This window comes from Acinonyx jubatus, chromosome B3, assembly GCF_027475565.1.
Source record: "Acinonyx jubatus isolate Ajub_Pintada_27869175 chromosome B3, VMU_Ajub_asm_v1.0, whole genome shotgun sequence".
In the NCBI taxonomy this organism is placed as follows: Eukaryota; Metazoa; Chordata; class Mammalia; order Carnivora; family Felidae; genus Acinonyx; species Acinonyx jubatus.
Genome location: NC_069386.1, coordinates 135,437,822 through 135,722,032, shown reverse-complemented (window position 1 = coordinate 135,722,032; position 284,211 = coordinate 135,437,822). Strand labels below are relative to the sequence as shown.

General features: G+C 52.7%; 2 protein-coding genes, 2 long non-coding RNA genes and 1 other non-coding gene across 13 annotated transcripts; 3 read left to right on the top strand and 2 right to left on the bottom strand.

The window, feature by feature from the left end:
• Window positions 1-96,092: 96,092 nt before the first annotated feature.
• Window positions 96,093-106,066, bottom strand: GLRX5 (glutaredoxin 5). 4 transcript variants are annotated; one of them, XR_008299641.1, is made up of 4 exons: window positions 105,682-106,066; window positions 101,048-101,158; window positions 100,822-100,963; window positions 98,821-100,393 (listed from the first exon to the last, which is right to left on the bottom strand). XR_008299641.1 is itself a non-coding variant. In XM_053224906.1 (3 exons), the coding sequence occupies exons 1-3, from the start codon at window positions 105,974-105,976 to the stop codon at window positions 100,311-100,313; spliced, it is 489 nt and encodes a 162-aa protein (XP_053080881.1). In that variant the 5' UTR covers window positions 105,977-106,066; the 3' UTR covers window positions 98,821-100,310. The 4 variants fall into 4 exon arrangements, 2 of the variants coding, with proteins under 2 accessions (XP_026922357.1, XP_053080881.1); XR_008299640.1 differs by having other exon boundaries at window positions 100,822-101,158; XM_053224906.1 differs by lacking the exon at window positions 100,822-100,963.
• Window positions 106,067-106,260: 194 nt separating this feature from the next.
• LOC106972190 (uncharacterized) lies at window positions 106,261-109,721 on the top strand. Its single transcript, XR_001429816.3, has 5 exons — window positions 106,261-106,990; window positions 107,815-107,984; window positions 108,226-108,438; window positions 108,723-109,037; window positions 109,281-109,721. It is a non-coding gene; the product is annotated as an uncharacterized LOC106972190 (long non-coding RNA).
• Window positions 107,252-107,526, top strand: LOC113601676 (small Cajal body-specific RNA 13). Its single transcript, XR_003422962.1, has one exon. It is a non-coding gene; the product is annotated as a small Cajal body-specific RNA 13 (non-coding RNA).
• Window positions 109,722-122,183: 12,462 nt separating the features above from the next.
• On the top strand, window positions 122,184-220,769 carry SYNE3 (spectrin repeat containing nuclear envelope family member 3). 6 transcript variants are annotated; one of them, XM_027066554.2, is made up of 19 exons: window positions 123,033-123,182; window positions 156,980-157,137; window positions 164,773-164,945; window positions 166,009-166,318; window positions 173,872-174,033; window positions 175,728-176,075; window positions 179,720-179,856; window positions 181,001-181,175; window positions 188,696-188,878; window positions 189,829-189,972; window positions 190,856-190,990; window positions 194,026-194,187; window positions 194,312-194,484; window positions 195,054-195,183; window positions 196,411-196,569; window positions 199,270-199,419; window positions 200,431-200,469; window positions 210,738-210,955; window positions 220,215-220,769. In XM_027066554.2, exons 2-18 carry the CDS (start codon window positions 156,994-156,996, stop codon window positions 210,936-210,938), a joined length of 2,925 nt encoding a protein of 974 aa, XP_026922355.1. In that variant the 5' UTR covers window positions 123,033-123,182; window positions 156,980-156,993; the 3' UTR covers window positions 210,939-210,955; window positions 220,215-220,769. The 6 variants fall into 6 exon arrangements, with proteins under 6 accessions (XP_026922353.1, XP_026922355.1, XP_026922350.1 ...); XM_027066552.2 differs by lacking the exons at window positions 123,033-123,182; window positions 220,215-220,769 and adding an exon at window positions 122,184-122,325 and having other exon boundaries at window positions 210,738-211,101; XM_027066549.2 differs by lacking the exon at window positions 220,215-220,769 and having other exon boundaries at window positions 210,738-211,101.
• An 11,275-nt stretch (window positions 220,770-232,044) lies between these two features.
• Window positions 232,045-238,135, bottom strand: LOC106972187 (uncharacterized). The gene is made up of 3 exons (XR_008299638.1): window positions 237,462-238,135; window positions 235,030-235,142; window positions 232,045-232,402 (listed from the first exon to the last, which is right to left on the bottom strand). It is a non-coding gene; the product is annotated as an uncharacterized LOC106972187 (long non-coding RNA).
• Window positions 238,136-284,211: the final 46,076 nt, after the last annotated feature.

Sequence of the window (284,211 nt, the reverse complement as noted above, 5' to 3'; positions counted from 1 at the left end):
GAAATGCTTTCTCTCCATGACAGCTAACAGCACAAGGAGCCTTTACTATGTCAGTCCTCAGCTGAGATGGAAGCTAATATTTTCTATCTGTAGACTCCGGGATCATAAAAGGCAGCGCCTGGTTTAATAATGAGCTTCCAGTTTCTGGCAGGGCCCCGGAGTTCCGGAGTTCCGAGTCAGGGGGGAGGAGGGAGACAAAGAACAGTGAGAGGGTTTCCAGGAAAGTGCACCTGAGCGCTGCAGGGGAAGAGTTGTTTCAAAGTCAGGGCGAATCAGACAGGGTACTGGCCTGGTTACTGAGATGACACAAGGGCTCCGGGAAGAGGTGATGCCGCAGATGGTCCCCAGGGCAGGGGACAGGGTCCAGAATGGGGGGAGCCAGAGTCTTGGGTTCCAAGCGAGGGCCCGTTACTTCATTCATTCGTTCATTTGTTCATTCGTTCATTCGGCAAGCATTTACTGGGCATGCACAATGTGCCGGGTCCTGTGTAGAATCTGCAGGAGGCGTGGGCAGGGGTGGGTGAAGGGGGGGGCGGGAACTGACACGCAAACAGAAAAATTACAATGAAAGTGATCAAGGGCCGGGATAAAGGAAGCCCACACAGAGGTGGGTGCTGCTGGCAGGGCCCGAAGGAGATAACATCTAAGCAGAGGTTTTACGACCAGGTGGGTGAAGGTAGAGGGGCTGGAACTCCGGGCACAGGGAACAGCATAGGCAAAGGCGGATGGCGAGGTGTAGGGAGTCACTCGGAGCAGAGGGTAGCTGAAACAGGGGTTGTGAAGCGTGGTTGGCGGCTTCTAAAATGGGGGCCAACGGTCTGGGCCCCAATATTCACACCCTCGCGGAGTGTTGAACATTCACTCTATAAACCCCGCGAGGTGCCAGGATCTGGGGATGCTCAGGAGTGAAACATAAGGCTGTCACCGGCAGCCAGACCCCATAATGGGAGTGGGGAGCGGGATCCAGCTGTGTCTCTGACCGCAACCATGTGTCTGCACAGGCTCTGGGCGGGTTTTCTCCCCCGAGTCTCATTCACTTACATGTGAACAAGGCACAAGAAAGACCCATCTCCCAGGCACCTGGGAAGATGGGGCAGCAACGCGTGCAGGTGCAGAGGGCACCCCCCGTCCGCAGAAGACTCTCCATGAGGAGCGGGCACCTGCTTCCAAGAGCCAGGAATGGCACAGCATTCAGTGGATCGGGGTCCACGTCCACACCGTCCGCCTCTGGACACCCAGCAGCAGACACGTGGTGTGAAACATCCGTGTTCCCAATTCAGGCTGTCCTGGGCCATTCCCGTGGGCTGCACCCTTCTACCTTCCACGGCTTCGTTCCAATCAAAACCACAGGGAAAACCACGAGTCCCATGTTCTAGCGACGCTTTGTGAAACACACACACACACACGCATGCATATCAATTATTATAATTATCTACCCGCACGGCAGTTACAGCCCATCGGGGGAAATTTTCCACTCGGAGCAACATCACGGACACGATAGAAGCATGAGCAAGATGTAGACTGAGATCAGATACCCTTCTAATTCAACATGTGTTCCCGCGATGCTTCCTGAGCCTCAGTTACGAGCCCGGGGCCCCTCCTGTCCCAAGATCTCAATGAGAGGCTGAGTGTGACAAATAATCATACACTATACGCACGTCATTATAGATTATGTAGTCCTGTTCTGTTACGTAATGATAGAATAGCATTTCCGTTTTATCAAGTGCCTCTTATGCGCCAGGCCCGGAGCTGAATGTTCTATATTCAGTATCTCATTGTATCGTCTCCAGCCCGAGGGGAGGTAGCACCGCTCCACTCGGCCCTTGAGGAGGGGACGTCTCGGGAGGGGAGGCACCTGTCGGAGGAGATTCGGCAAAGCCGGGCCTCCCTGCCTCTCTCGACGGCTCTGTCCCCGGGGAGTTCGGGGCGAATTCTTGGGATTAGCCCTGTGTGCTGCTCCCCCTGCCCGCGGGGCCGGGCACACTGGAGTGTCTGCGGGTGGTCAGGGGTGACTGATGGAGGGGGGACAGCCCGACAGAGCATTACAGCGCGGGTCAGAAGGCCTGTCCCCTAACGCGTGGTGGGACCTGGGTGCGGGCATTAGACATGGCAGCTAACACAACCTTTGGAGAATTCTCAGAGTGCCGATCAAATACGAGGGGTCGGGATTTGGATGAGAGGCAGAATGCAGCACTAGGAGAAGGCAGGTCGGGCCCAGTCCTGCGGTTCTCGAGCTGCGTGACCTTGGGTGAGTCACTCAACCTCTCTGAGCTTCAGTCCGACTCAGCTTTCTGGTCTGCGCTATAGGGATAGGAGTAAGGCCTCCCGCTCTGGGGTTAAAGGAGACGATACCGGCAGAGTGCTGGGCCCCTGCTGGTGTCTGAAGAACTGTGCTGTGAGACAGGAGCAGGTCAGGTGTCGGCCCCATTTCCCACGCATTCTGCCAGCCCCGGGGCGTAAGAAGCGATGCCCGCTGAAGAACCTGCAGAACTGAATCAAATCCACCAACCCCAGATCAGAGCCCATGTGCCGTAGTGACACGAACCCCTTTGCACTTAGGCTCAAACCTGAAGGGAAAAGAGTGTGCTTTGCCCAGTGACAGGAAGACAGGAAGCCCCGCGATGACAGGTGTCACTTTGGGCCGAAGCGAATCTCTTTCCCTCCAGATGAGAGTCAAGCCTACATGGAGGGAGCTCCGAGCTTGGGAAGGTCGCGGACAGTCTGCAGGGGAGATGCGGGAAGGAGGACAAGGCCTGCCAGGTGTCAGAAGACCCTGGTGACCTCTGGCACCTCACCTCTCCGGGCCTCATCCTCCCCCTGCGTCCTTCGAGGACCTCTTGGCTGCAGCCCCCTCCTGCACACCACTCTGAGTCCCATCCTCTCGGTGGATTTGGAGTCAGACAGGACCTGAGTTCAAATCTTGGCTCTGCCACTTAGAAACCGCAGGAACCGGGGCCAATTCCCTGACCTCTGTGGGCCTCAGTCTCCTTCTCCATGCAATGGGCTCAGGCTTCTTCCGTGGCATCATTTTTGTGACTACTGAGGACACGGTGGCCTCTGGAGGCAAACGTGTCATGTACATCGTTCTTTCCCTTTTATACTTTTAATCTAGAACGAGGTTTAATGAGCCGCACCAGATGGGAGAGGCTCCCCCTTGTGTCCACCCTAAAGGGTGGGTTAATTAGTACAGACGGCTGAATAATGGCCCCCAAGAACCCTATTCCCCGGAACCCATGAATATGTAATTTCATGGGTTAAAAGAATTGCAGATGTAATTAAGTGAAGAATCTCGAGATGAGAGATTATTCTGGATTAGGTGGGTGGGGCCAGTGTCACCCCAAGGGTCCTTCTGGAAGGGAGGCTAGGGGGTCAGAGTCAGAGATTATGTGACGACAAACGTAAGGGTTTGGAGTGAAGTGAGGACGGAGTCACAAGCCAAGGAATGTGAGAAGGCCCTAGAATCTGGAAAAGGCAAGCTAAGGGACTCTCCCCTGAAGCCTCCAGAAGGAACCGACCCGCCGACACCTTAAGTTTAGCTCGGTAAGACTCATGTCAGACTTCTGACTTCCAGGACTGTGAGAGAATAAATTTGTCTTTTAAGCCAGTAAGCTTTCGGTAACTTGTTACAGCAGCGACCGGAAACTCATACAATTAGTTTTACTCCAGAGAGCGGGTTCCACAGAGAAGCGGCCGAGGGAGCTGCCTGGAGTCCAAGCTCAAGCTCCTCTGTTCTTGGCTCATGTTGGTGTTATATGGACCCCGGGAGCCCTAAGGATCGACTAAACAAGGACGATCAGAAATGAGGTAATGAAGTCACGAGACAGGAGCGATTCTGTTTTACAGAGGAGGAAATGAAGGGCTCTCGTGTTGAGTGGGACAGGTAGTTACAGGCAGAGATGCACCTGTAGCCAGGATTCTGGACCTGCTGGTCCGGTGACTGTCTCCACCACCCACCATCCTCCATTGACGTATCCGACACCCGAGATCTGAAGGATGGATGCGTCAGTGCTAGCCTAGAGAGAAGAGGAGAAAGGGAGGCAGACACTATAGTGTAACGACTCGTGAATGTTCCCAACCCTGTGCACAGGTGCTGTCATTGGTCCCATTTTGCAAATGAGGAAACAGAAAGAGGTTTAACAGAGAGGCTAAGTTAACCCGTCCAAAGTCACTCAGCCAATATGGTAGACTGCAGTAATGACCTCAATTAATGACTGCCCTCCATCCACCATTTTTCGCTAACTCCGTAGACCCCTTCCAACTCCATTCTGGGCTTTGGCCAAAATGGCGTGACGCGAGCAGAGGCTTGAAAGCAAGACTCCGTTGGCCCTCTTCCATGATTGGGCTTGCTCCCTCTTGGATGCCCGCCATCACCATGGAAATATGCTCCAGCTAACCCGTTGGAGGGATGCAAGAAGCATTTGGAAGGAGAACCAAATCATCCCATCCAGACCGCTCTAGACCCGCTAACCCTCAGTCAGCTGACCCTGGACACGCGAGCAAGCCCAGCCAACGTCAGCCAAGCCTGGCCCAGACTGGCGGAACCACACAAGTGACCTGAAGACTTGTAAGTAACAATAAATGGTTGTTATTTTAGGCCACTGACATTTCGGCGTGGCTTGTTACACAGCGATAGCTAACTGATACATCCAATAAGTAGCAGAGTAGTGTATTTGGGAAGCAAAGTAGCCTCGCTCGGGAGGAACTTTTAGTGCCTATCGACAAGAAGCATCAACGGGACCAACCGCTTAGGGGCAGGGTTGGCGTGGGGCCTGGTGCTGTGGGGGTCACTTTATTAGCACGAGAGAGGCCAGCCTGAGGTCACAGCAGATGCCAGGAGGAAAACAGGGTCTCCACCGATCCTCTGCTTGGAGGAAGAAGCAGAGGATCGGTGGAGACCCCATTTCCTCCCTGCCTCCCTCCTGTGCTTGCACATGGCACAGATATAGGACTTCCAGAACCGTGGCAGCCATCTTACATATCACATCTTGTGATATGTCACATGTGTCCTCTCAGTGCCCTGACTCAGCAAACCGATGCCAGAAGCTTCTATTAAGTCCTTACTCAGACACATTGGCCAGGTTTTCTGTTATCTGTGGCTGAAAGTACTCCTGCCTGATGCATGGCGGCTGTGTGGTCTCTGGAACTCTCCAAGTTCCGCAAGGCCAGGACAGACCCAAAGAGGCTCCCATCCAGTCTCCATGCCAGGGGCCTGTGCCTAGTTGGTGCGCTTTGAATTTGGTACAATGCTTATTTGGTGCTCAGCCCAGATGTGGGACAGACATCATGATTCCATTTTATTTTTTCTCAACTGATTTTTTTTAGAAAAAGTTCTTGGCCTGCTGTATCTTTTCAATTAGGCTCTGTCACCTCCCCGGAATAGCACAGCCTACTAAGCACTGGTACAGCTCCAGATTGTTCTCCACTTAAGACTCATAAAAAGTCCAAAAAGAGGGGTGCCTGGGTGGCTCAGTCGGTTAAGCATCTGACTTTGGCTCAGGTCATGATCTCACGGTTCGTGGGTTCAAGCCCCGTGTTGGGCTCTGTGCTGATGGCTTGGAGCCTGGAGCCTGCTTCGGATTCTGTGTCTCCCTCTCCCTGCCCCTCCCTTGCTCATGCTGTGTCTTTCTCTTTCTGTCAAAAATAAATAAACATTAAAAAAATCTTTTTTAAGTCCAAAAAGAATGTGGGGGAGAGATAAACCACAAGATACAAAACCTACTGCTGCTCCCCTCCTTCCTTGACTCTACATATACACTCAAAACTTCCCATTTATTAAAAAAAAATTTTTTTAAATGTTTATTTGTTTCTGAGAGAAAGTGTGACCGGGGGAGGAGCAGAGAAAGGGAGACACAGAATCTGAAGCAGGCTCCAGGCTCTGAGCTGTCAGCACCGAGCCCGACACGGGGCTGGAACTCACGAGCGGTGAGATCGTGACCTCCCAGAACTTCCCGTTGCTGATTTCAGGTGCATAGCAAGCAAACAGGCAGCATGGGGTGCAGAGAGAGTATGGAGGCGGGAGCCAGGGCAGCTCAATGCCACGTACCATGTGACCTTGGACAAGGCAACCTTCAATCTGGGCTTCCGTTTTCTCCTCTGGGAAGGGGCTTCTCACGAGCCCCTCTTCGCTGTGCTCTTCTGAGTCTAGTGAGGGTCTGTCTCAAGTTCAGCCTCCATCTGCAGCCTCAAGCATGTCAGGGGAGCGTGGTAGGGCCGGGGACATCTAGAGAGACGGGCAGACCTGAGTTTTCATTCCCACTCTGGTGCCCAAGTGGTAAGTTAATTTTGGACAAATCCTTAATCAGCCTGATCTTCAATGTGTCATTTATAAAAGGGGGATAATGAAACTACTTTAGTAATGAGAGATCATGCACAGGAGACAGACGCACCTCGCAGATGCTCCATGGATGGCGAACATTCTTCTGTATTATTAGTGTCATTGTTGTCTCTCTTTCTATGGCCACGATGGAAGTCAGATGGGCATTTGCCTGGGCGCTGGGCAGGTGGAGCCCACAAGCTCGTGAGAGTAAAGCGAATAGGACGGAAACGGGAGATTAGGTGCCCCATATGCTATAAGTCACTCTTGGCTGAAAGTTGGACAGACCTCGGTCGGAAGCATCATTAAAAACTTGGAAACCGGGACAGGAAATGACAGGCGCAGGTGTCCGGGCTGACTCCCCACGCTGGCCCTGACATCCTGTCAGACAGCAAGGAGAGCTGGAGCACCAGGGGCCTAAGATACAAATCATCCGCACTTATTCTTTGTCCTGCCATCAGAGAGTGAGTCCCCCAGACCGCTTGCGAGGAGGGGCAGGGAGCTTTCCAGTAACAGGTCTGCTGTAATAGCCCCAAGGACTATTGCCTTATAACCTGAGATCAGGGCGTTTGTTGTAGAAACTGCATTTGTTAGAAAGTTTGTGGTCAAAAACCATGTCGGTTCAGTGTCAGTGGAAAACCACTCGTCAGGGGTGGCTGATTCCCATGCAACATTCTTGGTGATAATTAACTCACCACAAGCTCTCACTTTTGGCTCTCAACATCTCAACCTGTAAAAAAAAGGGGGGGGGAGGGTGCCTACCAATACTGGTAAAAATTAGGAATATGGCTAAAGGCATTTTTCTCCATATAAGTATTTGTTTTACAAATAAAACAAAGTGGGGGCGCCTGGGTGGCTCAGTCGGTTGAGCGTCCGACTTCGGCTCAGGTCATGATCTCGCGGTCCGTGAGTTTGAGCCCCACGTCGGGCTCTGTGCTGACAGCTCAGAGCCTGGAGCCTGTTTCAGATTCTGTGTCTCCCTCTCTCTCTGCCCCTCCCTGACTCATGCTCTGTCTCTCTCAAAAATAAACATTAGAAAAATAAAAATAAAAACAGATAAAACAAAGTGACTTTAAGCAACTGTAGAATAATGATTTGCTTCAACCTCAAGAAAGCCCCGGAGAAGAAGCAAACAGATAGCTTTCAAGTTCAGGTGCTGTGGCCACTGGGACTTGTCATTTCCGAGCCCCGAAGCTGTTTCTTTCCCCAGCCTGAAACCAGGGACGTCTGACTTTGTGTGGGTTTGTGCTGTGTCCGCTTAGCCAGGCTGGAGACACATTCTCCAGTATTTCCTTTGCCCGAATAGTTGCGGGTTAGCACGGCTCTGAGAGACACGGAGCATGAGGTTTGCGAGCTGGACCGGCTGGCCTCGTTTTCCACTCGGGAGGTCGGGACGGGTTGCAGGAGCCGTGGGGGTTCTTACAAGCTGCCACTGCGCCTGGCTCCTGGCGTGGGCCTGGGGTGGCTTGTCCCGGGCGACCCTGACCTGATCCGTCCATCCTTCCTCACACAGCCCTCAGCCACTGGCTGGTGTCCAGCTGGCATTTGGACTTGAAATTCTGAAACCGTAGCCGCTGTCTTATTTATTCCCTGCATTGGTCACTCTTACCGATCATCAGTTCGCTCATTTAACAAACATCATAGGGTCTACTCACAAGGAGCAAACCCTGTTCCGGATCTGGAGGTGAAGGGGGGGACCAGGTCAGTTCCTCTGTCTTGCCTTCAAGCAGCCTGCAGTCTGGGGGGCCTGCAGCACGGGCACAGTAAGCAAACACGGGACACAGAGCGGAGAGGGGCCGAGAGCCGGCAGGGGTCACGCTCGCCAGGAGCCGGGCAGCTGAATGATGCCCCAAAGGACGCCCAGGATCTAGTCCCTCGGACCTGTGAGCCTCACCTTATATGGCCAAATGGAGGCCGCAGGTGTGATTAAGTCGGGGACGCTGCGACAGGAACACGGTTCTGGATTATTGGGGGTAGGGGGTGGGGCACACACCACACTGGTGTCCTGGAAACATGAGTCTGGAAGCAGGGAGAGACGTGAAGACCGTCTGCCGCTCATCTTGACCATGGCTGCAGCTCTAGAAGCTGGAAAAGGCAGGGACGTGGATTCTCCCCCAGAGCTGCCTTGGTTTAAATGCATTGAGACCCATTTCACACTTCTGACACGAGCCGGCAAGAAAATAAGCAAGTGTTTGCAGGCATCAGTCTGTGTGACTTGTTAGGGCCGCTGTAGGAAACTGACACCGCAGGTCGGGGTTCCAGCTCCTTCCCAGCTGGGGGGGGGTGCGTCGCGCAGGAGGATGGGCCTTCCCCCAGCTCTGGGGCCCGGGGATCACGCTGAGAAAGGCCTTCCAGTCTAGCAGAGCTGTGGCTGGGGGCCCGGAGCCGTGGAGCTGTCTCTTGGCGGTAAAATTTAGTAACATGGAAAGCTGAGAAAGAAGGAGGCTGTGAGCTTGCCCACCAGGTCCTGGGCAGCAGTAGACCTGTTCTATTTTTATCTAGAAATGCCACGTTCTATTACGCTACCCTAAAGGAGATGCTCATTTCAACATGGCGAGGAGGTCTGGGTCAGGGGCGGCTCTGAAGGAAAGGTCCAAGCTGCAGGATGCATGTGTGTGTGTGCGTGTACATGTGCACGCCGATGTCTGTGCGTATGTGTGCATGCACACGCGTGAGCACCCACAGGGGCTGTTCAGAGAAGCCAGAAAATGCTACTGCAGAGATTTCTAGCACCTGCAGCCCGGCTGGATGGGAGGCCCACCCCCACCGGTGGTTTCTCCCAGACCAGATAACCAACCCAAGTGCCACTCCCAGGCACCTGCACGTTTGCTCCAAACTCCCGAAGCACCCAGCTGGGCACCTCTCATCCCGGCCCCAGCCTTCCCCTCCTGCTCCGTGCCCGCTCATTCCTGCCCCTGCCAGGTCACGTCCTGAATGCCGGCTTCCTCCTGCTCTGCATCCAGACCGGGGCCAGGCCCTCCCGACCCAGCCCTCAGCTCCCTCTTTCCAGCCACCATCCAAGTAAATACGATCCACTCCCCTCTGCCGCCCTCTCCTTGTCTGCTCAGGCTTCCCCCGTGAAGATCCTCTCCCCTCCTCCTCTCCTGGAATTCTCTAGTCCCAGCAGCCAGCGCTGAGTTTCAGCTCCGCCCCCGATGCCCCGCAATTGGGGCAGACTCTGGCCAAACATGATGACACCCACCTGGATCCGCTCTCTGCTCCTTGAACCCCATGGAAATGACACCATGGGGGAAAGTAAAAGCTGTCGGTTCACAGGGAGCAGGAGACGGGAGCTCAGGCCGTGTCAGATGAGGTCCAAGACGTTGGGGAGCAGTCTTAGGAAAGAGGAGGGAGGTATGGGGGAAGGGGGGCGGATGGGAGGGGCGCCAAGAACAGAGATTCCCAGGGAGGGTCGGGTTTGGAAGTGCTGGGACCAAGAAGGCCTGATGCTGAAAGCACGGTGGAAGGTTACTGGTTAGACCACCCACACCCCTTCCCCCACCTGCCACATTCCTCTGCCCGCACCTCTCAGGAGACCGGGTGATGGTGTGGAGAAACCATACCTGTCCAGGTGTGAGGACACCAGGGTGCAGAGGAGGGAAGGGGCGGGCCCCCAGCTGAAAATGGGGGTGGGGCATTTAGTGAAACCTATACCCTGAACTTGGAAACCTCTGCTCCCTCCCCCCCACAGGCAGGTCCCTAAGCCCCCACCCAGGAGAGACAGGGAAAGATGTGTCTCCAGAGCACCTGACAGTGGGGGCCTGTTGACGTCCGGGGATCCCCCAGCAAGAAGTTGTACTCATCATCCAATCTCCTGCCTACGAAGCTCCCAGGTGACACCCTCACCCACATGAGGAGTGTCTGCTCCTAAAATTAACAGCCCACCCGGGAGCAGAGAGATGGAGGAAGACCACCCAGAGGACAGAGAGTGGTTAAATTAATTGAAGGAAAAGGCAGGAGAGGAGAGGAGAGGAGAGGAGGGGAGAGGAGGGGAGAGGAGGGTAGCAGAGGGGAGGAGAAGGGAGCAGAGGGGAGGGGAGGGAAGGGAATAGAAGGGAAGGGAAGGGAAGGGAAGGGAAGGGAAGGGAAGGAAAGGAAAGGAAAGGAAAGGAAAGGAAAGGAAAGGAAAGGAAAGGAAGGAGGAAGGAAGAAAAGAAAGAAAGAGAGGGAGGGAGGAACATTTGGGTGGTTCAGCTGAGCATCGGACTGTTGATTTCAGCTCAGGTCACGATCTCATGGTTTGTGGTTTCGAGCCCTGAGTCAGGCTCTGCACTGACCATGTGGAACCTGCTTGGGATTCTCTGTCTCCCTCTCTCTCTCTGCCCCTCCACCATTCACGTGTGTGTGTGTGTGTGTGTGTGTGTGTGCATGCGTTTGCTCTCTATCTCTCTCAAAATAAAGAAATAAAACACTTTTTTAAAAAGGAAGGAAGGAGGAAGGAAGGAAGGAAGGAAGGAAGGAAGGAAGGAAGGAAAGAAGGGAGGAAGGAAGGAAGGAAAGAAGGGAGGAAGGAAGGAAGGAAAGAAGGGAGGAAGGACCTGAAAAAATTAAAACAAGGAAGAAAAAACAACTTCTGAAACTCAGGGTGAATATCCCCAGAAGGACAAGAAGGGAGAGGCCCACACACACAGCAAGGACAGGAGGCTGTACACAAGGGGAAAAGGAAGAAGTCTTAGGTTAAAGGGGAAAAAAATTGGACAACCAGAAGGAAAAACTCCTCAACTGGGAGATGAGGAAAATGGAACAGAAGCCAGAAAAGCCAAAAAAGATGGAAAATCAGAGGAAAGAGGTAATTAGAGGATCAAGCCAATCTCAGCATCTGACTTGAACGTGTTCCATCCTGGGAAGAGAGGGTGGGTGCAAATGCCTGTTTAACCAGCTCTCTGGGCACCTTGTCGTTCAGGCGGACACATAAGATTAACCATCACCGGGGTTGGGAACGGAGACCAGCAGCTGCTTTTGCCCTGAAAGCTCTGCTGAACCTGAAAAGCTGAAGGTGTGGGAGCCTGGGGTGGGGGGAGGGGCGAGGAGCCCATCCAGGGGGGGATGTATGTCCCCCAGGGCAGGAGACCCTGCCCATCTCTGGTGGGGGGGGGGGATGTCTGTGGTACTCTTTTCCATTTTCTCTGCTGCTCAGCAGCACAGCCCCTCCCTGACTTTCATCTGGATTTTCTCAAGAGCTTCCAGAATCTTCTCCCTCACGTATGTCCTCTCGCTGGTCCATTTTAAACATGGCTGCCGCCCCGGCCTTTGAAAGCCTAGGACGACTCCCTTCAACTCCCTGCTCAGACCTGCATCTTGAATGACGTCCAGGTCCCTGAGCCCCTGGGGCCCCTTGCCTTTGCCCTGGTCTCTCGGGCTTTCTCCCGAGCCCCGAGGAAGCTCACCCGTATTCCCTGGGGCAAGAGGAGGTAGGAAAAATCCATTCCTAAACCATTTTTGCAGTCTGGTTGCTGCATCTGCCGTGCTCCCTAAACCACCAGGCTACAGAAACATCACAACGCAAACAACAAACCATGAGGTCACAGGAAAGCGAAGCCTAACTACTGGGACAGGATGTGTTCTTTCACTTCTGTGGACTGTGATGCTGGCAAGAGTCGGCTGGGAAAGGCCAGTGGTGAAGGTGGAGGTTTATGGGTGAGAGCAAGTGCCCTCGTCACTGCCACTCGGATTATTACACCAAATGGGAGAGATTTCCTGTCTGTCTTCCCCAATGGACTGCGAGGGTCCTAGGAACAGAGACAATGCCTTTCATTTACGCACCATCAGAAACCAGCCCCGAGCGAATACCTACCAAATGAATGAATGAAATCATGGAATGATGTCTCCAGGCTTCATCTGTGGAACACCTGCTCTGACGGTACCTGCCTAATCCTTCGGACGCCCGACCGGAATGCCTGTTGGCATCATCTCTCTCCTCTGCCTGAGCTTTCAGCCCTGGAGCCTCCCATGGGCTGATCTGCCATGACCCAGGACCTGTGGTTCAGAAGCGTTGTCCGTAGCCAGGTCCACACAGCATCGATGCCTCAGGCTGTTACTTGGTGTTTATGTAGAACTTTGTAGAACTGGGGTGGACTCCAGATTGATATTCAAGGAGGATTCTGACCTGGAGGGTGAGTAAGTTGCACAGGCCCAACTGAAATAGATTTTTCTGTTCGCTGCAGTTGAGAATTTCCTTACTGGGGCCTCTCCAAAAACGTCAAGGTGATGCTTTTCCACCAGGCTTAACTGAAGTTGACATGCTCCATGGTGGATGCTTCCCTTCTACACTTGGACTCACATATATTCTGAGCCTTAAAATGTTTATGTATTTTGATCCTGTAATTCTACTTCTGGGACTCCATCCCAGAGAAATGACCTAAGTGCAAAGATTTCTGTAAAAAGGCCTTATGGCAACATTATTTATAATAGTGAAAAATTAGAAAAAGCCTAAATCAAAAACTTTATGGGATGCTTAAGGAAATTATGGTAAAGCCACTCCGTGAGATGTTATGTGCCTTTTCCAAAAAGATCTTAGTAATATGCAAAAAGCCTGTGACACATTAGGGCTTTAAAAAAGCAGGATTTAAAGCCACGTGATCTTAATTATATATAAACGTGAATAAGAAAAACACGACGAAAGAAATACGGCCAAAAGTCAACAGCAAGTTTCACCGAGCGGTAAAACTACTAATTGTTCTTCTTTCTAATTTTTTAATCGTTTCCCATTTTTATTTACAGACACTTAATATTTAAAATTATTTTTAAAGAACCAGAATGTCCAGCTTTAAAATGCAGCTGGTTGACAGTTCTGGAGGATTCTTTCCTAATTGCCTCCTAAAGTGCCTTTAGAGGCACAGCACACATTGAAAACTCAAAATACCATCCATCCCAAACTAAAGCTGACCGAAAATCTAATGCCAGAAGCAGGGTGTCTCCAGGAATTTGGAGACTAAAGGAGCCGAGTCCGGAATGTTCTGACCAGGCTTTGCTTCGTGACCCAGGAATTGCCTGAAAAAAGAACAGGTGATTGCACCCTCCACCCCCCTCCAAAGTCCCAGGGCTCTGGGGTGGGGGGTGGAAAAGCTACCCCTAGAATATCTGCCACGGTTTCTCTCCTGCCTGGACACTGACTTTCCCAGAGATAAGGAATGCTCTCCTCTCCTCTTCCCTCCCTGACACATGCCTACGACCACTCAGACTCCAGAAAACAGCTGGGAGGAAGGGGCGGGACGTGGAGGGCACGGCAATCCACATCCTGGGTGGGTTGTCCCCAGGTAAAGTCCCAAAGGAAGTCAGAAACAAGAACGATGCCGGTGGACACATGTGGCCCATGTGTTCCGTCTGCACAGGGCATCAGAGACGCAGAGGAAAGGGAAGATGTCTCTGGTCATCCGAGTCTGGGCCAGAATCACTCAGAATCACTTCTAAAACAGGGCTGACACCCATCTGGACCATTCCAGAGGCAATCCACCAGTGGTCTGGGCAGAACGTGCTCTACCTGAGAAGGAATAAAGAAGGGTTTGTTTCCTCTTATTGTAACGGTCCTCGTGAAATCACTGATGGCAAGGTGGACGGGAGGCGTCATCCTAAAAGCTCAGAGAAGGAAGGATCTGTACGCCTTCTCTGAAGGGGCCAGCGGAGAATCTCACGAAACTGGCCTTCTCGAAAGAAACACAGGCAGAGAACGGGCGGAGATGAGAACAGGTAGAGGTGACGAGAAAAATGACAGCTTCAGAGAGACATGCGGAGAAGTTGAAGTTAAAGGAGCCGAAGGAATGTTTACGCGGAGGGCAGTAAAGATCAGAACCCACCTAGCGGAAGTAAGTATATCCTGGACAAGTCGAAGCTAGAACCTACAAGCCGTCACCGTTGTCAGAGTCACATGGGCTGAGAAGCTACCCCAGCCGACCCGGAGGGGAATCACGCCTGAGGATTCAAGAAGGTACAGCCAGATTTATGGTCTCTCCTCACTCAGCATGGACCCCAGTTGTGGAATCAGATCAGGCATTCCCAGGTGGATTATGAAGTGCAAGAGTCAAGTTTAGATTCCTTGATAAATGTCATTCATTCATTAGTTTTTTCATACACCCTGGAAACCTGTGCTTCTGTGTGTTGGATAGGCTGTCAGATGCTGGAGACACAGGGGGAGAAAACGTTCCCTTCCTTCCAAGGAGCTCGTGGCCTCGTGGAGGAGAGACCCACGGACCCTCTTTACGGAGCAGGTGGCAAATGAATCGTAGGAGCGGGGGCTGCCGAAGCACAAAGGAGAGGTACGAACCCAGTCTAGGGGTGGGGGTCACGGAAGGCTACGCAGCAGGGAGAATATTTAAGTAAAGCCTTGCGGCACAAGTGAAATTCAACGTGGCGGAGGAGGGGTGGAAAAGTGTTCAGGAAGAAGTGAATCAGGGCAGCGCTGGGGCGGTGGGAGAGGAAGGCACCGTATACAGCGGGACCATTGGTGTTCAGGTTGGGGTTGACAAGGGATGGGGCCCAGTGCAAGGATCACTCATATACTGTGTCAGGCTAGGGAATTTGCAACGTTTCCAAATAGTACTGGAGAACATTAAGTAGTTAGGAGAGTGACGTGATCACCTTTACGTTCTAGGAAGATGCCTTTGTTACTAACCATCCACTCATGCAAAAGAGGAAACTGTCTGAAGCAACTCTCCTGAGTCAATAACGCCTTTCTTATCCTTCGTGCACAGAAGAGAAACCAAAGGGGCAGGGAGGTTGAGTTAGAACCCAAAGTTTCCCCGCTTGAAGACAGTGAAGCGAAGGCCCAGCCCCAGCCCGCGTGGTTCTATCACCTTGGTTTTGCAACCGCAGACCAGCCATCTCGTCTACCCTCCTTCTCCCCGCCTGAGAATCCGCAATTCTCTCCACCGCCTCCTGGTGTCCTGCGGTTCTGCCTTTGTGCTTGCAGAAGACGTCCCAGAGATCTATTTCAGTCTTCTGGAACTCGGGCCTCGGAGTGACAGCACTAAATGCGGCTCTCCCGGGCTGGAGAGTGACGGCAGCTTCCTTGAGGCAGCCCCGTGGGAGGAATCGCCAGGGAGGGTGGCTCCTGCAGGCGGTCAGCCCTGCACCGTGTGACATCAGCCCAGGGCAGAAGAAGGGGCTGTGCTCTGCCTGTCCGGCCTCTTTCTAAATTCGTGACTCAGGCAGAGACTCCTCCCACTGGGGAAAGGGAGATGGAGAGAGGGCAGGAGGGTCCCACCGGGAGAATGAAGAGGCGTCCCCACTCACACTCGCTAGCTCTCTGTTCTCTGAACACGCTGGTCCCCTTCATAGTCCGAAGATCACTGGCGGTGTGATCGGTCCCTCAACGGTGGAAAGCAGCATTTTCTTCAAGAGGCCGCTCCCCGCAAAACTGACCATCCTCGGACCAGTTCTGCCGGTGTGGATCTTCCCCATTTTGAAATGGGTCAAAATAACACAGTATTGATATCAGCGCCAAGGCTAACATTCTGTCCCTTTTTTTTTTTTTCTTTTTTACTTTTATTCGGAGACATTTGTAGTCGTGCGTGTAGTTGAAAGAAATACTACACGCGCCCTCCACTCAGCTCCTCCCGGGTCACATCCTGCGGAGCGAAAGGGTGATGTCGCAAGCAGGAAAGGCCACCGCAGTCTACCTCACCCACCTTTCCCGAGTTTTACACGATTCATCTGTTCGTGTGTGCGCTTCATTCTGTGCAGTCTTTCACACGTGTCCGTTGGTGCGACCGCCACCGTGAAGGCGCAGAACGTTCCCCCCTGCTGAAGGATCCTTCGCGCTGCCCTTTTACAGCCAGATACACCCCCCCCCACCCCGCCTCCCTCACCGTCTCCCAATAGGCACCATTGAGTTGCTGTTTCTACAATTTTGTTATTTTAGGAAGGCTATAAAAATAGAATTGTATAGCATGTAATCTTTGGGGATTGATTTTTTTTTTCACTCAGCATAATTCCCTGGAGCTTCCCCCAATTTGTGGCGTGTATTAAAAATTCATTGCCTTCTATTGATGAATCGTATTCCATGGCACGGATTCTCTAGTTTGTTTAAGTATTCACCTGGCCAAGGAATTGCCATTGTTTCCAATTTCTGACCATTATGACTCAAGCTCTGAATGGCTGTGCACAGGCTTCGTGTGAACATGTTTTCATTTCTGGGCTGTATGGTGATGGTGTGTTTTGTTTTTTAAGAGACGGCCAAAGTGTTTTCCGTAGAGGCTGTACGGCTTTCTATTCCCACCCACAACGTCGGAGTGGTCAGTGTCTCCACATTCCCACCAGATTTGGGTGGTGTCGCTATTTTGTTTTAATCATAGCCATTCTGATGGGTGTGCAGCGATATCTCCTTGTGGGGTCTTTTTTTTAAATTTTTTTTTAATGTTTATTTCTTTTTGAGAGAGACAGAGACAGAATGTGAGTGGGTTAGGGGCAGACAGAGAGGGAGACACAGAACCAGAAGCAGGCTCCAGGCTCTGAGCTGTCATCACGGAGCCTGACGCAGGGCTCGAACTCACGAGCTGTGAGACCATGACCTGGGCCAAAGTCAGACGCTCAACCGACTGAGCCACCCAGGCGCCCCTCTCCTTGTGGATTGAATGTGCATTTCTTTCAAGGCTCGCGGTGTTGAACATCTTCTCATGTATTTATTTTCTTTCCATCCCTGTATCTCTTCGGTGAAATATCTATTTGTGTCTCTTGCCCGCTTCCTAACTGCATTGTTTAAATTTTTTTACTGCTGAGCTTTGAGCATTCTTTGTATATTCTAGATACTTGTCCTTTCTCGGGCGTGAGGCACGCAATGTCTTCTTCCTGTATTGATTCTCCTTTCCGTCCTCTTCATGGGATCTTTCACAGATAACCTTTCAGTTCCGAGGAGGTCCGACTTTCTCAACTTTTCTCCTTTAGTGATCATGCCTTTGGTGTCAAGTCTAGGAAATTTTCACCTAGCTGTAGGTTCTAAAGATTTTTTTCCTGTTTTCTCTCCTCTGTTTTCCTTATTATTCTTTTTCTCTCGGCTAATTCTCTATTTTTCTCCTACAAATTATAACCTGCTCCACGTTCAGTACAGCCCATCAGCAGTTCTGAAAAGAGATGAAAGAGATAAATTTGAGTGACCGATTGCTAAGGTAATCACTGTCCCTTACTCATTATTAAGGCGACATGAAGGGGGGATGTTTAAACTCCCAGCTTTTGTCCCAACGTCAGGGGCATTAAGAGCCTGGCTAGAATAAAGGGGCAAGCATTTGCCTCCTGCACTGAGCTGGGTTTGTCAAAACAAAGACCCACACATGTAGGCAGCACTTGAGTATTTCCATTTCTTAGGATGAAAAATCCTAGACAGTGAGGACAATATATGTGCCTCTGTAACAATTTGCTTGGTGCTGTTCTCCACAGATCTGAGTGGCTGGCCAGTGTGTGGGAGAAATACTTGGGTTCAAACTAAGCCGTGTGGCTTTGAAGACCCGACCCGGTCCTCTGAGATGGTTCCTCTCACTTGAGATGGTTCCTCCTCACCTGAAAAGAAGAGTAATCATGCCTGCCTTGACAGGAATTGGTTTTATTATTTTATGGTCTACTAGGAAATGGACAGGCCACTTTCAGGCAAAGGCACAGAGTGGTCACTCTTTTCCTAATGTGGGAGGGGGTGCTGTCCTTACCAATGAGGTAACTCTGGTTTTCACAAGCTAATCAAATCTCCAGTGAAGTCATGGGTAAACAAGAACTTAACTGGAAAAAATGAAAGATTACTACAACCCACTAACCCTTTGTCCCTGAGCAGTTCTGGTCAAACCTCACCTGAACCCTGCTGCCACAGGCTCATGAGTGTCCTAGTGATTCCACAGATGCTCACTGGCTTTTCCTGCCTGTCCCCACACTTGTGACTAATTCACAATCCATCCATCCATCTATTCCCCCACCCAAACATACACTCATCCATCCATCCATCCATCCATCCATTCACTCATCCATCCATTCACTCATCTATCCATGCACTCATCCATCCATCCATCCATCCATCCATCCATCTATGCACTCATCCATCCAACCATCCATCCATCCATCCATCCTTCCATGCACTCATCCATCCATCCATCCATCTATGCACTCATCCATCCATCCATCCATCCATTCCTCCACCCAAACATACCCTCATCCATCCATCCATCCATCCATCCATCCATCCATGCACTCATCCATCCATCCATCCATCCATCCATCCATCCATCCATTCCTCCACCCAAATATACACTCATCCATCCATCCATCTATCCATCCATCCATCCATCCATCCATCCATCCATATATCCATCCATCCATCCATGCACTCATCCATCCATCCATCCATCCATCCATCCATCCACCTATGCACTCATCCATCCATCCATCCATCCATCCATCCCTCCACCCAAACATACACTCATCCATCCATCCATCTATCCATCCATCTGTCTATGCACTCATCCATCCATCCAACCATCCATCCACCCATCCATCCAAATGTACATTTTGATGCCTAATGTGTTTCATGCACTATCGCAGGGGCTATGAACATGGTGGTGAGCAGACAGATCCGAACCCAGCTTTCTGGAGAGTTTCCTGTCATTCTAGTGGGTCTCAGACAGTGAATGAATAAACAAGAGAATGTAGGGTAGTGAAACTAATAAGAAGACTCTAGAATGGTGAGATGGAGAATGGCAGGGGTGAAGGAAGGGGCTTCTGGATGCAGGGTGGTGAGGAAACTCTCCTCTCAAGAGGGCATGGCTATAAAAGTAGAGAGAGCCAGTCTTATGAGGATCTGGGGAAGAGCATCTGTGGCAGAGGGATCAGCACCTGCAAAGTCCCTGAAGCAGAAATAAGCAAGGTGAGTCCAGAACAGGTGCAGCTGTGGATGAGGCCCAAAGGTGGTGTGTGGGGTGGTTGGTGGAGGTGGGCTGGGGTAGGCAGCTCATGGAGGGTCTTCTAAGGCATTTGGATTTTCGGGCTCTTGTAAACTGAGGGTCTCAAGGGATGTCAAGATGAGCTGCACATTTTGAACGGGTCCCTCTGTCTGCTGAGTGGAGGAGGAACTGGAGGGCCAAGAGCAGACACAGGAGGCAGGCTGGAGGCTGTGGAACTGGCTGGAACAACAATGATGGGGCTCAGGGGAGAGGACAGCAGTGCCCTGAGACCCGGGTCAGCCAGCGTGCAAAGCCCAAGCCCGCACGAAGCTCACCGAAGCCCTCCAAACTCTGCTGTGTATTTGCTGAGCTTACCACCTTTTTATTTTTTAGCGAAAATGCAATTTGCCATTTTAAAGTGTACAACTGAGTGATTTTGAGAACAGTCACAAGGCTTCGTGGCCATCACCACTATCTAGTCCCAGCACATCTCACCACGCCAAAAAGAAGCCCCATGCCCGTTAGCAGTTACCCCCCACTCCACCCTGCCCCCAGCCGCCAGCACCCGCCAACCTGTTGTGGACCTTCCTCATAGGTAAAATCACACATCACGTGGCCTTTGTGTCTGCTTGTTGCACTGACCATAACTTCGCACGGCTCATCTGTGTTGTAGCTCAGCCAATGCTCCTTTCTCTTTGTACAGCTGAAGGCTCTTCCTTTGTACACATGTACCACACTGAGCCTCTCCATTCATCAGGTGCGGTCCACGAACACCAAGGGAGCCATGTTCTTACTGAACAGTGAGCAGGAGCCGTGCCTGAGACGGACCTTCGGGGCCTCTGGAGGGACCAGGGTGGATAGAAGGGGATTCATCTTAAAATAATTCACTAAGCAGTCCTTACGTTTTATGCAATTGTCTCTAAGTTACGTTTTTACACTGACAACGCTTTTCCAGCCCCTTGGCTCATCTACTGAGCTCAGCCGTTTCCAGAAGCCGAGCGCAAGGACCGTTGAGACAGGAGCCTGGTTTTCATCCATCAGGTGCCAACAGCCTCGACGACACAGGGCAGACCCTGGCCCATCGACCGTCGGCTGGTCACCAGCCCCGATGCCATCCTCCGCTGCCTTCCTTCTTGCACAGGTATCCCTGGCAGAGGCGTCACTCCTGCCCGAGCACAGAACGATTTGGGAGCCGTGGCCCCAGGGCTCAGTTTTGCCAGCGGAGTCAGAAGTCTGGCTTGAAAGCCGCTGCCATATTTCCTCGTCCCACTGCCCTCTGGATACGTTTCAGGGCTATTAATCTTAAAAGTAAATGACAGGCCATTTCCAAATGAGGCTTAGGGCACTGGGCCACAGAAGACAGCCTTGCTGGCTAATTCAGACAGACAGACCCCCCCCCCATTCTTTAACATACCTGCACTGCAGCATATCAGCTCTACCACAGGGCCGGTGTCCCACCTGAGAGCCCCTCAACAGTGAGCGCGGGGCAATGAAAACTTTGAGCACGGACAGTGCCTCAGCAGGTGTCTGAGCTGGCTCCGGCTGCTACAAGAGAACGCTGGAGACAGGGTGGGTGGCTTCCAGACAGTAGGAATTTGTTGGTCACAGCTCTGAAGGCCAAAAGTCTGAGCTCCGAGTACCTACATGGCTGGGTGGTGGTGAGGGCCCTCTTCTGGGACGCAGATGATCGTTTTCTGGCCGTGACCTCATGTAGTAGAGAAGAGAGAGAAGGCAAGCTCTTGGGTCTTTCTATGAGGGTTCTAATCGCATCATGAGGCTGCGCCCTGGTGACCTAATCCCGTTCCCGAGCCCCCCCCCACCACCACCCAGTGTCCTAATATCATCACCCAGGGGTTTAAGATTTCAACATGTGAATTTTGGGGGGGGACACAAACACGCTTCCCCGGTACCGATCATATCCCCGCCTCTCAAATACCTCATTGTGCCTAAATCCAAACACTGCCTTAGAATACAGCCGTATCTGCCTGTTCGATGCTGTGTGCCTAGTGGCTTCCCTGAGACTAAAGGAAAGTCTGACTCCGATGGGAAAGTCTTACTGGAGAATGGAAGATCCTCAGGGGGGCGGGCCCCCCAAATGGATTTCTGCCAGGGCCAGGAGGTATCGGCCCTTTTTCTGTTTCATCAGGGCGCGCGGTCCAAGCCCAAGTTGGCCTGAACCAAGAGCCCGAGAGTGTGATGCTACAATGGCAGCTTCACTGTTAGGAATTGACCCAAGGGATCCAGGAGTGCTGATGCATAGGGCCCGTGTTCCCCAATGTTTATAGCGGCACTTTCAACAATAGCCAAATGACGGAAAGAGCCTAAGTGGCCATCAACGGACAAATGGATAAAGAAGATGTGGTTTATATACACAGCGGAATACTACTTGGCAACGAGCAAGCATGAAATCCTGCCATTTGCAGCAACGTGGATGGAACTGGAGGGTATTATGCTGAGTGAAATAAGTCAGGCGGAGAAAGACGGATACCGTCTGTTTTCACTCGTATGTGGAACCTGAGAAACTTAACAGAAGACCATGGGGGAGGGGAAGGGGGAAAAATAGTTACAAACAGAGAGGGAGGGAGGCAAACCATAAGAGGTTCTTAAGTACAGAGAACAAACTGAGGGTTGATGGGGGGACGAGGGAGAGGGGAAAATGGGGGATGGGCACTGAGGAGGGCACCTGTTGGGATGAGCACTGGGTGTTGTATGGAAACCAACTGGACAATAAATTATATTAAATAGAAAAGAAAGAAAGAAAGAAAGAAAGAAAGAAAGAAAGAAAGAAAGAAAGAAAGAAAGAAAAAGGGAGGGAGGGAAGGAAGGAAGGAAGGAAGGAAGGAAGGACGGAAAGAGGGAAGGAAGGAAGGAAGGAGAAAGAAAGCATGTCCATGTTCAAAAGAAAAAAATAAAAATAATAAAACGGCAGCTTCTCCACACTCCCAAAGCAGAAGATGAAAGGGAACGAAGCTTGAAAGGGTTGCCTGTCCCGGGGTGGGGGTGGGGGGTGCTGGGTGGGTGGGAGCCCAGGCCCAGCGAGAGGGCTCTGCCCACTGTCCTGTGCTTACAGGGTCCCTCTGCCTGCTAATTAGTACCAGAACCAAAAAGGCGTCTCTTACACCCACAGGATGATTTCGTTTTTGGCAAATAATATAATATCTCTCTTAAATCAGCATGGTGTTTCTTCTCTAAGAAGCCTCCCAACTGCACGGAGAAATTCAAGGCTTTCCAGAGAATGCGGCTTCTGAAAACACGACAAAATCCCAAGGAAGGGTTGAAGCTACAGCTGCAGAAACCGCGACCATCATTGCTGCCTGGGTGGCTTGAGGCAGGTGCTGACCCTGCCTGGGCCGTCGGATGGGGATACTGAGTCCCACCCTGCAAGGCTGCTGTCAGGGAGTCACGATAACCGCGTGGACTGCTCGGCAGCTCCTCGCCGGCCTCCGCGTTCCCAGTGAACCTCTTGCCCGTGGGAGGGGAGTCTGGCGGTGTGACCTTGGCTCAGTCATCTACCCTGTTGTGACCTTGAGTGCCATGCTGAGGTGCTGGGGCCTGGTCTGAAGGAACTAGGGAACCATGGAAAGATTTTAAGCAGGGAGGTGATATTCAGGTCTGCATCATTCCGTTTCCTCTGGGGGCGTCTTTTGTGGTGCAAAACCACATAAATGGAAAGAACTCTTGTTTTGGAGTCAGGGAGACCTTGGGCTCTCATGATGCTGTCCGCCCTCCCCCCCACCCCCTCCCCCATCCAGCTGGGTGACCTTGGGCAGGTCCTTCCAATGGTGGGGGGGATCTTAAAATGCAGCTGAGTCAGAAGGTCCGGGCAAGGCCAAAGATTTTACATTTCTCACCAATTTTCCATTTCCTCCCTGCTGGTGCTTCTACAACAAGACCCATTTCCCTGGGTGCCCGCAGGCCACGAACGAATGACGCCCACCCTTTTTCTGGGCCGCGGCCCACACTTTGAGTAGCGAGGCTTTGAGTCTCCGAGCCTCAGTTTCCCCACTTGTAAAATGGCGTTGATCAAACCCGGCTCACGGGGCGGTGAGGGGCAGGGACGAGGCCCCCGTGGCCCCCGCAGCGCGAAGTGTGCCCAGCCCTCCTCGCCCCTGCTCCCTGCCTCACGTTACCGCCCAGTCTCGGGATAATGCAGCTCTGTTCTCGCTCAGCACCCCGACCAGCTCATTTCCGCTCCCCACTCTTTTTTAATCGGTGTTGCTCTGGAAGCTTGCTTGGCACGGGGCTCACCTTTCAAATGCCCTAGAATCCTTCTTTTGGCTTCTCTGTCTCTTCTATTTAAATTCAAGCCTCACAAGGCTCGCCCCAGGCTCCTACCACCCTGGTGCCATTAGGAGATTAAAATTTTGCAGCACCTGCCTCTGCTGCTCCCAGGGTCCCACTTTTCACGTCAAGCGAAGCAGGCCACACCACCTGCCGCACACGCATTGGCCACATCCTCCTTCCAAGCGAGGGAGCCACGCGTGGGGAAGGACTCTCTCATAATAAGGCCTTATGTCTACAATGCGCCTGAGGGAGGGCAGGGGGGCTCACGGAACCCCAGCCAGGTGGGGAGATGGGGGGAGTCTCTGTGCGAGGCCCACTGGCCCGGGAGCTGGGGGCCTGGGAAGCGATTCTGGCTCTGCTCCTCCGTGATCCTGGGCACGTCGTGACCGGCTTGGGCCTCAGTTTCCCCATCTCTAAGAAAACATGGGACCAAACGTTCTCTGGGACCCCTTCCATCCCCCGTGTCTTCTGTGGTCCCTATTTATAAGCGAGGAACTCGGGGTTCCTGACCATCGGCCAGGTCCTCCGTCTGTGACACGTAAGGTCATCACATATACGTCCACGGCCCACACGTCACACACGCCTGTGATCAACCGAGTGACCCCCTCCGCCTTGAAAAACGACAAACTCAACCCAACTCTTCTCTCCAGTGGTGGCACCATTTTTTTGTCCCCTCTTATTATAGAACTTCAGCTCTCAGAGTGGTTTTTAAACGTATCTGTCGATTCTCTGAGACTCCTCCCGAAGAGAGGCAGGGTCTATGCCCCTCCCTTGACCGGGCGGGCTTCTGGGAGCACTCTGACTCCCCGCTTAGGACGAAAGTGACATACGACTCCAAGTGGAGTCATGAAAGGCCACACAGCTTCCGCCTTACCCACCGGAACATTCCTTCTTGTGCGCGGTCTGGCTGCCCCGAGGCCGCCATGCTGTGAGGAAGCCCAAATCCGTGCACACAGAGACCTCATGGAGAGGCCCCGAACCCAGGGCGAGAGACGGAGGGAGACCCCCTGGCCAGCCCGTAGCTGTCCCCGCTCCAGCCTCGGAGGGACTTTCTGCTGCGTGACAGACAGATGATGCCCGGCTGAGCCCCTGACTCTCAGGAACCCAGACAGATAATGAAATGATTGCCACACTTCCACGCCCCCGGCTCTGAGCGGGAAGGCAGCACCCAGCACCGGCCCCAGCTTTCCACGCGTGCCCTCCGGCCCCCAGCCCGCCAGGCTCTCCCCGCCACCGCCGGTGACGCGGCCCAAAGTCAAGCGCAGTTCTGACCTGCCAGCAGCATTCGACGCCCTTGGCCGCCCCGTCCTTGGATCGTTTTCAGCTCCAGGGACCCACCTGGCTGTCCTTTGACCTCTCTGGCTGCTCCTTCTTGGTTCCTGCTTCTAGATTCTTCCTCGTCTCCTGGCCACGCACATCAGGGCGAGCAGCTCAGGCTCGGGTCTTTGCTCCATCGACACTGGCTTCCTCGGTGAGCTCACCAAGCTCCGGGCTTCACGGGCCAAGGACCCCAGCCGGCACCCTCCTCCTAAGTGCAGGCGCTCCCACCCACCGCCGACCCCGCCTCTCCACCGGGACGTCCAGTGGGGGTCTCACAGCGAAGGTGTTCAGGCTGAGCTCCTGCGCGACCCTCCGGCAAACCTGCTCCCCTTAGATCCCCGCAATCCCGGTGGCTCCAGATAAAAATCCTGGAGTCCGCCTAGACTCCTCTCTTTCCACTGCACGCCCCGTCCAAATCCGTCGTCAAGTCTGCGGGCTCAGCTTCCAAACGGGCACCAGAGCCCAACCCCTTCTGCACACTTCCCTCCCTGCCAGCCCGAGTCCACACTGCCACCCTCTGCCACCTGGACTAGCTCTCTCCCCCTACCTGGCCTCCCAGCATCTGACTTTGCCCCCCCTGCCTTTGAATCTCTGCACAGAAACCAGAGTGATCCTTTCAAAACCAAAGTCATGCCCTACCATTTCTTGGATCAAAACTCCTAACGGCTTCCTCCGGGTCTCACGCGGAGTCATTACAAAGTCATTACAATGACCTACGGGGTCCTTTGTGAGCCACCCCTCCCCTCGCCCTTTCTCAGTTTCATCCCCCTACTTTTTCCCCCCTCTGCTTTATCCACGGTGGCTCCCGACAAACCCTCAAACATGGCAAGCATGTTTCTACCACAGGGCCTTTGCACTCGCTGCTCCTTTGGCCTGGACCTCTCTTCCCCAAGACGACTGCATTGTTCTTGCCCTCACCTCTTTCACTCACTCACCTCTTCTGTAAGACTTTCCCTGACTACCTGATTTAAGATAGACACAGACACACACCCTACACTTCACTGGCTGGACCCTCCCTTATCTCTGTTTATTTATTTTTCTGTTTAACACTTATTACCCTCGGGCATGCTTTACATTTATTTGTTGGCCGTCTGCCTTCCCTCACCGAATTCTAAGTCCTATGATAACAGGAATTCTAGGCTACCTTTTTCACAGCTCTTTTCCCAGCATCTAGAAGAATTCCTGGCACAAACAAGGCACTCAGTAAACATTTGAATGAATGAATGAATGAATTTCACAACAGTGCTTACAAATTGCAGCCATCAGAGTGGTATGCCAAGCACAAATCATCAGTCTTGCCTATCTACAGCCTTTCACAGCTCCCCATCGTCTTGGGGATAAAACTCAACCTCCCTCACCCTACATTTAAGGCCCTTTATGATTTGACCCCTCCCTATCTCTGCAGCCTCATTTCTCACTACTCCCTGCTTTTCATATCACACTCCAGTAACACCAGACTGCTTGAGTTTCTCTGCATGTCACCATGATGTGTCCTTGCCTTTCCTCTTACTGTCCCCTCTTGCCTGGAATGTCCCCCTTATCGTCTTTCTCCCCATCATTGCTTCTCATTGCTTAGGGTCCACCTCAGCTCTCCCTTCCCCTAAGAACCCCTCTTGCCTACCCTAGCGGGCCTGGGTTCCTCTTCAACATGTTCCCGGAGCACCCGAGGTTGACCTCCATCACAGGCCCCTACCCCAGTCATTTAATTTTCTGTTTTCTGTTTTTGTCTCCCCCACTAGACTGCGAAGTGTCTAAAATTAAAAAGGGCATGGGCGTGTTGATTTCATGAAAGACAACATCCAGGGACAACACAGGACACGATATGCGGGGGAGGGGGGTAACTTTGCATAAGATGGGGAAGAACTGTGAGTCAACTCTTCTCAGTCCCTCGTTTGGGGAAAGCTGGGAATGGACTGGATATTGGATGACACTGTGGAGTTCTTGTTCTCGTTCTTAGGTACAATCTGCAAAATCAGTGGGGGTTACGAGAGACCCTGCTCCCGGAGGTGGCTGTGGGCTTGTCATGCAGGGATTGATTACATCAGGCTGCTCTTCGAACGGTCCCTGGGACACAGCAGTGCCCAGGAAGTGATGTCAATGGTCAGGTGCGTGATGCCTATGTGAGTACACAGCAGGTGCTCCTAGAGTGTCTTTGAATTGGAAAAAGAAATGAGTGCATGCGGGTATTCGATGCAGCCCCCACCCCTGCCCCCCAGGAGCATGTCCTGATGGTGGAAGGGTGGGGGTGAGCCGAGCTGGGCTCAGCAACCTGCAGGGATGGGACTGGGCAGGCAGTGAGGTGACTGGGCCCTGTAATTACAGGATACTTCTTTCATCTATATGATAATGATGCCTCTCCCGGGGGCTGGCAGGCGTGAGCTCGGGGATCTGAGCCTTGAAAGCCGGAAAGACAGTTCTGGAAAGACCAGGGCTGGCACTGACCCCCAGAAGGAAAGGCCTGGTCCTGTCCTGCTGGGAGACAGAATCTCCAGCGACAGTGGCCGGGGAAGCCCTGCACCGGCAACGTAAGGGGACAGAAGCCCACTGAGGTGGCCCCCGGGCCGGGCAGTAAAATAAACTGCCTAATGAGAACATAACTATTTCAAGGCCCAGTGCTTTTGCTTGAACTTCGCGTTAGTTCCACAAGATAGGAATACGATCCCCATTTTGCAGATGAAGGAACTGAGGGTCAGAGTGTGGTGGGCATCCCCCAGAGCCACACGGAGTCGGGATCTAAATAACTCCAAAGCTCCTTTCCCTGCTCTGTGAATTGATAAGCTCACAAGTTTCTGAAAATAAGCACAAACAAGGAGGGAAGAGATAACACCCTCCTCCCCGCTGCCCGCCCCCCCCCCCAACCAGGAACTTGGCCTCCGACAGCGAGCAGTGTGGCTGATACCTGGAGAGAACGAGGTCCCCAAGGACGGTGAGAAGAGACATCCTTGTGCCCAGAGCGACCCTCTCCCCCGGAGGCTGGGGGCCCTTTAGACTTGGCTTGTTTCGGAACAACTTGTGTGCCCACTGGCCAGCACAGTGAAAGGAACAGGCTCTTAACGATGTCAACATCTCTCTGCCCAAATGTCAGCATTCATTCATTCAGTGACTTTTTCTTTTTCTTTTCCTTTTTCTTTTTTACTAAGCGCTTACTATGGATTAAACTCTGTTCCAGGTGCTGGAGATACGGCAGTGAACAAAACAGACAAAGCCCTGGCCCGGAGGAGCTGACGTTCCGGTAGGGTAGACAGACAAACCACCTGTACAGAGATAAAGTACCTGGTGTGTCAGGAAGTGACAGGTGCTTGGAGATGAGGGAAGGACACGAAGGCAGTGGCTGCAATTCTAGATCATTGGTCGGGGGGGCTTCACTAAGAAGGTTTTGTTAGAACAAAGACCTAACGGAGCAGAGGGAGACAGCAGGGCAGATACTGCAGCGGAAAGCATTCCAGGCAGAGAATCTCACGTGCAAAGGCCCCGAGGCAAGAGCTGCTTGAGTTGTTTGAGGAAAAGCTGGAGGACAGTATGAGCAGGTGGGAAAGTAGAAAAGGATGTGGGGTGGGGATGGCGTCAAGGCCGTGTAGGTCACAGGGCACTCTGGCTTTCTCTCTGACCTTCATACGAAGTGCCTTGGAGGCTTTAGAGCAGAACAGGGACCTGGAAAAGATTGCTGACTGCTCTGAGAACAGACGGCAAGATGGATGCAGACGATCCACTGGGGGCGCTGGCAATACTCCAGCCGAGCCATGCTGCAGCGACAGGAGGTGGGAGGGAGGACAGGGGGGACAAGGGTCAGACTCTCACACTGGTGTCTTGATAGCACACTGGTGTCTTCTCCCACAGCTCAGTGGGGGGCTGATTGGGGCCTCTGGGGCCCAGCAGGCCTGAGTTTGAGTCCCGGTCTCTCTTTCAAGCTGCCAAAGTGCCCTTGTTTCCTTACTGGAGAAACAAGGTGCTGTGAACCCCTGAGCACAGCCTCAGGCACACAGTAAGTGCTCACTAATGGCTACCCTGACGGCTGCTCCTCTTTTCTATGTTGTGCTACCGAGATGTGTGGGGTCAGAGATCACACAGACCACAGACACATCGTTTCCAGTGGGGTACCCCGAAATGCCCCCTCTCGGAGCGATGCTGTCTGCTCCAAACGAAACCCCAGCTTCTGTTTTGAAGTTCAGGACACTCTGACCCTGTCGTTTTGACCCCGTGGCCTTCCCACTGGGACCTCAGAGGCAGCACAGCTCCTGTTCACACATAAGAACTTTGAGATCAAAATTATAGAGAAAATGACTTTTGGGGTCAAGAACTATTTTGCCATGAACTCCGCGGAGCTAATTGAAGCCCTGAATCAATTTTCCACGGAGTCCGAACGGGGTCCGGTTTTTCCTATTCCCATCAGAAGTTTTCTGAAATAATTTCACGGGGCCTGTGCACAGAGCTGTTACCCGGGACAGCTGTAGGGCGCGACAAAGCTTGGATTCCTCGGTCACCTGTCCACCCCTATCGTGGCTCCTGCTGGGTGGGTTTTCTTAGGAGGTTGTTCTCTCTTTCAAACTCCATGGGGATCTTGCTTCATGGTGAGGTCAAAGCAGCAGCATCCTGGGGCGCTTGGGTGGCTCAGTCGGTTAAGCATCCGACTTCGGCTCAGGTCATGATCTCGTGGTTCGTGAGTTCGAGCCCCGTGTCGGGCTCTGTGCTGATGGCTCAGAGCCTGGAGCCTGTTTCAGATTCTGTGTCTTCCTCGCTCTCTGACCCTCCCCCGTTCATGCTCTGTCTCTCTCTGTCTCAAAAATAAATAAACGTTAAAAAAAAAAAAAAAGGCAGCAGCATCCTTAGGGTCAAAAAATGGGAGGGGTCAAAATAGCAGGGTTTTTACCCTTGACCTTGGTTCTGCTTCTTGCACCTCCAACTCCCCTGAGCTGTGTGGCTCCAATGTCTTGGGCTTTCCTGTGACCCTGGCTTCGTGGGGAACGTCTAACGCCCATCTCGGACCTCCGGCCACTTCTCCTGGTTCCCACCCCCCAGCCTGACAATCCGGGCACTGTCACCAACATGACGGTGGGCTCCTCATCACTGCCATCCGCCAAGGCTGTCAGGGAGGGTGGGGACTTGTCCCAGCAGTAGCCCAGCCCGTCCTGGCCTTCCCCTTTCTCTCTTTTCCACCACTCAAGGGGCCCCATCGAACACACACAATGTAGATATCCCAGGCCCTGACCCCCCCCTCCAACTGCGAGGGGAGCTCTGTGGACAAGTTTTGCCCAGGGGGACCCTGCCAACACCCCCCGGCTCCAGGCTGCAGCAATGAGCCAGGCACGGCAGCCCTCCACCCTCACCTAGGCCGTCCGGCAGACCCTCCCAGCTTCCCCGCCTCCCACCCCAGTCTGGGCCCCTGGAGGCTGCCAGGGAGGATCCGTGTGAACCTAAGCCCTAGTCTGCCACCTGCTGACCCCAGGGGATGAAGGCCACCCCCGTGTTCTGCATGCAAGCTCCTTCACCATCTGGTCTCCTCTGACCTTCCCAGCATCCTTGTCCACGGACGCCTGCCCCTCTGGCACACGCTCTGTTCCAGACCTTCCGGAGCCTCGACACCGTTGCTCACCTAGGAATCCCTTCTCCCCTTTGCTCCTCCAAAGCTGGCACACGGGCACCTCTGTCGTCCATGAGGTCACCCGGGGCCCTTTCCTCCCTCAGTCCCCACGGTGGGTGCTGGGGTGACCTCCCAGATCCTCCTCCGGGATGAGGCCCTCAAACTCCAGCGGCCAAGAGTGTTGGGTGCTGACGGCTCCCGGCTGAGTCGCTCCCCAGGAATAGCCCCAGGGACCTCCCTTTCACAAGGTCACGTCCTCCGCCTGACAGCAGCCTGATCACAGTCAGTGTGGGCAGCGGAACTGGGACAGAGTCAGGGAGCAGTTGCAAAGGCCCAGCCCCTTGCTTTGACTCAGGACGCCTCCGGAGAACCATCCAGAGCTCCCTCTGGTGCAGCCGGATCACAGGGCAGCCCTTCCTTCCGCCCCGCCCTGCTCCCCTCCTTCCCCCAACACACCTCCCGCGCACGACAGCCCCTTGTGAGCCTGCTTGTCGGGAACAGACCTGCAACACCCCTTCCCCAAGGCAGAGGCGAGCCGTAGGGCCACGCGTGCCTGGTACCCACCTCGGCCCGGAAGGACTCTCCGGGGAGCTGGTCTCCCCTGGCAGACCCCCATCTTCTTAGAGTATTTACTCATTGATTCCACAGTACTTATTAAGGAACCCTGATCCAGCCAGCGTCTTCCTATCTCCCTTGTCCACTCATTCATTTGTTCCACAAATCACTTTCTTTCCTTTTCTCTTTCTTTCTTTCTTTCTTTCTTTCTTTCTTTCTTAGCAAGGGGCTGGGCCTTTGCAACTGCTCCCTGACTCTGTTTCCTGCTCCACTGCCCACACTTTCTTCTTTCTCTTTCTCTTTCTTTCTTTCTTTCTTTCTTTCAATTTATTTATAAGTTTATTTATTTAATTTTAACTTTATTTATGAGTTTATTTAATTTAAAGTTTATTTATTTTTCTGTTTATTTATTTATTTTGAGAGAGAGAGAGAGAGAGCATGGGGGAGGGCAGAGAGAGAAAGACACACACACACACACACACACACACACACACACAGAATCCAAAGCAGGCTCCAGGCTCTGAGCTGTCAGCACAGAGCCCGATGTGGGGCTTGAACTCGTGACCCGCAACATCATGACTTGAGCCGAAGTCAGATGCTTAACTGACTGGGCCACCCGGCACCCCGTGGCACATTTCTTATGGCTGCTGTAACAATTACCACAAACTCAGTGGCTCTAAAGCACACAAGTCTATTATGTGACACTGCTGTAGGTTGGAAGTCAGGCACAGGTCTCTCTGGGCTAACATCAGGGTCGTGGCGTCTGTGCTCCTTCTGGAGGCCCTCAGAGGGAACCCCCTCCTTGCCCTCCCAGCTTCTGGAGGCTTCCCGCCCCTCGGCTGTGGCCCCTTTGCTGCATCTACAGAGTCTACAGATGCAGGAAGCCCTCACGCCGCACGACTCCGATGCTGCCTCCGTTCCCACGTCTCTCCCACCGAGCCTAACTCTGCCTTCCTCAAACACTTCTAAGGACCCTTTTAATTAATTACATTGGGTCACTGGATAAGCCAGGATATGTTGTTTACTTAAAGGAAAACTGATCAGCACATTTAATTCCCTTTTGCCACCAATCTAAGGTATCCACAGCCTGGGGATTAGACTGTGGGCATCTTTGGGGGCAGGGGGTGCTGACCCCACCCTCCTTCCCTGGCCTGCAGACAACCAGTGCTCTGTGAGCCCCTGCGCGAGGGTGACCGCCAAGCCCTAAGCAGTCGGTCCCAAGAACCACTGGCCTCCTCTCTCCTTGGCCTGGCTGCTTGGCACATCTCACACCTCGGCCTTTCTCATGGGTCTCCCCCTGCCCTCCTCCTCCCTCTGCCCCCCTTCTTCCTAGCAGGGAATCCTAGGGGGGCTATCTCCTCCCCTGTGATTTCCCCCCACCAGCCGCTCTTACAGCACTTGCCCCAGGGCGGGGGATCTGCCGCCCTGGATCTTTCTGGCATCTTCTCCTGAGCCCTCAGCTCTCCACTGCAAGCCCAGACCAGAGTCCCTGAGTCTGTCCGGTCATCTCGGCCCTTCCTCAAGGGCCCCCCAGGGCCCCAGTGCCTGCCTGTATGTCTTGCTACAGTTGCAGGGAGCAAGCCGCTCCGCTCAGCAGTGCCACATCTTTAAAAAGGACTTAAGATAGCCCATTTGTTTTCTCAAGGGGACAAATCCACACCCATGCCCTAGCTCCCCTTCTGTCATGGCTCTGTGAAATTTGCCATCAGTGGGAAGACTCAGGAACCACTTTTTAAAAAATTTCCATAATGACATTCGATATTCTAAACATCTTCACTCCTGGGAATGTACTGATATCATAAGTTGTTGAGCCTCCAAGGAAGACAAAAACTCATTTACTCACCTCGGGAAGCTGTGTCTGGTGTAGCGAATGCTGAGAACCCCTCAAAGTTGCAGAGCAGGTGTTTCTTCTTCACCTGTTAACATATACCCTCATCCCCCACCACACCACTGAGAATGTGACTCCCAAGTTGTGTGTGTGACACAGCTGCCTCATTGTTTAGAAGACAAATATTCTTTTTCAAGTTTGTTTGTTTTCAATGTTTTATTTATTTTGAAAGACTGAGTGCAAGTGGGGAGGGGCAGAGAGAGAGAGAGAGAGAGAGAATCTCAAGCAGGCTCCACTCTCTCAGCACAGAGCCTGATGCAGGACTCGAACTCACCAAAACATGAGATCATGACCTGAGCCAAAATCAAGAGAGGGGCACTGAACTGACTGAGCCACCCAGGCGCCCCTGAAAGCCAAATATGCTAAGGAGAGTTTATCTGTGGTTTTTCCATCTCTGTGCCCCGGGGCTCACTATGGGGGGCTGCCCTATGGAAAGGAAGAGAAAAACTAATGTTTTCTTCAATGTTAACTTCTTCAGTCCTAGCAACAGTTCCACAGGGCAGAGACCCCCCATTTTAGAAATGAGAGAGGTTGAGAAATGTTAAGTGCACTGCCTGTGGTAGCCACCTACTGCCTGACAAATTACTCCGACACCTCGTAACTTAAAACAACAGACGTGTGCCCTCTCACCATTTCTGTGCACCAGGGGTTAGGGAGAAGCTTAGCTGGATGCTTCTGGCCCAGAGTTCTCATCCGTTTGCGGTCCAGGTGTTGATGGGACCCACGGTCATCAGAAGGCTTGACCGGGGTCGGAGGATACACTTCTGAGGGAGGCAGAACAGCGGCCCCACAAAGATGTGGGGCCGAATCCCTGCAAGGTGTGAATGCGTCGGGGTACGTGGCAAAGGGTACTTAAGGTTGCCGCAAGAACTAAGGTTGCTGACCAGTTTATGGGGATTATTCTGGATTATCCACGTGGCCTAGTGTTATCACAAGAGAAAGGAGACAGGAGAGGCAAGTCAGAATAAGGGAGATGACAGCAGAAGCAGCAGCAGAAGGACGCAACGTGGCTGGTTTTGAAGACGGAGGAAAGGAGACCACAAGCTGAGGAACATGGGCTGCTCTAGAACCTGGAAGAGGCCAGGAAATTGATTCTCCCACAGGAACTCTGCATAGGAACACAGCCTTGCCCACACCTTTGCTTTTGCCCAGAAATGTAAGATAAATTTGTGATGTTGGAGGGCACCTGGGTGGCTCAGTTGGTCAGGCATCCGATTTGGTTTCGGCTCGGGTCACGATCTCGCAGTTCGTGAGTTCAAGCCCTGCATCGGGCTCTGCACTGATGGGCTTCTCTCTCTCCTTCTCTTGGTGCCCCTCCCCTGCGTGTGCTCTCTCTTTCTCTCTCTCAAAATAAATAAATAAACTTAAAAAAAAAATAAGTTTGTGGTGTTGGAAGCTGCTGGGTTTGAAGTGACTTGTTACATACAGCAGCCGCGGAAAACACGTACAGCTTCCGAGCCGGTCCTCAGTTCCTCACCCGACGCCTTCCTCTGTAGGCTGCTTGAGTGTTCTTCCGACTTGGCAACTGGCTTCCTCCAGAACAGGTGACCCAAGAAAGAGAGCAAGGAGGAGGTCACGATGCTTTCTAGGATCTAGCATCACAGGCCAAACACACCAGCGTCTCCCTCACCTCCGGTTCGATCCCTAAGTCTGGCTCACACTTAAGGGGCGGGGGATAGAGCTCCGCCTTTGGAAGGGTGACGTGTCCAGGCACTTGTGGGCTTGGCCACGCCATCCATGATCACACTCGGTTAAGCAGTAGGCTTGACATTTTAAAACACAAACATAAACAAAGCCCCACGCCCTCAGGTCTCTGACTCCACGGGGTGTGCAGGCTCTCCCTCTCACAGAACTGCAGAGATGGTTCTGAAAGGCAGACACCCTACCCTGGTCTTGCCGCATCATGGGGGCGGGGGAGGGGGGGACGGATTCTTTGTCCCCAGGTGCAGGAACGGACAGGATACTTTTCAGTATTTTTAAATGCCAAAGGGAACATTGCCCTCCCAGCCAAGATGAGGCCTCACCGGCATTAGCATGAAATGACATCAACTCAATTTGCTGATACTGTGACCGGAAGCTGGGGCTGGAAGTTATGGATGTCTTTAATAATACATGCAAAACCTAATGCTATTAAAGAAGCTGTACCTGACAGACAACATCTTTCAAAAGTGTGGCCTCTCTGGGTAGCAAACAGAGAGCATCTTGGTGGGGGAGAGCATCTTGGTGGGGTGTCAGCGTTCTGTAGCACCCTTCTCATTTTACCAATGGGGAAACTGAGGCCCAGAGAGGGGAAGGCTGCACCCAGATCACCCTGAGAGCTAAATAAAGCCGGGATTGGACCAGGGCCATCTTCATTCCCAAGTCAGTGCTCGCAGCCTCCAAAGAAAAGGTTTTCCTTAAAGAGAGAAGGACAGGCAGGGACATCACTGAAGAATTTTCTAACTATTCCCCCCGGGCAGGCTAAGGCAGTTCTTAAGGCAGAATGCTGAGGAGGAGGGGCCATGAATGCGTTTCCATGGGAACTGACCAAAGGGAGGTGATGCTTATTCCTGGAAGAGGGCTTTGGGGAGGGAAGGTGAGGTCTGCTCCCGGAAGAATCAATCGTCCAACGGGCAAGACCAGACTCCAGGGTGTGAGTTTCCTCTCTAGCCTGGCCAGTCCCTGACAGAGAGGGATTCAGATGAATGGGTGCTTTGAGCATCTAGAATAATTCCCAGGACCTGCCCCTGCACCTGCCTCCAGCCAGGCTCAGACATGCGAAGAGATCAGGGAAGAATCACATCCCTGCAAAGGATATCTGTCCCTCTCCCTGCTCAAACCTCCCCCCATTGCCTTCCCTCTTTCTCCATGTGGCCCACTGGCCACCCAGCTGCCCAAGCCCGGAGCCCGAGTATCGCCTTCAACCCTTACTTCTCTCCCAGCCCACGCAGCCAGCTGAACCCTGAGTGGCATCGCCATCAGGAAGGGCATTTTGCTGCAAGCAACGGAAACCTGATCTATCTTATTAAAAGGCATTGAGCTAAATGCAATATGGGATCTTGGAATCGATCCTAGAACACAATTAGGACCTTAGTGTATAAACCGGTGAAATCCAAGTAAAGTCTATCTACACTTTGGTTGATGGTAACACCCCCATCTGGGTTCTTAGTTCTGACAAATGTCCTGTGTTCATGTAAGATGTCAGAGCAGGGGTACCTGGGAGAGGGATGCATGGAAGGACTCTGTACTCTCTTTGCAACTTTCCTAGAAGTTAAAATTATTCCAAAATAAATAGTTTCCTTAAACATTTTAAGAATGAGGGGCACCTGGGTGGCTCAGTTGGTTAAGTATCCAACTCTCTGTTTTCGGCTCAGGTCACGATCTCGTAGTTCGTGAGTTCAAGGCCCATCCCATCTGATAAATGGACTTCGGGACTTAAAAAACACAGCCACGATGTCTGGGGAACCAGTCCCAGGGGTTTTGATCTGGGATGACGTCACCTCACTCTGCTGCCTCCAGACCACAAGGGCTCTTCCCTCAAAGCCAACAGGAGGCCAACCTGGCCAGGCCAACTTCCTGTCTGACTGAGCTCAGCCCAGCACAGCTCGGAACCAGCCTGCCGTCTACTGAGTGAGAGCTCTGCTCCACCCAGGTGGGCAGTTAGGACCCAGACCTCCATGATTCAACCACAAAAATTGCCTGGACGTCTGACCCTCACCTGCTCCCCTGTCTTCCTCAACACTCCAGCTGCCTTCTTTCTCTCCTTTCCTTCCTCTCGTCTGTCCACAGACATTTCCATGACTGCCTTCAGCCTCTCTGGCAGGAGGAAACATCAATGAATCAGTACATTTTGGTGTACCCACTCCAGCCCTTGTGCCAGCCACACAAGGGCTGTACGGAGTACGGAGTACCTCCTGCCTCCTGCCCACAAGCTCCGATGTTGGGATTCTGGTGCTTGGCTTACAGAGGAGGTGCAACCGACAGGTGCAACCATTTGTCTAACCTCACTCAAAAGTCACCTGGCCAGACTTAGAACCCGATTCCAAAGGACATCCCCTTTTCCCTGTAGCATCTGCTTCTTCTCCCCTGCCTCATCCTTCTGCAAGAGGAGGACGGCCTGATCCTTCTGATCTTGAAAGACTTTCAGCACCGCCATTGGGGGAGAGCTCCCTGTCCTCCAAGATTCAGACAAAACATGGCAGAAGCCCAGCAGAAGGGGGCATTTGCTTCCAGTTGGGACACGGGTGGACTTGTGTCTTCAAGAATAGATAGGGCTTGGGCTTCAGGGAAGAAAGTTCAAGGGTAGGACAGGCAAGAAGGATGGGGTGAGCTATGCAAACATGCTGACTCCCCAGAACTCGGTGAGGCCTGTGCGTCACTGGGAAGTGATGCCCATCCCCATAGACCCCAGAGGAAACAGAAATATCGGGCAATGATAAAAATAGCCACAGTAACAACGCTGACTTTCTTGGAACCACGTGGAAAGTGAGATATGGCTGGAACTCCACTGGTGAAGTCATTCAGATTGATCTACTCTCTTGCAGGGGAGAAGGGGGAAGGCTTCGCTTCAGATAGAGGGAGAAAAGGTCTTTAATACCAACACATTTTCTCAAGTCACGGAGCCTGGCAATGCCTAAACCTCACCTTGATATCTTTAAATAACTGGGGGCTTTGCAGCGAAGGGGGGGGTGAAAGTCCTCTGCAGTGAGAGTCATTTAAGGAAACCAATGGTCACTGTTTACCTTATAATGGCAGTTAAGAAAAGATCATTCAAACCAAGCAGGAGGGCCCTCTCTGGGAAGCCTCTGACAGATGATGAGATACAGGATGGAAAGCCCATGGCACATGAGCACAGCCCATGGTCCTGCTTCCCTGGAGCAGCTGGGCAAAGGGCTCTTGGCCCTAGAGGTTTCATTTTGCTCCTGAGTCTTTCTTGCCAGAGTTCACCCTTTGTGGAGGTTCTCAAAATAAGGGAAAAGAGAGCGAGAAACCTCGATTAACATGCTAATCACACCCTTGGTAATTAAATTTACTTCGACTCCACAGGCTTTCACTTGTCAGAAAACAGAAGTAATCTCCCCACAACGCATTTCCTTGTTGCTTTGGCTGCTAGCACTAAAAATCAAATCAGCATCTCCTCAAAGGGCATATATCTGAGGGGCCTGGGAAAAGCTACAGGGTCCTCTTCCTTTATGAAAAATGACAATAATCACACACAAAAATACTAACACTACTAAGAATTTTACTACGCATCCAGCCAACCCTGTGCCTAGCTCTTATACTCATTACCTCCTATTTCATCCTCAAACAACTCTGGGTGTAGGGACTTTTTATTATCTCTGTTTCATGGCTAAGGAAAAGAGGCACAGAGAAGTTATCCAAGGCACGCAGGCCATTGTGGCCAAGCTGGGCCTCCGAGTCAGATCCTCAGCACCCAGTTCTTAGACATCATGGCCTGTGCTTCCTGGGAAAGTCTCTGCTTTTATTCTTAAAGGTCTTCTTTTGTAGCATGTTTTAGACCAGGAATCCACGGACTACACATGGGAGCCAAAACCAGCCTACGGGAGTGTTTTGTAAATAAAGTTTTATTTAGCCACACTCATTCATTGACATATCATCTGCGGCTGCTTTCATGCTCCACAAAAGGGTTGAGTACTTGTGACCAAGACTGGATGGTTTGCAAAGCCTGAAATATTTATTATCTGGCCCTTTTTGAGAAAACCCCTGACTTAGATCATTGGTTCTCAGGCTTGACTGAGCATTGAAATCACCTGCAGGGCGGTGGGGGTAAAAAATACCGACATCTGAGCCCCATCCCCAGAGATTCTGATTGACTCTGTATGGGGTGCAGTCTAGACATCCAAATTCTAGAGAGCCCCCCAGGGCCCGAGTGATTCCAACTGCAGCTAAGTTCCAGAACCACTGCCTTGGACTGTAAGGGACTAACATCTTCAAAATAATTACAAAATTTTCGTTTGCACATAAGGAGCATTTTATGTAGCACTGAAGTATAATCCTGTCTTTCCTTGAAAACAAATAGCCTGTAGGGCACCAGGCTTGCACTGACAGCATTTACCTACACCAGGGGGCCAGGGAGGGCCAAGTCCCAATATGTATCACATGTGGATACCAGAAGGGAACCTCCTTTCTGCATGTTTCCATTTCAAAGGGCAGCAATTAGCGTAACACTCTTGGCCTCTTGCCAACCCTTCACTCACTCGTGAATTCTGATCAGAGGAAGAGGAGGTGGGCATTCCCAGCTCATTCTTCTTCCCTCCTTGTCCTCCGGGACCAAGGTTCCCACGGGAAATGTATATTTGGGGCTGCCTTTCCCGGTGTTAAGTTTACAGGAGCAGGTCCCCATGTGGGGAATGCTGCAGGGGGTCTACTGTGCCCGTGAGCAGTGGGTGAGACTTTCTGATAAAGGGTTCAATGTCTCCTTTGTTTCCAAGTGCCAAAGCCACGTCCACACATAGAGTGTATAATTTCCTTCCCGTTCTTCCCTCCTTGTCCTCAGAATGGTTCACTGTGGATGAAACTGAGGCTGACCTTGGCCATGTGATTTGCTTTGGCCAGTGGAAAGCCTGGGAAAGTGCCAGCCCTGGGCTGAGATGTTAAGAGGCATCACGTGTGACCCCCTACCCCCTCGTGCACTTCTGCTACCTGCCACGAGAAAATTATGCAACATCTCCCTCCAGTTCCAGAATCAGAGACACACAGAGCAGAGATGAGCCTTGCCTGCAGCCCAAAGCAGGGCTGCCTTGGTGGACACGGTCCCATCAGTAAGAAAACTAGGTTTTGTTTGCTTGGTTGGTTGTTTTTCTTTTTTGTCATAAGCCACTGAGACTCGGGGGTGTCTTGATATGCAGGATAAAACTAATGTTTAGAGGTGATATTTTGTTCTTCACCTGCTGAACTCAACGCTGGGAAAGAGAAGTATTATTGAATGACCTCTCAAACCAGAACAATAGGCAGCACCGTGCGGGATGATCGGTGCTTAGGAGCTACTTTGGATTTAGATCAACCCCAAGCCACTTGCACACACCTTTAGGAGACTGTAAGGTTTGTGATGAAGAGCCCATGGGATGGACAGGAACAAACTGATCGGGGAACATGAGGCTGTTCTCAAAATGGTAGTTTGGGAAGGAATTCAACCCATCTTGCTACCTTGTCGGGCCATTCGGAGTAGGGTCAGAGCCAGAACGAGTGGAGGGCGCTTTCAAAGCTTCCAGTTTTCTAAAATTTTTACCCCTCCCCTTGGAGTATCTTTCAACACTGCTCCCCGGCCTGGGCAAAGCTGTGTCTGGGGGGCCTGGGTGGCTCAGTCGGTTAAGCGGCCGACTCCGGCTCAGGTGATGATTTCACGGTTTGTGAGTTCGAGCCCTGCGTCGGGCTCTGTGCGGACAGCTGGGAGCCTGCTTTGGATTCTGTGTCTCCCTCTCTCTGCCCCTCCCCTGCTCGTGCTCTGTCTCTCTCTGTGTCAAAGCTAAATAAAACATTAAAAAAAAATTAGAAAAAAAAAGCTGTGTCACAATACTCTTTTTCTCTGTCCGTTTTCCCTTCTACGCTGGGAGCTACTTGAAGGTATGGTGCAGGCTGTGGTCTTACCCACCTTCATGTTCCCGGAACCTAGCTCAGCGCCTTGCTCTGAGTTGGATGAATGGGTGATGGGGGCGTCTCTCTGACCCTGGCAGGGCAAGCTGGGCACACATCGCTGGAATCGTAAGGGATGCTTCCTTCGGCGTTAGCTTTCCCAAACTGTCACCGTCCAACGAGAAAGCTGACAGAAGTGTGGATCCCCAGCTCCCTTCATCTGCTCAACTCTGCAGGAGGTTCCCAGCTAAATGGATGCAGTTGAGCTCCTGGGGACCATTTCTACCATTCCCTAAAAGAACGAGGCACAGCGATCTAAAATGAACTATTCTTCACGGTAGACACCCTGTCAGTAGCCACTAAAGCAGCGTTTCCAAGAATATGGCATGCGCTTTTTCGGGGAGAGGCCATCAAGGAAGTGGGCATAGACTCAGGAATTTTGCCCCTGTCCTCACTAGCCCTGTGACTTTGGGAAAGGAACTTAATCCCTTTGAGCCTCTTATAAAAACGGCCATTGTGCTGCCTGCCGCAGAGTACTTAAATCATACACCGTAGATCCGAAATGTCTTGCTTGGAGTAGGCATTCATTAGAACTGAGGGTCTTTTAAATGTTTCCCTTAATGTTTTGGCAACAGCTGGACTTTTAGCTGAATGGGCTTTTTATAACCTGTTTGGCCCATATGACTCAAAAGGTAATTCTATTTTCTTTCAGTACATCTTGGATCTGCGTCGTTTGAGGGGATGTGAAGCAGAGAAATGCTGATTTCTATTTTAAGGGCCTTGGAGAGCATGACACATCTTTCAATAGCAAATATGAAAGCCTTGCAAATTAGAAATTAAAGGAATAGCTTCAAACTTGCGTCTCAACTGGTGCCTGACCCCACTCTGCCTTTCCAACCTTCTTGACCACCACGTTCTTTCTTATGCAGTGGTTGCTGGGCTCTCCTTCCCTGAACAACCCCCTCTCCGGGCTGGCCGGTCACCCTCTTCACCATCGCAAATAACAATTCCTATACATCATCCCCACATGTCCGTACCATGTGCTGTCTTCAAGGTGGTGTGGATACCACCTCCTCCAGGAAGTCTTCCGGGAAGCCCCGGTGCATTTACTCTTTCTTCGTGGGTGCTGCAGTGCACAGAGCTTTAGAACAAGACAACCCTGGATGGCCCTCTCTCCAGCTATGTGCCCTTAAGGCAAACAGCCTAACCTGTCTAGGCAGCCGTTTCCTTGGGCAAAAATAGAACAGCCGCTTAAATTTGTAGCGTGGCTGTACAGATGAGGTGCCAAAGACCTTTTACATGAAAGTCTCAGTTAAAAAAACAAAGTCTCAGTTCATAGAGAGCACTCAGTACATATTACTTCCTTTCTTCTTCCTTACACTGGCCTGTGTCACTATCTTCTCTGTCTTAGACAGAATGCTCAGGTCTTCTACGAGTCTGTGGCTTGTCACTCACCCACTAAAAAATTACTCATTGATCATCTGCTACTTGCCAGGCAGGCACTGCCCCAGCATCTGGGTAGATGCGTGAATAAGAGATCTCTGCCATCTTGGGGCTTGACTTCTAGTCTAGGAGACAGAAAATAAACCAAAAGCGTGTAATAAATCAGTACATTATTTTGTATGTTCGAAGTTCCTAAGGTCTGAGGGGGAAAAGGCGGAGCAGGGAAAGGGGGTCACAAGTGCTGGGGGGGGGCGGGGACCAGGTTGCAGCATTGGACAGGTGGTTGGGAAAGCCTCAGGGAGAAGGTGGAGTTTGAGCACGGACTCCAAAGAAGGGAGGAGATTGTATCCATTTGTTGAGCGAGTGAATGGAACCATAAAAACCCACATTTCATTTATTTCTAAGGGAAAATGACTCATCGGCCAGAGCGCAGACTCTTAAAAGATTTCTATCAGACCCAGAGCCTATCTAATTAATAGAGGAAAGGAGAATTCTCCAAGTATTAGCCCTAAAAGGCACATGCCGCTTTACAAACAACAACATTTTGCTGGGCGCCACGGAGGGTGGGGACGGGAGGCCCTGAGTCAGCAGGGAGAGTTTTAATTGACTTCCTTTTGTAAATGATATTTACAAATTGCATCTGACAAGAGGAGTCTGTTTGTATAGCGAGTAATTCCTCCAGCTAATTCTAAAATGAGTTTGAGGCCTCTGGGCTGAGCTGCGCCAGCAGCATTCAGGAAGCTGGAGGGACAGCCGAGAACCGGCTGGAATTGTAAAGGTTCTCTTCCTTCAGCTGGTTCTGGAGGGCCGATAAAGAAGCATGTGATGGCTGCATCCCATGTGGCCTGTCCAGGAGGCATCTGCGTATCTGCAGGGCCATGGCCACTGCGGAAAGGCCTTGTAGACCCGTCTTCTTGTGGTCTTCTGGTGAGTCCAGAGGGTCGCAGCCGGGGCTCAGAGAGGGCAAGGGATTTCCCAGAGTCACACAGCCACTGCTCGCAGGTCTTCTGCTGCCCACTCCAGGGCCCTGTTGGGTCCTCTCCACCCCAAGCTCGTAGACTGTGGGACAAGGAGGGGGTGAGGTGGAAAAAGAACCCACTGGCTTCTTCTGCCTCTGCATAAGCTTATTCTGGCTTCCTCCTGAGCCGGAATGGGAGCTCACAGGCTGTCACAGAACCTTACCACCTTGCTCAGCTCTCGAGGGCTGTGTGAAGCGTGTCCACTGGGCTCCCCATGGGAACCAGTCCGTCCCGGGTGCCAAATGCCCCATACATGAGACCTTTAAGACATGGAGGGACAGGGAAGTCCTCGAGCTGTCACCCTCACTGTGTGAAATTTTCCAGCAGCAGCAGCAGGAACATTTCTTATTTGGTTCAGCTCACAAATCTGCAGGGGCCAGACACCCACGCCAATCAAATTACAGTGTCCCTTCTTCCCTAGGTCCAACCTCTCCAGGAAAATGAAGGACAGTACTAAGCAGCTGTAGACCGGAAATGATCTCACTCCTTTCTTGATGGGACTTTATGCTCATTCATTCATTCATTCATTCCAAACATTTGCTGAGTACTTGCTGCGAACCGGGACTTCCCATAGGCATTGGGGACCCCAAAATAACAAGGCCTTGGTCCTGCTCTTACCTGTGGCCATGGTTGAGGGACCAGGGGCAGAGTAAACACAGAGAACGGAGCCAGAAGATGGAGACCTAGCTGTGTCTGTAAGTGGTCATGGAAGGCTTCCTGGAGGAGACGGAGTGAGCCTAAGGATAGGAGCAGTTATCAGGGAGAAAGAGGTGGAGTGTGAGAGCATGCCATCAGAAGGTGTGAGCAGAGGCCTGAAGAAAAGCCCATGAGTGCCGGCAGCATGGGATTCGGATTATCGGAGCATGACGTGTGGGGTCATCTTGGGCTGCTGGATCCAAGCAATGAAGCCCAAGGAAGAAAGGCAGAGAGAGAAGACCTTGGGAACCAGACAGAGGAGGCTCCTCAGCCTCGAGGAGGACAGAGAGAGCGCCAATGAAGGGGGTTAAGCAGGAAGGGGCGGGGCTTGATTTGTGCGTTCAGAAGAGCAGGCTGGCGTCCACACAGAGCAGAGAGAGGAAGGCAGAGGGGAGACAAGGAGATCCAGGAAAGTTCTTTGCTCTACCAGGTCAGTCTCACACACATTCTCATGGCTTCCACCGCCCCCTCCAAATTGACGAGCCCTGGTGCGGAGTACAGAATGCATCCTTGGATTCTGGAGGGCCGCTATGGAAATCTCCAGCACCTCAGCTCTCTGCTGCCCCCAACTGTCTCTAAGAGGCAAACACACCCTCCCTTTGGACCTTACTGGGTTTCTCTTAACCCCTCACATCCTGGCACAGGAGTAGCAGACTTTTTCTGTATGGCAGAGCAAAATATTTAAGATTTGCAGAACGTATGATCTCTGTCGCAAATACTCACCTCTGCCTCAGTAGCTCGAAGGCAACTCTAGACAAAATGTAGACAAATGAGTGTAGCTGTGTTCCAATAAAACATACTTACGGACATTAACATCTGAATTGCATACAATTTTCACGAGTCATGAAACATCCTTTTGTTTTCTTTTTCTTTTTTTTATCTTAGCGAGAGATTGAGAGAGCCATGTGGGCAGGAGGAGAGGGGCAGAGGGGGAGGGAGGGAGAGAGAGAGAGAGAGAGAGAGAGAGGGAGAATCTCAAGCAGGTTCCATGTTCAGCATAGAGCTAGATATAGGGCTCGATCCCACGACCCTGGCATCATGACCTGAGCCGAAATCAAGAGTCGGAAGTTCAACTGACTCAGCCACCCAGGTGCCCCTTCTTTTGTTTCCTTTAGCCATTTAAAACTGTAAAATTCTCGAAACATAGATTAAGTAAAAATGTAAAGTTCTCAACAACAAGAACAACAACAGAGTCCAGTTTCAAAATGGGGAAAGGACTCAAGACATTCTTTTTAGAAATGAGACGCAGATGGCCAGTGCGCACATGAAAAGATGCTCGACAACTCTAACCATGAAGGAAGTGCAAATCGAAACACGATGAGATGGCAGCTCACATCCATTAGAATAGGTACCATCCAAAAAAAAACCCAAAAAAAGGCAGAAAATAACAAGTGTTGATGGGGACGTGCAGAGATTGAAATCCCCCTTCCCTGCCGGTGGGAATACACAATGGTCCAGCCACCATTTCCAAAATGGCGGAAAACAGTGTGGAGGTTCCTCAAAAGATTGGAACTGGGATTTTGATAGGGTCCAGCAATTCCGTTTCTGGGTATATACCCAAAAGATTTGCAAGCAGGGTCTCAGAGAGTTCTCTTCACACTCATACTTCAAAGCAGCACTACTCACAATAGCAAGAAGTGGGAGCAGTTCAAGGGTCACCGGTAGACGAAGAGCTAAGCAAAACGTGGTCTAGCCACACAACGGAATCGCACTTTGGCCTTAACGAGAAAGGAACTTCTGACAAACGCAACGCTATGGACTGACCTGAGGACGTTACGCTAAGTGAAATAAGCCAGTCACAAGAAGACAAACACCATATGATTCCATTTATATATAAAGCGTCTAGAGTAGTCAAACTCAGAGAAACAAAAAGTACAACTGGGGCTTCCCGAGGGTGAGGGGAGGGGAATGGGCACTTCTTTCATGGGTATAGAGTTTCAACATTGCAAGGTACGAAGGTTCTGGAGATAGGCTACCCAACAATGTGAACACGCTTAACACCAGAGAACGCTGCCCTTAAAATGGTTAAGATGATACATTTCATGCATTTTACCACAATTAAAAAAAAAACTGTATAAACCATTCTTGGCTCGAGGGCTGTATGAAAACAGGCAGCAGGCTGGACTTGGTCTTGGGGCCATCGTCTGCTGACTCCTGTTCTAACAGAATAGAATCTGCCGAATTCTCCAATGCTTCCTTAAGACCATACAGGACGCCTTCGGAAGTCCTTAGGATGAACAGCATTTCCCAGTTTCCTACAGGGCTGGCGGGGGACACCTTTCCCAGCTCTTAAGCCGATGTGGCTTGTGAACTCTACAGCAGGATCGAGTGCGCAGAAACAGGTCCGGGTCTGGCCTCAGGTGGAGTCACAGAGGCCTGAGGTGAACCCTGACGTAGTGTAGCTGAAGGGGTTACAGGCGGGACTCCACCAACACCCCCCAAGGATTAAATAAGCTGGTGCATAGAGGGCTCAGAGCGGTTCCTGGCACGCAGTTAGCACGCGGTTCACATTAGCTGCTATGATTATTATCCAGGCTTGTGGCTTTAAATCCAAAATTCCGTTGAGTCTATTGATTCTATTGATTTACTGAATCACGTGTAAGACACCCTATTATACTACGTGCCATTTAGAAAGAACACATTTGAGGTTTCTGCCAGTTAAACTACGCGGTAGTGAGTTTTTTTCTTGCATTTGGAGTTTTTATGGCTGATGCACGAGAGAGCTTTTTAGACTTATTTTGGCGTGGATATTTACCCACATCTCATTCTCATGCACACATTTCATGAGTATATAAGTCAGACTGGCTAAGATATTCCTAAAATCTTTTTGCATCCAAAGCCCAACGTTTTGGGAAAACCTTTCGGCTCAGAATAGTCTGTGTCCCCTTTGTGTGTGTAGAATCATTCTCTGGTGCTCTGGGGAGATAGAATGTGTGAAGAGTGTCCGCTGTGGTCACTGGGATTTTCTCTCTCGGCCCACACGTAGGCAAGGGCAGCTGTGTCCCAAATGCCACTTGCCTCAAAGTGATTGTGTACAGTGTGGTATTGAAATACGAAAATTGGTGCATTTTTGAGCAAGCAACGCAGGAGGCCATCGTATGCCAGATGTACGCCTCCAGCCCCAATGCCTCCACTGAGCCCCCAAAATTGCCCAACTTGGCATCTCCACCGGGTTATGCCTAACAGGGTTCTCAGGGAGCATTCAGTTCCTCGTGCCCCTCCACACACACACACACACACACACACACACACACACACACACTGCTCCTCCTCCAGGTTACTAAGTGGCATCACCAACTACCTGCTTGGGTAGGTCGAAGATTTAGGACCTGTCTTGAATTGCTTTCTTCTCTCCACTGTACCTGTAAGGTTGACTCCTTAGCAAATGCATTCCAGAACTTCCTCTTTTCCTCCATCGCCACGGCCTCTGTCCCTGCCTGAGTCATCGTGCCCAGAGCAGTCCTATTAACACATAAATCAATCCTTACCACTGTCTGTTGTTCAACTCCCTCCCATCATGCTTGAAAAGAAAGCCAAGCCCCTTACCCCACCCTGGGAGGCAATGTGATCTGATCTCACCCGTCTGACTTCATCTCCCCCAACCCACCTGTTTTCTTGTTCCCTTATCCTGTTCCAGGTGCACCAATCTTTCTGCTGCCTACAAACACCAACACTTACTTCTGCCTCAGTGCCTTTGCATGGTTTCCCTGCCCAGAATTCTCTGCCTCTTACTCTGCCCTTGACTGACTCCTTCTCTTCCTTCCACTCTTAGCTTAAATGCCATCTCCTCAGAGAGCATTTCTTGACCACTCCATCTAAGTTTGCCTTGCCACGAACACACACAGATGCACACGTGCACATGGGGCCCGACCTTACAAACCTTGAGATCATGACCTGAGCTGAAACCAAGAGTCAGACACTTAACCAACTGAGCCACCCAGGTGCCACTGGATTTCCATTCTTGATCAACTCCTTTTGAGTCCTGACATCACTACTTTTCGCTTCACAGTGTTTTGTGATATATTCTAGAACTGTCCTTCTATCAAAATCAAGCTGATTGGGTTATAATTGGAAAAACATACATTTTTCTTTTCTTTTCTGAGAAGCAGTGCCCCACCCCCCATCTTCAGAGATTCCTCTTTTGTCAAACATGTGTCAACAGAGGCAACATTATCTGCATTTTCTTCAGGTCCCAGGAGAATATTCATTCAGGACAAGAAACTCATATTCTTGAACACCTGCCACATGCTCTTTATAATCTCCATCCCCAGCTTCTTTCTAGATGATTCACAAGGTCCTTTGACAGTTCTTTTTTTTTTTAATGTTTATTTATTTTTGAGAGAGAGAGCTAGAGAGAGCACATGAGCAGGGAAGGGGCAGAGAGAAAGGGAGAGACAGAATCCGAAACAGGCTCCAGGCTCCAAGCTGGCAGCACAGAGCCCGACATGGGGCTCGAACCCACAAACTGCGAGATCATGACCTGAGCCAAAGTCTGACGCCCAACGGACTCAATCACCCACGTGCCCCAGTCCTTTGGCAGTTCTTTCTAGAATTCTACTGGTCTTGATTCAAGTTGCTTGGTGTATGATGTGGAAGAATTAGAACATGCTGGGCCTCAATCTGGGTTCCTCACTGGACCAGGTACAAATCAGTCTCCCCACCCCTCACACACACACACACACACACACACACACACACACTCACACAGGCATGTGCACGCACCTGCACACAAATGCATGCATGCACACATTCTAGGTTATTGTAAAGTCAAATGAGATAACAACGTAAAGAGCTTTATGCAAGATGGATATAAAGCAGCTACTGTAGATAAGTTATTCTTCTTCTAAGAGATTGCATTTGCTTGCATGTCATATACCTAGACTTGTCTAGGAAATCATCTATGATTAAAGCCGAGCGGTAAGAAAACTTTAAACAGAGACAGCTAGAGAGGAAGGGAGCAGAACGTGACACATCCTGAGCATCTAGTCTGTGCCCAGCATTTTACAAGCATTGCTTCACTGACTCCTAACACAAGCGGACCCCCACCACACATACGGGGAAACCGAGGCATGGGCCGCACTGCTGCTCAGAGGCAGAACCAGCGTCTGAGATCAGGTCTGCCTCCTACGCCCAGGGGCTCTTTCTTCTTTATAATGCAAACATTTGTTTCTACAGTGTGTTGAAACCTTGCCGTGTCCCTGATGTTTACGAATTTGGGCCAAGTGCGGGGTATGGTTACAGAAGCTGTGAAGTGGTGAGGACAGACACGAGGGGGAGGTGGCTGATGGTGCGCTGGCCCTGTGCCAAGGTCATGGCAACTTGGAAATTCACTTTGAAGCCCTCCCTTCCGGTCCCCCCCCCCACCCCGCCCTCTGCTGGCCTCTGCAGGAGAAGGTCTCTTGACGCAGAACAGGGGCCGGGGGCCCCACCGCTTCCCATCCTGCCCCCGGCACTTCCTAGCGTGTGACCCGACCAGTCACTGAGGGCAGGATGGCCCGTCCCATTGTGCTTTCCCGCAGATGTAATGACATTGTGCGTGGGGGGTACCTGACACAGCAGGTGCCAGAGTGGTGAGAATACAGCATCCCAGGCTCTGATCTGGGCGACAGACTGCAGGGGCACAAGTCAGTCCTCCCGCCCCAGCCCTGCATCCCCTCATACACGCACACACTCACGCACGTACACACGCATGCACACTCATACATGTATGCACAAACACACACAAGACACATGCTCACACATACACACGCTCATACATATAGACATACACGCTCGCACATGCACACTCACACATACACACACTCACACACATATGCACACACTCTCATGCCACGGCCACTAACTCCCTGTGAAACCCAGACCGGCACCTGCCAACGGACACGGAATGCAAGCCACACGCCTCACATTAGGAAAAGGAAACAGAAACAATATTTTAAAAATATTTATTTAAGATATTTACATTTTAATATATTTAAAATAGCATTCCAACAGGCCATCAATCATGTCCTCACGGCTTGCCTGGGTCCGGACTCCCCGCGTTTCCACTGCTCACCAGCCGCGTGGGCGCCTGGCCGCCCTGCAGCACACGCGTCCCGTGCCGGGGGACCCACACGGCCTCCTCCTGACCCGACCGGCCGACCCCGGGTCACGGCCACCTCACCACGCTGCCCGCTCCTGACTGATTAGCAGGGAGTCCCCGCTGTGGCCGTTGCTGGGACTTAATGAAGCAGAGCGCACCAGGCTATAAAAATGTCGTTAGGCAGCCCTCCAGCCACGGGGTTAACCGTGGAAGTATTGAAAGAGCGCATTAGGGAGATAATCCGCTCCTAATTGCCGGAGAAACGAAGGGACGGTCTTGAAAGCGGACAAAAGCACAGGGCAGTCATTCTGGGCTGCCACCGCCCGAAAGAGGAACACACGACACAGGAATTGTACCTACAAGTCCGATTTTAAAAAGCAGAAGAGGAGACAGCTCACCAATGGCCAGTAAATACCTCCCCCAAAAAGAGTCAATCTCTGGAACAGTCAAAGAAATGCAAATTGAACCCCACGCCTGCCCCTTTTCACATGTCAACTTTGCAAATGCCTTTTAGAATCATCCCCAGTGCTGGGGAAGATGGAGTGAAATGAACAGTCTCGTATATTGCCAGGGGATATATAAATGGATACGGGCTTTCTAAAAAGTGATTTGGCCGTATGTACTAAGTAACTTCAATCTCCCCAGATATCAACCATTAGGGAACGATCAGAGACTTTATCAGTTGTCTTGTGCGGTGAAATACGCCATCCCAAAACTTGGTGGCTTAAGAGTTATATGTAGCACAAGAGTCTGTGAGTTGGCCAGGCAGTTTTTCCGATTCCTGGCGGCTTAGCTGATCTTTCTCGTGTATCTACGGGCAGCTGGAGGGTCGGCTGATGATGGATGGTACAGGAGAGACACTTCGTGGATCTCCAGCTACAGGAAGCGGAACTCACCAGGAGCCCGGCAGCCGTGCCCTGAGTGCACAGTCGCACTGAGGCCACCTTGCCCGTGTGCTGCATCCTTCAACGCATCCCCGCGGCGTGGACACGAAGCCTGGCCACCATCACCGGGAACCACGGGGCTGTTCTGACATCCATGCCTGGCTTGGCACAATCTCACGATGGTCTCCGTGATTCCCAGGGCTAACACTTGCGTATTTTCCACTGTCTCATCTCCCACATCCAGAATCAGGGTGGAAGAAGCCTACTCCGGAGCATGGAGACGGGCAGGAGAATGATTGTAACACAGACAAGATGCCACAGAGGCTTTCCGAGGTGCATTTGCAAGGGCGCTCATCATGTTATTCATTTATTCATTCAACACGCATCTCCTGGATGCCCACCATAGGCCAGGCACGGTTCAAGGCACTGGGAATTCAGTCGTACACAAATTGGCAGGCTCTGTGTTTTCACGGAAACTGTATTCTGGTGCAGAGGGGCAAATAAACATATAAGCAAGCAAAAGAAAAGATCCGAGTAATAATCATCATACGGAGGACGCAGAGAATCAAAATGTGGTCATGTGATAGTGAGCCGAGGCGAAGGAGTGTGAGCATTCCAGACAAAAGGAACAGATGAGGCAGAGGCCTGGAGGCGGGAAAGAGCGCCACAGGAGAGAGGCGGAGAAAGAAAAGCAGAAAGGGGCACCTGGGTGGCTCAGTGGGTTGAGCGTCTGACTTCGGCTCAGGTCATGATCTCACGGTTCGTGAGTTCGAGCCCCGCGTCAGGCTCTGTGCTGACAACTCGGAGCCTGGAACCTGCTTCGGATTCTGTGTTTCCCTCTCTGTCTGTCCCACACTTGCACTCTGTCTCTCTCTCTCTCTCAATCTCAAAAACAAATAAACATTAAAAATTAAAAAAGAAAGAAAAGCAGAGAGCTCCAGGGAGGCGGGTGATGAGGCACGTGTGTGTGTGTGTGTGTGTGTGTGTGTGTGTGTGAGATGAGGGCACAGAGGTAAGCCAGTCTCAGACCACGAAGGAATGCGGTTGGAAATTTCCAGAATGTTTTAAATGGGGGTGGGGGAGGCGATGGCGTTGTGACGTGGTCTAGTTTACATTTCTGGGAAGTCTCTCTGGCCACTGGGTGGATGGGGTTGTACTGGGGACAAGAGTGGAAACAACGGGTCGCAGGCTGCGGTGGTAACCCAGCGAGAGCGTGCACGGGCTCGGAGTATGCACCCAGGGGAGGAAATGGAGGCAGACTGGATTTGTTAGGGATACATTTTGAAGACAGAGTCTCTAAGACTTTCTCAGCCTTGGATTTGAGGGAAAGAGAAGAGTAAAAGTAACTCCCAGTGTCGCCTTCATCCACCGGGTGGCGGATGGTGGCTGGCTTGGGAAGGACGGACGAGGAGCTGGCCTGGCAATGGGAACCCGAAGTTTTGTTTGAGGCTCGTGGCATTTGAGGTGTTGTGGGACTTCCGTGTGCAGCCGTCACGTGCACGATTGGTGGTGCAGGTATGAGGTTCGATAGCGAGGTCAAGGGCAGGAGACAGAGCTTGGAGGCTCCTGGCCTACCGGAGGGGGTGTAACACTATGGCAGTGGCTGGGCTGGCCAGGGAGAGTGCGGAAGAGAGAGCGGACTGAGGGTTGAGTCCCGGGGACCCCGCCACAGGAAGTCAGGCAGGGCAGGGGCGACCCGAGGAGCCGACAGTGAGGACAGGAGACCAGGAAAATGGGGAAGCCGAGAGAAGGGAGAAATTCAAGGAGGGAGAAGGGGCCGTTCACTGTGCCAGATGCTGCTAAGACACAGCACATCCTAAAGACAGAAATTCTTGTCGGATTTGGCACCCCAGGAGTCATCGCTGCCCTGGTCAAGAGCACATCAGGGGATGCTGGCAACTGGAGACACGTGGGCGTCCGCTGAAGGTATAGAGAAGGGCAGGTGGACACAGCAACCCCAGGCCATTCGTTCGAGAAGCCCTACGGTGAGCGGGAGCAGAGAAGGGAGAGAGTCGCTGGCGGACGACGTGTCAAAGGAGGGTTCGTTTCATTTAAATGATGTCGAGCTGGTCTCCAACCTCCAGGGATCCACCAAGTGAGAAGGCGAAGTTCAGTGTCCGGGGAGATACGGGCGCCTGTAAGAAGCAGGTCCCTGAAGAGGCCGGGGGGGCAGGATCCCCAGCAGGCGCCGAGGGTGTGGACTCTGATAGAGCGGGAAGCGCCGTCCACGGGGGTGGGGGCCACACGTGGCGGCCGCTGCTGCATGTGTCAGCACACCCGACGATTCCGTTTCATGTGGCCCTCCCGCTAGACCGTGAATGCACAGCACGGTGAGGGTGTTTCACTGCACCCCCAGAAGCTATCCCAGCGCGGGGCGCCTGTCCACAGGGTGTTTGAGGAAGGAGTGATTCTCACATCAGTCTCCAAAGTTGATGTTAAAAAGGCAGGGAAACTCTGCTGTACCTGTAAAGCCAGCAGCACTGGGTGCACAGGTGATTCTGTTTCCTCTAGGACCTTGGCCTTCTCCGCCTCCCGTCTCTGCCTTCAAAGTCCCTCCAGGCCCACGGCCAAGGCCACCCTCCTCCAGGAGGCTTTTGACTCTTCCAGCTTCAGGAGCCCGCTCCCTTCCTCCAGCCTGCGCCAGAGCGTTTCTTTGTCTCCTCTGGCAATTCTTCCGCTTGACCTGGAATTACACCCACTGTATTTTTCTCTTGACTGCGTCTCATTCACTGATGTTAGTGAATGAGTGAACGGTGGGGTCCCTGGGGGTGGGGTTGTGTCCTGGGGCTTCGTTTGCAGGCCCCAACACGTATTCACCGAATCGAGCTGGATGCCTTCGATTCAGCCCTGAGTCCTCCTTCTGCCTCCTACAGCGCTTGAAGTTTCACACTTGCTCTGCAGAAAGGGAAGGGGACTTAATGATCGGCTTTGTGCAAACGGCAAGGGGACAGCTGCTCTGTTTTCAGTGCGGCTCTAACGGGGAGGGGGGGCTAAACTGGGCCCTGCTATAAACCCGGCCAACAGAGGTAGGTGTTCTTTCTCGGCGAGCCTCGAGGTGCTTGGGGACCAGGGCCAACCCAAAAGCCTGCCGTCCTTGCATCCCTGGCACCTGGCATAGAGCCTGGCCCAGGCTGGGTCCTCCACAGATGGCCGAAGAATTGAATTTCGGAGCCTGGAGGGCCCCCTGTCTTTCCACCACTGAATTACTTAGACTTTCAGTAATTGATAAGTAGTTTCTGAAAGATATACTTTAAACGGCCATTTAGGGGCGCCTGGGTGGCTCAGTCGGTTCGGCGTCTGACTTCAGCTCAGGTCATGATCTTGCGGTTGACAAGTTCAAGCCCCACGTCCAGCTCTGTGCTGACAGCTCAGAGCCTGGAGCCTGCTTGGGATTCTGTGTCTCCCTCTCTCTCTCTCTCTCTCTCTCTCTCTCTCTCTGCCCCTCCCCTGCTCGTACTCTGTCTCTCTGTGTCTCAAAAATAAATATAAACATTAAAAAACATTTTAAGGCCATTTTAAAGGTCTGACATGAGCTCAATTCTATTCCGAATTGAACCGGCTAACGCGGCTGATTTGAGGGAGACTCATGGGGACACAGCTTGGATCTGTTCCATGTGGTTCCAGAAGGCAGAGTCGAGACCAAAGGGCAGAGAGAGAACGCACTCCAAGGCAGAGTTTGGCTCTGACCTGGGACAAAGTGTTAGGATCGACGCTGTTTGGGATGGGAGCCGACCGCCTCACCAAGTACCATCCTCCCTCCCGGCCCTCCAGCAGAGCCCGCAAAAAGTGGTTCCATGGGGGCACCTGGGTGGCTCGGTCGGTCGAGCATCTGACTTCGGCTCAGGTCACGATCTCGCGGTTCGTGAGTTCGAGCCCCACGTGGGGCTCTGTGCTGTCAGTGCGGAGCCCGCTTTGGATCCTCTGTCCTCCTCTTTCTGCCCCTCCCCCGCTTGTGCCTTCCCCCAAATAAATAAATGCATTTTTTTAAGGTGGTTCCATGAATCGTTTTGCCTTTGGTGAGGAAGAGAGGGCACCTGCAAAGTCAGCAGGTGCTCTGGGGTGGCCGGCAGGCCTCACGTTGAGGGGATCTGAGGCCTCCCCTACCCCGGGTACCCTCGTCAGCACTCTTGTACCCTGAAGGAGCTCGTACAGAATTGCTTCCCACGCTCTGTGATGTCATCGCACGTCAGGGAACCCTGACAGCCTCACCCTTGAAATGCCAGGCCACAGGTCACGACAACGGGAGAGCAGAGAAAAAGGAGCAGGGCCCCTGGCCTCTAGGGAGCTCACTGACTAGTATGGGTGAAGAGGGGGGTGGGGAAAGGGCATTTTGAAGGCCGGGGGGGGCATTAAATAAGAATGTTCTGCTTTCTCCTCTTGCCTTCAAAACCAACTGTGAAAAGGGAAACAGGAGACAGACAGAGAAGATTGAACTATCAGCTTGATTGACCCAGGTGACCTAGTGCCAGATGTAATCTGCTGTCCAGGCCCAAATGACCATCGGCTCGCCATCTGCAGGCCTCTCCTCCTCCCGAGACTCAGGGCTCCTCGTGCCCAGCACACAGCGGAGATCTGAGTGGGGTCCCTCTGCGGAGCAGCGACACTCGCTCTGTCCCTCCTCCCAGCTCACTGACCTGAGCGGCCTCCCTTCCCCTCCTGCAGGAGTGACTGAGAAGCCGGAGAGCCGGGCAGTGTCCCCATCCCCCCCCCCGCAGCTTTCTCTCCTGGGAGTGGGGTCCACGCTCGCTCCCCTCGAGGAAGCACGAGGAGGGAGGGATCAAGGCTCCTGCAACAAACACAAGCAACAAGCCAGGGCAGAGCGTGTCCTGCATGCAGATCACTTAGGGCCGCTCGGGGAGGAGGTGACCACGGGTTGTGCCCATCCAGGAGGACTGTGGGGAGGGTCGGGCAACCCGTGGGTGACCCTGGCACCTGGGCAGCTCACCGAGCAAACGTGCCGTCCCTCTGGTGCTCCCATGCGTCTCGGACTGCACCGACTCTGCTCCAGTGGGTCACTCGTCATCCCCGGTCGAGGGAGATGCCCTTTCTCATGAAGCACCTTTCAACGTGTCGCTGCAGGGCTCCCAGGGCTGGGGAGGTGAGAGCAGGGGTCGGGAGGGGCTTCTCACTGCACCTGCTAGAAGTGGCACGTGTCCCGTCAATCACAGGCCATCAGCCAGAGCCAGTCCCCGGCCCCCTGACAGTGAGCAGGCGAGAGCGAGCGTGAGCACCGGCCGGGGTCCACACAGCCAGCGCCACGGACGGCTGCGGTCACCTTGCAGAGAAAGACTGTTCTGTGGCTCTGCAGAGATCGCGAGCGCTGGCAACTGGGAGCAGGGCTCCCTGAAACAAGCCCGATTAATGCTTCTGCCTACCAGAGGGACACTGAATGAGCTTCGACGCCAAACTGCTCAGAATCCCGCCTACACTTGGGAAAACGTCTGAGGGGCTACACAGGCTCGGATGCCAGGGTTTGAACCTGGAGTCCTTAGACCCTGCATGGGTCTAAGTTTGCTTATTATCATTATTATTATATAATAATAATATTATTATTATATATTGTATTATTATTATATTATATATTATATAGTTTATGTTATATTATTATTATATTATAATATATTAATAATTATATTATTATGTTATTAATATTATATATTATATTATATTATTATAATATATAATATAATATTACATATTATATATTATATATCATATATATAACATTATATTATATTATTATATAATATTATAATATATTATTATAATATAATATTATATTATTATATAATATTATTATATTATATTATATTATTATATATTAATATTATATATATTAACTAATATATTATTATATATTAGTTTGCTTTTTAAAAGGCTGAGTGGACAGAATTCAGGGTTGCCTGTGAACTTGATGGAGAAACATTACACGTTTATTTTCTCTAATCCCTCATGGAAATTTAGCAATTTTTTTTTATTATTAATACAGGCAGCAAACTGCAACAGTATGATCAAGGACCGAATTTGTCATGAGTGGAAATCACAGATGTGTTCGTGTCGGGTTACAGTGGTTGCTGGTCTCTCTAAATATCATGCCTGCAAAGCTCGAGTTGGAAATTACAATCGTTACGAGATTCGTCGCTAGAGCTAAGAAGCACGTATTAGTGACTGTGTCACATACTTTTATACTTTGATAACTTTATCTCGGTATAATGGCTTTCTGTTAGAATTCAACGCTGTTTATATTATGCACGTAAAACTTTGATTCTGAGGAGAGGCTGAAGTTTCAGCCCTGGGGTCCACAGCATAGATCAGGCTAGAACTCCGGGTTTACTCAATCTGAGAGACACAGATAACCCAGAAAAGCTCTAAAAGATCAGTAATGTGCAAGGATGCAAAAAAGGCATTGGATGCTCCTGGGATGCTAATATTTCTTTAAATCTTTCATTGTTTTATTTGTAAGCAGCGATTAGAAGTCATCTTCTTTGATGGGGGGGGTGGGGAGGGAGGGAGTGGCATCGTAGGAGGGGCAGAGAGAGAGGGAGAGAAAGAATCTCAAGCAGGCTCCACACTCAGCCCAGAGCCTGATGTAGGGCTCGATCCCACAACCATGGGATCGTGACCCAAGCCAAAATCAAGAGTCGGATGCTTAATCGACGGAGCCACCCAGGTGCCCCTAGCAGTCATCTTAAATGTTTCCTTTCTAACATTTGAATAGAAAGCACATCAATGTCTAGGAATATATGCTACCCTCCTTCCTCTCAGCATACCTTTATAAACAGTGGTGTTGATAAATGGCGTGCGGAGGAAGAAAAAACATTGATTTCTTTGTCAATATTTGTGGGGTACACATGCCCAGCACAACCGATTTCAGGCAGGCAACGTGACATCCTGAACACTGAGTTGGGAAGAGAGACACAGGTACCCCCTCTCGTATCGTATTTCTACCATACGGATACATTCGACGTACGTCACCTCGAGAACCCAGGAAAGAGTAAAGTGAAGTGAAATGATGAGAAAAGCAATGAGTTTTGAATGTATATTAGTTTGCTTTTTAAAATAATCAATTGTGGGGACCCTGGGTGGCTCAGTCGGTTGAGCGACTGACTGCGGCTCAGGTCATGATCTCACGGTTTGTGAGTTCGAGCCCCGCGTCGGGCTGTGTGCTGACAGCTCAGAGCCTGGAGCCTGCTTCCAATTCTGTGTCTGCCTCTGTCTCTGCCCCTCCTCTACTCATGCTCTGTCTCTTTCTGTCTCAGAAATAAATAAACATTAAAAAAAATTTTTTTAAAAATCAATTGTAAGCTTATGTGATTTAATTATTTAAGAATAAAATATGGAATTCATGTTTTAACAATTCAATAATTGAGTGCACAGAAATTCAAGTAATCATTTGAACAACCGGTTTGCAAAATCCCCCCGAATCCGGCCACGAGCTCCCGTAGGTTGGTCGGGAGGGCTTAGCACACCTCTGTCTGTTCCTGAATCTTCCTTAGAGCAGTTTGGACTCGGAAGGTGGACTCAGCTGAGACAGGTCCGAGCAGACACGTGTGCTCTGCTAATCGGAGGAGAACGGAGCATAAATGATGGGCAGGGACTGGATGCCTCAGCTGTCTTCTGGGGGTCCTGTTCCTGGGATCCTTCACAGTCCCTCAAGGCCACTAGGGTCTGACTTTGCCTAAATCAAAGTCCTACTGACAGGGGTCGCCCTGGGGCTGGGTCTTCTGAACAGACAGCCCCTTGGGTGGGATGTCAAGGGAGCTCAAAGGGCTGGCCCCCTGCTCCCGTCTCCCTACTGAGTTCACCCCTCACCTGTTTACCTGGTCATTGGCCCTCGCACAGGACTTACTCCTTTTCCTGAACGCCTGGCCCTCTGTTAAACTACAGATGCCCAAGAAGGAGGGTCCACTGTATACCCTTGGTCCATGTCTTGGGATCCTTTTGGCTCTGTCCTGGGATGCTTCCCCCTTGCTTCTCATGCACTCTCCTTGGTGGCCCCATCCAGTGGCCCATTACCTACATCTCCTGGACCCCAGGAGGCCCACCTGCCTGCTGGACAGTGCCACACCTCAAACGTGTCCCAAACCAAGCTCACCGCCTTTCTCCACGTCCTCCTCCCCGCCTGTCTGCTCAGCCCCTGGAGCCCCCAACCTTAGTGAATGACAGAAGACCCACTGCCGAAACTGATCCAGAAACCCCCACTTGTCCTGCCCCTTCGTTCTGCCCCCTCCCTGCCCCCAGTGTCCTTGCCTTCCTCTCCCTGACCTTGGCTGACACTTCTCCCTCACAGACCGCTCAGATCCACCCACTGGTCCCCAGGCGCCAGCACCCCAGCTCTGGGCTGGACCCTGGGTGCCTTCCTACCTCGCCCGGCCCCCACCCTGCACCGTCTGTGCTCTTCCCTCCTTCGCTCCCCCTTCTCACGCCTCCGGCTCCGTCCCCTCCCCCTCCCTACCCTCACCCACCCGCCTCCACACACAGCATGTTTCACAGAACTAGAACAGGCAATCCTAAAACTTGTATGGCACCACAAACGGCTCCGAATCGCTAAAGCAACCTTGAAAAAGAAAAAAACAAAACCGGAGGCATCACAATTCCAGACTTCAGGTTATATTACAAAGTTGTAGTGGTCAAAACAGCATGAAACTGGAACAAAAACAGACACATAACAGATCAATAGAACGGAACAGAAAACCACAATGGTGTGATCGGCGAGTCTTCAGCAGAGGAGGAAAGAATATGCAGTGGGAAAAAGGCTCTTCAGCAAATGGTGTTGGGAAAACCGGAGAGCAGCATGCAAAGGAGTGACACTGGACCCCTTTTTTACACCAGACACAAAAATAAACTCAAAATGGGTTAAAGAGCTAAATGTGAGACCCGAAACCATAAAAATCCTAGGAGAGAGCACAGGCAGTAATTTCTCCGATGTCGGCCATAGCAACATTTTTCTAGACATGTCTCCTGAAAAAAAAAATAAAATAAAAGCAAACATAAACTATTGGGACCGCATCAAAACAAAAAGCTTCTGCACAGCGAAGGAAACAATCAGCAAAACTAAAAGGCAACCTACTTAACGGGAGAAGAGATTTGCAAGTGACATATCTGATAAAGGGTTAGTATCCAAAATACTAAAAGAACTGATACAACTCAACACCCAAAAACCAAATAATCCAGTTAACAATGGGCTGAGGTCATGAACATACATTTCTCCAAAGAAGACGTCCAGAAGGCCAACAGACACACGAAATGATGCTCAACATCACTCACCCTCAGGCAAATGCAAATAAAAACTACAATGAGATATCACCTCGCACCTGTCAGAACGGCTAAAATCAGGAACACAAGAAACAACAAATGTTGGCGAGGATGTGGAGAAAAAGGAACCCTCGTGCACTGCTGGCGGGAACGCAAACTGGTGCAGCCACTCTGGAAAACTGTACGGAGGTTCGTCAAAAAGTTAAAAATAGAACTACCCTACGACCCAGCAATTGCACTACTGGGTATTCCCCCCCCCCCCCCCGCCGCGCAAAATACAAAAACATTAATTCAAAGGCATACATGCATCTCTATGTTTATTGCAGCATTATTTATAATAGCCGAATTATGGAAGTAGCCCAAGTGTCCACGGAAAGATGAATGGATACAGAAGATGTGGTGTATATACGCGATGGAATATTACTCAGCCATGACAAAGAATGAAACCTTGCCGTTTGCAATGACATGGGTGGAGCTAGACAGTATTACGCTAAGCGAAATGAATCAGTCGGAGAAAGACAAATACCGTGTGATTTCACTCATGCGGAATTTAAGAAACAAAACAAACGAGCAAAGGAGCAAAGAGAGACACACACACACACACACCAAGAAACAGACTCTTAACTATAAAGAACAAACTGATGGTTAGAATGGAGGTGGGTGGGGGGATGGGGGACACAGGGAAGGGGATAAAGAGCTCACTTCCCACCATGATGAGCGCTGAGTCACGTACGGAATTGTTGAATCACTATATTATTGTCCACCTGAAACTAATATAACACTGTATGTGAACTATACTGGAATTAAAATATTAAACTTAGTAACAAAAAAAAGAAAAAAAAAAGAATAAAGCCTTGTTGATAGAAACTCAAGTTTTGGTAACAGTCAAAGGTAGAACTCTCGAAGTTGTGACTACGTCCTGGGTACTGCTCTAGGCACCTGTATAGAACAAGCCACTCGGCACTCACCACAGCCCGCAGGAGAGCCACTGCTCTTATCTCGCGTCACAGGAGACTGAGGCACAGAGCAGTTAAGCGACGCACCCCCGGGCTGCAAATCAAGAGGGGTTTGAGGAACAGAGAGGCTGAGTTACCTCCACAAAGTAACACAGCTGCTAAGTTCCAGGGCTGAGCTTCCAATTCCAAGGCTAGTACTCATTCCAGAGTATCAGGAAACCCCCAGATCTACCCTAAGTTTGGGGTGGGGGGCAGTTCAGGCCCAGCCCCACCCACAGCCTTCTGGGCGTAAGCAAGCAGGAAACTAGATTACGAAGATGACATTTTAAATTGGACTGAGCTGAAAAATAAAACAAAATGAAAAAATTAACTGGACCAGGCTGGGCTTAATAACAAAGTCATGGGGTTTGCTGAGAGGTCGCTGTGAGAGAGACGAGGAGATCGGAGTGAGGGTGGCTGAGGGAAGCGCTGGAGGGAAAGAAAGGCCTTGGTCCGGCTCCAAAGGGTCAGAGAGAAGTCAGCCCCCCTTGGGCTCGTTCAGCATCCCTTGGTGGCCCCCCAGACCGCACTCAGCCTCTAGGGGGCGCTCCACCCACGTTTGCTCAGGTGGTTCTGGGAACGGAGGGATCGGCTATCAAACTCCCTTAGGCTGTCTGCGGGTTTATGCGGCTTGGGGTTCCGTGTCCAGGATGCAATTACAGAACCGTAATTGGTTTCTCAGAGGCGGTTTATTCCTCTAGTTAGCAGGCTAGGGTAGTTGAGGGTTTCAACTGACCCACATTGAGATTGCCTTGGGAGACGAGCCAGCTCTTTTTTGTAGCCCCAGATTTTAAATGCCTGCGGCCGTGTGGTTCCAGGCGGAAGGCTAGCCCCACGGGCCTCCCATCCCCGACGACATTAGCCCTGGGGTGAGAGCCCCGGACTCGGCGCCCTTCCAGAGAAAGCCCGACGCCCGCTTCATTCCGAGAGGCGGATTCCATCGCTCTCAATCCGGAGCTCGTTCGCTCGACTTTTGAAACCATCATTTGGGCAAAGTGACCCTGGCCTGTGTGAGTGGCTGGACATCACCACCACCTCCTTGCTCTGGTCGGAGACGTCATTCTCGAAAGCAGGCTTCCCTCGAAAACCACACTGGTGCAGTCCCAGCCGATGACCGTCAGGTCTGAGCCAAACGCTCCTGGTCCCCTCTGCCTTTGCTTTGTGCCTTTTTTAAGGCACTGGGCCCCCGTGTCTTCTCTAAGACCTGCCAGCTCACTGCCCCTCCCTACCCCCCCACGCCACGTCAAGCCCTACTCGTTTTGTTGTCTTTCCTGCCTCACCCTCTGACTTCCCACCCTGAGCAAGGGCAGGACGTATTTCGTTTTATTTACTCTGATATTTAAAAAAATTTTTTTAACGTTTATTTATTTTTGAGACAGAGAGAGACAGAGCATGAACAGGGGAGGGTCAGAGAGAGAGACGGAGACACAGAATCTGAAACAGGCTCCAGGCTCTGAGCAGTCAGCACAGAGCCCGACGCGGGGCTCGAACCCACAGACCGCGAGATTGTGACCTGAGCCGAAGTCGGACGCTTAACCGACTGAGCCACCCAGGCGCCCCTTACTCTGATATTTTAAATGCATCGTGGAGTTTGTCACCAGGTAGGCTCTGGAGATCTGGGGGAGTGACTGTATATATCCGCACCTTAGACTTCCCCACTTTGTGGCAAGTGACAAAATGAATGGGCTGCTGTGGGCTTAAGCGAGAAAGACACTGTCATCACCACGTCACGTGCTATCCCAGGATAACCAAACCTGTCGGTAATCTCATTTCCGCATCCTTCTGCAAGTTCCAGATACATAGACACCCCCAAAATGTAATGGGGTGTCCAAAGGAAACTCTAGAAGAATTTTTACAGCAGGATATACCATCCTCCTAGAACTTGGAAACAGTGTTTGGAGTGGAGGCTGGGCCTGGGTCCTGCCTGGCTCTGGGAGGGAAACGAGGCACCGAGCCTCCTCACTTGCATCTAAGATGAGCTGGCCCCACTGGTCTAGGACGCACCTGAAGGGACAGAGCCCAGCAGCAGCTGCTTCTAACAGAGAGGACGGTTCTGGTTCGTTTCTAGCAGAAATGCTTTCCAATGTACCTGTGCGTGAACTTGGGGTTGCCGAACTACCCATATGTGAGACGTGAGAGGGCACTCCTGGGGCTATGGAGGCAGATCTCATCCTAGAGGTGGGCAGAGGACCTTCCTTGAAGGAAGCAGTATCCTCAGGGAGGGGCTGAGGGGGCTCCGGACTGGGAGGGGAGCAGCCCTAGGATGTAGGTTGGAACTGGGCTGTTAGAGATGGCAGGGGCCCGGTGTTGGGGAGAGAGGCTGACCCGGCTATGAGGAGGCATCGAGGGCCGGGATAAGGGGGTTAGCCCTTTAACAGTCTCTGAGGTCAGATCTGAGCTGTGACTTCCAGGAATAGACTCTCTGGCAGCAACTATAATACCCCGTGTTGAATCTCTGATAATTCCGCGTCTTCCCGTGGGTCCCGTTTGGATCCCTATTTAACATACAGCATAGTACGGGCTTCAGGAGAAGAACCCAGTGATTCATTGGTTACGTGTAACGCCCAGTGCTCATCCCCACAAGCGCTCTCCTTAATGCCCAGCTGTTTAAACTGGGATTTGGGGGCGCCTGGGTGGCTCAGTCGGCTGAGCGACTTCAGCTCAGATCATGATCTCTCACGGTTCTTGAGTTCGAGCCCCGCGTCGGGCTCTGTGCTGACAGCTCTGAGCCTGGAGCCTGCTTCGGATTCTGTGTCTCCCTCTCTCTCTCTGCCCCTCCCCTGCTCATTCTCTGCTTCTGTCTCTCAAAAATAAATAAATGTTTAAAAAAAAAATTTAAACTGGATTTGAACACTGGCCTCTCTGGGGCTACCCTGACTCTTCCCACCTGTCCAGAGATGCACAGAGCCCCTCCCAGGTAAGCACCCCCCACCCCAGCCCAATAAGGAAATTTGATGTCCATTCTTCCCAGGCCACCACTCTTTGCTGACTCACTTGTAATTGGACTTTTGTCTTTGTCTCTCTCAGTGGGGGACAGACAGACCCCCTACCTCCCGCAAGGGCAGAGGCTGTGTGTCTCATCTCTGCACACTCAACAGACAGGACGATTGTTGGCAACTAGGAGGTGCTCAGACACATTGGTGAAAGTTTAACAAACCCCGGCCTTCGAGATATCCATGGCAGACAGACTCACAGCACCCTCAGTGCATGGCCCGGGCTCCATTTTTACATTTTAATATCTCTGAGATCAAGATGCATCTTATAATCACTGTGGCCAGTGGCATTTGCCATCCCTGCTTGTGAAAGTCAGAGCTTGAAGAATGTGGGTGAGCTGCTCAGAAGCAAATCCCTTAGACAACAGCGAAGCCCTCTTAAGAAACTGTGACATACGGGAGGCAGAATGATGCACTCCCCCCGCAAAGATGTCCACATGTGAGTCTCTGGAACCTGAGAATATGCTACCTTCCATGGCAAAAGGCACTTTGCAGATGGGATTAAGCTGAAGATCTCAAGATGGGAAGATCGTCTGGCTTGTCGGGGCGAGCGCGACGTAATCACAAGGGTCCTTGTGAAAGGGGGGCAGGAGGGCCAGAATGAGAGAAGTAGCTGTAACCACAGAAACAGAGATCGGGGGTGATGTGGCCATGAGTCAAGGAATATGGCCAGTCTCTAGAACTGGAAAAAGCAAGGAAATAGACTCCCCCCTGGAGCTGCCAGAAGGAACCCAGCCCTGCTGACACCTTCCTGCTGGCCCAGTGAGATTGTTTTTAGACTTCTGACTTCCAGAACTGTAAGATAATACATTCATTTTGTTTGGCCACTGAGTTTGTGGTCATTTGCTATAGCATCTTAGGAAACCAATATGGCGCGTCTCCCCATTTACCATCCGTTACAGTTACGGCGGATTCAGGTAAGACTCGTCAATGAAGGATAAAACTAAGGGGCGAACATTTAATGAGAAACAGGATATTTACACAGTCTCCAAGTACCTGCCCACAAGATGTTTATTAATTACAGAGGGGGGAAAATGCCTATTTTTTAAAAGAAATATTTTATATTATATATAGCATTTTTTCCTTTTGTGGTAAAAGACTTTATTGATAAAATGGGGGCATTTGAATAAGGTCTGTAGGCTAGGTAATAGAATTGTATGCCTGGTATAGAGTATTGTATACCTGGTATTTGTTTTTGAGAGGCAGAAACAGAGAATGAGCAGGGGAGGGGCAGAGAGAGAGAGGGAGACACAGAATCCGAAGCAGGCTGCAGGTGCACGCGCACATGTACTTGAATGATAAATAGAATGTGAATAAAGTAAATAAACCTTCGGGGATCTGAGCGAAACACATAAAGGAACTCTGTATTATTCCGGCACCTTTAGAAAAGGAATAAGTTTGACATTATTCCGAAATATAAAGTTCTGTAGAAAAAGAAAATGTCCCGTCATAACACACTTTGCACAAAGGAGATCCAACACTCTGAGTTGAAAAGCGACTCAAAGAATTGGAGCCTGAGTGTGAAGACATTTCAGGAACGCCTAGCCAATTAATTTCACGTATATTTTCTTTTCTGGGTCTGCAAAACGGTAACAAATGGTCAGTCCGTGTCTAAACAAGTTTAAAAGAGTTCTTATGGTAAGTTTACCAAAAAATTCTAAAAGCTACAGGAATCCTGTGTCACAGTTCAATTGCTAGCTGTTTCTCTTTCTTAGCGGTACGTGAAATAAGGCTATGTCTTTGAATTGGAAAAAACTAAGGTAAATGAATGTTTTTAACCCAGACTGTGATTAGAACAGGTGACCTTGGGTAAAGTCACTTGGACCATATTTTCCTCCTCAATAAAACCAAGTGACAACATTTACGTGCAGAGCCGTCGGGAGGATGAAAGCATCATTATACTGATATTGATGATGTCAGTAACAGTGACATTTAAGCCAAAATGTCCACCTGCCAGTCACTACACCAACCAAGGAATACTGGTACAGAGACCGGCAAAAAACAGACGCTCAGTAAACGGTAGGGTTGGGTAGGAAAGATCATTTCCCCTCTACATTTTTAATTTCTTGGCTGAAACCTCTTGTAATAAAAAAACAAAACAAAACAAAAACCCAGATTAATGAGAGAATAAACAGAAGTTAATTAGCACGTCTACCTCGCGAATCTATGGGAGATGCCCAGGGAAACTAAGTCCCCAAGATGGCCCAAGCCGCCACCTTAAACACCATCTGCAGTTAAAGACAAAAGGTAGAGGTGAGGGGGCTGGACTGGGGTGGGGGGCAGTTGCAGGAGGTGAAAAAGCCTGGTAAACAAGGGCGAGGTTGTGGTGGCGTTCAGGTCGGTACCTTCTCCACTGGTAAGTTTCTCAGGATTTAGAGTCCTTCTCCTCTTCCTGGTGCAGCGAGGGAGACACCCTGACCGTCGGAAATGTCAGGTTTTCTTTATAGGTACAAATGCCCCTTAGAAGAGGGTAATGTCCATCTGGTTTTCAGAGCTTCTTCTAAAATAATCAAAATAAATCCGCTCAAAACTGATCAGCTCAAAAAATTCCTTACGCCAAAGAAGCATATTTGGGGGGTGGGGATCCTGCTACTGAATCAGCATTACAAATTTAACTTGTACTAAGATCAGGCTGTCTAGAAAAAAAAAAAAAAAAAAAAAAAAAAAAACAAAAAACTGCTTTTACTCACTTAATGTGGAATGAATTGAGTTTTTCTCCCGAGCTCTCCCCACACCCTGGTCAGCAGGCAACAATATTATTGGGATCTGATCTGGAGTTTTCAGAGTTCTGAGCTTGCAACTAACGTCTCAGTCTTTCCGAGATACCTGTTTTCTCAGCTGGCCTATTTCTGCCTCTGCAGTCTCCCTAAGGTGACATCTGGTGAGTGGGGGAGAGACGCGTACCATCCCTGAGGTGTTGGGGGAGCTGTAGACTGGATGCTCCCGTCCCCTCAAATTTGTATGCCGAAACGTCATCCCCAATGTGATGGGTCTGGGAGGTGGAGTCTTCGTGGGCGTGATTAGGTCATGAGAGTGGATCTCTCAAAAATGGGATCAGGGCCCTTATAAAAGGACCCCAGAGGGCGCCTGGGTGGCTCAGTTGGTTGGGCATCCGACTCGGCTCAGGTGATGATCTCGCCGTTGGCGGGTTCGAGCCCCTCGTTGAGCTCTGTGCTGACAGCTCAGAGCCTGGAACCTGCTTCAGGTTCCGTGTCTCCCTCTCTGCTCCTCCCCTGCTCACACTGTCTCTTTCTCAAAGATAAAGGAACATTAAAAAAAAATTTTTTTTTAATAAAAGGGACCCCAGAGAGATCTCTGGCCACCTCTGCCATGTGAGGACAAGGCAGGAGGACAGTAGACTATGAGCCAGGAAGTGAGCTCTCTCTGAACTCCCAATCTGCCGCCCCCTTGATCTCTGAGAAACAAAGTCTCTTGTTTAAAAGCCCCCCCAGTACTCTGAGCAGCCTGAGTGGACTGAGATGGGGGTAGAGGCCGTGACCTGTCCTGAGCCCAAGGCGTTGGTGGACCTCCTCTGAGCTCTAGCATCAAAGCTGCTGGAGGGCAGGGTTTGTTCAAGGTCCTGGGTTGCTCCGGCATCACCCGTGGCTCCCACCCTCCAGCCAGCCCACTGACTCGAGCGTCACCTCGCCCTGCCCAGGACAAGCTCTCTGGTGGTGCTAAAACTCGGGGTGCCCTTCAACGGAGCCTCTTGGCATCTTTCGGAGGGTGGGCACCAGGGGCTCAGCGGTCAGCCTCCTCTTTGCCTTTCTGACATTCTCACTGACCCAACACTTGCCAGGGTCCGCCAGCCTGGGGCCCTCCACCCACTGGCTCACACCCCCTTCCTTCTCTCCCACAGTCCTCCAGGGCCCGCTGCCTTCTTTGTCCTACTTCACCCATCCTCCAACCTGCATTCTCCATGAGGGCCTGACCCCGCCCACACAGACCGCTGGGGCCCTGGACTGTCTCCAGGCTTTGCCCTTGATATGCTAACGAGGGAGATAAAGGAATCCTAGCACATCCTCCCTCCTTGGGAGCTTTCCAAACCAGGTTGCAAAGCCTCTCCTGCCTGGGAGCAATAAACCTTCTGGCTCCCCTGGAGGAAGCAGCTACAGGGCAATTTGCCTGAAAGAGGGAAGTGAAAATGCATTGGTTTAAATTTACAAAGAGATTATCCTTGGGACACTCTTATGGTAATTATGGCCCTTGGGAGGCCGAGGTGAGGTCTCCAGAGGTCCACAATGAACTTCAGGCAGAGCATGTGCAAATTCCTGGTAAAAATCACTAGGACAGCAAGATGTGAAGGAAAGCAGGCAGAATTCTGCAGCTGGGGGCCTGCCTTGAACTCTCCAGAGCTCACGCACCTCCTCTGATTTTGAAATTCAGGCTTTGGAAGAGGTCATTTCCAGGGGCTTTAAACTCAGAGGTTCTCTGACCAAAGGTTCTAATTCCACGCGTTTCACATTTCTGATCGAAGCTGCCAAGATACAATAAAAATTCAAGCAATTGAAAAATTTCAGGGTGTGAGAAATAAACCCACCGACCCAATCAGAGGAGGGATGTGGAGACTTGGAGCACAGTGAAGGGAGGATTTAATCAACATTCTTGCAAGAGCAGGTGTCTGAGGGACAGGCAGACTCAGGGCAGGTTACAGCATACAATTTATCTCCTAGCGTGAAGCCCCTCCCCTGGTTCCTCATTGGCTGAGCACTACAGAGGTAAGCCCTCCCCTGGTTCCTCATTGGCTGAGTACTACAGAGGTCACAGCCTTACCCGAAAGTCTCCTATGCCCATGTAAGGCAAAAAGTAGTCTGATTGGAACCAATGTACATTCCTTGAGGTGACTCAGGGACTTCAGGTCTCTGGCGCATGCTCATTGCAAAGCCCGTGAAAAATAAGCCCATGAAATGGAGAGGGGAAGAGGAACCAGGAAGTGACGTATCTAAGGGTTTGTGACTCCAGTGTGTGTGCGCGCGTGGGGGGCGGGGGGAGTTGTACATATCTCTAATAGTTTGTAAACCTACTGTTAACTAGGCAGCACAGCTTTTATTTGGTATTTCTTTTTAACGCTTTTTTTATTTTTTATTTTTGAGACAGAGAGAGATGGAGCACGAACGGGGGAGAGGCAGAAAGAGAGGGAGACACAGAATCGGAAGCAGGCTCCAGGCTCCGAGCCATCAGCCCAGAGCCCGACGCGGGGCTCGAACTCACGGACCGCGAGATCGTGACCTGAGCTGAAGTCGGACGCTTAACCGACTGAGCCACCCAGGCGCCCCTATTTGGTATTTCTAATAATGAATCATCTCGCTTACTTTGCACATGGGGTCCGTTAGGAGTTGGGCTCCCAGGTTCTGCCAAAGTTAGCTCCTACAGGGCCTTGGGGCAAACCAGGAGGAGGAGGGGTGGGCTTAGATGCTGGAGGCTGTCAGGGCAGGTGGACACAGTGCAGAGAGCCCAGCTGCAAGGGAAAATGGACCAGGATGAGGGGACAGGAAGAACCGAGTGAGGGTGTTCAGAAAACGTAGCCCAACAAGTACTGAACCACCCACTCTTGTCTGTTCCTACCGCTGGCCGGCCAGGAGCTGGGCGGTCCTCCCCGATCTGTCACACTGCCCCACTCTGGGTACCCCTCCTCCCCGACTCAGCAGCAGGGAGCCCACCGCCCTCCCTATTCCCTCTCACCAAGATGGAGACCCGGGCCCTGCCTGGTCTGGCGCACTGGCTCTAACCCCTGATTGCTGTGAAACTGTATAAAGTCTCTGGACATGAGGGACTCCATTTCTGAGAAAAGCTCCACCTTCCTTTCTAAAACCAATGGTTCAGGAACTCTTGGACTGGCCAAAAAGACCTTCGGACTGGGCCGGAAGCGGCAACTGTTTCACAAGTCAGCTGCTCCTAAGCCAACGGGACAGCTGGCACCCTGACCATAAAATGGTTGCTGTGAACTTTCTGAGGGCAGCCTAGTTCACTCACGCACGACGGGAATATTTGCAACACCCATAGATCAGATGGTTGATGTGCAACCAACGTGGCTCATCTCCTTAATACTAATTGACCTTTTTTGCCCTTTTACCCAAGGCATGTAGTTGTACCCCCATTGTCCTTCTCATAAACACCCCTTGCTTCCACCCCGCAGGCCAGACACTATTTGAGTTTCCAGCTGAATCTGTGCTCCCTGGGTTGCAATTCTTTGATCCCAAATAAACGCTGGTTTGCCACTCACTGTGGCTCTTTATTTTCAGGTCGACACTGCAGGTGAGAATCCTGCTGGCCCTATCCCAAGAGATTCTGATTGCGTTAAGCTGGGGTGGGGTGATTCGAATGTTCGGCAAGGATGGAGAACCCCTGGTTTGGCCGCGTTTCCAGCACCAGTCATCAGTGCTCGCCTTCCCCTTGGACCGACCGCGTGTGCTTGTTCATCTCTGATGCCCAGAAACCCCCCTCACTCATCAGACCTTGGCTGGACCCGTCCTTCCCCAGGGAAGCCTTCCCAACCTGTGAGGCTGGATCACATCGTCCTCTTTCCTGCTGTACTCCTCAAGGTCCACTTAGGGAAGCAGAGACCACTCTAGGTGTTTCAGAAAGAAGGGATTCAAATATGAGAATTGACTACACAGGTCATGGAAATACTGAGAAGCCAGAGGACGGTGTAGCAACAGCGGGGAGCCGCTACCACACTTGGGGCCAGAGGGCTAACAGATGCGCCCCAGAAGCCAGAAGCCAGGGCAGGATGGCAGGAGCTAGAATGCATCCAGGACCACGGAGGGAGGGTCTCTCTGACAAGAGACAGAGGCAAGGAGAGAACGCTGCCATCGCAGAGGATGCCACCCATATCCCAGAGAAAGGGAAAGAAAATACCCTGGCTCCTCCCCTCCTCCCACCTTCCAGTCTCCCACCAGTGCCTCCCATTGGCCCAAACTACCAGGAACCCAAATGGCAAGTGAGCCTAGGAAATTTAACTCTACATGATACCAAGCAAAGCAGACATTCTAGTTACCTATTGCCATATCAAACCACCGTAAAACTCAATGATTTACAACTATTATTATCACTCATGATTTGGGGGGGTGAATTGGGCTCAGCTGAGAAGTGGTCACTTGGGCTCTCTCATGCAGTTTCAGTCAGACGGTAGCTGGGCTGCAGTTACCTAAAGGCTGGATCAGGCTAGGTGTCCCAGATAGTGCAGTCATGGGGCCCCCAGCTGATGCTGGCTGTCAGCTAACCACTCAGCTGGAGCCATCAACCAGAACTCCTCCATAGGGCCTTTCCATGGCCTTGGGGCCGGCTCACAGCCTAAGGGATGGGTTCCCAAAAGGATTTCCCAGTAGGCTTCTCATGACTAAACCCTGGACCCTATCTCTACCGTATCTATTAGTCAAAGCGCAAATAGGATTCAAGGTGTGAAAAGAATAGACTCTACTTACCGATGGGAAAACAGCATGTACGCACAGGGAAAAAGAGAATTAATGGTGACCATCTTTGGAGGCAAGCTATCACCATCCAGTTTGTAGTCACGACAATTCACATCCCTTCACGAGCAAAACTTATTCCTCCCCTGCCAAGACATGCAAACTTCAATCCTGTTATGGAATCAGATTGAGGCTCAAGGTCTCAAACACCACCATATAAATCAGGCTGTGGTCTGAATGTTGGTGTCCCCCCAGTTCATGTGTTGAAATCTTACCCCCTAAAGGGGATAATACATGGAGGTGGGGCCCTCGGGAAGTGTCTAAGTCATGAAGGTAGAACCCTCATGAATGGGATTAGTGCCTTTATAAGAGGTCCCAGACAACCCCTCCACCATGTGATGACACAGAGAGAAGTTATCAGCTTTCAGTTTTCATTTATCAGCCTTCCCCAGAATGTGACCCTGCTGGTGCCTTGACCTTGGACTTGCCAACCTCCAGAACTGTAAGCAATACATGTCTGTTGTTTTTAAGCAACGCCCCCCCCCCCCCCCACCACCACCAACAGTCTGTGGTATTTTGTTAAAGCAGCCTGAGCAGATTGACAAGGCTCTCCTGGTCCAGCTGCTCAAGTAATGTTCCTTGCAATCTAAAGACCGGAAGATTACAGAGACAATTATGTGGCCCCTTCATATTCCCATTCCCAGCAGACAATGGTTAGACAGGCAGAAAATATGTGCAGTGACACTCCCAATCCAGAGGGGTGGGGGAAATAAGGCTTTGGGGGAGTGGGAAATACACAGGGGTCCCTGGTCCATAGCAATTCTGAAATGCAGCTGGGTACACATCACCAATTCCCTGATGAAAGCCTAGTCCTGCTCCCTGAGAGTGCTCCCCCATGACTCTGGATTCTTGGCTCTGCTCTCTGGTTCATCTTGCCTTTTCCATCGAAAACAGCCCCATGTGTACAGCTTTCTCAGGCTTCCTCCTGCCTATACTATTTTCAGGGCCAAAAGGTGTCTTGTCATTTTGAACTGTCCATCCCTCCATCCAAGCTGATACACTTCCTCTAAAATTTATATGGGTTTCCTATTATCATATTAGAAACTACACATTTCTTTCTAGGATATACCCTTCTATATCATGGGCTGTTCATGGGAATGCTGTATTCTTAAAGACCTTGTTGTCTAGCAGAGATGATATAATGGAACCCCCTAAGATTCTTAAAGTTTTCCTGTCTAGCAGAGGTCTACATATCCTCAAATCTTTCTGATATCTTTTTTTTTAAATTTTTTAAATGTTTTTATTTATTTTTGAGACAGAGCATGAGCAGGGGAGGGGCAGAGAGAGAGGGAGACACAGAATCCAAAGCAGGCTCCAGGCTCTGAGCTGTCAGCACAGAGCCCGACACGGGGCTCGAACTCACGGACTGTGAGATCATGACCTGAGCCGAAGTCAGATGCTTAACTGACTGAGCCACCCAGGCGCCCCAAATCTTTCTGATATCCTAAGAAAGGGTCTTTTGCTTGCACCCCGGACTTCATTTCACCTTGACACACCACCTGTCACTGACATCTTCCTGATTTGATCTTGGCCGTGGGGCCATTTCTTACTTTGACAACATCTGGTCCTTTGGACAGATTGCCCTGAGCTCTCTCTACTTCCTCTAAATTCTGTCTGAAAACTGAACAGTTCCTTTTCACGTTGAGCTCATTTTTCCGTATCCATATCTTCTCACACGTGGCGAAAAGAAGCCAGTTGGCACTTTTAGTGTTCCACCTGCAAACCTCCTTAGCCAGATCTGTAAGTTCATTAAGTACTTTCTGCTGTCGCTGCTGTTGTTTTTAGAGAGATAGAGGGAGTGAGCGCGGGGTAGGGGCGGGGGGGGGGGGGGGGAGAGAGAGAGAGAGAGAGAGAGAATCGTAGGCAGGCTCCATACTCATTGCAGAGCCCAATGTGGGGCTCGATCCCACAACTCTGGGATCATGACCTGAGCTGAAATCAAGAGCTGGATGCTCAACCGACTGAGCCACCCAGGTGCCCCCATTAATTATGGTTTTTATGTTCCAAGTTGGCACAGGCAACCACCTCACCAACCGTTCTGCCAGTAGGTAAACCACATCTCTTTTCCTCCCGTCTCCAGTTACAATTTCTTCACTTCCTTCAAGCCTTCATGACAGTCTCTGGAATCCTTCCACGCCAGTCCCAAGCAGAGCAGCACCTCATTCCCCAGTTCCAATTACTTTTCTGCTTACCTGTTCCTGTGTAAGAAACCAACCCGGAACTTAATGGCTTACAGGAAGCTCATTATCCTTCATCCTTCTGTGCCTTGGCTGGGCTCACCGGGGATCTCTTGTATGGTTACAGTCCAATGGCAGCTGGGGCGGTCAGCCATGTGGCCTCCCCCTATGCCTTGGGCTTCTCATGGTGTAATGGCTGGATTCCAAGAGGGAGTGTCCAAAACGCAAACGATTTTTTAAAAACTCGGAGGAAGGTTTAAGACTTCTTATGGTCTAGTCTTAAACATCATTTCCACCGTATTCTTTGATTTCCAGAGCATCGCATTCAACCAGACAGAGAGTCACCTGGAGAAATGTACCCCGTCCCCCCCCCCCCCAGTGGGGGAGTGTCGTGTAAGTCCAGGGAAGAAAGGGACTGACAGAGGCCATCCTTGGAGGCAAGTTACCACAACACAGGGGGACAGGCAATGGTTCCGAGAACAGGGAACTGGCACGCTTACCCTCACCGTTCCCTGTCTCCATAGCACTTAGTACCATTTCTAATTCAATATTCGTTTGACTCTGATTATCCTGTCTTCTTCAATAGAATATAGACTGTGTGAAGGCAGGGATCACGTCTGTTTTCATGCACTATGGCATAGCCATACGTAGCCCAACGCTTGGTCCTTACTGAGCTCAAAATGGGCAGCATTTGTTGAGGAAATGAATGAAGAGGGCATCCAGCTGCCCGGCCATTCCTTGGGAGTTTTCAGGAGAATTAGGGGCCATATATCCACTGGAGCATTTAGGTGCCTGTCCTTGGATGGAGTGGCAGGACTCATTCATTCTTCATGGTGCTTAACGACCGTCAGCATTTCTTAAAGCTTGCTCCACAGACGACGCTGGATATTAGCATTTCTTAGTTTTGAATATGTATGGTGGGGGAGCGGGCGTCAGGTGGCTCATGAGTCAGGCAGGTGCAGGGGTCCACACCAGCCCTAGCAAGTCGGAATCCACAAGAATGGGCCTCAGGAAGCTGTACCAGGACCAGTTGCAGGTGGCTTTATGCCCGGGAAAGTGTAAAAACCTCCATGCGGGTGATACTGAGGTCAGGCAAGGCGACCTGGGGACAAGGGGTGGGACCATGCGAGAGCTAAGGCCAGAATTCCAGGGAAGCAGCCTTTCTTCCAGTCACTGGTGAACTCCCACTGTGTGCTCCAGGGTAGAACAGTGAGCAAAACAGGCCGGCCCCTGCCCTCAACGGCTCTCTTTCCACCACAAGGGCAAGGGAAGGGGAGAAGCACTGGGAGACCAGAGATTCGAGCACGGGCTTTGGACTTGGTGGGTCCTGGAGTCAAATCCTGACTGTGGCATTCACTGCAGTGGAGTGTCTAAGATGTGATACACGGTCAGCCTCCTTGCCTCTAAATGTGCCCATAGAACTACAAAGCGGCTAACGAGAAGTAGGCAGAGGGTACAGTGTGACCCTCGTCAAGTCTTTTACCACAAGCAGGTGCGCCCTCCTGGGTACCTTTCCTCCATTGGAAAGTGGATGTGATGATGGGAGCACTGGCAGCCACTTTGAAACATGAGGAACTGGGTTATTCCCAAGAGACTGGAGATCAGACAACACAGAGAACTTTGAGGACCCGCCACACCAGCCCTAGGCTTTTTTGCACCAGGAAAAAATATTCTTCCATCTTGCTTACACCACTAACTGTGTATTTCTCTTAAAAGCAGCTGAATATAATCCTGACCGTCATATTTAATCTCCCTGAACCTCAGTTGCCTATCCGGAGTAGGTGGGTTGTAGAGCTACATCACAGAGTCACATGTGGGTTAAATAGCAACTAACACTTATTAAGCACTTACGACTTACCAAACACCTTTCTATGCATTTTACATGCGCTGGCACACTGATTCCTCAAAACAAACCCTCTGGGGAGCGGATTATTATTATTATTAATTATTATTATTATTTACATACAGGATACCAGGGCTCAAGAGCATTAGTTAAAGCAGGTTCAGCGGTGAGTGACACAAAGTGTCACCAAGTGAAGGGTGACAGTGGTGTTTCTGTCCTGTCACAGGGCAGAGCTCAGCAGACCAGCTCATGTATGGAGGCCCTGCTCCAGGAGCCCTCGCAGCTCACCACACTGTTGTCCCCGGACGGCGGCCTCACCCTCGGGGTCCACACTGGCGGCACCACGGCACAGGTAGGACAACGGAAGGGAATTTCAAAACACGAGACAGAGGGGCTGCCTTTTTAGGAAGACTTCCCAGGAACTAACACATGACATTTGGGCTTAGATCGCATTGGCCAGAATACCGGCACGTGGCCGCGTGTAGCTGCAGGAGGTCTGGGGAATGTCTGTTTATTCTGGAATGCCATCTTCCCAGCTGAAAACTCACCTCTGTGAAATGTGGGAGGATGGATATTGGGGGGCTGTGTTAGTCAAGATTGTCTGAAATACCACCAGTAGAATAGATAGATGGATGGATGGATAGGAGATAGATAAGGAGAAATTTGTTACGGGAATTGGCTCATGTGGTTACGTCTGACAAGCCCCATGATCTGCCATCGGCAAGCTAGAGACCCAAAAAGCAGGTGATGTGAGTTGGAGTCAGAAGGCCTGAGGACCAGGGGGGAGACCAGCTGGCTGGCAAAGCCGAAATAATCTACCTTTTACAAAAAAAGTGTCCCACCCCCGTACTGTGTCGATTACCTTAAACAAGATAAAGTAGAAGAAATGACAGGCACAGTTGCCGACCAAGAATACTCAGACACCAGTAACTGTGTTGCCCTTGTGGCTACAAGTGAGAATGTCAGGATTGGTACCGGGATCTGCATCGGCATCAGGGCAGAGTCAGTACCTGAATTTCACCAGGCTGCCTTCCAAAGCAGAAGCAGAAATCCCAGGGCGGGTGCGGGTGTGGGTCTGGCAGGGAGATGGCGGGCAGGCAGTGCACCTCTGCCAGCAGAGGTGAGGTCCTGACCACGGGGTCTCAGAAGGTGGGAGAGGAAACGTCTCCTGCCACACGGAGCCTGTGCTCTGCCGGGCTGGGGACGGGCTGAGATCACGGCTATTTTCAATGCCCCGAATGTGCGTAGGTGAGCAGAAGTTAAAAAGAGAATCTGTTGACAAAATGATTCTCAAGTGCACGAGGAAGGGGAAGCTAGAAACATATCCAAGAAAAGTTTGGAAAACTACCTCCCTTCATCCTCACACAGCTCCCTGAGGGGGAGACTGTGCTTAGCCCCTTTTGGGGGGTGAGAAGGCTGAGTTCAGAGGTGACAAAGGACCTACCAGGATGAGAGATTTACCTGCAACTATACCTGTACCCATAGCTCTACCCGTGCCGGTGCCCCTATAAATAGGCAGAGCAGGCCTTTAAATGTAAGTTCTTTCTACAAGATCCTAGACCCCCTGCAACCCCCTGATGTCTCCAAAGCTGTCACAAAAACCCCAGTCCCCTGGGCACTGCTACGAGAGGGATTACTGAGTATCCCAGATTGCTGAGAACACCTTTCTCACTGCTGGCATTGCTGTGATCTCTATCAAAAATGTTTGGGGTGCCCGGGTGGCTCAGTCAGTCAAACGTCTGACTTCGGCTCAGGTCACGATCTCATGGTTCGTGAGTTCGAGCCCCATGTCGGGCTCTGTGCTGACAGCTCAGAGCCTGGAGCCTGCTTCGGATTCTGCGTCTCCCTCTCTCTCTCTCTGCCCCTCCCCTGCTCACGTTCTGTCTCTCCCCCTTTCAAAAAATAAATAAATAAATGAACATTAAAAAAATATACTTAAAAAAATGTTTCATGCGTTGTCTGGGAAATGCTGCCATTTAAAATACCCCTCTCCCCCAGGTTGAAAATAGTTACGCACACACATACGCACAGGCTGTTTAATACCGACAGCCTAGAAGACCTGCACAAATTCTGCAAGAAAGGTATGATCCCATACCTGAGCCGTGACTTGTAACTTCTAAGCCTCGTCTTCCCCCGGCTGTTTATCACCCGGGCGTGGAGACTCTCAGAGTGTTGGGTCAGCCATTTGGTCCAAATGGCAAGACGGATCACGGACGTCAACGACACGGACACTGATTAAACCAACTTCACGCACCAGCGTCACTTAGAAGCCTGAGAGTCAGGCAGGCTACGTGGGCTTCCAAGCCCCTCTCACGACCAGAGCTGGTGGGTAATCGAGAGCCCAAGCCGGCGGGTCTCAGGTCAAGTTTAAAAAGCTTCCAGGGTCTCCCTGCCTCGCCCCAGCCCCCCACCGCCCCGGGACGCTCGTCCATCTGTGTGCTGTTGGTAGCGTCTGCCAACCGGTGAAGGAAGCCGTGGACAACAGAAAAGTCTGGAGTCCACCCTAGCCAGTTCCCGGGCCAGGGTGCAGAAGTCTGGGCTTTAAACTCAGCTCCTGCTTCGCCTTTATCTCAACATCTCCAATTCCCCCTTCTGATCTCTCTCAAATCCTCCCTTTCTCTCCATCACCACGGTCCCCATTAGAGATGAAATCCACTCACATAACCTGAAGACACAACAGAGCGGGAGACGGGACGTCTTGGGCAGGCAGTGTCCTTGGAACCTCCTAGGCGCAAAGTACCGTGCCCAGTGTGGTCTTCGCCAGCCCTCAATACCTGCCATGACCCTTTAGGTGGGTATTCCTGCCCCCATGTGACAGATGTGGAAACTGAGCCCAGAGATGTTAAATAATTTCCGTTACTAGATGAATAAATCCTGGGGATCAGATGCACAGCATGGTGACTGTGGTTAATAATACTGTATTGTATACTTGGAATTTGCCAAGAGAGTAGATCTTAAGGGGCGCCTGGCTGGCTGAGTCGGTTGAGCCCCCGACTTCGGCTCAGGTCATGATCTGGCGGTTCGTGGGTTCGAGTCCCGCGTCGGGCTCTGTGCTGACAGCTCGGAGCCTGGAACCTGCTTCGGATTCTGTGTCTCCTTCTCTCTCTCTGCCCCTCCCCTGCTCGTGCTCTGTCTCTCTCTCTCTCTCTCGCAGAAATAAACATTAAAAAATTAAAAAATAATAATATGCCCATTTTACAAACCGAGGCCCAGAAAAAGGAGTGCCCTGTCGAAGGTCTTCCAGGTGATTCCAAACTCAGCTCTGCGCTCTGCTCTCACAAACCGCGAGATCATGACCTGAGCCGATGTCAGACGCTTAACCGACTGAGCCACGCAGGCACCCCTAAAATGGGCGTATTATTAAGAAACTGTTGTCACCAAGCAAAAGTCACGATTTGCGGTGATTTTCTTCTCGTTCTTTTCTTCATTCATTGATTTTCTGACTACCTACGCCAGGCCTGACACACCATTTACTGTCCGAATAAGGGAAAATGGCGTGTGTGGAACACAAAGTGCTGGACGTGTTTATCTACTGTGTCTTTGGTGTTCCCAACAGAGAGTATGAGTTCGTTCATACCATAACGAAGCTCCGATGGCTGAATTAACTTGCCTGGGGTCATGCAGCTGCTGAGTAGGGGTGTCAGGATGCGAACCCGGGCACATGGCCCTGGAGTCCATTCTCCTCGTGCGGTGGTGACCTGGGGGACTGGGTCCCTTCCTGAAGGCCCTACAGCGAGTCGTGTCGACCACACGCACACAGTGAAGCCTAGCACAGGGCTGCTTATACAGAGGCCCAGGCTTCCAGAGTGGGGAGGCAGCATTGTTACATGGATGAGTCCGGGAAGACTTCTTGGAGGAAGCGACATGGAGTTCAGTTTGCCGGCAGTGCAGAAGAGAGGTCCTCCACCCCCACCCCCTGCCCCAATCCATGCTGCTCTGGTCCAGGTCCCCAGTGACCCCCATGTGGCTAAGTCCCATGGCCGGCTCTCCACCCTAACCTCACCTGAGCCCTCCGTGCATGTGCCCCAGTTACTGCTTCATCGCTGCTCACTGTTCCTTTACCCTCCTTTGCAGGTTTCTCCTGCTCTCCTCTCCCTGCCAACATCGGAGAGCCCCGGGGCTCAGGCACGCATCTTCCCCATCCGGACCCCGACTCACTCTCCGGTGTTCTGGGGCGTGAATCGCCACCCCCAGAGGGCCTCTCGACCGCGGACCTGCTTCCCCAGCTCCTCCAACGTGACATCTCTACTTGGGAGCTGCATTCGTTCCCTGGGCCGCCCTCCCCCAGAACCACAACCTTACTGTCTCGTAGCTCTGAGGCTAGAGGCCCGAGATCAGCATGTCGATAGCACTGTGCCCCTCGGAAGCCTCTACACAAGAGCCCTTCCCTGCCTCCCTCTGAGCTTCCGGTGATGGCCGGCCACCCTTGACTTTCGGCTGCCTCACCGCGGTCTCTGCCTGTGTCGTCGCAAGGCCTGCATCTCTGTGTCTGTGCCTCTTCCTTCTTCTTAGCAAGATGCCAGGCATATGTGACGTAGGGCCCCCCTACTCCAGGATGACGTCCTCTTAACGAACCATGTCTGCAAACACCCCGCTTCCAAATAAGGTCACAGTTTGGGTCCCAACTGTCCCTTCCTGGAACGTATGGCACGTAAATAACCACGCGATTGGTACAAACAATGGGATATTCGCACAAATGTCCCCTCTCATCAGGCACCAGGGCCCTGCGTTGAGGCCACATGGGGATGAACCACCTGGTGTGTCCCTCAGGGCCTCCAAGAACGTTCCAGAAGAAACCTGAATGCAGAAGATATTGCTGGTTGGCCTTCACAGGGCCAGCCAGCCCTGGTCAGGCCTAAGAGGAATTATACACGTCTGTCAAACACAGAGATGCCCCAGTGGCATCTCTCTGCCCACAGCCCCCTCCTACGGTGTTCTAGAACTTACCACTCCCCGATGACATAGGACACATCTGCTCTTGCTTTCTTTGTCCCCCTTAAAGCAAGGGCCCTAATTCATCCTCCAAACCCCTCCCGGAGATCCAGACTCCATCCTGCACCCCTATCCGCCTTGTTGGCCCGCCCCTGCACCACAGTCCAGAAGGCCCTATCAGCTCGGACAGTCCAGAACAGTCTGACACTGTGGCCCAGGGACCGAAGCCAGCCCACCACCTCTTTCTGTATGCCTGGTGATCTGACACTGGGTTTTACATTGTTTAAAGAGCTGGGGGAAAAAAAAGAAAGAAGAGAGAGAGAACAAAATAAAAACAGTATGTCACGGCACGCGAACGTTATATAAAATTCTAATTTTAGTGCTCGTAAGTAAAGTCTGGAACGCGGTCACGCATATTTGTTTACATCTTATGGACGGCTTCTTCAAGCTACCCAGGCAGACGTGAAGAGCTGTGGCAGAGACAGTACGGCCTGCCAAGCCTAAAATATTTACTGACTCGGCCTTTGCGAAATAAGTTTGCCGATCCCCGGTCTAGAACGCAATGATCTGCCAGTGGGGGGCCAGGGAACCGACAAGCTAATCCAGCCGGGTCCCCCGCGAGCAAATCCAATGCGTGCGAGTCCAGAGTGGCGAGAGCAAACTTCAGAGCTGTCTCCTCACTTGGCAGGTGCCCCTGTCACAGCCGGCCCGTCCGCTTCAGACTTGGACTTACGCCATCTGAGGTCAGTGAGCTTGCCTTTGGAGTTGTATCACCATTTCCAACTGGCCTCCCACCCAGCACCTTTCTAACTTAGCCAGATTGTTCCTCGATTCACAAATGTCCACGGTTCTGAGAAAGAGTGGCCCTCATCTAAGGAAGTGCAGTGCAGAGAAGGAGTCTCCCACTAAAATTGGCGTTTATTGAGTACCGACTACGTTCTAGGCACCGTGCTGGGTACTACTAGACGGGATACAGGAAGAAGGGAGACATGGGCCCGCCCCCTGGGAGCTTACATGGAGTGGCAGAGGCAGGTGAAGGCTGCCATGGAGGGTCCCAGGAGACACCAGCTGGGACTGGGGGGCTGGGACTTCCTCGAGGAAGAAGAAGGGGTATTTTCAGCTGAGGTCAGTGGGGCGAGCATTTTCTCCAACTTCCGAGGGGGCAGCATCTCTCAGACCATGGGAAGAGAGTGAATGGAGGCATGGCCAGAGGGCACCAGAGCCAGGAGGACCCAGAAGTCCTTGCGAGGGGCCTTCTGGATGTTCTGGGCAGTGGGACTCATTGAGCACTCTGACACAGGGTGAGTTCCACGTGGTGTTCTCAGCAGGGAGAATGGACAGGCAGGGTGAGTCAGCCAGTGGGGCACGGTCGAGGGCGGCGGGGGTGAAGGACGAGCATTGATGCAAGAGGTACCTGGGGCAGACACCAACATGCCTGTCTGGACGGGGCAGAGACAAAGAGTGTCTGGTTTACGCAGCTGGCTGGAACGTGGATTCAGACGACATCATAGCGTGTAACACGCGTGTGCCACTCACATTTTCCAGCACAGCATCACATCTATCCTTCCGGCCTCACGGCCCCCTGATAAGGGAATGGAACGTGGAACACGGGAAACTGGGGCGCTATCCAATGGCCCCGATGGACAGATGCAGGGACAGCCTGTCCTGAATGTGGCAGAGTTAAAACCCCAGGTGTTTTGGAGCTCCACGGACAACTCCAACCGCTTCCCTCGATGACCCCCCTGCAGGGCCGGGGCAGAACACCCAGCCTGGCCCTCTGCAATGCCAGCCACTCAGCGCCTCACCCAAAGACAGACAGTTCCTATCTGTGCCTTTGCTGCATGGACATCCATTCTTTGCTGGTTTCCCTCGTGGAGAAGCAGGATAACCTGCTGAGTGTTGCCTGCGGCCGCTTTATTCTTTGACAGGAGGCACTGTGATGAGGCAACTGAGGCACGGAGAGCTGAGGAAGCGCGTCCGAGTTCAGTGGGAGCCCAGATTCCCATCCCGGTCTTCGGTCCCCAAACTCCTTCCTTGCCATCCCCTCCCCCCTGGCCCCGGATGACTCTCAGCCTGAGGACCCGGGACCACCCAGTTCTGCCTGTTCCGGGAGGCATTTCCGGGGGCAGGGGGAAAGGATGGACTCGAAATTCACCAGGCTCCTCTCTATATGGTTGGGCTGCTGGTGCCAGCATATACTCGCTCACACCCGCGAAGCGTCAGGGAAGGGTGCGAGACCCCTTCCGAGGAAGTGAGGGCTGTGGGGGAAGCGGGGGCTGTACCTGGGGACACGTATACATGTGCCTGATTTGCTTCCCACATGGAGGATCCTTCAGGAAGGGCAGAAGACGCCTCACCGTGGCTAAGCAGGGGACAGACCCCGAGCCGGGCCTCACCACCCCCGCCAAGTGGAGGGCTCAGCGCCGTGGAAGCGGCGCCACCTGCTGGACCTCTGGAGCGTGACGCTGTCCGCGACAGAAGAGAACAAAACCACTGAGCAAATAGCATCTCAGACCCATAAAAAGCTAACTTGGTATTTTACTGTTTGCAGTGGAATTTGGGGTTATGCCACGGTTTTATCCACTTAACATTTAAAACGAAACCCAAGTGAGTGTCAACTGTGCCCTAAATCCGTGTTGAGCACCTAATAGAATAAGACAGACGTGGTTTCTGCTCTTCTCGGAAGCTGTGTTTGGTAAAGGGTAGCCACACCCTCACATGCACACACATGTACATACAGACCTACCTACATACATACCTGTGCACACATGCATATGTACACACAGAAGCTCGGTTTAGGCACTGACGGATGCCATGATTAAGACAGGATATTTATACAGATACTGATAATGATATTGTTTTTTTTTATTTTTTTGATGTTCATTTATTTTTGAAAGAGAGAGACAGAGTGCAAGAGTGGGAGGGGCAGAGAAAAAGGGAGACACAGAATCCGAAGCAGGCTCCAGGCTCCGAGCCGTCAGCGCAGAGCCCGACGCGGGGCTCCAACCCACAAACCGCAAGATTGTAACCTGAGCCGAAGTCGGACCTTAACCGACTGAGCCACCAGGCATCCCTCGGTATTGCTATTGATACAGATATTGACCAGGGTTCTGGGGGTTGTAGGGTTTGCCCCTCCAGCCAGGGTGTTAGACATGGCCTCTCTGAATAGAACTGAATCACAAGAAGGCAGCAACCCCGCGGGAAGGAAGAACTTTTTAAGCAGAAGGAAGGGTGACTGCAGGCGGGGACAAGCCCGACAAGTGTGAGGGACAGAAGGAAACCACCACGTTCGGGGCACAGCTGAGTTCTGTAAGCAAAAGACCTGAACTGGTGAGAGTGATTTTTCTCGAAATTATCTCTTGAAAAAGAAGACACTTCTTATAATTGATCCTTTGCAAAATCACAGGCTCCAGGGCATTTTTTCACCTACGTTAGTTGAAATAACTACCTTCCATCTGGAAAAGCCTGAAATGTCCCCACTGGGAGCTGGTTTGGCCAAAGAATTTAAACAGGATGCAATCGATAGCCCCCGACGGAGTGTTGAATGTCATTGTAAACAAATCTTTTAAAGATAACTTTAAAAAGCAAAACAGAGGGGCGCCTGGGTGGCTCGGTCAGTTGAGCGTCCCGAGTCTTGATTTCAGCTCAGGTCGTCATGCCAGGGTCGTGGGATTGAGCCCTGCGTAGGGCTCTGCACAGAACATGCAGCCTGCTTGAGATTCTCTCTCTTTCCCTCTGCCTCTCTCCCCTGCACACACACACTCTGTCTCTCTCAAAAAAAAAAAAGGTAAAAATTAAGAAACAAAACAAAACAGTAGGTGGTTATACTATGGAGACTGCGGGGAAACACCTATAGGAAAACAAGAAGAATTCAAGTGTCCTAATATGCATAAGATAAGATTCCCATGCAAGTGGTCGAACGGAGACTCAAAGCTGCTCCTTCTCAGGCAACTTAAATAAAAGCCAAAGGTATGTGCTCCTGGAACCTGCTGCTCACCCCACGGTCTTCAGACCAGCAGCAGCAGCGGCATGGGCCTGGGAGCTGGTTAGAAATTCGGAACTGGAAACTGCATTTAAACAGGATCCCTCCATGAGTGGTTTGTATGCACCACAGGGTTTGAGAACCACTGCTCTAGAGAGCCCATTACAGATCTCAAAACGCGCTCTTATTGTGACAAGGACATCGCAGTTGAAAACGCAAATGGAGCGTTTTAATAGTGTTTCATAAACAGTGGGGGGGGGGAAGCAATATTCTTTAAGAAATATGTTTCATAATACATTGTATGTAACTGAACTGATAGCACGGCAGTTATGATTATGGGCCCTGGAGCCACTTGTTTGGGCTTATTATCCAGCTCTTTCACTTTTTTTTTTTTTTTTTTTTTTTTAGCTGTGTGTCCCTGGGCAGGTCACTTGACCTCTCTATGCCTCAATGCTCTTGTTGGGAAATTTAAAATCAGTGTTAGAAGCGGGATGGTTGCGGCATATATTTAATATATTTGAGTGTTTGGAAACATGAAGCGGTTCTGTTTCAGCTGGAATTCAGCTAGCTGGTGGAGTTCCTTTCAGTTCTCTGTTCTTAGCTGGATTCGGCCCAAGTCCCGGCTTTCAGGCAATGTTTGTGTTGACCAACTCTGCTAACCTCAGTAAACACTTGGGTCAAGTCTTCAAAGGCAAACAATCTATTCAATGAATACATGTAAATCCAGGGGACTTTGAAAAGCACAGGAAAGTTGCAGCTTGCCCAATGTCATTCTACAGGACGATCCCCCTAAGTGCCCTTGACCGTGGGTGGATAACGGCCGGCTTACCGCCCGGCACCGGGGCCGGAGGTCTCTCCCAGACACACCGACATACGAAGGAGGCTGGGACCCAGATGGGAAATCCCAGCTCAGAGACTGGCTCTGGGTAGGTGAAGTGAGGGCTTAGAACCGTTTGTCTCTTGGCTTGGGCCCTGAACAGTGCGGAGTCCCAGTGTGAGTGTTTGGGGGCGGGGGCGATCAGGGGTCTGATCCAGGATGGAAGGTCGCAGCGGACAAGTCCAGGTGCAGAGGCTGCATCTATAAGCCGGCTTGTCTACTCTGAGCGTGCTGGTTCCCCAAGTCTTTAGAAAAGACTTTGGCCACGTGTCCCAGTCTTGACCCGGCTATGCTAAAGGGCACCATGGGAAGGGGCATGGGTCCCTGAGTCTGAGGTCAGCCTGGGAACGGTGGAGGTCGTTTTGTAAGGAGTTAACGAGATACGGTCACTCTTCGAGAAGAGTGTAGGGGATTCCGAGCCCAGCCGCTTGGAGATCCTCCCCATTGTCAGGGTCCCCAAGAGCACCTGATAGGACTCATGGGATTCAGAAAGGCTACTACATGGCTTATACAGTGAAGGGATATAGATACATTTTTTTAAGTTTATTTATTTATTTATTTGGAGAGAGTGTGTGTGTGCAGGAGGGACAGAGAGAGAGAGAGAGAGAGAGAGAGAGAGAGAATCCCAAGCAGGCTCTGCACCGTCAGCATGGAGTTCAATGCTGGGCTTGAACCCACAAACCGTGAGATCATGACCTGAGCTGACGTTAAGAGTCAGACGTTGGGGCGCCTGGGTGGCTCAGTCGGTTGGGCGTCCGACTTCGGCTCAGGTCATGATCTCGCGGTCCGTGAGTTCGAGCCCCACGTCGGGCTCTGTGCTGACAGCTCAGAGCCTGGAGCCCGTTTCAGATTCTGTGTCTCCCTCTCTCTCTGACCTTCCCCCATTCATGCTCTGTCTCTCTCTATCTCAAAAATGAATAAACGTTAAAAAAAAATTAAAAAAAAAAAGAGTCAGACGCTTAAGCAGTTGAGCCACTCAGGCACCCGGGATAGAGATAATTTTTAAAGCAAAGGTAAAAGGTACACGGGGCAGAGTCCACGTGGGACCAGGCAGAGCTCCCCGGTGCCCTCCCCAGGGTGGCCGCAGGGACAGCACCTGCTTCTTCCAGCATAGGACACGTATGCTGTGTGTGACCGAGCAGGGGAGCTCACCCGAGCTGGGGGCCTGGGGTTTTTCCTGGAGGTCAGTGGTGCACATGCTACACTTGAGCCACTCAGTCTCCAGTCCCCGGGGCCCCCGGCCACACAGACACTCCCAGCAGGCAGGATGTCCCAAGAGCCAGGGGCTGTCACCCAGGAGCCAAAGGCCAGTCCTTTCTCTGAAACATGCAGGGTATTGAGCACTCCGAGCCTTTCCTACACCCTCCCACGTGCCACACTCCTAGGTTCCCCTTTCGTTTCACGCAGGAAGGTGACAGATCAGCGTACACAGGCCCACACTATGGTGGCTTGTGGGAGGCGGAAAAGAGACGCTGGCCAGTGTGGCCAACACCAGACGGGGGCCCCAGCCCCGAGGCCAGCCCGCGGAAACCTGCAGATGCACACACACACGTGGGGCCAGTGGGCCCGTCCTGTGCGGCCCGTGCCCCTCCTGGAGCTCCGGGGCAGCACTCATCAGCGGTGAGCCTCGTTCTTGGCACAGAACCACCAGAAGAGCGAACGTCCAGAGTCGGAGCAGAAAGAAAGCCTGTAGCTCCATCCAGAGTGTTCCAAGCCAGTGGCTCCTACCTCTTGGTGGGTTCCTCTCAAGTTAGTCTTAAATCCAAACTGAGCTAAGCTCCTGCCAGTACCTTCCTCAGAAACACGGAGAAGAATCCCAAGGTAGGAAGTAAAAACAAATGTGAAGGGGCGCCTGGGTGGCTCAGTCAGTTAAGCATCTGATTCCAGCTCAGGTCATGACCTCGCGGGTCATGAGTTCAAGCCCCGTGTTGGGCTCCGTGCTGACAGCTCAGAGCCTGGAGCCTGCTTTGGATTCTGTGTCTCCCTCTCTCTCTCTGCCCCGCCCCTGCTTGCACCCTGACTCTCTGACCCTCAAAAATAAATAAACATTTAGAAAAATTTTTTAAAACAAATGTGCAAAAGGGGCAAGAGACAACCCAGGTCACATCCCTCAGCAGGTGTAGGAGGAGCACGTCTGTTTCCTCAAGGAGCCTATCGCTTCTCGGCCTTTTGGCTAAGATCAAGTGTTTCCTCAAGGAGCCTGCACGGAACCACAGGACCCATGGCAGTGTGAGAAGGGAAAGCCAAAAGCAGGTCTCTGGAGGTCCTGGGGGCAGCAGGCCACCTGCAGGAACCCAAGAGAGCCCCAGCAGGAAGTGGGGTGAGGTCCTGGGCTCTAACAGCAAGGGAGGGGTGGCAGGTGGGGGGCCCAGCCCTCCTCGGCCAGATGGCTCCCCTCACTGCTATTCACCACACACGGCTTCCTCATTCCTAGAATGTTCTCGGCCACGGAACGGCTACACTGGCTTCCAGGCGAGCATTTCCAGCTCAGGTTGCAGCCTCTACCTCGGTCTCCCCAGAGCTCCCTTCTGCTCCCCCCACGAAAAGTCATCAGGCATGTGTGGCACGAAGGCTGCTCCAGGCTCGTGTCCCACTACTCCCGGCTTCACCCCTGCCTCTCCCCCTCCCCTCGATCTTCGCTGTCCACCCACCAATCACCAGTTGGCCCCCACCCGCCTTGGCCGTGCCGCAGGCTGCTTTCTGTGCCGGGATGCACCCCCCCCCCCTTGCCTGGGGAGGCCCTGGGGAGACCTGAGACACCTGGACAGCCACTACACTATGTCATTAGGGTCGTCCTTCCTACGTAGGTGCAGCCAGAAGATCCTGGATGAGACAGAGACAAGCCCCATCTGGTAGGAAGCTACATCTAGAACCCCCAAATGGCCTGCTAAATGTTGCTATGCACGGGGCAATTCGGGCCATCTCTGACAGGTGCGGCGTAGGGACGGAGGGGGACTCGCCCTTGGTCCTCCCATTCTCCGTCCAGTGACTCCATCCAGCCCCCGGGTGGGGGTGGGCAGCTGAATGTGGACACTTAGCTCTGTGTCCAGGCTCTATCCCCAACTGCCCATGAACTCTTGGGCAGAAGGTCTATCCACTGGTATGACGGCACTGTCCTCCCTCAAGAACACGGACTAAGAAGCTTTCGGACCCTTGAAGCAGATGCTGGGCACCGAGGCGGAGAGTTCCCAGATCTCAGTTACCTGCAGGACGGTCTCGGGGAGGAAGAGAACAGGGTTCCAGGTAGGCACGGCCCTTTGGCCCCACTAAACGTCCTGCAGGGAGGGAAGCAACTAGGAGGGGCCAGAGTGGGCGCAGTGGAGGGTCCCTGATGCAGGGTCCAAGGGTGGCTGTCTGTAACTCAGTGCAGTCTCTGGCCAGCCAGCAACTCGACCTGGGCACGCGTACACACGCACGCACGCGCCTGCGTGGCAACCCAGCAGGACCACGCACACACTGGGGCCGACGCACAGATCCTGCCGACGCGATCCCTACCGAGCATGACGCAAAACTGCACGGGGACCCTGGCCACTCAGACGGGCGCACCTCCATCACCTGCAAACCAACATGGCCCCTCATCACCAAGATCTGGCCATGATGGGACTCGGGTGACACAGCTGTCTGCTGTGGCCTGGTGGCTCCCTGGGTCGTTGCCCTGCAAGCCCAGCAGAGGGTCCACCTCTTCAGTGACCTCAGCCCAGGAGGCCGCCTGCTCTGTGCCTCCTTGGCCACCCAAGCAAGCTCTACTGTCGCGTTAGAATTTTCTGTGCACTCACACTCAGCCACAGCCCGCACTAGACTGCTGTGAGGAGCATGGGTCTTACTCAGAATTGGGCCCCTGTCACCTGTCTATCCGTCTGGAAGTAGATGTGGAGTGTCTGCCCCGCGGGAGTGTCTCAGAAGACAGGCTCACGCCCCCTGGATGTGTGACCTTAGAGGAGGGATGTCCAAATGCTCCCAGACCTGACAGTGGATGGCTGGGGTGGGGGTGGGGGTGTCCCCCCAAAGATCCAGCCTCCCTAGCTGCGGGCTTCTATGGGAGATGAAGACCGAATTCAGTGGCAGGAGCGGTTCTTGCCCTCAGGCCTGTGCCCCCAGACCCGGCCAGCACCACGGAGGGTGCAGTTACTTGGCTGGGCCTCCCGTGAAGTGTGATATAACATGAGGACTACAGCTCAACCCTCGGCCCTGCTACACACAAGGCAGTGACCTTGGACAAGTGCCCCAGCCTCTCTGAGTCTGCTTGGTCATCTGAGGCAGAGATAATATCCCACATGTGCAGACCTTTGGTGGCAAGTGTGTTAGGGATCTGAACGCCTGGCACGGGGCAGGGGCTCAGTAAGCGTTTGTCCCCTGACCCCTGTCCACTCCTACCAGGTGGTGCCTACCATAAACATCCGGGTAGCCAGTGGTAGGAGATTTCTGTTGCCGTTGTAGCAAATAACCCCACACTTGGGGGCCTACGACAAGCTGATTTTTTTTTTCTCTTACGGTTCTGGAGGTCAGACGTCTGAAATCAGTCTCCCTGGGCCAACGGCAAGGCTGGGAGTCCTTACGGAGGCTCCAGGCGAGAAGCCGTTTCCTTGCCTTCCGCAGCTTCTGGAGGCCCCGTGCATCCTTGGCTCGTGGCTGCTTTCCCACCTGCAAAGCCCACCTCTTCACGCTCTGCCTCTTGACGCCCCACCTCCTCTCTGACCGTGGTCGTGGCTCCCCCTGGTAGGACACGTGTGACCGCACCGGCCCGCCGGACCATCCTGAACTTGACCACGTCTGCGACGTCTCCAGTAACACAGTCTCGAGTGCCAGGATCAGAACGCGGGCACCTTCGCAGGTCCTTGTTCAGACTGCCAAACCAGACCCCCTTTGGGAGTCTACCCGAGGCGTAGTGATTTGGACGGGTGAGACGGCGACCTATCCCTGCGATCGTCTCCGTAATAGGGTTCCGCTCTGCCAAAGATCATTCTAAGGAGACTTTCCTAAGTGGGGAAAAGCTAAAAAAAAAATCAAAATTAAAAACTCCAGCGGCATTGCCAGGTTCCCAGGATTCCAGCTTCCTTGTCAAAGTACTGAGTCAATGCAAAGTCCTACCCCAGATTCCAAGGGTTCTGACATGTGTCAGACCCTGGCCCTGCCTCAGCTGACCTCCAGCGGGAAGGCTCGCCCCGACCAGCCTGGGTCCGGGGCAGGAAGAGGCAGGCCCCCAAGCAGAGTCGGGGGTTCAGCGCAGACCCTCCCCTCCCACCCAGGGGGACTGATTAATTAATAAAGCCCCTGCCTGCTCGGGACTAGTGACAGACACCAATAATCCGGAAATGCTTTCTACACTTCAGCCCCCAGCTTCCTATGAACCAGGAGACATTTCTACCTCTTTTTTTTTTTTTCCCCCCCTGGCAAAACGCATCCCTGTGAAAACTGTTAATTCGGTAAGTAGAACCCAGTACCACCATCCTGGCTACTGGTAAACTGGAATTAACTAGTTTGATTGTGTTTATTCAAGCCTGACTCCGCACTCTAAACGCGTAACCTATCCGTTCGCTGAAGAGTTCCCTCTGCAGGACATAAAAGTAATATTAAAAAAAATAATAAAATTCCATGGCAGTCAGTGAGATTATAATCTTAGGAAGGTAATTTATAGGGAAGTCTTTGTCCAAGGCCCTCCTGTCGCCAAGAGCAGTGGGGTAATGCGCTCCACTGAGAAGACTGTCCCAAATTCTTGTCATTTACCTTCAAAGAGGAGTCTCCATGCTTCTGGGGTAACCAACTATTAACAAGCGTCTGTCAATAAATAGGGACTTAGCTCTGCTCCTTTATATCTTAGAGTGCTGGTGAAGAACATAGCACAAAACAGTCTAGATGTGGTCCGAGGGAACTGCAGGGGTTCTCTTTCCTCGGAGCTCCCTGCGGGCTGAGCTCTCCATGGGATTCTCACATCTCAGCCTTTTGACAAGCGTGACGTAGGTGACATTGGCCACTTTCCTGATGAGTCGAGTGGGAAAGGGAGGTTATTAGCGTCTGAAGTGTTACACGCCTGGGAAGAGTTGGGATGAGAATCCAGGAGGTGTGATCTTAGCTTCTGCCCAGTGCTTTGGCTGGTAAACCAATAACCTAACACTTCTTGTGACCAGTCCAAAAGGAATGGAGAAAGGGAATCCTTTGCTCATGATTTATATATTGCTTTTGAGCATTACATCTGCCAGACGTAGGGGGTCCCTGAGCAAAGTTAAGAAGGCGGCCGTTAGAACCTGGTATGAGGGACAAGGGGCTGGGAGGGAAGAGGGGGATCCGGGAGGGCTTTCGGGGCAGCGACCCAGGGAGGGTCACAGGTAGGGGAGTGACGTGGCTCGTGAGGTGTTTGTGGAACGCCACTCTGGCTGAAGCTGGGACAAGGTCTTCGAAGCTGGGTGGACTTTCTGTACCAGCTCCTGCCTTAGACCCAGGCCAGACCTGCTCTCAGCCCAACTGCCCTTGGCCCGCAGCCACAAAGAGACTATTCTCAGAAAGTAGGACCGGGTTCCCTCGGTCACCTTGTGTGTCTGCGCCTGGGCTTGAAAGCAGCTCTTCTCATTTACCCCCTCCCCCACTCACTCTCGCTCAAGGTGGCTGTCATAGCCTTCTTAGGTATAACTTAAAGCTGTTTTGGGGTTTACTAGACAACTCATAAGCAGAATATAAAATCTTTTTTTTTTTAATCTATCGATTCAGCTACTTTTTTGACTGTCTACCAAGATCTTTTTTTTTTTTTTTTCCTGTCAGTGACTCTCAGGAACAAAGTTGGAAGCTTCCTCACCTCTGGTTTAAATTTACTTCAACCAAACCTTGCCAACACAAAGTTTATTCCCATGAACCCTGCGCACAATCTCCCCTGTCCAGGTAACAAGGGACTTGACCTCTCAAGAAACACTTTCTCCCTAAATATCAAAATAAGCTATTTAACAAAGTTACAAGAATTCTTTCTCAAGCTAGGTGCTGTGGCTTTATTAATTACAGGAAAGCTGAATGTCCCGGATTCTGCACCTGTCAGTTCACTAGGGCCAGTGACAACAAACCCGAGAGACTTCTTAAAATCTACTGTCTGTCCTCAAGAATCTCCAACACTCACTGCTCAAATGAAGTGCGATGACATTTATGTAACCAGCTTAGGAAACAAAAACTACCTGAAATCATGCAAAGGTCCAAGCTTCTAAAACGACGTCAGCTACCTCTAAAGGGTCCATTAACACAGTACTTTGAAGCTGTGACAATAAGCCAATAAATCACGACGACACAAGCCAAATGTACTCCACTGGAAAGCTGTGAAGCGGACCTTGCATTTCAAAATAGATGATGTGTGGTATTGCTGTTTGTACAAGGAACTCTGGTGTCACTGTTGTAATTATCACAGTGAATTCTAATTATGCAGATCATTAAAATTATTCCCACTGACATAAGATAGCATCTTCAATTTTCTACTTGGTAAAGACTCGTTAAGAATATAGGGGAAAAAAAGTATTAATTAACTTCTGGAAAGAACGTTTCTGCTTCTGTAGCGCTTAGCGATTTCCTTAAACATTGAAGCTCTTGTGAAATTATTCAGTTGGGAACCCTTCCCCTGGTCCTCATATTCTGGGGGGCGGCGAGGGGGGGGAAGTTCTCCCCACTGTTTCCATGCTAATCTTATCATTTCATTTTTCAGACAGACTCAAAGGGCATATAGGCAGATCTAAGGAAAAGCCAAAACAGGTAGAATTAGGTTAAGGTACTGGCTACACAGCAGATCTGAAGGCGAGGAACAACTGCCATGTGTGAGCCCCACGGCCCCGGGGCTCATCCGGGGACAGTATGGAGCAATTTGTCGATGATCTTCTCTCCAAAGGTCAAGGTTGCAACCTTGGCTCTGCCACCTCGTAGCAGCAGCACAGGGGAGACCTAGAGCCTTCCTCGTGCCCACACTTTGATTTGTAGAACAGGAAGGGTCCCTTGGCTGAGCTCCAACCCCCTCTAGGGGGGTCTACGTAAACTCATTTTGAGCAGACACCAAGGCAGTGATGGGGTGGAGTGCCCAACTCATGTAATAAAAAACCTTGTGACAACAATCTGCTTTTCTCTCTCTGAAGCCCTGAGCTCAGAGACTGGCCAGGAGCCGCCCTCTAACCCGACTGGGCACTCTGGTCTCCAGTGCAGTGGGGGTGGGGCTCCCACTTTCCTTTCCTTTCTTTTGGGATCCCCAACACCTCTGCGGGAGGGATGGGGGCAGGAACTCGGCAGTTCCTACTTACGTCAGTCTGTTTTCAGAGCTTTTTTCCAAGAGGCGCTCGGGCGGACTAAATACGCAGAACAAGCTTCGAGACCGGCTCTGGGGAATGAGCCACACCGTCCTCGTCACTCCTGCCCTTTTCACAAAAACCTGCATTCTTTGTCCTTCCTCTGCCGCCGGGAAAGATGCAATTCCAAGAGATGTTCTGTTTAAGGCCCTGGAGATGAATGAAGGCCTCTGGGGACACAAAGGCGCTTGGTGACAGGATGGGCTTTCTTCCCAGGAGCCACGGTAAAGCTCACCTCCAGCTCCGCCTCCAGCCTCAGGGCAGAGACACGTTGAGAGTCTATAAAAAGATACCGTACACTGGAGGCATCTCTGCTAGGATTCCAATTAATCCCTTTTGTACAAAGACCTTTCTTCTTTTTTCATGTGCCAAAGCTTTTTTTTTAATTCCAGTATAGCCAACACAGTGTTAATATTAGTTTCAGGTGTACAATATTCAACAGCCCTGTATATTACTCGGTGCTCATCAAGGTTAAGTATACTCTTCATCCCCCACCCCCACCCCATTTCACCCATCCCCCCACCCACCTCCCCTCTGGAAACCGTCAGTTTGTTCTCTATAGTTAAGAGTTGGGTTTGTTTGGTTTTTGGGGGGAGGGGGAGGAGGTCTTTTTTTTTTTTTTTAACCCCTTTGTTCCTTGGTTTCTTAAATTCTCACATAATCGTGAGATCAAATGGTATGTCTTTCTCTGACTTACTTCGCTTAGCATTTACTCTCTAGGTCCATCCACGTTGCTGCCAATGGCACGATTTCATTCTTTTTTATGACTAATATTCCATTGTATATCTATACATCTCCTTTATCCATTCATCTATACATGGACACCCGGGTTGCTTCCATAATTTGGCTATTATACATAATGCTGCAATGAACACAGGAATGTATATATCCTTCCAAATTAGTGTTTTAGTATACTTTAGGTAAATAGTAGCGCAATTACTGGGTCCTATGGTAGTTCTATTTTTTACTTAAGGAAACTCCATACTGTATTCCAGAGTGGCTGCACCAGCTTGCATTCCCACCATCGGCACAGGAGGGTTCCCCTTTCTCCACGTCCTCCCCAACACCTCCTGTTGCTTCCTGCCTTGTTGATTTTAGCCATTGTGAGGTGGTATCTCGTGGTTTTGATTTGCATTTCCCTGAGGAGGTGATGTTGAGCATCTTTTCATTGGATTATTTGGTTTTTTAGGTGTTGAGTTGTATCAGTTCTTTACGCATTCTGGATACCAACCCCTTATCGGAAGTCATTTGCAAATCTCTTCCCCTATTCAGTAGGCTGCCATTTTGTTTTGTTGTTTCCTTTGTGCAGAATTTGATGTGGTCCCAATGGTTTATTTTCACTTTTATTTCCCTTGCCTCAGGAGACATATCTCGAAAAACATTGCTATGGCTGATATTAGCGAAATTGCTGCCTGCGGCCTCTTCCAGGATTTTTACGGTTTCGCATCTCACATTTAGGTCTTTAATCCATTTTGAGTTTATTTTTGGTACCGTGTAGGTGGTCCAGTTTCATTCGTTTGCATGTAGCTGTCTAGTTTTCCCAACACCATTTGTTGAAAGGCTTTTTCCCATTGCATATTCTTGCACTCCTTGTTGGAGATTAATTGATCATATGATTGTGGGTTTATTTCTGGGTTTTCTATTCTGTTCCATTGATCTATGTGTCTGTTTTTATGCCAGTACCATACTGTTGGTTACTATAGCTTTGTAACATAACTTGAAACCTGGAATTGTGATGCCTCCAGTTTTGTTCTACTTTTTCAAGATTGCTTTGGCTGTTCGGGGTCTTCTGTGGCTCTATATAAATTTTAGGATTGTCTGTTCCGAATCTGTGAAAACTGTGTTGGCATTTTGGTAGGGATTGCATTGAATGTATAGACTGCTTGGTTAGCGTTAGTGAGTTAGTTATTTTTGGTGCAATTATAGATGAGATTGTTTTCGTAACTTCCCTTTCTGCTGCTTCATTATAAGTGTATAGGAATGAAACGGATTTTAAATCCTACTTTTCTGAATTCCTTGATCAGTTCTGGTAGATCTTTGGTGGAGTGTTCAGGGTGTTCTCTATATAACATCGTGTATAGACCGTATTTTTTAAGAAAACACAATGCTCAGTGGATTCCTGTCTTTGGAAGACCGCTGGTGACGTCCCCCTGACGGTAGCGCAGCTACCAGATCTCAGGGGCGGGCGAGCGGGGCTGCCTCTTCCAGCCTCAGCCACCTCCCTTCTCCGCACGCCACCCGGGCGCCCAACTCGGCCAGTCAACACCACCCAGCACTCACAAGGCTTACCTTCCCTCAAGAAATTAGACCATCGCTTGATGGCAATTTTTATGTCAAATTTAACAGAAGAGTATGAGAATCACTCCGCATTTCTAAAAACGGAAGGTCACAGGCACTCATAATCCACACTGCTACGGACTGAATGCCTCCCCTCAACATTCCTATGTTGACCCCAAACTCCCAGAATGGTGGTGTTGGCGGCGGGGGGACTTTGGGAGGTGACCGAGGGCAGGGTCCTCACGAATGGGATTTGTGCCCATTTAAGAGGGACCCCAGAGGGCTTCCTCATGAGGACATGAGAAGATGCCGTCAATGAACCAGGCACAGCCCTCACCTGACAGCTGGTGTGCTAGAGCCTTCATCCTGGACTTGCAGCTTCCGGAACCAAAAGAAATAAACATCCATTGTTCATAAGCCCGCCCAGACTGTGGTATTTTGTTACAGCGGGCCCGAGCAGAGGAAGGTGCAGTGTTCCTGCTATTCAGAATGAACGACTCACACACAGGATCCCTGGGTTGGCAGTTTATTTAAAAAAAAAACAACACCCCAGTTATCACATCTTCCTCCCTGTCCATCATTTTTCTTAACAGAAGCAGCTACGAAAAATTTGGGGAGATATAATTATCTTTGCAGACTGACACATTTGCAGAGGATTCATGAAGAATGACTCAAAAGCTCCTCGTTTTACTCCTGAATCAGGCAAAGAGCAAATGACAACCTAAGAACAGATTTTGTTGACAACAATATCGTAATACAACATTGAATCATTACAGTGCAGTGGTTCTAATGAAGTTCACAATAGAATATTCCCAGCCCCAGACACACCAAAATTGCCCAACTGCTCACAGACTGGAGAAATCCGTGCAAGCAGCTGCCGTCTGAAGAGTCAAGACCAGAATCGGTAAGGCTTGGCCGGCGGTGAGTCTGGGCACCAACAGCCCCTGCTGCTCAGGGAGGCCCCGGGCCACCCTCACTTGGAGTCTTGGTCTTTCTTTTCATCCAGAAGGGCAGAGCGGATCCCCAGCTTTTTCAGTTCCTCCACCAGGTCCCCATTCTGGTGCATCTGCAACAGAATGTCACAGCCCCCCACGAACTCGCCGTTGAGGTACACTTGCGGGATGGTGGGCCAGTTGGAATAGTCTTTAATGCCTACGGGGAGAGAACATTTCAGTGTCATTTAAATGGTCAGAGCTGAACTTCTTGTGGCAAAATCTGTTTTCCACGCGCTCCCAGCAGGACATCCGGTGCTGCCCTTCTTGCTTCCCCCATCCCTGGGGGATGTGTTTGCCACAGACTCGGAGCTGCAGAGTCAACTGGGTCACGGTTCAAACCCCACCTCCTCCAATTACGAGCTGTGAGGCCTCGGCCAAGTCTTTCCACCACCCGCCTGTTTCCACCCCCATCTCGCAAGGCTTTCACGACAGGACAATCAGGTAGGCAAGGCTGTCGTAGAATGTCTCACACACACACACACGCACACACACACACACACGCGCGCGCGCACACACACACACACACACACACACACACACACACACAATCGGCAGGGATTGATGGCAGAGAACCGACCGGTTCATGTAAGTCACACAACACATACAGAGCCACATTCTCCATTCATCTGCCAGTCATGGTTTCAGTGAGACCAAACGTTAAAGAAATGCCAGGACTTCATTTCCAAGGGGACTACTTAATATGGGTCTATCATGGACCCACGGGTCCAACTCTGCCAAATGAGGCAGTCCCCGCCTCACGGTTTTTATGCCTATCTGGGTTGGTCATGGGTTTTTGCCTTTAATTCTTTGACCCAGACAAAAATCTCTTTCCTAGGGCAGACTGCAGCCCTCACCCTACTCAGCCCCTCAGATGGGCTCTCCACAGGGCAGGTGGATTCGGCTCAGCACAGAACTCGCAGCGACCAAGTCAAAGCAAGGAGAAGCCCGAAGCTCGCCTAAGGCCCATGTCCTGGGCCAGGAGCGGTGACAGAGGGTGAGGGGGCCCCCCCCCTCCTCGTTCTCAAGCGCTCACGGAGGACAAGAAACCAACCAGCATGCACGGGATCAGTCCCGTGTGTGAGCGGTGTGGAGGACACACAGAGATGAGGCACATTCTAGGACAGTGAAGCCGTGTGGTTCTTCTGTTCAGCTCTGGGCCATGAGGCCGATGGTCTTGACAACAAGGTAGGGAAAAAGCGTGGTTTCGATCTCAAGACAGAAGGTTGCTCTTTCCTCACATTCTTCCAACCATTCTACTTCCTTCCTACTTGTGAGCTGAGATGAGAAAACACTTTCAAAAACATGGCCTTCCAGCAAAACGTGTGTTGGCTCTATGAAAAACGGACGATGGTCAAAACCATGGCACATGACCATCAATCACTATATATTTGCCATGTTTGCACTTCCATAGATATTTCAAATGGCCAAAACGAGCAAACAAACAAAACACAATACCGTGCAAATTAAAAGTCGTTCACGTGGGGGTTTTCATGCAAACCGACGAAAAATACTGGTGCTAAAAAGCTGGTCCTGGATACCCTATCATTTACCCAGCATTTATTTTCCAAATAAAAACACCAACTTGAGTGATGGCCCAAATCCTAAGAGGCAATGCGTTTTTCTCTTTTAAATAAGTCACTGCCTTCTAAAAAACGGTACCTTAGCTCCTAACCACAGCACTAAAGACAGCCCCTAGCTGAGAGCTTTATCTTTCTTCCCCAGACTTCTAGGGAGATAATGGGTCCAGCGTTACAGGCCCCAGAAAGCACACTTAGTTTTTTTTTTTTTTTTTGAGGTATAATTGACATATGACATATTATTTCAGGCATACGATATAATGATTTGATATGTGTATATATTACAAAATGATCACCACAATAAGTCTAGTTAACAGCTGTCACCCTATAAGGTTACAGAGGTTTTTTCCTGTGATGAGAACTTTCGAGATTACCTTAAAAGCTTACAAATGTGCAATACAGGATTGTCAGCTATAGTCACCATGCTGTACGTTATATCCCCAGAAAAGCACAGTTCTAAGCCACTTTGAGTGTCTTAAAAAAAAAAAAAAAAATCAGCTAGAGGTAGGGGGGGTTACTAATAAAAGGAAAATTTCATTTAGCCTTCAGAATGTCTTCAGAATACCAAATATCTAGATATGTTAGAGTATCTTGATGAATTAAAGTTTTTCATCATTCTGATACTTGATGCCACAGAGACGACTCAGCATAGGAGTTGTATTTAAAAAAAAAAAAAAGCTCTGTCCTTAAATAGTCTGTTAGAACTTACTTCACAAAGAAGCCAGCGATCCATCTTTTTTTACTTTCATGTGACCGAGAGTGGGTGTGGGAATTAAGAAATGTTTAAAGTCAACACGAATCGCTTGTAATTCTTTGAAAGCTTCTTAAGAACCTTCTGTATTGTGTGCATGTGCCACTAATGTGCGTGCTTTTACATCTGGGTCTTTTTCAATTGGTAATACATTGTGTGAAGCTTTCCAAGACAATGAATATTTACTGATTCTTTCGGTGAGTCCCTACAATTTTTGAAACGCACCATAAATGAGAGTAAATTTGCCATCTGAGGTCGCCCGAAAACCACACGCATCTGATCCAAAAAAGTAGTTTTCTTACATAAGATCTTTGTTAAGTAAAAGAATGATTTGCTTCCATCAATCGTATTTATAGTACCACACTCAATCAAAGCTTTAGGCTCAATTCCTTCATTAATTTCATGCTGCTGCAGATCACATGTCCAGGCAAGACAGAAGAGGCAGACACGCCACCATTAAAACTACCCAGCAAGTGGGCTTTCCAAGCTTCCTGAACATCCCCGCCCCCCCCAGTCACGTGCGAGGGAGCTGGGACTCCTTCCAAACCCCAGAGTCACACTATCTTGCCCAATAACTTACATTTCAGGAACTCAGAAGCACCGCGCCTCGGAGCCCATGATGGCATTGTGACAGTGGCCAAGGGGCCTACTAGCTGACAGTTGATCAAAACGAAACCTACCTGCTTCTTTGGCTTTTAAAGTAACAGAGGTTACAGGCAGCTGATAGCAAGGCAAAGCTTCAGCGTCTTAAAAAAAATACTACGTTCCTTTTTTTAGAAGTCTGATTACAAGTTTAAATATTTAACGAGATAACCAGTGGATTCCTATAGCACGAAGCGAGTAACTTCTGATAATAAGAGACCGCGGCTCACAAGTTGAAAATTAAAATGAATCCCATCGGTCCACCATTGATTGTTTAAACATGGCTAATTTCTCACACTTTTTAATTCTCAAAACCTGCAATATACAGTGGTAGTTAATTTTCACTCCAAATAACTCAGGATCGGAGAAACTCGTGAAAATGAGAAAATCGTATCCAAGAGTGGATTTTAATGACAATGGCATTTTAAAGATGATAGATGACAATGATTCAATTTGGGACCAAAGTACTGACCGCGAAGTTCTACATAGGGTGACACTAGGAATCTGGAGTGACGACGGAGGTGGTCTTACAAAACCGGTTCTACCTCTACCTACTGCCCCACCAAAAAAATTAATACTCCAAAGCATCAAACCAGAGTGGAAAAAAAGTACTTCCAGAGCTTTCGAAAGGGACTTTTCAAAATTCATCCCATTTCAGAACATCAGACTTCGTTCCTGGTTTGGACAACAAACAAATGATAAGAGTTTCCTTTTTTTTTTCCTGGTAGATTTTCACCATAGGAGCTTCGGAGTCTGATGCAGGTTAACTCTGCCTGGGGCAAGTCACATCACCTCCTCCTGAAGTCCTCCTAGGAAATAATGATGTCAGCACCCCCATGAGATCACCTGAGCAGAGAGAGCAAGGGAAACGAGAGACCCTCAACAGGGGAAAAGCAAAGGCTGGGGACAGAGTGAACAAAGCAATGGCTTTAAGGGCAGCCGACTGTGGCTTGCTAGCTTGCAGATGTAGCTTCGGATATATTTCCTCATGTCTTAGCCTCAGTCTCCCTACCTGGGAAGTGGGAAGAAATCCATGCCTCACGGATTTATTATAAAGATGAACTGAGACCTAATTGGTGAAAGGATTGAGCTTGCACATTCCAGGTGCAAGGCGGATGCGCTCTCGTCTCCACCCTTCAAGTCTTGCCTCTCTAGAAATACGTGCAACAGAGGACGCCCAGGGAAGAATGCTGCAAAAATACCAATCAGGTGTGCCAGGCACTTGCTGATAGGGCTACTGAACTTCACATTCTTTAAGTGTTTTCAATACATACCCTCACTTAACCTTTGTAAGAGTCCTTCCGGGAAGGCATAATTAGTCCCTATTTATCAGAGGAAGAAACTGAGGCTCAGAGAAGTTCTTTAACCAAAGTCACAGTGCTGGCAAACGGCCGGGCCTGATTTCCATCCGGGTTTCTAGGAATCCAAAGGACAGGTTCTAGACCTCCGCAGGTGGCCTCTGGCTGGCACGTCCCACCCCTGCCCACGAACCATACTTACAACTGGCATGTGTCCGCAACACGTCGGGCCGTTTCACACCGGTAACGTCTGTATACACGAACGGCATTATGCCATGACTACCTTTTTTGCAACTTACTTCGTGACTGCACCCTGTGATTTTTGAGATTCAGTTACACGAGATACATCTAGAACTAGATCACTCTACCACAACTTAGTTTTCTATCGCCTGACTAAACCACAGTCTGTTTATCCAGTCTGCTGATAGGCCAAGATCCTCTCTTGCCAAATTTTCATTATTACAAGCAGTGCTTCAGGGAAAATCATTACATGCATCTTCTAACTCAAACACAGGGGTCTTCCTCGCTGGAGAAAGAGGTGGCAAACTACGGCCTTTGGGCCAAATATGGTCCACTTCCTATTTTTTGCAAATCAAGTTTTATGAGAACTCGGCCACACCTACCTGTCTAGGTACCATCCCGACTGCCTTCAGGCCCCCAATAGCAGAGTGGAAGGGTCCACAAAGACTGAAGTACTTACTCTCTGGCCCTTTACAAAGGTCGTCCGTCAACCCCCACTTTATTTGTTTGTTAACGTTTGTTTATCTTTTGAGAGACAGAGAGAGAAAGAGCGTGAGTGGGGAGGGGCTCCAGGCTCTGAGCTGTCAGCACAGAGACCAATGTGGGGCTTAAACTCACAGACCACGAGATCACGACCTGAGCCGAAGTCAGACTCTTGACCGACGGAGCCACGCAGGAACCCCTGGCAACCCTCACTCTAGACTGTATACCCAGGGGGGAAGCAGCTGGTCACCTTCAACTTGACCCGGCACCGACAGTTACTCCTCCAAGGTGTTGGTGCGACTGGATTCTCTCATCCACAGCATGTATCACATCCATCACGACAAAGACCCAGAAACACCACCCCCTCATCTTTTAACATTTGCCAAGGTCCCAGATTTGTCACTGTTGCCCAAATTCCCTGATAGTGAAAAGGCCGTGCATATCTTCAAAGGCTTAATAAACATTCAAGAATAAGATAACGGCTATTCATTCAACAGGCACTGCTCCTCGTGAAAGAGAAAACAATGGGGATCTGAACAGGCAGAAATTTAAGAGGGTTTGTTTTTAAAGAGCATAGAAGATGGTTTCCGATATGATAAATAAGAGAATTATTTACTTATTCATTAAAATCATCACCGAAAGCTCGCGCTGCATAAGCAATATACAGGGTACTCAGGTAACGCGGTCAGACATGCTCCCTGCTCTCCAGAGGGCAAAATGCTAAGCATGGATACGTGTGATCTCAAATGCATTTAAAAACAAAACAAAACAAAGAAACAAAAACCCAACTAGAAACTAGATACAAATGTTAACGGTGTATGCAGGATTACAGGTAGGTTTCGTTTATTACTTTCGGCATTTCCAAGTTTCCTCGGTGAGCATGTGACTTTTACAAAGAAAAATAAAAGACAGGCTTTGTTAAAAGGAGGATTTGGATACGCTGACATCTGTCTGCTGGGACCCACCTGATGATCCCTTTGTGGCTCCCTTCTGTGTGTATTCCAGATAAACAGGACAAAGAAAAGACCGGAGGAGGACCTCACAGTCGTCTTTGTTCCCTGGGTCACAGGTTGAGACCTCTCTGCATCACACCTTGGGAACCGGGCAGCAGGAACGAGACAGAGTCTGTGGGTGTTCTTCAGGCTCTGAGCCCTTCGCAAAGCTGTAGCACAGGGAGAAAGGAAAGGCAGTTTGGCAGCTGCCCCTCTCCAGTTACTAGCGGTGACCTTGGGTCTAGGAAAGGTGCACAGAGGTAGCTCCGACTAGCAAAAGCAACCATCAGACAGCCTGGCAGCTTCTCTAGGTAAAGTCAAAAGTGTAGAGAATAAAGAGATGAAGAGTCTGAATGTTTTATAAAGTCTTACCCTGGCTAAATGAGTCCCCACTGCGGGAACACGCACACACTACCCTGCTCCGATCTGCAGGTTAATAGTTGCATGCGAGTTTATTTTTCTAAGCAACACAAAAGGTGGATGTTATGTGCAACATATATGCAACACATTATCGACCAAGATGACAATCTGGTATGAAACAAAATGGGAATGGAAATGTTGAAACTCTACGGTCAAGAAATTTAAAGGCTGGGGCGCGCCTGGGTGGCTCAGCTGGTTAAGCCTCTGACTCTTGGTTTCGGCTTGGGCCATGATCTCACGGTTTGTGAGTTCAAGCCCCACGTCGGGCTCCGCAGGGCTCTGCAGGGCTCCACACTGATTGCGCGGAATCTGCTTGGGATTCTCTCTCTCCCTCTCCCTGCCCCTCCCAGGCTCATGCTCTCTCTCTCATATACACACACACAAAATAAACAAATAAAGCTTAAAAAATAAATAAATTTAAGGGCTAAATTCCTGTAGCTGTTTTCTGAACACTTAAGAAAGTGAGACTTAGGACACCTGGGTGGCTCAGTCAGTTAAGTGACCAACTCTTGATTTCAGTTCAGGTCATGATCCCTGGGTCATGGGATCAAGCTCCGTGTTGGGCTCTGCACAGACACCACGGAGCTTGCTTGGAATTCTCTCTCTCTCTCTCTCTCTCTCTCTCTGCCTCTACCCTGCTCATGTACATACACTCTCTCTCAAAAAAGAAAAATAAATAAACTTGAGAGAGAGAGAGAAAGAGAGAGAGAGAGAGAGAGAGAGAGAGAGAGAGAGAGAGGGAGAGAATGTGAGAGACTGGAAGCCAGACAGGTGAAACGGAAGCCAGGAATCCAAGTGCTATGAGTCAGCCTTCTTATTTCTGCTCCTACTTTGTTCTTACATTCCAGCATAGCCTATCTCCAGTTGTATTCCACAGGAGAACAGAAACCACAAACCAAAGAGCTTCAAAACTTCGTACTAAACAAGCTGTTAACAACACAACTTTTTATGAACGGCCATACTAGCAATTTGCAGGGGACCTGTGGCGAGGTCCCCACGAAAAGATTACAGACTAGTTTCTCCTATCTTATCTTTTAAGTAGAGCAGCCACTGCTGGGTGAAGACCGCAGATACTCCCCGTACATAGAAAAACAAAAAACCAAAAACACCCCAAGGCCTAGTGACCGGTGGCATCCTAGCAGGAAAACAAACAGGGATCACGAGCATAATACACGGTAAGATCACATAAAGCTGGTCATGTTAACCTGCCTTCACTCCTCCTAGTTTCCACCCACAGAAACCAACAGTTTCCCAGGGATTAATTTGGGGGGGGGACAAATACTTTGAAAACCAAATATCCCAATAATAAAACAGCTACCATTTAGTGGGTGCCTTCTGTGTGCCGGATAAAATGAAGGGCACTTTTCTAAAAAGTGTTACTTTCTCTTTCTTCCTCATCAAAACTTTGTCAAGTCTGCTTTCCTCGTATCTTCATTCGACTGAAAAGGAAAATGCAGGGATGGGATTTAAGGCTGCACAGCCGACGGGCTGCAGAGGGATTACAACCCAAAACCTTTCCACCACAAGTGCCAGTCTCATCAAGCAGAAAGGACTACGACTGATCATTTCAACTGGAGAATAACAGTCGTAAATATGTAATAACAAAATGGGAGAATTCTAGGCTTGGGATAACAGAGAAGCTGGCCCCGTAAAACTGTTTCTGGAACACTGTCACTAAAGAACAGCACTAGGCTCAGGGAGGTGCCAGGATTGAGCCACTGGGAGTCTCTAACGGGAAGGCAGGACACCAAGCCACCCTCTAGGAGGTACATACAGCCTCCCCACTGCTCCACCAACTCTGACCCAGGACCTTAGCCAAGGGGCAGGTCAACACACTCCTCTGTCCTCTTCCTCCTCCCCCACAAAATAGGAGAAAGCATGTCAATAAGGTTCCGGGCACGGTGCTTATTAGAAGAAGTACCAATTAGCTGTCCGGGCCCTCCCGCCTCTACCTACCTGCTACATCTGGCCCCAGACCCTAACTGGTCCCTGGTTCCTTCAGCTCCAAGCTTCAGTTACCTAGGGCACGGGGTTCATTCCTTATCTCTCTGTCCACAGGCCTCTCCATGCCCCAGCACGCCCCCCAATCCCAACCTGTCCTTGAGTAGCTAAAAACAAATTTCATGACTTTTTCTCCCACACCAAGTGATCCCAAGTAAGACTAGTCTGAAAGCAGTGTCAACCCCCTCCTTGTGGCAACAACAAAGGATGGTTCCGGACAGCCCGAGCCTTGAAGCACCAGCCAGCCTCAGACAAAGGCAACCCCGGCCCTTCCTCCACTATCAACAGCACCGGCTCCTTATTCGTGAGGCAGGCCGACCTTCTCAACGTGTCCCCCAAAGTGCCTACCTCCTAGTGGTTCTTACTGTATTCCTTCTTGCCTCCCTTCCCCATCACTCTCCCCCCGACTGAGCCTGAGAGATTTGGCTCCGAAACGCCTCCCTGGGCTCAGCGTGGGGACCAGTGAACAGCTGGGACTTACCCAATGCCCAAGTTGGCCAGAGAACCGGATGCCCAGATCCTCAAGATCCACTTCAAGCCAACCATGCCCCCCACTCGACCCCGAATACAGTGCAGGAACCCGCGCCCTTAGCCCCGCTCGAACCACCCCCCCCCCCTCCCCCGACCTCTTGCGCGACACACCCAAGCCCCGCGGAGCGGCCCCGGCCCGTCGCCCCTCACCCGGCGGGCCCCGCCTGACCTTGCCGGAGCTGGGGGTCGTCCAGCACATTATAGGCCGCGTAGTCGCGGACGCCGTGCAGCCGCAGGATCTGCACCACTGCGTTGCTGAAGCCGCACTGGGGCTGCTCCGGAGTCCCCTTGAGGAAGACCACCACCTTGTCCTTCTTCACCAGCGCGTCCAGTTGCTCGGCTGAGCCGCCCCCGCCGCCGCCCGAACCCGCCGCCCGCACGCCTGGGCCCCAAAGGCCGCCGCCGCCGGAGCCGCGCCCCCAGCGGAGCAGAGCCACCGCCACCCGGCCCAGCGACCCGCTCATTCCCGCACGCTGGCCGGAGCCCTCGACGGCCCGGGACCTCGGCTCACCCCGGGAGCCTTCCCCGGGCCCGCGGCAGCCCGGCCCGCCCCCCGGAGGCTCTCATTGGGCCGGCTCCAAGCTCCTCCCAGTCATTGGGCAACGCTAGCCCGCACTTACTCGATTCTACCAATCGTATGACTCGCCCGGTCCCCAACAGGATGGAGGTGGTCTTTAAGCCCGCATCCTACAGCCCTTACTATTGGCCGCTGGCAATCGCTTTGTCAGTTGATTGGAGAGAGTGAATGTCCATCAGGGTCACGCTCCAAGGCGAGGAGAGGCGAAACCAGAGGGAAGACGACTTCCCTCCGGAGGGTAGACGGGCCTGCTGGGATACTCCCGGATGACTGCGAAAGGCAGTGGGCGGGCTCCGCAGTTCCGCGGCACGCCGGGAAGAGGTCACTTCCTAGGGAAGGTTCCGGTTCCGGCGTAGGCGGTGGTTGAGTTGCCGTGGCAACGCGGTAACCCGGCTCCGGGTTTCCGCGTTAGGGCCGGCGGCGGGGCTGGAGCCGGCCTGTGCCCGCCTTTCGCAGCCTGGGTGAGCGACGCCGGTACCTCCGTGCGGCCGCGGCGGAAAGCCGCCGTTCGTGGTGGGAGCGGGGCCGGGGCCGGGCGCTGGGGGCCGGGGCGCCCGCGTCGAAGCGGGCGGCCACGTGTCCCGGCTGTGCCTTGGCCGCGCTGCCCGCGTGGGAGCCGAGGCCCGGACCCGGCCCGGCGGCGCCCGCCTCCGGCGTTCAATTATATCTCGAAAATAACTTTTAAAATTGTGTAACGTGCTCTCGTGTGCATATCCCTTCCGGGTTTGGGGCTTCGTGGACTTTGCAGCCCGCCTCAGTCCTTTGTTGCCTAGGGAGCCACGAGGGAATTGGTTCCCTGGACAAACGTTTTCTGAGCGGGTGCTGCGTGCTAGGCACGGTGCTTGCGCGGGATGCCCGGACTTGGTGCCCAGAGCTCGTCAGCGGGAGAAGTGAGAAGCAGGTACAAAGCAGGGTGCGGGTACAGAGAGGAGGGCACAAAGCCTCCCGGGCTCGTTGCTTTCTCAGTTTTCCGTTGTACTTAGTGCACCTTGAAATATATATTCGCTAGCTCGTTTGTTGACTCCCCCCTCCCCTTCCCGGCACTGGACTTTATTCACTACTGTAGCCTCAGTTCCTAGAACGGTTCTTGAGACGTGGCAGGTGCTCCTGTTGGTGGAATGAGCGATTCGGGGAGATGGGGACTCACGTGAAATCGAGACGTGATCTGTAGTCTTGGAGCCGCCCTGGGTTGGTGGTACCCTAGAGCACACCAGACTTGCAGAAAAAGCATACTCCAGAGGAAGCTGAGGCATGACTGCTCAAGAGCCAGCCGTTCTATGTGCAATTTTCCTCTGATAGTTCCTGGGTGCTGTTGCCACGGTGATAATGACCGCGCCGTGTCATTATCTATCGACGGACAGCAAGAGAAGCCTTGCAGTCGAGATATTGTTTAACAGACAGAGTGGTTTCTGTTGGACACTGAGTACTGCTACATTTTTTTTTTTTTAAGCCTTACGTATTTTAAAAATGGTTTCGAGAGGTGACCTGTTTTGGAGGTTCTCAATTTTAAAATCAGAGAACAAGGCCGTGCTGGTAACAAGTAATCTTGCAACCATTCTGCCTGAAACTGGGACCCTGGTGAATTGAGAATAAACTCAAGATATTCCTCAGAAGTGCTTGTCCCTGACATATTTATTTCATCCTTATTGACGGTATGGATATGTGATAGTTTTCTGACATTGATCTGCTTCTTACAGAATCCTTCCCCCCCCCCCCCCCCCCCAGCTTCATGGATTCCAGGTAAATCAGAGGAGCAAGCATCATGAACAGAAGTATGTACAGGAAATGCCGTGGTGCTGAAGCCTAAGCGATGTTGCAGAAGTCCAGGACCTGGTGCGCTTACCAGTTGGGAATGTATTATTTCCCAAATCACCTAATTTTTCCTCATGCTTATAGTAAGTTGGGTTTTTTAAATAAATAAATAGATAGATTAAAAGTATAAAAATATAAATATATATTTTTATATATATAAACATATTTTTATATATTGGTATTGTATCGGTATATGTGTGTGTGTGTGTGTGTGTGTGTGTGTGTGTGTGTATATATATATATATATATATATATATATATATAGGTAATTTGTTCCTGCAAAGCTAAAACTGTTCACTGCCTCCACGAAACTGACTGGAATAGGGAGAAAAATTCGCAGACTTCTCTTCTGAGGATCCAGGGACGTAGAAAAATAACGCGAGGTAACACATCTCGTACCTAGTATGTAGCATTGGCTTGGAAGCTTAGTTGTCTTTCTTACTGTCAGACGTTTTATTGAGAACACAGCTGTCATCATAAGATTACAAGTAAACCCTGAGCAGGAAGAATACCCAGCCTGCATTCTGGGAACTTACAGTAAGTCGAGTTGCTTTGGGCAGTAGAGCATAAGAACGCAGGTGAAACCTAAGGATATGAGAGAGCATGTCTGTGTTCATTCAGAACACTCGGTGGGGCGGCTTTGATAGCACGGTCAAGGGCAAGGTAAATCTAAACTTTTGGGTTAGGCATCGCAACCAAAGAAATTAAAACAATTTGAAGTTTTTAATAAAGCAGCCAAAAATACAAAATTTTATGGATGTTGAACATACTCCTTTCTGTCTTTGATTTAAAGCCACCCTTATACTCTGGTTTCTCTTCAGATCGAATAAATCTTTCGCCTTCTAAAACCACCATTGAGGGCGCTTGGGTGGCTCAGTCAGTTGAGCGTCTGACTTGATTTCAGCTCCTGTCACGATCTCTCGGTCCGTGGGTTCGAGCCCCACGTTGGGCTCTGCGCTGGCAGCACGGAACCTGCTTGGGATTTTCTGTCTCCGTCTCTCTCTGCCCCTCCCCTGCTCACGCTCTATTTCTCCTTCTAAATAAATAAACACTTAAAAAAATAAAAAATGAAACCACTCTTGGAGTATTGCCTCCAAACATTGTGATTTAAAGAAACGAAGAAGGGGGGCGCCTGGGTGGCGCAGTCGGTTAAGCGTCCAACTTCAGCTCAGGTCACGATCTCGCGGTCCGTGAGTTTGAGCCCTGCGTCAGGCTCTGGGCTGATGGCTCAGAGCCTGGAGCCTGTTTCCGTTTCTGTGTCTCCCTCTCTCTGCCCCTCCCCCGTTCATGCTCTGTCTCTCTCTGTCCCAAAAATAAATAAATGTTGAAAAAAAATTTTTTTTTTTAAAAATAAAGAAACGAAGAAGGTGGTATGCGAGATATTTCTTCCAAAGCATCAAACTCTCATGTATGATTTGGCATTTTAGTTTTGAGGTGTTTCTTTAGAAATCTGTTCTATTAATGCCTGAATCACTATATTGTACACCTGAACCTGATGTAAAACTATGCATTGACTATACTGGAATTAAAAGCAAAACTATTTTCTATAATGAAAACATGACAAAAACCGTTGTCAGAAATCTGCTTTTATGCTTCAATGTATTTTGGGCGTTTTGAGCACGTAAGTCAATTATCTTTATCAGTTCGTGATGTCTCCCATGTGAACATTAGTAGAAGGTGGAGGTGGGAAGTACACAGAAAGTTATTTAAATCCTGGGATTTTGGTCACAAAATGTAATTAGACCACAAACTAAATGATCGTGCCATGTATAAACATGCTGGCTCAGGCATCCTCAAAACGTTTTTCTCTCTGTGCTTATTTATAGATAAAGTTTTACTGTGTTTTGCACAATCTCTGCTTTCTACCCAGCCCTCCAAAAGCAAATTCAACATTGAACCTATGGTTACAAACATTAACAAAGTTGAGCTAGTTTCTTCCCATATATCAGCCCTAAATGAAGAGTCCAGATTGTTGAACCTAAGACAATACGTTTTCTGAACGCTCAGCAGATCAGCGTTTCCAACTTCAGGTCTTAAAGTCCCTGCTTTATTCTTGCAAAGAGGGTGTGTTTCTATGCATAGGACAGGTGATACAGACATGTTGGTCCAAGCCGGCCAGAGCATTCTGCAAGTGTCATTTTAAGAGAAAAGTGGCTGTTTGAGCCACCAGACATGCCTCAGCTAAAGTAAAATAGCATCTGAGACCCCGAGTTCCACAGTCATGAGCTGGAACCTGAACCCTTTCGCTGTGGGGCACGGAGCGAGTATCCAGTAGGTTTAGAGCATCAGTGTGACCATGGAATTAAGTGGTTTCCCCAGCCGCCCTAAAAATAATGGAAAGTACGAGAAACCAAGACAATGCCCAGCCCTCTGAGAGAATTTTTGCTAATCCCTAATGCCAGACAGAAACGCCTTTTGGGGTTCCTAACCTCTATTTGACAAGACAGCTGGTTTTATAAATACTTCTCTGGCCATGGGAGTGGCCTCAGTTTTTCTAATCTCTGTTTCCCACATCTCGTGGGCTCAGCCTCGAGTCAGGAAGGAAGGTCTCGTTAGGACCCACCTCTACGGGTCCTGCTCTCCTCTGGGTGAAATGAAGAAACGGTGTGCTGTAAATTGGGTTAAGTTCAGTCCGGAACGGACGGGGAGACGCCTTCCCTGAAGAAGCATGCGTGGAAAGCTTGGATGCCACAGCAGAACCTGCTTCCCTCCTGGGATTTGGAATGTAGCGGTGTGACGTCACCGAGACGGGTTCCTTCTCGGCACTTTCCACCCCTTCCCACCTTCCCCTTCCCGGGTTTGTGAAAATTACGTTTGCGGTGTCTGCGAAGGTTTACGCCGATTTCAAGATGTCTCTGTATGAGGGCTGCAGAGTTTTAAGGCCTCGATCTGTACTCCGTTCCTCTGCTTCAGAACATTCGCCGCCCCCACCCCCTGCCCCCAAATAATACCGTCTTGCGTGTGTCGCGTACCGTTTTGTTCTTTCTGTGTACGTGAACTCATTTGATCTGTTCGTTACCCCTAGGATAATGGTGCTCGGACGTTGCGGTCCCCAAATTACGTTCTTCAGTATTTGTTGATCACATCTTTTTGGCAGACTCCAGCACTTTGGGTTCCTCTATGTGTTTTGTTGCCTTGAAAGCACTTTTTTTTTATTTTACTGCTGAATCATAGCCTCACAAGCAAGTCCCGCAGAAAATCAAATATTCCTGAATTATCTTTGCTGCATGTGTATATATTGGATACAGATGTGATTTTTTAGACGCCCTGAAACTAAAATGGCAACAGTTTCACTCCAAAAATCCAATGAAAGAAAATATCAACGTGGCTGTTCAGTTCAGAAGCTCTGTGCTCCTTTGTCCTCATGCTGCTGTTACACAGTGAGGACCGAACTTGGGAGTAGCCCTTTAAAATGACACATGTTAAAAAAAAAAAAAAAAAAAAAGGGACACATATGCTGGACTTTGTTGAGAACCTCATTTTATTCAGAGGCAAAGAACCCAAATCATAACCTCCTATAAAGTAATAATAAGAATAAAGTGATGGGGCGCCTGGGTGGCTCAGTCAGTTAAGCATCTGACTTTTGATTTTGGCTCAGGTCATGATCTCATGGTTTGTGGGCTCGAGCCCCATGCCGATAGCGCGGAGCCTGCTTGGGATTCCCTCTCCCTGCCCCTCCCCTGCGCTCTCGCTCTCTCTCAAAATAAACATTAAAGAAAAAAAAAATCAGGAACCGTGTTAAGACGAGATTAAAAGTGATAAAACAGGGGCACTTGGGTGGCTCCGTTAAGCGTCCAACCCATGATTTCATCTCAGATCATGATCCCAGGGTCATGGGATCAAGGCCCTCGTCAGGCTGCGTGCTGAGCATGGGGCCTGTTTAAGATTCCCTCTCTCTCTCCCCACCTCCACCCCATCCCCTGGTCACTCTCTAAAATATATTTTTGAAAAGTGATAAAAAAATCTTGATTAATCTTGAGATAAAAGAATCTCAACCGTTTAATGAAATTTTTCATCTTTTGCATTATGTGCTTTTTTTTTTTTTTTGCCAGCAGATATTTTCCATAAGCTCAAACTGCTAACTATATTCCAACAGCTTCTGAGAAGCTGCCTGGACCCCAGACTGTGGAGAGCAAGGAGCCAGTGCTGTTGTGTGTCAGACCTGTTACGAGGGTTTATCCTTTAGCAGAAGGTTATGTCTCCCTCTGATGATCACTGAGGTTGAGGCCAGATGAACATAGAGAAAATTTTCATTGTTTTCTCTTGAATGACTGCTAAGACGTTTTGCCAAGACCACAAATACTCTTTCCGATGAGTCAGAGTTGCACTTTGTACTTCAGCCTTTTGAGTCTGAACCCATGCCCTCGAAATTAAATCTTGCCATCACAGCGATCCAGTTCCGGCCTTCTGCAACCAGCCAGCCAGCCAAGGAAGGGAAATTCACCCAGGGTTTGACAGAGGAAGGGGGTGGGGTGGGAATGGGAGGAGACATTCATTAACTGTTCGATTTCCTTCACAGGGAAAAAGTGGAGGATTTTAAGTAATCCCCCCCTTTTTTTTTTTTTTTTTTTTTTGCTTTTATGGCCGGAAAGATCCCTTTTGTTAATTCTAAACTTTATACATTCTGAAAGTGTAGCCTACCGAGATATAATTAATTGACATCAAATTTCTGTGCGTGGGAGCTTCAGAGTTTCAGGAAAAGACTGTATGAGAAACCAGTTATACTCTGCAAGAGAAAAAAAGAAGTGCTTTGCAAAAATTGAGTGACCAAGAGTTGTGTATGAAAAGCCTTGGGCAGAAGGTGACATATTTCAGGCCCGCTACCCTCTGCAGCTACACACGCAGCTGACCTGGCATTCTCACTTCTGCGGGGTGGGGGGGGGGGGGGGCTGTATCCACGCAGCCCTGTCTGTGTGAGCCGGGTGGGGGTTGGGGGCGAGAGACCCCCACTGGTTCATCTCGTTTCCTCCCATGCAGCTGCAGCCCGGTGACAGTTCACACATCCCGCTGGCTGGCTGGCTGGGGACGGGGCCAGTATGATACCCTTTTACTTGAAGGGATTTTTGCTCGTGTTCAAAAGTAACACACGTCTTTCAAAATCATTCTGTCTTTTGAGAAACTTGGAGCTCTTCCCTAGTGCCTGCCTTTCCCGGCAAGGCAGGTAGGGGGCACTAGTCCTTCTAGGAAGCCAGGGCAGTAAGAGCCAATACCTGCCGTCCCTGTCCCTGCACAGAGTGGGAAGTCTTCTGCTGGCCAGATTTTTGGAAGAGCCCCTCCGTCCTCCCAAGGCCTACTCTTGTTTTAGGGAAGGCCTAGCTTGCTTACTTTTCTCCCATTACAGCCACAACGCATGAGAAGCAGTAAACTTGCAAGGCTAATGCTAAATGCAGGAGGAAGCAAGGACTACAAGGCCAACAGGAGATTGCAAAAATTAAGAAGCCAAAGCCGACCGTCTTTGGGATTTGTTTTAAAGCAGCATTCAGGGAGCATTTGATGTGAGTGGGGCCAACAGCCCTCACATGGCACTATGCCTTGAGCGTTAGAGCCTGGTATAAAAATTCCAAGTCACCAAGAAAAGACTTACGATCCATGTGCTTTGGTGAAGAAGTCAAGGAAACATAGCATATATTAGGTTGCCAGCACAAATTATACACACTGGCTTTATTAAAGGGGCGATGGTAAAAAACAAACCAGAAGAATACTTCCTTCCTTCATTATGCCAGATAAACAGAATATTATCCTCCTCCTGTTATGTACCTCCTTTTAGTCCATGGTAAGCCCCTTAGAAATACTCCGTTGAATTAGATGGTGAGAGATTGAATGCTATGGGCGTACAGTTGGGTCTTTCTAAACCACGAACGAACTGTTGGGCTTAAGAGAGCTCAGCTAACAGCAGGCCTGCAGACGGTCGTCCATACAACGGTTTAAAGCGTGCAATCCAGGAGGCAAACTTGGAGGCGTCAAAGAACATAACCACTGCGTGTCCTATGGCCCAGCCCCGTTTTCTCGCCATTGGGGGCCAAACCCTTCAGGGGTTTTGTACGGATTATGGTGGTGGTGGTTGTTGTTGCTGTTTTCCTGCTCCCCTCCTCCGCCAGCCGACCATCAGCTTCTGGTCTGACAAAATTCATTATTTTGCCCCCCAGTCCTTAGCACTCAGTACACTCTCCATGCATAATTCTGAAGCGAAGAACCCGCACCACGGTGAGCGATACAGGACAGTATCTCAGAAATCCCACGTTGCATGAAACTCACACTGCCGACCACCGATGCCATAGGATGTGAAGACACATCCCCCCAGGGATGCTAAGCAGGGTTCAGTGGTCAGCAAGACACTCCCGCTCCCCAGGGCCTCACAGCCAGATGGCGGGGACAGATGCAAGAATGTCCCGGTGCTGGTGCCAGTGGACCCCCCCCTCCCCCCGCCAGGGCAGTGAGTCAGCGCCTCTGGGACCAGAGAAAGCTTGGTAGAGGGGCCGGCACTTGAGCTGAGTGTTGAAAGAAGGGTGAAGAGCCGCTGTTTGAAAAAGGAAGGACGGTCCAGGAGAGGAAGCATCCCCGGCAAAGGCACGGAGGTCCGAGCTCGCTCTGGGGAGAGGAGGACCCGTGGACCTAGCTGAGGGGCTCGGATCTCCTCCCCAGAGTGAGAGAAGGTCACGGAAAGAGTGTAAGCTGCGGAGCTCTGGAGAGTTCCCCCTGGCGGGCACGTTGAACATGAAAAGAAGGTGGCAGGGTGGCAGAGGGGGGCCAGGAAGGCACCGGGGTGAGCAGAGGGCACCAGTGTGAGGGTTTCCCTGAGGATTTGGTGACTGTCTGGGAAGAAAAGCCAGGGCCTTGGGCTTATCCCCGGGTTTCTGGCACAGCAGCTGCTGTCTCCTTACTGAGGCTTGGGATACAGGGGAGAAGGGGGGGATCGGAGGGCGAGTTGTGAATTGCTTTCGGACATTCAGAGGGGACTCGAAATCATTAAGTTGTACCTAAAATATGGGGGCACAGAGGGCGCCTGGGCGGCCCGGCCGGTTAAGCGTCCGACTCTTGGTTTCGGCTCAGGTCACCATCTCCTGTCTCGTGAGACCGAGCCCCTCATCGGGTTCTGCGTTGACAGTGCTGAGCCTCCTTGGGGGTTCTCTCTCTTCTCTCTCTCTGTCCGTCCCGTGCTCGCTTGCTCTCTGTCTCAAATAAGTAAAAACTTAAAGATTAAGTTAAAATGAAATAAAAGACAACGTGGGAGCACAACACTCAGACTATTGCCTCTACAGGTCTGGGCCTGATGGCTGGAGATTTGGGCAGGGGGAACAAGAAAGGGAGCTGCAGAAGAAATTGGGGAAGGTGTGCAGTCAGGAAAGAGCAGGCCATGGGACTGAAAAGGAGGCAGGTGGCAGAGAGGGCACAAAGGACCCAAGTGTCGCCTGGATCTGGTGACCGAGGTGAGCATGGTTGGGGGCTGGAGTGGCCGGGGTGTTCCCTGGACCTCTCAGGGTCTCTGGAACACGGAGCCAGGCCAGGGGTGTGGAAAGTGACTTCTGGCTGTCATCCCCGCGCGGACGTGTGAACTCAGAGTCTGTAAACCGAGCAGACAGGCCCCGGCGCTTTTGCCCAGAGTCGGCAGTGGCACGAGCAAACATTTGAGTGTGGATGGTGAACAGCCTTGACTCCCGAGGCGCCGTGCCAGCAAGGGCCTTTCTGGAACACCCGAGGACACCAAAAACGCCGTGTGCGCGGGGCCGCCTCTGCCGAGTGTGGCCTTTTCATCAGCCGGGAGGGCGCACGGAGTGGCACTCGCCGTTCCTCTCTGCATGCCAGCTCCACAACATCAAAGAAGAAACTGAGGAGGAGAGTTCTTTCAAATCTTAGGCCAGGTGCACCTCCTGCAGCAGCGGGAACTTGCGAGCAGACCATCTAGAAAGCGCTCCTTCTGCGCGTCTGCGGTCAGCCGTTTGCTGCAGGATCCTTTTTTTGTTTTTGTTTTTGTTTCCTTTGCGGCAAGAGCCTAATGCTTTGTGCATGAGGCCCTGCTGGGGAACATCTTGGGCCATCGAGAACTGTCCCCAAGAGCAGCAGGGTTTCCCACAGAGCCCGGACCTGCCGCTCAGGCACAGGGCCCCCCAGGGTGGGCCGCTCCCCTGCTGATGGAGGGGGTGACGCGGAAGCCCCGCCCGGGAGCCTGGGTTCCGCTGGCCCGACACCAGTGCCAAGGCCACGCCCCCGCGTGCCTGCCAGGCGGGGCCCAGAGGCCTCCCGGCTTCCTGGGCATGCTGCCTATTGCACAGGACCTCTATGTTATCGCCTGCCCAGCACAGCCGAGCCCGCTGAAAAGCAAGCCGAGAACACTTCGGCAGGTCACAAAAACGTGTCTCCAGGGGGCAAAAGAATGAAAGACTTCTCTTGCCCCTGTAGCGGAGAAGTCTTCCTGACTCACAGCCTCTTCCTGAGCTGGCTTCTGTCCTCAAGTTTTGTTTGCAAGCATCGTAATTGCAGGATCTAATTTCCCACAATAGCACACATTTGCACAGAAAACGAGTCTGTGGCACATTCTCGTCATCCTGACGCTCATGGACAGCTCCTGCAGGGAAGACAGGGCGAAACTGGCCCCGCTTTCTAGATGTGGAGACAGTGTGGGGGCGGGGGGGGGGTACATGGCCCAGCAGGGTTAGCCAGCGGGGGTGGGGGGGGGGACGCAGAGCCCAGAGGGACCCCACGTCGTCGGGAGATTCTCACCCAGCGAGCCCTTCATGCTGCCCGCCCACCCCAGGGCTGGCAGCAAGGGTGCCCTCAAGGCTGCATTTCGTTTTCAAAACGAAAGCAGACAAATAAGCCAGGTTGCCCGCATCCTGTCGCTTAAACCAAAATGATGAAGTCGTAAGGGCAAGTGGTCGTGGACGCTGTGACGGAAGACAAATCATACCCCTCGTACGTTTAGCAGCCACGGAGAGAGCCAAGTGTGGACGTGGCTTTTGTGGTATACAGAGATTCAGAAAATACGAAAGCACGTTATCTGAAATGCACTCAGCCAGCCTGGGTGTTTTATGGTATAAAGCTGGGAGTTTGATGCGTTTCTTGCTGCACACACAGGTAATCAACATAACCAGAGCATTCAGTCCTGCTGTTTATGTGCGCACACACGGAGCAGACTTCTAGGCTGGTCCTTGCCTCTCACAGGAGACACACACACACACACACACACACACACACACACACAGAAGAGGCTTCCAGGCTGGTGCTTGCCTGTCACAGCACACACATGACATGCAGGGTTCTCACCTGTTACTAAAGCTGGTGCCGTTCTTTCCAAAGCACTTTAAGTTTTCATCTATAACCTTGACCCCTAAAGAATTCATCACACCAGGGAAGCCAGAGTTTAACATTTCAGGTTCAACGTAACTCTGTGTAAAAATATAACCTAACAAATGGGTGGGAATTGAATCACGACCAGGAAATGGTCCTCCGCCGTTGCTACCAGACAGACAGAATCCACAGCGATTAAGTGTGGCCCGAGGCCAGGACGCCTGGCTCTGTACCCTAGATGGGTCATACGATAGCTGTGTGATGACGGGGAAGTTATTACCCTCTCTATTCCGTCATTTGTAAAATCGGTTAATAGTAGCCACCCTAGAGGGTCGTGATTGGGGCGCCTGGGTGGCTCAGTCGGTTGAGCATCTGACTTTGGCTCAAGTCATGATCTCACGGTTCATGAGTTCGAGCCTTGGGCTCTATGCTGACAGCTCTAGGGTCGTGATGAGGAGCAAGTGAGTTAATATGAGTAAAGGCTTAGTACCGTGCTTGGCACGTAGTAAGCCCTTAATCAGTGTTAGGTATCATCATTACCCAGAACGCCTTCCCCCAGACACTTGGGCCTTCACTCCTCCCATTTCTGGATTCCTCTAAGGTTCAATTCTGTACCGCGCAGCCTAGCATTTGATAACGTGCGGTGCTGTCTTGTTATTTCAGTGTCATTTCAATGTCTGAATCTCACTGTTGCTCCCTCGATAGATGGCAAGTTCCCGATGGTAGGAACCACGTAGTTTGCTTCTGCTGGATTTCCACAACTCACAGCCCAGTCCTGGGCAACCGCCGCACATATAAACATCCCGGGAGCGTGCGCATCACTGTAAGCAAGTGGGAACCCACCTGGTGGTGCGGCATTACGGACGGGTACTACAACCAACAGCTGAAACACCCAGTGGGAAGACTTCTATTGACCCCCCAAACCCGTACTGAATGTTGACAGCTGCTCTACTCACAATAGCCCCAAACCGGAGACGACCCAGTTGCCCTTCAGCAAGTGAGTGGCTAGACAAACAGTGGTCTGTCCGTGCCATGCAATGGAGGGGTGCGAACTCTTGGCACAGAAACACTCCGGAAGAATCGCCAGTGAATTCTGCTGAGTGAAAGTAGCCAATCGCCAAAGGTTACACACCGTATGATTCCATTAACATGCTATTCTTGAAACGGCAAAATTATAGAAATGCGAATGGATTAATGGTTGCCAGGGGTGAGAGAGGGGATAAGAGTGGGGGAAACACCTGCATTCTGATGGTGTCAGCCTCAACATCCTGGTTGTGATTCTGTGCTACGTAGGTAATGTCTTTTTTGCAAGACATTACCATTGGGGGAAACTGGGGAAAAGGTACAGGGATCATTCAGCCTAGTTTATTACAACTGCGTAATCTACAATTATCTCCAAATCAAAGGTTTAATAAAAAAAAAAAACCACTTATGGGGTGCCTGGGTGGCTCAGTCGGTTGAGCGCCCGACTTCAGTTCAGGTCATGATCTCGCGGTTCGTGAGTTCAAGCCCCGCGTCAGGCTCTGTGCTGACAGCTCAGAGCCTGGAGCCTCCTTCGGATTCTGTGTCTCCCTCTCTCTGCCCCTTTCCCACTCATGCTCTGTCTCTCAGAAAATGAATAAATGTTAAAAAAAATTTTTTTTTTAAAAACCCGCTTATGGTGTTCCCAGAAGAAGCAGAAAGACTAGATAGGGTTGCCCATGGATGGGAGAAATGTATAGCAAGCCTCTTCTAGAAAGATTTTATTTTTTAGGAGTGAAGTACTTGACATTTTGTCTCTGTTAGTACTTAATCCTTGGAATATATTAACAGTCATAATACGATTAAAATTCACACAGTTTTTTATTATTTTTTTAAATTTATCTATTTTGAGAGAGAGAGAGAGAGAATGTGTGAGCACGAGGGGCAGAGAGAGAGGGAGAGAGAGAGAGAATCCTAAGCAGGCTCTGAACCATCAGTAAGGAGCCTGACTCTGGGCTCGAACTCACGAACCATGAGATCATGACCTGAGCTGAAATGGAGTCCGATGCTTAAGCAACTGAGCCACCCAGGTGGCTCAGGTTTTAAACTGAGAGGAGGAACCGGGAGGTGATCCTGCTCCAACTCCCTCGTTTCCAGATTCAGAAACTCAGAAGTGGCCCAACGTTACACAACTAACTAGCAGCATTAACCAGGACTGGGACCCAGTCATCCCAGGATCCAGTCCTGTGTTTCCAACACACTCTGTGTCTTTATTTTATAAAAGCAGCACAGTTCGTGTGTGTAGACAGGTGTCCTGAATTACTCCAGTTCCCATGCTTGGTGCCTGATAGGACTCGTGGCCCTCCAGCAGGGGTGTCCCTGCCCCCAGTTACAGGGTGGCTGCTGCTGGTGGGGTCACCAACGTACTCTGAGAACGATCCAGGCTGGTGCCCGCCCCCCCCACCCCGCTACAAGCACATGATAGGACCAGAGTGGGAAGGGACGGAAGAGCACTCAGAGAGCTGGCTAGAAAGAAAACAGAGGATGAAGCCGCTGAGAGCAGAGTCAGGATGAGAACAGCTCTCCTGCCCAGCTCGGGGCTTCTCTGAGGAGGCACCCCAGAAACGGCCACCCCCGTGCGAGCTTTTCATCGCCCTGCGGCCAATGGGACCGACTTAAGTCATCATGAGGGGAAAGCCAGGCTAGAGACAGAGAAGTGGCAACAGAGGTTTCCGGAGCACCAATTACCACGTGGGACCCTGGGCAGGGCCCCTCCTTCCTGCCCCCTTGCCTCAGTTTACTCACTCATACAACAAGAGGTTTGGATGAGCCCGGAGAGCCCCTCCAGCTTTTGTTCTAAGCTTCTCATGGAGACCGAACACACGGACAACTAAAAATCATGCCTGCAGAGCAAGACTTGTACGGATCGCGGTAGAGGCAAGCTAAGGAGCCGCCAAGGCGTAACAGACCTGGATCAGTTCCCCCGGCTCCGTGAGTCGGCCCCTGCTTCCCCACGGGTGGTGGTGGCGATGTTGGCTGCAGGGAAGAGAGGTGGGGGGAAGGAGCAGAAATTTCACTTTTTGGGAGACATTTTGTACGTTACACAAACAGCCCCCGCCCGCCAAGTGAGTCAGAATTTCCGAATGGCATAATTTTAGGGCCTTCTTGTGGTTCCCTCTCCGGGCCACTTCTGAAAGGGAGGCCTCAGGGCGGGGTTTCCTGTGCTCAATTCCAGAGATGACAGAGGGGCTCTCCCCCACCGTCCTTTGCCAGAATTTTCTTTCCAGATCAGTTTTCGTTTCCACGAATTTCTCTAGCAGTGGGTGATGCTGAACACGAGGTGAAGGCTTCATAGCCCTCCGAGTTGCCCACTCCCCCTTTCTCCCGCACCGATTCCTCAAGGCTTTCCCCTTCGGCATGGACTACTTTGGAGTGGCCGACTGGCCGAGGACTCCCACAGAATTCGCGAAAACCAAGGCCCTGTTTTTCGCGGCAGGCTTAAGAAAAGCAACGGGAGAGCGTTCTCACAAATCCCCAAGCCCGGTAAAGCTAAAGATAATAACTGATGACAATAAACGTACTAATACGTGCCCAGCATTTTGCAGCTTCTGTATATTTTTTTTTATCACATCTATTTTCACCTATGGAATATTATTGCTATCTCCACTTAAGAGATGAGAAAACTAAGGCTCTACGAGGTTGCATGGCTTGCTAGGGTTCATTCAGGAAAGTAGCGGAGCCGGGTCCCGAATGCGGGTCCGGAAGGTTTGAAGCCGGTGCTCTGCGCTCTCTCAGCACCTCACGGCCCCGTTCAGGAGACAGCCCCCTGGACACGGAATCCTTGCACCGGGACTTCCTCCTCCCGGGGGGGTCCTACTCCGTGCCTCCCTCTCCATATCCCCAGGGACTAGCACATAGTAGGTGCTCAGGAAATGTTTGATGAGAGACTGAATCGCTGTTTACCAGAACCTGTGGCGATCACACCATACCCGGAACAGCTCACGTGAGCCGGGTGCTCACGCCGTCAGGGGCAGAACCATTCAAGATGGATTCCTGTTATTAGGCCCATTTCACAGAAAAGGAAACCAAGAATGAGTAAGGAGCAGAAAGCTGCCAACTCGGGCAGTTTGGTGCCAGGGCTTGAACTCCCTACCCCAACTGTGCCCCGCCATGGCTCACCGCAGGAAGCCGACCGCTGGCGGCCAGCTGCTCTGTCTTTCCAACAGCGCCGGTGGGGCCATCTTCGCGCTCGGGCAAAGCCCCTGACCTCTGTGCGTCTCAGTCTCCACCCTCAGACAGAACCAATTAAGCTTTTCCTAATTACCCAGAAGACCTGTGCAGAGGTGTAATGGGGAGACACACGTGAAAGCTGTGGGGGAAAAGCAAAGAGCGCTATCCGGGCACAGGCATCACGATCGTAATTGCCCTCTGGGCCTTTCACGTGGCTGTCGTGACCCCAAGGCCGGTGTCAGCGTTTCCGATGGAGTCAAGATGATAACGAGGAACATAATAAGATACCTAGAACAGGTCAAGGGGAAGCAGGGGAGAGGCCCTTTGCTGGCAAGTCCTATGACCCTGTGAATAATCACAGCTTAATGAAGGGAGTCCTGAGCCCTGCCTTAGAAGGTGTGGCTGACACTGGCATTCTAACTCCAGCTTGGTCTACCCCAGTGTTAATTCTGGGCTTTGGCATTCTTCTCCTTTGCCCTCAGTTTGGAAAAGACACACACACACACACACACCATGACTATCTGGTCCTGTTTTACAATTTAATCTTTCTCTTAGGACACGGATTTTATACTGATTTATTCAACAAATACGGATAGAGGAAAACACCCTCCGGGAAGCACTAGATTTGGGGCAGCTCCCTAACTCCTCAAGCCCAGCCTCCATTTCCTCATCTGCAAAATGGGCATAGCCACACTTAAGTTGCAAAGCCTGGAGTCCCCGTGGTACATAGCTCCACCAGTTGTGTCCTTAGCGGCTCTCATCCCCACCCAAAGGAGACAGAACCAATCAGGCAGAGATGTAATTAGTCTGACAAGGATCAGGGCTGGGGTGGAGAACAGTTCAAAGAGCCCTAATGCGCTGGGAGCCAAAGGCACAGAGGCAGATAAGATTCAGACAGTCTGCCGTGAGGTTTAAGAGTTGGTGGAGTTGCGGATCAAACGCGGGACGGTAAGCCTGTTGGGCGGCGGTGGGGACAGAAGGGAGACACTTACCAGGGCCTTGCGGTTTGTGAGATATCCAGATTATGCTTTTAATTCACATTCCTTGGGGCTCACCCCCCTCCCCCCTCCCCCGCAGTCGCTTCCTCTGGACATCCTCGGGGCTCCCATCTGAGCCCGGGGCCCAGAGAGATTCCCCCCCCGCGGTGGCTCCGGGCACTGTGGGGTAGGAGTGGCCGGATGGGGCGCCCCCACTGTCAGGCCAGCTGATAGGTGTCACTTCCTCCTTGGATTTCGCGCCTCCGGGAGGAGTGCCCCTGCCTTTGGCCGCACCTCGGCTCTGAGGGGGGGCCAGACCTGCCAGCCCCCCTCGCCTTCTCCCCAAATCTGGACGCCAGAGGATCTCCCTCCCCAGATCCAACTTTCCCCCGGGGGACAGGCAGCTCCGTGCCCTCCCGAGGATGAGACCCAGGCGGAGGCAGGCGGGGGTCCGGGGATCCGGACGGCTCCTGGGCCGGATGGGGTAGCCCGGGGCGCGGAGCCCGGGGGTGAGGATGGGGAGCCCCCGCGGCGGCGCTCCTTCCCGCGGAGGGGGGCGGTCTGCGATTGGGCGCCGCGGGGCTGGGGCCGTGCGCCGGGGGCCTCCGCCTGGAGCGCGGGGCCGGGCGCGTCCTGCTCGACCCGGCAGGGTGGCACGGCCCCGGGGCGGCTCCCGCGGCGGGTCCCCGAGGGGACTGGGCGGGGCCGGGGGCGAGTGTCCGGCCCCGCCCCGGCCCCGCCCCGCTCCGGAGCCGCCCGGGACGCAGGGAGGAGAGCGGCTGGGCCGGAGCTGCCCGCGGCGCCGCGCTCCTGCACGCTCCGGACCCGGTAAGTGGCGCGGGGCGCGGAGGCCGAACCGGGGCCGGGAGGGTCGGGGCCGCGGCCCCCGGCCCAGCCCCGACGGGCCTCCCAGGGATCGGGGTCGCCGAAAGTCGAGGGGACCTGGGGAGGCGCGCCCGGCGCGGGGGCGGGGGCCCTGGCGTGACAGCTGCGGGCGGGCGGGTATTTTTAGTTTAAACCTAACCGATCCCTGCCGCCTGCGAAGTCCCGGAGCCTTTCCGCTCCCCAAGCCTGGAGGCGCGGCCCCCAAGAAAAAGCCCCTGAGCCCTGGGCAGCGTGTCCCCGGCGGGCCGGGCGCCGCCTCCAGTCTTCACTCAGCCGCCGCTTGGGGCCAGCGGACCTGTCACCGCGGGCCCGCGCCGCCGGCTGTCCCGGGCCTGGGCAGCAATCGCGGGCATCAACACCCCCTCCTGGCGACCACGCGCTCGCTTCCTAGTGCCTGGGACAGCCCGGAGCGGGCGCGCTGGAGGGGGGGGGGGGGGGGGGCGGCGAGCAGCCCCGGACAGCTTCGGGTTCATTCAGACACCTCCCGGCTGTGCCGCTTTGGGCAAGCCGCTCGGTCTCTCTGAGCCTCATCCCACATCTCTCAAGGAGGGCATAGTGAGGCCAAAGATCTCTTGCAGGGCTGAGCGAGCCCCCAATGGGTGCTGACCACCTTTAGGGTCTTCAGATCTTGACTCTAGACAGTGGGCCCGGTGGATGTAACCAGGCAGGCAGCCGGTGAGGGGGGAGCCTGACATGCAAGGGAAGCATGCCCCATCCCAGGCGAGTGAGGGCAGGAGGAGACAGTGAGGGACAAGAGAAGTGAGGGACAAGAGACTGCCCTCCCAGAAAAGGGAGTATGTCACAAAATCACTGCCATTCTGAGCTTGGCGGGACGGCCTCCTTCCTCCACCAAGAAGAGAGGAAACAGGCCCAGGGATGGGCAGCGATTTCCCGGGGGGCTGCACGACCGAGAACAGAATCGGGCTCTCTGGAAGGGTCAGGCCCTGCCTCCTGCACAGCCAGCAGCCCTCAGGGGTCAGGGGCTGGGAGGCGGGAGGCACGAGCCGGTGCCACCGGGCTGTTTTTGCTCTGTTTCCCAGAACCGGTCCCCAGCGGGGCTCTCTGACACGTGTGGGTCTGCACATTCCTCAAGCAGGACCTCTCTCTGCTGCCCGACAGCCGCAGCTGTGTCCCGCCCGCTGGCCCCAGGGCGCCGTTTTCAGCCAGAGAGGCCCCTCTGAGGGCAGCTGGAGGGGGGAGTGGGCTGGGAACTCCTCCTGTCTTGCTGGGGGTCCTGAGGGGAGGGGTGAGGATCCGGGCTCTGGTTTCTGCCTCAGGGTGCAGGCTGGCCCCTGCAGACACCCTTCAGGGTGAGTTTGTCTCCATGGGAACAGCCCTGTAGCATAGCTGCTTTGCATGTTCTGTTGCGGCCGCAGACCTGTCTGTGCCTGGGTGGCCCCCCCGCACCATCTCCTGATGCAAAAACCTGGGGCAGGGACAGCTGTGACTGCCGCCCTAGGGAGGTAGGACCGGACAGGTCCAGCACAACCCCCTAAAAGCCTTGGGGCTCCCGAGAGCCAAGAGGGCTGAGGGCCTTCCCGTGTTGCCTAGCTGTTGAGAATGGGGGTGGCCATGTCAGATTACCTGGGTCCAGTCCTGCCTTGGCCTTGACCTTGGCCGTGAAAACGTCCCTTCCCCTCTCAGGGTTTTGGTTTTCTTCCCCACAAGAGGGGAATAACCGTAGCACCCACATCGTGGGTGCCGTGAGCATTCGATGAGACGGTCCACGAATAGTGTTTTGTAGGGTGCCAGGCACCGCACAGCGTTGTCACTGTGTAGGGTGACGGGACCTGGTTGGGACACCTGAGTCCCTCCCCCCTGCCCACCTCAGCTCTGCCCTTGCCTCTCTGCCTTGATTTCCCGTGTCTGTCAAATGGTGGGTGGCCCTGGATGATCTCCCTCAGAGCCTTTCCATCAGGAAAGCTGGTCTTTGAGCCAGGCAGAGACATGTGAGAGGGGTCTGCCAGGGGATCCCCTGTGTCTGTGGGCTCCTAGGAAGCATGTTCTGTCTCTCACCTCCTATGACCCCGACGAAGGCCAAGGCTGGTGCCGTTGCTGGCCCATTTACGGATGAGGAGACAGGTTTCAGAGGGCAGGGGTGGCTGAGTCAGGATTCGAACTCGGGGCCGTTGACTTGCTGCTCTTCATTATACCACACAGTGCGTCTCAGGCAATAGAAAGAAATGACGCTAATCACCAGGCCAACAGTATGGGCGAGGCAGGATCCCGCTCATCATTAAGACATTGGCATTTGCCGGGAAGAATGGATTCTGAACTTTCTTCCCCCGTTAACGTCTGAAAGTAGCCCAGTAGGGCCACCACGAGAGGAACCTGGGAGGGGGAGATGGAAGTTCTGGAATTGTCTACTGACCCTCTCCACCCCAAGGGAATCACGACTTCAAGATTTGGGGATGATGTTCCTGGGGCCGAGCTGCCAGGAAGCACATGGGGGACAGTCCCCACAGCCAAAGCCTCAATTTTGTCTTCTCTAAAGTAGAGATAAGAGGCCCCCTGTGAGGTTGCTGTGGGGATAAATGAGACAATTGGGGACAAGCCTCAGCAGAATGCCCCGGGGGGGGGGGGGTGGGGACACATCATAGGAGGAGTTATCGTGGTTTTATTATTCCTAATCCACCTAATGCGATCGTGACAATGTACTGTGGCCTGCACCTCTTGCCTGGATTTCTAGGCTGCAGACTGTGCAGGGAATCCCAGCATCTCCGAAATGCTTTGAAAGGCAAGGCACAAAGCTGCTAATTAGGAAAGCTCAAAACACAAACACGAACGAGGAGTCGTTTCGCGATGTATACACGAGAAGTCAAGCAATCGTGGGGCAGAGATGATCATGGGGTGGGGGTGGGGGTGCGTGGGCAAGAGGGGATTGGTAGGGTCATGGGGTCCGTGATTAGAAGAATTTACCTTGGAACTGCTGGGGACGCCATGTATGTTTTATGTGCGCCTCTCTATATGGAGTCTTTTCTTAAATTTAAGCAGATTTTATGAAAAGCAGGGGAATGGTAACCCCCAAATCAGGGTGGGGAAGAGGGCACAGGGTCAAAGAGGAGCCAGGTCCAGTCTCGGTGGGATCCATTATGTTTTTCTGTCGAGTGGTGCAGTCGTGGGTGCTATTAAAGTATTTTTATGCTTCATCATTTACAAATATACATTTGTTTATACACATACATGCCTATATATTCCATTGCGTATATCAAATCTTACATGCAGATACAATTAAAAGGTAATGTGAGGGGCGCCTGGGTGACTCAGATGGTTAAGCATCTGACTTCGGCTCAGGTCACGATCTCACCGTTCGTGAGTTCGTGCCCCACATCAGGCTCTGTGCTGACAGCTCAGGGCCTGGAGCCTGCTTTGGATTCTGGGTCTCTCTCTGCCCCTCCCTCTCTCTCTCTCAAAAATAAATAAACATTAAAAAAAATTTTTTTGAAGGTAATATGAAACATTTCACAAAGCTCTCATGGGAAATCAGACTCTTCCCACAGATTCCAGTGGTAGTCTGGCTGGCTTTGATAAAACACGACAAACACAAACCCTACCGTGTGACAGACCCATGGCATCTTATGCGGACAAATCATCTCCCTCTTTGAAGACATACGACTGGGAGATGGTGTAAACGCTCTGCAATCTCAGATTATCTATGAGAGTTTTTAAGGTCTTGGCGTGATGATTTATGCTTGTGAATCAGAAAATCCTGAAATATTTGAGCTGGGAGGAACCTCGGGTCCCCTGGACACAACCTGTTGGCTTTTGTGGCTGGTGGAAATGCCCCGGCCCAGGTCAACATCAGGCCCAAAGGTAGGAAGACAGCTTGCTCTGCGCTGCCACACCTGAATGCCTCTCGCCGCGACACCACTGTGGCAAGGGCCCCCTGGAGACAGGGCAACGGGTGGCCCTGAGATTAAACTAAGATTTCCGTTTATTTATTTTTTTTACTCGTTTATTTATTATGTTATTTAAGTTTACATTTATCCGAGATTAAAGTGATCATTCTAATTGTTGTAAGTGAGAAGAGAGCTGCCGTGTGCAATGACCACACAACTTCCGGAACTTACACAAACGCAAACGTCACCAAAGGACCTGCATAAGCAGTGCCCACGCTCTCCTTTCCCATGAAACTGGCCTTGGGCAGCCACTCCTATTTTTCCTGTTCTTTGTGGGGCATGCTGGATATATTTAGAAGTTATCGGGACAACTTAACCGCTACGGGTATGGTTATCGCCATTTTGCATCTGGGGAAACAGGGTCAGAGAGGTTGAAGGCCTTGCCCCAAATCCCATGGCAGGTGAGTAAGTGACGGGGCAGGAGCTTCACCCAGAGGATGCGCTGAAAAGACGGGAAGCTTTTATCGCGTGTGCTGTGCTGTGAACGTAGCCTTCCCTCCTCCGGAGCTGCAGTCCCTGTCGTCCCGGCCCAGCTGGCAGGTGGGGAGGACATGCCCTTGTCCAGGGTCGTTGGGTGGTTTCTGCCCAGCTGTCAGATCACAGGAGGCTCTCGGGCCGGACGGCTCTAACCGCCACACCTTCTTCCTTATGATGGAGTGGGGCAGCGGTGTGCTGAGATTTGGGGAACCCATCCCACTTGGGGCCCTGGTGCTTTGAATGCTCGCTTCGATTCCTGGCCACCTGCCTTCTGCCCAAATCCAAGGTGTTCTTTGGGTCTTCCCTCTGCAGAGATAGCTGTCCCGGCCAAAGGGTCTCAGAGCGCCGGATGCCCCAGGACTGATGCATTTGGTGGTGGTTCTGATGCGCGTCGGGCACGGAGACAGCGGTTGTGTCCAGCTTGTGTGCCCCCCTGGGGAGTGGGGACCTGGGGCCGGGTCCCCCTGCTCTGTGTCCTGTGACCCCATTTTTTTCCTAAACGGTATTTTTTTTTAATGCTTATTTTTTGAGAGAGGGAGAGAGAGCGCGAGGGCGGAGGAGGGGCAGAAAGAGAGGAGACACAGAATCCGAAGCAGGCTCCAGGCTCCGAGCTGTCAGCACAGAGCCCGACGTGGGGCTCGAACTCACGAACGGTGAGATCGTGACCTGAGCCGAAGTCGGACGCTAACTGACAGCCACCCAGGCGCCCCTTTGTGACCCCATTTTTCACGTGCCTGATGGGGCTGGTGCTACCTCCCCGTAGGGCAGGGCTTAGGACCCGCAGAGACGGAACTGCACAAGTCGGGCATCTTTCAGATGCTGGGAAACAAGCCCTCAGTGTATGTGCCTGCGGAGAATGTGTGTGCAGTGTTCTCGAACCGACAGCTGCAGCGGAGAATAAGAGAATGCCAGAGCCAGCCGGAGCCTTGGATTCCTCTCATCTGAGCCTCTATTTTTACCCCTGGGGAAACTGAGTCTCCGCAATTAGAAGTGACCGGCCCAGGGGCACCTGGGTGGCTCAGTCGGTGAAGCGTCCGACTTCGGCTCAGGTCACGATCTCACGGTCCTTGAGTTCGAGCCCCGCGTCAGGCTCTGTGTTGATATCTCAGAGCCCGGAGCCTGCTTCGGATTCTGTGTTTCCCTCTCTCTCTGCCCCTCCCCCATTCATGCTCTGTCTCTCTCTCTCTCTCTCTCAAAAATCAGTAAAAACATTTAAAAAAAATTTAAAAAAAGAAAGAAAGAAATGACCGGCCCAGGTATCTCTGTGGTGCCTCGGGGCCAATCTCGATCTGAGATGGTGTCTTCTGGTCCTTCCCTCGCAGCCACCTTCCCTAAAAGTCTGTTTGGTCTGTATTCATGCCTGACACAATGCGGGCTGGTCACGTGATGAAAATGGGGAGGCTTGTCTTTGGGGTCGGGCCCTCCCACTCATCACCAACGCCTAGATAGAGTAGGTGGGTCCCTGTGGCCACTGGCGGGGCTCTAATTAAGCCAAGAGTTTTATTTGAGGTCTGAAAAGGGCTGAGCCCCTCCCGAGTGACATTCGCTGAAATAATACAGCAGGCTGACTCACTGGGGTAGCCTCTGTCCTTGTTGTTTCAAAGAGCTGGCTCTTCTGTGATGATGGGAGGTGCTGGTAGTTCCCCAGGCACCTCGACCTTCAACCTGGGCCAGTCTCAGGCTTCCTGCCCTTCAGAAGGGGAGGCCGGAATGAGGTGAGCTCTAAGGTGCCTTGAAGTCCGGGTGTTCTCTCAGCCAAGAACCACGGCCTCAAAGTAGGTGTTTGGGGCCTCAGTCTCTCCCGATGGCCATGTGCCACCCTTGGGAGAGGCCAGCTCACTTAAGGGGGTGAGTCCCTGCCTGTCCCCTCTAGTGGGTCCCGCCTGCCCTGAGGAGGAAGTCCCAGGCCCCAGCCTCCCCTGCTGGCATTTCATGCTTTCTACCACCTGGTCCCACGTGGCCGCAAACTCATCCTGGTCTTTCCCACCTCCAGACCTGCGCTCCCGCTGTCACCTCTGCCAGACGGTGCACCTGCCCCCCGGCTCCTCCCCGCCAACCCCTGCTACATATCTCCAACTAGAAGCCTTCCTCGGGCAACCCAGTGGGGTCGCTGGTTTGTTTTCCAGTATACTTTCCACTCATTTCCGTTTTCGTGTCTGATTCCCCACTAGGTTGTGACCTCCTGGAGGGCAGGAATACAGGATTTTTCCTTCTGTCATGATTACTGTCTCACGAACAGGCTTTACACTTTAAAATCGGATCTCGCGAACGGCAGGGGGGCTGTGTCGCCCCAGCGAGCACCCCTGAATGAAGTGGACGGGACAGATCCTGGTGATCACAGGACACGGAGGGGAAAAGTGGGCTCCAGAGTCAGGAACCAAGGCTGGGGAGAGAAGGGGGGGATGCTTGTCACCTCCCTTTGGGGTCCTCTTTGGAGGTTGCCCTTCTGGAGAGCTGTCCCTTTTCCGGGGCCGGTGCTGGAAGTTGAGGACCTCCCTTCGCCTGTCTGGGACTCAGGTCTGACGTCCATTTCTTCTCCGAGGACGCTGGGCGCCTCCCCCCTCAGGCCTGCCTTCTTGCCCTTCCTCTGCCTACAGACTGCACCCCCGCCCCCCTCAGGGCTTTCTGACGCTGCAAATGCTCATCACTGAGATCCCGAGTCCCCGTCACAGGCCACTGGAGCACCTGTCCTTGCGCCCTGCCCTATCGCCCTGTTTCACTGTCTGACACTTGCCACCAACTGAAATGATCTTACATGTCTGCCGTCTGCTCTTGGGTTTATCATCTGTCCCCTCCGCTAGCACGGACACTCCCTGAGCGCGGGGATTTTTTCCATCCCCAGAGCCTGGCCGTAGTAGCTGCTGAGTCCATATCTATGGAATGAAAGAAGGGATGAATGAAAGTGTAAACTGATGAGGAGGACTGGCTGCCACCTGGGACGCCTCGCGTGCTTTAGCCTGATGGCTGGCGCCCCTCGGTACTCGGTACTTAGTACTTGGTACTCGGTGCTCGGTACTCGGTACTCGGTACTCGGTAGGGAACGCTAGTGTTGCTTGAATGCCCTCTGCATTTTCCCCCTCAATCCTCAAGACAACTCAGGAGGCAGGCTCTGCTAGTCCCATTTTACAGAAAGGTTCCACAACCCGCCCTCAGCAGGGGATTGGAATTTAGCTCCGATGATCTGATCCCACAGCTCATGCAAGGAAACCACCAGTGTCCCCTGGCCTCTCCATGTTCCGTGCTGAGAGCGCACTGGGCAGGACATGGTGAGTCAGACCCAGACCTCGGGCCTCCTCCCCCAGCATCTAGTTCTTTCTCCGCAACCCCCAGTGGCTCTCGCACGGACAGGCCGTTCCTCACAGGAAATCCTTTCTGTGTGGCCAATATCACACGGGGCACAGCTTTCCCAGAGCGGGGGCCCACCCCGGAGCGCCCTACCCTCACCGCCCTGACCACACCCTTTTCTCGAGTGGTTCCAGGGAAGTCTGCGGGCTCTGTCACTCGCTGCGGAGAGCGTGGTGACCACAAGCCGCGGTTGTAAGCTGGATGAGAGCCAGTCGGGGTGGCCAGGTTAAATTCCTTTATTCAGGACTGGGCAGCAGTGGAGCCTGGCTTATGTAATTTGCCTGTTTATCTGTTTGCTGATTTCAAATTCAACTTTGCTCAGGGATAATCTTAGAACATGAGTTTTTACAAAAATTCCATCTCATGGTGTTGTCTTGTCCCCACTTCCTTCTGGGTAGAAGCACCTGGATGCCTGGGGGTGGGGGCATATGCTCCCAGCAGTCTTTACTTATGGATATGCTCCTTTGGGGAGGGTGGTGGTGGCCCCATAAGTCCCTCCCCTTGTCCCCTGTAGGTAGCAGCGGGGGGTTGGTCACACAGCTCCTAGCTGGAGCCACTTTAGTTTGGGAGCCAGAGAGGCACGGGTTTGTGGCTGGGAGGTAGCCCTTCCGCTCTGGAAGCTGCCTGGCTCGGGCAACCACATTCCTTTAACATGCTGACATTGACCGAGCTGGACAGGGGAGGAGGGCTCCAGGGCCACGTCCGTGCCCTGTGGATAGGAGGAGTGTGGTGGGTGAGGTGGGTGCTTGAAACAGGATGTCCCATCCTGGGGTGGGGGTGGGAGGGCAATGGCTCAGAGAGAGGGGAGCCCAGGGGCACCAGGAAGGACCCTTTTATTTTGTTGGAGGGCACGGTCTTTGGGGACCTCAACTCCCTTCTCTGTGAGGTTGGGAAACATGTGCTATGCTCTTGACCATGCTGGCTGTGTCTGAGCATGTGTTGCAAACCGAAAACCCCCACCTGGAGCTAAGAGGCCATTAACATGGCCAGTTTAGCCCACGGACCAAGGCGTCACTGTCTTCCTGTGCAGAAGACAGAGCTTTGGCAGAGTTCCTCCCCGCTCCTGGGCCTGAGGGGTGGGGCTGGCAGCCTTGACTGGTGGAATCAGACAGACCTGGGCTGGGACCCGGGTTCTGCCACCTGCAGTGTAATCTCGGCAAGTCACATCACCTGCATGGCCAGCTCACCTGTTCGGTGGGGCTGGTCACACCTTCCCCCGCAGAGTTGCCTCGAGGGACCCATACGATCACGGGCGGACAAGGAATTCTTAGCTCCGAGTGGGTGCTGGGTCCCAGCATCTCCGGCTTTTCTATTTCCAGCTTCTCTGAGCACTCCCTATTTCCCCGAGGTGCTCCCTGGCTGGGGAGGTGACTTTGGCGGCAGTGCGGGTCACATCGAAGGGAGCGGGGGCACTTCCGCCTGCCTCTGCCCCGGCCCACACAGTAGTTGGATCTGCACAGCCGCTGGTGAGTCAGCCCCCTGTCACAGGTGTTCTTGGCTGAGGCGGTGCTCTGGCCGGGCCCGGGGTGCGATGGGCTGAAGTCAACTCAGCCAAGCCTGTCCCACTTTGGAAGACCCTTATTGAGGTGGACAGCAGGCAGACCAAATGCCTTGATCACCCGTTTCCCTCCTGGCCACCCCTGATGGCCAGTGGGACCTTTTACTTTTATAGAATTGACTATGGGAAAAAGTCAGCGTCACCCCACTAGGCTCTTCGGTCTTATCCCAGCCCTGAGCCTCGGGGTCCTCAATACAGTGCAGGGGTGCAGACTAGGTCTGAGTTTGGACTGGGGGCTGCTGGTCACCAGCAGCTGCTGGTCACCTGTCATCAGGGACAGGATGAATGTGGTGGCATGTGCTTGGAGCACGGAATGCCAGTAATTCCCTACTCCATCCTCCGTGCCGTCGTCCCTTTGACTTTTTCCTTTTATCCTTCTGACTATGCGATGTTTTCCTAATCATCGGGGCTCCACTTTAGGCCAATGTAGGAGTTTCTGGACCCAGGGCTGCTTATCTGAGCTTCTTAAAAGCTCCCTGGGTGATCCTGCTGCACGGGGCTCGTTGGGAACCACTGGATTTTGTCAGGAGAACGTCTCCGTGTGGGGCCGGACTGGCTGTAATGCTTGCACATCCCTAACCGGGAGCGGGCCCCAGGCACAAGCTGGCATCGGCCTCAGATGAGAGAAGCACCGTATTGATCCCTTATGTTGTCCTATACATGGCAGTCGACTCTCACCTGGCGGTCTATTTGAAGTAAAGATAAAAAATTCTCCTTCTGAAAGAAATTTAAGTTTAAATGGGTGGAATTAAAAAAAAACCCAAAAAACAAACTAAGGAGGAAAAGGAAGCCAGGCATCCCCAGATGTGCCCAGAATCACGGATGTGATGCGCAGACGGTCGGCCCATTCTGGATATCAGGGATTGTAGCTGAAAGGAATAGAATGGAATCTTCTAGATTTCCAGACCTCTCAGGAATGCTGTGCTGATAGGCTGGGGGGGGGGGGGGGGCGGGGTGAGATATTTGTCTTGAGCTGATAAATGGAAGTGGCAAACCTTTTCCGTAAAGGGACAGATAGTAAATATCTTTGTCTCATGGGCCGCACAGGCTCTCATAATTCCTCAGTTCTTCTGTTGTATCTAAAGCAGCCACGGACTCCCGTAACGAGTGGGCGTGGCTGTGCCCCAATAAAACTGCATACGGGACACTGGAATTTGAATTTCGTGTCACTTTTGCCTATCACAGAATATTACTCTCTCAGTTTGTTTTTCAACCCACTTGAAAATGTAAATATCGTTCTTAGCAGGAGAGCGGTGCTGAAACAGGTCATAGTTTACAGGGCCCTGTTCTAGAAGGCTTTAGAAGCCTCTAGAAGCCAGGGAGGGGGGGCGGCTTGCAGATTTGAGGAAGTCTCTCTAACCATTTCAGTTCTGAAAGCTCTAGTTCTGAAACAGGTCCCGATCTTTTACACCTGCTGCTTAAAATAAAATGGTTCATTACTTACGACCTGCGTTCAGCAAACCTCAAGTCTAGTGGCAAAGAGGGGAGGAACCTGGAGGGAGAAAATTTGTCCCGTGCTGGCTGTGGAGCCCTGGGCTGGTGGCTGACCTTCTCCGAGCCTCACTTCTTCCATCTGGGGAGGCAGTAATAGTGGGACCTACCACATCAGTGAAGTGATCAATGCGAGGGTTAACGCATACCTAGCGCATAGCACCCTCTCCACGGAGGTCAGCTATATTCTCTCACCTCCGCGAGGGTTCCGGGGTACAGGTGGATGCGAGTGCTTTTCCCTTCAACCAGCAGACCCTGCACAGTAGACCTTACTTAGCGCTTTATGGAGAAGGAGGCCCAGAGACCTTACGGAGCTTGTCCAAGGTCACAGCTGGCAATAAATAGCAGAGCTAGAAGACTGTGTAACTTGTAGGACCTAGCCTTTCTATGCAATGCCCTTGCAGGGGACCAGAGGAGGCATTTCTAATTCAGCTCCATACTTGTGGAGGGGTTAATGCAATCAGCATCTTTCCCTTTACAACCAGGCTCTTAAAGCTCCTCTGTGCTGTGCCTCAAATTCTCTGGGGGATGAGCATCATTTGAGGGACCCCACAGACTTCCAGCAGCCCGTGGGGGACTCCAGGCTGAGGGTTTTCTGTCAGTATCCTAGGGGGAACTTTGTTGCTCTGCAGGGAGCTCTGGTTTAGAAATCCCAGCCTGGAAACGGGCATCTGGGGAAGTCTTTAAGTTTTTCAGACTCCCCTTGGGTGAGAGCGTCTGTGGGGTCTGAGTCTCTGCAGGGCTAGTGGGGAAGGCTCTAGAAAGTTCTAGAAGACTGGATTCAGGGTAGCCACATTTGAAGAAAGGAATCATCAGGCTCTTAGGAAATAACTACTGGCTGTGAGTTCCTAAAAAGTGTTATGCCTTGGTTTTCGCTTCTGTAAAATGGACGTGGAAATGTCATAATTAGTTGCCTGTTGCTTGAGCACGTGCTTGTTGGACGCCTGCCACGGGCCTTGCTCTGAATGCAAAAAGGATGCCTGGGGGTGGGGGGAAGCCTGACCTTGGATCCTGGAGGCCAAGCTTATCTGAAGATAAAGCTCAGACAAGGGGAACAGTGAAGGGATCAGGGACTCTGTGATTCTGGCAGAGCTGCGGCCAGGCTCCAAGCTGGGGAAGGTGTGCTGAGCCAGGGTTTTCTGCGCCCCTTGCACTTGTCTGAAGACTTAATCAGAGAAGGGAGGACACATGGACGTTGGAAACTAGCCGGCCGGCTGCCCCATCTGTAACCTGGAGCACCTTCCGGTCCCTTTCAGTTACCTGAGGACAGGCTGCCTCAGTGCAGGCTGCTGGAAACCCAGCCCCCACCTGTGAGCGGCTGAGAGGTGGGGGTGGGGACAGGGGTGTCAGGAGTTGGGGGGAGGGGTCTTGGGCGAGAAAGGAAGATGGGGGCAGGTGTGACCAGCTGTCCCCGGTTTGCCCTGGATTGAGGGGTTTCCTGGGACACAGGACTTTCAGGGCGAAGACGGGGAAAGTCCTGGGCAAACCAGGACAATCGGTCACCCTTGGTCAGCGAGTCATGGCACCTTGACTGTGGCATTGGGCAGTCTGGGTCATGGCTGGGCAGTTTAAGAGGGATCCGCTCTGCCCCAAGCCTCAGTGTCTGCTCAGAGCCCCTGTGCGTGAAGAACCACACTGACTGCTGTCCCTCAGGTCTGTGGGCGCATGATGGTAGAAACCAACCCACCCCCGAGGGGACCCACCCCTGCGGGTCCCAGAGCACAGAGCACTTAGTAAATGCTGTAGGGCGAATGGATGGGGGCTGAAGGTCTCCATCACGCTGGGGCAAAGGACTCAGATGCTAATTCATGCTTTGCCACTTTGCACATGCTGTCCCCTGTCCCTTGTCCACCTCCTCTGTGTCCCATCCCTTGATCCTTCACCATAAACAGTGTCTCCCACCTCCTCTGTGTCTCTCTGAGCTGCACCTTTCTCAACTCCCTAACTGGGCGTCTTTCTTTATGCATCTTTCATCCATACACTGTGGCTCCTTGGGGAAGGTCCCTAGTGTAGTATTTCCTCTGTCGCCTTTGGGGCCTGGAGGTTTCTTGAAGGAATGACTGGCACTGAACCCATGGAGCAGAGCATCATTCGTGCCTTGCTGAGGGCCTACCGTGAACCGGGCACTGTCCCAGGAAGTGGGATGGGAGCCGTGGACATGACTGGCAGAGTCTTTGCTCTGATGGGACTTACATTCTAGAAGAATCTGGAATCATCCAGATTCAATAAGCAAGCAGTAACTAGGCAGCCCGTATCAGAAGGTTGCATATGCTCTGAAGAAAAGGAAAAGAACGAGGCAAGTCTCTGAGCCCCCGCCAACTGTCAACAGGCGGGGGGTGGAGGCTGCAGCTTGGTGGCGGGGGTGGGGGGAGGTGGGGGATGGTTCCAGCCTAGAGCATCGTGGCACCTTCCTATGGAGGCAGAAAGAACGTACCTTCTCCTGGGTGGTCGCAGCCTTACTGATCACTGTGGTCAACTCAGGGTTGGTGACATGTGGGCCATCGGTCCCTTCAAGAAAATCTGTCAAAGCCAGCATTGTGTGAGTGAGGGAGAAAACACATTTTGGAAAGTCAGGTGATGTTTTGTGCCTGGTGTGGGGGCTGAGTGTGCGTCTGCCCGTCTCCTCAGCGTGGGAGTGCAAAGTTCCAGGCTCACATGCTGGGTGGTGACCTTGCCGGGACAGCAACAAGAAGGGACATGAGCTCTGCCAAGGGACCGGTGGCAAGAACCCGGGAGCCCAGGCTTTTCCAGTGGGAAGGGGATCAAACTCGCTCCAGCCCAAAGCAGGGAGCGGGTCAAGGGGGTTAAGCTTGATCCCTTTCCATGAGTTGCACTTGACGATGGAGTACTATCACCTGGGACTGATGGGGAGCTCAACCCCAGACACCGGCCCTTCCAGGAGGGAGGAAGCCGCCTCCTCTGCAGGGCCAAAGCACCCCGAGATTGGGGAACACGCTGCTCCCCAGGGCCCCAGGGGATGACTTTTGTCTGCAGCCCCTAGTGCCAAGGTCTGGGAAGTTCAGGTGGCCCCTGAGTCTACAAGGATGTCACGCGTGTTGGTAACATCCTCATGCTGAGACCCTGGAGGACAGAGCAACGGAAGTCAGTCTACAAGCCAGGTGCCCTTGGCTTCCCACAGACCCATCCTAAACCTGGCGTCTTGAAGCCCTGGCAGGAACAGGCATGTGCTAATTATAATCTGTGCGGACTGTTAACACTCGACCTTGGGCACCGGGGAGGTGAAGGTTCCTGGGGGGGAATGTCCCCAGGGTGCTCCGAGGCTCACAGTTACAAGGCAGGGGTTGGCAATCCAGGGCGTGGAGTCTTGTGGATGGCCCAGTGGATATCACCTTGCAGCTCCAGAGGAATGGGGACAGTTTTAAGCGTCTTGGGCTCCGCTAAGAGGAGAGGAGAAGGCAGCAGGTTACTTGCTGTGCGACCTTGGGCAGGTTATATAGCCGCTCTGACTCTTGATTTCTTTAGAAAAAGGCAAGCACTCCTACTTAACAGTGGGTGGGAGACCCCAGTGAGCTGATGTGTATAAACACCTAACAGTGCCTGGCACCTGGTAGGTATTTAGCCATGTGAGTTCCCAGACCTCTGCTTGCTGAGAAATCCCGGAGTGCTTCCTGGAGGCAGTGATGGGTCAATGTAGCCAGGGAAAGAAGAGCATGAAGGGGAGAAGCCCCAGGAGAAGGAGAGGCTCCAGCTGCAGGGAGAGGAGGTGGGAAGGGTAGGAGGCGAGGCTGCGGAGATGAACAGAAGGGGACTTCAGCTGGCCTGTTAAGCATCTCGGATTTTCTCGGTTGGGGGCCGTGGAGCACTGGACGGTTTAAGTCAGAAAGGCCTTGACCCTGAGCCCTTAAATACCCTCTTCTGTCAGGAAGAGAGGACTCTGGTCCCTCTGCCTCCTGCAGGCTTCTGGGGAAAGGGACGAAGTATCCTGATGCCTGAGGCTTAGGAACAGGGCAGGGATTTGGCTCCGCGGGGCCATGGCTCTCGCCAGGGTTCAGTGAGCACAGCCCCCAGGGCGCCCCGCCTCCAAGAACCACCCCCCCCCCCCAATCTGGAACGAACCCTGTTTTCCTTGGGCTGTTGGTCCCACAGCTGGAGTGCCTTTTCTTAATTGAAAAGCGATGTTCAAGTTGTTCTGTGTCGTTCTCTAAGCCAAACCTGAAAACCATGGGAGGGCGTTTTTCTTCCCCGGAAAGTAAAGTGTGCTGGGCTTCCTAGGCTGCCTTGTTCTTGGTGATGAGCGGGGCCCCTGTGGGTCCCTGTGGGTCTGAGAGGCGAGCCCTACTGGGCCCCAGGCTCAGCGCCAAGCCTTTGTATGCCCCTCGGTGCCATTGTTAGTTAGTCTGGCTTTACAGACAAGGAAAGCTAGGAACAGAGAGGGTAACAAACTTGCCCAGGGTCACACAGCTAGTACATGGAGCAACCAGATTCAGTCCCAGACTGACCGTACTTCAAAGTCTCTACCTTTTCTGTGCAGCGTAATGTGACTGCTGGGCTTAATACTTATTTGAACTTATTTTGAAAGTCGAACAGGACAGAGAAACCTCTTAATTTGTTATTAGACTGTATGTCACTTTAAAGCCCTTTAATTAAAAAAGCAGTTTGTGGGGCACCTGAGTGGCTCAGTCGGTTGAGCGTCCGACTTCAGCTCAGGTCATGATCTTGCAGGTCGTGAGTTCGAGCCCCGCGTCAGGCTCTGTGCTGACGGCTCGGAGCCTGCTTTGGATTCTGTGTCTCCCTCTCTCTCTGCCCCTCCCCCGATTGCACTCTGTCTCTCAAAAATGAATCAATGTTAAAGAAAAAAAATTAAAAAAAAAAAAGAGAAACAAAGGATACATATATTCATTCAGGGAATCTTTATTAAAATATGGCTTTTGGAGGGGTGCCTGGGTGGCTCCGTCGGTTGAGTGTCCGACTTCGGCTCAAGTCGTGATCTCGAAGTTCGTGAGTTTGAGCCCCACGTCGGGCTCTGTGCTGACAGCTCGGAGCCTGGAGCCTGCTTCGGAGTCTGTGTCTCCCTCTCTCTGCCCCTTCCCCGCTCATGTTCTGTCTCTCTCTCTCAAAAATGAATAAATGTTAAAAAAAATAAATGAAAAAAAATTGTAACTATCCCCTTAAGGAAATTGCAGTTTTAAGTGTCCCTCTGATCCCACTGCTCTAAGAGAGCTCCTTGTCTTTTTCCATATTCCTTTCAGTCTTTGTCTGTTTTTGACACAGCTTTTGCTGACGTTGCCAGCAGGGCTTGGCACATTGCAGCCTACTGGCCGCATGCCACTTGTTTTTATAAACAAAGCTGTTGGAATACAGCCACGCTCATGGCTCACTTACTATTACCCACGACTGTTTGCACACCACAGCCGTGGATCTGAGTGGCAGCGACAGAGACCACATGGCTTGTGAAACCCGAAATCCTCCCCGATCCTTTCCAGAGAAACGTTGCCGGCCCCTGGTCCAGAATGCACGGGGTGTCACAGCATGCTCGTTTTTCTTGTCAGCTGCAGCATTCTGCCACGGTGTGACCTGTCCCAGTGTTCCTTGTAAATGGCTCAGAGTCCGTGAGATGGGTATCACAGAATTTTCCCGATCCTTTCCTTTTTGCCGGCCTGTTATATGTCACATCTTTTGTTTGATTTCGTCTTGTTTTCCCTCGTGTCCGCATTTGCTAATTTATCATTTCTTTGAAACATGGATAGAACACCCACTGCTTACCGGTACCGTTCTGAGCTCTTTACCAGTACAACTCACTTTATTCTCAGATCGGCCATAGGAGGTCTTCTTCTTACCCCCATTTTACAGATGAGAAAGTGAAGGCAGGGGAGTTAAATGCACTTGGCTTAGATCTGAATCTGCTAAGGAGGCTAGCTCCGGAGGCTTACCAGCTGTTAGGAAGCTTCCAGAAGAAGCAGGCCTTTGTGACTGTGATGAGGTACGGCGGCGGGGGGGGGGGGAGGGAGGGGAGGAGGGGGTCCAGTGACTCACCAGGATGAACCCTGCCTTGCCCAGCCCAGCCGCCCCACCTCACCCAGCTTTGACTATTCTCTGATCATCCTTGTCACAAGCCCGGCAACCAGGGCCACGTGAGCACAAATTCCGTTTCTTTGTGGAAAATGGCTCAGAAAAGAGGGCTGGCCGCCGATGCTGAAGATGCAGTGAGGGGCCAAGAAAACGATGTCTCCTGGTCAGAAAAATACCGCGTGGGTGTAACAGATCAAGGGCTCTGCTTTGTGGCCACAGGGATCCAGGGTCTTGCTCAACTGTTAAATAAGCGAGAAATGTGCAACTTCTCTAATCAAACTGCAGAGAACAACAACAAAAATGCAGCGTTCCGGTCCGGCAAAATGGCAATGGTTCAGGATGGTTTGTGACATCCACCCCGTGGAATATTCTGGGTTGCTTACAGTGAGAAATGTTCATGGTTAACACCATGAGTGGCGTGGGGAGGGCTTGGCTTTAGCCTTCCCCGAGCCAGGGGGGTCCCGAGAGATCCGCGGACCTCGTCGGGACAACAAGCGGGCCCCAAACGAGACCTAAGGTTCCGGGTCCGTGGGGCCCTCGTGGCCCCTCCAGAGCTCCTCGAACATTGTCCCGGGGGGTGGATTAAAATCCTTGGTTCACAGAGACATGCTGAAAAGGTGCTTCCCGTAGGACACGTGAGCTGGTGGGTGGCAGAAGGGCTCAGGCAGAGAAACGCCTTGACCTAGAGATCCGGGTGGGAGAACCTGGACACCGTGCCCATCTCCCAGAAGAGTAAAGGGACGCTGAGCTGCCAGGCCACCCAAGGGTGCAGGACCTGGTGGTTCTCTTCCTCTCTGATCTTCACGCCGACCGACGACCGCAGCGTCTGGCACAGAGCAGGCGTTGAGACGAGCTTTGCCAGTAAAGGCACCGAGCCTCTCCCGGGCTGTGGAGCAGAGGAAGTCAGGCGTGCTGTGGTTCTCGCTTAGGAGACAGATGGGCCCGACCCGAGTCTGTGCCTGCTCACTCGGGGTCCTTGGAGGGCGTGCCCTGAGCCAGACACCCAAGAGTCCCACTGGGGAGGCGTCACCAAGCCCATCAGCGCCAACTTCAAGCCACGCGTGCCTCTCGGGCTTGCCCCCCGTCCCAGCCACGCTCACCGTGGAGGGCTGGCCCCGCCTGGGCGCCTTGTCAGCCTGAGCCTCTGGGGTTCACCCCCGAGCTTGTCTGCCTCTGTGGCCGGTCGGGTGTGTGATGGGAAATCCTGTTCTGACTCAGAGAGGAACCCTCCCCCCCCCTTCTTTTGCCTACCTGACTCACTTCCTCATTTTGCAGACCATTTTGTACCATGGCATGGGTGATGGAACCAGACAGGCCCGGGCTTGTTCCCAGCTCTGTGCCTCAGCAGCTGTCCGACCTGGGCGGCGCAGGTGGCCCCTCTGGGCCTCAGTTTCCCCATCTGTAACGGGGCGCAGTCACCCCTGCCTTGGTGTTGGTGGGTGATGGATGGAGAGCATCTGGCCAGTGCCTGGGAGACAGCAGGTGGCCTCCCACGTGGGCACTTACGCTGACATGTGCCCCAACCCAGAGCAACCTCCTTTGGCACCGAAAGGTCAAGATCCGTGGTGAACCTGACACCCGTGCCCCCCACCCCGCTCCCAGGGCCACTGTAGGTCACAGCTGAGCTTGGGGTGGGGACAGGGTAGAGCAGGCAGGACACCTGTTACCCACCACGGTGCGTGGCTGCGTGCTTTGCTGGCTGAGGGCCCATGAGGGCAGGCTTCAAGCACAAACACTGGGAGGCGGGAGGCTGTTCTCCGCAGCTCATCAGATGTCTGCACGTTCAACCGGTTGTCGAGGAAAGATCTTTCGACTTGAACTCTCGCCCTTGTGTTTGAAGAGCAGGCTTCGGAGGAGAAGGATGCCCTGGGTTAAGTGACACATTACGAGGCGCTTCCCCGCATGTGGATTGACGTGCCGGGTGGCAAGGAGCCCGCTCAGTCCAACATTGTTTTCAGGTGGTCGGTCAGATGCTGTTTGGCTGCTTGCGGGTCCGTCCCTGACCAGAGGATGCCACTCCCGCGCTCGCGGACCCTCGCTGGCTCCCTATTGCCTGCAGACGAAAGTCAGTGCACCTCTTGAATCCCGTGCCGTTCGGGCCCCGTGTAGCCTGCTCTCTGACAGCTGCATCTTTCTGCCCCTCTCTAACAGTTCCCAAGCCCGCGCTGCAGCCTGAACTTGGTCTTGCACTTCCCCACCTCCCGGCTTCCGCGCACACCGGGCGCATCTATTTGTCATGCTCTCTGCCACTTTGCGTCTTATCCAGACCCTGCTTATCCTCCACATCTCAGCCAGGGTGTCCCCTTCTCTGTGAACCCGTTCCTGGATCTCCTGATCGACGTCATTGCTCTGTTCTCTAGGCTCCACGAGCTTCTGGGGTGCCTCTCCACCTATGCACCCATAACAGCCTCATTTAGAGTTCATGGTCATGCAGACCGTGAACTTAATAACCTGCAGGGTATGTGGGGCTCCGTGCATGTCAGAGGGTCTTAGATTTGACTCCTTGTCTCCCAACTGTTAGCTCTGGGACCCTGGGCAGGCCACGTGGCTTCTCCAACTCGGTGTCCCGATCTAGAAGATGGAACTGAAGATTGAGACCGACTCTTAAGTATAAAAAATATTTTTATGGTTAACTCAGCAGAAGCCGTCGAATCGAGTAGCTTCTCACAGGGAGGGTTTGTCCCTCTCGGGAATTCCCGATACCAGATGGCATGTCCTTGACTTGCAGACCCTGTCGGGATGCTTCCGAGGGCCTCACTTCTCTTAGTTTCCTCTGAGATTGCTCAGCTTTGTAGCCCCAGGATAGGTTACCTGGAATAGGTAGTGAGCCACCCATCACCAGCGGTATACAAGAGTCTTGGAGGCCTCTGGATGGGTATATTTTTAAGGAAATTCGGGCAAAGATGGATGCTTAAGCTAGGTCTTTTTGAATAACCCTCTTAGTTTTCAGATTCTTGCTGTTTCTTAAAAAACAAAAAACAGCTCTGTTGAGATATAATTCACCACATACAGTTCACCCATTTCAAGTATACAATTTGGGGCGCCTCGGTGGCTCAGTTGGTTAAGCCTCTGACTTCGGCCCAGGTCGTGATCTCACAGTTCACGAGCCTGAGCCCCGTGTTGAGCTCTGTGCTTGGCAGCTCGGAGCCCGGAGCCTGCTTCGGATTCTGTGTCTCCCTCTCTCTCTGCCCCTCCCCAGCTTGTGCTCTGTCTCTGTCTCCCTCTCTTAAAAATAAACTTTAAAAAATTTTTAAAAATTTAAAGTATACAATTTGATCCCTTTTAGTACATTCACAGCGTTGTGCAGACATTACTGTGACCATCTTTAGAACATTTTTATTACCCCAAGAAGAAACCCTGCCCAGCCCTCGTCCTCCCCCAGCCCCAGCCCTCGGCAACACCGGTCTGCTTCCGTATCTATAGCATTGCCTGTTCTGCACATTTTAAGTACGTGGAATCATGCCATATGTGGTCCTTTGTGATTGGCGTTTTTCATTTAGCGTCATGTTTTGGGGGGTCATTTATGTTATAGGATCATCAGGGCTCCCTCCCTTTTTCTTGCTGCAGAATATTCCATGGTATGGATATAACGCATTTTATTTATCCACTCATAGGTTGATGGACATGTTGTTTCCACGTTTTCCGCATCTTTTTCCATACTTTGTTATTGTCTGTCTTTTTGATTCTAAGCATCCTAATGAGGGTGTGGTGATAATCTTGTGGCTTTAACTCGCATTTCCCTGGTGGCTAATGATGTTGTGTGTCTCTTGATGTGCTTTTTGGCTATCTGTACGTACATCTTCTTTGAAGAAATGTCATTCAGTTCCTTTGCCGCTTTTATGATTGGGCTTTTGTCTTTCTAGATAGAAGTCCCTTGTCAGATAAATCATTTGCAGATTTTTCTTTCATTCTGTGGGTTTTCTCTTCGCTGTCTTGATGGCGTCCTTCAAAACACAAAAGTTCATCATTTTGATAAAGTCCAGTTTATCTAATTTTCCTTTGTTGTTTGTGCTTTTGTTGTCACATCTAAGAAGTCAGTGCCTCATCCAAGGCCGGGAAGATTTATGATTTATGCTTATGTTTTCCTCTAAGAGTGTTATGGTCTAGGGGCGCCTGGGTGGCTCGGTCGGTTGAGCGTCTGACTTCAGCTCAGGTCATGATCTCGTGGTTTGTGAGTTCGAGCCCTGTGTAGGGCTCTGTGCTGACAGCTCAGAGCCTGGAGCTGCTTTGGATTCTGTGTCTTTCCCCTCTTTCTCTCCCTCTCCCCTGCTTCGGTGTGCTCTCTCTCTCTCTCAGAAATAATAAAATCAATAAACTTTAAAAAAATACACACAAAAAAAGATTTTTATAGTCTGGCTTTTACACTTTGGTCTTTGATCTATTTTGAGTTACGTTGTGTATATGGTGTGAGGTAGGGGTCCAAGTTCTATCTTTTGCCTGTGGCTATCAAGTTGTCCCAACACCATTTGTTGAAAAGACTTCTCATTGAATTGCCTTGGCACCCTTGTTGAAAATTAACTGTCTGTAAATATGGTAGCTAATTGTTTCTTTATCTGTGGGTCAATTTGAAGACATGCACATTACCTCGGATGTATTTATACCAAGATAAATCCTGGCCATAGCTCTGCCACTGAGCAAGATCTTGGGTGGGTCTCTTTCTTTCTCTAAGCCTCAGTCTCCCCATCTATAACATGGCACAGCTAGATAAGATTCCCAAGAGGTGGTCCGATTATTACGTGCTGAGACTCTGCAGAATCTTTCATTGGCTCCTTGGGGCATCCCATCATCCTGTGAGCCCAGCCCTGCAGCCTGAGGTCGTTGAGTTGTCCAGGCATCCAGGTCCCTTCTGAACCCAGCCTGTCTGGGAGCTGCAGGAGCACGGCATAGGGACCCCAGGGAACCCCCGTTTCAGAGCTCAAGAGAGCCCCTCGCACAGTGCATGCTTCTGACTGTTGGTTAGAGGTGCTGGCTTTTGTCCTCAGGGAACCGCCTGTTCAAGGAGTCGGATGGCAGGGCCCTTGGAATTGGATCGGGTTCCTCTTGGCTGCGTGTCCCCCTGTCACTCAGCTCCTCACTCCTCTGGCCATCAGCCCACAGCCTGGGAGCTGAGCCACCCACAGCCTTAAAGGAGGAGGGGCTTGGGAAGTGCTCCTCGGAGCCTGGGAGCTTCGGACGGGAGTTCTAAGTACAGATGAAAGTCAATCAGGTGATTGGCCTTTGGGGACTGCAGATTACAACCACTAGGAGCTATCACGGCCCGCCTAAAAGAAGAGTTAAGTTTGGAAAACTGGCCATGGGAGGGTGTGCGGGAGCCAGAAACACCCTCACACATCGCCGGTGGGAATGGACAGAGGTGCGGCCGCTTTGCACAACAGTCTGTCGGTTTCTGAAAAAAATGTCAACGCACACCTGCCATCGGAGCGAGCCACTCCGCTCCTAGGTATCTCTGCGAGAGACATGAAAGCCGAGGTCTACACACAAAGTGTTCAGAGCAGCGTTATTCATAATCGTCGAACACCGCATCAGTGGGTGGACCAAGGGAACCACCTGTGGTCCGCACAGACCGTGGGATATTACTCAGCACAGAAAGGGACGAGCCATCCATATGGGCCACAGCATGGATGCATCTCAGAGTAGTTGTACCTGAAAAAAAAAAAAAAAAATGTTGCGCCCCGTGAAAGAAGCCAGGCCAGAAATAAAGAAAGAAAGCATTTAGGGTGTCATGCAATTTATGTGAAATCCTCCAGAAAACGAAAAGCAGTCTCCAGGGATGGTGCGCACATCAGCGGTTGCCGGGGACGGGGTGTGGGCAGAAGGGAGGGATCAGAAGTGGGATCAGGAAACTTCAGGGGGTGATGGATGCGTTCTTTATCTTGACCAGGGTGATGGTTTTATGGGTGTATATGCAAAACCTACAAATTGTACAGTTTAACCACGTGTTTATGTATCAATCATACTCCTAGTAAAGCTGTTAAAGATAAAGGCAGACCCATCTTCCAGTTGATTCATCAATAAGATGAACCCGACCCTGCCCTCCTTCAGAGAACTCCTGTCTGTGCCAACAAATATGAACAATAAAATACGAACAGCACTGCCGAGCTGCGGGGTCCCATCCTGGGTCCATGGCTTACTAGCCACGCCATGCCTTCCAAAGCCCCCATTCTCTTTCTGTGCAATGGAACCGATAATTCCAACGACCTCCAAGGTTGGGAGGAGAACACGGGGAGATCCACACAAAGTGCTTAGTAAACAGGCAGCAAATGGCAGCGTGCACACGTCCCGTGGGCGCCCAAGAAGGGAGCGTCCTTGTGTGGAGAAAGAGGAAGCTGGGAAGGTCTCCACCTCTCAGTGGCTGTAAGTGGATCTTGGAAAGGGGAACAGGGAAGAGTCTGAGGGAGGAAGGTATGGAGGGGTGGGGTAGGGAAGGACTTAACCAGGCAGAGCTACGCTGGGGGTGGGGCAGCATCCCGACTCTAAGCTTCTGGAAACATCTGTGCGGTAAGATAAGACTGGGGTTGGGTGGGAGCTTCATCCTGGAGGGTCCCAAGGAGCACTGGCTTCATCCTCCAGTCACGGGGTTTCTCAAATTGGGGTCTGAGGAAGATCTTTCTGGAGAATGATGAGGTTTGGCGGTGTTGGTGGGGGGGGGTTCAGAGTCAACAGCCAAGAAAGAATTCTTGAAGATGTCTTTTGTGCAAAAAGGTGATTTTAGGAAAGCAAGGGGGGCAGGACCCGTGGGCAGAGAGAACGGCACTGGGGTTGTGCCGGGTAACTGGTTATATGCGGTGGAGTTGGGACCGATAAAGTCAAGAGAAAATTTCTTTCTTTCTTTCTTTTTTTTTTTAATTTTTTTATAAATTTATTTTTGAGAGAGACAGAGACAGAGGGGCAGAGAGAGAGGGAGACACAGAAGCAGAAGCAGGCTCCAGGCTCTGAGCTATCAGTACAGAGCCCGACGTGGGGCTCGGATGCGGGGCTCGAACTCATGAACCGGGGCTCGAACTCATGAACCGTGAGATCATGACCTGAGCCAAAATCGGTCGCTCAACAGGACTGAGCCACCCAGGCACTCCAAGAGAAAGTTTCTTAAAGGGATTTCCACACACTAGAGAAGATTTACGGATTACTGGAGGCCTAGCTAATGTCAAGCTAAGGTTGTTTTCCCTCTAGCCAAGCGTTATCATTAAGACAGTAGGGGGTTCCCAGAGATTAGGCTATTGATGAGATATTTGTGCACTGAGGAGACTCTGATCAATTTAACCAGTTGTTTTCCATCCTTTGTTCTTGGGCGGTTGGGAGTCCCCGAGGAATATCACACATGACCCACCCGGGGTGGGGCGGTCGTTTGGGGGTGGGGGGGGTGACCTTGCCTTACGCTCTTTCATCAGAGACCGCAAGCTCTCTGAGACGTTCTACAATTTTTGTCTAATAAAACCAAAGGCAAAGTTAAAAAAAGAAACAAAAACCTGCCTATGTTGGTGCGATGCTTTCAAATTGAAAGACATTTTCATCTAAGTGGAAAGCTCTCATTTCTAAAGTCAGCGTTGCTAAGGGTGGGTTCTGAGAGTACGTTCCGGTGCAGCCATGGTTTTCTTTAAAGACGTTTGCTCACGCGTATTCCATTAGGGACCGTGTTCCATTAGGGTCACTGTGACCCAACCTGCTCCCGTGGGCTGGGGTGTCGATGGACCGGAAAGTCCAGGGAGGGCGCCCTGGTTCCGTGGGAGGTGAGGAAGGTGGGGCCAGAAGGCCAGGCCGGTCTGGTGAGTTCAGGAGGGACTTGGGAGTCACCCCTCTCTGGGGATGATTCCCGCCCCAGAGCAAATGTGAGCTGCTGGGGGCCTGGCACAAGGCTCTGCTTTGCAGGGCTGGTGGGAGGCCTGGGGGGGGAGGGACGCCTGTCACTGCTGTCTGTGCTGTCTCGGGCGCTGCCGTGGATCACTTGGGAAGGGCGGTCTGGGCAGGTGCAGGGACAGAGGGCTGACATCCCATCCTGGCTTCCACCCCATTGGGTCATTGTCTCAGGGAGGCGCGGTGGGGGCTGGGGCGGCACCTGGGGCTGGCCTTGTCCGGGGCCAGATGGAGCGCTGTCCTCCTGGCCCAGGGCCTTGGGAATGTCATCTACGAGACACGTGGGAGTGCGGGTGGTGCTTTTATTGCCCGGGCAAAGAGGTTGAGTCACGACCCGCAGTGTGAAAAACCAACACCGACCTAAGGCCCTCTTTTGAATCAGAGACCAATAGGACTGAGTTGACTGGCCTGCAACACCCTTAGGCCTGTGGTCTGAGGTCCTGTGTCCCAGCCAGTTTCGACCAGTGCTGACGCCCTGCCCCCAGCGCTCTCTGACCTGCATCTGACGGCCAGTCCCTGCCTCTCTGACCTCTGACCACCCTGCCCACACTGCCAGGCACACCTGTGCCCTTGGAACTATGTCCCCACACCTTGAAGCCACCTGCCCTGCCCCAGGGATGCCTTCTGCCCGCAACCCTTCCCCCGTTCTCTTAGGTGCCCTGTGCATTCTCTCCCCTCGCGGATATTTATATTTGACCTTTGGCCCTGCTTGCCAAGGTGAGCGTTCCCTGGGTAGAAATCCTGGCGTTCTCCACGCCGTGCCTTTTTGATGGAGAGCTTGGCTTCGGTCAATTTGGAGTGATTGGAAATGCTGTTTTACAGTCAGAGTGTCTGGGGCAGGAGCAGGGCCAGAGATCAGCTGGTTTTCCCTGCCAGATACCATGATGGAGAGAGATATCCGTGATGGAGAGAGAGCTGTTTGAAAATCCCTCTCCGAGCCCTTGTTGTGAAGCCAGGGCTGGCCCGTCCCCTTGGTGGCTGGAACTGTGAAGTGGACCCTACAGCCCCATTACTACGCGGGGTTTCCTGTGTAAGCATTTACAAGGCAGTGGGCAGAGGGTGGGCTGGGGCGCCCTGCCGGCTGTGTGGCTTTGGTGCGGTCCCTTAGCCTCTCTGAGCCTGTGCTTACCTCTGTGACCGGATAAAGCCCAGTGATCGATCCCAACTCTGGACTCAGCCACCTTCGAGGGTCGTTAAAAGATCAGCCAAGATGGCGTGAGGGTTCTTTCCCTGCTCTTTGCACGTTGCTGTCAGCATCATGTTCTGCAAACGCCACGCAGGACAGAATCCCCCAGGAGCCTCGGGACGCGCCGGGCGATGCTGTGAACAATGGCCTGGCCACATCGTTGCCTGCTGTACGTCAACAAAAGAGCATGTTCCCAGAATCCACTTGGAATAAGCTTTGGGATTAAAACCAGCTGCCCGCTGGTTCCTGAAATTCCATCTGCGTGTGTGAGAGCAGTGGGAACGAGCGAGGGTGGAAAGGGCGGCAGGGCAGGAATGAGTCACGGGGAAGCTGAGGGAGTCACCGGAGGGGAACGCGCCCCGTTCCCTGGGCGCTGGGTCAGCGTGTGGTGGGGGCCCCTGGCCAGGCTGGCGGAGCAGGTGCACCGGGCTGTCCCTGCGTATAGGGCCCACCAGGGGGGCGGGAGTTTACCTGGGTCCGCATCCTGAAGCCTCTGGGTTCCGGAACAAGTGCCGGTGGCCAGGCACTGTACGACTGAGGCTGTGGGGGGGCCTCAGGTTATTGTCTCTGACTCCAGATTCCTGAGCAGAGGCCCAGATCTACCCCTGCAGTGGCCTTCCTGGAACCTGGATGTTCCTCAAAGATGATCCAAAGAGGGCAGGCTGCCTCAGTCTCCCCGCACGGCACGGGCCGCTCCCAGTGAGGTTTGGGGGTGCACGGGCAGGGGCGTGGAAGCTGGGTACGGCTGTGGTGTTTAAGAGCAAAGGCACCTGAGCGGCTCGCTTGGTTAGCATCCCACTCTTGCTATCGGCTCAGGTCATGACCTCGCGGTCGTGTGCTGAGCATGCATTATGCTTGAGAGGCTCTGTCTCTCCCTCTCACTCTCTTTGCAAAATGAATAAATGAACATTTAAAAAAAAAAAAAAACAAAGAGCACAGACTTTGGACTTGGGCCATCCTGAGTTCGAGTCCTGCCCCTGCTTCTTAGAATCCCTCTGACTTTGGGCTGTGTTCTTAGTATCATTGATTGGCAGTTTTCTCTGCAATAACGTAGGGGCAATAACAAGTCTCTGGGTGGGTCTTTGGAGAAGAAATGAGTTAACAGCTATAAGCCCTTTATCCTAGAGTCGGGTACACACGCGACGCCAGATATATGCTGGCTGTTACAATTTATACCATTAATCCTTTAGGCAGGCTGTTTTCCTTTCTGAATCTATTTCCGTCTTTTTTTTTTTTTTTAAGCTTATTTATTTATTTTGAGAGAGAGAGAGAGAGGGAGAGAGCAAGAGCGTGCACACGTGCAGGGAAGGGACAGAGAGAGGGAGAGCAAGAGCGTGCACACGTGCAGGGAAGGGACGGAGAGAGGGAGAGAGAGAATCCCAAGCAGGCTCCAGGCTATCAGCGCAGAGTCCGACGGCGGGGCTCGAACTCACAAACCAGGAGATCGTGACCTGAGCCGAAACCAAGAGTCGGATGCTTAACCACCTGAGCCACCCAGGCGCCCCGTTCCCACCTTTGTAAATTGATACTAGCCACATGACAGCCGCTCTGTGAACCTGACTTTGCCCCCTCTCTGCTCGGGAGGGGGCCGGTGTCATGTTCTGGGGTGTTCCCTAATGGGATGTGGTCGGGTCCTAAGCAGGATTCTTACAGCATCTGCATCACCACGTGGCAAGCTGGATTATTGTGTTTGCACATTCCCAGAGTCTGTGTTGGAGGGACCGAGGCAGGGGACTCTCCCAGCCTGGTCCTTATGGTGTCTGCCCCTTACTGGGGGCACCGCAAAGCCAAAGAGGGGTCTCCACCGTGCAGCCTCAGCTTTGTAGGTCCCAGGAAAGGGAAGGGAAGGGGGGAGTGGGGTCTGTGCCGACGGACCCCCTTCAGGAGATGGGGCTTGGAGCCCCAGTAGGCAGTCACTGGCAGGCAATTTTGTCGCTGCCAGGACTCAGCACCTGCTGCTCGGGGCTCCCAGCCCGGGTCTGATGATGTCACCTTCGTCCCTCCAGTTGAGTGGTGGGGGGGGCCGGCCTCTGGCTTCCCTTTTGTCTCCTGGGAGCTTCTTGGCCCTTCCCCCCCGCCCCGCTGGCAGGTCCCTGGGGTTTGTGGCTGGACCGAGTGGATTCAGCTCGCCTGCTTGGATCCTGTCCAACACAGACAGGGTCACTGGCTGCCCTGGGGCGTTGTGTCGGATGCCCCATCGCGCAGGGGATGGGACCCGGTTTTGGAGGCCGTGTGGTTGGTGAGACAAGCACGGGCTATGGAATCTGACAGAACGAGGGTCACACATCAGCGCTGAAGCCACGGGCCCATGTCCCGGGCTGCTTGCTCCATGGCAGTGCTCTCCTCTGTGAGTGGACAGGGTGGTGGCAGCCCACCCTCCGAGCACCTGTCTGCCTGGGTAAGCGCCCGAGGGGTCTCCGCAGCATTCGAAGAAGGGGCTGGTGGAGAGGAGGAGGCTGGGCTGAGATCCCCCCCCACCCCCAATCAGCTGCAGTGCACGGCACGGGCACGAGCGGAAGCCCCCCGCTCTATCTGCTGCCTTCCGTGTTCCCTACCCCTCAGGTCCAGGTGCCACGGGGACCGGAGCCCAAGGGCCCAGCATGGAGTGGGCCATTTATCATGGCAGCCGGGTTAGTGCCCTTGCCTTTCCTGGATGGTCTTTTTTTTTTTGTTTTTAAGGCTATATCACATCTCCAGCACCCTTTGCCCACTGCACGTTTATTTCTTTTTAACTTTTGTTTTGAACGTTTATTCATTTTTGAGAGACAGAGCATGAGCAGGGGACAGACAAAGAGAGAGAGGGAGACCCAGAATCGAAAGCACATTCAAGGCCCTGAGCTGTCAGCACAGAGCCTGACGTGGGGCTCGAACCCACGAACCGCGAGATCATGACCTGAGCCGAAGTCGGACGCTTAACCCACTGAGCCACCCAGGTGCCCCTTTAAACTTTTTTTTGAGTTTATTTATTTTGAGAGAGAGAGCGAGTGGGGGAGGGTCAGAGAGAGAGAGAGGGCACGCGCACGAGAGGGAGAGGGAATCCCAAGCAGGCTGTCAGCTCAAAGCCCGACGTGGGGCTCGATCCCACAAACCCTGACATCATGACTTGAGCTGAAGTCGGAGGCTTAGCCGGCTGAACCACCCACCGCCCCTCGCTGCGCCCTGATTGAGGACTTTTCCGCCCCCTCCCTTTGTCCTCAGCCTCCCAGCGAGGCTCTGGTTAAGCTCTCCGCTTTTGATCTTGGTCAAGCCTGCGAATCCTGCCGGGCTCCTGTCACCGTGTTCTTCTCACCGACCTGTGGCTGTGGACCCAGCTCCCTCTCAGCACCTGATCTGTCTTGATCCGGGCTCTTCCTCTGCCCTGGCCCCGCTTGTCTGTTGTCAAGGCAAAAATGTCACCTCTCTTCCGGCTGTCATTTGTGATAACCACACAGGATGCTGGAAACCAAGGCAGTTTATTTACTTTCTCTCTCTCTCTCTCTCTCTCTCTCTCTCTCTCTCTCTGCCGGCAGACCAGCACCAGCCTGAACCGCAAAGGGCTGTGTCCTTTTGCCTGGCTCTCTCGCTGATTCCTTAGGGACAGCCCAGAGACACACGGGGAGGCCCAATCTCTGGCCACCTGTAGCCACACCGCAGGGCTGCTTCTTGGACTTGGAAATGGAAACAGCATTTTTTTTTTTTTTAACCCTGAGCACATTTTCTTCCTTTCCTTCTCCCTCCCTCCCTCCTCTCTCCCTCCCTTCCATCCTTCCCTCCTTCCTTCCTTCGTCTCTTTTTCTTTCTTTTCTTTCTTTCTTTCTTCCTTCCTTCTTTCCTCTCCCTTTTTCTCTTTATTTCCTTCCTTCCTTCCTTCCTTCCTTCCTTCCTTCCTTCCTTCCTTCCCTCCTTCCTTCCTTCGTCTCTTTTTCTCTTTCTTTTCTTTCTTTCTTCCTTCCTTCTTTCCTCTCCCTTTTTCTCTTTATTTCCTTCCTTCCTTCCTTCCTCTCCCTTTGTCTCTTCTTCCTTCCTTCTTTCCTTCTTTCCCTTTTTCTTTCTTTCCTTCCTTTCTTCGTTCTTCTCCCTTTTTCTCTTTTCTTCCTTCCTTCTTTCCTTCCTTCCTCTCTCTTTCTCCTTCCTTCCTTCCTTCCTTCCTTCCTTCCTTCCTTCCTTCCTTCCTTCCTTCCTTCCTTCTTTCCCTCCTTCCTCTCTCTTTCTTTCTCCAAAATGTTTGGAAAATACATAGTCCCATTTTTTTTTAATTTTTAAGTTTATTTATTTTTTCGAGAGAAAGAGAGCAGGAGAGAGGCAGAGAGAGACGGGGAGAGAAAATCCCAAGCAGGCTCCACACTGTCAGCACAGAGTCTGACACAGGGCTCGAACTCACGAACTGTGAGACCACGACCTGAGCCGAAATCAAGAGTCAGACACATAACTGACGGAGCCACCCAGGCGCCCCTATGTAGTCCCATTTTTTAATACTATGTCCGTTCAACCCGTCCAAGGACAGACAAACAAACCTGCCAAGGCTGAGAACTCTCCTCCGGAAAGGCATGCCTGCGTGCTCCCTCCCTCGTCCTTCCCTCATGGTCCTTGGCCTCCCGCAGCTGTCCCTGTCTGCACTGACCCCCAGCCTCCACCCCTGCCCCCCACTGTATTTCCCCTCCCTACCCTCCCTGGCCAGGGTCACCTGTCTGAAGCCTAGAATAGTTGTGTCACCACCACCCGAACATTTGCTGGCTCCCTGTTGTCCCCAGGGCCCTGGACCTGGCTCCGAAGGCTGTGATCTGGCTCTTACACACCGCCCCGCCCCCACCAGCCGCCTCCAGTCACCTCCTCCCAGTTCCCATGTTCCAGCCTCACCATCCCCCAGGAGCCTCCCACAGCCCGCGGCAACAAACACCTCCACTCGGCCCTGCTGGCTCCAGGCCAGGTGACAAGCCCTCTTTTGTGGCCCTGTGGTTGGCGTCTCTCAAAGCTCACGTGGGTTTGTCCCCGTTCCCCCCACCGCACCCCCCCCCCCCCAGAGCCACACCTCTGCCCCTGGCTTCCACAAGACAGGTTCCCAGGAAGCTTTCAGTGAGGGATGCCCTCCTGGTCCTTACATCAGTTGTGGGCGGGCTTTTCTTGAGCTGCCCATTTGATTCTTGAAACTCAACCTCGTGTAACAAAACAGGCTCCCCTTCCTATGTGAGAAGGCATAGAGCAGGCTTCCTCCCCAAGGTCCGGCTCTGAGAGGCCATTTAGGGGCCAAGACCTCGGATGGGAAACCGTAGTCTCATCGCCTCGCACCCTCTACCTGACGGTGGTTCCCTCCATTAGGTACGAGGCAAAGCCAAAGCGAAGCCCTGTCTCGCCTTAGCGGTGCTGGTAACCCCGTCACACCTATTTTCACGCTGCAGTGAGGTTGTACGTATCTTGAGATGTCGTGTCTGCCCGTCGCTACTTTGAAATTCTGGTGGTCATTAGACCCAGCGTTAGCGCTGGTGATTTAACGTGTTAATAAAGAAGCCTGTGCCTGTGCGTGCACGTGTGTGTACTTCATTGATTCAGTTCAGTCTGTTTGAAAAAAAAAATTTTAAACGTTTTATTTGTGTTAGAGAGAGAAGGGGAGAGAGAGAGGGAGCACGAGTGGGGGAGGGGCAGAGAGCGAGGGCGGGGAGAGAGAATCCCAAACAGGCTCCACGCTGTGAGTGCAAAGCCCGACTGGAGGCTCGAACTCACCAACCCTGAGATCCTGACCGGAGCGGAGAAGGGCTCTCCATGCCTTTTGGTGATTAGGGCAGCGTTTCCCCGCCACCGTTGTGCCATGTGAGACTCTGGGAGACTCGTCCCTGCCCCTCCCGTTCCTCGCTCGGTCAAGTTACGTAAAAGCCGAGCTCTTGGAAGCCAATCAAGTCCCACACTAGACAAGTGATTAAAGTCACAATGAACCAATTTAAACGCCCGCACAGTCTCCTGTGCTTTACAAACGAAGCATTCAAAGACTGGGAGTGGCTTCAGGGAACATATTAAATGGTTAGCAAAACTCCAAACAGCTCTGAAAGGAGAACAGGTTGGGAGACTGAGCTCTGAGCCACAGGCCTAGGTCTCCCTCGCCGCCGACAGCGTCCCCCGGCGGTGACAGCTGTCCCCTGCAATCTGGTGGCAAAGCCCACCCAGGGCAGTGGGGGCGGTGTTCAAATCCTCTGTCCACGCTTGTTGAACCACCGACTGCCGATCCAGAAGAGAGGGCCAACGCAGTTCAGCCGAGGTCAAGAGACTGTGTAAGTTGAAAGTGATGCTCGCTCTTTCTAGAAAGTTCACAAGACGCCTAAGGAAAAATAAGGACACAAAAACTCCCAACTGCGTGTTCCCACCATCCGCACGCAAATCGTCCGTAATCGAGTGGCCTCCGAGAACACTGTGCCCGGAAAAGAGAGGCCTGAGGTCACGTGGGATGTGACTCGGGCCACTTCAGCCCACACCCCCTGTCACGTGGACACATCGTGGCAAGACCGCCCAACCTTCCCCTGTGAGGGTAGTCTTTTGTGGTTTTGTTTGCTTTTACTGGTTGTGGAGAGTCGTGTCTGCTAAAGATACAATTTTGCCTAATTTGGGGGTGTCATTATATCGTAAGGATGCTCCCTTATTAAATTCATTTTAGGCATACTTTTCAGTGGCTGCGTGATATCCTGAAACGCGTGTCGTGCTTTCCTTAACCAACCCCCCATTGTTGGGCATTTGGGCTGTTTCTAGCTTTGTCCTGTTTGCCATTTTTAACTAATGCTGTGATCATCAGCATTACACTTTATACCGATGCTGGGCCATTTCACCATGGTGCGAGGCGTTGCGGGAGCTGGAAGATAAGCCACGTACAATCCCTTCCCGTAAGATGCAGATATAAATAACTTTAATCCAAAGTAGGTGATAGTTGCTGTAAGCAGACAACTGGAACCGGAATGTAGGAAAAGTCTTGCCTGGGCTGCACGGGATTCTAGGAAAGTTACCCGCGAAAATCTGAGCCTCCGCGTCCGCAGCTACGAGGTCAGGAGAAGGGAGCTGTGGGCAGCGTAGCCAAGGGCGGATTCAGCTGCAGGATCCAGGCCAGCAGGCAGGCGTCGCTTAAGGGGGCAAAGCGGGTGGGGATCGTCTCACATGCAAAGTCAGTGGATCGTCAGTGACGTCTGCCGTGGACCCAAGTTGGTGGCGAAGTAGCGAGCAGGCACCTGGCTGTCTTGGGCACCCCCAGCCCTGAGATCGTGATATTCAGGCGTGGTTTCGGGGCTGGCATCAGCCTGGCCCAAAACTGTGTTTCTTCAGTTGAGGCTTCTTCTTTTTTTTTTTTTTAAACGTTTATTTATTTTTGAGACAGAGAGAGACAGAGCATGAACGGGGGAGGGTCAGAGAGAGAGGGAGACACAGAATATGAAACAGGCTCCAGGCTCTGAGCGGTCAGCCCAGAGCCCGACACGGGGCTCGAACCCACGAACTGCGAGATCGTGACCTGAGCCAAAGTCGGACGCTTAACCGACTGTGCCACCCAGGCGCCCCCGGTTGAGGCTTCTTGATCCATGCACCTCAAGATTCGCTATCCGTAGTGCCCATCTCAGACCGTATATGTGTTTTGGGATCCCCTTGCCGAGGGGCTTCAACCCACAGAGACAGAGGAGAATTGGCCCTGAGTCTCCAGCAGGGGAGCTGAGAGGCCAGCCCAGCGCCCTGCACCTGCTCTCCCTGCTCCCACAGGAGAGACCTGTCCTTCCTCCCGGGGCCTTTGGCCCTTTGACGACCACAGTCACCCCCAGCTGTGGGGCCAGGCGGACGTGCCTGCCGGGAGGGGCACTGGTGCTGTGTGGGCCTGTCCCCAGCGTTGGCTCCCCCCCACCCCCATCCGGCGTCACCCTGCTTTCTCGTCTGCTGGCCTGATCTCACGTGTTCCTGCCTTCAGCCTCTGCAGGTGCCATGACTCAACCGCCCCAGGAGGGCTTCGACAGGAGCGTGGAGGAGGCCCGGCAGTGGATGAAGGCTGTGCAGGAGCGGCTGCAGGTCAACGACAACACCCAGGGGCCCCGGGCGGCCCTGGAGGCCAGGCTGCGGGAGACCGAGGTACAGAGACCGCGGCTTCCATAGCCCTGGGGCCTCGGCCGTGTCCCTCCCTCGGGCCTCGTGTCTCCTGACTCTTAAATGGCAGGGGCGGACCAGCCTAGCGTCTCTCTCAAACTCTGACGTGTTTGAATCTCCTGGGGATTTGGGTTTGAGGGCTGATTCTGACCCAGGGGGTCAGGGTGGACCCCAACTCTGGCATGTCTAACACGCTCCCTGGTCCTGGGACCACACTTTCACAGGGAGGGGCTAGAGGGGCTTTCTGGGTGTCCCGTCCTGGCAGAGGCACCTTGCGGCCGGGGCGGGGGGCGGGGGGGGAGGCGGGGTTGGGGGGTCCCCAGCCCAGTCCTTCCTGCCGCTTCCTGGCTTCCCTGGGCCGGGTCTGGGTGGGCCCAGATTGGCCTTCAGGAGGGTGGAGAAGGGTTCTGCCCCGTGAGAAGTGACCCATCAGCTTCTCCAGGGCCAGGGTCTGGCCTTGCTCCCCACCTGGCACGAGGCAGGGCTCAGGGCGTGTGGTGCTATGCCTACCGGAAGTGCTGGTGTCCCGTGCCTGGCCCGGCATTATGGTGCCCCCATCCGAGGGCATCTGCTTCAGGCCAGGGGGCCAGGGGGCAGAACCTGGGTTATAGGCTCCATGCTGCTGTGAAAGTGCTGTGTGACCTCGGCCAAGTCCCTATCCCTCTCTGGGCCTCCGTTGCCCACGTGTAGGCAAAGTCATGACTTACGCATCTCTGGGGTCACACCCATTGGGATAGACAGCTAACAATGGTCGCTTTTAAGGGGGGGGGGGACCACCTTCTCGTACACAAACTGATCTCCTGACCAGGCTAGAAGGGGTGCTGGCCCCACACCCAGTGTCCTGCGTGCTTTCTTGGGTGTGCTGTCTCACTGATTTTGTGCATCTTATTGAAAACACCTAATCCTCTTTTCGGAAACAGTCAAAATGAAGAAAATTTGTATCATCTTTTCAGGGCCGATGGTTTAAGGCTCACAACCACGTTACGAAGGGAGAGCCATGGTCTGCATTTTATGCATGGGGAAACTGAGTCTCAGAGAGGTGACTTGTCTACGTTGAAAAGGTCTCCGGGTGGGACATTCCAGCCTGGAATTTGAGTCTTCTGATTCCTTGTCAGATGGGCTTTCTGCTTCCCTGCCAGGACACGTGCCTCTCAGATGATCGGAGACGGGCGTTCACAGTAAAACCGTGCCCGGCAGGGCAGAGAGTGGGGGACCACTTTTAAGTCATACGGCCAGAGGCTTCCCAATTGGACAGTGGGACAGTGGAGTGAGCAGAGAACCTGGGACTCTCTGAGGCAGCCTGGGGCATCAGGCCTCTGGGGACAAGTGACTTTATTGCTGAAGCTGAAAGACAGACGAGGTAGCCAGGCTGGGGGCCGCAGGGGTGAGGGTGGAGAGGAGGGGGCTCTAGGCGGAGGGAGCAGCAGAGGAGAGAGACCCAGCAGGTGGGCATGGCCCAAGGCACGTGCTCAGAGCCCCAGCAAGGCTGGGTTGGGGTAGCACCAGCCATCAGGCAGGAGCCGGGGACAGGGCCAGAGGGGAGGTCAGGGGTCAGAGGGTGACGGCCTGGAACACTGAGCCGGGGAGCTTGGATGTCGTTGCTGCGACAGGGGAATGGTAGGTTGGAAACTTGGAAGGAAGGTCGGGGATTCAAGGAGAGGAGTTGGCGGCCCGGAGCCCCTTCTCTTGTCGGACTTGGCCTCGGTCATCATCCGCATTGTTACTGTCACCAGGAGGCATTTATCAAATGATTGGTCCTCAGAGGTCAGACGGAGGGGACCCGACATTCTTTCGGCACCTGTTTGTCACGTGCCCAGGGCCGCACCGTCAGCTTTCATGTTGAATTTCACAAAAGCCCTGTGAATGTGGTTTTATGGTCCCTAGTTTTCAATAATAGAATGTGATTCCTAGACGCGGTGATGGGCCCAAACTCTAGGAGCCGATCTTGTCAGGACCTGAGCCCAGGGCCGAGTCCAGAGCATCACTGGCCATCCCCGTGGGGGGTCCTGGGGCAGTGGAGACGGCGAGGTTCACTTTACTCTGGGGCTCACACCATAAAGGGGAATGGGGGATTATACACATAATCCAGGCCGCACAGGATCTCGTGATGTTCTTGATGTTTATTCTCCTCCTCTAGAACCTTCCGTGGCTCCCCATTGCCCACAAAACTAAAACCAAGCTTCACCTGGCACCAAAGTCTGCCACTGTCTACACCACCCCATCTTCCAGCCTCAGCTGTCCCGGCCATCCCATCTACCAAGCACAGATCCTGTCCTGGTGGCAGACAGCCTAGATTTCCTGTCTGTAGGCCTCTGTCCTGTGCTGTTGCCTCTCCTTGGGATGCCCTTTCGTTTGCTTGTGTGTCTGTGCTTGTGAAATGCAACCCTCCCCCTGCCCAAGCTCTGGCCCCAGCTCCTGATAGTCTGTGTCCCGGAACACCACGGCCCTGCGTGTGTACTTGCTGTTTCAAGGCCAAGGGTTGCTAATCCCTTTGAACCTTGCACCCTTCTACCGGCAGGCCATTCCCCTCCGGTGGTGGGTCGGGCTGCAGCCAAGGCAAGAGCGGTGCTTGGGAACAGCCCTCGGCCAGGCCAGGGTGGAAACCGGAGGGGAGCACGCCCACCGGCCGAGCCCCCAGGGACTTGACTCAGAGCCTAGGCGGAGGGGGTCACGTCCAGGGGCTCCGCCTCTGGCTCTCCCATGGGGCTCAGGCATGCTATTTTCTGGGCCTTGACATTTCAAAACCAATTTTGCAATAAGAAAGAAAACATTTCGCTCCTGCCATCTGGTGAAGGAGCGTCTGGTGACCTCTGCAGTCCGTGGGGCCTCACTCTGGGGTCGGGGTCTCGTGCCCACCCCCCCCCCCCCCAGCTCACTGATGTGCGTCCAGGGTGACCCTTCTCCAGAGTGGCCGGGATGTGAGTTCCCATCCAGCTCTGACGCCGCATAACTGCGTGGCCAGAAGCGAGTCCCGTGCCCTCCTGCGACCTCACTTCCTAGAGTGTGAGCAGAGCCCTCTCCCCCTTGCGTACAGAGGGGCTCTTGGCGGCTCCGGGACCCTCGTGGTGGTGAAAGCCTTCTGTGAAGGGAGACCGGGAAGAGGGTTGCTCCCGGGTTTCGAGTCCCCGCCGTGGCTGTGGCGCCTTGGGAGCGTTTCTGGAGCACCTTGGGTTTCAGCTCATTGGGGGTGGGGTGGGGTGGGGGTGGGGGCGATGGTTGCCGCCTTGCAGGAGGGACGGAACATGGGGGCGAATGACTTACTGGTGCGCTTGGCAGAGCGCGGGCGCCCTGGCAGAGCCGGCCCGATGGATGGGGTTATTTCTTGCGGTTTCAATGCGGGGACACGCGCACGCTGACCCTCCCTGCCCGCGCCCGGGCCTCCCGGAGCTGGCCCCCAGGTCCCAGCTCCTTGCCCTCTGGTTTCCAGACTTGCGGCCCTGCACTCGGGGCCCGGCCTCAGCCAGGCTGCTTCCTGACCGGCCTCCAGGCCCCTCTGTGGCCAGAGACGGGCCTGCCTTTCCTAGGACCTGGCCTCCGGACACAGCCGTTGCTCAAGCCCCATCTCGAAGGCTTGCGCGTCACTAAGGCTCGGTGCCGACGCCACCTACTGCCCACCAAGCCTTGGATTTCCCCACGTCCCTCACTGGAGCTCCAGTAGCTACTCTGTGGTGTCGGTGGCTCTGTTAGTCATTTGTGCTCTTCTCTGCAGACCCCAGCACGGCCTGCAAGCGCTAGGTTCCTCCTGGACCCCCGTGCCCGACACAGTACCCAGCATAGTACCCAGAATAGTATCTAGCATAGTACCCAGCTCAGCTCAGTACCCCATCCAGTACCAAGCATAGTACCCACCACAGTGCCCAACCTGCTACCCAGCACAGTACTGCACATAGTACCCAGTGCAGTGCTCAGCTCAGTACCCCACCCACTACCAAGCATAGTACCCATCACAGTGCCAAACCCGGTACCCAGCACAGTACTGCACATAGTACCCAGTGCAGTGCTTAGCTCAGTACCCCACCCAGTACCAAGCATAGTACTCAGCAGTGCCCAACTAGGTACCCAGCACAGTACTGCACATAGTACCCAGCATAGTACCCAGAATAGTATCTAGCATAGTACCCAGCTCAGCTCAGTACCCCGCCCACTACCAAGCATAGTACCCAGCAGTGCCCAACTCAGTACCCAGCACAGTACTGCACATAGTACCCAGCACAGTGCCCAACTCAGTACCCAGCACAGTACTGCACACAGTACCCAGTGCAGTGCTCACCCCAGTACCCCACCCACTACCAAGCATAGTACCCATCACAGTGCCCAACCCGGTACCCAGCACAGTACTGCACACAGTACCCAGTGCAGTGCTCAGCTCAGTACCCCACCCAGTACCAAGCACAGTACCCAGCGCAGTGCCTACCTGGTCTTGGCTGCACTGATGGAAAGCCCTGACTAACCCCCTCCGTCCGGCTTTCCTGATGTATCTTTTCTTCTCTCCCCAAAGTTTTCCCTCCATCCACCCCCAACCTGACTGTTGCCCTCATTGGCACCTTCCAATCAGAATAGTTTTGTACCCCGTCCCAGCTGTCTCGTCCCTCCTGCCAAGCACTCCTGGATCCTGCTGGTGATCAGCTCTAAAGGAACCTCACGCCAGCTGGAGAGTGTAGTCATGACTGCGGCGAAGAAAGGTGGAAACTACTTCTGGAAAGCTGGATTTGCCAGCGTAGCCACGGCCTCTGGCCTCCTGGCCCCCCGGCCTCCAGCAAACATCCCATTGGTTGATATTTCGGTTTGGGGCAGATGTTTCTGCTTTGGGCCAGGTAGGGCTTGGTGTTCTGCCTGCCTTTGGGGCTGGCCGGCTTTTCTGTCTCTGGCAGGAAAGCAGCAGACTCACTCCCCTGCGAAGGGCAGGGAGTTGGGCGTCTGCCGTGTCTCCCCAGTCCGGCCTGCCCATCTCCGAGCAGGAGTCAGGAGAGCAAGAGTCCAGAGGCCTAGAGGAGGTCACACAATCAGGAAACGAGGCTTTGGGAAAGGGGCCGTTGTCCTCATGGGGACTTTCCAGGCCCAGCTGGCTCCCTCTGGGTGTGGCGGAGAGAACGAATTCAGCTTCTTCCCCAAAGCCGTTGGCTCCCTAGATTCTGGATTCTGGCTGAGCCTCCTCTGGACAGCAGGCAGAAAGGAGGCCTCTCTGGCTGCTGCAGAGAACAGCCCTGCAAAGCTCAAGGTTTCTGTGGGTTCCCAGCGCCATTGTCCGTTAACTGCGATTTCCACGGCGTGCGTCTTCCTAGCTTGGAGGGTGGGTCTGCAGTCTGTTCCTCAGCGCTGGGTGTCAGAAATATCAGGTCCTTAAACTGAATGTCGCGGGATGGCAAGAAATTCCTCCCCAGCCACCCTGTGGGGCTCCCGCTCCTGAGTGGTGTGAAATGTTCCATGCGGCGGGTGGGTAATCTCGCTCAGCCCAGAACATCCCGCAGTGGCCCTCGGACCTTTGGTCCACACTAATTGCCATAGTACCTTTGTCTTCTGCACTGAGCGGCACTTGGGGTCTCGGTCGGATTCTCGTCGCAGCCGTGACCCTGCGGGGTCCTGCTACATCCCTCCGCTCGGCCGGGCTCAAACAACAAACAAAACGGCTTTCCCCTTCTTGGGGTATCTCCCCGCTCTCCACTCTCATCTGCCCCCCACCCCCAAACACACACTCATAGACCGCAGAGAGCCTGTGTGGAAGGAGCTTGTTTAATGTCACTCTGATAACACAGGTAGGAGGGGACGTCCCTCTCTACCATCATCGTCGCCGTCGCTAACCAGTCTCACGTGAAGCAACAGAAAGGCTTGACACCCTTGCTCACTCGCACATCTCGGAAAAGGATCTACACCTTTTACACCCCACCGTTTACGGAGTATACTGACACATCGATGTTTTAACTAGCTGTATTTTCAAAACTTAATGTTAGAACCCTATGGGGTAGACAAAGCAGGCATTGTTATCACAATCTCAGGGTAAGAGAGGGAGGCCCAGAGTGATCAAGCAACCTGCCTGGGGTCACACAGCTATCATTGAAGCAGCATTTCGCTCCCCCCTCCCCCATCCCCTGCGCCATCCACAGAGAGGGGTCAGAGACGGCCGGCCCACTGGGACTTCATTCAGGGAAGGCTGGCTGCCAGCCTCCCAGGGAGACAGGCTGGGGAATAGAGCTTGAACTTCAGGCAAATGTGCTGTCAGTAAAGAGGGCTCAAAGGTATGAAAAGACAGTACTGAGAGCAAACACTATTAGTGTTGGGCCAGGCGGTGTGCCCAGGGCTCTCTCGGCTTCGCGGAACGTTCCTGGAACCCTGGGTGGTGTAACTGCCCTCTTCCCCCATCTCATAGGCCTCGCGAATCGAAGTACTGTGACAAAGGTCAGGGAATGGCTCTGGAATTGGAATCCAATTGTACTTTTCCTACAGAGACCACGCTTGAGTTGCCAAAGAACTAAATAACGGCAGGTAATAAGGACAAGAGCTGATGTTAATCAGAAATATGCTACTTGCTAGACGTTGTAAATTCGTGTTGGTCCTCCCAGAGCCCGAAGCCAAGATGAGACTAAACGCACGAGATGTTTGATAGGGAAACTTCCATGAGAGAACAGGTTGGGAGCCCAGGAAGGCTGGGAGGGGTGAGGTCAGCCCGACGCAGGTCTGACCCCCAATCCAGGAGATCAGGGAGTGTCTGGGACCGCGGTGTGGCTCTGTGGGAGTCTGGCAAGGCCGTGGGGCCTCCTGGACCAGTCACCCATCAGAGGAGCCCGATGCCACAGGGGAACAGGCCTGCCTTCCTCTTCCTGCTTGGTCACTGGTGGGAGCAGCTGAGGGAGCAAGGCCTCGGTGCGAACTGCAAATTCAGAGAGAATTCTGGAGCCTCGGCTGGGGCCCTGGGTCAAGCCCACTCCCTGCAGGAGACCTGAGAGGCAGATTCTCACAGCCCCACACACCGCGACGTGCACCTTGCGTTTTCTCATTTATTTTTAAAAAAATGTTTACATTTATTTACTTATTATTGAGAGAGAAAGAGAGAGCACAAGCAGGGGAGGGGCAGAGACAGAGAGAGAGGGAGAGACAGAATCTGAAGCAGACTCCAGGCTCTGAGCTGTCAGCACAGAGCCCGACACGGGGCTTGAACTCACAAACCCAGCGAGATCACGACCTGAGCCAAAGTCGGCCGCTTCACCGACTGAGCCACCCAGGCGCCCCTACGTTGCATTTTCTCACTTAATACTGAAAAAAAATCTGGGAGCTCGGTACTATGAATAACCCCATTTTACAAACGAGAAAACCGAGGCCAGGGAGATGGCGAGACGTGTGTGAGTTCACACAGCCGGAAGCGGCCCAGTGGGAAAGGGAAGGGACTTACGCCAGCAGACGGCTCCACGGTTCTGTGCTCCCCTCGTCAGTGCCTTGCTTCCGACCTCAGGGCCTTTAGCTGGCCACCCACGGTCACAGGAGAAAGCTGCAAGGGCCACCGTTCGAACCCCAGCCCCTCTGGCCTCAAAGTCCCGGCTCTTTCCATCATGCCACCGTTAACGCCAAGGCTCTGCCTGCTCGTGGCTTTGTCTAACCCCTGGAAACCGGCCTTTGTGTCCACGACAGAAAATATGCCAGCTGGAGCCGGAGGGGCGCGTGAAGGTGGACGTCGTGCTGCGGGCGGCGGAGGGCCTCCTGGCGTGTTGCCGTGACGGCCAAAAGCCCGAGATCCTGGCCCAGCTGAAGGACATCAAAGCCCAGTGGGAGGAGACGGTCACCTACATGACCCACTGTCACAGGTAAGGCGGCTCCCCACCGGGCCTTCGCAGCCTCTGTTGACCCTCCTCGTCCAGCACCGCGCTGTCCTGGGGCCTCTACCCCGGGGACATTTCTCCGGTCCTGGAATTGCTGGGAACAGGATGTTCTCTTGGGATGTGCGCCAGCCCTGCCTGCCTCTTTCTAATTATAATCGAGCTTAATGATGATAATGGCAGTGGGAGTCCATCAGGTTTTGCCAACACTAAATTCTTAGTAGACTCGCCATGTGTTCCACCCCCAGCAGAATGGCGGAGTGGCCCTGTTGCCTGGCTGGCAACGTAGCCTAGACCCTGTGCTGCCCCTGAGAGCCAGGGAGGGATGGGGGGTTAGGCAGACCTGAGATTGGTGCCTGCTTGCTGTGTGGCCTTGGGAAAGTTACTTGAGCTCTCTGAGCCCCAGGCTCCTCATCTGGACAACGGGTATAATCAAGTGTTCGATGAAGGCTGTCAGGAAGACAGAAGAGGAGAAGCAAATGTCAAGAGCGAGGCACAGTAGGGCCCTCAGGGACCAGGAGCTGCCAGGGCCCCCTCCATCGCTCTGAAGCCAGAAGGTTGAGTGGCTGGGGCGACTTGGCACTGTGCTTTCCGCTTTTCAAACCCTCTCACTTGGAATTGCAAAGTCGTTTGATGTGGGCTGGAGAGATGGGGCCGTCTCCGTGTTACGGGCGGGGAAACCGAGGCAGGCGAGGAGGCAGGGTTATGCAGCAAGCTCATGGCGCCTCTGGAACCCACACGTAGGCCCCCCAGCCTTCTGCCCCACCGAACAGCCACAAGCCCCCCAGACACTATTGCACTGTGTCGATTATTAGACACACTCCCACCACACTGAGGTAGGGCCCCGAACCTGGAGGGTCGTCAAGCTGCCCAGGTGACCCTGAGGCCCAGAGAGAGTGTCATTTCATTGCGCTCCTGCCCACAGCCCCCCCCACCCCCGCCCCCCCTACCCCCACCCCCCCCACCCCCACGAGTACTGGGGAGGGGGCGGCTGCCCGGCCCTGGGGCCAGGTGGGCGGGTCGTTCACGGCCCCCTGCTCTCCGTCCACAGCCGCATCGAGTGGGTGTGGCTGCACTGGAGCGAGTACCTGCTGGCTCGAGATGAGTTCTACCGCTGGTTCCAGAAGATGATGGTGGTCCTGGAGCTGCCCGTGGAGCTGCAGCTGGGCCTGAAGGAGAAGCAGTGGCAGCTGAGCCACGCCCAGGTCCTGCTGCACAACGTGGGCAACCAGGCCGTGCTCCTCGACCGGCTGCTGGAGGAGGCGGCCTCCCTGTTCAACAGGATCGGGGACCCCAGTGTGGACGAAGATGCCCAGAAGAGGATGAAGGCCGAGTACGCCGCGGTGAAGGCCAAAGCCCAGGTGCGTGAGGCGTGGGGGGCTCTGTCTTCACCTGTGCGTCCATTATCCGCCTCTGTCTCCCCGTGCATCCATTATCCACCACTGTCTACCCAGGTAGCACGCGAGAGGCCCCTGGCTCCACATTCTGAAAGGTGATTAGTCTTTCATTTGTTTTGTTTTGGGTTTTGCCCCAGAGCCCGCGCTGAAACCCGAACTTCTTTCCTGGATTGTGCGTAGGGGGAGATTTTTAACCGGTCCTCTGAGTTATCAAGTTCAATTATTAGTATCTTGCAAAGGAATTCTAATCGGGTTTTTATGACACTCACCGTTCTGTTTCGCATCGTGTAAAATTTGCGCACCTTCCGGGTATGGGTTATATCTGTAATCATTCCGAGTGTACGTATTTTACAGTCTCCATCAGATTGTTCGAGTAGCTGAAGTTTCGGAGCCTGACGCTGCAATTTATCGGGTCTCCTGTCGTGGTGGAGCCTTAGGGCCTTTGCGGTTCTGGGCTGTGAGCTCGTGCTAAGCAGGACTTTATCTGCAGACCCCCGTGGCTGGGGCCTGACGCTCCGAGTGGCTGGCGTTTCCCTCAGCCAGGCTCCCCCAGGAATTCACCTTCATGGTTCCTATGCTTACATCAGTGTGTTCTTGACTTGGGGATTCCTGCATCTGAACTTGAACCCCAAGCCAAAATTATGCGAGAGGCCCCTGGCTCCACACTCTGAAAGGCAATTAGTCTTTCCTTTGTTTTGTTTTGGGTTTTGCCCCAGGGCCTGCGCTGAAGCCCGAACTTCTTTCCTGGATTGTGCGTAGGGGGAGATTTTTCTGGTTCATCCTTTGATGGTGGGGGACGCAGCCCCTTGAGGGTTCTGCCTTTTTGCTTCTGGGCCCAAAGCCTTACTTTCTCCTCCAGCCGGAGCCTTAAACCCAGGAAAACCTCAAGCACACAAGTGAGTTTAGCAGCCTGTAACATCTTTGCGTGTCGTCCACGTGACGTCACTTACCTCGGTGTGTGCATGTAAACAACGCTTGTCAAATTTTATGCAGCCGTTTTGGCCGTCTATCGTGGAAGGGTGCCCAGGCTTTCTAGTCTGCCGTGTTGCTGGCCCCTTCGTGATTACAGTTTAAGGGCAACAGACCTGTAATGGACTGAGATCTGAGAATGCACTAGCAAGAACAGGACTCTGGTCCTTGAATGCTTGGGAAGGGGCCTGGGTTCAAGCCAGGCTCTGCCAGCTTTCCAGCTGTGTGGCCTCAGGGCAGCTTGCCCTACCTGCTGGCAGTTCACAAGGGAGTTCTTTGAAAACTGGCACCTGGTTTCCCCACATAAAGGACACCTCGGCCCCCAATAGCAGTGAGAACCAATAGCAACAACAATGGAGCTTTGAGCAGGTGCTCAAAGCTGTTTATTGAACGAATGAGAGCCCCGCCCTTCAGCTTGGAGGCTCACAAGTCCCGAGCCCTGTCCCCCCTCCCACCCAGGGAAGCGGCGGAAAGTTCTGGGGCAGCTGTGCAGGGGCCAGAATGGACAGGCAAGGCGGGTGTGGACTTTGGCTCTCACATACGCAGCCAGCTGGCCCTCACCAAGTCTCGAGTGGCAAGGGCAGGCTTAACAGCGATTCTTTCTCCAGGTCGGCCCCTGGGGCCGGGCAGAGAAGGTGTCTGCCCCCGTGGCCTCATTGTGACTTCACAGGAAACAGGTGCACCTGTCAATCAGCAGAGAGCCTTCCGCGAAATGTGCGGAGGCCGGGAAATGGAAAGTAGTTTGGCCTGTGTGTGTGTGTGTGTGTGTGTGTGTGTACATGTGTACACGTGTGTGTGGAGGGGGCGTGCCAGGGGCACCGGGTGAGCACCAGTCCTGGCCCACGTGTGCAAACGATCACCTCAGAGATTCTCACAGTCGCTGCTGGGGGATCCTCCCCTCGCTGCGTCCAAAAAATCATAGACATCACAATTCTTGTTGACGACTGCTGTCTTTTCCAAGTCTCTTCATGTCTTTGACCTCATTGGGTCCCCCCAGCCTTCTCGTGTGGTGGCGAGCGAAGGTTTCGAACTGGGCCCATTTTGCGGACCTACAAAAAAACCCATGTAAGTGGCAGATGCTACTGTCCCGCGAGAGAGACCCAGAAGTTCTAGGCGACTCGCAAGGTGGGGTCTTCCCTCAGTGGTGCCTCAGGTCCTGTCCCCTGTGCCCATCAGGGAGGAGCCCGGACCGCCCGAGCTGCTGTGGGTCCGGCTGAGAAAGTGGAAGGCAGCAGTGAGTGGGCAGTGTGGAGACCCTGGAGGCGGGAGCACATTGCTTCCAGAGGTTTCTAGGAGGCAGCGACCAGCTCGCAGGGCAGGAGAGCGGGGGATCCAGAGTGTAAGGACGGCGTGGGGCAAGAAGCTGTTTCTCTGGTGGAAACCCTCGGAATTACTGTTCAATTCAGAAATGAGCACTGGCGTGTACGGGGTGACCCGATCCTACATGGAGAGACGTGAATTTAGTTTGTTTTTTTCCCAGCTGTTGGCTGAAGCTCACAGGCACTTGATTGTCTCTTCCTGGCCACCAGAGTTTGGGGAATTCTGTTCCTACTCACAGGGGGGGCCCTGTCGGCTTGGGGACAGGCTGCTGCTTGTCTCCCCCATGGAGGGCTGTAGCAGACCAGAAGTGCCAGCTGGGGAGGCCAGGGCAGGCCCCTGTGGGCCCTCTGAAGTTGTTGTGTGAGTGCATTTTGCTGGGGAGAAGAGCCACAGCTTCCTTCAGATTCTAGAAGGGACCTTGACCTTCAGAAGACTGAGGAGCTACTGAGAAAATCTAACTTTGGCGTTGCCCTTAACAAGATTTAACTGCCAACCCCACGGTCCTCATTAGTAAAATGGGGTAGAGCCCCAGACCCCAAGCCCCGGGTCACAGCCCCTCCTGCCAGCCCTAGACCACAAGAGAATGCTCGAACTCCATCCTAAGCAGGGTAGGGAACTCTGCATGTCCGCTGGGGCCCCCGAAGATTCTCCGTGGCCCAGATGCCTCCTAGTCACCTGCCTCGGACATTTGATGAAGGCCTCACCTTGCGCGAAAGGCTCTCTCAAGGCAGATAAGATGGCCATCCCGAAGCAGGCAGCTGAAATCCCCCAGCCCAGGGACAGGACTGGGGCCATGTAAGAATCCCCAGGCATCCAGGCCTATCTCAGGGTGGCTCTCTGTGGTGTTGCCTTAGTCCGCTCAGGCTGCCGTAACCAAACACCGTAGACTGGGGGGCTTAAACAACAGAAATTTATTCCTCACAGTTTTGTAGGCTGGGAAGTCTACAAGGTATTGGCAGAGTCGATTCCTGGTGAGGGGCCTTTTCTTGCTTTGTAGATGGCTGCCGCCTTCTTCTTCTTCTTCTTCTTCTTCTTCTTCTTCTTCTTCTTCTTCTTTGATGTTTATTTTTAAGAGAGAGAGAGAGCACAAATGAGGGAGGGGCAGAGAGAGGGAGACGCAGAATCCGAAGCAGGCTCCGAGCTCGGAGCTGTCAGCACAGAGCCCGACGCGGGGCTCGAACTCACAAACTGTGAGACCACGACCTGAGCTGAAGTCGGACCCCTAACCGACTGAGCCCCCCAGGCACCCCTAGATGGCTGCCTTCTTGCTCTCATGGCGGAAAGATGGGGACAGGGGACAGTAGGCTCTCTTCTGTCTCTTCCTATAAGGGCACTGACCCCATCATGGGGACCCCACCCTCATGACCTCTTGTGATCCTGGTCACCTCTCAAAGGCCCCACCTCCAAATGCCATCACATTAGGGGTTAGGACTTGACCCTATGGATTTAGGGGCCACAGCTCAGTCCGTTGCAGACCTTGTGTGTATTAATACCTTGACTTCCACCAACGAGAGAGCCCATTTGAACATTTGTCAAGCTAGTCAATGGGCCATTGTGTTCACCTCTGAGAATCCACTTTTGACTTCCAATATGTTAACTAGCAAAGCCCCTGGTGTGGAGGGGCATGGGAGCCCAGGAGCACCGTGGGGGCCACCTCTGGACCCCTGGCCTCTGTGACCACCCGCGGCAGGGAGATCCGAGGACTAGATCAGCGGGCCAAGCCCGGGAGTGGGGGGCGACAATAGGGCTGTGTCAGCCCCAGACACTGAGAGTCAAGAATAGAGCAGGCTGGCCGCCAGTGGGGTCCTGTTGGTGTACTATGAGTGTTTTTAATCCACCAGGTACGTTTTCTGAAGGGCCAGGCACACAGCAGCCGCCTCCTCCCCCTCCCTGCCTCCCCTGGGTGCCTCTCAAAGGAGGCGGGTGCGTCTGGCATCTGGGCCATGAATCAAACCGGCCGGCGCAGGCTTGCAGAGACATCAGTCCTTGCCGCCCTTGCTAATTGGTGGGGTTTGGACGTTCCTGACAACCCTGCCCGCCGCAGATGGTTTCGTTGTTTGGTCTGATGAGGGCAGGTGGAGGACCCCCCCTCCCCGCCCCCAGCCATCCGTCACCCCTGTCATTCTGCGACGCGGCCGGCCGGCAGCGGCTGAATTGTGCGCTGTGATCGCTACGCCTGGCACGGGGCTCGTCTGGACGCCTGCCCTGCCGGGCCACGCTGCTCTCCGAGGGCCTGCTCACGATCACGGAGGCTTTTATTTACTCTGGGCTTCCCGAGTGCTGGCACCTCATCGCTCACACACGGGGCCGCCGGCCAGCGCGTTCCGGGGGAGCCTTTGCTGCGCGACGACATCTATCACCGGCAGCGTCGACCAGGGGCCCGGCGCTTATTCTCTGCTTGTTATTCCTGACCCACTTCGTTTCATAAATGAGGCTTTCCCGGGGACGGCGGAGGCTCTGGGAGGGTTTGGACGGACGCAGACAGCCCCGCGGGAAGGGGGGGCCGGCGCGGGAGTCGCGAAGGAGGTGGTGGTGGCCTCTGTCTCTTGGTCCGCGCTTGGAATTCGGACCCCGCGGGGCACTGCTGTCGCTGCTCTCCGGGCCACGCTCCCCTGAGTGGGAGGTTCCCAGCTCTGCGCTGAAGGACTCGGTCCCGTGCCTCGGTTTCCCCATCTCCAAAGCGGGATGTCTTCTCCTCCCTGCCATGGCTGTTGCAAATTTAAATGAATTAATCCATGTTTTCGGGTTTGGTGAGGACTTTCTCAAAGGGCAGGGGAGACATGTACGAAGAGCGGGGAAGTTTTCTGAACCCGCGTGTCTGTCCACGCTTCCCTTTGGAGCACTTTTGACCAGGTTTTGTAGTAGAGGGCCAGCGAACTCCTGGACACAGCCTGCTCCCCGGCTGAGAGCGGAGGCCAGCTACTGATGGCCCGTGGGCCAAAGCGAGCCCATCTCCTGATTTTGCGTGGCCTGGGAGCCAGAAACGGTTTCTGCCCGTTTAAATGGCAGGAAATAAAACGCAGAATCTTCCAGGACATGGAAAAATGCTATGAAATTCACATTTCAGTGCCCATATTTCAGTTTCACTGGAACACAGGCCTGTTCTACGTGGTTGTCTGTGGCAGCCTGTGGCACAACGGAAGGAACGCATCACCGGCTGCAACAGAAGCCACATGGTGGCTAAAGTCGAAAACGTCTACTCTCCACCGCCAGCCAACCCCTGGATTAGAGCAGTGGTTTCGGAGTTGCGCACCTGCCATTTAACTCTTGTCCAGAAGGCCCTTCAAGAACAAGGGACCTCCCAGCCTCGGCTTGGACATCCGTGTAGCGGGAGGGCTTGGCATCGCGGTGACGATTAAGTGTAAGATAGCTTGTCACACTCCCGGCACGTTGGCAGGTGCTTGGTAAATGGAGGTCCTCCCTTTCCCTCTTCTTGACCCTCCTTGAAAACTTCCCTCCAGCGACTACACTCAGTGTTGAATCTTCCTGCCATTTGGGAAGCACTCATTCACAGAGCCTGGGGGGGAAGTCAGCAAGGGGCCGCCTGGTGTGTAGGGAGCTCTTGACTCTCCCAGCGGATGGGGAGGCATGGACAATGCCAGAAGGGAACCACAGGACAAAGGGAAGGCTGCTAAGTCAGCCTGGGGCAGCGGGCCAAGTCAGAGAGGCTGTGGGGCCCGGAGGTCAGCGTGGCCGGGCAGAACTGCTCCCTTGCCCACTCGAGCTGCCCAGTGCGGTTCCGGGGTCACGTGAGTTCTGACTCATTTGACTCCACTGCGCCATAGTGAGGTGGGGTTGTTATTAACCACACGTACAGAGAGACGCGGGCACGTAGCAGGCCAGGGTTCAAGTCACGGGCAAACCCTCCAAACCCAGGGTGTTGACTGCAAGGCCACAGCCACATCGCGGGGTCCTGCCCTTGACCAGAATGCTGCAGCACTTGGATCTGGGCCTGCGGGCAGCGGGGAGCCATGGAGGGCTTGAGAGAAATGGTGTTGCGATCAGGGGTGTGTTTGAGAAACGGTTCCTGGGCACACAGGTCTGATAGAAGGGGCATTTATTTCTCAGATGACAGCCCCGCTCGGGACGCCATCTTGCCCCTGTGTGGCGAGGACTAGAGTAGGGTTGTCTGAAAACCAAGGTGACTCCAGCCCATGCCGCCAGCAACGCCGCACCCATGAGGAAGGGGGGACGGCCTCCTGTGTATTTGCATGCTCTGCACACACCGCCGGTGTGGGGCACGGATGCCGTTGGCCCGGTCTGGCCTCTGGGTTTGAATTTGGTCCTTCCCTACCCAGGTGAGCTTGGGCAAGTGCTTTCTGAGGCGCCGCTCTGTGCCTCCGTTTCCCCATGTGTCAAACGGGGATAATAATGGTGCCACCTGATTGGGTAGTCAGGAGAGCGCGGTGAGATGACAATGTACGGAAAGTTCCTTGGGTGCTCCCGGCACCTTGGTGAGTGCTCCAATGATAGCATTGTGTAGCAGGAGTTGTTAAATGTTCCTGTCATGTTTATTTATCGTTGAGAGGGATAGAATGTGAGTGGGGGAGGGGCAGAGAGAGAGAGAGAGAGAGACAGACAGACAGAATCGGAAGCAGGCTCTAGGCTCTGAGCTGTCAGCACGGAGCCCGATGCAGGGCTCGAACTCACGAACCATGATATATGACTTGAGCCAAAGTTGGATGCTTAACCGACCGAGCCCCCAGGTGCCCCTGTTCCTGTCATTTTTTTAATGTTTATTTATTTATTTTGAGAGAGAGAGAGAGTATGCAAGCAAGGGGTGGGGCAGAGAGAGAGAGAGAGAGAGAGAATCCTATGCTGTCAGTGCAGAGCCCGATGCGGGGCTCGATCTCACAAACCGTGAGGTCATGACATGAACCAATATCAAGAGTTGGACGCTTAACCAACTGAGCCACCCAGATGCCCCTAAATACCCCTGTCTTGAGTCCCATTCCCCGGACATGGCAGGAAAGAAAGCCAGCTGTAGAGTTGGCGGGCCCAGTGTGGACATGCTCTGACCAAGAGTCTCTTGGGTTACCGCTAATAAGGTGGAGAAGAGCCACTGGGATGTCTTTATCTTTGGCTAAAGGGCAGACGGTCGGCTGTATCTCACACCCCCTAAACACACACATACGCACACACGCGCACACACACACGTAGGCCTTGAAGGCCAAGGGCAGCCTGGGCTGGGGACCTGCATAGGTGGTGACCGTCTTCCCCTCCCACAGGACAGAGTGGGCCTGCTGGAGCAGGTGACCCGGGAGCACGAGCATTTCCAGGCAGGCGTGGACGAGTTCCAGCTGTGGCTGAAGGCGGTGGTGGAGAAGGTGAGCAGCTGCCTGGGACAGAACTGCAAACTGACCACCGAGGGCCGTCTCTGCGCGCTGCAGGTAAACTTGACCGCGTCTCTACCAGAGGGGAAATGCTCAGCTACTGGGCTTCTGTGTTGTTGATTTACTGGGATGTGCTGGGGGCCCCAGGGGATACAAGAGCCACGGCATGCAGAGCGCACACGAGGAGACGTGTGGAATCTAGCGCAGTAGGTGTGCGGCCTCGGCTGCTTTACAGAAATCTCCGAGCCAGCGGGGCACTTGGAAACCCAAGGTCACAGCAGCGTGGTCTAGACCAGTGGGTCTCAAATGGGGGACGCTTGGCAACGTCTGGAGACATTTTTTGGTCGTTACCACGGAGGGCGGAAATGCTATTGGCATGTAGCGAGTAGAGGCCAGATCGGATGCTATTATGCACCTTGTGACGGGCAGGGCAGCCCCCCCCCAACAGACCTGTCCGACCGCAGGTGTCGGTCGTGCCGCGGGTAAGGAGCCCTGGTGTAGGCATCAGGCCTGCAGTGGAGACAGGCTTGGTCCACTCCGGCCTTCCTGAATGGCTGTGACCTTGAATGAGCTTCTGACTTCCTCCATAAAGGGACTGTTAGAGTATGTGCAGTAATTCGGGGACTACTTTATAAATTTTGCCACAGATCTACAGCACCTGTACCATTTATTTAATATTTGTATGTAAGTTGACTCTTGTTTAAAAACCAGTGAATAACGACATCCCACCCCCCAAAATCTTATGTGAGTAGTGTGAGAATGTTCGTCGGAACTTTATTTGTAATAGTCCCAAACTGAAAACACCTCAGATTTTAATCAGCAGAGTGTTGGATTCACATATTGTGGCACGGGAGAGAGATATCGACGATATAGATATAGATTAGCTATAAATCACATGTCCATGTCTGTATCTATATATAAAGGAATACTACTCACAACAAAGAAGAACGAAGTGCTAAGATCTACGACAGCATGGAAGAATCCAAAACACATGACGTGGCAAGAAGCCAGTTTCAAAAGATAATATATCCAATGCTTTCAGATACATGGAGTTCTAGAATCTTTTGGGATGTTAGAAATGCTCTATATTTTGGTGACAATGTGCACTACGTGGGTGTGCATATTTCTCAAAACTCTTTGAATAGTAGTGCTTAAGGTCTATGTATCTTACTCCATGCAGTTGCGCTGCGACAAAAAAGGAAAATATTTGGAAGGCACTTGCAAATAAAATAGACTTGCAGGTGCCTATATAAATTTTTTAAGTGGAAGACTAATGAATATTTGTATGAAAGGAAAAGTTCTGTCATTGTCATGAATCGTAAACCGCTGCTCACTCGGCATTCTTAGATAACCCTACAAATAAATATAACGAAACCCAACCGGGTCGTTAGGTTCTATTTGGCTCCATGCTTCCTCCAGCTGAAGGCTCCCAGCCCGAGGCTGCCTCTGTCTTTGTTAAAAGGGAAGATCAACAAACGTCACAGAGGGTTAAAGGCAGAAACACCCAACCCAGATTTTCTCCTCGACTTAATCAAGTGGCCGCAGAAGTCGCGGGAAGGGAATTACATCCTCCTGTGGCAAGTCAGTGCGATTAAGGTGGACAGTCCACCCCTTGGAAAGGCGCGTCTGGCTCTCATCTAGGAGTTCGTGTTTAGCATGACATTCCAGGGGCTCTGGAAAACGCAGCACGTGATGTCTTTTTCCCCTTGTACGTTTCCCCATCCGTCCACCCCCCCCCCCACCCCCTTCAGGACATCGCTGGCGATTTTCCCCGGGGTAAGGAGTCTTTGAGGAGGCTGGAGGAGCAGGCTGTGGGCGTCATCCAGAACACCTCTCCTCTGGGCGCGGAGAAGATCACCGAGGAGCTGGAGGAGATGCAGAAAGTTCTGGACAAGCTGCGAGCCCTCTGGGAGGAGGAGGAGGAGCGGCTGCAGGGCCTGCTCAAGTCCATGGGAGCCTGTGAGCAGCAGAGGCGGCAGCTAGAGGCCGAGCTGGGAGAGTTCAGGAAGGACCTTCAGAGGCTGGCCGAGGAGGGTCTGGAGCCCGCGGCGAAGGCGGGGACCGAGGACGAGCTGGTGGCCCGCTGGAGACTGTACTCGGTAAGTGGGGTTTGGCTAAGACAGGGACTGTCCAGGTGACATGTGTACCTCGGAGCTCCTCTTTACGGGGAGAGAGTCATGCTAAGCTTTAACCACGTTTACTCTGGGCCTTCTAGATCTTTGGTGATCTAAGTTCCCTGGGTGTAGTACACAAGTTGGGTGTTTGTACCCATTTTCCAGATGAGGAAACCGAGGTCTGGAGAGGTTTCCCTTACCCTCAACATCCCCAGGACCACGTGAGGAGTCTGTGGGTAAATAAGACCAGAGGTGGCTTGCCTTTCGGTCTGCCATTCCCTTGCCCCGTGGTGGGATGCAGGGTGGACTGCTTGAGCCCAGAGCAGGGAGAGTTAGGTCAGAGGGAAGGTTCTTTGCGTAGAGACGATGGGGTTCTAGGGAGACCAAGCCAACGGTGCCCATCCTGGCAGGGCGGGGCGGGTTCCAACCCAGACACAACATCCGACCAGAGCACGGTCGCCTTCCTCCCACGCATGTGCACACCCGGGAGGTCTGACTTACGGACAGAGAGGTTTTTTTTCCAACAAGGGTCAACGTCCTCCCTCACGCCTATCTTCACTTACTAGCTCAGCGGGTTAGCCCCACGTCAGTGCCATCAGGGAAAATGTTTTCAAAGAAAAGCTACCCGGATCCCATCTCCGCTCTGCATTGTTCTGTTTTTCTCTCTTCCTTCCGATGCTTGCCCAAATGCAAACATATTTTTTGTGTGGGTAGAAAGAAAGCAGTTACCCTTTAGGGCTCATTGAGCCTCGTAGTAGACGAGGTTCCACTGCGGTGATCAACTTAGCGCAAAGAGAACTACTTCCTGTTTAGGACTGTCCGCCTCGGCTCAGGAAGAGCTGGTGTGTGCAGCGGCCAAGGGCAGGGGGACGTTGGGGTCAGACTGCCTGGGTCCAGATCCTGCTCTCTCTTCTTGCTAACTGGGCGGCCTTGGGAGAAGTACTTTAACCTCAGTTATACACAGACAGGGACGAACCGGTGAAAACTCAAAAAGTGCTTAGCACAGCACCTGCCAAAGTCGATGCTCGGAAAGTACCGGCTTTTACCACAAGATAAGGGATAAGGGTCACAAGGTGCAAACTCGGGAGCCAAGGCCCGGAAGGCCCTGCCACCGTTCCACCGCGACAGCTACTTGTCTGTGCCCAGCTGGGTTTCAGGAAGCCTTTCCTGAGGCACAGCCGACCCCATCCCTGCGGGCCCCGATGCCAGTGGCCCCTCAATTATGATCAAGCCATGACTCACCGAAATCGGTGAAAGAGAAGCTTGGCATTTATCACTGAAGCCTTTGGTTCTTAAATGAGCATTCGCACCGTGGCTGTTTGTACTTATGATGTGGTTTATAGCAAGCAGCAGACACCTCGCCTGCTCCAGCCCAGCCCTCGGAGTGGCTGGGTGCCCTGGGATGAGGCCAGGTCTGTGGCCACCAGGCAGCCCGACCTGCTTTGGCTGGGAGCCCCTGTGGCCCAGCAGAGCAGGGGAAAGGTAGAGCACAGCCTTTCTCTCTTGCACCAAAAAGGAAATTTGGACTCTTCCCTCTTCTGAGAAACAGGCAAAGTTCGAAGAAGCGGGTGATGTCAGGACTGCGGTTGAAAGCGCGACTTATAAAGAAAGCATCTGTGAGAGATGCATTCGTCTTTAAAACCGACATAGTGGGGTTGTACTTACCCAGCCTGCGATGTGCCGAGTGCTGTATAACCCTATGCGGGGGGGGGGGGGGGGGGGCGGGCACTGCCACGATCCCCTTTAATATATGGGGAAACTGAGGCACTAAGGAGTTTAAGACTTGCCTGGGGTGATGCACCCTACAGGTGGAGGCGGGGGTCTGAACTTAGCCCCAGACAGTCTGACTCAACATGACATGCCTCTAACTGCCAGCTCAGACTCCCGGTTTTAGGAAATTAGCATAAAGAGAGTCAAGGACCAGGAGTGAGGACATCGGGGCTCAGTCTGGCCGTGACCACCTCCTGATCTCTCGGCCGACAGTCCCAAGACCCTTCCACACGGAGAACTGGGGGCCGGGGGTGATTTGTGACATCCTTACGCGGACCAGGCCGGGACCGTTCGCGCCTTCAGGGAGGCTTTCGGCAGCTGAGGTTGAGGTCAGAGCGGTTCTGTGGCTAAAGCAGAGTCCATCAGAGTGGCCTCACAGAGCGCCCCCCTCGGGCATCCCAGAAACTAAAGACGCTCCATGATAGATGCAGAAATGGCACGGCTGGACTGGAAGGGGCCCCTCTGATTCCATAAGGAGGCAGCTGTGTCCAGAGAGGGGCAGTCCTCAGCCAGGCCAGCACAGTGGGCCAGCAGCCTTCCCGCTGCGGTCCCCAGATGGTCCCTCCCTGGTCCCTGGATATTCGCGTGACCCGCACAGCCCCACATTGACGCGTGACCTCTCTGTGGTCCGCACGGGCCTTGCTCTTGAGGCAGCCCGTGATCCTGGTCCTCACCGCAGACCCCTGCCCTGCCTGGGCCGAGGGCCTGCCTGTCTGTAGGCTGGCCAGCCTTCCCGGGCGCTCTGGTGTGGAGTTTCTTTGTGAATGGTTTGGAAGGAGCCGGTTCACACGCACCGATCGTGTCCTCATCTTCTATGAAACCCTGTACGGATTTGATCACAGTTCCCTAATAATTGAATGTGGACAAGGATAGTTTTGAGACTGAATAAGACCGTCCGGGCAGATGCCACCTTCTGTTGCCTCTAGAGTGTTCCAGCCTGCCACTGACCGCTGCTTACGATCCCTCTATGAGAGCTTGCTCTCCAGCTCCAAACTGGTGGCAGTTGACCTGTGGTCCGTCCATCACCGAGCGTGGCTGGAGCTGCCTCTAGTCCCTGTGAATGGGGGTCTGGACCAAGGCACGAGGTTGCACGTGGGGCAGCTGGGGAGGGGCTCGGCGAGGGGGGGGGTTGGCCCCATCTTACCAATGAGGGAGCAGCCCGAGGTCGCGTGGCTCAGAAGGGGTCGAGGGGGGTTTCCGGCTCAGCCCGTGTCATGCCAAAGCCAGAGCACTTTCTGCTGCCCCATCTCGCCTCCTAGTGAGCGTGGCACCTGGCAAGAGTCCAGGCCAGGGTCAAACTCTGCACTTCCCAGGGCAGCAGGAAGGGGCCGTGTCTGGTGTCAGCCCCGTGGTTTGGGAGTGCTCAGCACAAAGCATCTTTAGATCACTGTTCCCTCTGGTGCTGAAGAGTCACGTGAAGAGCCAGGGCTCCCTGTCGGGTCCGCCGTTTACTTGCTCTGTAACCATCGGAGAACTCCCAGGTGGCGTTTCCTTGTGTAGAAAATGGGGACGTGGCGGATGCCTTCCTAGGCTCTTCGCCCTGCTTCGATGAATGGGACGGCCAGAGCACTCAGCACGGAGTTGATGTTCCCGAGACAGGAGTTACTTGTATTATTAGGTGGAGGCACTCACGGCACCACTGGGAAGTCGGTGATCGTAGAGAAGAGCCGGCTCAGTGAGAGCAAATGCTGAGTTCGAAGCAGGAAGCCGGAAGCAGGAGAGCGGGTGCCGAGCTCCCAGGGACCCCAGTCCCTGCCCTTGGTGACAGTTTTTTCCCAGGCTAGCCCACTCCCACCGGCCATGCCCACGCCCCGTCACCGAACCTCCCATGCCCCTCTGGTTTCCTCCCTGTGCTGCAGGCGACGCGGGCGGCTCTGGCCGCGGAGGAGCCCCGGGCGACCCGGCTGCAGGCCCAGCTGAAGGAGCTCATCGTCTACCCCCATGACCTGCAGCCGCTGTCCGACAGCGTGGTCGCTGCTCTCCAGGAGTACCAGAGGTACCCGGGCAGGCTGGGGGCGGCGGGACTCGGGCATGCCTTGAACCTGACGCTCACAGGGCCTTCCAGCCTCATCTAAAGCCATTTCTGGGAGGTGCGCTTGCTTCCTCTTGCAACCTGGTAACTCTCGCGCCCCTCCACGACTGGCATTTGGTTCCCAGAAGGAGGGCTGGACTTGGCTGGGTTCCATGCTGAGTGGCTCATTCACTGGTTTCCGTTAAGTCTCTGGGCAGCTTAGCCCTGGGGAGGGGTCCACATGTAACGGCCCAAAGGGAGGACTTTGCAACGGTCACCCCCACCCCCCCACCCCCCCCCACCCAGCCTGCACGTGGTGCTGTGACAGCATCTTCAGACCGGCCTCTACCTCCCCCTTGGGCTCTGGGCTCAGGCAGAGCAGGGGGCTCCAGTTTCCTGGCCGAGCCCAGAACAGTGGGTCAGGTCTCCACCCCACGTGTAGAGTTGCAGTCTGTAGCTACCATGGCTGCATGGTTGTCCCACTGCCGGGGGGCCCACTGTCCCCGTCTCCGGAGCACCTCTTGTCCCTCTGCCTGACCCAGGGGTTCCTTCAGAACGAACTCAGGGGCCTCCTCCCTTGCAATGTGTCTGTACATCAGAGCAGGGGCCCGGATCCCCTGGGGGGCACTCAGGTGGTGGCAGGGACCCAAATATCCCATGCACAGGGTGGCCAAGGGTGTTCCCTTCCCTCCAGCTCCTCTTGGTGAGGTTTTCCGTGCTGGCCATCTATGACCGGGTGCTGGACATCGTATCTGAAAGATTATTTCTAACAAATGATTTGGGCCTAGGACGATGGGTCTCTTACTCAGGAAGGGAGTTTGCTTTAGCTTCTGCACGGGTGCCTGGGGGTAGGCGGTTGCGGGCCAGGGGCTCCGTGATTCCTCTTCAAGGCCTGGGGTTCTCCGGCCTTGCTGGGCCGCAAGTCTGTCTGGGCACTGGCTGGCACCCGGTGGGCTTTGATCCAGAGGGAGAGACCTCCGAGGCCCCAGAGCCACTCCCGGCAGCCCGTGGGTGGGGGAGAGCCCACTGTGGGGACGGTGCGTGCTGGGCTCCCTGGGGGTCTCGGGAGAGGCCTCAGTTCTGGGCTGACCCCGCTCTCTCCTCTCTCGGCCTCTCTGTGGCTCCTCAGTATGAAGGGCAAGAGCGCCAGGCTGCGCAATGCCACGGGGGCGGAGCTGTGGCAGCGTTTCCAGAGGCCTCTACAGGACCTGCAGCTGTGGACGGCCCTGGCCCAGAGCCTCCTGGACATCACCGCCAGCCTGCCGGACCTGCCCTCCATTCACACCTTCCTGCCCCAGGTCGAGGTAACTGTGAGCCTGCCAGGAGGGCTGACCTGTGCAGGGGGGCGGGGAGGAGGCCAGCAGCCAGGTATGACGCCGGAGCCGTTCTTCCAGGGAAAGGCGTGTCCCTGGATCCTCCAGGTATCTGGGTAAAGGTCATTGCACCCTGCCTGGCAAGTCTTAAGTTTGCACAGGAAACGTTACCGTCGTCCTCAGTTCCTGGGTAGAAGGCAAAGGCTGGTCCCTGGTGTCCCCCTAGGACTTGCTACTGACCCTCCCACAGCCCGTCCTTCAGGACCCTCCTGCCGACGGTCCCCGGGTGGAAGCAAGAGCCGTTCTGAGAGAGAGCATGTTAGGTCGTTCCCTTTGCTGCGTGCGTATCAACTGGGACGCATGTGGCAGAAATTCTGACCAACGGTAGCTTCAAACCCAGAGACTCCCAGGTGGTCCCAGAGCTGGCTTGACGGCTCAACAAGCGTCTTCCAGGACCCAGGCTCTTTCTAGCTCTCAGCCACATGTCCCCTCATGGCCCCAAGATGGCTGTCACCACAGCAAGCCTGCATCTTCACACGGACAGCATCTTGTCGAACGGCAAAGGGCGCAAAAAGGCTTTCTCCGTTCACCATTTCCAACAGGGAGGCAAACCCTCTCCCAGAAGCCCCAGCAGACTCTCCTTACATCTCATTGGCCAGGCCAGGTCACATGACCACCCCTGACCCAATCACTGGCTGAAGGTGATGGGGTTGCCGGGATTGGTTTATACCAATCCTAGCCATAACCCTGTGTTAAAGTGATCAAAGAAGACAATTTAGATGATACAAACAAACTTTATTTAACACTTCATGAGGTGGACAGCCTCCTTTTGGAGAGCTGCAAAATGGGGCAGAAGGCGGGAAGGTTTAATAGGATAAAGAATAAAGAAGGAAAAGACAAATAGAAAATATCTGATTGGCTGATGGTCAGCCTTGTTTGGGGTGAGAAGACCCAGGGTTGGCTTGGTGTTTGGGCATCGTGGACTGGATATCCTGCGTTTCTGGCCAAGTGGAGCATTTACAGGGACTGGAAACTTAATCTAAGTTTCGCTTTGTTGCCTTGGCATCTAGGGGAGCAGCAGCCCCATCCCGAGCCTAGAAATTTATTTCAGCACCTGTAACTGGGCGCTGTGTCACCCAAACAGAAGTGCTGGCCGTTCGGTGATCAAGAAGGAGGAATGAGTGTTGGGTGAGCGGAGGGCGGTGTCTGTGGCAAACGCCAGTCAATATGGCAGCTCTGACTGGCCCGTGGACGCTGCCTTAGGGTTTCCTGGAGCTCTGAAGTCCATCAACTTTGGGATCTAGGGATTCTAAGACACACAGAGTGGGAGGAGACACAAAAGCGTATCACATGTAAGCCTTATTTTACATTAACTTTCATTCTGGTTATAAAAGCCATGCCTCCGTGGAGAACGTAAAGGTTTGTGAGGAAGGCAACAAAAAGTGCCCACGGTCCCCCAAGCCGTAGGAGCCCTGTTAACATGCTGAGGTACACGACATCACCCTTTCTATCTGACCTGGTATTTCCGGGGAGGCCCTTTAACCAGGACTGGCCTCTCCTCACCCTTGAACACGCTGCTTAGCCACACAAGGGTGCCTGACGTTTGGAGTGTCTGCTCTTGGGATTTTCCACGTGGGGCTCACGCTGGAACAAGGGTTTGTTTTCTCTGTCCATATTTCTTCATTTGCAGGGCTTAGCCTTTCCTTCTGGGGTTCCTATGGGCCTCCTTCTCCCATGCTCTGAAAGATGACTGTCCATCTTTTTGAGGAACTTCTCAGAGCTCCCCAAAGTGAATCTTACATGTGTCGCAGAAATCTACTTTAGGTCCGACAATCCCAAATATACCCTTCATACCTACCTGATGAAAACCGATCTAGCCGTTTCCATGCAATATTGTCACCAATAGACAAAATATTTCACTAATTCTTTGCCATTTTTTGCATATTTGGAATCATGTTATATAGCTGTGTATTCTGATATTTTCAGTTGGCACTTACAAGCTTCATTTAAAATGGTCCCCGGGGCAGGGGGGTTGCCTGGGTGACGCAGTTGGTTAAGCGTCGGACTCTTGATCTCCGCTCAGGTCCTGATCTCACAGTTTGTGAGCTCGAGCTCCGCATCGGGTTCTGAGCTGACAACATGGAGCCTGCTTGGGATTCTTCCTCTCCTTCTCTCTGCCCTTCCCCTGCTTGTGCTCGCTCTCTCTCAAAATAAATAAATAAACTTAATAAAAAATAAAAAAAAATAAAATGGTTCAGGAGGACAGTCCAAGATGGCAGCGTAGAAAGTTCCTGAACTTAATGTCCTCCCATGGATACACTGAATCTGTCGCTACATATGGAATAATGCCCTCTGAAAAAGACCTGAACTGTAGCAGAACAGCTGCTTCCATCCAACGGTAAAAGGGCTTCACTGAGATGCGTCGGAGAGGCAGAGATGCTGTCTGGCCAAAAAATCTCACCCCCGGCACAGAGACCCGCCGTGAGGAAGTTGCTCACAAATTTGGAGCTTCTCCTCGAGGAGTGAGGGGTTTGTGCCCCACATCAGGCACATGACCCCTGGGACTTCAAAATAAAACCTCAAGGGGAAAAAAAAAAAAACCCTAATGAAATGGAAATAAGTAATTTACCCGATAAAGAGTTGAAAGTAATGGTCCTAACGATGCTCACTGATCTTGGGAGAAGAAGGGATGAACACAGTAAGAACTTCCCAAAAAACCCCACGTAAACAATAAGAAAGTACCAAACAGAAGTCACAGAACTGAAGAATGCAGTGACTGCACTGAAAAATACACTGGCGGCTTCAGCAGCAGACTCGAATCCAAAGAAGGGGTCGGTGATCTGGAAGACAGGGCAGTGGAACTCACTCAGAGCAGCAAGAAGAAAAAAGAATTTGAAAAAATACAAATAGCTTAAGGGACCTATGAGGCCACATCAAACCGAATAACATTTGCATTGTAGATGTCCCAGAAGGAGAAGAGAGGGGAAAGGGGGCAGAAAACTTATCTGAAGAAATAAAGGCTGAAAGCTTTCCTAAACTGGGGCAAGAGACAGACATCCAGGTCCAGAAAGCACAGAGATGCGTGTTCAACCAAGACGAACAAAAAGTGACCCATACCAAGATGCATTATAATTGAAAGGTCAAAAGTTAAAAACAAAGAGAGAATCTTAAAAGTAGTGTGAGAAAAACAATGTGTTCCATACAGGGGGACGCTCCTAAGACTACAGGCAGGTTTTTCAGCAGAAACTCGGGACCGACAGTTTTCCAAAGAAAACATACAGGTGGCCAACAGGCACATGAAAAGATGTTAACGTCACTCATCAGCAGGGAGGTGCAAACCAAAACCATGATGAGCTATCCCCCCACGCCTGGTAGAACGGCTAAAAGCAGATGGCAAGAAATAACGAGCGTTGGTGAGGATGTGGAGAAAAGGGAACCCTGGTGTACTGTTGGTGGGGATGTAAACTGGGGCAGCCACTGTGGAAAAACAGTATGGAGGTTCCTCGAAAAATTAGAAAGAGAACTGCCATGTGATTCAGCGATTCTACTTCTGGGTGTTTGTCCAAAGAAAACAAAAACACCAATTTGAAAAGCTATATGTAAAGAGAGCCCCATGTTCGTTGCATTGTTAGTTACAAAGCCAAGGTATGGAAACAACCTAAGCGTCCACTGAGGGGTGAACGGATGGAAGAATGTGTGATTATGTCTATGTCTATATCTGTATCTGTATCTATATCTATATATCTGTACCTGTATCCATATCTACATTTATATCTGTATCTATATAGATGTACATAAAGAAATGCCACTCAGCCATAAAAGAGAACGAAATCTTGCCATTTACAATAACATGGTTGGACCTTGAGGGCATCATGGTAAGTGAAATTAGTTGAGCAGAGAAAGACAAATACCACATGATCCCACCTCTACGTGGAATCTAAAAACCGAAAACCAAACCCGTAGATATAGAGAACAGAATGGAGGCCGCCAGGGGGGAGGCGTGTCGGGGGTAGACAATCCCCGCGGGTTCTCGGGGGGGAGGGGTGTCGGAGGTTAAAGGGGCTCCAAAGATACAAACTTGCAGTTATAGGATAAATAAGTCACGGGGTCGTGATGTACAGCATGGCGACTACAGTCGATATGGTAGCCCCCCGTAAAAGTCGCCAGAAGAGTGAATCTTAAAAGTTCTCATTGTCAGAAGGAAAAAAGAAATTATAACTTTGTGTGGTGACGGTCGGCCCTAGATGTATCATGGTGATCATTTCGCAGTGCGTACAAATAGCGAATCGCGTCGCGCATCTGAAAGTGATATAACGTAACGTGTCTGTTACGCTTCAGCTAAAAAAGTCTTAAGAAGAAAGATAAAATGTTGCCGAAAAGTCATCGCTTTAAATGGCTGCACGGTATTTCGCAATATTTTTTGTTCCGTTCGTATGAGATTTAGGTTGTCTCCAGTATTCCTGGTCATAACTTGTACATGGTGGATATCTCTGTACACAGATTTTGGTCTGCATTTCTATTATTTTCCTCCTCATTTTGCTGACGAGGGACCAGAGCCGGAGAGAAGTTAGGGTGTTTGTTCAAGGTCGGGCCACTCCAGAGGCGGGGCTGAGGCCAGAATGGCAGGCTCTAGAATCTCATCTTATGTTTCTTATTCCTGCCGTCACCCTGGGTCCTGGGAACAGGGTTGGCATGTACAATGTGGCAGTTTTATTATCATTTGACTCTTGAGGAAACCATGTCCCAGAGAGGGAAAGGCACTGGTTCAAGGTCACACAGCGACCAAGTGGCAGAGCTGGCTTGGACCCAGGTCTGGTTGACTCCACGGCGAGCGCTTTTCCCGCTAGATCAGATTGCATTTCCATCCCGTCCTTCCCACGGGGGGGCAGAAAGCTAACCAGGACCTGTGCCAGGCGGGCGGGAGAGGTTCCGTCTTTCTAGAGTGTGACTCAGGACTCCCCGGGGCAGGAGTTTCGCGGATCAGTGGGTTGGAACAGGTGGGCAGGACTATGGCTTGTCCGTGCTCTGTGCTGGCTGGGATCACGTCTTGCGTTGCGCTCACGAGCCCTTCCCAGGCCGGATGGACTTCACGGGCCAGGCTCGAGCCGCCAGCCCTGTTTTTCTTGGCTCAGCTCCTGCGCCTAGCTAGCCTCAGCGTAGCCTATCAGACCTGCAAAGTTCCTCTAGGACTAAGGCATCAGGCCCCAAAGCTGGGCATGGCTGAGATGCTCATTTCCAAGGACGACTGTGACAAAGTTCCAAAACCAGATGGCTTAGCGCGATGGCGACTCACTCTCACACAGTTCTGGAGACGACAAGCGCCGAGTGAGGAGGGCCGCGCCGTCTCTGAAGGCTCTGGGGACCATCCTTCCCTGCCTCTTCTAGCTCCTGGTGTCGACTGACAGGTGTTGTTCGCTGGCCTGTAGACCTGGCCCGGCGATCTCGGCCTTTGCCGTCACCTGGACAGCTTCTCCCCACGTGTCCTCACGTCGTCTTGCCTTGGTGCCTGTGGGTCGGGGTGCAGATTTCCCTTTTGAAGAAGCGCACCGGTCCTAACTGGATTGGGGCCCACCCTCATGACCTCGTTCCAACTTGACCGTCTCCGTAAGGACCCTGTCTCCACATACAGTCACATTCTGGGGCAGTCGGGGCGGGGATGCTGTGACTTCACATCTTTTGGGGGGACGCAACTCAGCCCGCAGCGGCTGGTTAGACGGTACCAGAGAGACAAGCCGTCTGTTACTGTGTGTTCCCTGCGGGCTGTGCGCCAGGCTACACGCTGCATGGGCACCGCCCCCTTTCAGCCCTCACGCCGACCCCGGGAGTTGGGCGTGGCTCTGCCTGTTCTGCAGATGAGGAAACTGAGGCTCAGAACTACCCAAGGCCTCCGGATCGCAACTCCTCAGCCTGAACTCTTAACTGCTACACTATTGTGTCCAGACTTTCTGGAAAGGGAGTGAAGGGCACCCTCCCCAGCAAGGGGCTTGTCCTCTCACACCACCTGCCCCCATCGCGGGGGATGCCAGTTCGGCTGTGCCGGCCGTGTCTAGGCTGCCCTTCCTCCAGGGGCCCCCTCTGCTCTTCCCGGGCTCTGGCAACACGGCCTGCTCTGGGGAGGCTTCTCGGATTTCCCCAACTAGGGGCGTTCAGCTCCGCCTCCAACACCCAGAGGGCTCTGTCCTCGACACTTGAAGGGAGATGATCACTTTCGGCCTTGGATCGCAGGTACCTACCTGGGTTGGGGTCTTTGTCCCTTCCCAGCCCTGTGCCCAGCTCGGTGTCTCAGTAACGTCACCAGGGATAAAGCGGAAGGACTCTGGCCAGCCGAACACAATTCCCTTGGCCTCCGGGACCCTGGGCCCTCAGATCAGCAAGGGCGTGCTGACCCCAAACAGCTCGTTAGTCAGCAGAAGCCGGAGATTGGCACAGGGCTTTGGGGCAGGAAGAGTGAGTGTAGGCTGGGGGTGTGGTCGGGGCCGGCTTCCTGGAGGAGGCGGGCCGGGGCCATGCAAAGGCCCAGGGAGCCAGCTGCTCATCATGTGAGTCTCCCTTAGGTCCCTCCTTCACCTGGCACCTCCATCACCTGCACATCACAATTCCACTCAGATGTCACCTCCTCTAGGGAGCTTTCCTGAATTCCCACGTGCTCCCATAGACCCCTATGTCCCAAACAGCACCCAAGGGGTAGCCCTACTGCTGTCGGTGATGGGGGATTATCGAGTAAAGGATCCAACTGGTTTGGTTCAGGTGCAGCCACAGTGTGGGCGTCGATTCTGGGGGGACGGCTGTGGGGGGCAGGGGCGGCCGCAGTGTGGGCGGTCGATTCTGGGGGGACGGCTGGGGGAGGCAGGGGCGGCCGCAGTGTGGGTGGTGGATTCTGGGGGGACGGCTGGGGGGGGGCAGGGGCGGCCGCAGTGTGGGCGGTCGATTCTGGGGGGACGGCTGGGGGAGGCAGGGGCGGCCGCAGTGTGGGTGGTGGATTCTGGGGGGACGGCTGGGGGGGGCAGGGGCGGCCGCAGTGTGGGCGGTCGATTCTGGGGGGACGGCTGGGGGGGGCAGGGGTGGCCGCAGTGTGGGTGGTGGATTCTGGGGGGACGGCTGGGGGGGCAGGTGCAGCCGCAGTGTGGGCGGTGGATTCTGGGGGGACGACTGCGGGGTGGGGGGCAGACAGTCAGGGGCTGCTGTGATCTAGGTGAGCGAGGCTGGGTCCGCCGTGGACACCGGCAGGGGGGATGGCTGGACAGGAGGTACAGTCTTGCCCGGGCTTTGGCGATAGGATAGAAGTGGGGGGTGAGAGAGGAATCAAGTTGACCCTGAAAGTCAGGGCCTCCCTGACGCGTCCCCGCCAGCCTGTTCCTCCTGGCGTCCGCCGCTTTCTCAGTTCCAGGCACGAAGGCGCGGCGTCCCGGGGAAGTTGAGGCAGGACCGATGGGCTCTTGGTACCGCTTCCCAGCCCGGTCCCGCCCTGCCCTGCCGTGCCCTGGGGGTCACGGAGGCCTTGTCCCCTGTAGGCGGCCCTGGCAGAAAGCTCGCGCTTGAAGGAGCAGCTGATGATGCTACAGCTGAAGAAAGACCTGCTGAGGAGCGTCTTCGGCCAGGACAAAGCCACGGCCCTCCTGGAGCAGGTGGCGAGCTCCGTGCGGGACAGAGACTTGCTGCACAACGGCCTCCTGCAGAGGAAAAGCAAGCTGCAGGTGGGTGTCGCGGCCGCCGTCCTGGGGGCAGCCTTCTGGGGAGGGAGGCAGGAGGCCCAGAACTCCTCCCTCGGCCCCACCACTTGTCACCGGGTGGCCTTCCCTCGCCCTTTGTCCCCCGGGGTCTCAGCTCCTCTCAGCCGGTGCGGTTAACGTGCGATCCTTCTAACTGGCGTCCTGGGCACCTGCTGTGCCCACCCCTGCCCCTGAATCTCCCTCGACACTGCTCTCTCGACACTGGAACTGTCTTCCTGAGGAAGCCAGGGTTGGGGGGTGGGGGGGGGGGTGCTGTCTAATGAGAAAATGCAGACAAAATTGCCTGTGAACTTGTGAACTTTCAACCACCTAGAGCCGGAAGCTAATGTTATTAGGAGCACATTTCTGAATGACTGCACTAAATCGAAGGGGTAACGTGGCTTGTCGAGGACGGTGTGTTCTTTTACGTAACACGTTTGCCGAGCATCTGATGATGACGACGACATAACTCTCGGGCACTGGGAGGGACCGGGCCCTCGCCGAGAGCTCCATTCACATCTGGGATCTCATCTCCCCCAAGTAGCGAACGTTTAGCAAACATCCTAGGGTTTGTGTGGCAGTCTCGGCTGCGGCTCCTCGGGTCTACCGAGGCATGAGAGCAGCTAGAAGAGAATGGGCGTGGCCGTATCCCAATAAAACTTTATTGGCAAAAACAGGCCTCCGGCGGGATCTGGTGTGTACGTATTATGAGATGCAGTTCTGTGCTAGGGAGCAGAGCAACTGTCACGGTGAGGACGCCACGGTGATTCCAAGGAGGGGCGTTCAACCCCAGCAAGGGCTCCGGGAAGGCTTCCTGGAGGGGGTGATGCCGGAGTGGATATGAGCCGGCCGGGAGAAGGCCGGAGTTCGGTCGTGAGTGGCCGGTCGTACAGGGTGCCTGTAATCTGTGTGCTGTCCGTTGTGTGTCTCTGCAGAGCCTGCTGGCTCAGCACCAAGATTTTGGGGCTGCTTTCGAGCCCCTACAGAAGAAGCTGTCGGACCTCCAAGGCAGGGTCCGAGCTGAGAACGGGCTTCAGCAGGACCTTCCTAGGAAACAGACCCAGCTCTCCAGGTTGCAGGTAAGGGCTTTGTGGGGCCCGGGTGGCCCCGTTCAGGTGCTCAGCTGTGTCTGTAGGCAGCTCCCCTCTTGCAGCAGTAACTGGGAAAACAGCGGCCGCCGAGCCCCTCGCCTGAGGTCTGACCTTTTGTCCAGATCTCTGCTAGATCGATCTGGTGGCTTCTGGCCTCTGCGGGACCTTTAGTACCTGCAGACCGCGAGTTCTTGAGCCTCAGGAAAAGATCAGCTACACTTCTGTTTACTCTGTCGCTGCAAAATGTCATGTTGGTATTCGGTTTTAAAATTGCTCTGCTCTAAAAGTGTTCCTGATGAGTACAGAGGCCTTCAGTTAAATGATCTGATTTTGGAAGCGAGAATAAATGTGTTAAAACGCAGGCAGACTGTCCGTAGGCAGATAGGTCAATAATGATAGGCTGGATGAGGAGGTTGCAGGATTTTAAATGCGTGCGATACAATTACCCTGTTAAAAGTCAAGCGCTTTTGACTCCATACGTACATTGAGAGGGTTCTTGGGAAGACGTTAAAAGCGGTGTGTCCGGGGACTTTAAAACTGAAGTTGGGGTGTGATTCTTCACGAGGAGAGGGGGTCATCAGGTAAGAATCCAGGCGGCAGTTTGACCCTCCCCCCCCCCCTCCCCAGAGATGCCTTCCAGGCCATAACCGTTTGTTTTCAGGGTGTCGCAGAATATTTCTGTCTCCTTTTAAAAAGTCTCACCAGCTCTGAGAGTAGGCCCATCAGATGGCCATATGGTGCCGCCACTGGGGTGGGGGAGCCCCATCTTGCGGGACCTTCCCAAGCTCCCCCACTCAGAGCCCCCCTCCCCCCATCAGCTCCCATGACAGGAGACAAACAGGACGGCCACACTTGCTCCTTTTTGCTGCAGGGGCTGCAGGAAGAGGGGCTGGACCTTGGGGCACAGATGGAGGCTGTGAGGCCTCTCGTCCAGGGGAACCCCACCCACCAGCACAAAATGGAGCAGCTTTCTGCCGACTACCAGGCCCTGAAGAGGTCTCTGGAGGTAAAACCAGGCGCCTGGGATCCTACACTCTCTGCCTTTTCTTCCTGCATTCCTTCAAACCTTTCTGTTTTCTTTTTCCCTTCCTTTCTTCCCTCACTCACTCATTCAGCAGACGAGTGGTGAGCATGTCCCCTATGGCGGGGGTGGGGGGTGGGGGGTTCTGGGCCCTGAGGATGAAGGCTGGCACCAGGCCGACAGCCAAAGCCCCGCTCCCCAGGGTTATATTCCAGTGGGGAGATGGACAGTGAGTCCGCAAAACAACAGGCTCATATACAATTCCAGGTGTGCCCGGAGGCCAAGGAACAGAACAGGCTAACAGCCCCCAGGTGCAGTGGGCGTGGGGGTAGGTAAGCCATGTTAAGAGCGGGTTGAAAGTTGCACCCCGGCGGCTGGGAGCCTCCTCTGCGGCGCCCTCTAGTGGTCACCCGGGCCCTTTGAGACCTGGGAATGGAATGGGGCAGGGGTGGGGGAGGCTGGCGCAGGCTTCTTCAAAACTGGCCTGAGGACAAATTTAAGTGATTCAGATGGGGTCCCGGGCTCTGCATTTGTAACAAGTGCCCTGGGGATTGTGGAGCCGCCTCTTGGGCAGCCACACCTCAAGAAAACCTAGGCTGGGGGCACCTGGGTGGTTCCGTTGGTTGAGCGTCCGACCCTTGGTTTCCGCTCAGGTCATGATCTCACGGTTCGTGAGTTCGAGCCCCGAACTGGGCTACACACTGATAGCACAGAGTCTGCTCGGCATTCTCTGTCTCCCTCTCTCTGCCCCTCCCCTGCTCGCGCTCTCTCTCTCTCCCCCTCTCTCAAAATGAATACACTTTAAAAAAGAAAAAAGAAATTAAAAGCCTTGAGCGACACAGTAATAAAAGGGGGACAATGCTTCCTTGAAGAAGTGTTTAGGCAATAATTAAAGAGCACGATTGAACTGGAATGTTAGCGTTCTGCAACCGCTAATCATACTCAGTTAATGCTCCTTATTAACTATTATCACGATCAATCTGGCTTATCATTGGATAGAGGCATTAAAGCTGGTGTTTGCTGTTTCTCTGGGCTCTGTGGGCCCCCAAAGGGCAGGGATGGTGATTTCCTAGTTCTCTACTCCCCCACCTCCACCTTGAGACCACTAGCTGCTAATTTATTAGGTGGAGTTAAATCAGTTCATCTAGACCTCACGCATCGCTTAGACCAACGGGCCTCCCTCGGTGGAGCCACGTTTCCTGGAAGCTCATAGGGGGTTTTGGTTGCTGTGACCATGATAGAGCAGGGGTGACCCCTGCAGATACAGGGAGAGGGACAGGTGACCTCATCCGGCTCCCACAACGCAGAACTGCCCCACCGCCCACAAGACTTCCTGAGCCACCCAGGTGCCCCACTCAGGGCTTTTTAAACCTAGTAAGTTCTAATAAGTCCTTTCCCCACAACCCAGGCCATTTTCCCGTCTCCCCCCCGGGGGAGACAGACCCCACTAAGCAATCGGAGGCCATTGAAAGCATTGGGTTTGACATTGGTGGATGGGGACAGGGGCTATGGTAGTGACAGTGCGGAGAAGTGGACTTTTAGGTAACTGTTCAGGCCCTCATCACTGGTTTGTGGCAGAGAGTTGGGACGCACCCTCTCTGTCTCCCCAGTGCTAGGGGGCCTGGTGTCCAGGGGCGGGCGTCAGCCGGTGTCTGGAATGAAGGAGGGCAGGGCCTGTGGTGGCCCAAGCCAGGGGTCACAGCCAGACCCTGGGGTCTCACTGGCCTGCAGTGGGTGGGGAGAGAGGGGCTCAGAGGGCCCCAGGTTGGGTGACCAGGAGCACAGGCCCCTTCCTTTCCTGAGGACGGAGAAGAACAAGGCCCCAGCCTGAGAGCTGGGAAGGGCTGACCCAGAGGAAAGGGGAAAAAAGCAGGACCATTTTCAAAAACTCTCTGTCGAAGCATCATCGTATGTAGAAAAGAGAACATCTCCCCTGTGCGGTTCGATGCATTTTTAAAAACTGGACACATCCACGTTCTCAGCACCCAGATTATGACACAGAAGGATACTGGCTCCCCCAACCCCCAAGCCCCTCGGGGCCCCCCCACGGCCACTCCTGGTGCCTGAAGGCAACCCTGATGTTTGACTTGGAACACCCTGGGTTGGGTTTGCCTGACTTTATACGTTATTTTAATTGAATCGCACAGAACGGTTTTCTGTGTGTGTCTGGCTCCTAGCTGTCCACACGCCGGCTGTAAATTCACCCGCAATGCTGTATTATAATGACTGTTGCATAGACCGCTCGTTCCTGCTGTAAAATATCCCAGCGTGTGAATATACCTCAACATATTCATCCATACTTCTGCTGACGGGCACTTGGGTGCTTTCCTGTCTCTTCCTGTTACAAGCGACACCGCGTGCGGGCCTTTTGGTGACGATACGTTTGTATCTGTTAGGTGTCTGCCAGGGGCGACAGGGTTGGGTCATAGGGATGCCTGTGTGCAGTCTTAGTAGATACTGACCTCTGGTTTCCCCAAGTGGCATACGATTTACACCCACGCCAGTGGTGGATCGTCCACACCCTCGTCCAGACATGGTAACATCCACATAAAAGTTAAGAAGGCTTCGCGGCACTTTAGGGGCACCTGGGTGGCTCAGTCGGTGAAGCGTCCAGCTTCAGCTCAGGTCACGATCTTGTGGTTCGTGAGTTCGAGCCCCGCGTCGGGCTCTGTGCTGACAGCTCAGAGCCTGGAGCCTGCTTCGGATTCTGTGTCTCCCTCTCTCTCTCTGCCCCGCCCCCGTTCATGCTCTGTCTCTCTCTGCCTCAAAAATAAATAAACATTAAAATTTTTTTTTTTAAATAGGAGGCTTAGAGACACTTTAAACCAGAGTTGGTCTTGCCAGAGTAAATCCCTGTCCTGTGTACAAGGGAGGACCAGCGTCTCACGTTCCCACTGGGTGGGAAGCCCTGGGGGCCGTCTTGCCCCAGGGAAGGTCTGGGGGCCCTGCAGGATGGGGTGGCCCGGGGTCCCACCTTGCCTGCACTCAGAGCGCCCTGGGCCCCCTGGGCTGTGCTGCAGGACCTCATGGACAGGTGTCAGCAGAGCGTGCGGGAACATTGCACCTTCAGCCACCAGCTGCTGGAGCTGAGACAGTGGATCGCCGTGGTCACCCAGAAGCTGGAGTCACACCAGGAGGAGGCGGGCCCGTGGGACGCCCAGTCCCGGGAGGTCGAAGTCGAGGTGGGATGGCTTTCCCCACGGGAGCCCACACTGGAGAACAGAGACCCCTGTCCCAAGAGCTCACTGAGTGTGTGTGTGTGTGTGTGTGTGTGTGTGTGTGTGTGTGTGTGTGTGTGTCCTTCAGAGGCTGCTGGCTGAATTCCCGGAGAAGGAGGCCCAGCTGCCCCTGGTCGAAGCCTATGGCCGGCTGGTGATGAAGAAGTCTTCTCCGGAAGGGGCTGCTCTGGTCCAGGAGGAGCTGGAGGAATTGGTGGAGTCGTGGCAGGCTCTGAAGCTGCTGGAGGAAAGCCTGCTGAGGTGAGGGTCCCCCGCTCCGAGCTGGTCTCAGGCGACACCCCCGTTTCTCCAGGCGGAGAGCTCAGCGGGCCTGTAGAAGCATGGCGTCAGGTGCCCCCGTGTATCTCCAGTCTGGCCCAGGGGCGATTCTAGCGGGAGCAGTGGGAGCAGGGAGGTGTCCCGGCTTGGGGGGGGTCAGCCTGCAGCCCCTCCTGGCTTGGGCCTCCCCCGCGCCGATGGGCGTGTGCACTTTAACGGCAGGGTGACGCGGGTCTCAAGTAGGGAACTGGAGCCTTGGGAACGTTCTGACGAACCCGAAGGATGGTCACTGACTTGCGAGGCCCAGAAGTCGGCTCCTACCCCGTGGTGCCCCCAGTCTGTTGCTTCTGTGACCCGGGGAGTCCCCATCACAGCGCCACGCTGACTGGGCTGGGTGTCTTCTGGAACGTTCTGACGAACCCGAAGGATGGTCACTGACTTGCGAGGCCCAGAAGTCGGCTCCTACCCCGTGGTGCCCCCAGTCTGTTGCTTCTGTGACCCGGGGAGTCCCCATCACAGCGCCACGCTGACTGGGCTGGGTGTCTTCTCAGCCTCATCAGAAACCAGCAGCTGCAGAGGACGGAAGTGGACTTGGGGAAGAAAACGATTTTCACCAACAACATCCCAAAGACTGGGTTTCTCATCGATCCCGCGGAGCCTCTTTCCGGGCGTCACCGCCGGGTGAGTCTGCCCAGGGGGGACCTTCCAGGGAGACGGCAGACCCGGAGGGAGGGACGGTGGGTGGCCTTCCCCCAAGCCCCCTCCCTGCCTGCGGCCGCGTGCTCAACTCGGCACTTGGCCGTGTCCTCTCCTGGGTGTGCCGCTGGACAGAGGGACTCAGAGGCCCCAGACCCGGGCCAGGGGGAAGGTCAGAAGTGTCGCTTGGGCAGACAGGTCCCCACCCCTCGGAAACCTCGCCCCTCGCAGGGCTGACGGCTTCCTGCTGGCCCCACGCTGCAAACTGAAATCGCGCGAGAGGGGTACCTTTTTGGTGTGCCATAAGCCGCATTTTGTTCAAAAGAACTAACCCGGCCCTCTCGTATCGCTCACCCCTTCTCCTGACGGCTTTTAAAAAAAGGAACCGCGTTGAAAAGACCCATCCTTCCCTGTCCTCCGAAAACGACACCTCCACTCCCATTCTCCCATGTATCCTTGTGTCGCCCCTTCCCAAATCACTGAGACTTACTGTGCCCTGAGGCCCGCACTTGGGGCCGGGGTGCAGCCAGGAGTGAAACAGAATCGCTTCCAACCCGCGGGAACTTCCGACCCAGCGCAGAGCTTTGCACGCGGTAACGTGCGCCCCGATCGTGGGAGAACCCACCTTCCGATCAACAGGTCTGGGGCGGGGCCCAGGATTCTGCATTTCTGGAAGCTCCCGGATGACGCCCATGCCGCTGGGCTTCGGGCACATTTTGAGGAGCGAGGAAATGGGAACCGCAGGCAATTAAGTCAGGGTTTACAGAAAGCGCAGTACGCACTGGCAAGGGCCTCGCTGAATGGACTTGCATTTTAGACCGGCCGCTCTGGCCACAGAGCCCGGAGCGGGACAGGTGCGGAGGAAGGGGAACCACTGTGATGGCCTTCCTGGTGAGGAACGGTGGTGGCTGCCGCTAGGAGACCAGCAGGTGACCACGGTGATCCGTTGTCGCGGCTCGGGGGGGGGGGTGGTCCAGGAGGGCGCTGAGCACTGGCCGAGGCAGCGCAGGACCCTGGACCTGAATTAGAATTAAATTTCTAACGTGGCCTCGTTGGCTAGAGAGACATTCCTCCCTCTCCAGGCTCCAGGCCCCTCTCATCACCTTTGGGCATCCTCAGCCCTACCTTCTGCCTCAGAGGGAAGCCACAGGATGCGTGGCCAGTAGGCTGATTTCCCCTCTGATGGGTCGGTCGTGCTGTGTATTCCTGCAGGCAAATCTGCTCCGGGAAGAAGGCAGCCGGGAAGGTTACTCCCAGCTCCTGAGGGACTTTGAGCAGTGGTTGGAGGTGGAAAACGCCAAGCTGGTTAGCATCATCGCGATGAGAATGGCCGCAGCCAGGGATCTGAGGGCCAGGGAAATGAAGCTACAGGTTTGTTGCCACCAAACGGCCCTCCTTTTGCACCCACGGATGTGTTCGCCACCAGGGGGTTCTTCAAAAAGAAGCACACACGCGGCTTGTGAGCCATTTTCATCCGTGTATAAGTAATAGTCTCTGAACTTTTTTGGTTCACGTATTTCCGAAGGACTTTCGGAGAACCATTCATTCCTTCAGCCTCCTTCTGTGTTCCCCAGCTTGGACAATATCACGCCTCATCACGACTCCTCTCCATCGGCGAGCCGTGGCTGTGTAACAAACCCTTCCATCGGTTTGAGCTTTCAAACAGCAAACGGTTATTTGACTCATGGTTCTGAAGGTTGGCAATTTAGGCCGAGCTCATGTCCCCTCTTACTACCACTATGTTAATCTAGATACTTTTGACTTGATGATGGCAATAGCCTCCCAGCTGGCCTTCTTTCTTCCTGATGGGCCCCATCCAGGTCCTGGCTCATTGCGCGGCTAGAGTGACCTTTAGCATCATGAATGTGACTTTATCCTTCCCCTGATGTAAACCTTTCGGTATAGAGGCCAGCCTCCCAAACGTATCACACAAAGCCTTTCTCATCCGGGCCCCAGCCTACCTCTCTTTTTCCTTATTTCTCTGCAGTTTTATTAGGATATGTTAGGGTTTGGATGTCTTTTTAGTTTTCTTACTTGGGATTCATCTGGATACTGGAATCTGTAGTCTAGAGTCTTTCCGGAAAATTCTAGAGCATTCTCTGATACTAACATACTGCCTTTGCCTTATCCCCTTTCTCCTCTCCTGCTGTGATGCTGCTTAGACACATGTTATCCCTTCTCTCTGGGCTCTATGTCTCCTACCTTCTCTTGCGTTTTGTTCATCCTCTCTCTTCCTGTTGCATTCTGGAGAGTTTTTCTACACTACCTTCCGGTTTACTAATTCTCTCTTTCACTGTGTCTCATTCACTATTACACACGTCTGTTAAGCCTTTCGCTTTTGATATTGTATTTGCCAGTTCTAGAATTTCTACCTGGTTCTTTTGAAGTGCTACTCTGTCACTTTTTGTAGCTTCCAGATCCCTGCTGAGTCTGGTTGTTAATTCTTCAAGCACGGTAGCTGTTTTATATAGTGCATCTAATAATTCTCAAGTCATTTTAGGAACATTTCTTTTGCATGTTGTTTCTGCTTGTTCTTGTTATCAGTGTCTTGTATACATGAGGCTGCTTTGATTGTGTGCTGGGCATTGCATTTGACGAAATAGATGTAGGGGTAATTTGAGATTCAGGATCACCTCTTCTCCAGAGAGAATTTTGTTTGTGACTGCCAGGCAAGGATGACTTTATTGTTCTGAAACCAGTGAGTCCAAGTTCAAAGTTTGAGGCTCCCTGGACCACTGGTGACCTGGGCCGGACTTTAGTCCACTAAAGGTGTGAATTTACTTCTTTCCTTTTTTCTTTTTTTTTAATTATGTTTCTTTATTTTTGAGAGGCAGGGAGAGAGAGAGAGAGAGAGACAGAGCACAAGTGGGGGAGGGACAGAGAGAGAGGGGGACACAGAATCTGAAGCAGGCTCCAGGCTCTGAGCTGCCAGCACAGAGCCCGACGTGGGGCTCGAACTCACGGACCACGAGATCGTGACCTGAGCTGAAGTCGGACGCTCAACCGACTGAGCCACCCGGGTGCCCCGAGTGTGAGTTTACTTCTGATTCACCTTTAGGAATCTCAGCCAAAGGGGAAGCAGATTATCAAAGTCTCTATCCCTGCAGAGCCCAGACCTTGACCTTTGTCTCCATAGCCCCATGAGGTTTCCCAAAGCGTGATCTGTTTCACAACTGTTTCTTCCAGATCGACAAATGTCCTGCAGACAAAAGCCGGTCTGAACACCAGCCTTACTTCTTTGGGTCTCACCCTTTCCCAGGGTTTAGCCTGATGCGTCTTGCTCTCTTGTTAACTCTTTGATGACTCTTAAGTGTTTCTAATACTTTGCCCTCGGTGAGAAGTTTGGTCCCATTACCTACGATGAGGAAGTCCTTGCGTCCCTCTTGTCTCTCATTTGGCTGTGATGCTCATTCCTCGCCACCACCATCCAACTCCAGCCGTATCAGAGATTACTTGCGGCTGCCCCCGTTTAGGCCTCCTTGCTCTTAAAGAGTTCACGTTCTAGTCGGTTCTGAGAAGCTGCGCAACCTGCCCGTATCACACCGCCAGCAGGATGGGGTGGAGGCAGGATCCTTGGCCAGAATTTAAACCCACACGCTCAGATTTGCAGCCCTGATCCTACCCCCACATCGCTACCTCTCAGGAGTCCTGAGGATAACAAGTGCCACCCTGGGGTGACACAGTACTATATTGTGATAGAAAAATCTGCCGGCTCCCGGTAGCACTCTGCCAGGCTTAAGAATGCCAACAGAAAAGCACGTTCAACCGTGGTGGCTCTTATCCTGATGGTGACTCTTCTGTCAAACCCTCCAAGGACTTGGTTCTAGAATGTCAGAGGCGGAAGTGACCACGGAGGTCAGCAGCGCACCTGCCCCCCTCAGGCAGGAGTTCCTTCTGTAGCATTCCAGAGAGCAACTGCCTGGCCTTGGCTTGAATTTGCACGATGGGCTTCTCACTTTACAGGTTCCTTCAGCTGCCTCTCGAGACAAATTCGATTGGCTCCTCCTTACCAGGCAGGTGGGGCCGTCTGGGCCATTTGGAAGGTGCACGTGACACTGCCTGTCCCCACAGGAGCTGCAGGCTCGGGTGCCAGAAGGTCAGCGTCTCTTCGAGAACCTCCTTCATGTCAGGCCAGCGAGGGGGTCCTCGGACGAGCTCGAGGACCTGCGTTACCGGTGGATGCTGTACAAGTCCAAGCTCAAGGACTCCGGCCACCTGCTGGTAGGTGCCAGGGCGTGCAGCTCCCAGGCCCCGGGGGCGGGGCTATGGCTGAGCCCGAGTTCGTCTGGGGAGACGTAGCTGGGCGACATCCTCTCTGCCCCACACGCTAAACTCGGGCGTGAGTGATGGAGGCTCGCGGGTCGTAGGTGCTTCACTTCCAACATGTCACTTGGCCATCCTGCCGCCCTGTGAGGCTGGCGCTCCGGTAACGACAGCAGTGACCATCACGGTTCACATTCGAGGAGCGGCTCAGCTGAAGTCTTTATGACCCCATTCAGGTCCTTACACCAGTCTCCAAAGGGAGGAGAGCGGAGACTGAGAGCCGGAACTCCCACGGCCGTGGCGCTAGTAGGCCAGCATTCAAACACGCCCTGCCGTGGGAGGCACCATGGAGGGGCACGCTGGACTGGGGCCCGGGGCCCTGGGATCCAGCCCTACTCCTCCACCCATTTGCTCTGCGATTGTGGACCATCACCTTCCCCCTTTGCGTCCCCGTGCGTCCTCACACAACACGATGATAAAGCTAACTAGTAATAACAGCCTTTATTAAATGCCGTGTCCCCATAGCAACCCTACAGAGGGGGCACCGTTGTCATTCCCCGAGAAGAGAAGTGATGGGGAAACTGAGGCACCAGGGTTAGCCCGAGGAGGGGGGCAGTCGAGACGGCCTCTGAGGGGGCCCTCGGGTCCCAGACGCCAAGCTTCAGCGCTCTAGCTTTGCCGTCCCCGCCACGGCCGCCGTGGCCACTAGGTGTCAGCGCAGTCCCAGCCAGGTGGCCGCCGCCGGCCTGGGCTTCCCAGACGGAATCCCACCTGGGCCTGAAGTGCGTTAAAAAGCTCATTAAATCGAATCACCTGCTGGTTCAGCCTGTCCAGATGACCAGAAGTTTTAAAGAAACACTCCCCTGACAAAATGAATATTCCATTACAGGCTCTGCTGGGATTTGAGTATCACTCACTTAACTTCTTCCCCCCCCACCCCCCTTTTCCTCTCCTTCCCGAAAATAACAGACACAGAGTTCTCCAGGGGAGCCGACTGGATTCCAAAAGGTACGGTGTTTGCCATCTGCTCCACACGCTAGAGGGCAGGGCGTCTGGAGGTGGGTAGGCCTGTGACGCTGCAGCCAGACCCCTGGGCTTTCTGGAAGTTTCCGCGAGGTCTGAGGAACATTTATGGGGAATGAGCTGCGGGCCGTGTTGTGCTGTGCGGGGCCCCGGGGTCCTCGGGAGGCCTCAGGAGTGTGTGCAGAACGTATTCAGCTGTGACAAACGCATGACAGAGGAGGGACCCTGGAATTTTTCATCGCACGCCAGGATGCGGTGGGGAGTGAACAAGGACGCCATTAACAATTATGTTGTGACAACAGGTGTCAACCAGGACTGTCCCAGGAGACCTGGACCACTCCAGGCCAACTGGATCGTGTGGCCGCCTGAGTGGTGGTTGGGCACACGGGGGCCAGTGGGGGAGTAACGGGGGAAAGGGGGGTTGTGCCTCGCGTGCTCTACGAGGAAGGTGTTTCCACTTCTGCCCGCTGAGAAGCGCTCAGAGCCACTCCTGTGGCGTTTGCAGGCCGAAGTGGTAACCGTGGGAGCAGCACTAGTCGTGAGTACTAATCATTATTACTTTAGACGCTCTGTGTCGTCCATCCACCGTGTGCCAGAAAATCCTGCTGAATCATGGTGAGGGCATCTCATTTAACGGTACCATCAACACCCAAGAGGCATCCCCGCCTTCACGGAAGCGTGGGGAAACTGAGCAATGCAAGGTCGGAATGAGTCCTTCAGCACAGGCACGTGGCTTCCGGGTGGTCTCTGGGCTGTGGCCCCAAGGCCGTCATCTGGACTTTCCACACCGTGCCTTGGAGAAGGCATCCCTGGGGCCTGGCGGGTGTCCCTGCTTCAGGGAAAACCCGATGTGAATGGATGTCTCCTTTTGCAAGGGAGCTCTCGTTTCAAGCCCTGGCCCAGAACAGAGTGAGCCTTCAGCAGGCTCTGCTCCAAAGAGCCCTGGGTTCCTCGAGGTCCCTAATGCCGTGGGATCGGTTTCCAGGCGCTTTGCACGCTGGGATTTCTTCTTGGTCTCCAGCGGGTTTTTGTGTCTCACGTCCGTAGGAGAGCGGGTGTCCTGTGGACTGGGTCGGGCGGTCACGAGACCAACGCTGTGCTTGGGGCCCAGCGTCAACTAGCTTGGTGGCTTTGGGCAAGTGGCTTTGCCTCTTGGGGCTTGACTTTCCCCATCTGTAAAATGGAATGATCAGTGCCGACTTTCGTCGTGAATGAATTCTGAAGATCATGTGAACTGTCATTTGTAGAAGTCCTTCAGGGAGACTGTAGCCCTGGATCCCCCCCTCATTTAGAATGACAGAGAGCCTCCTCGAGAAATGTGCAAGACCATCAGGAAGCCCGGTGGCTTCCGGGGGCTTCCATACTTTTAAGCCCTGCACTGGGGAGCCCCCATCTGGAGCTCCCAGGCGGAACCCGGAGGAGTCATGTCTGGGTCCCCTGATCCCTTGCACACAGTGAGTGCTCACTAAATGTTTCTGAGCCGGGGGACACTTGGCTGGGGGAGGCCGGGCCTCCCAAGCAGGCTGTTTCCTGGCAGCCTGCGATTGGCTTAGCGTGGAATGTCCACAGCCCTGTCGTTCGGGGCTCAGCCACAGCTCATTTGCTGTCCGTCATTCGTTCCACAAGTATTTACTGAGTGCTGACCGGGCCAAGGACTGATGTGGGCACTCGGGATCCGTCAGTGATCACAAGAGCAAAGTCCTGCCCTGGTAGACTGCAAACGCGTCCTGGCTGGGAGGAACGGCACGTCTCTGAGGCCGGGGCTCTAAAGGGCAAAGGTGGACTGGGGTCCTCATAGCTACAGGTTGTGTCTTATCTGCGGCTGGCAGATACTGGGCACGGCTTTGTGGGGTATGCGAAACGGGCAGGCTCTAAATGGCTAAAAAACACGCTTATCCGGGCTCTGTGTAAAATAATCGGATGCGTAGGGGCGCCTGGGTGGCTCCGTCGGTTAAGCGTCCAACTCTTGATTTTGGCTCAGGTCATGATCTTGCAGTTCTGCTTGGGATTCTCTCTCTCTCTGCCCTCTCTCTCTGCCCTTACCCCGTTCATGCATCTCTTTCTCAAAATAGGTAAACTTTAAAAAGTTAGAAAAAAAATAATAGTAACATAAAATAATCGGATGTGTAACAATCTGAGTTTGCGGCTGGCCACCTGGCTTTCGTGAAGCCCGCCCACGAGGAAAGAAGCAACCTGCGAGGCCATCTCGGGCTCATCTATGCGACAGCTTAGGCACAGATTTCTGGGTCCTACCCTGAGTTTTTGGTCCACTAGGGCGGAGACGGCCCAAGAATCTGCATCCCTAGCAAGTTCCCAAGTGACGCTGACGCTGCTGGCCTGGGACCCCACTTCAAGAACCACAGCTTGACGCACCGGATTTGAATCTCGGATCCACCATTAGTGTGCGTGACTGTCGACGAGCCACTTAGTGACGCTCTCCAAGGAACACAACGAGGGTCCGCCAGGCTGATGGTGGACAGAGTCCTTGTAACTCTGCACATAGTAGGTTCTCAATGGCCAGGTAAATGAGGACCCTGAAGACTTTGCAGACGCCGCCCCTGCTTATGTGCCTCGGAGAACAAAGGGAACAATGACACCCCTGGCGGGGGGGGGGGGGGGACCCCTCCCTTGGGTGTGCTTCTTGTGTTGTTTCTGCGGCCCGTGTGTGCGCACACAGACGCATATACACACACACGCTGACAGGGTGACAGTGCTGTCTTCAGAGGCTGTAATCTGGCCACCTTAAAAAACATTTCATATGTTATTTTTAGTCCAAAAGAAAAAAAAAAAAAAACCTGCCCCAAAGCTAATTATTTAGGAGCAGTTGGTTCTCTGCACTTTTTTTTTTTTCTCTCTGCACAAAGTCACTGGAAGCTCCAACTACGTCAATGGCTTCAGCCTGTTTGTTTGTATAAACACGGTAATTAAGATTTATTAAATTTGCAGCCTGCCTACGCCCTCGCGAGCTCAGTGCCCCCGGATACGTTTGCCTGCAGCATTGAGCACATGAAATGTAACTGCTTTTTTTTTTTCTTTCTTAATTTTTGTAAGTGTTTATTTATTTTTGAGAGAGAGAAACAGAGTGTGAGTGCAGGGAAGGGCAGAGAGAGAGAGGGAGACACAGAATCCAAAGCAGGCTCAGGGCTCTGAGCTGTTGGCATAGAGCCTGATGTGGGGCTCGAACTTGGGAACGGCGAGATCATGACCCGAGCCGCAGTCAGATGCCCAACGAACTGAGCCACCTGGGCGCCCTGTAATGGCTTTTTTTTTTTTTTCAACGTTTATTTATTTTTGGGACAGAGAGAGACAGAGCATGAACGGGGGAGGGGCAGAGAGAGAGGGAGACACAGAATCGGAAACAGGCTCCAGGCTCCGAGCCGTCAGCCCAGAGCCCGACGCGGGGCTCGAACTCCCGGACCGCGAGATCGTGACCTGGCTGAAGTCGGACGCTTCACCGACTGCGCCACCCAGGCGCCCCTGTAATTGCTTTTTAAGTTGCAAGTGGGCCGTGAGGGGCCCGTCTTCCCGCATCCGCCCAGGGCAGTGGCGGAGTCTACTTGAGACAAACTTTGCGTCCAAGCACAGATTTGCAAATGTGTCTCTTCGGCCTGGGTGAACCGGGCCACAGCCAGCGTGCCGTTTGGCAGGAGTGGAGAACAAACACCACCCTCCCATGCACGCTGTGGCCTCTCGGGATGGGGACCTAGATGGCGAGCATTTTATTTACTGGATCGCATTTCGTAGGTTCTGAGGCTCATCGTGATGTTTCACATTTTCACATTTCTGGAATCCGGGTGACTTACTACGATCGAGTTCTTCCCGTGAGGATTTGGGTTTGCTTCCCTCCACCACCCAGGACACTATCACCTGAGATTTCTCGAAATCGAAAATCTTTGCTGGCAGGGCGGTATTTTGTTGTGTTTTCCTTCGGCCCACGGCGACCGCGTGGATTCCGACACCCAGCCCCTGGGAGCTCCAGGGGCTCACATTCTCGGGGAAGAGTCTTACCCCCCTCCCTCCACCCAGTGCCAAGATAACGCGTCGTATTTCCTCGCTTCCCCTTTCCGTGAGGTGGGACTTGTTCTCGATCTCCCTGATGTTGAAGGCGCAGCCCCCCGGCTTCCCAGCTTTGTGGGGGGCTCCAGTCGGACGCTCCGTCACGGTTGTTTCCTTTCTTAGCGGCGTGTGAAATCATGACCCGCCTCACAGTGAGCACCTTCGATCACGCGAAATACTCAGATACCACATCTAAGGAAGCCTTACTGAGTTTTCCAGGTTAGATGGGAACTCTCTCTCACGACGACTATGATTTTTTAAAAAATCTCTCCTGGGTGCCAGGCGCTGCTCTCGAACACTCGTGTGCCCGGTCTTTGCCCCTCATGACCACCTTCTCCTTTTTGGTGGGAGAAGCATGGCCTCTTGGCCCCTTCTCCATATGTGCCAACGGGCCCTGTTGGGACTGGAACAGAGGAGATGTGACTTGACATTGTTCTTCTTGTGATTCACTGTGCAACTTTGGGGGCTAAATTTGGCCCTTCCTTCGTCAAAGGGCTGGGCCTTGCTGGGGCAGTGCGGTCTTTGAGCTTCCACAGGAGAGAGCCTCGACCCACGCACGTGCTGTGTTGTCCCAGGGCCCTGCGTGTCTATCCGTCTGCCAAGCCTAGAAGCCACTGGCCATCGCTGATGTGTGAAAGAATCAGCATTAACTCTTCAGACATCAAGTGTTTGAAACTTGTCTTTGACCTCAGAAATCCAGACAACTGTCACCTGTATTTACTCTGTCTTTATCCTTCCGTCACCCAGCCCGCCTGCCTTCTGATTCCCCGCCCCCCACTCCTCTGAAGCTCACCCCCGTGAGGTAGCTGCCTGTTCAGTAAGCCCAGTGGCTGTGTTTCTGCCCTCCATGCAGCTGGCCTCGGGGCAGCCTGGATGGGTGACCGCACTCTCTGCCCACAGCCGCTCTGGCCGTCCTCACACTCCATCGTGGGGGCCTCTCTCCTTGTTTTATTTTTTCCGTGATCAGAATCAGTGTGGATAAAACTCAGTGTTGATAACATCCGATTACTTAACACAGAGTCCCTAGTCAAGATTTGCAAAGGTGCCTCAATGGCCTTCTAAAAAATTAATGGGTGTTTTGGTTTTGGAACAGTTTTAGGTTTACAAGAAGAACTCAGCAGATCCTACAGAGGGTTCCCAGGTAGCCCCTCTCCTCCACCCCTCTTCCGTTTCCCTTACTATTCACATCTTGCATCAGTCTGATAGATTGGTTACAGTCGATGAATCTCCACTGGCTCATCACTGTTAACTAAAGCCCATAGTTTAGGGTTTTCTGGGGTTCACTTTTTGCATCATACATTCTATGGATTTGGACAAATGTGTAATAGCACGTATCCACCGTGGTGTGTCACACGGAACAGCTTCGCCGCCCGCAAAACTCCTCCGTGCTCCACCCACCCATCCCCTGGCAACCACCGATCTTTTTACTGTCATTATAGTTTAGTCTTTTCCAGACTGTCATACGGTTGGAATCAGTCCGTAGCCTTCTCAGATTGGCTTCTTTCACTCAATAACATGCATCTGAGATTCCTGCACGGGTTTCTTTGTTGCTCGAGAACTCCTTTCCTTTGGTCATGGGGTAATACGCCATCGTCTTAGTATTCCATTTCGGGTCTTTCTTATAGGCTTCTCTTCCCAGTGAGGGATCCAATCCAGGATCAACCCGTTGCATTCAGTTGCTGCATGCCTTTTCTTTCCTCTAGGCTAGAGGTATCCCTCAGTTTTTCTTGACCTTGGGCACAGGTCAGAGATGTGATGGAATGTCCCTCAAAGTATGTTTCCCTGATACGTGCTTGTGATTGGAGTCAGGTTGTGCATTTCTGGCAGGAGCGTCACGGGTGATGTTGGGCTCTTAGCGCATCTTCCTGGGAGACCCCCGGTGTCGGAAGGGCCCCAGCATCCCTGATGCTAACTCTGAGCACGTGATTAAGGGGGTGGCTGCTGGGCTTGTCCCCTGGACAGCACCGTCATTTCTTCTGTAATTAAGAAGTAATCTGTGGGGCACTGCTTAGAAACACTGAAGTACAGTGCCTCTTTCTTCAGTGGTTGTATCATGGGGTTTTCTGCAGCCTCTTTCTCCCCATGACTCATCTGGATGGTTCCTTCTGCTACCGTGGCTTTGTTCCCTGACTCTGGGCCCCTCAGGTCCATCTCTCCAGGCCAGGTCTCCCTTCTGCCTTCAGCCCCAAAGTCCCAACCACCTGCTGGACGTCTGCCCAGGAGTCCTCTAGACCCTCGGACGCAGCATGTCCAAAGCTGACCTCACTGTATTCCCTGCACCCAAACAAACCCCAGTCCCCGTATCAGTGGACAGCATCATGACCACCCACTTTCCCAAGCCGGACGCCTCCGGGTCATCCTAGACCCTCACCGACCTTGGTTCTGGTCCTAAGCTCAGAGCCTGGTCATGATGGCTCTTAGATGAGAAATCGTGAGGGTAGGAAGGGAGGGAAAGGGAAGACAAATGAGCCATATGGCCATACATCTGTTCCCAAATGAGGCTCTGTCCTTGCTTGAGTAATAACAAAATCTCCAGTCATTCCATCCAGAGGAACTTCCCACCAATTACCTAAACCACCTCCAAAAGGCCAGCTCAGACGGCCTCATCTCCCATCCCTCTCCAAAACCAACTCAAGGTTCTGGAAAAATACAGTTCTATGGCCTGACTATCACGTGCAGAGCCACCCCAGGGAGGAGATACAACGAACCCAGCCCCACCCCAGCCACTGCCATCTTGTCCCCATGGGGCAACTATCCAGAGCCTCTGAATTCTCACGGGAGTGAATCTTGGGCTCCAGGACTGAGCCATTAGTGAAGAAATTATCACAGGCATTGTGAGCAGTCCCTGGCCCGGGAAACCCTGGTCTCCCTAAGACTCACTGGTGCAGCCAGGGAAATGCAGTGGGCCCCACACACAGCCCCCTCCTGAGGGGAACCCAGGGAGGAAGCCAGCCAGCACGGGGCACTGCAGTCCAAGAGGGTCCTAAGAGGGACCTTCAGGGACTACACAAATGGCTAGTGAGGGCTTCCTGGCGGCCTGGGGACTGGCCCATCTTGAATTGCCAGAGAAAAGCTGGCCCCTGCCCATCACTCTGGCTGCTGGCCCAGCACACGAGCCCCAGCCAGCTCCCAGGAAAGCCCCTGAAAGCCCCAGAGGTGACACAGCGTGACTTCTACACACGGGGCCCCAGGTCAGGGTGGGACCAGATCCGACAGGCCCAGGCTGACTGACAACTCAGGCCCAGGGTGACTGTCGTTGTCGGTGTCGTTGCTGAGTCGTTTCTTGTGAGAACACCATGCAGGATGGTGGGTGGAGTCCGGGCACCGGACAATGCTCGTGAAAGATCCTTGGTGAAATGGGTGCAGGGAGCCCACGTCCCGGAGCTGTGCCAGAGCACAGGGAGGCCGTGGGCAGGGAGGAGAACCAACATCTGGGCCTGGGCGTTGTGGTCAGGGCGTTTGGTGGAACAGTCAGACAGTGAGAACAGCCACAGACAGCGGTCAGCGAGCATCTGTGTGGTTATACCCTGGGCGCCAAGGCGGGGAGCAGACGGTCAGAGGCACAGGCAGGGAAGGACCCTTTCTTTCGCTCAGCACATACCTGTGGGACACCATTGGGAATACAGCAATGAGCAAAGTTAATGTGGACCACGCCTCCGAGGAGTCAAGGGGAACATAGACTTTAATCAGTAATCCGGAAGAAGGTACTGGGGCTGTGAAAATGTGTTAACGGGGCTGTTTTGGTCTATGGCAGGGAAGGTCCCCCCGAGGAAGCCACTCACAAGCTGAAATTAGAGTGTTTGGCAGGAGTTAACCAGGTGCACTGGAGAAAGGAGAGAAATTAGTATTTTCAGACAGAGGGATGGCCTGTGCAAAGGTCCAGTGGCGGGAGGATGTGAGGGCCTTGGAGGGGCCAAGAGCTGGCATTGAAGGAGGGCAGTGCTTTCCTTTCCGAAGGGCCTGGGGAGATTGCTAGTGTCTGATCCCTGGCATCTGGTGGAGGGGGGAGCTTGTGGGGCTCAATGACGTGCCTGTCTGCCCCTGTATCCATCGGCTAGAGGAGGAAGGGAGTGAGCATTTATCGAGCATAGTGTGCATTGCCTCATTTATCCTTATGACCTCGGTAGGCAGGTTTCATTCCCTCTTTTCCCCAACAGATGAAGGAACTGAGGCTCAGAGAGGCTGAATGCCCTATCCTAGGTCACACAGCTAGGACACCATAGAACCAAGGTAGAACCAGGACTCCAAACCTTTTCTTTTCCTCACGTCACCTTTCTTTCCATCAATGGCAGAAGATGCTAGAAAATCAGGCCCCATTTACCGTGATAAACTCATCTTGCCTGAACTCCTCAAAACTCTAGAGCCTCAGATTCATCTGAGATCCCGAAGGACCCCCAAGCATTTAGTTACCCAATATTACGTGTCCTGTTTCCACCCCACTACATGTGCTGTCTACCCTCTGCCTCCATACCCTTAGGGATTAGGAGCTTATCGCTTCCCAAGGAAGCCCCTTCTCTCTTTGGATAGTTTTAACTGGGTGGAACACACATAGTCCTTTCTGTGGGCAAACTGAGGCACAGAGCAGCTCCCAGATCTGGGAAGAGCTGAGATTGTCAACTTCTTCGTGGGCTTCTTGAAAGGTAGTTCATGCCTCTGTGTGTGTGTGTGTGTGTGTGTGTGTGTGTGTGTGTGTTTTCTAAGCATTTGAGGGTCGTATTAAAACATGTCTTTTATTTCAAAGAGCATTTTAGAATTCAGGTCCCTCCAAGTGAAGATGTGAGCTCTAAATGAACAGCCACTGAGCAGGCAGCAGGAGTCTTTTGAAACAGACCACCCCCTCGTCAACACTTGTAAATGCAAACACGCTTTGGACCTTCAGAGATGTTTTCCCCAGAGGATCGTGGCCAAGACACCGCTCCTGGCTTCAGTAAGCCAAGGGTTAGCTCTGAGAATGTAGGTGCAAACACAAGGACCCTGTAAACAGATTCCCCGTTTGCAAGACCATTGATTACAGCTTTTCAATTTGGTGCCAAGCCAGGCTAGAGTGAACCTGTAGCTTCTTGTTGTCGCTCTTTCTTTCTCCTGGACGGGTCAGAGATTTGGAATCAGGCGGCATCAGCGTGAAATGTCAAGGAGTCAAGTTAGAGTCCACACGGGCTGAGGCAGCCCCGCATGTACCAAGCAGGTGGGCAGGAGCATGCACCAGCCAGGTGTGGCCCGGCCCAGTGGCTGTGGGAACTTACACTCACTCAGCTGTTCAGGTGACTTACTGCCCCCCGCTCCTGAGTCCCTGCTGAAATCCGTGCGCCCAGCAGAGTCCTCGCCACAGATGGGGGCAGGTCTTCTATCCCCATTTATCAGAGAAGGAGACAGGCTCAGAGAGGTTATCGACCCTCCCCAGGGCACATGGATGCTGTGTGACAGAGTCTCCACTGGGACCTAGTCAGCCTGGCTCCTCCCAGTCAGGCCCCTGCCCTGCACCACGTTGTGTTTTGGCCGGAGTGGGGGGGGGGGGCTCTCCTTTCCCGATTTTCTCCTCTCCTGCACTGCTTGGCGGTGAGGACACCCCATGAAGCCACAACCTCACCGGTCCCTCTGGAATTTCGGAAATGGCCTTTGGCCACTTTCGTGGGCTCTAGGCATTTGGACCTGGGAGTCTGGCCCTCGGGTGATACTGGTGACGTGGATGGTGAAGAGGGTGGAGGAGAAAGAGGAGGAGGAGGGAGCGATGGTGAAGAGCACGGTGGTGATGACCCTGACTTAGGTAGGGATCGTGTGAGTGATCGTACTAATCGTGGCAGCAGCCTTGGGCACCTGCTGTATCTCCCGTAATCCTCAGAAAGACCCTGTCAGGTAGGTACCGTTTCCCCCCTGTTTAGAGATGAGAAGTTTGAGCTTTGGAGGACTTGAGTGACCTTCTCAAGATTTACAGCCGGGGCTCTCACACGCCAGGCAAGGATTTATGTAAGAACAGGCAAAGCCTGGAGCCCTATGTTTTTCCCTACCCTTCCTGCCTTGAATGGTTTGAGCAAACCAGACACCTTGGTTTCTGGCAAAACCGACCGTAGCCCCACTTGACAGTCGGGAAGACTGAGACCGGTACGGCCGGCTTGCCCTCCCCTCCCGCTCAGAGCCCCCCCCACCCCCCCCCCCCCCCCCCGCCAAGCACACTCACAAGTCCTGCTTTGGTTCCGCAGGCTCCGCGGCGGCGAGGACTCGGGCCCCTCTTCCGGAAGGTGTGCTGTGTGGCTCTCCCCCTGCAGCTGCTGTTCCTGCTGTTCCTGCTGCTGCTGTTCCTGCTTCCGGTCGGGGAAGAGAACCACAGCTGCACGCTGGCCAACAACTTCGCCCGCTCCTTCAAGTTCATGCTGCGCTACGATGGCCCCCCGCCCACCTAACCCGCCGGGCCACGCAGGTGACTCTCTCCTCCAGCCCTCCATCCGCCCCAGGGCTCCTTCCGAGGGGGCCCAGGAAACTGGAAACAGAGGCAGGCTGCGACCGGCACAGCTGCCTCGGTGTAAATACTGCATTGATGCCCCCCAAACAAAACCACTTTTTATATGGTGTCGTCTTAGCCTATTTATCCTAAAGGTGCCCTATGTGCGACCAGGGAGTGATGCATAGAATGTTTATATCCTCTGTGTGTAGATATGCTCAGTCCGTATAGTTTCACGTATGGCGTCTATTTGTGGGTGGGAAGGTTCCTAGCAGCTTGCGGGTCCTGTGGGATTTTGTGGCATTTTTGCCTGGGTCTGCGCCCCCCCCCCCCCCCCCCCGCCCTGGGGAGTGAGAACAGGAATGTGTCACTTTTCTGGCAACTGCTTAGCGGGAAGCCATGTCCCAACCCCAGATGCTAGTAGAGAGACCCCTGAGCTGTCAACACAGAGGAGCAACACCAGCCCTCACTCAGCTCAGTCGCTCTCGCTCTAGACACAGTGAGAACAAAATGACAGCGGGTTAGATGCCGTGGGTCAGAAGCGTAAGGGTGATGCTTGAAGACAGGGCCGGTGACAGCAGCGAAAAGTGACGAGTGATAGCGTGCTATCCCTGAAGGAAAAGAAAGATGACAAGCAGGACCCAGGACTATACCAGCTCACAGAATTTTGGGCACCCTGTGCAGGGGCGGGGCGGGGGGGTGGCGCTCCCCCCCCCCCCCCCCCCCCCCGCCCTGCCCCACCACCTCTTGGCCTCTGATGGCCCAGAGCAATGCAGAAGGCCGTGGCTGTGACCCTGATCTGCAGGTCTGGTTAGAGCATGCTCACTGTGTTCTGGGAAAGGAGAAGGGAAGGAGGGAAACTTCCTTGCCAAGGTCTTCATTCAGAATGGGGAGCACGCTGTGCCGGGGAAATGTGTCCTTCCGTCCCTCTTGGGCTGTTTTCCACTGTCTACGACTCGAGCTGAAGGGTCGGGGGGGGGGGGGGGAGGGGAGCATGTGGCCCTCCAGGAACCAGGGATCGAGGGTCCAAGACAGAGATGAGAGATGGGCGTTGGAGCTCAGCCTGTCTAGGGGTCTCTGCCTCTTCCTCCCTGGAGAACGGACTTCGGAGGGAGGTGGGTCTTCTGGGCTGAGAGTGTCCCACACGTGTCCTCACGAGGGGACCCGAACGAGGCTGCCCCCAGGAGAGGGGCTAACCCTAACCCCCGCAGACCGGATGCGGGGCCCTGAGGCCAGAAACGTGTCCTTTCCTCCTGAGCGCATTATAACTGGATCGCAGTTTCCCTAAATCAACAAAAACACTAAGTTTCCTTTTGGAAAACGCCTAGTGGCCCCTCTTTACAAACTGATTTTGTCCGCTCACCTACAAGCAGTAGACCGAGAGGGGATCCTGAAGCGTCCAGCCTCAGAAAGGCCCTGCAAAGAGGGAAACGGAGGACCCAGGAGGGTCCTGACTGCCGGCACCAAGCCCCGCCCCCCAGCGCTCCGGCAAACACGGCCCCTCCCTCTGCAGAACCCAGGCCCCCCACCCCCCGGACTGGGCCAAGCTGGACATTCCCGGGGCAGGAAAAATGCAGCTGCGGAGAAGTTCGCACTCAGAAAGCACACTTTTCTCCAGATACTAGGAGGCGGAGCCACTAGACGGGTCCCCGCAGGCGACCACTGTCCTGGAAAATCAGGGCTGGAGGACCCAGGCGTTGGGTCACGTGGCCGAGCCCAGGTGCTCCCCGGGGCCGTGCGGGTCCGGCCTGGAAGGTCAGACTGTGGCCGGGCCTTCGAGCATCTCCGACTCTCCCACTTCGCGGGCGAGGAGGCCGAGGCCCCGAGAGGGGAGGAACTTGCCCAAGACCACACAGCGAGAGGCGGGCGCCCCGAAGCCCCGGCTCACCGTAGGGTGACCTGTCGCGTCGGTAGCCATGCTGCGTGTAGCCCGCGTCCCCGGGCAGAAAAACTGTAATACGCAGACTGGGGGGGTGGGAACGTCTGTACGTATTTTTTAAATTTTGATAACGAGGCCCTAGAGCCTGCTTGTTTGCATCACTTTTTAAAAAAAGAGAATGGGTATTTTCATTACTTTCATATAAATACAGTTGTGAAGTAGCCCACGGACTGGTGCTTTTCACGTGGAATCTCTCCTGCTTACAGTGGATGCAGACGGTTAGGATTTGTAGGACTTTCTAGCTTCCCGCGCAACAACTACAAAGAGCTTCAAAGTGCCGTGTGAGAAAGGTGCCCAGTGGGACCCGCGTGTGTTTGTTTTTCCTCCGGCCCCAGAGTGAGAGTCGTGGAGACACGGGGGAAGATCACGGCCTGGCCCACCAGCTCGTGTGTGTGTGTGTGTGTGTGTGTGTGTGTGTGTGTATGTGTGTGAAAGAGACAGAAGAAGAGAGGGAGAGAAGGAAGGAGGGGGGTATGGGAGGGGAGAGCAGAGGGAGACGGGAGGAGAGAAGGAAGAGGAGGAGGAAGAGAGAGGGGGAGGAGGGGGAGGGCAGAGGAGAAGAAGGAGGAAGAGGAGGGTGGAGGAGGGGGAGGGGGGAGTAGGAGGGGAGAGAGGAGAACACGGTATGATGGCGGTGCTGGTCGCCCTCCTCGGCTGCCTCCCGCCCCTGCCCTTCCTCTTAGTCTGACCTCCTTGCAGACCGGCCCATACAGGCCCCGAGGGTGTTTCTAAAGAAGCCAGACGAGGGGTGGGATGTGCAGGTGCCGATGACAGAGGAGGCCCAGAGACTCAGGGAGGAGCAGAGGGGACAATGGCATCGAAACCAAGAGTGCCTTCCATTTGGTGCTTGCGGGTGCCCGGCCCCTGCGTGGGCACCGGAGAAGCCATACTTGATTTAACCCCCACGACAGCTCTCAGGGTGAGGCATGAACTTTACCTCCATTCTCCAGATGGGCAGGCTGAGACCTAAAGACAGAGACGCTTGCCTGTGCAGAGGTGGGATTCGAACCCAGGTCTGCCCTGGGCCAAGCCCACACTGGCGGGAGAGGAGGGGGGGTGGGGGCGATTCAGGCTGACTCTGCCAGGGCTCGGCCTTTGCAGATGGATCTCAAGTGCCCCCTGCTCAGCAGGACGGGCCAGCTCCCACATCGGCCTTGCTGCTGCTCTCGCCCTGGGTTCTGGGAACAGTCGCCCCAGGGGCACAGTCACAAGGGTCCCCTCCGGACACCTTCACAGCGGTTACTGCCCGCTGCAGAGGGAAGCGGGGCTTCCTGCCCGTCTGGGGGCTGAGCCCTTCTCTGTCCACCTGCGAGGTCCAGGCATGGCGGCCGCGAGTGTGAACCCAGTGCCCAGCACAGGGTGGGGGCCTCAGCTGTGGTTGTCCCATTGCATGGAAAACCCCAGAGGCGAGCGTGTTTGGTGACCCTCCCAACCCCCCTCCCAGATACAGAGGAGATGAATCCTGCTGGATGGGACTCACTTGTCTCTCACAACCTCTGATTTCTTTGCTCCAGGCCGCAGCAGGGACCAGGGGTCCGAGGATGTCTGTCCCTGCTGGGGGTGGGGGGGAGAGTGGGGAGGATCGGCTCAGGCTGCCCGAGGGTGAGGTTAGGAGGGGATCGAATCTTCTCCGGGAGCCTGAGCCGGGGACGCTGAGCGGCCCTGCGGAAGCTTTGGGGATGTGCCCGTGAAGCTGCCCTGGTTAGAGAGGGCGGACGGAACAGGTGAAGGAGCAGAAGACAAGTGAGGGGCAAAGGCAGGAGGGGACAGAAGACCTGACGTCACCAAACTTTACACTTAAAAGTGGCTAAGATGGTAAATTTCACGTTCTGTGCCTTCCGCCACAATTACAGAGGGAGCGAGGGAGGGAGGGAGGGAGGGGCGTCAGGCTGTACCTTTATAGGTCTCGACTTTCATCCGAGGACAAGGACCCTGTGGCCAAGTTTTCACTCCCCAAAGACAGAATGAAAATGATGGTACTAATAAGGGCAGATGCCTGGAGGTTTGCGCTTTGTAGGATTTTATTTCATCTAAGTGCCGGCTCTTTATTCTCGGAGTATATCCTTCCTCTTGTTGGGCATCCCGTGGCCTCTAGGAACGAGGGAGGGGAGAGAACAGCTGTATCTTCCTTTAGGTATGTTTTCTGAGTCTTTAGAAGACAAAAATGGCCAACTCTCTGCTGCTTTCCCCAAATGCAGTGTTCTTTCTGGAAGGACAGGAGAGCCCTGCCAGAAAAGGCTGGGAGAAGGGAGGGGTGCAGCCCGAGAAGTGCCTTGGGCTGGACTCTCAGGGAGGGAGGAAAGAGAAGCAGGATGAGGACAGGGTGGGGGTTGGGTGCAGTTTCTTGCGACAGGGCCGAGGAGGGGCCGGGAGCCTGCCAGCTGTGGCCTTGGAGAGACGGACGGAGGGCCGCTAGCACGATGGCCGTTCAGGAGCCCGTGTCTGTCGCTTTCTGTCTGGCCAACTGGGCAGAAATGCCCTGTGCTGCTTCGCTCTTGAACTCAACGCAACAGGTGTTCTCGAGTCCCTCGTCGGTGCCCGGCTCGTGCTGGAGAATTCAGGTGAATAAAGCCCCAGGCCCGCCCTCCAGGAGCTCACAGCCCAGGGGAGGGAGGGGAAGATGCCAAACCAAGTGAAGTCCTTGCTCTTGACCTTGCCCATCTGCCCTCCCGGAGCAGGGGGCAGACCCACCGTCACCGAAGCTGGTAGGGCACGCAGTGGGATAGCCGAGGACGTGGTCCTCGTGTGCCTTGCCGTCCCTTGGAGGTCACCGTGCCGCTGTGAGCCAACCTGAGCGGAAGGGCGGGTCAGGATCGGGGTGGCAGAATGAGGAGAGGACGCAGGCACGACAGAAGGAGCCGGGAGGAGAAACGGATGGCCTGGGCTCAGGACGGAGGCGTGGTCCCTTGGGCGGTGCTTTATCTGGGAGAGGGCTTCTAGAAGTTTCCGGCGAGGCCCAGGGCTAAGGCCAGGAATGTGCAAGCCCTCAACTACTGCGTGTTTATTGTTACTTCTGTTACTGGCACAGTTACTCGTCTGCAGTCATGGGTCACGGTAAAAGTCTGTGGTTGGAGATACCGAACTGAGAAGCCCACTCTTCCCCGCTGGAGGTTTTCCGGCTTGGTAACGTACATTCCAGGCATCAGTTTGGCCAAGAATTAGGATAATCATGCCCTCCCCCACCTCCCACCCACTGTTAGTCCCTGGAGCAGGGGAACTGAGCGGCCCCCTGAGGGAGGCTGCGCCTGGGGCAGAGGGGGCCGGGGAGGGGTCCTGCGCGTCCCGAGGTGCCCACAGCTTCCTTTGAAACCTGTTACTGGAGCGGCTCTCGCTGGCAGTGGCACGGAGACCTCCAGTGAGCCTCTCGTATCCCTGGCCCGGCCAGGACGGTGCCCTAATTCTTTCTCTCGTGGGACCTCAGCCACTCCAGCGGGCCTCCCCCGACTCCGCTCCTGTCACCCAGTCTGATGGTCGCCAGGCCCGGTCAGCACCACGGGAGAGGTGGCGAGGCCGTGAGCTGTGAGCTCAGCACAGGCCCAGCACTACATCCGTGGACTTCTCTTACTGCATCCATGGCAGACATTGAGAGTTGATCACCGAGCCGTTCCCCTCCCCCTGTCTATCCTGCACAGACCTCACAGTCCTTCTGGAAACCACCCAGGCAGCTGCTGCCAATCAATCCTATTTGTCATGTGAAAAATACGTGTTTGACCTCCTTGTCCCTGATACCAGCCCCCCTCAGCAAACTCTCAACTCTGGCCTCCACCCCCCCCCCCTTTTTTTATTTTAAAATTAGGACGTTCTCAGGGCGCCTGGGTGGCTCAGCCCGTTAAGCGTCCGACTCTTGGTCTCGGCTCAGGTCATGATCTCACGATTCGGGAGATCGAGCCCTGCATCGGGCTCTGTGCTGACAGCTCAGAGCCCCCTTGGGATTCTCTCCTCTCTCCCTCCGTCTCTCAAAAATCAATAAACGTAAAAAAATATTAAAAGCAAAATAAAATTAGGACGTTTCCAATCAAAAATCTCCCTCCTTAGTTTTGTACATGGGGGATACAAGGTAACCCCAGAGAGCAGATCATGGGGAGGAATTACCGCATAGAACTTTTAGGGGAAGCAAAATGGAGGAGAAAATGTGAAATTGCCTGTGTGTGTGTGTATTTTTTTAAGGCTGTCAGAGGTGGGAGGGCTTTTATAGACTCTCTTATTCCAACCTGTGCCCATTTTACAGATGAGGAGGCTGAGGTCCCGACAGCTCCTGTTCACCCAGTGATGCAGGGGGTGAGTTAGTTCTACAGGTGGGGAGAGGGCTCCCCGCATCAGGTGACAGAGTGCTCAGGGCTGGACAGGGTGCAGAGGGAGTTCTGCTGTTAACAGCCGGGTGACCTTGGGCGACTTCCCTGCCACCGTCCTTGCAACCACAAAAGGGGAAGTTGGCCCTGGAATCCCCCGTGCTGCCTGAGATGTTCGATACTCTCAGAAGACGGTGAAGGGCTCCTGTGTGAAGGGAAATCTCGAGATTCAGCCCCACGTAGCAGAATCCCTCCTGCTTTGATGTAAACAACCAGGGACTTTGCTCTTCCCTGAGCCTTGGCAGCTGCCAAGATTTCCGCAGCTCTCTCCCTTCCCTCCAGGTTACCTCATGGCCCTAGGTGCTTGCGCTACCTCCGACGTCGCGTCTGCGTTCCAGGCAGGAAGAGGGCGAACAGGCTCCCGAACCGGCCCTCCTGGCCCTCGTTTTCCTCCCCTTTCCCAGAAGCCCCACCCACAGACTGCTGCTGCCCCCTCATTGGCCAGACTGTGTCACGTGGTGCCTCCATCCGCGAGGAATCCGGGGACATGCCCCCCCCCCCCCCGACAAAACGGGCGTCTCTTAGCAAGAAAGAGGATGGAGTGGATTCAGGTGGCCCTTAGGTGCCTGTGCCTCTGATATGTGGACCCTCTCTGTCTTGGTCTCCAGCTCCATCAGCAGAGCTTGGAGGACATCGGTCAGTAGAGTGAGAGCATGACGCGCCGCCACGCGCCCGCCACCGCCTGCCACCTGCGCCACCAGGTGGCAGGGCTCCCTGGGTCCATGAAGCCCTTCCCCTCCCCAAGGCGTTCCTTCCACACCGAGGGCGCTGCCAGGCCCACCTTTTTGTAAGACCTGGGACAGGCAAATAAGTCAGGTGCCCCTGCCTGGCCACAGCGAGCAGAGACAGCCCCTCCCCTGTCCCGGCCCCGGGGCTATGCTTTTCAACACCTTTGTGTTTGGAATTAGCCTAGAAAATTCATATTTGCTTTAATTTCTTCCGGAATGTGAGTTTACTCCTGGGTGCAAATCCTGGAAAGAGGGGCCCTCTGGGCTTTTCCTGGGCGGCCCCCCACTTTCTGGAAGATCAGAAAAGTGCAGGGATGCAGCCACAGGTGGCTCCCATCCTGGGGCTGACAGAGCAAACGGGTGCCTCCAGCAGAGGGAAGATTCAAAGGACTCACACCAGCCGTCCTTGCTCCCTCGGTTTCAATTGCAAGATGAATGCCTTCTGTCTGTCTCCAAAGCGAGAAGGAGGAGGAATTTGTTTTTAAAAGGGAATTAAAAAATCAAACCTCGCCGTCTAAAAACAGATCTTCCAACAGAGCACCCAGAGCTTTAGAGAACAGTCAGCCAATTCAGCATCCCCCCCCCCCCACCTCCGTTGGTTGTCACGGTAACATACCAGCGCTCACTGGTTGGTACCCAACCACCTTGTCCAGACGGGACAGTGATCATACAGAGGGATCTGTTTCCCCAAAGGATCCGGGCTTCCTTTCCAGGATGCTTACTTCCAAGGTCAGCAATCAGGCTGTAGGCCTCCAGCCCCTCTTCCTGTTCTGATACAAGGGGAGGGAAGAAACCTCAATTCAGAGCCTACAAGATGTAGCTGGCTTCTTTTTTATTTAAAAAAAAAAAATTTCTTTTTCTAATGTTTATTTATTTTTGAGACAGAGACAGAGCATGAGCAGGGGGAGGGGCAGAGACAGAGGGAGACACAGAATCCGAAGCAGCTCCAGGCTCCGAGCTGTCGGCACAGAGCCCCACGACTCGAACTGTGAGAACATGACCTGAGCCAAAGTCGGACGCTCAACAGACTGAGCCACACAGATGCCCCAGCCCTGACTCCTTCTAAATGCCTGTGTGAGGGTTATGATCCCGTTGAAAGTGGAGCCCGGCGGGGGGGCGGGGGGGGGGGGCAGTTAGCAGCTTGCCTAAAAGCAACCAGAGAGTGGCCCCTTTGGGACTTGAACTCAGGAGTGAGGGGTTCCAGGCCTCTCCATGGAACTTCAGCCTCAGCTACCTTTCTTCTCTCGGTGGCCCCGGGCTGCCGCTGCCGTGGCAGCCGGTTGACTCGTTGAGGGTGACGCTCCAGAGCAGGGCTGCAGGGCATTCCCCCATGCCCGCCCCCTCCATGGAATCCTGAACCTCCCACCGGCATCGGGAACTGGGAACAGCAGCATGGGTGCCAGAGGTTGGGGACAAAGAATGGCGAGAGGCCACCTCTCACAGGGCGGGTGGGGGACAGAGTGGGCGGGTGTCATTGCCTGTAAAGCTGCTCTGATTTCTTCTCCTGGAGAAAAAAAGAGGAATTTTCTCTCTAGGGGCAGAGGCCATGCATGTTCTAGAAGTTTCATTGGCAAGGAAGAAATGGACAGAGGAAGTTGTGTGTGTGTGTGTGTGTGTGTGTGTGTGTGTAGTTGCCACGTAAGTGGGTTTTGGCGTCAAAAGCAAACTTCAGTGTTTAAAATGTTCTGTTATGTAAACAGTATTCACAGGGACCATATCCACTCCCGTCATACTAGTTGGTGACTGTCAAACATGCGTTTGCAATAAATTAAGCTTTCTGGGAAGGCAAGCAGTAACAGAGCCAAATGAGTGTCCTGGAACATGTGTGTTTTATCTCGGTTCATATCAAGTCCACGACCAGCCCAGAGCCTTCCCCGCTCGGGAGGGAGGGAGGGAGGGAGGGAGGGATGCGTGGGTTCTTCTAGCTTCTCAGTGCTATGGTTTCAAAGTCACCTTGAAGTTTACAGCCCCTTTCTGTGGCTGGAGTTGGAAGTAGCCGTGTTCTCAAAGACGGTTGGATGTTTTCGTTGTTGCTTTTTTTGCATTTAAAAATGTATCGCTTTATGTCTGGAAATAAAAAAATCTCTATTTTGGTCTATGAAGCATCGTGTGGTTCGGAAAATCTTTTTTTTCTGGAGTCAAGGGGTTTTGTCTGAAGAGGTTACGAGGACAAAGAGGGTTATGCGGCTAAGGCTGACTGATTTTTAAATTCTGGCCTCCAGGCAGCAGCAAGGCCTGGTTTATGCAGAGGTTGAACTCAGGGCGATAGTGGTTCTCAGCTCCTCGGAAACGTCAGGATCACCTGGGAAGCGTCTTCAAAGTCATTGCCGGCATCTCCCCAGACCTCGTGGGCTGCAATCTGGAGGGTAGACCGAGTGGAGTTTGAAAATTCCAAATGCGCTCTGAGTAGACAGATGGCCCCAAACAGAGGCAGGCACCAGGCAGATAACAGAAGGCCCTTGGATCAAAGCCCCACTTTGATGGTTTGTTTAACAAACCGTTCTTAGGTCTGAGAATCTGCTTTCCGAAGCCACAGGGTTTTGGAAGCTGTACCCAGAGAGGGCAGAGGTACAAGAGAAGGGGGGATACCATCCCATGTTCGAGGAGAGGTCTAAGAAACCAGCAGCGAACCCCAGACCCACCGCCTGTCAATCAAGTCTCCCGGCAATGGCCCTGGCTTGCCAGGAGAAATGTGTGTCCAGAATCTTCCGCTCCCAAAGTGTATGTACTTCAGTTTCGAACACTTTCCATGAGGTTTTAAAATAGAAAGGCTTGGACTCTTGCATTATTTATCCGCCCATTCCCAAATTTTACAAATCTGTTATTTTAATAACACACGCAATCCTTTTCCTACTCTGTTCTCTGAAGACACCCTCGTCGCTTATTAAGAAGAGAGAGACAAGGACCTCTCAGGTGAGAAAAACGTGTCTTTAATCCCTCACCCTTAAGTGACTGGTAAAAGGGAGAGACCGGGTTTTAGACTCTGGATAAAACTAAGTGGTGAGTGCAGAGGATTGTGAGTGCAAAGGACTTGGAACCTTCTGGATGCAGGAGCAGGTTCCCTGGCACGTGCCCTTGGAGTCCAGCACCATTCCCGTCGCTGAGCCTCGGATGGGAGAGTCTGTTCTGTTAGGAGGGGGTCCTCGGCTTCCACAGGTCAGCCTTAACGGCAGGTGAGACCGCGGAGTCCTCGGTGCCCCAGCTGGTCGCTTCTGGGTGTCAAGGGGCAGAACAACTCTCCGCCATCAGCCCGTAACAAGAGTAGTGCTTGTTCTCTATAAGGAATTCACTTCCAGAAGTGAGTCCGGGGGCGCCTGGGTGGCTCAGGCGGTTGAGCGTCCGACTTCAACTCAGGTCCTGCTCTCACGGTTCGTGAGTTCAAGCCCCGCATCGGACTCACCACTGTCAGCGCACAGCCTGCTTGGGATTCTCTGTCTCCTTCTCTCTCTGCCCCTCCCCTGCTCATGCTGTCCCCCAAATAAATAAATATTACAAGAAAAAGAAGAAAGACGTGAGTCCATCAGGTATCTTGGGACCTAATGGCTAATGTCTTAAGAGTAGTACCCGAAGCCCTCATGACTCTTGTGACCTGGGGTCAGGGGGCTCCTCGACTCCTGATTAGCCGTCTCCCAAAACAAAGGACAGAACCTCGTCTGCTGGCACACTCTACCCTTGAGGTGTATGGAGGTCATGGGGTCGGCCCTACGTAGCTGATTTTAAAAAGCTTTAATCTGCATAACGTGAAGGTAAGGCCAGGCATCACGTAGAGTGTGTGCTGTTTCTAGCGACCCGGGGTCGGGAACTTCGGCGTTAAAACATCGCTTCGGTGGGAAAACTATAGGTTCTAAATCCTTACAGAGCTCTCATACTCCTGACTGGGTGATTAAGTCATTTTTATGACTATGTGATTTTCCACTCCCCCCTCCACCCCCCACCCCCCCACCAGCCCTAGTCATGGAAGTAATTATCTTACCTCTGTTTTCATCTGAGGCTTCCCAGCCCAGCCGTGACATGTTTAATTGGAGAGATTCATCATCTTTCGTGGAAACCCCTTGGTGAGACGCTATTCAGCTACTTGGCCTTGGCCTTTCCTGTCACCGTCTGGCTGGCTCTGGCTCCCAACCGCTCCTGCGGTGACCTTTCGCCACCCTGCTTCCCTCGATTACGTTTCAAGGGGAGCGCCCCCGGCCCGCTCCGGGTTTCCGACGTGGGGATCCTGGATTGTCGTCGCGCTTTGGCGTGCGTCCTGGTCGGTCCCTGCTTCCAGCTCCTCCTTGGTCTTCGCCGTGGCCTTCTGCTAATTTCTAACAGGAGGCCTCTGCTACCAACGGACAGCAAGGGAAATTGCTCCAAATTGTCCCGCGACAGTCTCTCTCCATCCCGTCCTTGACCATGTGCAAATAATTGAGGCCCTTTTGCTTTGGAATAAGGTGATGGCATGACAAAAAGAAAAGTTAAAAAAAGAAAAGAAAAAAGCAAGCTCCTTGCAATCGGGCGTCCTGGATCACATCCTGGAACGGTAAAGGGACATTAGTGGAAAACTCAATGGAGCACAAATGAAGTCTGTGGTTTCCTGAATAATGTCACGCCGGTGTTCGTGTCGTGGTTTTGACGAGAGTCCCACGGTTCCGTGAGCGGTTCGCGTCAGAGGAGACCCGGCGACGGGAACTTGGTGCTATCTTGGCACCTTCTCTAAAATTATCCCAAGGAAAAATTTTATTTATTTATTTATTTTAAGTAGAGACTTTTATGGCCCTGGGGAAAAGGGGAGAGTTCTCTCTCGCCTCTAAATTGCTCCCTTAAAAACGGGCTTGGATCTGTCCTGGGAACAGGCTTGGAGTCAGCCCCATCCACGTTTGCCTCCCAGTCACCGCATCTCCAAGGTAGCAACCTTGGGAAAGTTCTCCAGTCTTCTTGAATGATACTTACCACAAAGGGATATGGTCGGGAGCGAAAGCAGCCAGCATGCCCAGTGCTTGGCATGTAGTGAACACTGAGCCGGTGTTTTGGTCCCATCCCAGCTGCCTCCTCGGCCGCGCTCAGCACGTTCGGAAGACACGTCTTGTTTCAGCCCTCTGAACATGGGGTTTGTAGGCTACGTAGGTCGACCCCAAAGTACGGCCTTGCAACTGTGCCAGGGGTCTGTGGCGTCCCCTACGTGCTTTGCAAGTGTCCCGGGGATCCTCGTTGAGCAGGGGGCTTCTGGAATCAGCCAGGGGTCAGTTGCAGACAACGGAACCCACTCTAGCCCGTTTAAGGAGAGAAAGATGAATTACAGGGTGTTGGGTGGCTCACAAAATTGCTGGCAGGGTTGAAGGAGTCGACCTCTAGTCTGAGATTCCAGAAATAAGCCCAGCCTGAGGACCACTCTGGCCTCTTCCCTGGCAGAGACAAGAGGCAGCCACCACTTTAAGAAGCTGCCAAGCCAGGAAGCTGCCGCGGTTGCCTGAAGACTCTTGTTGTCTCCCCCGGTCACCCACAGCAGCCACCCAGGTGCCCCGCGTCAGGCCGTCTCATGGGCCTCCCTTCCATACCGCGTATCGCGGCAGGAGAACCTGAGCGGGCAAAGCCTAGGTCACATCCAGGGCCCGGCAGCAAAGGAGTCTAGAAATGTCGTTTTGGCTTTACCCTCTCTGCATCACAGGAGGGCGTCTTGCAAGGGGTTTACTGGGCGATGAACCGAGCACCCCACAGTCCACGCCTTTGGATGCTTAATATTCACGCGCACCCCTGTTTCCCCATCTAAACCTCCAAATGAAAACAGCAGCAGAAACACTCAGCTCCCACGCTGTGTGCAATGCGCCTCCCGCTCGTACAAACAGGTGCACGCTTAGCGACACGTCTTACTAGTCAGTATATCCATTTCCGTGCTCCGTGAGTTTCCCTCGGGTTCATTCGCAGTCTTAACTTGATAGCCTTGATAGTCTGTGAACGAAAAGCACACGGTTAACGACCCAGTCCCCGCCACCACGCCCACGTTGTCCATGAACAGGCACCGGAGTGGCTGGAAAGAGGCCGTGTGATGGCCCAGCTGACTCTCAGCAGCCTCCTTTGTATAGATGGGCTTTTGGTGAGCAGACAGCCCCACGTAGCCTGGCACCCGAGATCCACTCCAAGAGGACTACCCACAAACCTCTCCTTCAAACTTCCTTGTCATCCGTCCCTAACCTTGAACTTCTCAAGCCCTTGACCATCCTTAAGTCAAGAATGTTTAAGTAAAGAATATTTCTGAGCTCCTACTGTATGTCAGGCATGAACAAAATGGTGAAGGAGAGCAAACCCAGGCTCCTGCCTTCATGGAGCCTCCTTCCTGGAGCTGGCCGCTGCCCACCAGTCCACGTAGATCTGTACTCCCAGTCACTTCTGTTATCGGGCAAAATGGATTACCAATGGACAGCTCAAAGCTGGGCCTGGGGTGACTTCCCTTCCCCTTGCCTTTCATCCCCAGCCTTCAGGAGGACTTTGATCCCATAGCACTGAACTTCTGGCTGGTTCTGTCATATCATCCAAGGCCAGGTGGAAACTCAGGCTCAGAGTCTTTACCTCTAAGACAAGGGTCATGGAGCCTCAGGGTGAGGCCATGGGGCAGGCGGAGGGGTTGGGGACTGTGCAGCAGGTGTGGGTGACCTGGGGTGTGAATCACCGGGTGACCAAATGAGAGAACTGGCAAAGACTTCAGGCCTGGACACTCAGCCAGAACTGGACACGGCACTGGGATCAGGCTGTGTGGGGTTCCCGCCCATGGAAAGGCTGCACAGGCAGATGGTGAGGTCCTCTTGGCCGCCATGACTCCCGACCACTTGAGCACTGCCCTCGCCATGGACTTCTCTCCATCCACCCCTCCTGGTGCTGCTGGGAGACCCTTCTCTGACAACATCTGGGACTCTGACATGCCCCTGCCCCGCCAAAGCCAATTTGTGACCATTGGTTTGCTCCTTCTCCCCCTCCATCGCTCTTTCTTTGATATCTGCTCCGTTCTCTCATTCCCTGGCCTTGACTCTCTTGAGTCTCTCCAGTTTCTGGTTCCATCACTTGAGAGCTATCTGTTTTGATGTTTCCATCCTCTAGGACTGGGCCGGCCTGTAGGTCAAATCCAGCTGTGACCTGTTTTTGTGTAGCCCAAGATGACCAACAGGATTTAAAATTTTTTAAAATGGTTCCATGTTTAAGTGGTCACGTATTAGGGGCGCCTGGGTGGCTCAGTCGGCTGAGCATCCGACTTCGGCTCAGGTCATGATCTCGCGGTCCGTGAGTTTGAGCCCCGCGTCGGGCTCTGTGCTGTGAGCTCAGAGCCTAGAGCCTGCTTCTCTGGATTCTGTGTCTCCCTCCCTCTTGGCCCCTCCCCTGCTCACGCTCTGTCTCTCTCAAAAGTAAATACACTTAAAAAATTTTTTTTGAAAAAATGATCACATATTAGGTGGTCATATAAGTACGTACATTACCTCTTCAGTTTTGCCTCTTAGCCTATAAAGGCCTAAACCATTTCCTACCGGGCCCTTTCGAGAAGTATTTGTCAGACCCTGCTCAGGGCTGTCGCCTGCACAACTTCCAGCCCAGCCACCCCTTGTATCCAAGCTGTACGCCCCTGGATCCCAGCCAGGTCCTTCTGGAAGGCCAGCTCCCTGCAGGCGGGCCCTGACCCCCCTGAAGGGGGCCCAGGCGGAAAGAACATCGGACTGGGTGTCAGGAGAAATTGTTTCCAATCCCAGCGGTGGCCACCAGCTCCCTCTGTGTCTCTAGGTAACTCGAGGGCCCCCTCTGCCTCTGAGCCCCTCGCTGCCAAGCGGGGGATGAGCCGTGAAGCGCGTTGCAGAACTCCCAGAGCCGTGCCAATCCTCCAGAGACGGTCATCCACGTGACCACCAGGGACACACCGAGAGAGGGACACACAGGCAGAGCTGAGGACTCAGGGTTGCCTGTGGTTAATCCTGCATGCTGGGGCCTCCCGTGATGAGCCCTGCAGGTGCACGTGCACACGCACACAGAGGTGCACCCCACCCGCCACAGGTGCGTGCGCCTGCTTGCAACACACACTGCACACACGCGTGTGCCCATGTCTAACACGCATCACGCGCACAGACACACCTGCGCCCCATATGCACTCTGTGCAGACACACATCGCGGACGGGCGCACACGGCCCTCCGTCCAGCCTTTGTGGCTGAGAGCCCCACCAGAGCTCAGGGGCGCATCCCTGGGGGTTCCCTCCTAGACTCTTGGCCTGACTAAGTCTCCTCGGGAACCAGAAAATTAAATTCGGGGTCATTTCTCTGTGCCGGATATCGGGCATAATTTGAGGATTACCGTGGGCAAGGAAAAGAGAATGGACATTTCTCTCTCCCTCTTTCTTTCTTTTTTTTTTTTTTTTAACTGAGCTTGAAAAGAAAAAGGCTGTTGTGTGGGGTAATGAGCCTTTTGGTGGGTGAGGTCAGGAGGAGGTGGGGCTCGGAGCAAATCAGAGCCAGCATCTGAAGACGCAGCAAGTCTTGCCTTTTGGGGTCAGGGAAGGGGGTCAGTCATGCGGGGGCTATAAAGAAAGAGATTGCATTTAATTGAAGAAACATCTTCTTACAATCATGTTTTGGCTGAAAGGCATGGCCGACCCTGACCAAAGGCCCAGGGGGCCGAACACAAAACGTGTATAGTCTGGGATGCCAGAACACCTCCCACAAGCAACATGTATCAAAACCCGAGTTTATGCAGGAGTTGGGGGGGAGCCAGGGAGGGAGCCATTTGTTTTATGAGTAATGCATTTGAGGCGTAATACCCTGATAACGCAATATTCACAGTTTGCTAGGTACTTCCACTGACATTATTTCCTTTGGTTCTCATAATAGATGTCAAAGGCATTATTGTATCTAACCCCCAAGACTATGTCTTGGGTACGGAAGAAAGAAAGGAGAAGAAAGGCCTCAAGGTGCAGAATACAGCAGGGCTGGAGGATGTTGAACCAAATCACTCAGTCCAGAGGTACCGGATAGGTTCACCTGGATGACTGCCCCAAAGCACCGGGTTGAGGACCCTGAGGCTTGAATAAGCAAGAGCTCCAAGATCCCTGGGTGACCACTATGGCCGTGGTGGTGGTGGGGGGGGGGTGCATATTTGGATCCCTTCCCTTTACCTTATTTGTCTCGTAAAGGGAGAGGATTGCTCTCGAGCTGGGTTTACGAATTCCCATGCTCACAGAACCCAGGTAGGAAACACAAATGAGAGACTTGGTCACTTGCAAAAACATTGCAGAAAAAGGTTTGGGGGCCCTGTCAGTCGTTGCCAGGTGTGTGTGGGCGCTCTGGGTCATACGTCTGACAGTTCTTAGATCACACAAGATTTCAGATTTTAATGTTGAGAGAAAGTCTTTTATGTGGCAACTAATTTGAATAATTAAAAAATACCTGTGCCGTGTGTGTGTGTGTGTGTGTGTGTGTGTGTGTCTTTAGGCTGGATGTGACCCAAAGGATTGCTTTGCGTCCTTTAGTCTAAATAATCCCCCAAGTTCCTTTTGGTTCAAAATTTCTGAATTCTGGGGCACCTGGGTGGCTCAGTGAGTTAAGCATCCAACTCTTGATTTCGGCTCAGGTCGTGATCTTATGGTTTGTGAGATCGAGCCCCATGTCAGGCTCTGTGCTGACAGCGCAGAGCCTGCTTGGGATTCTCTCTCGCTCCCTTTCTCTCTATTCCTCCCCCGCTCTCTCTCAATAAATAAACTAAAAAAAAAAAAAAAATCGAAATTCTATGTGGGATGCAGACCCAGACACCATGCTCACATGATATGTTTCTCAGTAGAGCCATCGTTCAAACCCTGGGCACTCACCCACCTGGCCTGAGAGCAGTTTGAGTACCTATGATGTGCCATCACCAGACTTTTATACACATTGTCTCACTCAAGCTTCACAGGGACTTCTAGCTGGCTCTCCTCGTTTTTCATGCCGCTGAAGACACAGGCTCAGAGAGGTTACAGACTTGCCCAAGGTTGCACAGCACAAAACCCAATCAAAAGGTACTCCTTGGTGATTTTGCAAGCTTTCGGGTTTTGTGGGTGGAAATTCCATGACATAATCAGCACTAGAGGAAAAAGATTCTCTGAACGCTGATAACTGCATAAAGCCGATGAGGACTTACACCCGATGTAGCATCTAGATCCCCTGTGGCATGCCCAGTGTTCAAAAGATTGTAACTCGATCCTCTTTGATGGATAAGCCAGTAGGCGTTATCAGGGTTGGGCCAGTTCTGAGGCCCCTGGGCAAGCAGTCCCTTGGCTGACTTCCAGCCCATAAATTGTCCTAAAGGGCCGCCAGGTTTTGGCTGTTGGTGGAAGAGCGGAGAGATGGAGAGGCCCTGAAAGGCAGTATCTTTCCCATCTGTTCCGCATTACGATGCTGTTAAATATTTCATGCTCTCCATTGTACCAACAAATAAAAGCAGAACTAATCTCTTTGTTTTAAGTTTCCTTGACTGGCATGGCTGGTGAGTAAGCAACATACGTATTTTCTCACAACTGGAGGGGACTGGTTCTGCGGGAGGTTTGGAAAGAGAAAGGCTCTCACGAAGCTGAGTGGGAAGTGTCCTGATGCTGATGGAGGGACAAAAATGACAGCTCTGGGGACGGGGGTGAGGAAGATGTTTTTCAGTTGTCTCAGCCATGGAGATGACAGCCTGGGAGACAAGACTTTCTGGGGTGCACCCAGCTATCGCCCATCCATCCATCCATCCATCTGTCCTTCTGCCTGTCCGTCCATCTGCCCATCTGTCCACCCATCCATGCATCCACCCACGCATGCGTCCCTCCACCCGTGTGTCCGCGTATCCATCTGTCCATCCGTCCCTCCACCCATCCGGCCATCCATTCTTTCAGCCCCATTGTTGGAAGGCACCCAGGAGCCAAGGGGTGCACCTGGCATCTAGAAGCTGGAAAAGGCGTGGAATGGATCCTCTCCTAGAGCCTCCGGAAGAAAGACAGCCCTGCTGACACCTCAATTTTAGCCCCATTTTAAGCCTTCTTATTAATCTTATTAAGATCATAGATCTGGGCTATTTCGAGCCACCCGGTGTGTGGCAGTTTGTTGCAGCCCCAACAGGAAGCCAACACACAACCTCACGGGGTCACGGCGGGCGTCGGATGAGCTAATATTTAAAAGCACTTAGCACAGTGCCTGGCACAGAGGAAGTGCTGGGAAACCGTCACGGCTCTTGTTCTGTTATCACTACTGTCCTGATGTGCTGTGGGGGCAGGGAAATAACCAAGGAGTTTTTTATTAAAAATGCAGGGGCGCCTGGGTGGCTCCGTCGGTTGAGCGTCCGACTTCAGCTCAGGTCACGATCTCACGGTCTGTGAGTTCGAGCCCCGCGTCGGGCTCTGGGCTGACGGCTCGGAGCCCGGAGCCGGCTTCCGATTCTGTGTCTCCCTCTCTCTCTCTGCCCCTCCCCCGTTCATGCTCTGTCTCTCTCTGTCTCAAAAATAAATAAACGTTAAAAAACAATTTTTAAAAATGCAATGCGTGCTTATCGAAACGAACCTGGTAGACAAAGACGGTGCGATTCCGTTGTTTTCTAAAAAAATACCTGTGAGAGATGGGTTGATGACATTCATTGCCCCACTCCTCTCTCTATCCCCTCCCTTTCTGGGTGGGTTCCTCTGGATGGTTCTGGGCTTAGCCGGGTGACGTCGTTTGGGTTGGCAGCAAATGTGATGGTGAGCAGGGGTCTGGAAGCAAAGTGGTTAGATTTGGGGATGATTTGTCTGTACCCTTATTGTTACAAGAGACAAGCGGTCTAGAATAAAAGTCACAGTCGCTAGCAGCAACATGGACTGGGGACTTATTACATGCTGGATTCAGGACTAAGCCCTTTGTAGACACCGGTGTTTCTTACGGAATCACTCACTCGGGTGAGAATCACCTAGAAGCTTGTCGCAATGGCCCAGCGTCCCAGCTTAGCTTCACGCAATCAGAAAAGCTGGAGGGGCCTGAGAACCTTCATCTTAGCCATCTCTCCCTTGACTCTTGGGCACCATGACCTCTGGGAACCACGAACACTCATCCTCACATGTCAGCTTCGCAGCCCGCCCGTAAGGCAGAGAGCCTCACGCCCATTTTACAGATGAGGAAGGTGAGGCTCAGAGAAATAAGTTCGCTGGTTGGAGGCGGGGCCACGACTCGCCCACAAGTACGGGTGATAATCAAAGACAAGCTCTCGGTCGGTCACCAAACGCTGCCCGCGGTGGCCGGGGCTGGCCCCACGAGGCTCCGCCCTCTGCCCGACTCTCCGGGGGCCGCCGCTGGCGATGCCAGGGGCACGTCGTTCTGGGCCCCCCTGAAGCTGGGCCTGCTCCAGGCAGAGGCGAGAAGTGCCAGCGGAATGGTGAAGTCTTCCCTGAAATGGAAATTGTTGTTAAATAAGAACATAAATATTTAATTACCCGCCGTGACTACTCTTTGCAGAACAACTTTGAGTCCAGAGTCAATAAGAACCGGGCTTAAAATAAACACAAGGCCCGGGCGCGAGTCCCACGCCTCCCAGTGCCCTCACTCCGGGCCTGAAGAGAAGCCTTTTATTGTGTCCTCACCCGCACAGCGCTCCCAGGTGACAAGGGGGCCAGGTACCTGGCCGCAGCCTCTGGCACCGTTAGTGGCCCCGACGTGAAAAATCTCACCTCTTGGCCATGAAGGGCCCTCCCAGGACAGCCGCCCCCAGTGAGGGGTGTGGGGTGACAGCGCCCCGGTTCCCCAGGCCGTTGGCGGCTCCTCACTGCCCCCCAGACGGGGCGGTGTTTCAGGGACTACGTGGAACGTTCTCTCCGTCACTCACACCCATTCGCAGAAGCGAGGGGGCCCATCTCTTCATGGGGCGCGAAGGCTGCGTCTCACCTCCCGCGGGGCCTTTTCCGGCCTGGGCTCCAGCCGCGTCCCCTGCTCTCAGGGGCGCTCTTGCCCACGAAGGGGTCACTGGCGATGCAGCACGTCTTGGGAGAGCCCGCCAGCATGTAGCACTTCGTCACCTCCTCGGAGATCTGTCTCCCCGGGGCCCTTCTGCTTCAAGACTCATCCTCCACCTGAACTCTCCAAACACCACCGGACCTTGCAACCAATCCCGAGGATGTCTCTTCGCCCGATCTTCCAGCCTTTTGTTATTTTCGACATGTGCCCCCTACGTCTGTCGCGTCTTCCTCCATGTTCCCTTTTGGGGTGTTAGCCAGGACTGACACGTGTCGTTTGCCACCAAAGGCCCTCGCCGGTGGGGGGCCAGCTGAGGGGCCGTTCCCGGTCCCAGTGATTGGGTCTTTGCGTCTGCCCCCCAGTCCCAAATCCATTCAGACTCCGGTTCCCACTAAGCCTCAACCAGAGAGCGCTCAGCCCCGCTGCCCTGGAGACAGCGGGGGGGGGGGGGGGGGGGGGTGGAGGCCTGCAGACATTTTTAGTTGTCACAACTGGAAGGGAGTGCGTCCGGAATCCGGTGGGTGAAGGCCGGGACGCTGCTGACACCCTACAGAGCACAGGACCAAGAACAATCACCCCTGAAAGTCAACAGTGGCCAGAGCAAGGACCTCTGCTCTATTTACAGGTCCTGCCTGACTGTATCCGGCCCCGAATGTGAGGGTCTGACTCCTGAGCGCCCCTGCTTTGATTCGACCCTTGAGAACTTCCGTCTGCCTCCACTTAAAGCCCGCAACACACCTTTGGGCATCCCGTGGCTCTCTGTTGATGCTGAGCCCCAGCGCCCGCCTGCTCCCCGGCACCATCGCCATATAGTGGGACATCGTCCCACCGCACACAGAGGGTCCAGCCCACGCACCTGCCCTCCCGCAGCGCCAACCTCGCCCCTCGGGCCCGACGGCACCCAGGTCTTGGCGAAGACCAGCTACCCTCACCGTGTTCTGCCATGATGGACACCCTCCCCCCCGGGACAAGGTTTTCTGGCCCCAGGACAGTGTCCAGCTCAGGCTGGACACCCCCCACCCCGCTCCTGGCTGCACCCATTCATTTCACAGGCGACCGGAGGCTCAGTTCCCCGGAGCTCCAGTGTGGGGGCGAGCCTGACGGTGGAATGAAAAAACTTGGTGACCCATGCCTAAAAATAAAAATATTATTCAATTGTCGTGTCTGACAGACAGAGCGCCTGACGCAGAAAGCAAAGCCATGGCAACTGGGGAAACACACTGGAAACCCTCTCACGTGGGTGCGTTGAAACAGATCTCAGCTGGGCCTTCTGGACCCGGACGATGGACGGGCGTCTTCGCTGCTCTCTGGTTTCTGGGCTTGGACGGGGTTGGCCGTGGGCGCGTGGGAAAGAGGAGAAAAGCAGTGGGCCCCCCTCGGCTGGTCCCGCGTATTCAGACTTCCGCTGCCTTCTTGGGATGTCCCCTGTTCTTGGGTGGAAAGCGGCTTTGGACACGATTTCCGCTAGAATAGTGGGAACCTGGAAGATGAGAACGAATACCCCATTTTTGTCCCCAGTTAGAGAGATGCTCTTTCCTTTTGTACCCCCAGGAGAGCGTGGACTCTGGACCAGTACTTTCTTGCCTCTAGGCCTTGCTTCTGCTAAATGCCTCGCCCAAAACGCCCTTTCTTGCCACTTCTGCACACCTGAGTCTGACCCCGCCTTCTGGACTCTGCTAAAACGTCACTGCCTCCAGGAAGGATTTCCAGACTTTTTTCTGTCCGCCAGCCCTGTCCCCAACCATCCACAGGCAGCAGCGGTCTCTGTCTGCCGGGTTTCCCACAGCACTTCATCAACGCTTATATTATGCCCCTTAACTCAGCAAGGCGGGGCCAAGAGCAAAGTGGATGTGAAGTCAGGTAAACCAGCGCGAATCTCGACTCTGTTCCTAAGCAGCTGTGTGCCTTTGAGCACTTAACCTCTCCACGCCTTGATTTCCTCACCTATAAAATGGACCCAAAGCCTACCTTGTAGAGCTGTTGTGATTTTTTTTTTTAATTTTTAAAAATGCTTATTTATTTTTGAGACAGAGACAGACAGAGTGCTAGGGAGGGAGGGGCAGAGAGAGAGGGAGACACAGAATCCGAAGCAGGCTCCGGGCTCCGAGCCGTCAGCACAGAGCCCAACACGAGGCTGGAACCCGTGAACCGGGAGATCATGACCTGAGCCGAAGTCGGACGCTTAACCGACTGAGCCACCCAGGGGCCCCTGGGGTTGCTGTCATTTTAAAGTGGCAAACTATGAGCAACTGCCTGCACAAAGCAGTCACCCAAAAATGCCAGCCGTCAGTATCAGCAATCTTCAGGTAGAAAGTGTGAGCTCTGGATTTGAGGCTGGCTTCACCACCCAATAGGTTTTAGGGATTGAATTGTGTCCCCTCCCAAAAGATACGGTTGAAGTCCTAATCCCCAGTATCTTAGAACGTGACCTTATTTGGAGTGAGAGGTCACAATAGGGGCGCCTGGGTGGCTCGGTCGGTTGAGCGTCCGACTTCCGCTCAGGTCATGATCTCACAGTCTGTGAGTTTGAGCCCCGCGTCGGGCTCTGTGCTGACAGACCAGAGCCCGGGGCCTGTTTCAGATTCTGTGTCTCCCTCTCTCTCTGCCCCGCCCCTGTTCATGCTCTGTCTCTCACTGTCTCAAAAATAAATTAAAAAAACATTAAAAAAAAAAAAGATGAGGCCACAACGGAGCATGTTGGGCCCCAATCCAATACACCCCCAGACCAGGCGGTGAGGAGGTCATCTGCTGTTTTTATCTGCCCTACCTCCCTTCCCATTGCTTCTTAAAATAGGTCCTTCCTTCCTTGAACTGCTCTGCCCTCTGTCCATGTGATTCCAGGACACCTGCCAATCTGGTACCTTGGCCAAGAGGGCGGTCACGTGACCCAGGCCTGGCCCATCAGAGCTCCCGTCTCTCTGGCCACACCAAGGTGGTCGTACAGGCAATGTAGGTGACTATACAGGACCAATCTCACCCGGGGACTTCCAATACGGAGGGTGGGAGAGAGAAGGCCTACCTTCAAGGTGGCTGAGCTGGGGTGACAGACACCTGCACTCTCTGTGCCTGTGACACTTTCTCCCCTTACTGCACGGAGAAACTCACCTACAGCAAGAAAAACTAGCTCTATACACAGAGGACAGCAGACGGGCATGGTGTGTGTGTGTGTGTGTGTGTGTGTGTGTGTGGCAAAGGGAAACTGAGGCCCAACAGTATTAGCAGAGTCGGCAAGCCAGCCCCATTCATGAACTCTCAGTTGCGTCAATCAATAAATCCTCATTTTGGGGGCTCCTGGGTGGCTCAGTCAGTTGAGCATCCGACTTCGGCTCAGGTCACGATCTCGCAGTCCGTGAGTTCGAGCCCCACGTCGGGCTCTGTGCTGACAGCTCAGAGCTTGGAGCTGCTTTGGATTCTGTGTCTCCCTCTCTCTCTACCCCTCCCCTGCTCATGCTCTGTCTCTCTCTCTCTCTCTCTCTCTCAAAAATAAATAAACATTAAAAAAAAGTTAAATAAATCCTCATTTTTACTTTAACTGTTTTGAGTTGGAATTCTGACATCCACAGTGAGAAAATCTTGCTCAGGCCAGGAGGGTTGGTTGACATGAAGGGACAGGGAAACCTCTCTGGAGAGAGCAGGCCCGGGCACAAAGAGGTCCCAAGAAAGAGTGACCGCGTGCCCCCCCCTCCCCGCGCCCGGTGGCTGCAGGGAGGGCCTTGTCTGGAGGGGTGTTTGGTGTAGATGTCAGGGTCGGGGGTTTTACAGGAATGCCTGTCTGGTCATCCAGTCGAGGCCTCACACCCACACTCTGGACTCCTTCCCGGAACCAGCACCTTCCCCTCCCACACCGAGCTTTACCTACACCGCCATCTTAGGTAATGGGGGGATAGAAATGCTGGATGATTTCCTTTCTGGAGACAGACCCAGAGCACAGGGGGAGGGACCAGCCCCAGACCAGAGGCCAGAAGCCTTTTCTTCTAAGACAGATGTGAGGGAGGAACAAGGGAGAGCTATTGGACATAAGCTGTTAGGTGTCCAAAGGCTGGGAGTGACAGCCACTTCTGTGTCAACTGACTGAGCCATGGGGCACCCAGACATCTGGCCCAATACCCTGGATGTGTCCGGGAGGGTGTTTCTGGATGAGATTAACATTTGAATCAGTAGACGGAGTAAAGCAGATAGTCCTCCATAATATGGTGGGCCTCCTCTAAGTAGTTGAAGACCTGAATAGAACAAAAAGACTGAGGAAGAAGAAATTCCACGTGCCTGCCTGCCTGAACCGGGACATCGGTCTTCTTCCCTCAGAATGGAAGCGACACAAGGCCCTCCTGGTTCCCAGGCCTTCGGACTCGGCCAAGAACTCCACCAGCAACTCCCCTGGGTCTCCTGCTTGCTGACTGCAGATCTCAGTGCTTCTCAACTGCCTCCATAGTTGTGTGAACACGTTCTTTACAGCAAATCTTCTCGTTACGTATCTATGTCCCATTGGTTCTCTTTCTCTGGACAACCTTGACTAACACGCCAGGCATGAGGGCCACACCCAGGAGCCCTTTGTTTCTGTCTTTGACTTGGTGGTTACGTCTTCTCCTGGGATGGAGAGGCTGGAAGGGGAGGGGGGTTTCTAGATTGGGGGAAGCCGGGGAGAGCAGGTGGAAAGACAAGGAGTCGGGCATGACCCAGATTCACCCAGATGATCACGAAGCGGATGGGGCCCAGGTGACGGAGACCATGGGTGTTCAAGTGAAATCAATCACACTTTGACAGCACTCAGAGGCCAGGGGAGGGGCGAGGAAGACAGGGCGGGCTCCAAACTGCGGTCCAGATGTCTTGCAGCCAGCTGACCTTGCTTGGGCTGGTTTCTCCAGTGTTTGGAGTCTCAACGTTTTTATCTGCACCTCGGTCAGGGGAGGTGAACGGGAAAGGCCCCTCTGGGTGTCGATTCATTAGGACTCGAATGACACAAGGGTGTGAGTGTCGGGGATCCTGGGGGTGGGCGTCAGGGCGGAGTGAGCGGCTGCACCGAGGCCCCGGGATGACCCCTCAGTGGACCTGAGGAAGAGCGGGAAGGCCGTCACCTGGGCCCCGTGCCCCCAGCTCAGCCATGCTCACAGCCTCCCCTCACCCGGGTCTCTGCCCGACTGTGCCCTTGTCCCAGAGGCTTTGCTGGCCACCTTTCTCACATAGCACCCCCCGACCCCCATCTCACAACAGACCCCCAGCCTTTACCTGGTTTGTAGAGTTTCTCGTGGTTTCTTTGACCTACAGTTTCGCCCGTCGTTACTCTTATCTTCCCCACAGATCGTAAGCCCCGGGAAGACAGGGACATTGGTTGGCTCTCAGAGTGCCCAGAGCCTTGCCCAGGGCCTGGCACATCCCAGGCCTCCAAGATTAGTTCTTGGGGAGGCTGGCGGGAGGTGGCACGGGGCCTTGTAAGCTGCAGGAGCCCAGGGCTAGGGACAGAGGCAGGTGGAGGCAGAAGTAGGTTTTCGGGAGGCACACACAGTCCCACTATGGATGCTAGAACAGCAGGTCTCTGTCCGACTTTTGCCACAGGGATAACCATGCTTAGTACTAAAGAATTCTTAACACTTAGTACGTGGGGACAAGAATTCTTTTCCTGTGCTGCCCTAACCTTCAACTTATTTATCTTTTTTTTTTTTTAACGTTTATTTATTTTTGAGACAGAGAGAGACAGAGCATGAACAGGGGAGGGGCAGAGAGAGAGGGAGACACTGAATCTGAAACAGGCTCCAGGCTCCGAGCTGTCAGCCCAGAGCCCGATGCGGGGCTCGAACTCACCGACCGTGAGATCATGACCTGAGCCAAAGTCGGACGCTTAACCGACCAAGCCACCCAGGCGCCCCTATTTATTTATCTTTTAAGTTTATTTATTCTAATAGAGAAAGAGAGAGAGCATGTGTACATGTGAATGAGAGAGGGGCAGAGAGAGAGAGGGAGAGAGAGAGAATCCCAAGCAGGCTCTGCGCTCAGCGTGGAGCCCGACGTGGGGCCCGATCTCGCGAACCGTGAGACCATAACCTGAGTCAAAATCCAGAGCCAGAAGCTCAACAGACTGAGCTGTCCAGGCGCCCCTCAATTTATTTTGATCCTATGAAAACTGTTGGGTTGTTCAGATTCCTTAAAGCCAAAGACAAGTGATCTCCTATAAGAGTTTCACTTGTCCCCAACGTTTTTGTGGACAGCCAAGACTAGAGACGATGGGGTGGTCCCCATCTGGTGGTCCCCCTGCTCACGCCTTTCCTAGGTGGGGGCCATGCCGCAGATACCCTGACCCAAGACCTGTCTTCACCATATTTGACCTCAGACAACCCCCCGGAGCCCCCGGGGTTACTGTGAGAGCTAGCAGAAGTCCCGCCAGGCCCAGAGAAAGTGACCAGTACCTGTTGGTCTCCTCTGCCTCTCAGCCTACCTTTAAAAGCCTGGACGGCCTTGGCGGACAGCAATAGAGTGGAACGGTGCTCGGTGAATTGAATCGACTCGGGGAGACAAACACCCCAGAGAACACGATTTGATAAACTCACCCTGTTTGGGAGGCTCTGGCTTCCCTAATTGTGGGGAAACCAAGATGTTGACATTTGATGAGCCTCTCCTCTTCCCCAAGGGCTGTAAATTCTGCCAACAAGTTCCCAGCTAATAAATGTTCGTCCTGTGGAACGTTAGCATTCTCTTGAACAATAAAAGTGACCCTTTGGCCTCGCTTATCACATTTCACGATTGAGTCAGGCCTCAATGATGGGCCGGTCTGGAGGTCACAGAAACATCTGCTCAAAAGCAGAAGATAATGCCCCCTCCAGACAAGGGCTTCAGACAGAATCCTGACTGCACTCTCCCCGCTGATACACTTCCTTAGAAACTCTAATCTGATTTGGGCCCCGAAGGAGAAAATTAAAACCAGAAATGCAGACGCACATGCGATATTTTGGTTTGTTTTGTTTGTTTGATTTGTACGTGCACTTTAAAAGAGAGACATCCAAAGGTCTTCCTGTTCGGATTCTACCTTCAACGAGGTTCAACTCACTGAGTCGTTGTTCGGCAGTCGTTGTTCTCACTGACTCGGCAGATATTGTCACTTTAGAGGCTTGGAAATATATATTTTTTTAACATTTATTTATTTTTGAGAGACAGAGAGAGGCAGAGCATGAGCCGGGGAGGGGGAGAGAGAGAGACACGCACACAGAATCCGAAGCAGGCTCCAGGCTGTGAGCTGTTTGTTAGCACAGAGCCCAACGCAGGGCTCGAACCCACAAACCGCGAGACCCCGACCTGAACTGAAGTCGGACGCTCAATCGACTGAGCCACCCAGGCGCTCCGGAAATATTTTTATTGATGCACAAAAGTTTCAATTTGATGAGCAGGAGAGGGGGCATGAATTCTCCCTGAGCACACACTGTCTGTCTTGTCTGTGGCTCGATCCCAGCCCCTGGCACAAGGCTGGTCCCTAACTGACGCTCACCCAAAATTTGCCCAAGAGATGAAATTAAGCCCTTACCACAACCCTCCTAATCAGTTTGGCAAAAATCACAATGCACTTTCGTCCCTGTGTCAATGAAAAGCCCCAAAGAGGGGCACCTGGACGGCTCAGACGGTTAAGCCCCCGACTCTTTGGCTTTGACTCAGGTCACAGTCTTGTGGTTTCATGGGTTTGAGCCCTGCATGGATCTCTGCACTGACAGTGTGGAGTCTGCTTGGGGTTCTCTGTCTCCCTCTCTCTCTGCCCCTCTCCTACTCACGCTCTCTCTCTCTCTGTCAAATAAACGTTAAAAACAAAATAAAGAAAGAAAGAAGGAAAGCCCCGAACAACTCAAGTGCAGTAGGTGTGGGCTTCAGAGCCGACCTTGGCCTCCAGCACGGTGCTCAGACCCTCCCATTTCCGTAGCTAGGTGGGGGCTGCCTCCCTACGGTGGGCTAGTTGTCTCCTCCCTTCTCATTTGAGGAATGTCATACACTCAGTGACACAGGTGCCTTCAGTCAATTGTTTGTCTGTTACATCTCCAGGCACTGTGTCTGCAGAAATGTCTACTAAATTCCTAGGAAGAGTTTCAAAGTCAAGGGAGCCATGCACTTTCAGCTGAGTATTAGAAAGAGCACAGGACCGGGGCGCCCGGGTGGCTCTGTCGGTGACGCGTCCAACCTTGGCTCAAGTCACGATCTTATGGTCTGTGAGTTCAAGTCCCACGTCGGGCTGTCTGCCGTCAGCACAGAGCCCGCTTCGGATCCTCTGTCCCCCCACAAAAACATGCAAAGTATGTCTCAACCCCTCCCCGCAAAGTGAGGAGACAGAACTCAAGAATTGGAAATAGAAGAAACAATCATTTTAGAAATGAAGACAGAACTAGAAGAAAAAGCAGCCCGGAAAACGCCCTACAAGAAACGGAAGATGAAAAGCAGATACATCTTGAAAAATAAAAAATGGAGGGACGCCTGGGTGGCTCAGTCGGTTAAGCCTCTGACTCTGGTTTTGGCTCAGGTCATGATCTCAAGGTTCGTGGGTTAGAGCCCCACAAGGGGCTCTGCGCTGCTGGAATGGAATCCTGCTTGGGATTCTCTCTCTCCCTCTCTCTGCCCCTCCCCTGCTTACTCGCTCTCTCGCGAAATAAATAAACTTACAATATGTTTTTAACTAAAAGTAAAAAATAGAGACAAAGAAGATGTGGAAGGCAGCGACAAATACTAAACATAAAATAAGAAAATTCAAGATGTGGAGGATGGGACACCTTCAAAAAGAAAACGAGAGCAAGGAAATAGAAAAAGTATTTAAAAAGACATAATTCAAGACGACTTAATTGAAAAAAAAATACCTGAAGCTCCACACTGAAAGACACACGGGGGCCCAAGAACATGAACCAGAACAAGCAACACCAAGGCAGAGTCTACTAAAACCACAGGCGCTAAGGGAAAAGGAAAAGTCCTTTGGAAGCTTAGGGACAAAGCGCATGTGACGTCTAAGGTAAAGAAAACGGGATTGCTGCAAAATTTTTTTAAACATCAACGATTTATACCCGAAAATGTAATAACTTAGGATACGCAAGAGGAGACAATGTGAGCCAAAGATTTTACATTCGGGGAAACCGATTTTCCAACGCAGATGGAAACATCTGTATAAAGACATCTGTATAAAGTTATCTGTATAAAGATAACAGAAACTGTCGTCAACGTGCATGAATCAGAAAACATTGCCCCTGTTATTCCTTCTGAAGAAACCTACTGGAGCATGAGTGGGGGATGATCAAAATAGGCGAGAGGCATCCACAGCTGGAGGTGGTGAACATCGAACAGATGCGTATGTATTGACCTACCGGCCGTTATGTTCTGACGACGGAGCTCTAGACCAACAACGACAGAACAGGGGAAAAGGAGGGGGAAGCGTATGTAGAAACGCTTTTAACTGTGGTCAGTAATCAGAGCTGGTGGTTGGCTGTGACTATTATCGTGGCTGGTGTGCGTATGAGATCACGTAAAGGAAGGATTATGGGATATTTGAACGCTAACATCATGTGATCTTGGGGAGATGCTTATTAGGGAAGAAGAAAGGATGTGGTAGAGAAGAAGGTAACTCACTCAGACAAAAATAAACACCCTGTGGTTTTGCTTTGGCATAGCAATATCAGTCTGCACTCAGGAGGCACTGTCTGCATATTGTCGATTTCCCATCCCTGTTCACTGAGAAGACAGAGAAACAGTGCCCATCTGCAGTCATTAGCTCAAATAAATGCTAGACCTAAATGTAAGAGCTAACACTGTAGAAGTCCTTTAAAAAAAAAACAAAAAAGGGGCACCCGGGTGGCTCAGTCGGTTAAGCGTCCGACTTCCACTCAGGTCACGATCTCACGGTTCATGGGTTCAAGCCCCGCGTCAGGCTCTGTGCTGACGGCTCAGAGCCTGGAGCCTGTTTTGGATTCTGTGTCTCCCTCTCTGCCCCTCTGCTGCTCGCGCTCTGTCTCCCTCTGTCTCAAAAATAAACATTAAAAACAAAAACAAAAAACCAAAAAACATAGAAGAAAATCTCTGACCTCGAGAGTAGGAAAGAGTTCTTAGGATACAAAAAGCACTAACCATCAAAGAAAAAAATTGATCAATTGGATTTCACTACGTTGAAAACTTCTGCTTTTTGAAAGATACCATTGAGATAAGAGATGGATGGGAAATTTCTACACCACCTGCTCAGTTTTGCTAGGAACCTAACACTGCTCCAAAATGTAAAGTATATTTTTAAAAGAATTTTCAGTCAAAGAAGAGACCAAAGCTTGGCATCATTTTATAGGAAAACTTTATTATTCCAACTTTGTGTTAAAACAATAGTGAAATTTTAAGGGCCGACAGTGCAGGAAAGAGTAGTTTGGGGCCATCGTTGATGGGACATTTTGTGGCCTCTCTGCTGAGGGGCCCCCTCTCACGGAAGAGATGTTCACTTCCAAGCAAGGTCAGGTTTTATAATATTTTGGTTCCCAAGAAGGATATAAGGATATAATGTTTTTCCTAAGGTTGTCTAGCTCACACACTCTCTCCTACCACTATTTTGTCAGCTATCGCCCTGTTTATTTAACTATTTGAAAGCTCGTGATAGCTTTCGTGCCTAAAGTGAACAACTTTGACCCACAGTTACTGCAGTACGTTTATGCAATAACAAAAGCACATTTTTACCTCAACTGATTGACAAAATTTCAGCATATAAAGCACAAAAGAGATTCCCACTCCAAGTTACATCAAGAAGTCTTGCTAATACTTCCCTGTGGATGGTTAGCTGTTAAGAAATCTGAATGCCATGCCTTGTTCCTATCACTGCTCTTGTTATGATTAGATATGAGACAATCATATGATTGTTGATCACACAAGTTCAGGGATTCCAGAAATGACATTGAAGTTAGCACCAACTATTTGACCTTCCAAAAGTCAAGCCAAAGCTGAAGTCAAATATCAGATTTTGGCTCACTCCCAAAAGCTGATGCTGACCTTCAGCGTGTCGCCAACTTACTCTTACCTACAATGTTTGATTTTTATTTACAAGAAGCATGTATTTCTTTATGATTTTGAACAGATATTTCTATTAAAATCACATGTTAAAAATGCTAGCTGTCTCCCACTCCTCCAGAAAAAGCAAGTATTGGTAAGAACATTGCATTGGATCTCTAAGTAATTCCCAACCTTTTTGAATACTGAAAAGAAAAAAAAAAACCCACACCATTATTACACTAAAAAGAAGTGAATTTATGGTATGTATACTATGATAAAGCTGTTGACAATTTTTAAAAAATGCTAGAAGGGAATAGAGCTTTTTTTTTCCTAATTGTAAAAACAACAGCAACAAAGACACCATTCAGGTATTGAAAAGGCAACAGGGCGTCTGGGTGGCTCAGTCAGTTGATCATCTGACTCTTGGTTTTGGCTCAGATCATGATCTCACGGTTTGTGGATTCAAGCCCCACATCGGGTTCTGTACCGGCAGTGCAGAACCCGCTTGGGATCCCTTCTCTCCCTCTCTCTCTGCCCCTCCTCCACTCGTGTTGTCTCTGTCTCTCTCAAAATGAATGAATACAAAAAAGAAATTGACAAGGCAAGGCACAAACTGGGAGATAATACTTGCGATGCATCACCCAACAAAGGACTTGTATTCAGTATACACAGAGAACATCTACAATTCAACAACCTGATTTTTAAAATAGGCAAAAGACTTGAACAGATGCCTCCCAAAAGAAGGTACGAATGTACAGTACGGATGAGACAACACTATGCATCCGCTAGAACAGCTAAAATAAAAAATTTGGAAATTACCAAGTGCTGGAAGTAATAGGGCGTACCCGGAATTCTAGTAGAACACTGAGAGTGCAATGGAGAGACGCTTTTGGAAGACAGTTTGGCAATTTCTTACACAGTTAAATATAAACCTACCGTAAGTCTCAGTAATCACACCCCTAGGTATGTACCCAAGAGAATGAAAACACAGGACTACATAAAGACTTCTGCAATGGAATACAACTCAGTAATAGAAAGGAAAGAACATTTGTGCAAGAAGTCTGTCTCAGAAGAGAACTTCTACATGCTTCCAAACACAGGAAGCCGTAAGGTAGGCAAACTATTCTATAGTGACTGAAATTGATTGGAAGCTGCCTGGCTGGGGTGGGTGTGGATGTTTGCCTGGAGTGAGGCAACACACACACACACAGAATCAGAAGCAGGCTCCAGGCTCTGAGCTGTCAGCACAGAGCCCGACGCGGGGCTTGAACCCATGAACCGCGAGATCATGACCTGAGCCGAAGTCGGATGCTTAACCGACTGAGCCACCCGGGCGCCCCTTCATTTTTTTATTTCAACTATCTTTATGAGAAAAATAACATAAACACGCTTAAGTACTAGCCACACACTCGGAGAAGCTATTTAGCTTATATAACAAACAAAGGATGAATACCTAGATTTTCAAAGCACTTTTCAAAAACCATAATAAAAGAAGACAAATAGAAAAGTTGACAAAAGAGATTTTCGTTTGATTCAAAAGAGAAACAAAGCACCAATGGAAAGTAATGATATTAAAATAGAGCTCTTTTTTTCTTTTTAAAGCTTTATTACTGAAATGGCCAGATTAAAGAAAATGGCTTAGCCATGTGACCACGGCAGGGGTCCCTAATACGTCCCCTCCTTTGCCAAAGCTGGCAAAGCGGATACGCTCCGGGACACGCCACACATCCGTCACACCTGGCACCGGTGTGATGTAGCTCAATAAGTCGCTTATTTGGGAGCCGATCCCAAGACGCAGGGGTGAGGGGGCAGGAGGTTGAGATGCAGGGGTGAGGGAGGGGCCAATACGAGGGGGTACAATGGAGGTTGCTGCAGTAGGCACGGGGGCCCCATCACGTGGACCCTCTGAGAGGCACCCAAACGGCCTCACAGTACTAGTGACAGGGCAGATCTGGACTTTCAGAAGGCGGAGTGGTCTTGCCCGGGTTGGTCAGCATTTTCAGAGGAAGTGAGGCAGACCCGGCCCTTGCCACCAGACTGGGAGCTTCTCAGGGGCAGGGACCCCAAGTCACTCATTTCAGCATCCCCTGGCATGTTGCCAGGCACAAAGCAGGTGCTTGGTGTCTATGGCATAGTAATTCTCAACAAAGACAGGAGGGAGGGAGGGAAAGCGTTACCCCTAAGAGGCGGCAGGTCCCCAGACCACGTCACAGCCTCAAAAGAGACAGCGGGAGCCAAACGGGGCTTCAGGGGACTGGGGGAGAGAGTGTCCAGAAGGGAGAAGGCCCTCGGCATGCCAGGGGACTCTGTCAGCAGATCCAAGGGTTAAGTGTGGAATCAAGAAGGTCAAAGGTGGGGCGCCCAGGTGGCTCAGTTGGTTGGGCGGCCGACTTCAGCTCGGGTCTTGATCTCACAGTCCGTGGGTTCAAGCCCTGCGTTGGGCTCTGTGTTGATGGCTTGGAGCCTGGAGCCTGCTTCTGATTCTGTGTCTCCTGTTCTCTCTGCCCCTCCCCTGCTCATGCTCTGTCTCCCTGTTCATGCTCTGTCTCTCTCTGTCTCAAAAATAAATTAAAAAACATTAAAAAAAAATTTAAAAAAAAGGAAGGTCAAAGGTTAAGGTGGGTGTGCAAGGCAGCAGAAGCGGGGTCATAGTAAGGAGCAAGGAGACTAGAGATTCTAGGACCTTGTTCTGACCTGCGGGAATGGAGCCCCGGGGCAGTGGGGTCAGTGAGAGATTGAGTACAGGTAACAGATGAGCAGAGGCCATTGGTGCCCCATCCTCATTTCTCAGGCCACCCTGGGAAGACATTCCTGCCCCCTACCCCCGGAAGGCCATCTTCTGTGTCTCTGGCCTGGCCACCTTCTCCAGCAACTGGAGTGAACGCCCAGGGTAACCCTCAACAAACGAGGGAGGTGCGGCTGGAAAGACACCCCAGCTTCCTCCCCCTCGGAAGGACAGTTCTGAGCAGGACTGCTGTGTCCCAGGTCCTCTGCAGGACCGAGCACCCACTGCTCACAACGGTAACTCCCGGGGTGGTTCACCTTTGTTTGGCTTTACGCCCTTCCTCGCCGCACACATGCCTCCCAGAACCACATCCCAGTAAGCCGCTTACACTCAGGTCGCGGGGGATCCACTTCTCCCGGGAGCCCAAACCATGAGCGAGTGAATGACAAAAGCACAGGGCAGCTGGGGTGAACAGGGAAAGTGCTGGATTGTTTGTGGGGAAAAGGAACACCCCTGAGCAGGGGATGGTCAGTGTCTCTGCTGTCACCCTCAGTTCCGAGGCTGGCCCTCAAATCCACCAGGTACAAAAATAAAATGAGGGAGGCCTGGGTGGCTCAGTCGGTTGAGCGTATGACTTCAGCCCAGGTCACGATCTCATGGTCCATGAGTTCGAACCCCACATAGGGCTCTGTACTGACCAGCTCGGAGCCTGGAGCCTGCTTTGGATTCTGTGTCTCCCTCTCTCTGCCCCTCCCCCGTTCATGCTTTCTCTCTCTCTCTCTCAAAAATAAATAATAAACATTAAAAATTTTTAAATAAAATAAAATAAAGGTTCTACTGATCACTTCCTTCTTGTTGCTAACTATATTTGTTTGCTGGGATGCTGTAACAAGGTACCCCAGACTGGAGGCTTAAACAACCAAAATCGATCTCCTCACAGGTCTGGAGGCTGGGAGTCCCAGGCGTTGGCCGGGCTGGTGTCTTCGGAGGCCCCTCTCCTTGGCTTGGAGATGACTGTCTCCTCCCTGTCCCCTCACACGGCCTCTTCTTTGTGCATGTCTGTGTCCCAGTCTCCTCTTCTCATAAGGACCCCAGTCAGATCAGGATCACCCCGTGTGACCTCACTCTACCTTAATCACCTCTCTAAAGACCCCCTATCCAAACACAGTCCCATCCTATGGTGCTGGAGGGGCAGGACCTCAACACAGGGATTTGGGGGAACACGATCCAGTCCATAATAAATATTAACCTTGACTCTTCTACATAAACTAGGCCAGTTTGGGGGCCACCAAGGGGAGAAAGGGCCACGTGCTACCTGGGACGCTCTGGGACCGGCACCGTCTCCCACGGCGCTTCCTTCCCCGACTCAGACGCCGAGGATACACCTGTCGTCCGTTGCGCCTTTGGAGCTGAACGTGAACTGGAGGCCCCCTTGGCGTTTTTTAATTTAAATCTCCTTGCAGAATACTGATGCCGCCCGCTTCCTTTTCCTACTCGGATCCCAAAGCCCCTGGCGGGAACTGAGACCCAGCCACTCAACCTTCTCTCACCAGCGAGCCTAGGTTCCCAAGGTGTAGACCGTGTGGAGTGGTTTTTATTTGAGTTTTAACGTCTTCTAACCCCCAGCGTGTTTCCCCAAAGCGCTGGAAGGCCGTGAGCTCTGTGCCTTCCTTCCACCTGCTGCCCTCAGACACAAAGCTCTGTTTGTGTCCCTGCGGCTGTGGGGAAACGGCGACCCGGCACCCCCTCGGCCACAGACAGGCCACAAAAGCCCAGCACGAGGTGCGGAGCAAAACAGGCCAGGCCAGGAGCTGCCAATGCAAACACAGAGGAAACGGGGTGCGAGCCCGGCAGAGAAACCAGATTCCCCTGGAAATCGCCGCGCCCCAGCGCGTCTGGAAGGCCGGCTCCAATAAAGTGGCTCCGGAAGGCCTTGAAGGACCCCCACGGCCCTCGTCTTGATGGAGACGCCAATAAAAACCTCCGAACATCCAGGCTGCAGGCCCCTCGGTGCGGCCCTGGGGCCATAAAGCAGGATATGAGCAGCTGGGGAGCCGGGGAGGGAAGAGGCCTGCTCCCAGAAAGCCCACCAGCCAGCCGGCCTGCAGGCCAGCAAGTAATGGAAACGCCGTTAGGGAAACGGAGGCCGAGGCCGGCTGAACCGGAGGGGAAGCCGCCTGCCCGGCCCAGGCCTCCGCTCCAAAACCAGGCCAGAGCTGTAAAATCCGTGGGAACTGTAGAAAAACGTAACGACCGCCCCGCGAATGCAGTTCTCAGAGAGACTCGGGAGGAACCCGGCCTCAGGAAGCAGCCACAGACCCCGGGATGGGAAAATAAACTGTGAGGACACCCTGGGGACCCAGCTGTGCCCAGCGACGGAGGAGGGTGAGATGCATGTGTGTGTGTGTGTGTGTGCACGTCTGAAGCCACGGGCACTGGATATACCAGTCTTAGGTGTAACCTAAATGCATTTAACTTGCAAGTTCGTCTGCAGAGATTTGCAGGGAGAGAAGCAATACATGTAAGTGGTGCATTTGTATTTCCTGCCACCCCACCCCCGAGAACGGAGGCCCCCGAGAGCGAGTTCACGCTGGGAGATGCGCCTCTGGCCTCCCCCACCATCTCAGCCCACATGGCCCCTTCCAGCGGGAGCACTGGCTGCCCGGGGTTCTCGAAGGCTGCAATACATATATATTCTTTCTCCCTACAACACTGTATATACTCCAGCGCCTGCATTCAGGGCTCAAGGCAGCTCCAGACATCTCTTTGGAGGGCCGTGGGAAGAAGTGATCTGCACCTTCCGGGCTCCAGAGCAACCGATCACTTAGTACAAAGACTTCTTCCCTTTGAAAATGGGCTTAGCTTACTCTCGATCCCTAAGCAGATCCTCAGGAAATGTATTCAGTGACCTCAGCCGCTACCTCCCTGCTCAATGTTGCAAACGTCTCCTGAGCCCTGCCTCAGCCTGGTCCTGAGCACGGATATGAAGGATGGGCATTCGGAAGGGTGAGGCTTCGCTGGTGGGAGGTGTCACTCTAGCCAAACTGGCCCCACAAATCCTCTAGTCGAGGGGTCTCCCACCAGCCACCTGCTGGTCAAATCAGGCCGATCGGCAGCTCACGGTATTTTTATTTTAAGATTTTTATTTATTATTTATTTTTGAGAAAGACAGAGAGGGTGCAAGCAGGGGAGGGGCAGAGACAGAGGGGGGGAGAGAGAGAGAGAGAGGGAATCTCAAGCAGGTTCTGCGAGGTCAGCACAGAGCCCGACGTGGGGCTCGATCTCACGAAACCGTGAGATGATGACGTGAGCCGAAATCAAGAGTTGGAAGCTCAACTGGCTGAGCCACCCAGGCGCCCCTCACAGTATCTTCTAGATGTTTGAATGTGAATGCTCATAGGCAGGGCACACATCCCCCGTTTTCACCCGGGACCCTCTACCCACGCTGATCTTAGGATCGGTTGACTGTTATACACACTACCTGTCTCCTCCTGCTTGGGACTGACCCCTGCGTCAAGGCTGGAGCACAGATCCTCTGACTCCCAGGCCAGGATGACAGTGTAAGCTTGACAGCTTAAGCAGGCAGGTGTGGCCCTAGCCCCTGAGGCAGGGGACTGACTTTAGAGAAGGTCATCGCATGACACCTGCAGTCGTGTCATAGACGAGGGACGAGGGCTTTCCCTCACCCTGCTGCTTGATTGTTACCCCAGCCTCACTCTCCGGGAGGACAGGTATTACTCCCTTTTCCTATGAGGAAGCCGAACTGATCTCCAAACCCCCGGCCTGCTTGAACACTTGTCACAGACTTGCCTGCGCCATTTACGAAGTACCATGAAACCTCGGATTGCGAGCAACGCGCTCTGCGAGGGTTCCGCAGGGACAAGCAAACATTTCTAATAAATGTTAACTTGATAAACGGGCGATGTCTTGCAATACGAGGAGTGCATGACACCGAATGTCATGTGATCACGACCGAGCCAATGGTTCGCCTCCTGCCCCCTTCTCTCTGCGGGATTGTGGGCGATCGTCTCCCAGAGGGTCGGGCTCAGGCCGAGGTGTCTGGAAGCGACCAGTGATTTTTCAGAATGTGGGAGGCGCCCACAACTAGCACTAGAGTGTTTCTTGTCACTTCCAAGCACCTATGGACAGTCCTTTGCTTTTCCTTACAAGAGTGAGCTTAGGAGTGCTCTGCTTCCTTCTGGCGCATTGGATAGGTTCCTTGTTGAAGTTGATGATAAGAAAAAGATTCCAGTGAGCCAATAGATAGTGATTCTGTTAGTGATCGTGAACGTCGTCCTACACAACAACCCTCCTCTCTCTCGTCTCCCTCACACCAGCCATGAAGGTTTTCAAAGGCAAGTGCAGGTTCGTTTCTTTTTCTTTTTTTTTTTAATTAAAAAAAAAATTGTTTTTAACCTTTATTTTTGAGACAGAGAGAGACAGAGCATGAACGGGGGAGGGACAGAGAGAGAGGGAGACACAGAATCTGAAGCAGGCTCCAGGCTCCAAGCCATCAGCCCAGAGCCCGACGCGGGACTCGAACCGCGGACCGCGAGATCGTGACCTGAGCCGAAGTCGGACGCTCAACCGACTGAGCCACCCAGGCACCCCTAGTTTATTTTTCTTAAAGTATTTCCTTTATTATTTTGTATCATAATACAGTATTGTAATCATTTTTATGTGAATATTTTTGGGTTATGGAATGAGTCATCTGAGTTCCCATTATTTCTTACCGGGAAATCCGCTTTGATATACACAAGTACTTTGCATGAAAAGCATGTTTCCAGAACGAATTACGCTCGCAAATCAAGGTTTTAGTGCACTCATCTTTACGTCTACTTGGTTTCTTTCCTAAATTTCATTTTCATTTTTTTTTAATGTTTTATTTATTTTTGAGACAGGGAGAGACAGAGCATGAATGGGGGAGGGTCAGAGAGAGGGAGACACAGAATCTGAAACAGGCTCCAGGCTCCGAGCTGTCAGCACAGAGCCCGACGCGGGGCTCGAACTCACGGACCGCGAGATCATGACCTGAGCCGAAGTCGGACGCTCAACTGACTGAGCCACCCAGGTGCCCCTAAACTTCATTTTCAAAGGACGCTTGACTTCACGACCAAAAGTGGGAAACCAGCTGTCGTGTAAGACTGCGGCCTCGACAATGAACCTGACGACCGTAAGCCCAGGGCACTGAGTCCCAGCCGGCTGGGGGGGTCACGGGGCCACGGCTCTGAATCTGGGGCCCGCCGGCACTGAGTGATGGAGGGCCATGAGCCAAAGTCAAAGTCAGACACACAGTGGCACCAAGCAGAGGCTCTCTCTGGACTTAACCAGGGCTTTGGAAGCAAATGGAAAAGGAAAAGATTATTGCACGTTGTGGTCTGCTGTTATTTAAAGCAACAGCCCCTCTGCCCTCGAAATCACCTCTGGGCTTCCAAAATCACCACACTCTTGGGGAACCACTGATGGATGTGGACGTACTTAGGGCTTGGGGATGCTGAGTGGCCTGCCCACTGGCACACAGTGCGAGGGCAGCGTCGGACCATTAAGGCCGGCTGTTCCCGTGGCCCCGAGGGTCTGGAAATGCCCGGGAAGGGACGCAACTCCATTGCTTGCTCAGGAATTCTGTTTCCGGACTTGGCAGATGGCAGACTTTTCTCTCAGAGACCCTCCCGGGAGTGGGGCGATGCGGCCACCACCCACAAGGGAGATCCACATCCCTCGTGGGCGCCGATTGAGAGGAGGGTTTCTCAACCTTGGCACTAACGGCATTTGAGGCCAAATCCCGTGTCGCTGGGAGGCTGCCCCGGGCACTGCAGGGTGTTCAGCAGCATCCCTGGCCTTGACCCACCGGTGCCTCCTGGGGGGCAAACACCTCCCCACCCCGTTTGAGAACACTGCTTTTGATGGAATGAATGTGATTTTTAGTCCCTGGGGGAAATTCTAATATTAGTGGGGTTTAAAAAAAAAAGTTTTAGAGAAAAGATGAGAAATTTGTGAGTAATATTTATTTATTTAAAAGCTGCCTAAGGACTGATGAGCCCTGGAAAGGGAAAGGTCATTTATTATTTATGTCACTTGAGCCAAACTAAAAGCTAATGGACCCGAGGGCAGAAGGGAGCAGCGGGAGGGGACATAAGGAGGGAAGGAAAGAGCAGCCACGGGTGCCGGAACCTTGACACCCTTTGTCCCCTTCAACCGTCAAGAGTCCTGCAAGGGAAGGAAGGATCGCAAAGGTCGTGCGCAGGGGACGGCAGGGCTGGGAAGCTCATGCCGCCTTCCATGAGTGGGGACAGAGGACGAGAGCGTCAGTTCCAGGACCCGGGGTCGGGGGGGGACACTCGGAGCCCAGCTGGCCCAGCCTCCCCAAGCCCCGAGAGTGACAGGACCTGGCCCTCGGCTGACCACGACCACAGCCCATCCTGTCATCAAGAAGCCAGCGGAGAGATACCCTGAGCGAACCCTCTTTGTCTCCTCGAAGCTTCCCAAGAGCCCCACGAGGCAGACGCTCTCCTTCCAGGTTCAGGGAACTGGAAATCAGTGTGCATACCCAGCAGTCACCGCACCAGGACAGGGGCAATCTCTTCACCCTCTGCTCTGGACTCTGGCTCAACCACAGAGCCCTTCTCTTCATTTAGGCATGGACGGGATGCCGGAGAGCGGCGAGAGAGCAAGGGAGCCAGCAGATGTCTGTCACCGGGTCCCAGTCTCTGCAGAACTGGGATGAGGGCATTTGAGACCACCGGGTCTCTCGCCCGCCTCCCCCTCTCCTTCCGGCCTAACGCCTCCCTGATTGGCTGCAGAGAAACGGATCAGCCCCTCGAAGCTGAACAGCCAGAGATCACACGCACATCACTCCTTGGGCCGGGACACCCATCTCAGTGTTTTGAGCCATGCTGGGGTGATAATGCCGGGCTCCCAGAGCAAACGGGACCTTTGCTGGTTTCATTCAATGGCATTCAAGGAGCCGCGGCGTCTTCCCGACTGGCCATCCTGACGCCAGGGCGAATGGACGGGGAGCCTCAGCACCACCCTCTCCTTCTATGGAAACGAACAGAGGACTGGGGAGGTTTTATCACTTCTAGTGGAAATTCTACCCGGGTGGATATTTGCCCCTCCTGAGGCTTCTCTGAGTCCCGGATGCCCAGGCTCACGTCGGCCCCATGGCAAGCTTAGTAAATGTTGGCTGAAAGGGACCCGGACAAAGATGAACACTGCCCCTTTCTGTGATGGAAAAACTTCGCAGCAGAAAAGGCTTTTCATGTGCACAGACCTCTGCCGGGTGCCCCGGGAGGGCGGCTCACCGTGGAGGCCATCACTCTGCTACAAGGAGCAGCCCGACAATGACTCCGCTAATTTGCCCACAGTTCCCTCTACTTGTGTTCCCCGAGAGGAGAGATGCTAGAGTTAAGTCAGAGAAACAGAAGAATGAACTCGGCTGAACCAAGAAAGGCAGTCCTTGGCAGGATGTGGCTCCTCTGGCCGACACAAAAGGATTCACCTGGGAAAGGGGCCAGCTCAGGACGATCTTTGCGAGCGGCTCCTTAGCAGGAAGGACCCGTCAGGCCAGCCAGGCGGTGGGGGGTGGGGGGGCCCTCCTACAGGAGCCCCAAGGGTGCAAGGTGACAGGGCCCCTCTCCCCACTCTGCAGACTGTCCAGTAGGGGGCACTGTTGCCTCCACAGAACTCAAATACCTGCTAATCTTACGGTGGCCGGCTGCCCCAGGCCCCCCCCGGGGAGCGGAGGCCAGTCTCTAGCCCAGCAGCAGGCTCAGGGTTCTGGCGTCTGCAGGCCTCCCAGGCCAGCCTACCTAGCAGCACTGTGTGACAGCCACTTTCCGCATCCTTAGCGATGACAGCAGCAATCATTACGGCTGCTGTTTACTGAGCACCTACTATGTGCCAGGCGTTCTGTGTCACAGCACCCAAACTTCACTGGAACCTTGTGGGTCAAATGTCACTATCTCCGTTTTACAGATACGAGAAGCAAGGCTCAGAGGCTGTCGGGTCAGTATGCATCAGAGCTGGCTTCCCTATATCCCAGGTCCTGTCATTCCAACACGGCAGCTTCTCCCCTAGGATCCAAGGTTTCTTTGATTGGATCTAGATTCTGGACCCCAGTGGGAAGAGAGCTGGGTCTAAGTTGAAATATGACCTTGGGTGAGCCACTCCCCACCCCTAACTGAACCCCAAATCCCCCGTTTGTAAAAAAAAAAAAAAAAAAAAAAAGGTCACCTCCAAGGGTTGTTGGGAGGCTAGGGGAGGTGATGTCCGGAAGCACAGAGGAAGGCATTAACCTAGCCAGGAAGAATCCAGACGGCTTCCTGGAGGGGGTGATGCCTCGCCTTGGACAGCAGGATCCTCTAGGGTCTGGCCTGGAAAGGCATCGGTGAACGCTCACAGAACTTGCTTCTCGGGTGAAAGCTCACTGTTTCCCATGTGAAGATGAGTCCTCAGTCCTCAAGGGCAGGGTCATGCGACCTGTCATCCCCAGGAGAGCCCTGAGCACACCTCTGCTCACCGGCTCGGATGTCAGGGGACATCTGGCAAATTCTGGACACAGTTTTGGTTGTCACCACTGGCAGGTGTGGAGGAGCGTGCTACTCGTCTCCAGGGGGTGGGGGCCAGGGATGCTGCGGGACATCCCACAATGTACAGGACAGCCCCCCCACCCCACCCCCCCAGCACAGAACTATTCGGCCCCAAATGTCAGCCATGCTGTGGGGGAGAAGCCCGTTCTAGCCCAGCTTTTCTGCCTCCTAACATTTAACAGATGGGGAAACTGAAGCCCACAGAGGGAAATGCTGACCCAGCTCCGCTGACCCCCCCCCCCCCATGTTACAACTCTGAGGGTCTCTCGGTGAGCCCCCGTGTGACCTGGCAACAGCGAGGACAAAACCGTGATCAGGCGGCCAGGAGCCTGGCTCCTTATGGGCTGGGCACACATGATCTCACTTAATCCCCACAACAAGCTTGTGAGCGAGGTACTATTATACCAAGCACAGAGAGGGTGGACAACCCGCCCAGGGTCACACAGCTATAGGCAACAGAGCCAGGATCAGAGCCTGGGACTGTGGGGATCCAAGCCCACATTCTTTCTGTTACCTGACCTGCCTCCCGCAAAGCCCCCATCAGAAACACATGCGACCTTGTTTCTGGAAACAAACAGAAGTATCCTTCCGTGATTTCTATCACCATGGCTCTCATGGTTACAGTCGTTATGCTCCAGCGGTGTGGGGGCTTTGCAGTGCTTCTTAGGATCACTGCCCTTCCCCTGGCCTTGGCCAAGCGCCCCGACTTCTCCGAGCCTCAGTTTACCACCTGGAAACAGCACCTATGCACGCAGGGCCGTTGCGTGGAATGAGATCACCCAGAGGGGGTCCCTCCCCAGTGGCGGCCTAGCCCGGGTCTGTCCCCTCTCCCCAGCCCTCCTTCTTTGCAATTCCAATTCTAGTTCTAGGGTGACCGGGTAGGCTTTGCATATTTGTGTGGGCGGCTAAGCAGCAGCCCCCACGGGAGCCCCCGAACAAAGAGTCCTCATAGCACTTTCCGTGGGACCCTCCGCGCTGGCTCAACCTGTCGCGGCGCCAGCTCGCATTGTGTATTGTCTGAGACCAGCGCAGCGGCCCAAGGGAGGGTCCTGGGTCAAGGTCACTTGGGGTGAAGGGGGTGGGGGCGCGCACAGCACACAGGCTGCTTCCATCACAGCCTCGACAACGCATAGATTTGTCCCAGGGCCTGGGCCATGGCCGAATCCAGAAAGAGAGCCTCCCCGGGCACCTTCTCTGTCCCCAAGAAAGGCATCCATTCTGGGCTAACTGCTCTAGGACCTGGGACGGACACCCCAACCCCACCCGGGCAAAACCCCAGATTCCTCAACGAAGCCCTGAACTGAAATGACCCAAAAGCCCAAGAAGGGATGAACCCCCAGATGTTGGTCTTTTCCCTGAACCGGAACAACACTTGCGTGCTTTCCAAAATCATTCGCTCGGAACGTTTGTGCATTTGTTTACTCATCTCATAAACATTTCATTGGCCGCTGTCCTATGGGTCAGACACAGTTCGAGGCACTGGGGATACGCCAGGGGTGAGACGTGCCGTCCGTCTCAACTTGTCACAGCTGCAGAAAACAGACGCGATGACATCGTCGACGAAGCGGTGGCCACGCCCACATTCTTAGCGCCAGCGCGCAATTCCCAGCGCGGCACCGCCTGGTGCGTGGAGATCCTCAATCTGTTCCGCGGTGGAGGGAAGATGGGGCAGCTAGGAGGTGGGGGGAGTGGGGACCCTAAGAGAAGGTGACCAGGGCTGCAGGCGCAGCTCAGTCTCCCGGCGGTCTGAATCCGCAAACCTGAATTTCACTTACCCCAACTGCAGGAAAGTAAGCAATCTGAGAATAGTTAAGATGTGCAGTTGGGTTTCCCAAGGCCTGGAAGGTGTCCTGAGTAGAATGCCAGGTTGTTCATGAATGAACCCATTAATTCAGTCATCCTTTCATTCAGCTAACGTTTATGGAGCACCCACCCTAAGCCCAAATGGTCCTTAACCACCTGCCCTTGCAGTTTCCATATCTTGCGGTTGGTGAGTTCGAGCCCTACGTCAGGCTCTGCATGGCCAGTGCAAAGCCTGCTTGGGATTCGCTCTCTCTCCCTGTGTCTCTGCCCTCCCCCCCCCCCAAAAATAAATAAATGAGCTTTAAAAAAAAGAAAGAAAAGAAAGAGCACAGAGCGAAAACGTCGAGGTTTGGCCTGAGAGGGTCACAGAGCTTTGTGATGGTGCCCGGAGATGCTGAGGACTGGCGTTTCCAAAGTAATGAGTCACGTCTGACATCGGGGAAAGACAGGACCTAACACCGAGCATCTTCCACCTACCCACTGGGGAATGTTAGGGGCCCAGGGAATATTCTAGGGGGACCGCCTGGTGAGACAGATCTCATTTTCCAAAGGTGGCCGCAGGGGTATCTCTCATCCGCCAGGCTCTTCTGTAGTGTGACTTTTTAGGACCGGGAGTCCTATTCCTCTGAGTCTGGGCAGGCTTGGTGACTTGCTTGACCAATAGAAAGTGGCATTGCTGATATTCTGGGACCTCTAGGGCTAGGTCATACTAAGCCGTGCGGTGTGCACTGGGCTGTCTGGGGTTGATCCGGGAACGGTCTCTCTCCGTACCCAGACAGCATGCTGTAAGAAGTGTGCATGAGACCCCATTTGTGGGTGTTCCCGTGGACAGCTCTAGCTCTCTCTCAGCTCATGACCGGGGTGTCACCAAGCTGTGTGAGTCACCTTCGACACCTGCAAGGTAAACCTTCAGATGATTCCAACCCCGGGGGAATTCCGACACGCAAACAGCATTGAAAACCCTAAGCACGAACCAACCAGCTGAGGGCAGACAGATCACCAAGCCTTGAGAGACACTGAAGCATCAGTATTTCAAGCTGGAAGCTGTGGATGGTGCGTTACATACCACACTGGATGGTTCATTACACACAGCAGTGGATAACCACAACACCTAAGGGGAGCTTTCAAGGCTCTTTGTTTAAAGAAAGCCAGGGAGGGCGCCCAGGTGGCTCAGTCGGTTGAGCGTCCGACTTCGGCTCAGGTCATGATCTCACGGTTCGTGGGTTCGAGCCCCACATCGGGGCTCTGTGCCGACGGCTTGGAGCCTGGAGCCTGCTCCCGATTCTGGGTCTCCCTCTTTTTCTCTGCCCCTCCCCTGCTCACGCTGTCTCTCTCTCTGTCTCTCAAAGATAAATAAATAAATGTAAAAAAAAAATTAAAAAAAAAATTAATCAGAACCCCTCCTCTGGGCTCCCCGGCCTCCAAATGTGATCACAAGCAGAGTATCTTGAACCGAAATCACTTGTCTGTCCCACTAGACTGTGAGATCCGAGAGGGAAGAGAATATGTTAGGATTCTGAGGTTGCTAACAACAGAAACAAACACTGGTTTACCTAAAGCAAACAACAGAATTGATCTGGAGACTTTGGAGGAGCTTGAAGAATTCCAATAAAAATTAGAGACTAGATTCACAAAGGAGGGAGGAACTCTAGGGATCCAGGTATCGGGGACACAGGTAGAGTCTTTCGAGGTGTTAGGCCTACAAATAACAAACCACTCTGTCATTTCATGTCACTGTGCTTGAGATTCAAATTCCAGGGGGAAATTCTTGGGCCACAGAAGGACAGGCCCACCTGGATAACAGCCCCACCAAGGCTGTGTCCGTGGGGTGGGACCGTCCCCTAAACAAAACCAAGGTAGTGACGCCAAAAGAATGGGGAGTGGGTCCCGAGCAGGCAAAGCTGGGCTATCACATTTAGCTTAGCAACCCCGGTGCCTCGTTCAATGTCTGGCACATAGTAGGTGCTCAAGAAATACTTGTTTAATGATCGAACAGTCGCGAGAATAAGGGTGCATGAATGCATGCATGAGTGAACGAACGAGTGAATGAATGACCGGACAATGACTGGGCAGCGTGTCAGCCTCTGGAGACACCTGCCACGGACCATAGCATTTGAACCCTCCTCCACCCAGACAGCTCTTCTTTTCTCAACAGTTTCTGAGCCTGGATTCTAGAGTGCACAGACTTTTAACCCCCTCATCCTGTCCGAGAACATGGTACACATTGAACAGGGCTCATGATAATTCCTGAAAGCGCTCTGGGAGCAGGGACTCCCTAGCCCTGCTCGATTTTAATTAAGATTTCAGGGGCAGGTGATGAAGGAGGCAGGTGTGAGGGGGAGTTGGCTCTGAGGCCAGAAGCTGGGAAGTCTGGTGTTTTCCTTTGCTGAGTCGACTAGCTGTTTAGCAGAAGGCAGCTGGACAAAGCCCAGCCTGCTGGAGGACACGCTTCACCTAAGGCAGGTGAGTCTTCCACACATGTGCCCAGAAGCTGCCTATAAAGGATGTTAGCTCCTGGTGCCCCAGCCCTTGCACAATCTGCTGAGAGTATATGGTTGGACTCGACCAAACCCTTTAATGAGATCCCGCTGCTTCGCCCGTTTGGCCCGCGCTTAGCCGTTCCTCCTAAGCATATAACGCGAAGAAGAGGTTAAGTGTTTGCAATATGGGGTATAATCTTGGCTGCCTTTACGATCCACGAGGACATACACAACTGAAGAAAACTTAGAAAGCAGATTGGCTCAGGGGCACCTGGGTGGCTCGGTCGGTTAAGCGTCCGACTCTTGGTGTCGGCTCAGGTCATGATCTCCCGAACCGTGAGATCGAGCCCCACGTTGGGCTCTGCACTGACAGTGCGGAGCCTGCTTGGGATTCTCTCTCTCTCCCTCTCTCTTCCCCTCCCCTGCCTGCTCTCTCTCTGTCTCAAAATAAATAAATAAACATTTTTAAAAAAGCAAATTGGCTCAGATTGTGTTGAAACGTAGAAACATCCTAACTTAATTCTCTGGTGGTACTTTAGGTCGACAGCTGCTCTCCAGACAGTAAAGAATAGAGATGGGGAGTGAAGGTCATTTGCGCTAAGTACCTTCAATGTGTCAGAGGCAGTGCAAGGGCCCTACAACCGTACTGTGCCCTCTTATCCCTGCCACAAACTCGAGACTCATATCCACCCCGTTTTACAGGGGTAAAGTGATCGCCTGCGAGGCGATCACCCAAGGTTGTGAAACAGCTAAGGGGCTGGGACGCAGGTCAAGTCAGACTGTGACCCACCTCGATTCCGTGGAATCACGTGGCCTCGCAAGGAGTCAGCAAAGGAGACTTTTGAGCTGAGACTCAGAGACTTTACTCATGAGTGAGCCTGCGACCACTGCTTACTCTTGTTTTTATGAAACTCCCCCAAGTGTGATCATCTGATCGCCCGGTTCACAGACAACTAGACGCAGCAAACAGGAAGTGGGAGGGAAGGCTCCAGGAGGAGGTGTGCTGATAATGACCAATAGTGAGACAAGGTTCCAGCTACAGTGCACGGGGAGATCGCTTACATCAGATTGACCCTCCTGATTCTAACAGTTAACATCTTGGGCCCACACGTTGTTTTTCCAAGTATTTATTGATTGATTGATTGATTGATTGATTGATTTTGAGAGAGAGAGTGTGTATGCATGCACAAGCGGGGAAGGACAGAGAGAAAGAGAGAGAGAATCCCAAGCAGACTCTGCATTGTCAGCATGGAGCCCAATGTGGGGCTCAAACTCATGAACTGAGATCATGACCCGAACCGATATCAAGAATCAGATGCTTAACCAACTAAGCCACCCAGGCGCCCCATGGACAACACGTTTTTAAAAACCACTTGAAGGCACTGGAAAGCAACCGAAAATGGGAGGACATCCAACTCTTGAAAAAACAGGAAACGTCATTTTATTGATCTTCTCAAGGAAAAAGCTTTTGATTTCATTCTCCCTTCAGTTTACAATTTCGCTTATTTCTAATTTATTTCATTATTTCTTTGTTTCTGGCTTTGGGCTTGATTGGTTCCCCCTGTTCTTTGTTTGGGTGAAAGCCTAGGTTGGTTCTTAATTGGTTCTCCCTGTTCTTTGTTCGGGTGAGAGCCTAGGTCACTGCTTTGAGAACTTTCTTCTTTTCTAGCGGCAACTGGAGCTATAAATTTTCCCCTAAACACCGCTTTAGCTGCATCTTACGAAAGTTTCTGTGTTGTGTTTTTATTTTCATTCGGTTCCTGGTTTTCCCTTTTGAGTTCCCCTTTGGCCTGTGGGCTAGTGAGAAGTGCATTATTTAGTTTCTGATGTTGTGGGATTTTCCAGACATCTTCTGGGTATTTCCAATTTAATCCCGTTTAATTGCCCCAGCACAGAATCCGTAGACATGGATTGAGACTTGGTCTGTAACCCGGTGTGGTCTGCCTTGGCATGCGTCCTGCGTGCATTTGAAAGGGGCGTGTAGTCTTCCATCCACGAGTGAAGCGTTCTACAAACGTGAAGTATGCCGTGCTGGCTGATGGTGTCCTACTTGCTTTTTGTTCCTTCTTCCTCTTTTTCTGCCTTCTTTTGGATTGTGTTTTTAGGATTCCATTTTACATCTTTTGTTGGTTTCTTAGCTATAGCTCTTTGTTTGCTTTCGTGGTTGATTTCAGGCGGTAGCACACGTCTGACTTATCACAGGCTCCCTGCACATGATATTATATTGCTTCACATATTCTATGAGACCCATAGAGCAGGGAACGTCCATTTCCTCTCTCCTGGCCTTTGTGTGCTAATGTGTCAGACGTTTTTACTTCTATGCGTGTTATAAACCACATACCATAGTGTTAGTATTTTTACTTTAAGCAATTATCTTTTTATGAAAAGTAAGCTCCACGCTCAATGTGGGGTTTGAACTCATGATCCTGAGATCAAGAGTCACATGCTCTACTGACTGAGCCAGGCAGGTTCTCCACAGTCAATCATCTTCTTTTAAAAAATTATTTTAATGTTTATTTATTTTTGAGACACACACACACACACACACACACACACACAATGTGAGCAGGGGAGGGGCAGAGGGAGAGGGAGACACAGATTATGAAGCAGGCTCCAGGCTCTGAGCTGCCGGCCCAGAGCCCAAGGCAGGGGTCAAACCCACAAACCGGGAGACCATGACCTGAGCCAAAGTCAGATGCTTAATCGACTGAGCCACCCAGGTGCCCCAGTCAATTATCTTTTAAAGGGATTTTTCAGAGAACAGATAACTGCAAAATTTGTATGGAACCACAAAAGACCCTGAGCAGCCAAAGTAATCCTGAAACAGAAAAGCGAAGCTGGAGGCATCATGACTCCAGACTTCAAGCTGTTTTACAAGCTGGAGGCTTCAAGACAGGATGGTACTGGCACAAAATCAGACACAGAGATCAATGGAACAGGATGGAACACCCAGAAATGAACCCACAGCTATGTATGGTCAGCTAATCTTTGACAAAGCAGGAAAAATGTCCAATGGAAAAAAGACAGTCTCTTCAACACATGGTGTTGGGAAAACTGGACAGAAACATGCAGAAGAGTGAACCTGGACCACTTGCTTACTCCATACACAAAAATAAATTCAAAATGGATGAAAGACCTAAACGTGAGACAGGAAACCATCAAAATCCTGAAGGAGAAAACAGGAAGCAACCTCTTTGACTTTGGCCCGAGCAACTTTTTACTAGACACATTGCTGGAGGCAAGGGAAACAAAAGCAAAAATGAACTGTTGAGACTTCATCAAGATAAAAACTTCCGCATGGCAAGGCGAAACTATCAACAAAACGAAAAGGCGGCCTATGGAATGGGAAAAGGTATTTGCTAATGACCTCTATGATAAAGAATTAGTATCCAAAATCTGTAAAGAATTTATCAAACTCAACACCCAGAAAAGAAATAATCCAGTTAAGAAATGGGCAGAGAACATGAATAGACATTTTTCCTAAGAAGACATCCAGATGGCCAGCGGACACATAAAAAGATGCTCAACATCACTCATCATCAGGGAAATACAAATCAAAACAGCGATGAGATACCACCTCACACCTCGGAATGACTAAAATTAACAGCACAAGAAATAACAGGTGTTGGCGAGAAGGTGGAGAAAGGGGACCCCTCTTGCACTCTTGGTGGGAATGCAAACTGATGCAGCCACTCTTGGAAAAGAGTACGGAGGTTCCTCAAAAAGTGAAAAATAAAACTATCCTACGATTCAGCAATTGCAACACTTGGTATTTACCCAAAGGTCACAAAAATATAGAATCAAAAGGGTACACGCACCCAGATGTTTACAGCAGCATTATCAACACCAGCCAAACTACAGAAAGAGTCCGAGTGATTTCACTCGTATGCGGAACTTAAGAAACAAAACAGACGAACACACGGGAGGGGAAAAAAGAGAGAGGGAAACAAACCATAAGAGACTCTTTACCATAGAGAACAAACAGAGGGTTGCTGGAGGGAGGGGGGTGGGGGATGGGCTAGGTGGGGGATGGCAATTAAGGGGGGAGCCCTTATAATGATGAGCACTTTGTGTCGTATGTAAGTGATGAATCACTGAATTCTACTCCCGAAACCAATATTGCCCTGTATGTTAAAAAATAAAATAAAATAAAATAAAGGAATTCCTCAAAAGAAAAAAAAATTACAATCACCCACGTATTTATCATTTCCGTTGTTCATTCCTTTAACACGGACTATACCAAGCATGGCCAAGGGTTCAGAGCAACAGGAACCTTCATGCACGGTGGGTGGGACTATAAAAGGGTATAACCATTTTGGAACCACACTTTGGTGGTTTCAAGCTAAACACATACCCGTGTGTGATCCAGCCATTCTCTTAGGAATTTATGCAAGAGAAACGCAAGCCTACTTCCACACAAAGACTGATACATGAATGCTCACAGCAGGGTTTTTTGGTTTTTTGTTTCTTTGTAATAGCCAATACCTGAAAACAACTCGTGTCCATCGGTAGATGAATGGATAAGCGAACTGTGGTGTATCCATAGAGCAGAATACTACGCAGCAATAAAAAAGAATGTACCCTTGCCCCCCTGCAACAGCATGGGTGAAGTGCAAAATAATCATGCCATGAGAAAGATCCAGAAAGAAAAAAAAAAATACCGCCCAATTCCGATTATATAAGATGCTAGAAAATGCAAACTAATCCATAGTGACAGAAAGCAGGTCAGTGGCTACCTGGGGATGGAGGGCATGATATGGGAATGTGTTTCAAAGAAACACAAAGAAACGTTTGGGGCAATGAATAAATCCATTTTCTTAACTGCGGTGATGGTTTTAGGGTTGTTACCTATGTCAAAATTCTTCAAAGTGTACACTTTAGATATGTGTAATTTATTATATGTCACCTACACATCAATAAAGCTGTAAAAATTTATTGAACGGGCTTAAAGCAGGTTAGACATAACAGAAAAAATGACCAGTGAACTTGAAGAAAACACAATAGAAACGATTCAGACTGGATGAATAGTCACTGGGACCTATCCTGCAGGTTACCGTATGTTCAACCAGAGTCTCTTAAGAAGAGGGAGGTAAGGGGACAGAAAAAAAATACAAGGAGAAACAATGGCCACATTTTTTTCTTCTCCAATTGCCAATAAACTACAAGTCCCGAAAGGGTCAACAAACCCCAAGCAGGAAAAAGGTGAAGACGTCCACATCACGATCAAAATGTCTGAAAATGAAAGCTAGAGAAACACTTAAAAGCCTCCGGGATTAAAAAGAAGATACATTAAGCACAGGGCAACACTAATGGGAGTGACAGCTGCCTTCTCAATCAAAAAGGGACAGAAGACAATGGATTTTCAGCTTTACAAGTGTGAAGGAAGATATCTGCCGACCTAGAATTTTGCAGCCAGTAAAAGTTTTCTTCAAAAATCTAGGGAAATGGGGGCACCTCGGTGGACACAACAGTCGGTTGAGTGTCCAACTCTCGATCTCGGCTCAGGTCATGATCTTCTGGTTCATGGAATTGAACCCTGCACTGGGCTCTGTGCCGGCAGTGCAGAGCCTGCTTGGGATTCTCTCTCTCCCTGTCTCTCTCTGCCCTCCCCTGCTCGTGCTCTCTCTCTCTCTCTCTCAAAATAAATAAATATATATATATTTAAAATGCACGGAAAATTAAGACACCCTCAGATACACAAGAGCCGAGAGAATTCACTGCTGGAAGACCCACACCTCACAAAGAGTCTTAAAGTACGTTTAGAGATACAAATCTCAAGCAAGGAAAGAGGAATACTAACAATGTTAAGTATGAAGGTAAATGGAAGGACTATTTTTCTTAATGTCTTTAAAAGACACTTAAGCACACAAGGCAAACACATTTTAAGTGTATTGTAGGGTTTATAACTTGTGAAGAAGTAAACTATACGACAGGAAAAGCACAAAAGACGGGAGAAAAGTAAACAGATTTCCACCATTCATTGTAGTTCTTGTGTTTTACGTGAAATGGTGTAATGTTAATTCAGGGTGAGCCATGATAAATTCAGAGTTTGTGTAGTAATACCTGAAGTACCCACTAAGAACTGAGACAAATACTAAAATGGCAATAGACGAGGGGGAGACGGAACACTGAAAAATATTCTGTGATCTCAAAAGAAAAGTCAAAATGAGAAACAAAGAAACAGAGGGAAAAAGACAAAAAAAAAAAAAAAACCCAAAGAACAAAAAATAAAAAACAAGTAGAAAATGAAGGCCTACACCCGACCATATCAGTAATGCCTTTACACGTAAAATAAACACTTCAACTGAGAGAGTTGTCAGACTGGATCAAAGAGTAAACAATGAAAAATTAAAGCAAGACCCAACTCTACGTTGTTGACAAAAGAGAACTCTCAACATAAGGAAGGAAGCCGATGTGAAATTCAAATGATCGAAAAAATGCATAACAGGGGAACACTAAGCATAGAAAGGCTATTGTCAATATACTAATATCAGACAGCATAGAGTTCAAGTCAAGGTATATTGCCAAAGACAAGGAGGAACATTGCATAATGTTAGGAGGATCCATTCATTTTTTAAAAATCACAATAACTTAAAAAATATATGTATGAATAATAGAGCTTCAATACAGGGAAAGCAAAAATTCACAGAATTAAAGGGAGAAATAAGCAAATTCACAATCACAGTTGAAGATTTTGACAATCACTCCATCAATAACTGATAGAACCAGGGCCAGGATAAGTATAAGGCAAGTGAGGTGCTCACCCTGGGTACAAAATGTAAAGCTTCACCAACAAACTCTGCAATCAAGATCATTAATATTTTAAAGCAATAAATTGCCTTTTTAAAAAAAAATAAAGTAAAAATTTAAATTAAAAAAAAATCACAGTTAATGCAAAAAATCCATGAAGATCCAAACACCCCAAATTTAAATAAAGACGGGATCAGTATTTCTGATTTTTCCTTTTTCCTCAGGCTCTAGTATGGATCAGAGCAGCAGCAATACTGATCCTTCTTTAGTTAACCTTTTTTTTTTTTTATTTTCTTCAGAACTTCTACCCATGAGTCACAGAAGAAATCACAAAGGGAATAAGAAAATATTTCAGCCTGAATCATAATGAAAAGGTAACAAGAGGACATATGTAGAATGCAGGTAAAACACTTCTTGTAGGAACAGGTGTACCTTTAAATGTTTATACTTTAAAATGAATAAAGTTTTAAAGTTTGTGATCTAAGCTTGTTAAAAGTTAGAAAAAAAAAAAAAGGAGCAGACTGAACTTGAACAAAGTTCATTATAAAGATGCACAGAAATCAGCGAAACCAAAAGCAAACAGTTGCAAATATCAGGCAGGTCAAAAGGTGTTTCTTTGAAAAGATGAAGAGAACATATACATCCTCAGCTGGATTGACAAAGAAAAGAAAGGGGGGAAAAAAACAACACAGCTTATCAGGAATGAAAGATGGATCATTGCTGCACATGCTACAAAAATTCAATGGATAATAATGAATAACTTTATGCTGATCGATGTATTTGACAACTTGGATAAAATGGACAGATTACTTGGAAAGCACCACCTATTAAAACTGACTCAAGAGGAAATAGACAACCTAAAAGTTTTGGGTCCTGCTTACAGACACAGCTACCTTTCCCTCCCGCTCCAGATAATTTTTCCAGCCCCTGCACATCTTACATCTCAGGGTGCCAGTGGCACCCGTCCCCTCTCCTGGGGGACATAGTAAGTATTGTCATTGATTGCTATATTTTATTTTACAGCTTTGTGTCATCTAATACATATTCATTCTTTTATTGATTCAGCAAAGGTTTACTGAGCACCTACTAGGTGTGAGGGCGCTGTATGAGATATTAGGGATACAACAGCTAATTATATTGATTAATGGTTAGCTAAACTTGTGTTCACTGTTACTAAAATGGGGCCTCGGATCCTTGGTGAGGGACATAGCCCATCATTATGACACCATTTACATGGAAAAATGAGATTTGTTTGATGTTACTTCAGTGCAGTATCTTTGCATTGGAAATCAAATTTATTACAAACTTGAGGGTTGTCTGTATTTTGCTGAGGAGGTAGGGACATGTATAATATGATTTAGAAAGCTTTTTCACCAGGGCTGACTGGGTGGTTCAGTCGGTTGAGCCTCTGACTTCCGCTCAGGTCATGATCTCATAGCCTGTGGGTTTGAGCCCCACATCGGGCTCTGTGCTGACGGCTCAGAACCTGGAGCCTGCTTCCGATTCTGTGTCTCCCTCTCTCTCTCTCTCTGCTCCTGCCCCACTCATGTTCTGTCTCTGTCTTTCTCAAAAATAATAGACATTAAAATTTTTTTTTTTAAAGAAAGCTTTTTAAGCAAAAAAACCTAAAAAGTGATCAAGGTTTTTAAAAAAAGCATCAGTTGTCCAAGAAATAAGTATCCATAGAGACTCTGATTCTTGAACAAGAGGCTCTGGATTGCCAGCCTCCTGTGCGCCACAAGCCGAGGTGTCGTCCCTCACACAGTGACGGAGTGGGGGTGCTGTTGATGCTGGAAAATGGGGGGTAGGGGAAGGAGCTTGGGCACTAAGGTGGGCAGCCTCTAAATCCCAGCTCTGCTACTCATCAGCTGCGTGAGTCTGGACCAAGCAATTCACATGTAACACCCACCCCCAGGGTGTTGGAGGGTTTCAGGTCCCAGCGGCTGATGAAAAGCCGCATCAGTCACATCTGCCCTGGGTGTGGCTTGTGCTGACCCGGCCACCTCCTCTGACCAGGCTGGGGGACCAGAAGGGTCCTGAGAACACCGCCCCCCCCCCCCCCCACTGTTCTCTGATCCTACACCCATACACAGCTCAGAATCCATTCACACCCACCCAAGTAGCACAGTAAAATATTAAGAGGAGAAGGACCTACGTGTTTGTAGGTTTAGAAGAACACCCAGGCCTTTGCTCGCGCACGGATTTTACCGCTAGTGAAGCCCTACTTTTTGTCTCCTCTGATTTTCAGAAACATCTTCTAAGACCCCGGGGTAAGAATTCCACCCCGTTTCACAGAAGAGAAAACTGTTCATAAGAGGGACATAGTGACGTGCCCAAGGCCCCACAGTGATCGGCAAGGCTGGGACGGCAGACATGTCCAAATCTTCGTCCTCTGCACCCTGGGCTGTAAAGGGCCCAGTTGCTCCCGCCAGTGAGGGAGGCTGATGTGCAAAATTGTTGCGGATGCTGGAGGCTTAGCTGGGGCCTTTTGGCCATATAATGGACACTTGCAAATATCCGTGGAGCCAGGTGGGGCCCGTAAAATGTTAAACAAATAAGGGCTATCGTGTAGAATCTAAAGGCTGCTTCCTGGAGTCCCGGCCAAGCAGGTGTGGTGGGGGCCGAGGGTGGGGGCGGGACTACCCCCTTTGTGGAAAGGGGCCCGAAACAACCTTTGGCGGCGGTGAGCTTCTAGGGATGGGCCCTTGGTTTACTCTCCCAACCTGTGTCAACATCTGAAGGGTGTCTAAAGGCTAGAGCGGTGTTTCCCAGGGCGACACAGCTAGACAAGGAACCGGAAGGCAACTGGTACCAGGAGAAGGGGGTGCTGAGGAGCTGTTCTGGGCCAAGGTTTTCCCACTGTGTCATCTTCCCCAGCTCAATCCCACCCCCGCCTCCCCGGCCCAGGCCCTGCAGAGGACAACGGTGCCCAGTCTCCATTCCCCGGGGGGCTCAGGTTTCTAGATGCCTCATCCCCCCCACCGATTCTCTGAGGTCCCCTGCTCCATGGTCGTTAGGCTTTTTCTCCCCACCTGCATGAAACTTGCTTCTTTTCAGAAGCAAAAGTCTGGGCATCTTCCCGCCAGCTGTCTTCTCTCCAGCTCCACTCTGGGGTTCATTTCTGACCTCTGGCGTCTCCTGAATTCCATCTGGGATTTCCGTCGCAAGGGCAGGGCCCGTCCGCACACCCAGGTCTGTTGCGGTGCCCTGGATCTCATCCAGGGGGAGCCCCAAAGCCAACTCTGGGTGGGGGTGCTTAATCATCTCCAGCCTCAGTCTCTACCAGCCTCCGCCCTCCCAAGCCACTCCATGTAACATCAAGGAGGACAGCCTGCTGGTCTTGGGGACAGGCAACAGCCTCATGACCCGTCTCCGATCTCCTCCTCCACTGGCAGGGAGACCCGTCCGCCTCTCCGACGTTGGGATTCTGGGGCTACCACAAGCCTCCCCTCCAACCTATCCTCTCAACACCCTGAGCCTCAGTTTCCTCACCTGCAGCCTGGTAAGAATACTAGGACTGACCTCACTGGACAGCTGGAAGGCCTGTACCTGGCCCATCATGCGGCAGGGCTGAAAAGTGTGTGAGTACTGGGTCACTGCACCATGGCTTCCACGGCTCTTGGGGGCTGGTTCCCACCCCTTGATGAAATCTTGCGCAGCCCTACCTGGCTTACCTGCTCACTGGGGGACAACGCCACTGATAATAAGAATCACAGTGGTCTCCTGTTTCATTTGAGTACATATTGGGTTCATTCAGTACAGTGATCAAAACTCTTTACTTCATTCAGAGTTAAAGCTTCTCCTCCCTCGGCCAGGAAGCAAACGGCTAGAAGCATCGCGGTCCCCAGGGAACACTTCTGCGCACTCTGTCCCATTATCAACACAAGCACTGTTGTGCTGCTCCCTCCTCGCCCGCCAAAGCCGCTCCAGCAGCCTCTTAAATAGCCCTTGAGCCCTCTTGAGGGTGAGCCACGCCCCGGGCCACTGCGCCTCTGAAACTGTGGAAGACACACGACAGTCTCTCTGAGGCTTCCTTGGAGACAAAAGCACCACCCATGTGTCCCCGGTTGGAGGAGGGATTAAAGGTAGGAATGGGGAAGTGGTCACCGCCAGGGACCCCTTCGTTGAAGGAATCCTCCCACCTCCTGGCCTCTCTTTTGCGTTCTGGGGCAGATGAACAGACAGAGGTCCTGAAATCAGTTATGGGCCATCTCCTTTGCAAGTTCTACCCAGGCGGTGTGGTATCCGCTCTAGAAGGTGGGAGTCTAAGCATTGGAGCCACCATCTCAGGGCCTTGCTAGAAAAGGAGAATAAAATCGTTTCGCCCAAACACTATGGGATACAGTGTTCTCAACCACCCAATAAATGTTGCTATTCAACTAACTGAATAAATGTTAGGCAGTGCTATTTTTACTAACAATAATTACCATCATTATTTGTCCAGCCTCGGCTCTTACAGGCCTTCTCTCCATTTATGGTCTAAGCTCTGCAAATGCCTTGCAGTTTCCTGCCTTACTTCATTCTCTCTGGACGCCTCCCTATCCCTATCCCCCTCCCAGGGTGACCCTAGGGTCTGGGGGACCCGAGGCGGGCCCTAGGCAGCCCTTGGCCTCACTGGCTGGCGGTTTCAACCTCCCCAGAGGGAGCTGACCCCTCTCTTACTCTGGTGCTGCCTGCAGCAACTGTCCTGCCTCCACCCCTGGCATAATCCCACCCACTGCATGGCCTTTATATGCTATCTTGCCCCCCACCCCACCAACACATGACTTTGAACCAGGCCTTAGGTTTTTACATAGCCCTAGTGCACCTGTATCCAGCAAGTGCTGTTGAATAAATAAGTGATAAGTGAATGAATCGATGAATCAATGAAGAATCGATGAAGAATAAAAAAACCAACCAACCCACCAATCAACCAATCAAAGTGCTAGTAAAGGAAGTGAAATCCTTCTCAGTCAACCCTGCCCGGAGCGACCAAGCCTCTGAGCATTTCAATGAGGCCTTGATAACTAAAACGGAGCTGGGGGCTGGCTCTGCATAAAAAAATTATCTAGAGTTTTCTTCGGTATTCCCCTAAAATTACAGACTGGGGAGTGATAGCAAGAATGTGGTTCCCTTTGGGTCTTCATGGCCAAGCACCCTGGGGCCCCGACTCTGACAAACCCTGGGGTTCTGAGGCCATTAAAACCAGTACTTTGAGTGACAATGGTTGTTCCTTCACATTTCACTGGGGTCGCCATTTCGGAGATTCAAGAGGTGCGAAGGACCTGCTTCCTATGAGTACTGGTAACCATGGTCATGAACACTGTGTCTGACAGACCAAGCCCTGCCCTTGACAGTTTATGAAGGGGCTTCATTTGCCCAGTCTCACTTGGAGTCAATGGTCTTTAGACTTCCAGTTTGCCCAATCCAATGGGCAACTTTTATCCTCATCTTCTTGGCAGAATTTAACACAATTGATCACTATTTCCTCCAGCTTTAAACACTTTCTTCCATTACTTTCTGGGCCACCACACTTTCTTGGTTTTCCTTCTCCTTAGCTGGCTGCTCGTTCTAGATCCTGCCCTCCTCTGGTCTCCTCTCTCCTCTCCTTTCCTCCTCTCCTCCTACAATCACTCTATTAGTGACCTTGTCCATTCTCAAGGCACTGAATATCACTTTGCCCTGAGGACTCTAAAATATCTATCACTAGGCTGGTCCTCCCTTCTGAGCTTCAGACTCACAAACCCAACTGCCTGTTTGACACCCTGCCCTTCTCTTGAATGTCTCACACTTTAGATTCTTGATTCCCACTGCTCACCTCAACACACTTAAGCCTGTCCCAGCCCCCTGGCCTCATCCATCTGAGTAAATGACAGCATCATTCATCCGAATATTCACGTCAACAACCTAGCATCATCGTTCTTGCCTCCCTTTTCTCCTCCTCGTACCTCACACTGGAAATTCTATTGGTAGTTCCTTTGAAATACCTCTGAATTCTGATTACTTCTCTCCCCTCTGCTCCTGCCCTGATTCATCTCACTATCATCTCTTGCCCGGATGAGCAACGGTCCCCTAACTGGCCCCGTTACTGCCAAACTCTGCCCCGTCGGTTCTTCAAACAGCCACGGGAGTCATCTTTCAAAGCAGCAAATCATATCATGCCACTCATCCGCTTAAAATTCTCACATGATGCCCTAGCCCATGCAATAAAGCAAGAAAAAATATTAAAAGTATACAAGGAGAAGCAAAACTGTCAGAATAGAGTCTGGTCACGAGAAATATCACCTTGCATTTTGTGTTCATGTCTTTCCAGTTCCCTCCAATCTGGGATGAATTCTTACTCTTTCCCTGTCTTCCATGTCTTCAACAAATCTGTAGGATGACCCTCAGCTTGGTCCCATCTGAGATGTATATGGACAGGGTATAGATGCAGTAGAAACCATCTGGAAATTTCCAAAAAGTTGTATTCAATATGCACTTCTGCCATCAATTACTGCACACCCTTATAAACACCTGCTATTTTCTGTTTTGTTCCATTTTAGCCACTCTGGGGGATATGTAGTAGAATCTCAAAGAGTTTGAATTTGAATTTCCCTGATGACTAGTGATGTTGAACACCTTCTCATGTGCTCACTGGCCCTTTGGATGTCCTCTTTTGTGAAGATCGTCTTCAATAATTTTGCTCATTTAAAAAAAATAGGTTTGTCTGTCTTTTTCTTATCTATTTTGTAAGTTCATTAAATATTTTTTAATGTTTTTATTTCTTTTTGAGGCAGAGAGAGACAGAGCATGAGCAGGGGAGGAGCAGAAAGAGAGGGAGACACAGAATCCCAAGCAGGCTCCGGGCTCTGAGCTGTCAGCACAGAGACCGACACGGGGCTCGAACTCACGGACTGTGAAATCATGACCTGAGCCGAAGTCGGACGCCCAACCGACTGAGCCACCCAGGCGCCCCTATTAAATATTTTTAATACAAGTTCTTAAATGTTGAAAACAATATAATAAAGCATCTAGAAGAAAACATAGGGGGGATATCTTTATGATTTTGTGTAAGCAAAGATTTCTTTAACTGAATACAAAGAAAAAGACTGATAAATTGAATTTTATTTAAATCAGGAACTTCTGTTCACCGAAAGACCCTTTAAAAAGAGCCAAAAGGCAGGCCATAAAGGAGGAGAAGACGCTTGCAATGCATATGCCCAGTAATCACATTTTTGGTCATACCTACTAACCTAGACTATACATATATCCAATGAATATATACATACATGTTCCCAGGTATGTATCTAACAGAAATGCTTCCGTACGTGTGTCAAAAACCATGAACAAAAATATTAACAGGATTTTTACTAATAGCCCCAAACTGGAAACTACTCAAATGTTCATCAACAATAGAAGGGATAAACAGTTTAAGAGATAGTGTAGAATGGACCATTATATAATGGTGAGGGAGAAAAGAAGCTAATTGCTGCATGTAAGGATATGGATAAATCTCACGGATAGGGTCAATCAAAAGAAGACAGGCACAAAGAAATATATGCTAATTCCATTTATAGATGGTTCAAAAGAGGTGAAACTCGCCTTTCACGATGGAAACATTTATCCCTGATGTGTATACTTAATTTTTGTGTACTTTATCAAATGCACTCTGCTTCGATTAGAATTAAAAGAAAGACACATAGCTCCCCAGTGGCTTCTCATCACACTCATCGAAATTCTTATCAAGGCCATATATGATACGGCCCTGCCCAGGTCACTGGCCTCAAATCCTACAGTTCTGCACTTCATTCGCGCTAGCCACACTGGCCTGTGGCTGATACTCAAACACACGAAGCTGGTGCCCATCTTTTGTAAATAGCACCACTGCTCCCAATTCTTCACCCTTCTGTCTATGCACTTCACAGTTGTACCTGCTAGGGGTAAAGCATACTTCTCTGCCCCATTGGTGTTAAGCTTGACCACCCCTCTCTGTGTGATGTGCTTTGGTCCACGAAATATCAGTAGAAGCCTCAGTGCGCTTGGTCCAAGCCTACGCTCTGCGATAGCTCCCCCTCTTTCTGCTTCCCCTCTTGCCTTCCCGCCTCCAAATTGAGAACACGTTCTCCCTAGTGTGCTGGATCCAAAGAAGATGAGAAACAAAGATTTGCAGCATGGAGCCAAGCCTGGCCGAGACCACCCTGGACCACCCTGGAGCAGCCAACCACTAACTGACCTGCAGCGGGATCATCAAGAATAAAGAGTTGTTGTCTTAAGCCACTGAGTTTGGGGATGCTTGTTATGCAGCGTTAGTGGGGCAATAGCTGACTAATTCAGCACTTCTGGATCATTACCTTCTGCCAGAAAAGCTCTCCCCCTAAATATTCTCTTCTTTGTTCAAATGTCACTTCTCCAGAGTCTTTGCTTAGCCACTCTATCGACAGAGTTCCACACCTTCCTTTCATTCCTTTTTATCCCCTTGCCCTGCTTTATATTTTTTTATAGCTCTTACGGCCACTGCCATCTTACTAACTATGCATGCATTTGTTCATTCCGTCTTCCATATTTCCATGACATCTTGTCTTTGCTGGATCTCCAGCATCTAGCACAGTGACACTAACCAGGAACTCAGTAAATACTTGTTGTGTCCCTGCCCTCATCCCCACGCACAGTGTTGCTGGCACACGGAGGAAAAGACTGACTCAAAGGTCACGTCCTTTCCCCTGCTTACCAAGATGGGGCTGGCACAGAAACACAGAGTGACCAGCCCCTAAGTTGCCGGAGGGGAGGGAAAAAAAAAAAAAAAAACAGAAGCAAGGAATCTGCAAAATCCACAAGCTGTCACACGAGCCCCTGGGAAAACTTCTCCATCGTGATGGTGATTGGGTGTGAGCCAGCGTGTGCCCATAAGCGCACACTTGCTCAGTTCATCCCTCCAGGAGCCCTTTCTGGGGCCTCGCTGCCAGAGAACATGCCCCAGGCAGGGAGCGGAACCCTTCAGTGCAGTGTTGTGGGTTTGCCAAAAGCCACCCACACACCTGATGTTTCCAGAGTGTACCCGCAGTCCACAGAGGGGGCTGAGTGCCAGCTACGTGTCCGGCTCTGTGCTCCGCCCTTCGTGGGCTTTATGACATCAATCCTCCCACGCCCGTGCAAGGTACACATCATCATCGTTACTATTTACCAAGGAAACTGCAGCCAGGGCAGTTAAGGAGCTTGCCCACGGAACCGGCAAAGCCAGGATTTGAATCCCAGTCCTGCTGATGTTGAAGCCCTTACGGTTTCCACCGCATTACCTGTCCCTCTGCCCAGAGAGGTGTGGGTGGACACGTACAGAGCTGGGGGCCGTCAGGGCCGCACTTACCCCTCCCACCCCCAGCTTCCCCAGCACTCCGAGTCTTACCTCATGCTCCTGGGTCTGGAATTTGATTTGGCGGGAGGCATCGCATTGAACCTGACCTGCTTGCTGTGGATCATTCTGAGACTTCTTAGGTGGATAAACAGACAGTCTTCAATTGTAGTTTAGAGTGCTGCCTCCTTTGAAATAAAGGCAGGAGAATGGCACCTAGGTACAGCTATAAATACAGGTGCGGGCATAGTTATAAAGATATAAATTATAAAAAAAAAAGTGGGGGGGGGGGAGGAAGTAGCCACAGAAATACTTAGAGGGAATTGAAATAGAAGGAAGAATAAGAATAAAAACTGCTTAGGTTTCTACAAGGAACTGGCGCAGCAGTTTGCAGAATTACGTATGCGCAAGCCTCTGGCAAGAGAAACAGAAAGATGCAAAAAGTTTCTTGGTGAATAACTTTCCCGAGTGCAGCGCAAAGGTCTCTGGGAGCGTGCCCTGCAGCTGGGATGGCAAGCAACAGGCAATGCAGTGGGGGAAGGGCGGGACAAACCCGCGGGGACAAGCCCTTCGGGTCAGACTGGTGCTCACCCACCTCGAAGATGGGAGGCCACGGGTCCTGACTCCGTCCCCAAAGAAGGAAATCCGCATGTGATCTCTCTGCGGCTCTGCAAGCCTCCCAGGCTGGTGGCCCCCATGCGGAGGCTGAGAGCCGGCGCCGGGGTGATAAACGGATCTGGTATGAATCCTGGTATTGTGACCCTGTGACCCTGTGACCCCTCCCTGGGCCTGGAAAATAGGATTTGCCCTGCAGGACCACGTGGGGAGGAAGGGGTATCTTCACGAAACACACATGGGTCTGTCTCCGGGCTCACAAAGCCGAGCATGGTTGTTAGGGCTGGGCTGCTGCTGACTTGGAATTCTTGCTTCGGAGGCAGACCCTCGTTAGTTCAAGCCAATATTAAAAGTGATTTGTGTCTTTCGAACTTGCGCCAGTGGGTCAGGAAGGAGCTGGTGCCGGCACTTATTTTTGCATACTAAATAATAATAATCTTCGTCCTACTCCCAAAGAGCCTTCTCATTTGCATCCTTGTTCCTTGTCTACCTCACTGGAATATATGTTTTTTTAAATTTATTTTTGAGAGACAGAGGGAGAGAGGGAGAGCAGGGGACGAGCAGAGAGAGAATCCCAAGCAGGCTCCGTACTGTTTGCGCAGAGCCGGATGCGGGGCTCGCACTCACGAACTGTGAGATCGCGACCCCAGCCGAAATCAAAGAGCCGGACACTTAACCAACGGGGCCACGCAGGCGCCCCTGGAATACGTGCTTCATAAAGGGAGCAAGGATATTGAATCCCAAGAGCCCGCCCAGTGTCAGCGCACCGAAGGAGCACTGGGGAAGATTCCGCGGTGCGAATACGTGCACGCCCGGAAGCTGGGTTAGAGCATGTGGTGGGATCAGCCTTCGGCGACACTCACCAGCGTGCACCTGCAGCCACTGCTCTCTGCATGTCTCAAGTCCAGGACGGTGCCACAGATAGATTCAGGGTTCAAAGCTTAGCACCCATGACACCTCCTCCCGGAAGCCTTCCCATATATACCGCGGTCAGAATCAATCCCCCTGCCCTGCGCTTCCATGGCCCCAAGCTCTGGGCCCTCATCATTCCACGGAGCAGGGCAGTGGCTTTTCAGGGACGCCAGGCGCTAAGTCAACGAGCCCAGCGCATCTCCCCAGGGAGGAGTGACGAGCAGCAGGGCGGTGGCAGCAGAACAGCAACGACATCTGAATTATTCGCAGGATCCTCCAGCTGCCGGACCGAGCCCGCAGTGCAGCGGGGGAGCAAGGGACAGATGGCAGGAGATTAGTCGGGGCGCAGTTGCGATGATCTCAGCGAGAGGTGACGCTGGCAGTGAAGGTGGGGTGACATCGTCGGGTTGCGGAATTGGTTTTAAACGTAAAACCCACAGAATATCCCAGAGGACCCAAAGACCGGGAGCCGGAAGACCACGGGAGAAGCCGGTGTGGGAGGAGCCCGAGGGGGTGATTGGGGGCCGTAGTGAATTGGGGGTGTCTGTCAGACATCCAGCGGGGACTTCGCACAGGCAGTTGGATACATGGGACAGGATGACACCCCTGAGAAGTGAGTGTGGTAGAAAAAAGAAGCCAAGGACCCATCCCCGCGCTTGGATCCCCCTGGCTGAGGGTTCACACCGCAGCCAGCTCTGTACTAGGCGCTGTGGGAGGCACAGATTCGAAGGAGACCCCATTCCTGTCCTCGAGGTTGGGGAGACGGAACTTGCCTCTCACCCGCAGACCCAAGATGCTGTGTGATGTGGAAAGACCTCTGGCCAGAGCCAGGCAAACCTGGGCTGGGCCCCCTCCCCCCACACCCCCCTCCCACCCCCGCCCACCAGCCATGGCTTTTCTCTAAGCCTCAGCATCCTCCTCTGTAAAATGGGGACAATTGTACGTCCTAGCAGGGGACACACTGAGAGCTCTAGAGAGAAGAGAGGTGCTTGGCAGAAACCGGTGCTCGGGAACCTGTCTGTACTCTTTATGATTTGCTAGCACGTTCCCCCCGGCCCTCCGCCCTGAAGGCCCTCCGGCTCATATAATGTCAGTTGGGTTTCCAGAGGGCCTGGCCTCCAGGAATGGACCTGGAGACTCCCCTCACCTGCCACCCAGCCTCCCTCCGTGGCTGCTGCTTGCCTCATGCAGGCTGGGGACTTTCGGTGGCAAGGTCAAGGCCACGCGGCCCCTTGCAGTAATTGGAAATGACAACAGTGTTTTGTCTCTCGGTGGAGACTGGTGGAGATCAAAGCCGGCATAAAGGAGCGGCTGCGACAGGCAGGAATGCCCTGGCAAATGCCATCAATTACCGAAAATTGGCTGCAGTTAGGACTATTACCATTAAGGGCTGCCTGGCTTCCCCCAAAGTGCCCCCGAGGCGCATTCTTGACGGGGGGGGGGGGGGGGGGGGGGGGGGGGGGAGCAGGTCCCACGGGGCTGGTGGGAGGGCAAAGAGAATTCCAAGGGTTTCCACTGACCGCGACTCAGGCTCCAGCACGGATTACCAGCGGCCAAGAGACAAGCCAAAGGGGATTCTGGGAAGGGTCTCTGGGCAAAGAGGAAGCGGGGGTCCTGGAAAACGTGCGGGGAGAGAAACTGAGCTTTGGAGACCCGTAAGGGAAAGACCGGTGGCCTCGGGGCTCTCTCACCCTGGCTGCTGCCGTGCCTTGGCACAGAGGTGGGCATCAGCCCTCTGCCCTCCGGGTCCTGATGAGGGGGTGCAGATGTCAATGGTGTGTCAGAGGAACACCTCCTTCGGGTATGAGAACCAAGGGAATCTTGACAGGATGTCGGACCCTGAGCCAAAGGACAGGGCCCCGCGGGTGTTTGATGGCCACTCACTGCCTTCTTATCCCCGCAGCAACTTTGGGGAAAGGGCCCTGAGGAAGACGGGCAGCCAGAGAGTGACCCCCCCCCCCCCCGCCCCCAGAGCAACAAAGTATGCATATGACAATTCCGGCAGGTTCCGGGGATGGATGAGAGGACGAAATGGTAAAGGAACCAGTTGTTCCTTCAAGAGAGACTGAGACGTAGCGGAAAGATCCTCGTCTTTCTAGCCGTGAAATATGGATCTGATCTCCGCCTCCAACGCTTAGGAGCAGTGTGACCTTCAACAAACCACTTAACCTCTCTGAGCCTCATGTTCCACATCTGAAAAGGGAGGAAAGTAATACCGGCAGCAGAATTCTGTAAGATGGCCCTTTAAAAGGAGTCACGACATCGTTACTGCTGTTAGTAAAAAGTCCCGGGCTCACTGCTGCTTGGCGATCAGAGCGGGTCCTCACGTGTCAGGGTCAACACGTGCGCATACGCTGCTGTCTCGCGTGCTATCAATCAGCCGGCCGGTGGGGGCCCTAACGCATCATCCTGAGAACAAAAAATAAAATGGCTTTGTGTCAGGAGGCTTTTGGCTGCAAGTAACAAGGTGCCCACTTGACGGTGGCTTAAACAGTGAAGATCATTATCTTGGCCAACAGCTGAGCAGAGCTCTTCCAGACCTGGCTTAACAGCTCAACCAGTCGAGGCTCCAGTGTCTTTCCATCCTTTGTCTCTGCCACCTCCAGCCTCTCATCTCAGCTGGGGCCAGCTGCGCAGCGTGCAAGCACCAGGGCAATGAAAATGAACGGCCCATTGTCTGAAAAGCAGGATAAGAGTGCCGTAAAAAACACTAAAATATAATTTTTTTTTCTTTTGTGTCTTTCTTGACCTATCATGGTGTTTTGATCTGCTATTTCAGGAGACACAGGTGGCCAGTGGCGTTTCACCCTGCAACTGGGAACACTGGCTGCTGGGGTCCTCTCCCGCCAATCACAGGACTGACCTGCGGTGGGTGACCCGGCTGGGGCCCAGAGCACCAGGGGGTGGGAAGCAGGCAGCTGAGACCCCCTCCTGGGGAGGTAGAGTGGCAGCCGGGGGCAGAACCACGCCTAGAAGGCTCCACGCGTCCAGCCCATGCTCCGCCGTCCCAGCGGACTTGGCTTACAAAACACAGATTCAAAGATAAAACTACTCAGGATTTTAGGACAGTGACCCCAGAGCCTTAAATCCCAAGCTCGGGGCACAAAGCCAGCCTCTGCCTCCTGTCTGCACATAGTCTCCCCACGGTGATGACACCCTCAGGTAGGAAAAAAGGGGCTTGACCCACAGTGTCTCACCCCTTTTCAGGGCAATAGTTATCGCCCCCCTTGGCCAATAAGATGAGAGAGACCCTTCTACTGTCATCTCATTGGTCAGGGCTGGTCATGTGGCCACTGCTAGCCACAAAGGAGTCTGGGAAAGCGAGTCTCTAGAACGACACGTTCCTGCAAGGAAAAAAAGAGGCTGGCCGTAGCTGCTGGAGACCCTCAACGGCGTAGGCCGCAGGCTAGTGTAGGAATCGTTCAAAGCTGCTTTGGGCTGCTGGGTCACCACCTGTAAGGGGTTCAGATCCATCGGCCTGCAAAAGGACGGGCACAGGAGACTACGCAGTGACCGAGCAGGCTCCCGGACACGGAGCATCCCCCTCTCGTCGCAGCCTGCGGGAAGGGGGTGTTAATCCCACTTTTCGCAGAGTAGGGAACAGACATGGTTTTCAGTCCTTGTCTGGCATCACACAGGCCATGAGTTCAGTGCAAGGGCGAGAACGTGAACCTGACGGACCTCACTCTGAAGCCTCTGCCCCAGCCCTCGTCCAGCCCAGTGCGCGCTGAGGAGGCGGGCGTCTCTGTGACTTGTCCTCCAGGCTGGGGCTTGCACCCCACGCCGCCTCGGGTCAGAACTCTCCAGCACCTTGGCCTCCGAGCCGGCCCCACGGCAATGACGCCACGCGTGTTCCTGTCTCCAGCCGGTGTTGACACTGTGCTCTCCCCGTGGCAGGACCACCCTGGGGCCAGCCACGCGGCGTGGTGGAAAGACCACTGGCCACCCAGCAGCCTTCTGCTGTGACAGAGTGACAGAAACCGATCTGGCCAACTTAGGCAGAAAAGGCCAGGCCCAAGAGAGCCTCTGAATCGACCAGACTCTGAAGGTAGAATCAAGCTGCCTGGGGGTAACGACGGGGCAAAGGACTGGTCTAGGCAGCAGGAAACAACGAGGGGTTCTTCTCAGCACCCTATCTTACCCTTTTTCCTGGGACCAATCAGGCCCAGCCATCTTCAGGGATTTCACCCCTGTGCATGAGGTGCACACTCTAGGGATTGAGAGACAGAGCCTCCGACGGGCTGAGCTGGGTCCCAGATCCACCCCTGGGCCAAAGGATACGGGCACCTCGATGGACAATCCCGCCATCCGGCCCATCAGGAGGAAGAGGCAGTCCCCTCAAAGATGGCAGGGCACTATTATCAGAAGGAGCGGGAATCGATGTTGGACGGGAAAAATGAACACCTGTCTAGCCCGGCGCCTCCTCCCGGAGGCTCAGTTTCCTCATCCGTAAAATGGAAGACGTTGACATCCGTGGAACTTGAAGGCGGGGCTCGCTCCGTGCCCCCGTGCGTGCCCGGCACCGGGTAAACAGCAGCTGTTCACGTGCCAGCCCGCGGGCATCCCACGCTGTCAAGACCCTCCCTCGGGTCAGCTGGACGGTGAGGCGGTCGGAACTGGCGAAAGGCGGGATGTTCCTGGCCGCTCCTATGAGTCCGGAAAGTGTTTCCTCCTCCAGGAAGACAGGAGGGCCACACCAGCATTCATTCCCACGTAACCTTACAGCCAGCCCGTTTTCCAGGTGGGGGCCAAGCCCCAGAGACGCTAAATACCTTCGGCGGTGGGCACCGCCGAATCCGGCCCCAGGTCTATGTCACCCCAAAGTCACGGGGTGGGGGCCGTGCCGCACATCCAAAGCGCTTCGCCGGCATCCGCCGGGGACTCTGCGTCCTTCAGGAGGGCGCGTGGAATCCCTCAGTGAGCTTTAGGCCCCTTGAGCGCTACACATGGTTCTGCTTTTCCTCTGCAAGGGCATCGAGTGGATTCACTTGAAGTCATTTGGGGGGCGAACGAGGTGCCAGATGCTGGCACACAGCCTCCCCCCTCGCTCTGCCCGAGAGGTATATGAAGCTTTCATTTCTGCTTTGCTTACAAAAATAATGGTTCTGGGGGCAGAAGGACACGTGAAATGAAAAGGAAATTATAGGCAACGGGCCAGCCAACTCTCGGTTTCCAGATGCACGTCAACCCACCTCAGGAAACAGGCCCTCCCCACAGGGAGGGGCTCCCAGAAACCCTTTTCGGCTTCGGGACATCCCGACGGAGAATTAGCCAGGGCCTTGCCTTCTCACCTGGGACCTGTCACCGTATTTAGCAGCGTTTAAGAAACAATCCCTCCTCCCCCCCCCCCCCCCATCGCTGCTGATTAAAAGGAACATCAATTTTAATAGGGAGGTGTCACCAAAGCCTGGCCGAATGCCCTAACTGGGAAGGTCACCTTTCCCAGAGTGTCTGCGTTCCTTTCCTTCCCAAATTAGGCGCCCGTGTGTGGGAGGGTGAGCCAGTCGTTTCTACTGGGTGACCTGCCTCTGTCACCTCACAGGAGCCAGGATCCAACCAAGGTACTGAGTATACCCCAGTCGTTTCTACAGGGTTGTGGGGTTACGGGTTTTCCTGGGACTGAGGCCTCACCTAGAAACCCTGGGAAATCGGATAATCCCTCCCCGAACTGTCTTCTCCTGTGTGCCTTTCATGCCTGTGCACCTGGTCAGCAACCCGGCAAACTGGGGACACGCAAATTGCAGCTCGTGAAAACGGAGAAGTCGGACGTTTGAATGGGCCGCAGGGTCTCTGTCGAACGTCTTTCCCAAAGATTCACTGAGGCTGGGCGGGAGATTGGATGGGTTTCCAGCAAACAAGGGACAGAGAAGGGGAGAGGATGTCCGGTGCCCACGAGTCCTGTCTAAGTGCCTGGGAAGCTTCGTTCACGTCGAGCTGTACCATTGGGGCGGTTAAGGATTCGACTTCAGCTCGGGTCACGGTCTCGCGGTTTATGAGTTCGAGCCCTACGTGGGGCTCTGTGCTCACACCTTGGGGCCTGGAGCCTGCTTCTGATTCTGTGTCTCCCTCTCTCTCTGCCCTCCCCCATTCATGCTCTCTCTCTCTCTCTTTCTCTCTCTCTCTCTCGCATGTGTACGTGCTCTCCCTCTCAAAAATAAACATTAAAAAAAAAGTAAGTACCATTTTTCAAACTCCAGTGATGTGGCAGAAGGTCAAGTCCGGGACCTGATGTGTTTTCTCTGATGCACACGACAACCATGAGGGAAACTTGAGTGTCCTACTGTGTGGGTGAGGGAAACTGAGGTTTCAGAGAGGTTAAGACACTTGTTCAAGGGCACACAGCAAAGCGAGACAAAGCGAGGATAGCCCTCAGTTAGTCTGTCGTAAAGGGCATAGGCTGTCCAGTCTCACGGACTTTGTAGGGGTGGGGAGGTCTGAGTGGTGCCGTGAGAAGTGAGGGTTTGCCTGGAGGGTGGTGGCCGAGGGGGAGTGAAGGGCCGCAGAGGGCCAGCCAGGTGAGCAAGGATGTTGAGCGTGAAACCACCTGGTGATCTCGGGAGCAGGTGCTTGGTGGTGCGGGGGGGTGGAGAGGCAAGGCTGGAGGGCCTGGTCCAGAGCAGGAGCCAGACAGGGGACAAAGCAAGGGAAGGACATTCGTGGGCCCCTTTTGATGATCTCAGCCACCTCTGCCCGTTTGCCCGCTGGCCTCCAGTCCCCAGCTGCCGGAAGGAACGCAGCTCAGGTTCTCTAATCAGACAACACAACCTGGGCTCAAATCCCAGATGCATCACTTCCTGCCTGCGAGGCCTTGATGAAGGGACTTACCCACTCTGGGAAATGGGGCCATAGGGTCCCAGTGAGGTTTTAAAAAAGAATATAGACTTAATTTTTTAGCGTTTTAGGTTCACAGCAAAATTAAGCAGAAAATAGAGATTTCCAGTAAGTGCCCCGCCCTCACACACACACACACACACACACACACAGCCTCCCCCACAGTCAACGTCCCCCAGCATTGGTGGTGCATTTGTTAGCCTCGGTGAAACTGCGTTGACACATGTTGTCTGTTACCCAGTGTCTATACTTTACATCCGGGTACATTCTGCGCTTTGACAGATGTATAATGACACGTATCCACCATCACAGGGGCCTACAGAGTGATTCCACTCTCCGGACCGTCATCTGTGCTCTATTCATCCCTCGCCATCCCTAACCCTTGGCAACGGCTCATCTTTTTAAACGTCTACCTACTTCTGCCCTTTCCAGAATGTTCCATAGTTGCAACCTACAGTAGGCACTGTTTTCAGATTGGCGTCTTTCACTTAGTAATATGCGTTTAAGTCTCCCCCGTGGCTTTTTCGACTTGCTACCACTTTCCCTGGCTTTTCTTTTGCGTGGAACACTATTCCGTTGTGCGGGTGTACCACAGTTTATTTACCCACTTACCGTGGGAAGTTTTCAACAAGGTGATACAGGAAAGGCATCGCGAACTGTTCCTGGCACCTTGTAGGCATGCGGCGAGGACCCCTCACTGTCCTTCAAGGCATCTGATAAGCACCCCGAAGGCGAAGCCTGCTTCAAGGCAAGGACCCCAGTGAAGGTGGGACCCCAAAGGAAGAGAGGCTCCCCGGGTTTCTTGTGGTCGCAGAGGCCCCATTCAGCGGTGACAAGGGCCAGGTTGGAGCCGTGCCCTGAGCGCTCTGCTGAAGGGTGTGAGGCCACTGGGCTTACAGGATCCTTGAACTTGGTTCACAGAGAGAGGAAGGGCTGGTGTGGCCTTGGTCGCAGACCACATTTCTTGCACACAGCTCATTTTACCGATGAGAAAGCATTTGCAACATCTCCCGTGCTAACTAGCCAAGAGCCTTTGGTGCCAATTTAGCAAAGCCATATTTGAAGGTCGCTGTACTGTCCCAGGGAATTCATGATCGTGTTACTTCACACACCAGCCCCTAAGGGTGTAGGTTAAAGTTAACTAACGCACCCACACTCATCCAGAAGTTTCTACTGAAACGCGATTCTGCAGATGGTGACAGGTGTGTGGCGAAGGCTTATTATGGGCTGCACCCCCTGCCTCGTCAGCCTGCTCCCTCGGCCACTACCCTTCCCTCCCAGGCCTCGGGAACTGGCCTTCTCAGTGACTAGTCTCATGCCTTTGGGTGGGTCACAGACCAGGCTGGAAGCTGGGTGTGGAAGTGGGAAGGGGGATGGCTGGGAAGGCAATAAGGAAAGACAGGGTGAGATGGAAAGGACACTGGCCTCAATTGGGAGCCTCAGGTTGCCCTAATTTGCGATGTGGCCTTGGAAGTCCCTTCGCCTCTCGAGAATCGGGCTCATCTCTTCTCTGAGCAAGTGGGCTGGGCTTGCCCTGACATTCCTTGGAAAATGTGGCCGTGCGCTGCCCACAGGAGCATCGCCCTGGCAGCTTCAGGTCTGCCCCAGGGCCCGATCATTCCAGGACAACCCCTTGCTAGCCAGGAGAAGGCGAGTTCCTCCTCGTCCCCCTGGCCGCCCTCCATCTGCCGTTGCCCAGAGCTTAGAACCCCGGATCCTCTGGCTCCGGCATCCATGAGGGCAGCCCGCTAGTGCCCCACCCCCTCCCGGCATCAGGGCGTCTCTTGGCTCCCATTACCCTCCCCCACCCCCCAAAGGCCACTCCCATCAAGACAAAGTTCTCATCCATTTAACGGAAACGTTGGTATCGCCAACCTAGACTTCGCGTGGGGCTGGTGGGGTGTTCAACTGAAAATTGCGAGGGGCATGTGTTCATGACACACTGTGGGCCATGAATGCCGGGACCCCTTGGGACCTAGATATCCATGCAGATATCTAGGATGGAGGGAAGTTTGCTGGGGTGGGAAGGGAGGACTTTGGGCTGCCCACTGAAGGATCCAAGGGCTGAGCAAGCAGAAGAAAGATGGTGGGAGGGAAGCCCAGTGGGAAGAACAGCCAAGATGCAAAAGCCAAGATGAGAATAACGAATGGGGAGTGGGGGGAATGTGTGGGTGCCTCGCCTCCCAGAGATGGTCCAGCCTGTCCCCTGCCAAAGAAGTGCCTCCATTTTTCCAGGACTTCTTCCACTTTCCTTCTTTTCCCTCCCTCCCTCCCTTTTTCTCTCCTCTTCTTTTGACTTTCTTCACCAAATAT

Coding starts and splice junctions, on each gene's coding strand:
- GLRX5 (XM_053224906.1), bottom strand. CDS start 105,976: ATGAGCGGGTCGCTGGGCCGGGTGGCGGTGGCTCTGCTCCGCTGGGGG. Junction 101,159..105,681: donor CGACCCCCAGCTCCGGCAAG/GTCAGGCGGGGC, acceptor CAAAAATCACAG/GGTGCAGTCACGAAGTAAGT. Junction 100,394..101,047: donor GTTGCGGACACATGCCAGTT/GTAAGTATGGTT, acceptor CTCTCTGCTCAG/GTGATCTCATGGGGGTGCTG.
- SYNE3 (XM_027066554.2), top strand. CDS start 156,994: ATGACTCAACCGCCCCAGGAGGGCTTCGACAGGAGCGTGGAGGAGGCC. Junction 157,138..164,772: donor CCAGGCTGCGGGAGACCGAG/GTACAGAGACCG, acceptor TGTCCACGACAG/AAAATATGCCAGCTGGAGCC. Junction 190,991..194,025: donor CCCTGAAGAGGTCTCTGGAG/GTAAAACCAGGC, acceptor GCTGTGCTGCAG/GACCTCATGGACAGGTGTCA.